The following is a 243,793-nucleotide window of genomic DNA, read 5'->3' on the forward strand; positions in this document are numbered from 1 at the left end:
TTTAGCTGGCAAGCCATAAAACAGACTTACAGTATTCCAACCTAGATGTAATGAAAGCATGCACAAGGATCTCAGCATCTTTTGTGTTAATTATAAGTCAAAGGCTTGCAGTCAGAGGTTTAATATGTGAAACAAAGGTGAGCCAAATAGGACACATTTACACAGTGTATTGGTTGACTGGAGTATCCCCAACTACCCAAATGCAGATTATATAGCCAGAGTTGGTATTTATAGCCTATATATCTTTTGGGATTAACTTAAATTTCAACAAATGTGTTAAATCCTGGATACAAAAGAGGGTGGGAATGATGTGAGCTAAAAGGTACCTGTGTCATCAGCATAGCAATGGTGATTGAGGCCATGGGAAGAAATAATATTTCCAAAGGACAGCATATAGATTCAGTTGTGTTCAAAATTATTCAACCCCCACTGCAGTAAAATGTTTTAGCAAGTTTGACAAGTTTGACAAGTCATCTTGTTCACAATCCAGTCAAATAAGGTGTAATAATGTGGGGTGTGTAGGAGTGAGGGAAGGAGGTAAGTGCTGGAGACTTTAACACTAACTAAAATGAAACTAAACAAAGGGAAGCTAAACACAAAGGACCAGGCTAAACTATAAACAGGGCTAAACAATAAACAATGAATCTAAACATTAAACAAGAACTGTACAGAACAAATGGACTAAACAAAAGCAATGCTAAACACAAAGCAAGGCTAAGGAACAGCAACATAAGACATGACACTAGAAACACAAGGGAAGGGTATCGCATGACCAGGGAACAAACAGGAAGCAGACACAAGACAGGGGGAACAGTCACATGACAAGGGGAGCACCAACAAGAAACAATACAGAACACAAAACTAAGCACATTACATAACTCCCCTTTAAAAGCATGCCTCACCGAGGCATGCAAAAGAAAAGACAGGACAAAACACTAGAGTAAACAAGGGACTAGACTCAAGACAAGACTGACTAGGCAAGGGAACAGGGACCAGAACATTAACAGGAACAGACACAAACATGGTGACAGGGACAGAGACAAGGGCCGTAACAGGTACTGGGACAGGAACAGAAACAGGGACCAAAACAGGGACAGACAGAGGTACAAAGACAAGCATAGGGGGATGCCCAGGACTGGCATAAGTCTGAGTCAATGTCTGAGAGGCAAGCCTGGACACAGTTCTAGGAATTGGCCCTGAAGTCCTTGGGGGCGATTGAGGGACGCAAACAGAAGTGGCAGGTGGCGTCTTCGCGCAAACAGGAGTGGCGGATGCCGCCATCACTTGAACAGGAACGGCACGGCTCGCCGCCTTCACAGGTACAGGAGCGGCTGGGTTCGCCGCCTTCACAGAGACTGGAGTGGTTGGGTTCACCGCCATCACATGACCAGGGAACAAGCAGGAAGCAGACACAAGACAGGGGGAACAGTCAAATGACAAGGGGAGCACAAACAAGAAACAATACAGAACACAAAACTAAGCACGTCACATAAGGACTTTTATAATAGACAAATGCAACTTAAATTACAACAATATTTTTCTAATATACCAACAAATGTGCTACCTGTAGATGTGAACAGAACCATAACGAGCAGCAATTAATCAAATAAGATTTAAAAGTTCTTAGATACTCAGCTCCTTCTAGACAGTTAATGGTGTCTTAGCAACATGGTGAAGTCCAGGGAATTGTCAAAGAAGTCAATAGAGGGGGTATTTTCTCTTCATAAGCAAGGATATGAATATAAAAAGATAGCAAAGGCATTAAACATTTCAAGATATACAATTGGAAGCATAACTCACAAGTTTAACCTAAAGGCACAGTGGAAACTCTACCTGGTCGTGGCAGAAAGAGGATGCTGTGAGCGACTGCTGTCCGGTACCTAAAATGAAAGCTGTAGAATAATCCCTGGCAGACAGCTGAGGAACTGCGACAGGACTTGTCAGAGGGAGGTACTCAAGTTTCGGCCCAGACAATAAGGCACACTCTGCCAGATGAAGGCCTTCGTGCCAGAACTCTAAGGCGCACCCCACTGCTGACTCCAAAGCATAAGAAGAGTCGACTCCAATATGCCAAAAACCATGTGGACAAACCACAAAGATTGTGGAATACTGTTCTCTGGAGCAACGAGACAAAATAGGAACTCCTTGGGCCTATGGCTCAATTATATGTCTGGAGGCGATCTCTGGCAGCCATTGGGGGTTCCCTGAAGCCCAGGGCCCCCTGAGAGAGCCGAGGCGACCACTGCCGTCCACTGCCGACCTGGTGGAAATAATTTGTTACTTTTGAAAAATTTCATAGACGTTGTGTGGATTTAGAAAGAATAGTTTTGTCAGTTGATGGGAGCTCACTTAGTGAACATAAATAACTACAATTCTACAAAACTACAAAATAAATACAAAAGATTTTCCATTGCAAAATTAGCATTTGACCAGATTCAGGTTGTGGGCAGTTCAGACTTTCAGTCTGCTCAATACTGTCTTCATTAATCCCCTCCTACAGTAGCCTTGTAGTGGGTAGAAATGTGTTGAACTGTAAAAATGTGCAAATTTAAAAATGACTATAATATACGATCAAATCTGCACATTATAAATGTAACAGAAAAAATGGACTTGAACCCTAGGATCACTGATATCTAACATTTCCAAAATTGCTTGAGACAGCACCAAGGCAGCATAATGTTTGTCTGTGGTGCTCCCTAGTGGCTCACTACTCTGCTTACAGTTCTACTCCTGACACTTGTGAATTCATTCCATTCATTCATTCATGGTCTGTAACCGCTTATCCAACCACGGTGAGTCCGGAGACTACCCAGAATCACTGGGTGCAAGGCGGGAACACACCCTGGAGGAGGTGCCAGTCCTTCACCGGGCGACACATACTCACACATTCACTCACACACTCACACCTAGGAACCCAATTCACCTACGAACATGTGTTTTTGGACCGTGGGAGGAAATCGGAGCACCCGGAGGAAACCCACATGGACACAGGGAGAACACTAAATACCATGGAATCTCCAAATTAAAAATGGAAGCAGAAAAGTGTCTGGACCAAGTGATCTACCATAGGAACAGCCAGCAGTGATGGTAAGAACTCATTTGAAGCAGCAAAGAGAGATTAAAATGTTCAGTAATTATGACTTGAGCCAAGGTTGAACTTGACTGGTGAAACGAGTAGATGTAACACCTATACCCACAGCTGCGTCTAAGTCACAGTATACACTTTAGTACAGTCTTAGAGTACAGGGTTCAGGATCATCTGACAACACAGCTTCATCTCTTTGGGGTTAAAAAAACTTTTTTTTCATACTAGATTAATTTTAATATTCTAAACTACAACTAAACTGTGCTTTCACTATGTTCATATATTTGACAAAGATTAAAAGTCAACTCCCATCCTGCAGTAGGTGGGTAGCAGACTGTAACTACTGTGTAAGTTAAGGCGCTACTGAAGCAGCAGAATGTAACTGGTACACTATTTGATTGAATTTCTAATCAGAAACTAATTCCAGCCTTATATTAAAGATCTGACGAGAGCTTGTTAAAATCTACCCAGAAAAGTTGTAGATTAAATATGATCTTACACACTGTCAGAATAATTAGCACTGTGTTGATACCTTTTGCTGTCACTGTGGTACCCTCAAGGGGTGATATTCTGTTAGGGAACATAATTGTACCTTATTCTTTATTAATTGTAGATTTTAAAATTGTTGATTTCATACACCCCATTTCATCTCTAGGACTTGTTTTTATTTTAGACTTGTTCTGTTCAGAATGTTAACAAATATTACAAAGGTAATTTATTTTTAGTGCACGGTGGCGCAGCAGGTAGTGTCGCGGTCACACAGCTCCAGGGACCTGGAGGTTGTGGGTTCGATTCCCGCTCCGGGTGACTGTCTGTGAGGAGTTGGTGTGTTCTCCCCGTGTCCGCGTGGGTTTCCTCCCACAGTCCAAAAACACACGTTGGTAGGTGGATTGGCGACTCAAAAGTGTCCATAGATGTGAGTGAATGTGTGTGTGTATCTGTGTTGCCCTGTGAAGGACTGGCGCCCCCTCCAGGGTGTATTCCTTCCTTGCGCCCAATGATTCCGGGTAGGCTCTGGACCCACCGCGACCCTGAACTGGATAAGCGGTTACAGATAATGAATGAATGAATACAACTGCACTTTAAAAGCAGCTGTTGTGACAAGTGACCTTTTTATTATTATTATTATTATTATGAGAGTGTACATTGTATGAATCTGTTTAATGTTTAATGGTACAGTACCATTCAAAGGAGGTGCTATTATCACATATATTAGGACGGAAAGAACAATATATCATCAGATCATTTTAACCACAAGAGGGCACTACACACCTAAAATAGATAACGCTAACCCTGTCATGCTTTGTTACTCTCTCTTCTTGAAGTGATTTATTGCTTTGGTCTGTGATCAGTTATGACCACCTTGGTGGGCTGCAGGATAGGAACAAAATATACATCCAACATGACCTAGACACCCTTTTTTAATTTGTGAATTCAACCATAGGTCTTACTGATTTGTGCTGTACCTGAGCAGGGAGTCGAAACCTGCCAAATTACTGCACTGTGTTTTTGGCAATAAGCCTAATATTACGTCATTGATATAGGGTGCCATTCCTGAATAACTATTTAGAAACAACCAGCAAACTGACCATTAAATTTAAAGTCACCATTGTATTACCATATTTTTACCCACTTATTGCTGATCTATAATATGCAACCTATTATTGTGTTTGACTATTGTGCACTCCTTTTCAAGTCTGTCACATTTTGCTCACAGTTCTACACAAGGTGAGGTAAGACCATGGCAACTCAGTCTGGAAGTCACACTCTGATTAACTTTCATTATGTAAATGACCAAAGAGACAGTAGCAGACGTTACTCTTTAATGTCACCCATTTAATTGAGTCTCGTTTCTTTTACTGAGCTTGTTTATTACAGATTGTTTTGTATTTATTGCACCACATGTATGACACGTCTGCTTGTAGGCTGATGTAATTGATTGAAAGACCATGGGCTGAACTGGGAAAGCTGTGCTGCTCTATGCTACATAGCCAAAAGGTTTTGGACACTTGCTCATCCAATATTAGGAAATTGGTCTCTGGTTGCTGTATCAGCTTCTATTCCTCAGAATAGTCTTGAGCATAAGTGAGGTCAGGTGCTGATGTTGGATGATTTGTTCTGGCACTCCAACTGGTTTTTCTCCACCATTTCACAGCCCTGTGTGGGAGCACCTCTAAACTGCATTTGGCACTGGGGCTGGTAAACGTAGGCTCATGTGCAGCTGCTGCTTTAACTTTCCTATAGAGGTTAATTTGTGTACACTTGCATGTCTGCGTACACTGTTGGTGCATCTTAAAGTAGCTGGTCACGCAATATGAGGTATGTCCACAAATATTTGGCTATGTTTGTAAGGTCTGGGTAGGCCTGCAATGGCATTCAGAGAGAAGTATGATCCATGTAAAATGACTAGGGCCATAAGTGAGATTTTGTAGCTTCTAAACAAAGCAGGGTGTCTGTGAACCATGGAATCCAGCTGTTAGATTAGCGGAATTACTGCAATTAATTTAATGCCAGTGTTATTGCACATCTGCAGCATCTGTAGCATGAGCAGGATTACTGGCCCCTGGTCATTAGCTTGGGTGCTGTAATGGGGTGTGTATTTACCACCTTATGGGGAATATATTTGCTTAGGCTTAGAACATCTTGTTGACTGAAGTTTGCTATAGTTGCACAAGAGCTGACAAGTAATGAATATGTCCAAACCTAATGGGGGGATACTTCAGAAGCTTCAGAAAATGCCTAATAATTTGTGACAATTAAACATATGTATGTCTGTCATTTTTAATTTAATTTATTTTGTGGTTACACATGAAAGATTGAACTTGGTGCTGTCCAGTATATATATATATATATATATATATATTTGTGTTTATAGTATGTTCAGATGTACTGCCAAGTGTGCTTTTGCTCTCCAAAAAAGAAAACGTAATTAGAAAGTGATAAGATTGCAGCCAACCTTATTTTGAATTGAAATGTAAGTTCTAGGTATGTAATAACTAATCGTGATCAGGTGTTCCAACATCAATGTTCCAACACCTTGTCTAGAACCTTCCCAGAAAACAGTTAGAGGTTGTAGAGATTGCCAGGGCAGCAATGAGGGACAAAAATGCACTATTAACGCTCTTGATTACAGAGACAGTTTTGGATAAACAAGTGAAATTTATACTGACTATGTTTTCACTGCAGGATTGTTCTGAGATTTTCTGGAGATGTTGTTTAAGGTAATTGTGATTAATTATTACATTTTACAGAATGGTCAGTTGTTTTTTTTAAACTGCTTAATTTGTTTATTAATGTTAATTTGTTTATTATTGTTTATTAGCACTTTATTACTATAAAGATGTAGCACAACAACATTGTCACCTTTATATGGAAACACATGGAAAAATCCCACAAATGCAGGAATACCCATTTTGAAGTGTGAGTGTGTGTACAGGGTTTATAATCAGTCTGAGAGCCTGTGAGAGTATTAATTCTGGAGCTAGTTTGGGTGGATTTCACCATTGTGCTGAGTTTGCTCTCTGACCCTTTTTTTTACTCCATTGTCTGAGCTCTCTGATGAGTATCCAAGGCCTTTGCGGTCAGTTAAATCATCCTCTTTCTGACCGGCCGGTTTAAACCAGTCTGGAGGCTAAGCAGCCTCATGCTTCCACTTTCTACACATGACTCCAGGCCAGTGGCTGTTTTAAACACACACACACACACACACACACACAGAATGAGAGCAGAGCCCTATGTACCGTAGGTCATCTGAGGGTATTTTACAGCGTTTATCTCCTTTCACTGCAGTAAAAGTCTCTGATCGTATATAATGGCTTTACACTGTTGGAACTTTGCTGTGAGGTTGTGATTGCATTCATCCACAAAAGCATAAACTAATTATTCAGATTATTGTTTATAGATCATAAAAGCTCAAACTCATCCTGATGGTATTATATTAAAATCCAGAGCTGACACGGCCTTAGGCATGAACTTCAGATCATGTGTGATTGCTCCAGGGCATTCCATGTCATCTAATGTTTGTCTATGAAGATAAGAGCCCATCTTAAAATAACTATATCTATAATTAGATAATTAGAATATCTAATTATATTAGAAAGGGTATCTACAAACTTTTGGACACATGTTTAAATGACGTCTGGCTGAATCCGCTGCTCTGTTTTGTGCTTAATTTAGAGGTATTGAAGCTGAAACCCTTTTTATATCTGTGTCAGGCAGGGGTGTGGCCATAGGCTGAAGAGGCAGATATGTGTCAATGCACTGCTGTTTGTGACATCACAGAAACAAACTCAGCAGCTCAATGTCCTTATATGGACTATAGAGGGAAAAGAGCATTTTCCTACTTTAATGGTGTATTATATTTTTTGATCAACACTTACTTTTTGAAACACTCACACACACACAAACATATATACATACACACATAAATATATGGTTATTTGTAGTAAACAAGATTTATTTATGTATTCAATGACAAAATATAATAAACATTAAACACACACACACAAACATGCCAGGTCCTGCAAAAATAAAAAAATAAATAAAATAAAAAAATAAAAGAAAAAATGCAAATGGCTGACAACCTGTCAAAAATCCATCCTGTCTCTAATAATTCTGGAATTGATGTATAATAAAAGACCAGTTGTTTTGTGCAAGAGTTGCAGTTATTGCAGTTATGACTATAACACACACACTGGGTGTCTATTTGCTAGTGTTTATTTTGCTGTTGCTAAGTGGACACAGAGGTTGTTAGGGTGTAGTGTGTGATTCAATGTCTTGACTTTTAGTTCACGTTAACATTAATCAATTATTTGTAAATCAGGATATGTGACCCGTAAGAGTCTCAGAATAGCCAGCAGTGGTCACTTCCCCCTAATGTCTGCGTCTGCATATTCATATTGTGAACCTAGGTCACTGAGTGTAAAGTGGCCAGAGAGTAGAAGCACTGCATCATTTCAAATCATCATTGGAGATAGCGCACTTGGAGGAGAACACTGAGACTATTGACTTGAGACAGCAGTGACTTGGTGGAGAGCTTTGTATATATTGTGGTTATAAACCTATAGTGTTTTGACAGCTGTAAATCCGCAGTGCAGCCCCTATGAATAATCTAAGGTCTATAGGTCTACAACATCCTGTTTTTTTACAGTATGTCAGCAATGTCCTTCCTTTGCCCTTTTTTAAAATGATTTCCCCAATCCTTCTCTGTGCTTAGTGCCAGGCACGTGGTACTATCCAGTTGAAGGGTTGCCGTTTTGGCATAATCCATTGGCACTGGGCCCTAAAGACCAGTCGATTAAACGGTCCTTTGGCAGGGGCCCACACACACTGAGTGAGTGACTGTCAGAGAAAGAGAGAGAGAGAGAGAGAGAGAGAGAGAGAGAGAGAGAGAGAGAGAGAGAGAGAGAGAGAGATATGTGTTGTCTTTATAGAAGGCTGCTGGCAGGCGATAGCAGCACTGACCTTGTTCCCTGGCCAGAGCGAACAATAGTGCTCTCTCTCTCTCTCTCTCTCTCTCTCTCTCTCTCTCTCTCTCTCCTATCCCTCCCTGGACTTCTCTCTAGAATTATCTAGCAAATGGACCTATTAAATAACTGAGATGTCCAGTAATCTAACACAGCCCGGGCCTAAGCCAGGCGGGAGAGAGAGACAGAAGGGTGGTGGAGGCAGACTGAAAGACAATAGCTGGGATAGCAAGGCCTTGGGTTGTCACCAACCGTGCCGTGAAATAAGCTCGTTATGGAAGTATCCACCTTCATGGCCATCCTGTCATTTTTCATAAAGTGAATACACATGCTTGGCTGAAAGATGAAAGGTATTGTATAGTGCTATCCGCCTGATGAACTTGAAGTGACCAACAGGGCACAAGGCCTAGGCATAGTGTACAATAACAATAAAACAAAAACAATATTTTTAAGAAAATCTATTAATATTGATGATAAACATTCAAGTAATTTCTGATAAGCGTGCCATTTCCTTGTTTTGACATATGCAGAAAAGGCTTAAACCTCTTTACACTTGTTTGTAGTCAGCACCTATTACAAGAATTCTAGTCCTATAACAGTGAGGGGCAGAGTGAAAATAGAGTAATTACAGTATTAGTAGATACATGTAAAAATGTCCAAAATTGACATATGTTTAAATTTGACCAGGGCTTCAAAAAGTTGAACTACTGCACTAAATTATTAATGTATTTAATGAATCATTTGTAACCCTCTCTAGATAAATATTTCCATGTAATACTAATTTAGGAGATTTCTATATTCATCATTTTGACATCTGCCATACATTTCCATATTTCTGCACATTTTTTAAGCTGGCTAGTTATTTTAGTATTGAATTTATGTAGAGTTATAAAATATAATAAATGAAAAAACAGTGTTAGTGTAATGTCCCTGATCATGAGGAATTACAGTGAGGAACTGGTTCAGTTTTGTTATCTGACACTGACATTTGTTCATCATAACACTGAAAAAATATATTGTGAATAATTATTTGCCGTTTTACCCTGTCCTAGAAAGTACGCTCTCAAATAAATAGCCACACTGGTGGTGCCCTCAAGGGTACGTCTTCAGGACAAAGGTGACAAAAATGTAGCTGTGCTGTACCTTTATATCTGAGAGTGAATAAGCAAACTGCGTCACTCTACGCAATCAGCTAGTTTGTCCAGCAGGCTGTGGTCAGTGACCTGCTGCAGGCTTCATGCTTTCCTCTCCGCCCACGGCATCATGATAGTATGGAAACCTTGTGCTAGTCTTCTCAGCTTGCAAAAGCACCAGCTGATTAGTGGTCATTAGCTGTTGTGTCCAGCCAAGGCCCCTTCCCTGAAGAGGAAGGTAATTTGTGGGAATAACCAGTGTCTTTGTAACACAGCCGTATACTGGTCAAGTGTTTACACAGCAAAGATGAGAGATAAACACCAGTTGTAACGACATGTTTCCCTTGGCCGTGATGCATCATTACAGGACTATTGCCACAACAGTGGGTGTTTAACCTCAACAGAATAAAATCCTCACAGTTCCACACACAACGTCACAGTGATGTCATTAACTGTGTTCAGGACGCTCCTTGCCATTCTGTGAGAAAATACGGTGGGCAGTGATCATCTTAGGGTTTCAGGTAGCAGTGTGTATGAGGGGTTGTGTTGTGTATGTATGTAATACTTATGTAATTACATAAAATTACAGATATAATCCCCATGTAAATATGTTGTAATAGAATTTAATGTTTTTGACAGAATTTTCCCTCTTTTGGAAATATATGCATGACATAGTTATAGCATGGGGTAATTATATAATATCATGTCCTATCACAGTACAAAAACAGGTGTGTGTGTGTGTGTGTATGTGTCTACTGGCTCCATCACTCAGGGGTCAGTTAAGAGTTCTGGTACTGAATAAAGGAACCAGGCCAGTGGATGTCAGTTACACTACACTCTGGACCACTGGGATGAGTGAGACTGTTGTAGCCGGTTCTAGCAAGTATATCTGTAACCAAGCCTGAGTGCCCGGAGTGGGTGCGTAATAATGTGTCATTTAATCCACACACATGGACAGTTCTGGTACAAATGTGTGTGTGAGAGAGAGCGGGGGGTGTTTGAGTAATGCAACCCCTTGCACTTGACAGAGAGCCAGTGTCGGCTGTATTGACCATGAGACATTGTTGTTGACCGTCCAGCCATCTGCCTCAGACTTATGCAAAAGCCCAGAAAGAGGATTAGTTTTGTTATTTCCCGCATTAACATTGGTCAGTGACTAGAAAATAATGGACTCATGTTGCTTTTTCTATGACATCAGAGATGACTCTCATTTACCTATACTTGCAGACCCTATTTTTGTCATTTCAAAGGTCAAGGTGGATAACAATCTCCCTTTTATGAAGGTTATGAATAGTTTATTCAGTGTTCTCCAGTAAACTCTGAGACATCGTGGGCTTACTCAAGAACAGTTCCACCAAACATTAAACCTGATTGAAAACAAATGTGTGGCCCTCCTGCGGAGATCAGTTAATGAATGTTAAACAGGCCCCCGAGCTGCTTCTCTTTCCCAGAACAGATTTGCTCTTACCGGATGCTTGTCCACCACCAGCTGGACTTAAACCAAGCCAGAAACTGTAGTGGAATGAGACTGGAATCTGGGCCTCAGTGAGAGTGACTGACTCACTCATTACAGATTTGGCGAGGTGCCTTTTGAAGCTCCATTTGATCCTTTTACCCCTTGATCTGAGGTCAGCTGTATTCTTTAAATGGATACTTCCTGTAATGGTCAGCATCAAGACCACAGTTATAGAAGCTGGTCCTAGATTAAAACCAGCTTCTGTGTGGTCCTGAATACTTCAGTGAAAACTGTTTCTCTAAAGAAATACCGCAGTCTCTGAAGTTGCCTCCGAACTATGTAAATGGATATAAAATTTAGCATAAAATTGAGACTGAGCTCAGCTGAACCATACAGCTTGAGTAACCCAACTTTGTATCGCAGGACAAGCCCATTGTTAAGATGTCTGATTGCGTCACGTTTTGCTTTGAAAGGTGTTGTAGCATGCATTTTCACAGGTTGGATTTGCTAATGCGTAGCAGGTAGCTCCAGGCATTTTTTTTTTTTTGGCTGTGAATTGCTGCACTCTGTTTCCAGTCAGCAATTTCCAGCCTTTTCTTGTAAAGGCTTGCTTTTGGCATTCTAAGTTAAAGAACTGTCGTCCTTAACACCAAATATCTCCAGGAAAAGCTCCAGGAGGCATCCAAGTATTCAAGCTCACATGCCTTATGCATCTAATTGTGGTTTTAGAGGCACTGGATTGCCTGAGCAAGGTGTTCAAAAGGCAGAAGCTACTTATTTATTTTATTTAAAACAGCTATTTAGGGCAAGTTCTTCATTTTTCATTGTCAGTGAGAAAAGTAGACATATATTTAACAGAAAATTACAAAGAAGTCTTAACAATATATATATTTCAGTATATAATTTTTCCAACCTTTGCTTTTATTACGCTTTATATTATCAGAGGCCTGCTTGGTTTAGTCTGTGTTCTGCGATGGACAGTGTAACTATGAAAACTAGGTGCTTCTTTGTTTGATTTTTTTCTTGTGTCTTCTTCTTTCCTTTTCTCAGTAAGGACTTCTTAATAGCTTGACATCCTTTCAGACTCATTAAGCTGAGTTGTCTTCTCTCAGGGAAAAGTTGGACATGTGGAGTTGTCTGTGTATGGACATGTGTGTGCACTGTTTTATGTTGCACTAGATTTGTACTAGTTGCACTTTAATGTTGTGTATTGTTTTGTGTTCTATGTCCTTTGCACTTTAATGCGTGTGCACTGTTTCATGTTGCACTAGCTTTGCACTAGTCGCACTTTAATGTTTTGTTATGTTTTATGTAGCACCTTGGTCCTGGAGAAACGCTATTTCGTTTCACTGTGTACTGTAAACACTGTATACTGCTGAAATGACAATAAACTTCTTGAACTTGAACTTGTCCTTATCTGAACCAACAATGATGCTTGAGTTTCACCACGCTCACCTACACACTTAAAACTAATGGTTCTTCAAGGGTTCCTTAGAAAAGACAATGGTAGAGAACCCTGAACACTCAAAGAACTTTTGGCATCATGAAAGGTTCTTCAGATGGATAGAGAATGTGCTATAGATGGTTCTATACAGCACCTTTTAGAGAAGAGCTCTCTATGGCACGAAAACCTGTTCTTCTATTGTGGCCAGTTTAAATTCTTAACAATAGATGGACCCTTTTTTGTGCTATATGGATCCATCTATAGCACATTCTCTATCAATCTGAAGAAATCATTCATGATGCACAGAACCCTTTAATCATGCAAAGGGCTCTTTAAGTGCTCATGGTTTTATAAAGAACCCTTGAAGAAACATTATTTTTTAAGAGTGTAGATGAAAGCTGTTTTTGTAATGAGGACCATTTTGAGGGTCCAATAGGTTTTTTAATGGTTGTCATATTTTATTTGTGCCTTTAATCATTTTTAGAACTCCAATTTTTGAAATTTGTTCGTTCATTTCTTGTATTTTCTAAGGTATTTCTCAACTTACAGTGGAATAAGCAAAATACATATTTCCCCAAAATTTAAAATGATATATATGAAGAACAAATAAATGACCATAGAAGACCCTGTAAGGTGCCCCTCATCTCTGCATAAATAAAGTTCAGATTCCAGTCTACTGGTAGATGGAAATCTGGTCTTACCAGATAATTAAAGATCCCTGCTGATTGTTCTGTCCAAAGGTTTTTGTTCTGCCAAGCTTTTGTAATACAAAGCAGAGATGAGGACTTGAGTCAGTGTGTCTCCAACTTAGTGCATGTTGTCCTGACTCAACTTTTTTGACCTTAACTGACATGTGATGTGACCCAGACTTCTGAACTGTAAAACTTGAACCTAAGAAAACGCACATTTCATTAATTTAGGACTGGAATTTTAATGCAGTAATTAAATGAAAGTTTCCAAACACATGCGTTTGACTTTGCCCTTCAGTCAAGCTACAGACTTTACTGCACTATGCAGTAAGAGAATAAAATAAATTGACACTCATCTCCAACTTACCCCTCAGAGACTTGAGACTTAACTCACACTCCAGAAACTCAAGAGCCTTTACAGGAATTCACTTGGACTGTACTAGTAGCCCAGTGATTGAAGATGCAAAGACTTGAAAAATGTCCAGAAGTTCATACTATGCAGCGTCATACCAGTCGTTTACAGGCATAATTCAACCAAAGGAAACAAGGAACATGGATGCCGGCTGTTGGTGGACTATTCCTTTAGTACTTCATGTTATATATAAATTACTGATATGAATGTCACACAATGTTAAACTTATTTCACAGTGTGGCCTGGTTTACCGACAAGTGGATTAGGAAAAATGTGAAATATTAGAAAGGCCATGATTCTGTCTCTGTGTGAGGCATCAGCAAATGGAATTCTTACCAAATGAAGTCAAGAAAGTATTTATGGGTAATTTAGGACAGTCTAACTTGATTTAAAGTGTCACTGGAGATTGTGATAAAAAGTATGATCAGTGATTGTGAATGTGATTTCAGAGCAGGCCTCCTATCATCTGTCTCCCTCATGCTGATTAGATTTATTCTACAAACAGATTGTTACAGATGGCTCTTTTATGTAATTTTACTCAAAGCCCCAAGACATCCTTCCATAAACTAAAATGAGCCGATGATTGCAGTTTTACAGCATCACGTCAATATTTTATTATCATGGACGGTTTAACATCGTGTTCTAAATGGGGCTAGTACGACAAATAATGTCACCAGCTCCAGGGATGGAAAGCGTGGTCACATCTGACAACACTGAGACCAAGTTGTGCATAACGGATGAAACCAGATCAAAGAACAAGAGAATAGTGTTTAGCTCGTTTTTGAAGCCTGCTGAGGTCAATGTTATTTTGAGAACATTGCTCTCCTAACATCTGCAGTAGCCCTTAATGCTAACAAAATAATAATGTAACAAAATAACCCAGACTTGCATGTACTTTGAAGAGTACATTCAATTTTCCCCTGTAACTAAACATGTTGGCTTGTGTTGATACGCTGATGGCTAATGCAGTGTGTATTCTCAACCTGAAGGTGGTTAAAAGGCACATTATATAGAATTGCATTCATTTTGTGGAGAATTGCTCGTACAACTATCCTAACCCTAAGCTTAACCCACCTTCACCGTAAAATGTAATGACTTACTTCATGGGGACATGATAATGACAACACGCCCCTACAATGAGTGTGTAAACCAATTTTTGTCCCCACAATTTGATGAATACCTAGGCCATACGCACACACACACACACACACACAAAACCTTGGCAGTCCTGTACAAAGCAGGGTCGATCACACCAAAAACCATCCTTAAATCAGCAGTTCTGTGGTCAGAAACTGACCCATGGTCAGATAAGTTACCGACTGGCCACTTTATTAGAAACACCTTCTTTTTAGGCTGTTACCAAATGTAGAATGTGTAGAATCAACACCTTCATATATTTGCTTCATATATATCAGGCAAGAGTTGGTAATGAAAAGAGCAGTGAGTACAAATACAAGGGCAGTGTTTCTAATAAAGTGGCCAGTTAGTGCACATACAAAGAAAGGGGTTTCTAATAAGTGGTTAACAGCATTGTTATCGTTTCTTTTTTTCCTGCTCTTCCTTTTATGGAGTCCTTGCTTACTATTTTCCACACTTGTAGTGTCCTTACGGGCAGTGGTTGAAATTGATATTTGTGCTTATACAAAAGTGTGATTTATGGTCATTCTTAAATACACAATTTTCTCCTCTTTTCGTCACCCCTGTTATTTCACAGTTAGACGCAAAGAAGTTTTCTCTGGCTCCAGCCAGGGCTATGGGAGAGATGGTTTTCTTGGGCTTGACAGGACCCCTGACCCTGGTTAAATTTAGTGCTCCCATTGTTTTGATTAATAAGGGACAGCTTGGCTGGGCTTTGCAAGCCCACTGTCGGACGATGCTTCCTCTTCCTCTGGTGGAAGCGGCCATGCTGAGGTTGGTGTCTCCACAAGTCTTGGACAAGAAACGGACAGTTTATCACATGCTCCTTATGTCCATTTCCACACCTACTGCAGAAAGGCATCTGGTTCCAAACATCGTCCACTCAGAAAGAGTCAGAAGGAAGTAGAACAATATGATTGAGGACAGACCGTGTTCACTGACGGAGTGGCAGGCATTCCTTAGGCATTCCTCGGGCTGGCACAATGGCACAATATTTGGAGTCTCCAGGGGCAAGACAAATGACCGTGGTGGTCTCAAACCTGCTGCTGGAAATTCCAAGCCTTCCTCATCAGTTGTTTGGACGATAGCTACCAGTAAGAGGACAAAACTAAAAACAAAACAGAAACAGCTCGGGTGTGAATAGGAAATCCATGGATAATGTTGTGCTCAAGAGGTAAACGTGGAGCTTTGTTAGCGCTGGGTTGCAATGTCCAGCTATCTCTAGACATCAGGAGAGGCAGGATCTGAGCAATTCCTCTATGATAAACACCTCTTTCCCTGAGTCAGGAAAACCAGAGGGGTGACACTTATAGCACCCAGTCTCTTACGGGAATAGCTGTCTGCCTCCAGTTTCCCAGACTTCTTTTGGCCTTTGACAGAGTTTAACACATGGAGGGAATTACGCAAAAAAAATGTCTGATACAACATCATTATTATGTAGTAAACTTTAGCCTGAAATAAAAGAAATGTTCTCAGCATGCGATAAAATAACTGGCTGAGAGAGACATTCAAAATTAAACGTCAACACAGAATCTTTTTAAATGCAGAATGTCCAGTGGAATAAAGCATTAATGACCCTACTCCATTACTACTACTACTACTACTACTACTGCTGCTGCTGGTAGTAATAATGATAATATTAATTCATCAGTTAATTTTCTGTTACCCCTGTCATCCCTGTGCACAAGGCAGGAACACATCTTGGACTGTGCGCCGGTCCATCAATGACTCACTCAATCAAACACACACTCACACCTATGGACACTTCATATAACCAATCCACCTACCAACATGTGTTTTTGGACTGTGGGAGGAAACCAGAGTACCCGGAGGAAACCCACGTGGACACGGGGAGAACACACCAGTGCTTGGGGGTCAAGTTTTGAACCCATAACCCCAGAAACCTGGAGTTATGTAACATCAGAACTATGCTTCTGGGGCCACAGTGCCACCCGCTGTAATTGTAACAAAGTGTGAATGGCCAAGGCAGATTTACAAAATTACGAAGCCCTATTCCACCAATGAGGAATAGCTGGAATCAAAGCATGGTAGGTACCTACCATGGTAGGTAGCATGAACTGTGATGACTTCTGTGGGTGTGTCAAGCTAAAGGAGCTCCAGAAAGAACACAGAGATTAAAGAGTTGTGGCAAAGCAGAGCTGCACGTTGTAATTTGTCAGCAGACCTGTTATCCACTTCAAATCATCAATTTGAAAACAAAAGAAAATCGCAGGGAAATTATCTTCGGGACAATGCTGTCTGTGTGTTTTTTGGACCTGTGGTTAAAGCAACTCTGGGTGTGTTTACTATGATCAAAACCAGCTGAAAACAGTGGATAAACCATGACTCTCTCCTGACTATATCCATTCATCTTTGTCCTGGTTGAAACAGACAGCAGCCCTTTCCCATAAAAAACTTATGAAAACAGGTTGGTTCACACCAAATTTTTAAGAATCCTGAATGCAACCAGCTAAAGAAACAAAGGTCATTTGGTCAAAAAAGTGTTAAAAAATGAACAGCCCCTGGTCAAATGTTTTTCTTTTCTGAGTAAAACTGTGTGACACTTCCTTCACACTGAAGAAACGCAAGAGGACGCTTCAGCATATCTTTGTGTCCAGTTTCTGCTTCTTTCTTGAGTCTGAGGCATTGGAAATGAGTACCAAAGTTATTTTATTATTATTAGTATTATTATTTATTATTATTATTTCACCACCGCTATTGTGTGTGTAATTAAAGGGCACAGAACTGTGTTCCATGTAGATGTATGTATTCACTTTGTTTTACAAAATCAACAAAATGATCATGATCATTCCTAGGGGGTATTTAACAGTGCAGGGTTTCTCAGTTTATGAGATAACTTCAGCTTTAAATCAGATGTGTCCAGCAGAACAACAGCTGAGGGACTAAGTCATAAATCCTGCTTTGTGGAACAGACTGCAAACAACTGTATAATTAATTTCATCATGCTTGAGCTTTGTTGGTAATTAATTAACACAGGTCCCAACATTCACGCTCTCTCTCCACACACACACTACTTACCCCCCCCCCCCCTCCTCTTCCCTCCACACACACACACACACACACACATACACGCACACGCTGGCGCCTGTCCTCTGCGCCCCTATTGGCGGAGACCATGAGAGGGCGTTCTCTGGCGCCGGTAACGTCATCCCTGATTCCTTTAAATCTCACACGTCGCGCTCAGCTGCTCAACACCGGCCACGCGCCCCTCAGAGCTTTATTCAGAGCACAGAAAGAGGAGCGCGAGAGACCAACTAACAAAGCTCACAAGGCTCGCGAGAGAAACCCGACAGATAAAGAACAAAGAAGCGCGAGATACAAGCGCAAACGTAACAAAAGCTCGCGAGAAAATAGACAAGAAAACGAACCAAACGCGCAGCAGCGATGTCTTCATTCTCCGAGAGTCGACGCGTGACGCCCCGCGTGCACGGCAGCGGCTTCGACACAGCGCGCAGAAAGCGCGCGGCTGCTCACATCTTCGAGCATGTGCGCGAAGACGCACTCGCTCGGCTCCTGCGGAAGGCGGGCGACGCCAAGGCAGAGGAGCGCGCGCGTACGGTGTTCGCGGCGGCGGCATCGCACGACCCCGGTGAGACGGCGCGCGCGCTCACGGCACTTCGGCAGCGCAAGAGAGACAAGTTCCTGCGCATCGCCGCCGCCGTGAGAGGCTTTCTGCGCGTGCGCTGAGCGAAGGAACATGGGATGAAGTCATTGAAACATTTGTATATTCACCAAAATCTATACAAAGCCCAGTGGTGCGTGGGCGCGCGCACGGAGCGGCTAACGTTACAGTGGCGAGGCCGCAGCGGACTGTCGCGAAGATGGAATTGAAAATGGGGACGTATATGCAACGGTCGCTGCAAACGGGCAAAAAGCCTGTAAACAGCCCAACCGTGACTTTTACTGAAGGACAACAGTGAACAAGCTCACGAAGCGGTGTTACAGCGGTTACTACACTGACCGCGGTTGCCTTGGAGACGCGTCCCTCTAGCACATGAGCCGAGGGCGATGACGCCAGAGTGGAACTTTATGGCATTCCCGCGCTTTTTTCGTTTTTCCTGAAGCCAATGAGACTGAGACACAAACTCTTATTACACTTTTGAAGGTGCCTCGTAACTACGAGAAGATGAAGAACATGCCTGTTTTATTACACCTCAGTTTTATATTTATAAAAATGCGCCTGTAAATGTTGTCACCTTTTGCCTCGTTTTCCTGTGTCATGACACATTGTTGTTATTATTATTATTATTATTTTTAATACTTAGAATCCAGTTGCAACTAATTTATTTGTTACAACTTTTTGGAGCTGTTTCACAATAAATTATTAACATTTAACGTCTCATTGTCTTCACCTTGTTCTTGTTATTCTCCAGTGACCGTTGGAAAGAGCATTAAAAAGAGCATACGAATCTTGATGGACTGTGTATACACTAGATTTCCAAAAGATTTTGACACCTACAATCTCAGAAATAAAGGTAGAGGTATATTATTGGTCATGAAAGGCACAAACAGTGAAAATCTACCTTTGTTTCCTAAAGGCTTATTAAGCTATCTTCTCCAGAAGAAGTGCTGAATATTTGGAATTTTTCACTATAGACATTTGTAAAATAGAAGAACATAATTCCTGGAGATGAAATGAGGTATTTTTTCAGAAAGTGTACTCCTCAGACAGGAGGTGGGGTGTCTGCAAAGTTCTAAAAAATGCAGTTTAAAATCTGCCTTACACTACAGGGTATGTACTTATACATCACAAAAATAAAATTGCTACAAGGTTCTTTGAGCCATGCCATGAGAACCACTGTTAGTTCCATTGGGAACCATTTTTGTTTGAGATGTGTGAGTGTGGAAAACCTTTTAAGGGTTTAAAAATCCATAACTTGAGCATATTCATTTAAACAATATTAGCAAAATGGTTCTTTATAGAACCAAACCTGTTTTGTTGCACCTTTGTTTTAAGAGTACATTAAATAAAAATGGAAATATATACAGTAGCCTGCTACAGTGACTACAGTATAGTAAAAATGTTCATTTTAATACTGCCATCAAAATATTTTAACCCACAGATATGATTTATTTGCTGACATGACTAAATGTTATGGCATAAGGTATTGTGTTCCTCAACTTGATTTTGCACAAAAAACTGCAAAAACACTGCACCACTTTTCGCACTTAAAGCCATTGAATTATATGCTGATGCATTTATTGTCAAATTGTCTCAACCCAGACAGAATTCACCCAAAACTGACGTCTGGGAGTTACATAACACCGAAACAGAAAATTCTTACTTGTCATTACCGTGGCAACCACTGCCCACATGTGGTAAGAGTATAAGTTCTCAGCGAGTCTGGAGACATCATCCTTCCTTTACAGCTGTGAAAAACCCCTGCTGTAACTTTGGTATTATTAAGACCACACCATATGAAATCAAGTTCTGAAAATTAAGTTGGCAATCACAAAGATATTAATGAGGTCAGGTACTTATTTTTTGTTGATAAGTCCCAGGTATTGAAGATCCCGCACTCCAGAATTCAGTTTTACTTCATACAACTCTAGCAGCTGTCTGAAGGTCATACTTCAAAACAGAGAGCCGCTCTTGTCTAATATATACATTGATCAGCTATAGCGTTACTACCAACACATTGCTTTTCCATTTAATGTCTATTTTATGATCTCCACTTAGCAAATATTTTCACTTTGTAGTTTTAAAATCACAGTGTGTAGTCCATCTTTTGCTCTGCGTGTTTTGTTAGCTCCCTGTGCTTCAATGGTCCACTGACAAGCAGGTATCATCCTCAGAGCTGCAGTGACCCTGATGAGGTGGTGATGTGTTAGTGTGTGCTGTGCTGTTATGAGTGGATCAGACACAGCAGTGCAGCGGAAGTTTTTAAACCCTTTAGTTTCACTGCTGGTCTGAGAATAGTGCACCAACCAAAAGCATCCACTACCCAAATCATACCAGCTCTATGGTGGTCCGGTCTGGGTAATGTCAATTGAAGAACAGCAGGTATTCAACAGATGGACTACAGCCTGTAATTCTAGAACTACAAACGGAACATAAATCAGTGGACAATCAGTTTAGGAACAAGGAGGTGATAGTAACATTATGACTGATTGATGTAACGTCCACAATGTCATTAGCAGCTCCATTTACACCCGACTAAATCATTTACACCAATGTTGTTGGATTTTTAGGCCTACTTTTCTGCAACCCTTTTTATTAGTGAATTTAGCTTGTTTTAGGTGCACCCAGTGCTGGCACAAACATTTAATAGTGCACACACCGCTTGCGTAGTCCACAGAATTTGATCAATAGAATGGGATGCTCAGGAGCAGCTGCATGAGACTAAGGTCACCATACTCAAAGCCTAGAGGGGCGTGAAGGCTCCCAGGCATTGGACTAGCCTGTGCACTAATTTAACTAAGTATTGGAGGTGCTTTTGTTCCTGTGACTTGTTCTTGGAATTTTATTTATTTCATTCAATTTATTATTTTCTAGTTTTGTCATTTTTGTCAAATTTAAATCATCTCCAGAATAAAGTGAAGATGAAAAATCTGGATTACAAGGACAAAGATATACATCTATTGCTAGGTATTTGTTTAGTTTCACTTCAGTCAGTGGTGTTAGTTTCAAGTCCACACAACACACACACACACACACACACACACACACACACATGTATCCATCCTCTGTTGAGATAAGATTCAGTTTCTCTCAACCCTGCTAGAGATACCCTTCACAGAACCTTCCTCCCTACATGGCTAGTCAAACCAGCATGGACCGGTTAAGGCTTGGACGCTTACGCTGTGTTTGTGTAAGGTGGATTCCATCACCTCGCTCCCCAGATAAGCGCTCAGATAATCAGCATTACCAGGCTTTTGCTTAGCAACTCATCCCCTTAGGGCTTAGCCCGAAGGTAGACACACACATAGGTACCCCGTATTCATGCTAGTTGGGATGCTAGCTGCTAAGACCTTTTATATTTTAACTTTTATCTAGAAGTCGGTTTCACCAACAGGGCTGAGAGAGTTTGAGAGGTGAGGCGGTAGGTACAGTGTGAGATTAGAGGCCATGGACATGGAGAGAGGGAGGATCTGAGGGTGGCGTTTAAGCTCGGCAGGCTCATACCGGTTCTGTGCGGTTTGGAGTGCGTCATCTGACATCTGACTAGCAGCCTGCAGCATGTGGCGATGACCTGAGTGTGCGGGAGGGGCAGGGGCAGAGAGACGACTTTACCTGGCAGCTGGGGGATGGGTAGTGTAAGAGGTGCTTTCAGGTAAATAGTCCTCGTAGCAGGGAAACCTCCCTTCCCCTATATTTTTCTAGCTTTCTCTCCTTCATCTCTCTCTCTCTCTCTCTCTCTCTCTCTCTCTCTCTCTCTCTCTCTGGGTGGGTAAGGTGGTCCCCATGACAGATCCTGATGGCTTGATAGTGAGCGCTCGATTGCTAGTGGATGATGGTGACATCCAAGCACAGAATGTACATTATTGTAGTGCTGCATGTGTAAAGACCAGAGATTCTACCAAACACACTACATCAATAGATATTTCACGAATTTAAGAGAAAGCTACATTCTAGTTAAGAAAGACATGGCTGTCTTAACTTTGAATTCACTGTGACTTGACTTGGGCCTTGACTCAGAGCTTGCTTGAGACATGAGGCAGGACTTGGTACTAGACTCAGGACCTCACTCTGGGTTTGACTCAGTATTTGGCTCTTGATTCTGGCCGTAATCGATTGTAGTAAACTACTTAAATGTACAGGAATACTTAATACATTCTGAGTGCAGATGTGTGCAGATGCTTGTGCTGTTCCTTGTTTTATCTTCTTTTATAGACAACTTTCCTTTTAAGGCCAATTGTTTAGTGGTGGAAGGGCTGAACCTTGCAGCTGGACTTTTGGGCTTATCCTACTTTGCCCACCCATTTCCTGGCTTTCAGCGAGCTGGGGTCAGCAGACTTTGAAGTTAGCAGACAGCATGGCTGCGGTGTGTTTGTGTGAATGTATGTGTATATATACTATGTATATGTGTATATATAATACATAGTATATAGCCAAGGAGACCAACTGACCGTTGTGTGTAACTCACCGTTGTTTCCAGCTTGAACCAGTTGTGAAGTGGACAGGCCATAGAGGAACTGAGAGAAGCTGCAGGCAAAAAAAAAAGTTGAGTAAGGGAGGACACCGAGAATATAAAAAAAGAGAAACACAGTGGTTGCGTGTGACTTGTGGCCTGTTGTGTTGATTCAACAGTCACTTCTGCCTAGATACGGCTTTATATAAAGCTGCATGGACAAAATCTTCCAGACGTCTTGGCCCTTGTTAGTCAGTTTTTAACGGAAGTGGGGGTTTTGTTGAGGTGTTATTTGAGACTGAGTAATGGCAAGTCACTTAAATTCTTCCAGCGAAGACTGCAGTCTTTCTAAATATACCGTAAGGAAACTTTGCAACTGATTGGTTTCTTAGAAACAGAAACACACAGAAAATGCTGTTGGGAATTGAAATGAAAGCTTACTATATATAATCATTTTAATAATATGTAACAATTACCATAAAATGACAAAAGAGCATACGCATGTTTGAATTTTGAACTGCAGATCTCCGAGGACAGGTTCAGAAAGCCTTTCAGTTCGTCAAAAACAGATTCTCTGTTTCAAGTCTTGGATTGCACACTGACACTTTAATGTGTCTAAAGTTTTTAGCGCTTTTTCTAACCACATGGGGCCCAGAATGTTTAATGTAAGGAGTAAAGACGTAAAAATAAAAATGACTACATTTATTTCCTACACACACATTTACATATTTACATATTATTAATCTAACTCTGTAGTGACAAGAAAAAAGTATTCAACACCTATATTATAAATATATAAACATATGAAGAAAATAAAAAATGATTTAAGAGTGAGTTTGAGAAGTATGACCTAAAATGAGTTTGAATATCTGCGTCTATTAACAAGCACAGTCTCTGCTGTAGGGGGGAGGGTCTTGAACTGTACCTCTGTGCACCAAGAGGTCAGTACAGAAGAGAAATCTGGCTCCATTCAGGATACAATAGAAGGCCAGATGACTGGGAGAGAGTGGGGCATTTCCGAGAGGAGGATGGGCATGGAGTGGCATGTTCCAAAGGGCTTTCCTTCATTTGCGTTGATCTGACATAGCATCATTCCCCAAAGACCTCCTTCCTGAATGCTCTTTCAGCAAAGGCATAGAAAAACAGCTGTCTGGAGATCCCCCACAAACCCACCCTCCTCATATTACATACTCATAGCTTGGCAGTTTGGACAAAACATGGTGTCTGGAATGTTGGGTAAGTTCTTACTTTCTTAGTCACTAGCCCAGTGCCACCAGTGGACACTAGGACAATGCACAGGCCCACAATTGGCTTTGGATGAATCAGTCTATTGTGGATGCTAGCTGTATGTTTGTACGAGCATGGCGTCAGTACAGTGCGTCGGGAGTTTAACCATGTTTTTGTGGTGATATTCACAGTGGGTCTAAGCTGACCCCCATTCCCATAATGATGCACACAGCGTATCGAAACTGACCTCCCCTGTTCCCACTGCAATAACAACAGTATATTTGAACTGACCCACACTCCCATGGTGATACCCACAGTGCGTCAGAGATGACCCTCATTCCTTTGGCATTGCCCACAGTCCTGCACATTTCATACCCAGCAAAATATTTATGACATTTCAGCAGGGGATCTGCCACAAATTCCGTTTTCCTGCTTTGTTGGGGAGTGTTGATGTGATAAATGGACCCATCTCTGGACTGATGAATGAAACTAAAATATGGAAAAAGTGACCACACCACAGTGAAATGCACAACAAAGACAGATCTCTTTCAAAAACATGGAATTATTCAGTTTCCCTTAATCAGTTTAAATAGTGTCCACTTGGCAATGGAGTACATTTATTTCACAGAAACAGAATCTACACTTACGATTCTTGTTATTAAGAACACTCACCTTCAACTGCTTTTTATCCACTTTGAAACAGTCCCTGTCTATTGACACTCATTTGCCACATTATTAGAAATACTCACCTTATTCCATTCACTGGCCACTTTATTAGAAACAGCCTCTTTCTACTGCCACATACTAGCCAATTTATTCTACACACTCTTCTTTAACTTGTAATCAGTGGCCACTTTATTGGAAACATCCACCTTTTATTTCCACTCACTGGCCATTTTATTACATCCTGGACTTTGAAACCAGATTTATTGGCCTAGATTGGTTTATAACTTAATGACTACATTTCAGTATCACAACATCTACTTTATAAAAGAGTGAAATAGAAACCTTGTTAAGTCTATGTTTATTGATTTAATTTATTGAAATTAGAGCTAAATATAAAATGGGTAAGTTTTTTTTACATAAAAGGACTGGTTTCATATATTAACTTCCACAGAAAGCTTTCACTTTCTAGTGTCCTCTGAATAAATCATGGCTCAAAGTCTCTGATGTAATCACTATCAAGCTTGTGTCTCTGGTGTTAGTCTTTGTCTTTAAAGGCTAATAAAACGTAATTAACAAAGCATTCCTGTATCTTCCCTTGAGATTCGCTGTGTAAACTTTTGGCGCCTTGTAACCTGCGACCCTGTCTTGTTCGGCGTGTGTGTGTGTGATTGTGTGAGATGAGTACTCCCTGTTCTTTGGGCAGAGCAATGAGGCATCTAACCTCAGTGGAAGTGTCCAGCCCGGGCCTTTCTGTCCATTGTTTTGGCCTCTGTCCTGTCTATTCTGTGTGGCCGAGAGAAGCCTCTTCCTGAGGGGCTTGCTGGCAGACTCCATGTCTGGCTGAGGCTCCAGCGGCCGGCCTTGCCATTGTTTTACTGCTCTTCTCCACAGGTGCTGGACACCACACGGAAGCCCTCCCTGCTCCCAGACAATAGGCCAACTTGCCTCCTATTTATATATCCATTTCTCTCCTTGTTTATTTACTCCCCTGGGTGTTTCTGCAGCGCTGGTCGATTGTGTGCAGAAATAAGACGATTTTGTAATTGTGGCAAATATTTGTCTCTTTGTCATAAACAGTGATTCTGCTTCTATTCTAACTATGATGGCTTTGGAATGTGATAAGATTTTTGCTTAACCTTGCAGATGAGTTTCAATAGTTGGCAGTTTGAGTCCATCCAAGTCACTGTGGAAGCAGTAGGACCATTAGGTTCAAGAGTTCCCAAAACTGGTGTTCAACTTCAGGGCTGAACAGATCCAAAGTTGTTTGTGTCCATTCCTTAATTCTGGGAGAAGATCATCTTAACACTATGGGCCTGAAAGGATGTTGAGCAGCCGCAACCCCCCTTACAGAGAATTAAAAAATTTGTTGAAGCTTTTATTGAATGTTTTCCTGATTATTTCTTTCCCCTGATGCAAAAAAAAAAACAACACTTGTAAAACGTGGACAGTGAGTTTGTGTACACATAAAGATCTGACGCAGAACAGGATTCACCAATGCATGATGTAATCTGATGATTAACAGATTCATTGTGACGTTTTTGAACTGAACACAGCATTCTACCTATCCCTAACCCACGGGTGAATCATTCCCCTTTCCTGGAAGCCTGGAGTAGTTTCATATCGCTGATGTAATAGCATTTCATCACACATTGGCAGTACATTCCTCCTGTGTTCTACTGTAACCTGGAAACCTCTGCAAAGTCCAAGGTTTAAACCCACAACTGACAACGTGTCACTTAAGTTAACTTCAATCCAAGTGTTCACTCTTACTGCTATCAGTTCAAATGATCTAGGCCACTTTATAAGTAGTCTCAGCCACAGATGCTCCGTCCACAAGTTGATGGAGGGTCTGACACGTTCAATGCGTTACACTGGCCTCAATGTCAAGATTCTGTCAGTTGCATTCTGATTGACTCTCTTTACCTCAGTGTATATGCTCTTCTGTGTATGGTATTTTACTGGCTCTGGTACTTGTCCGAGGTGAAAGGCTGCTTCAACATGTCATGCCAGAATAGCAGGCATGTGATTGGTCCTTTTGTGCGTTTGTCATATTTCGTAGGCATTTCTTGGCCACAATAAGTAAAAGATTATATTAGTTATATTAATTGTTATAAAAACTGTTAATTGTCAGGTTATGTTGCATTGACTTGATTGGACAGAAACTGGACTACCATACCTGGGAAGAAAAGTGAAGTAATCTTTCACTATAAGGTCTAACATTTGTAGACCACAGTATCCACAGAGTATCTCAACAGTCATTGTCCATTTTATCAGCTCCACTGACCATACAGGAAGACTTTGTATTTGTACAATTACAGAATATGGTCCACCTGGTTTTATACTTTATCCCCATTTCACCCTGCTCTTCAATGGTCAGGACCCCCACAAGGCCACCACAGAGCAGATATGATTTGGGTGGTGTATCATCCTCAGGGCATGGTGACGTTGGGCCCATGTGCAGCTGCTCCTTAAAATATTTCTTTCTTTTCCAAGAAAACATTTCAAGATTTCCTTAGAATCATGAAATGGAATTTTGGCACACCATGTGGGCGAGGCAGGCTATGTGACACCTCATAGCTTGTATCGACACATTTATGATTTCTCATCGCTTTGTCAACTACTATCTTGGCGGTAAAGTTCATGGTTATGCTCTGATATTGAATTGGAACTTCTGGGCTGTTTGTAGTTGTGACATTTAAGTGGCTAGTCTGCAGGGCATGGTCTTCCTTTAGGACATTTCTTGTAGCAATCCTTTTGTACACTACCAAGGAAATGGTCTCAATTTGTGATAGCAATCATTGGTCATGGTAATGACTCTATTCCCTTATCCTGAGGCATTGTTGTTCTTGCCTAAAGATCCAAGCCCTGGATTCACGCAAGTGTTTGACACAAGTCTCTTAGGCAGCCTCCTTCTCAGGAAAAGCGACAATAATGCAAGCAAACGTTTGCACTCTGGCCTCTGCGACCACCGCCCATCCATCAGTCACTTGGCAAGAGCTGGATAAAGGAAAGGGAAGCCTGATAAGCCCGGATTGCTCCACGATGGTAGATTAATATCAGGCCAGTGTATTGAGCCGAGCAAGGAATCAAGCTGTCGTACAGCCGCTCAGTTTCCTCTGAAGTAAGATCTTATCACAGTCACTGAGTCATTACACAGGCACAAGTCCTTACAAGCAATACCTTTCCCTGAGGTGTGGACAGTTATTGATCGTGTGAGTCTGTGAGCCTGGTTATGCAATTGGTGCTTCATTGGAAAAAAATATAATGGCATGTTTCATCAGTTTTACAATGGGAGTTTCATGACAAAATACAAAGGAGTTAATAAGGAGTTTGTTTCCTGTATTTTTTTATAGTAACACTTTCTTCTGTTCTGAACAGGTTTTAATCTAGATCACATGCATTTGTTCCAAAAGTGCTTGATGGAGTTCCATCAATTCACAGCAAACCATTTCACTGTTTCACTGTTCCTAGTGTTCCATAGTTTCACAGCTAGTGCTGTGAGTTTTTCAATGCAGTAGCCAAAACTTGCCAACGGACAACCTTACCCAGTGGACAAAGAATTGTCCCAAATGTGGCACATCTGCAGTTCTCTTAGGGCCCACATTTGGCAAGAAATGACAGCATTGACGTAGGGCGAGTCAGGCTGCTTCCAGCTAATTTGACTGTTGGCTTTTGGCCCATGTTTAGCCCACACATCATTTGCCATAAATCATGTCAAGCCCAGCTCATGACATTTGGCTCCTGTCCAGCCCACACATCATTTGCCATTAAAACATTAAAATACTGCACCCAGGGAGTAAATAGACGCTGATTTGACAGGGAAACATGAACCTTATACCTGTCTATAAATTATTTTTACACACAATGCACTATAAGAGTGAACAAAAACGTTATTTTATGTCTGACACTCACATATTCAGACAAGGGAAACTATTAAACTTTAAGCCAAACCCAGCACTCTGAGAGAGTGGGATTAGATTATTTACCCTTTAAAAAGAGGGAAAAGAATGAGACAAAATAGTATGAGGCTTGTGCTTGTGGTTTCTTACCAAGAGCATAGAAATGCATTAGAATCTAACATGCTAACAGTTCTCCTTTAGATCCTATGACGAAAATGCTAATGTGGCTAACAGAATACAGTTATCTTTTCTCCTCATTATGCAACACTGGAATCTTTAACCCGTCTGATGCAAACAGGCAGTGGACTTTCTGAGTGTTTTGAGAATCTCTTCAGTGCTTGGAGTAGAGTTGTCATTCATTCATTCATTATCTGTAAGCGCTTATCCAATTCAGGGTTGCGGTGGGTCCAGAGCCTACCAGGAATCATTGGGCACAAGGCGGGGAATACACCCTGGGGGGGCGCTAGTCCTTCACAGGGCAACACAGACACACACATTCACGGACACTTTTGAGTCACCAATCCATCTACCAACGTGTGTTTTTGGACTGTGGGAGGAAACTGGAGTACCCAGAAGAAACCCACGCGGACACAGGGAGAACACACCAACTGCTCACAGACAGTCACCCGGAACGGGAATCGAACCCACAACCTCCTGGTCCCTGGAGCTGTGTGACTGCGACACTACCTGCTGTACCACCGTGCCGCCCTTGGAGGAGAGCTGTGTATGAGATAAATATATTCATCTTTTCCATCTGTTTACATTAGAACTGTGTTCTGAAACCAGACAATCAAGCACCCACAGCAAAAGAAAAACCACGTGACTGCATCCCATGGATAATAGTAGTTAGTCTCCAATTGTGGTGGTTAAGGCAATTCCCTAATATTACAAAAGTATGTGAAGAGCTTTGGGTGTTTAAAAAAGTGCTATATAAATAAATTTAACTGTTAATGAAATCTCATCATCACCACCAACATCACTACCATCAAGCAGAAACCTGAGACTGGCTTAAGGTTTTTAAAGCAAGGGAAAAATGACGGAAGGATAAGAGTGATGAAAGGATGTGGGGTGAGAAAGGTGAGGTCTTTGGCAGAGTGTGAGGATCCCATGATGGGTCTGAGATCTGTACAGTAAAGGCGATTACGGTGGGCGTATGACTATTAAAAGGATTATGGAGAGGAACCATCGGAAACAAGCCAACACTTACTCCTGTTCCATTGCTTAAATCTGATATTAAAGCCAAGGCCAGTTTAATGAAAACAGCTATTCATTTATTTACTGTTAACAACCTAAATGGCAACCACCAGGAACAATGTTCTATTATTTTTGATTAAAAAAAAAGAATTTAAAGGAACAGTTGGTAGCAGACTAAGAACAGAGGTGTATAAACATACTTTGTTTTGATAGAATTTTTATCTATTTTTGCCTCAGCATATTGACCTTCTTGCTAGATTTTACCCCATTACACAATGCTATCAAAACAAGAAGGTGAAGGTGAATCTTACACCTAATGCAATTAAATTGGACTCAACACACTTGGAGGACAACACTGTTTATTACTTGCATGCATTGGCCAGTTTTTATGGTATGCCCCTAGTCACACACTAAACTACCTTTTTTATAATGTGAACCTTTTTCAGCATCAATTAATTACTATCATTTCACATTTAAAATGTTGCCCATCAGAGACTTTTCTGAGCCTTAATTTTGGAGAATGGAAGTCAGAAACCAACAACCATTTCCAGAAAATTATTTCTTCAAGTACCATTTGCTTCTGTATTACAGAGATGGTGGAGCATTTCCTAGCTGGAGTCAGGCATAGCTCAACTCAAATAAACAAACATTAGCTATAGCTTTCCTCTAGATTTATTACAACACCTGACAGAATCTATGGTTTCTTTCTTAATCGTGGCAGGTTTATATTAATGTGATCTCCAAACTATCCTATTTGTCTTAGAACACTAAACAATGCAGTTCCTATAGAGTCCTAAGCTGGGATTTGGAAACATTGCTTTAAATTATTCTGTGTTTGGTAGATAATAATCTATCGATATTCCCAACCCCTAGTTTGCTGTTTTTAATTTCGGACAAATGTTGGCTCTACAATCCAAATTTCTGGAATAGCAACAGAGTTTGCACAAGACTACAGTGACTGATAACCAAGTAATGGAACTTCCCAAATATTTGGGACTTCAGAAGCCCTCTTGTTTCTATTCTGTTGCAGTGGTGAACATGTTGGACTATGAATGTTCCAGAAATGTGGAATAAGCTGAATCAATCTACTGCTGGTGGTAAACAACCACAGGGCCAAATTTTCTGTCCTTCTGTCTTTGTTTTTCCACTCTCATCTTATTTTTCATCCTAGTGCCTTTGGGCCTTATCGAGGGATATTGTTTTCAACAGTGGTGGCTGGTGAAAAATATTCTAGTTATGGATATTTTTGCCACATTTTCAGTTTCAACAGCGACCCCAATATAATTAAATACAAACTGTAGGACACCAATGCTCTGTGTAAATCAGTCCTTTTATAACTAACATAAAAACCAATCAGCACACTAATAGTTATCAAAATAATCATAAAAGTACAACTATAATGTGCTCAGGTACATTAGATACATTATTGTATATTATATGTAAATTACATTACAGACCTGTTCAGAAACAGATATATTAACAAAAACACTAATTTTAGTAATTACAAATTAGTAATGTTACAAAGAAAACTGTTCAATGGAACTCAATGTAAAAAGATTTTATTCTGAGTAATTTAGGAGCATTTCTATTGGTCCATTTATCATAACATTTTCACACAGTGTGAAGGACAGCTGCTGTGTTCAAAATATGCAGTAAAATAAAATCAACAAAAATGGAGATACATGTTTAGAATTGGATAGTAGTGATATTTGTTCTCTGCAACTGTTCCTGATTCTTTTATTGAACTCTCAGTGCAGAAGCGCAGCCAATAGAAACATTGGCCAGTAGCAACGTTTTTCTAAATATTTTATATATTACACAATATTTTGCATTTGTAACATATTAATATCACAAATAAGTAGCTAATGTTTATATAAATTGATTATTTTATAAAGTAAAAAAATATATATATTTCCACCAGTGAGGTTGGCATCCTAGCACCACCTATTGACCAGCCATGCCTGGTTTTCAGTATTAATATTTGTCTGTAAATTGCAAATGTTAAATTTTCACATGTGGCTATATTGTAAAACAACACAGCATGTAGTAAGATGAAGATATGATTTACAAGTGCATTTGTTCATAATATCTTAACATTCTGTCAAACGTGCTATTCTGGTCTTGGCTGTCATCTTCCCTAAGCAAGAACAGCTTTCGCTCATAAAAACTCATCCTAACAAAGACTATTGTTAAACACAGCAAGCTTCTGGAGCTGGTTCAACAAAACCCCAGAGTACCTCTCTATCAGAGCAGAGTACACTGACAAAGAGATATGGGAGGGCCTCTGCTATGGTACACAGTGCTTGAATCCATTTCTTAAAGAACTAGTTAAGGCTCTCAAGGGTTAAGTGGTGGTCTATGTGTTAGGAAAAGATCTAGAGATATAGACCACATCATTGGCATTCACGTTTTTGATTAATCATATTTTGTATATTGTCACTGTTCAATGGAAACATGTATCTCCTTTTTTGTCCATTTTTAGTTTACTACATAATTTTAACACAGCCACCATACTTCACACTGTATGAAGTTTTGCAGTTTTATAGTGATCTTAGTGATCTTTAAGGAAGATATACATTTTTATCCCACTAGCATGACTCAATCAACATTTCCTCCAAAATCATTGTCAGTTACACTGCAGTCATTAACGGTAAACCCACTGACTGGATTGGCTCACTAGATAGGACCGGTTCTGAAGCTGCTGGGCTTAAATCGAGGGAAAACCCTACAGAGCTTAGTCTTGCCGCCTGGCAACTAAAGCCCATAAGAGGATCAACCTTCAAAGCCATGAACCATCAACCGTAGCTCACACCCAACCTGCCCCACTAATGCCCAACCAAAACACACACACATGTTTGGCAACCACCACCAGTCTTTCAGACTCCTGCAGTGGACCTTAAAGTGACCGTCAAAATGGACCACTTTCATAGAAACATGTACCTTATGCTTTAATTCACTGCCATTGAATAACATTCTGCTGTGTGTAAACAAAACCAAAAAATGTCAGCATCATACATCCACTGTAGTATTTTTTTTGTCCATTTGTATACTAAGATACAGTTAGCTGGTGCATTGCTGGATGATAACTTTTTGTTTATCTAACTATTTGCTTCCATTAGCATCCTAAGCTAACCTAACTAACCTAAGTGTTGGTTTAGCCAGTTACCCAGCAGGATCACGCAGGTTGACCACCATACAAGTTTCCGAAGCACAACATTACTGGATTTACTGTTTTGTTTTCTAGCCAGGATGTTAGCCACTTCAGCCTTATAGCTCCAGTGAAAAAGTCAAGCAACCAACACCAGACCCCAAACATGTCTTGAGTGATTGAATACATTTGGCTCACATTAACAACAATGGCACAAGGCACTTTGACTGTTTAATCTGGCATGGAATTGCATGGAGTAAAACAATTCAGTCGAGAGAAGAGGGAGGTTTTGTTGATGGTGGTTTGTGAGACTCTGGGATGAGAGTAGCTAAATTTAGCATACTTTGGAAGCTCTTCATCTTTCTTTCTGTTTTGGATGGGGTCAGATCAGACAAGGGCCGCTTGGCTTTGGAAAGCTTGCTGTGTCCAGCGAGCAACCAAATAGATATGTTTATGGGTTTTTCAAATGTTGTATACTTCTACAGTTGAACTGTAATCGACACACACTGGCCAGGGAGAGAAAGTAAAAAGTTAGGTATTTTATATACAATGGCCATTAAGGGTAACCACAAAGAATGCATTTCTAGTAATAGTGTCCAGTAAGGGAAAGAAAGTGGCTAATAAGTGGAAGTAAAATATAGACCAGAATTGTAAGTACAAATGTACTGTTTCTAAAAAAAGTGTCAATTTTGACCCTTACCAAAGATTTGCTTGATTTTAAAACCAGTAAATTACAAAATAAAATGTATGGTAAATTTATTACTTTCAGTAATTCAGTAACAGTAATATATTTCATGACAACAGGAATTATGGAGTTTTATGTTTTACTGTTGCTTTTGTCAGTTTGCTGCTCATTGATTCATATATACTTCTCTTTAAAGCACAGAAGGTAATTTATAAAAATATTTTAATAAAAGGGCTAAAATCTAGATTCCATCACAGCAGTGTGAGCACCTGAGATTCAGCTTTTTAGTCTGGGCTACTACAGATTTTACAGAGTTTACAGGGCCAAACTGTGTTAGTGGAGGGGGGAGTGGGAGGGAATGTGTAATCGTCATCTTTTTATACTGTTGAAATTCTTTAGTAAATAGGATATCTTTCCTAAACAGTGACCAAATTAGCTTTGTATGCAGTAAAGTGAGTTGTATGCAGTAAAATGAGATAAAAACTATTAACATAAAAATACTGTTTATTGAAAAATCTGCGTTAGTGAGTACTTGACCTTTGCTGAGATAATCCAGCCACCTCACAGATGTGGCATATCAAGGTGATGATTATAGCACAGGTGTGCCTTAAGCTGGCCACAATTAAAGGCCACTTTGAAATGTGCAGTTTACTTCTACACTTATTTATTTATTTCATTTTATTTATTTTTGGGGGGGTGGGGGGCACTCAAGTCGGTTCAAATTCTCTGAAACGCCTTTGGAGATGGCTTATCGTAGAGAAATGAACATTCAAATCATGGGCAACAGGCCTTTTATTGTTGCCAGCCTAAGCCACACCTGTGTTATAATCATGCTGTCTAATCAGCATCTTGATATGCCACACCTGTGAGGTGGATGGATTATCTTGGCAAAGGAGAAGTGCTCTCTAACACAGATTTAGACAAATGTTTGAAAAATATTTGAGAGAAAATATTTTGTGTACATAGAAAAGGTCTTAGATCTTTGAGATACGCTCATGAAAAATGGAAGCAAAAACAAATGTTCTGTTTATACTTTTGTTCAGTCTAAAACTTTAAGTATTAACAAAGAATTTGGAAAAAAAAGGCAGAGGAGGTGGCAGTAACACTTGGCATTGGGAAAGACTGTGACACTGGGTGTGGTCTTTTATTGAAGGTCAAATACATCAAGCACAATGAATACATAATTGTTTTTCCAAAAAACAAAACATTCATTTCCCGTGATGTGGTTACATTTAGTTTCAAGAATGTTGCAGTATCATTAGTGTAGAGGGGGTCCTGACCATTGAAGAGAAGGGTGAAATGGGGAAAAGAAGTTATGCAAAGAAAGAAATGGACTACAGTCTGTAATTCTAAAAGCACAAAATGCTCCTGTATGGTCAGTGGGAGCTGATTAAATGGACAGGGAGTGTAGATACAAGGTAGGTGTTCCAAATCCAGTGATGGTTCAGTGTATACATTAGTTATAACATTCAAGCCACTTGCTTGTGTAGGTGGCAAAATGACTCTGATCCATCAAGGCATGGCCTCCTCAAGACCACTGAGAGTTTTCTTTTATTAGATGGCAACAAATGTTAACAGCACATTTTGAAGTCTTGTAATTTGCCATGTGCAAGTTCTTTGAGCGATGCCATAGAAGAACCTCTTTTGGTTCCATAAAGAACCATGTTTGCCAATAACATTTAAATAGGTAAAGAACCTTAAAATTGGAGTGAAGCAGAACCAGAAGCGGTTTTTCTATGGCATTGCTCCAAAAAAGCACCTATTTTTAAGAGTCTATTTTCCATAGGTGAGACTTGTTCTTCCAGCACATCACATGGATGCTCTGCTACATTGAGATCTGGGAGATCTGGAGGCCAAATCAGTACCACAAACTATTTGTCATGTTCCTCAAACTATTCATGAACACATTTTGCTCTTTGTGTGTGTGTGTGTGTGTGTGTGTGTGTGTGTGTGGCCAAAGCCATGAGTGAATGCTGTTGATATTAAGGGGTGGATTTGGTCATGCAGCAATGTTTAGGCTGGTGGTACATATCAGATGACAGCCACATGAATGCCAAGACCCAGTGTTTTCCATCACACGGCTTCTGTTGGCTCGTCTTCTTCCCATAGAGCATCCTGGAGCCATCACTTTCCCAGAAAAGCAAAGCAGAAGCACCTGGTCCTCCAAAAGATGTAAAAAAATGTGATTCATCAAACCATGCCAGCTTTTTCCACAGCTTCATGGTCCAATTCTGATGCTCATGTCCTGTTTGGGGTGGCTTTCATTGGTGAACAGGAGGCTGCATGGGCACTCTTTCCAGCTTGCAGCTAAGTGGCCCCATACATAGCAAGCAGCAGTTTTTACTACAGTAAGTGTTCTGTGGGATTGGACCAGATGGGCTAGCCTTTGCTCTTTTCACACATTAGTGAGTGTATATGTGCACTGGTTGTTTTTCCTTGGACCCCTTAACAAGTGCCAATGGAAGTCAGTGTTATTCATTTCACATGTCACTGGTTTTAATATTGTGACTGGTTCATGTATACATAGCGACACGTTCAATAAATAAATAAATAAACAATCTCTATTTTTGTAGATTTTTGTTTGCTACATCATTTAAACACATCGACTGTAAAATGTCATGATGAATAGACCAATAGAAATGCTCCAAAATGATTTAAAAGTTAAAGCTTTTTCTTCTCTTATAAAGTTAATATTTTGGAGATTTAATTGTGTGTGTGTGTGTGTGTGTGTGTGTGTGTGATAATTTACTCTAGCTCTGGCACTGAATCAAGGGATTTAAGTTGGCGCTACCTTATTTGGCTGCAGACTCTGTGATGCTTTGTTTACTGTGTGCTCCTGTCCACAACCACCTGCTTACTGCTAAAGCATTACCTCTAGGCCTTTCCTCATTGTTGTGCTGTGGACTTTGCTGAGGGAAATTCTGCTGGTGCTTTCGGCGACAAAGAAATGCGTTTATTTCCTTGAAATGTTGGTTTTGTTATCTATGTCTTTGCACACTCAGCTTGCTCCACTGACGTCACTGAATCTTACTCACTTCTGCTTTTCTAGGGGATCTCCCATGTCAATACCACATGTTTTGAACCTAGTCTATGCTTATCTGACGCCATCTAGTGGTGATATTGCACTTCTGTTTTTATCAAAAAAGCAATACCACTTAATTAACATGACCGTATATAGGGTTTTGGGAATACATTGCATTGCTGTTCTATGATCAGAATTTTTGAGCATGTCATCCAAAAACAACTTCTGAAAAGATGGGTATTATTGGGGTATGTGTCCTTCTTTGCTGCAGCAACAGCCTCTTCACTCATTGGAGTGAGTGTTCAGATGTTGGGGCATTGCACTGAGGATTTGCTGGCAGGCATGAAAGCATTAGTAAGGTCAGGTACTGGTGGTGCATATAGGTTGGATTCATACTAGACCTCCATCACAGAGCAGATAAAACCCAATGCTGGGTGGCTTCATACACCTCTAGCCTTCGTTTGGCATTGAACATGGTAACTTAGATTCATGTGCAGCTGCTCCAGAATTTCCTACTTAGGCACCTGCTTTTCTATGGAGATTAGGGAAAATAAATCACTAATTATAAGAGCTAATACAATATTTTTTAAGGACAATAAGATGTGCAGCCATTAGATGGCACTACATCCTCATAATTTGTAGCTGTCCGCTGGTGTTGATAAATGATTTGTTTTGTTTTCAAGAGTTTTGAAATGTCTGTTAGTTAATGGTATGATCCCTGAATTTTTTCTAAAGGTCAAAAATGTTAAAAAAGCAAAGTTATCTGAATGACAAATGTGTGTTGTCTCGCAGAGAAACATGCTGATGTCCTTTACACAATTATTAGGTGTACAAGTTGAAAGCACTTTTATGGTAGCTGCTGTATAATATTAAAAATCTCAACAAACTCTTTTTCCTTCATGGAAATGCAATAATGAATAATTAAATTTTTTATTTTATTATTTTTTTTGCCATTTTCACACTACTAAATTTTTAGATTCAGTTTAATGTAATAACTTTATTGTCACTGTTCATAACAATTAATCTGCATAGACCCATGGATGACCTGGAGATTCTGGGTTCAAGTCCCGCTCCGGCTGACTGTCTGTGAGGAGTTTGGTGTGTTCTCCCTGTGTCCGCGTGGGTTTCCTCCGGGTGCTCCGGTTTCCTCCCACAGTTCAAAAACACATGTTGGTAGCTGAATCGGTGACTCAAAAGTGTCTGTAGGTGTGAGTGTGTGAGAGAATGTGTGAGTGTGTGTTCTCCTGCGAAGGACTGCGCCCCCTCCAGGGTGTATTCCTGCCTTGAGCCCAGTGATTCCAGGTAGGCTCCGGACCCACCCCGACCCTGAACTGGATAAGTGGTTACATACAATGAATGAATGAATGAATCCCCATGTAGAGTAAAACAAGTATAAGAGAATATACACATCAAACTATGAAATAAATAAAACAGAAATATATATATATATATATATATATATATATATATATATATATATATAAAACAAGAGTGATTGCATTTTTAATAACAATTATAATTACCTTTAGCACCCGTATTGGAATATGTTACATATTTCCCTCACATGCCTTTTACAGCAAACACAAACAGCAAGCGGGGCAGGTATAACTGGACTTATGTGGAGAGCAGAGTGTAAAATCACTGCCTGCTCCCAGAGGTCAAGATGCCAAGTCATGAAGTGCACAGCTAAATATAAATGGCTTCCTGTTGGAGATAACAAATTATATGTGTGTTGAAGCCATTATTATTGTGAAGCAAAGCACCAGTAATAAAAATGAAACCTTAATGATGCGTACCTGATAGCACTTGTGAATGGAAAGTAAATAAATGCAGAGTGGTCTGGGACTATTCAGAGGTCAGTGTTTTTATGTCTGCTCATTTTCTGATAGTGTTTATTTGTTCAGTGTCGTTTGATAATGTGGAGTTTTGGGGAGTTGCGGATGTAATGATACCTATTTAATAACACTAATAATTAAAAAAAAAACCCTTTATGTGCAATGGGAAGGAATGGAGTAGCTGCACATGGAGTGGCTTTCACCATGCCCAATGCCAAGATTTGGTTGAGTATAAAGCTCCCGATGATTTAAGCTGTGGAGCAGTGGAACTGCATCCTTTGGAGTGATCCTTATCTAACATCTCTACAGCTGCTATCAAATCCTCACAGCAGTGTCCCAACATCTAGTTTAAAGAGTAGAAACTGGTACTGCAGCAAAGAAAGATGAATTCCCTTGATCTCAGAAGACATGGTGAATGGTGTCCACAGACATTGTCCATGTATGTATTCATTTTCAAATTGCCATATATGGTCATGCATTTCTGTTAAAAATAAAATAAAATAAAAAATAGCCATAGCTAATGGCCATTAGATGATGGATGATTAAGTGTCCACAAATGTTTGGCCATATCATATAATATCTCATTTTGTAGCATATATGAAGCCAGTGTTGTAGTGCCCTACAATGAGTCCAATTGGGACACACTCCCAACAAATATATATCCACATATAGTCCACTTCCTACAGAACAAATGATCTGAAAGGACTTGGACACTGTCCAGCTGTAGGTATCATAAACTGTCCAATCCCCAAAAGCCTATTTATTGTTATTCAGCTGTGTTAAGGAGACCCATTTCACCACTAATTTCATTCTCAATTCATTGGAACCCAAAACTTTTATGTTTGTTTGATATAATGAAACCCCTCCGAGTCGTTTATAGCTACTTAACAAAGTTGTAAGCTATTACCAATGCTGTATGGTACTTTTCTCCACTGTTGTTTGCAGTGTAAATTGCCTGCGAATAGAATAAAATGATAATGGCCTTTATATCATTGCCCTCTTTTTCCCATTACCCTGAAAGGAATCATTATCAGAAAGCCACGCTTAAGAAAGCCTTATGCTGCAGAAGTGCACCATAAAATTGTGTAGTGGTTCCGCCTTAAAAACTTAAGGGCAGCCAGCTGCGTGGCATTTAGAAGTGTCCCAGCACTTTTGAGAACTTTGTACCATAAGCTGAAGCTTGAGTTCACTTCTCCAAGCTTTTGTTTGGGCTGCTTGTGTCTCATAAACATATACTTACATACAAAGCCTTAAACAGCCATTATTTTACTGCCAGTAGAATGCGACGGTCTGGAGCATATGAGCCTAGGGTCCTCCATGCCCAATGCTAAGAGTCAGCCAGAGGGGCATAAGCACCCACACATTGGGTGTGAAACAAGAGCTGCATTCCTTGAAGAGCTGGACTTCCATTCAATAACCAACACCAGCATTAACCCATGGAGTGATGGTGGAGTGGTGGAACTCCATGCAATGTCCTTGTGATGAGTTGGAGTGATCTAATGATCTAGCATCAGTGCAGGACATCAATAATGTTCTCATGGCTGCCTTAAAATCCTCACAACAATCTTTCAAATTAGTGTAAAGCCTTCCTAAAGAATGAAAAGTTCATAGGAAATATCTTTCATTTATTAACAAACAAACACCCAGAAAAACTCTGGACAAGCAATTGTCCCAAACCTTACAGTGCTGTATAGTGTATTGCGACTGTAGATGCAATGTTGTTTTTACTCACTTCTTTAAACTGAGGCTAATTTACTGTTGTTTTGTTGGTTTTGTTTGTTGTGTTTAACATGGTCACGTGTCTGTCTCATGAAATCAGAGCTCAGGCCAAGCATGAGGTCATCCTCTAAGAAGCAGCAGACAACAATGTGTGTGCGCCCCCTGGTGCTTAAAGCCAATGAAAACTCAAGGCACATGTTTGAAATTTGTCATTTTTCACTGCTTCTAGTTTATTTATTTTTGTTATTATTATTTTATTTTTGTTTAGTATCTTTACATTTACATTGCTTAAAAATATTAATTTTTATCTGGACCTGTGCTGTGTGTGGATTTGTAATAAATAAATTATAAATCAGTAATTAATTAATTTTAGACTAAAATGCTAAATCATTAATAATAATATATTTAAAATTGTATCAAAAACATCATACTACCACTTTGAATAATGTTTATAAAAATGTCAGTTTTTCATCAAATATTTGATGTATATTCCAGGTTTTAAAAAAACGTTTAATAATAGCACTGAAACTGTTGCTAGTAACTTAAATTCACATTTTACTTTATTATTATAACACCAGTAAAAATACACCTATATAAAATATTTATTTTTGGTTTACTGTTTGTTACTTTAAATTTAGGTGCAGTACAATTTAATTAATTGTACTATATAATAATACCACTTTATATTTTTTTATCATTGAGGGCTTTCCAGCTCACTGCTTCTAGAGTGGGGCCATGTTTGTTTATAATAATTACTAATTAATCTTATATAATATATATTTATTATAATTACTGTTTTTTTTTTTCTTTTTTCTTTTCTGGATCAGGACAGTATTATGGTCAGGTGGGTGAGTATAAGGTCAATGTGGTGGCTCTGTGCCCCAGGGCATGATGTTCCAAAATGTGCAGTGAAATGCCATCTGTATGTGGATGGCTGAGTGTGAGAAATGAAAGCACACATCTAAATGTTTAAAGACAACACAGAAATGTTGGGGTTGTCCAAGGATTCATTCACAAGAGGGAAGCCAGTCACAACATGATGCCACAGTAGAAAGCACAAATAAGATAATGTTGCATTTAGTTTATAACCCAAAGTGCCTACATAGGTGCATAGGTGCATAGGTCCATAACCCATAGGCCTACATTACCTATCTCGGGTAATTGCTGGTGAGAAGTTCGGTGTGTTCTCCCTGTGTCTCTGTGGGTTTCCTCCCACAGTTAAGAAACAAATGCTGGTAGGTGGTTTGGCAAAATTATTTATTGGTTATTGTGTTATCTTTGGTAGTTGCTAAATTGATGCTGTGTGGTTGCTTGCCTGTGACAGCCAGTGTGTATAGGTTACTGCTGTATCCACATGGTTGCTATGGTGTTACTCACTGGGTGCATTCTGCTAATCAGTTTTTCTTAGGTGATAGCTTGAGTATTTATAACCAGGTGTTATGGCATGTGTTTAGTTATTTTATGGATGTGACTATAACATTTGATAAGCATGCGTTGCCCCTGAATGGTAAACAAAGAAACATACATTAATTTTTCACTCAACACGTCATTTACTAGATCTTTATCCACTCAGAATGTCAGTTTCTGTCAGTATGTATGTATGTATAAGGTTAAGGTTCCATTAACGTTTTTTTCTCAGAGAGCCTATAGAAAAAGAATCTGTCCTGGATTTCACAGGTCACTGAAACAATGTAACTGCTATTACACAAACCAGAGAGGATGATGGTATAATGCTGCTCAAACATAACGCTCTAACCATAGGGAGAACAAATGCAATAAGGCCCAGAGCAAAAGGCGGCTTCTCGGCTGAAATTGGTTTCAGAAGCGTAGGCCTAACCTTCCCCTCACACCTCTGCCATTTTCTGCCTTGACCTCAGCTCTGTCCGCCCAAGCAGGTAATTACACTAGCCTTCATATTTGGACCCTAGGCCATTATTGCCAGTGATAACAAGAGCACGATGTCATGTTACATCAATAATTACTCACTCGAAGCACATGGATACCAGGGAAGGATCTGTGTAGAGAAAAGGCAGATCTTAGACTTTCAGCTGATCCCACTGTTTGGTTCAGAGATTATGATTTGATGAAGCTATTTTATAGAAAGCAAAACCAAGTCCTTCTTACCTCATTTCTCGACTTTGAAACAAAAATACAGTCATTTATTTAAGATGTATTAAATGTGCCTTAATTTGTAGAACTAAACAATATTATTGATATGATTGCCACAGTTTTGTGAAACCTTGTATCTCCATTTTTATTGTTTTATACTTTGAATGCGTAATTTGAGTTCATAATCCCTTAGAAAAACAAACACAACTGCAAGTTAGAAATGCGTATTCCTTTTCCTGTAAAGTTACCATTTTGAATAATATCATCTGCATTTAATATTTCACATAAAGTTTGCTCAATTAAGCTGCACGAAAACGATTTATAGTGGATGTTGGAATGGAAATCCAGAGCCATTAACTATTTAGACAGATATCATTGGGGATATTCAGTGTTCTACAGTCAGCCGTAGAGGGAATACTGTGCTTAGCTGCACATCTCTTCTCCAGTGTGCCACTGCCAAGACTCTGCTCCTCAGAAATGTTTCATAGTTATTATTTTGGAATGCTGGAGTAGAAAAGGCCAGTACGCATCATTCTGCATTTTAGGATGATACTTGCAAATCCTAGTGTTTTTCTGGTACGTATCAAGGTCACAATGTGACTTATGTATATTTGACAAAAAAAAAAAATCATAGGATTTGTTTGCCCTTTGTGGATGTACACATTTCAGACACATTTTAAAAACTCACAGTTAAACCTGCCCCTAATCTTAACCCTGTCCTTGACCGCACCATTACCATAAGTCAAAGTGTAAGCTTTAAAAAGTTAGGAGCAGCAGGATTTTCTCCTGTGTATCATTCTCTCACAACAGGTTCAAGCACTGTTTTTTATAAACTGTACTCGGGTACATTAAGAAAGTTTCCATGGATTCAGTGAAACATCATCTGAAGCTCACGTAATGATTATATGAATCATAAATCTGAAATTAATTTGAATTCTTTTAATCCATTGCTTGAGGATTTGTCCGTGAACAAGACTGGTGTCATTTTGTTTTTATTTCTTGCTGAACTTTGTCTTCCACTTAATGATGTTTTATCTAGGACTAGACGATTAGATCTGCTCCAGAGGCCAGTGCTTTTTTTTTTTTTACTTGGAATTGTAAAGTGACCTTGGGTATGAGAAATGTGTTATATAAATTCAAATTGTAATTACTATTTCATTCTTTCCTTCTCATGCTTGTGTATGGCAAAATCAGTCTTATGTGCAGCAGCTTTAGAGTGTTCCGTTCTATTTGCAAAGCTTCATATGGAAATTACAAACACTGTTTGCCATTTCTTATTGCCGAGTCCAACACTGCAGAATTAATTAACATATGGATTCTTATGCAGCCCTAATTATAAGAGCTCCACCATTTTCATGTAATATTAGAGTCCATAAGGACACTACTACACCGCAGTCCTGAAGAGCACTATATAAGCACTATATCTTTTAATCTAGTAATCTTTCAGTTGCTACTTTCTCATTGCCCTTTCAGTTTCAGATAAGGATCTAATCCCCTGCTGATTAATTATGAACTGAGGTGGATTTTTTGGTTAGAAATGGGGTAAAAAGGAGGGGGGGGGGGGTGGCATGTGAGATCAAATAAGATGCCCACCAATTTCAGTGTGTAAGGATAGCATGCCTTCATAAAGCCTCAAGTCCTAGATAAACTCAGAGTTATGGTGCATTGGATCCAGTGGATAAAATGAAGTGTTGAATCTCTGTGAAGGAGTTTCTTTTTTTTTTGGTAATCACTTTCCTGGCTCATAGATTAGAGAAAAGACCAGGGGCTAGTACCTATCTTGCATGAGCTCAGTATTCAACTGCTATTCTAAACAGTAGTAGTATTACATTACTAGTAGTTTCTTTGACTGATTTTCTTATTTTGTGTGTTTTCTTTTTTTCAGATATGGTTTCCTGACTGTTCCTAAATGAAGGCTGTATTCTTTCACATTAGTGTAAGCCAGTAAGCCCTTTACTCCCCCACCTGTCTCTCTTCTGTCTTCCTGCTTTCTACCTTCCTCTTCTCATTAGCATGTGTTCTCGTGTATTTCCCAGGAAGGAGTTATTCAGGTTGACACACAAAACGTCAGACATCCAAAACTGATGTGCACTTTCTATTCAAGAAGTAGTCTTACCACTTGGTTCATTTGGGATGTGCTCATTAGTGATTTGAACGCAGCCTTGAAGCTACAAGACCAACAAAGCAAACGAAGAAACAAACTAGACTTTCTCTGCGGAGGAGGGAGGCATGCCATTTCAAACGGAACGGCCGAAATCATCAACTTCAACCTTGTACGCCACTTACTCAGAGCGTGTGATACAATGATTAATGGCTCCCAGGAGCTTTCCGCCGTCTTCTCAGTTTATCACTGATGTTTCCATCCATCTGAATGGACAACAGCCTAATAGGGCCATTTTCTATGATGGATTCTACATCATGCCCCCTACATAACTCACATCTTGGTGACAAAGAGTCCCGAGGGGTTTCCCAATTATTTCCTGGTGACCATATTATGTCTGTGTTCCCCCGTCTTTAAGATTCTGCTGGTTTTGTGACCCACGGCAGAGTGATTTGTTGTGGTACAGTAGTGTTTTGGACTCCAGTTCCAATTCTTAACACTGAACCATTTCTCTCCTCTGGCACACCATTACTTAGAGTTTTATGGCAGAACTAGAAAATGGTCAAGTCCGCAAGTAAGGTGGCCTCGGTTTTCAGGTAAGGGTATTACATAAACAAACATGTCTGTGGGAAATATCTAGCTTTCAAATAAAAGCCAGTGACCTCAAGGTCTATGATACACTCTCAGAAAAAAAGGTACATTATTGATTCCAAATTGTATATAAACAGTCTAACGGTACCTTTCAAGTTACAACAGTTTTAAAGTACAGTTGTGTTCCCTAAAAACACATTACATTTCCGTCCCCTTAAAGGAGAGGCCAATATTAGTTATCGTTCATTAAAGACCTGTATAAAATAAAAGAACGTTACATTCAACCTTACATATATAAGTCCTGGAGATGAAATTGGGCATATGAAATCAACTTTAATCAACGTAACTTTAATATATACAGTTTGCAATTATGTCCTCTAATTAAAAGTACAGAATATGTTCCCTTTAGAGTACCACCACAGTGAGCTTTTTTCTGACAGATAGGATTTACCAGACTCCTTTCTTTGGTCTTGGAGTCAATCCGTCTGGATTTTTCTTATTATTTGTTTCCCCTATAATGTCAAGTACAGATATGGCAACAATACAAACCAGGACTAGTCCAAGAGGCTAAGCAACTGAGAGACCAGAGAGAATTTGGTGACATCATCTGTTTAGCTTCACTCAATGGCTTCTCTGGACCTGAACATGGTGTTACCCATGTTCAGAATGGTTTAGAACCACTGGATCTTCTGGTAATGTTAGATCGAATTTAGTACCATTTGGGAGTTTTGATTCAGTGACCTCAATGGACCTGACCATGAACTTACAACTGTTCAGTTATTAGGATCACCAGTAATGCCAGACAGAACTAGTGGCATCTTCTGGTACACTTGAATCAATGACATTTTCCACCACATAAATGACTCTGGGACTCTGTGATATCTTCAAGTGTACCTTAAAATGCATTGTCCACCAATTTATTGCTGCTTTCCCCAAAAAAAGAGAAAAAAGAAAAAGGAACCAGCATTTGTAATCTGTATCCTTTAGCCTGTTCTTGCATCAGTGGGATTAACTTTCATAGCTTGGTAGAATGAAAGCAACTTGAGCATAGGATGATGCTTAATAGGCTCTCATTAAAATCTGCATTCATTATTGCTTATGAACTTATTAAATTATGTGGCGTGGTGACTTCACTGGTGGTAGCGAAATGAGACACAGCTGTACAGCCATTTTATGCTCTTTATTTAAAGGAAACATAGTCTTTTCTGGAGAACTGCTGTTCTCACAGCTTGACAAACTATCCCTGTGGTTTCTTTTAATTCAGAAACACCGCATCTTTTAAAATGGAAATGTGTGTGTTTAAATAAGTAGCCACCCTGTGTGTGGTTGAAGTTGAAATTGTGTATACGTTTTTATTCAATGTTTGTATTATGATGTAATCTCATTTGTAACTCGAAATACTTAGTTTTATAGCATGTTTCATTCAGGTATTACATCTGAAACAGCAAAAATAAGTCAGTATTACCTACCTATCCAGCAGGAATAGAGCAACATCCTCAATATATTTCATATTTTTCAATGTTCAGAAGTTTCTTCACAATTCATATGCTTCCAGATGCCGTTTCTGAGCTGTGGTCAAGCCACTAAATTTGTTTCCCATTTACTGAGCTACTACTGTGTAAAAACATTGGACCTTTTTCCACTACACAAACAGGCTGGACAGCTAGCAAATGCGGAGGAAATATTCACCTTAAAATGTCCTAACAAGGGCACAGGGAACAAGATCTAGTGGGGAAGGGAGTATTTGCACTTGATGTGTAGTGAGATCCAGGGGCACCACATGCCAGCACACACCTTTCTGCTCACCGGTGAGCTTCCAACAACCACACATCTCGCTAGTCTCCAAGTCCACACACACATACCCACACACCAACAACAGCAACAACATAAATCCCCTAAATTATGAACAGTGGGATTTGCGGAGCTTGCTGGGATCTCCCCCATGAGTCTCAGCCCTGGCCAGTGACTGACATATACTACATCATGGCTTGAAGATAAGATGAGCATGTTGGGGGCTTGTCTGGGATCTCTCTCAACCTCCAGCAGACCTCATTCTGGAAATTCATTGAGGATGTTGGAAACTGTTTGCTGAGCAAATAGCTCAGCTTGTGGAGTGGAGAGAAGCTCTGGAGCTTTCCCTACTGGCCATTCATCAAGGGCAGTATGCACTATATGCTTTATTTATGAGCGATTACGCCTGTGCATCTGCTCTAGCCGTCTCTCACAGTCTTTTATTCTCTTCTACACTTCATCATCTCGTTTTTTATGCCTCTCTCCTTCCTGAAAGTTCATCAATCACAGCTGACAGCATTGTTCAGATGGGCTTTTTTCCCTGCCAATGTTCTTTTGCTGCTAAACTTCTAATTCCGGTGTTTGGTTAGCTGCCCATTTTAACCAGTGCCAGAAAGTGAAGGATTCAAAATGTGTTCCCTTTGAATATCCTCCCTTTAAATCTAATGTAGCCAGTTATTCAAGGCTTGCTCATTTTTAGTTTTGCACCAGAGGACAATGAAGGTATCATGTAGTAGAAGCTTATACCTATGCAATTAGCTCAGAGTGTATCTGGATACCTACAACCAAGATATACTTGTGTAATTAATATGGAGGTTAGGGGCTTCTGGGTAATCTACAGGAGACCAGGTGATCCACAGTTCCATACCTGTGGGTCCAAAAGGGCATAATTGGCCTTGCTGTCTGGCTGGTAGGATGCCCCCCACTCCTCCATCACACATGTGTCCTCTCCAGTGTGTTGAACTGTCTGGTGTTGCATTAGTGTTGCATTTGGTGGTATTGTGTGTGATTGTGTGTTAATCCTATCTAACAGGTGGAATTGGAGATGACTATAGATTGTCCTGAGGCGCAAAATTGGAAAGACAAGTTCCTGGAATGAAACACGCCTCACATGTAATATTACACATATCCCTGTGTAAAAGTTTTTTTTATTATTTTTTTTTTTATTTAAATGCTTTACAGGTAAATCCTGGTGCACACTATGTGATATTTAGCCTAATTTTAACCCCTATTTTGCTCATCTGTCAAATTTTCCAATTGGAAGTTAAATCCTGATCAGGAGGTAATCTGCAATGAGTCAATTGTAAATCACTCCAGAATCACTGCATTTTCCCATCCTCAGAAAGATGTTTCCTCACCATTTGCTGCTCTCTAGTATGTTTGTGTGCTCGAAACCAGTCTAATGTATTTATAAAGCCCCAGTGTCTGTAAATTGGTAAAAAACAAACAGTCTTGATCCAGTATGCTAGTCTCTCTCTTTTTCTGCCCATGACAGAAGCATATGAAATTTTTTAGGCAATGGAGAGAACTCCAAACCTTGAAAAGCATTAAACAAAATAAGGAAATTGCTCTTTTCCTGCTGCATAGGTGGGCAATATTGGCTTGTTTTGGCTGTTTTGGCTCACTTAAGGTAGAAATGTCTCCAAACTAGGCTAACTGCATTACTGAAAATGTTAAAAAAGTAAACAACATGAGTTACAAATGAGTTTCAGTGGTAATTCAAACAGTGAATAAAAAGTCCATGTACAAACATTAGCTTTATTTTTGCCCTCAAACACACCATTCTACCTCAAAAGATGCAGACCTTAGAACTGCATTTCCCCACAATCACAGACATTGCCTTTAACATCATATATAATAATCACTTTTTTCCCTTTCTGGCTCTTTTCTGAATGTATACAAGCAACAAATAAAGGAAGCCAGGTGCATTTTCCATATACAGGTTTACAGGAACCAGCAAGATTTGGGATATGGGATTTTTCCATGTTTGTGTCCTATGAAGACCTGATGTTTAGTGTGAGTTATTCTTCAATTTTCAAATCTGTTGGTATTTTCAAAATCCTGTAGTGTGCACCAGGTTTAAAAAAACCTCCTAAATGTTAGATGCATTTAAACAGAGCTTCTTTAAGGCCAATGGAATGCTTTGCATAAATCTATATGATGAAGTGTTACCATCTCTGGTATCAAAGCCTAGGCTAATATTTTGGACTCGTCGTCCAACAGCGTGTTCATTGGATTTCAGGAAGAGTAATGCGTTTAGGCGGCAGAAGGGCCACTCACAAGCAGAAATCAAGATTAATGGCTGCACTTTATTGACTGCCACATTCATCCATTATTCTAATTCAGAAAAGCCACCAATCAATTGTCTCTGAGTGATGAGTGAGGGGCTGATAAGACAAATCAGCATTGTGTATCTCTCCTGAGATGAACGCCAAAATTAATGTGGTTGTCAAATATTCCATATGATGTGAAAAAGAGGTTTATTTAAGGGAATGATTGGCTGCAAAGTTACAGGTAGCATATTTTTCTGAAATGATTGCAACAAGTTTTTTGTGATGGAAATATTTTTCAACTTCAAATACAAACATCAGTTCCAAAAAGATTAAGACAGTAGATGAAATGCAAATTAGAGCTCATAGCAATGATCTGTAAAGCCAATTTTGACTTGTATGAGACTTAAGCCTGTAATAATACAAGTTAATTATAATATTTTAATGTATCAGTGTCATTGTTTTTGTAGATATTTGCTCAAAAATATATTGGTGCTTGGTTCTAAAAATGTGGGACAGGAGAGAAATGTTTTAAAATACTCTGAAAACACTTTGTAAACCTTTAATTATGCTTGGGTATAAAAGCAGCATTGGAAGATCATAGGATGGTTCAAAATGAAGCAGTGCAAGTTCAATGCCTAGTTACAGGGATTTCACCCTCCACAGCACAGAATATCAAGTGGATATAATTTCTATATATTAAGGTCCAGGGGCAAAATATGATGACAAATAGACAAAATAGACATTGATATCCATCATCCATTTGATAAAAGTGGAGAGAACACTATTAGAATCATATTGCCAGAGATGATTTTGACTGAATTAGACAAATAGTTTTCACTTTACACCACAAAAGAATTTCTGATTGGAAACCACAACAAAGGTGACATTACATGATGCTTACTTAGCTTGTATTCGTGTGTTGTTGTTTTTAGGGACTGAACACAGCTCTGTGCCCCAGTTCAGACAAATCATTAGAATTTTTTAAAAATTCTTGTTGCACTCTTCAACCCTCGCTGAAGTCGTCCATCAGCCACCAATTCTCAAAATGACACTGGTGTAATTTTACGAGCTGCCGTTGAGTCTGAATAAAACAAACTGTTGGGGAAGGGTGTCTGTATTTCATCATGTAGACAAGTCACTCTGGCCAAGCAGTTGTCTGCAAGGTTTTCACATCACATCGCTTCAAATAAAAAGTGAGCAGGGACTAAAACATTTCTGGTTCTAGGCGCCAGGTACCTAATTTGCCTAATGGGAAAGCAAAAATGTTTAGTAGAGGAGGTACCATGCATTGGAAAAGCGCCACAAGCTCCAAAATGTTAGAAAGGTCATTTTGATTTTCTCTTTTGCAACATTCTCCCACAACATTGTATAGCTCTATCGTGTACAGTTTCTATAATTCTTATTTGGGAAAATTAATGTGAAGCTCACTTAATGATCATTAAATCATTAAATCATAGGTGCCCTGTTCATCGTATATGTACAATATTTTACAGATCTTTTTAAATTGGTAGGATTTAAACTTAGGCACTTAACAGTAGTCTTTAAAGGTTTGTTTTGGCTCACTATTATTTTAACATCTGGCTACCTATAGTTTCAAACTGCAGTCCCTCTAGCCTACGACCTGCAGTTATAAATGTGCGTTGCTAGAAGGATGGTGTCATGACTTCCCGTGAATCTCCATTAGTTCGATAAATAATACAGAAGGACTGTAAGTGCAGAGTCACTTATGGGGCCAATGGCAACGACACTGTAGATGCATCACTTGAAAAGCCCTACACACCTAGAGGCTGCTGTACATCTTGGGAGCACTGAATGCACGTAGGCACATCGATTTCCACTTTCCTACCCGGGGGTTGCTCAAACCCTGCATTTTGTGTCAAAGGGAAGAAATAGCAACACTGAACAAATGCTACTAGGCCTGCAGTTATTGTCAAGGCCAACAGAGTCACTTTCTCAGAACAAAGAAAGTACAACAGCAAGATGCATCACAGGCCAATGGAAAGCCATCAACAATTCTGAAGGTTTCATTCCCCACTTTCATTCAAGACGGTCCTCCAGTCCCAGGCGTCTACTGTTTCCACTCTCATACACATAATCAAAGATAAAGCAGGCTTATTTGGTAAATAGGAAATGGGAGATGTGTACATTTAATCATACTTAGGTTACCCTTCATTTTTCAGGTCAATTGACCCCTTTAGAACATTAATGAGGGAAGGCCGTGATTGGATGATTTGTTCTGGATCCCAAAACACCCCATAGGTACTGGACAGAATTTAACACTCTCAAGACCACACTTCCACTTTACAGCTCAATACACTGTAGCCAACACTTGACAATGTCTGTGCCTGTTCCTTTAAATGAGAATGAGCTATAGCTAAGTTCAGCACATGAGCCAGGAGTGAAGAAGAAGAAGCTCTGTTTTTTAGTAATTTTTTACTTGGTTCTTGGTTACTTTGTGCTTGTTTTCTCCGTATTTAATCAGTATACTTATTTCCATGTGGTCGTTGTGTTTGTTTTGCTCTGTTTAGCCTTGTCTTTGTGTGCTCACAAATGCAGATCCAATGCTGTGATTGGAAAGATTCAAAAGAGGAGGTGGGACAATTTGAGTGTGTCGGCACTAGGCACTTTTTTCACTGCATGGTTTAAACTCAGCTCGATACATTTTCTCTGGTTGCTTTTCCAGTTCCCTGATGGGAACAAGAGGCTTTGAAAACCACATCGGTGTTGGTAAAGTTAGGCACTGTTGACTCACTGTGTATTCACGTTTTTTTGAATTTTTTTTTTAATCTGGTTACACCTTTCACTTATTGGTGCCCTACAACATGATTTTAAGATCTGGGTGGGAAGTGGTATCATCCAACACTGGAGAAAAAAAATTACAGGGTGAAAATCTAAAAAAAAAGCCCAGCATAGTGGTGTAAATTAGCGTGAAGGGATGGAGGGAATGTCAACGCTTGTGTTTATTTATACTCTTTCCAGCTCATTTAGCAACCACCCCTTAGCGAGAACAGCAGTCTTCAAAGCTCAATTAGCAAACAGTTTCCATGGGTTTGACCTTGTTTTGGATACACACAATTTCTGTCCCGACATTTTGTCTCTCTCTTGGAAGTGTGAAGCTCTTTAATTTGTGGTTTAAATATTTATTGTTAAACTGCTTTGACAAAATTAAATGTATTATTATTATTATTTTTTAATGCAAATACAAGGAGGTGTTCCAAATTATAAAGCAACCACTGAGTGGAAGCAGGCTATTTCTAATAAAACAGGCTGGTTGTAGAAGCAGAATGTGGGTTTTATTTCTAATCATGTGGCCGGTTTGTCAAAGTAGAAGGTTGATGTTTCTATAAAAGTCTGCAGTAAATGTTACTAGAAGGTGGTTGTGTCTAATAAAGTGGCCAGTATGTTGGATATTTAAGATACCATTATGTAGGTCAATGTAAATAGCTTTTTTCTTATGAGTCATATGACATTTGAATAATGGCTTCATGATCCATATGCAGTGACCTTTAGTTCTTGTACTACAGATCAGATACAAGCTTTTCATCTGTTTGTCCAGCTCAAAGAGAATAAATATGTGGGTAAACAACATGTCCTTGAGACGCATCCATTTTTCATCAGCTCTTCTTCAGATAGCAACACTTCATGTGAATCCTGAGTTCAAAATGCTATATCATTACATTTATAAGGCATTATATGGTGCAAGTCGTGCTTTATTATGCCTGGCAAGAGCCTGCATAAATCCCTTAAACGGTTACATTATCAAGCATGGCTCTGTATTACTTCATATTCAAGTCAGGATCAAGACTGCCTCATAATATATCTACATAAGGACATTGTAGACTTAATCAAATAATGCTATACTTCCTTATAAATCTTGAAATTTTTAATTCATATAGTCATTCTAATCAGTTCTTTACATGGAATTTTACATAATTATAAGCAAATGCACAGGTTTCTTCCAGGCCTTACAGGGCATTATGTATTCCATATAACACCATACATAATACTATTTGGTGATCACCCGATGAGCAAATGTAATTAATTGCGTTTAACCATTTATAATTACATGCAATTTACAAAACATAAAATGCATGATTTTATCAGTCAGGTTGCATAATATTTTATATTAAATATTGGTATGAGCATTGTAGACAAGAACATTCACGAGACCTGATATTATATATATATATATATATATATATATATATATATATATATATATATTTATAGTTTGTTATGCTATTGTTAACAATGTAACCCTAAAATTTCACATGTATCAAATTTGATATTAGGAGCTGTCCTTTTACATTCCTCGGGACAAGTGTTCGGGGCCCCTTAGTGGACAACGAGTTTAAACATTTCTGTATATTTACCACACCATTACAAAATGGCTGCTGCCATCATAAAGACGCAGGAAAAGAATTCAAGACATTTTTTTGTTTGCAATTCCTGTTTGTATGAATATTTATTACATTAAAACAACAATGTGGCAAGTGCTACATGTAGTAAATTGATACATTCTTTCACATTTCATAGTAGTAGAACATTCTGTCAGAAAACAAGCAATGTGCACCAGGAGATCTGCTGTAGGAATCATCATTGAATGTTTTCAGCCCAATTAAGATATCATTTATCAAAAGTCTTGTCTGGTATGAGTAGGTATTTGACGGCTTGGTTCAAGTATCTGTCATTGTTTTGTAATTTATCAGGACCATTTATCATGAAGAATTAATTAATAAAATAATTTTTAAAATAATTAATAACACAATAATTATTTAATGAAAATAATTATATACTATTTATTTTACTCAGCTTATTTTATGGCAAAATAATTTTAGTGTATTTTAGTTCAGGTGGATTTTACTACATTGGTTTATGAATTGGTAAAATTAAGAATTCTGATCATCATCAACATTTTCTTCTTTTCCACTTAATCCATTCATGGTTAAAAAGTCAGATTTTATTAAAAGGCAGCAACCCAGCCGTATAGATAGAGGTAAATATACCTGGTACACAGCAGTAGACCAGCAGTAACACGTGGATCACAGACATGCTGATATTCAGGACTATTTCTTATCTGATACTGCTCAAATAATCTTGAGGACTCAGCAATAAAACAAATTAAATATCACAGTTTTTATTTGAGTTGTGTGTTTGAGTAATGAGTAGGTGCCAGGTGTGACGGCTACACTGTACTGTGACGTTAGCTGCAACCCATGAATAGTCTCCTCAGTGCCTTTCAGATTTCTTTATTCTTTCTCTTTTTTTAGTACTTCTTTCTTCTTCAGGCCTTTCTCTATAAGTGCAGTTATTCGAGACCCATTCCCTGGAGCTCAGAGGGAACATTAGGCCTATTTTCAGGCTGAGAGTATTCTAAGCATCAATATGACTCTGGAGCTAATTCAGCAACCATAATTACAACTCCCTTCTAGCTCTTCCGAGAGAGAGAGAGAGAGAGAGAGAGAGAGAGAGAGAGAGAGAGAGAGAGAGAGAGAGAGACCTACAGTTTGTAGAAATATAACATGAGCCAATTTGTGTGTTGAGATGAAAATCAAGAAATTACAATGTGGCTTATTTTGTGATTAAGTACTTTAACAGAGAATAAATTAACATACTTAACCTCAAGCAAAAATCTAAATGTCCACTGTGCAACAAGAGCTTTTTGGTGCAGGACCACCAACAGTACATAATGGTACTTGAAGAAGCTCGCTCCTGTCTTTGGTAACACTTGCGGACGAGGCCAATGAGAATTTAGGGAATTATTCATTGTTCTCTGCTGTTTTAATCTAGTACATTCAAAATAATAGCTTGTTTTAAGAACACTGTGTGCATGAACAAGGGGTTTGAGTCCCTGCACAGGTAATCACTGCGCTTACTTATACTATAGCAATGAATAAGAATCATTGTGCAAGATTTTTAATGCTACTGTGGCCTACATCAGCACAAGCCAATAAAGCCAAACATGCAGCTTCACCAGGAAACTAATAATGCTCCCACGGGATAGCATTATTAGTTTCCTGGTGAGAACTGAGGTAAATATTTGTACTGTTTCACATTAAGTTGGACGTTACTTTCCAGCTTTGGGAAATTGTCTGTTTGGTATACCATGCAGCTCTGCACTATTAAACCAGCAGTCTTGTCTGAGACCTGTGTGGACTTGTTTGTTTATTTGTTTATGCCTTGGCCTTCACCTTAACCTGAGTCTGACCTTCAAGATGCTCTTGGCCTGGACTTGAGAGGCCTGTTACATAAGCCCAAAACTGCAATGAAAACAAAAGAACAAGCAAAGAACCAAAGGCAGGACAACTTTGATCTTGGGTTCCCCTGTGAGAAAGGAGGAGGTGATGAGTGCAGCTATACTGCAGGTACCCTCAGTCTAGAGCTAGGTCTCAGCAGGTTGTGGGCTAAAGATGCATGGAGCTTTAGGTGGGAGCTATCCATCACCCCCCCAGCACCTTTCAGAAATCCTCGGCTTATAGGCCATCATGAATGTTTGATGAAATTACCTGCGAGCGCTGTGGGAGGAGGTGGAGGCTGCTTTAAGTCCAAATGTCAAGCGATTCAATCACAAAGGCAATATATGAACATGTGCATTGCAAGCTGTGTTCTGGACTGAGAAACTGCAGTCAATCTTTCAGTTAATGGCTTGTTAAATGTTTCAAATTTCACATGTGGTTCAGGAATTTGAGTCAGAATACAAAATTATTCCAAAGGCATCAGTGTGTTTGTGGTATCATAGAGGAAAAATCACATTGCTGTTAGTTTCAACCACACACTCTCATTGGCAGAAAACTTTGATCTGAGATATGGTCAGCTTATGAAAAACAGTGTGATCTGGAAACTACTGAAAATGAGGCTATCATTTCTAATGCCAATGTTTTTTTTTTGTTTTTTTTTTACAGTTATTTTGCTTCAAATGATGAAACCTTAAGTGGTGCACCAGTTTTATTCTGGTGTCTCTGTTCTACATTAATTGTAGCCACTGTTACATTCTGGTGTCTCCGGTCCACCTTAAATAGAGCAGTTGTTACATCTTGGTGCATCCAGTCCTCTTTAAATAGTGTAGCTATTACATTCTGGTGTCTCCTTAAACGGTGCAACTGCTAGATTCTGTTGTCTCTTGTCCATTTTAAATAATGCAACACTTAAATTTGGGGCGGCATGGTGGTCAACAGGTAGTGTCACTGTAACACAGCTCTAGGATCCTGGGGTTGTGGGTTCGAGCTCCACTCCAGGTGACTCTTTGTGAAGAGTTTGGTTTTTGCTCCCTGTGTGCATGTGGGTTTCTTCCGGGTGGTCTGATATCCTCCGACGATCCAAAAACACATGTTGGAATGTGGATTGGCTACTCAGAAGTGTCCATAGGTGTGAGGGACTGTCCGAGTGTGTGATGCCTTGTGAAGGACTAGTGTCCGGTGATTCCGGGTAGGCACTGGACCCACCACAACCCTGAACAGGAGAATGGTTACAGACAATGTATGAGTAGCTACCACCTTAAATGATGCAACTGCATCATTAACTTACATTTTGGTTATTGCCTAATGACTTATCCTGAATATATTCAGCTACTTGTTTATAGGTGTCTGGATGGTAGTAAGAAATTCTTAGTTTAGCGTACAGCTGCTGATCCCACATCACACGAGGTAGACTGAGGCTAATTGCCATTCATAAAGCACATTTGCATGCACTGCTGCTTTCTGTTGTCATAAACCAACTTCTATTTCTTTATGATCTCTTCCACTTGTCTTGTGAATCCTTTGCCTATTTGTCTAGGGTTTTGCAGAGAGACTCACTGATGCATGGGCAAAGATAAGCGATGTCCAATTTGTTTGCATAATGCCTTTAAGGAACACTTTATCTCAGCTTAAGCGATAAATGTTTGGGCTGCAGTTTTATAGAGTCCTGTTCTAAAGGCTGTCTCCCTGATTGATCTCATGTGTTAGTAATGGGACCCTTGGCATCAACGAATCAACTGGATTTCCAGCCGACATATAATTTCTTAATGTCCCACAAGGCAAGGTGAGACAGAGCTAAAGTTTCTGGGCAATAAATTGGGCCTACGTAGGGATGAGTGGAGGGGTCCATTCTGTCTGAATCCAAAATTCACCCAAATTTAGCTCATATTTCACAGAATTAATTCACAATTCTTGTCAAGTTTGCCTGACATTCCATATCTCAAGCCTTCTTGTAAAGTCCCTGGAAAATTCCCTTGAATTCCGCCTAAATACTAGAATGTCTTCCACAATTAATTTTAATTTCATCACATTTCATTCCTTCATTTCAAGACACATTTTCCAGATTTTAAACAGATGTAAATTTCCTTGGTATTTTCCATCACGTTCCCCAAATTTCAGAACACCCTGGAATAAGTGGAAGGAAGTCCTTTTTATTCGAGAAAGTGGGGATTCTTTTTAGTCTTCCAGAGCTCAGAAGCTCAGAGGGTTGTGTACCTGTCCCAGTGATCATGCTCATGAATTTTAATAAGTCATTTAGAAAAATCGGCCTTGAATGAACAGCAAGGTGTCTCATCCATGATAACGGGTTTATGATCCAACACAATAACAACAACAACAACAACAGCAAAGCTGAAGGTCATGGAGAAAGCAAAGCCACTCCAGAGATTTTGAAGAGGGGAGGTCAAAATGAGCACCTCTCTTTTCTCTTCTGAATCTTTTAATAAGCTTTTGCACCCACCGTTAATTAAAGTCGCCCATTAGGACCCTGGCTCTGGGTACTTCAGAGTTAGAATGCTGCTTTCTTGGCTGTAGACAGGCATTGTTTTGATGAAAAAGCTTTGAGAGGAGCATGGAAGCTTTGGAAGCTTCCTGGAGTTGTTCCTGACATCTCTCTATCCCTTCAGTATTTTAAAAGCTATGAACGTTATTTAGTTGTTATATGATCAGTTCACTTTATTTAGTTGTTATACGATTATCTTGCACTATTGTCTACTCTGCCTTGTATATCCAGTATCCTACCTCCTCCTATTACGATTATTTTGCACTAATGTTCACTCTGCCCTGTACATCCAGTATCCTACCTCCTTCTATTACAATTTTTTTGCACTACTGTTTACACTGCCTTGTACATCCATTATCCTACCTCCAAATCAGGTTATTGTCTTCAGTCAGTGTCCCATTGTTTCATGTATGTCTTTCAGTGAGCTGCTGGTATCGTATGTCCTGCACTTGTCTTCTGTTTGTTCACTTTCATATATTTATATACTTAGCTTAGTTGAATTTAGTCCATTTTTTTTGTTAAATGTTACTGCATCTTGGAGAGGAGAGTAACATAATTTCAATCCTTTGTATGTCCTGTACATATGCAGAATTGACAATAAAACTCTCTTGACTCTTGTATATACATTTCACATATATATATATATATATATATATATATATATATATATATATATATATGACATGAACTTCGACATGTTCACTGTATAAATATCAGATTTAATTCCAAAAATATCAGAGTTCATTCCATATACATGTTGATTCATTCTATATACTAATTACAAAGGTTCATTAAATATTTCCTGTACACACACCAAATGCACATACAGAACGCAATAAAAGTTGTCCATTATTTAACCAATATTCCCTATAATTTTAAATAATTTTAATTTCCCATCATTTTCATTATATTCCTAAACATGGCCCAGAAATTCACTAGAAATTTTCACATTTACACTGTGTACCTAAATTGTCTAATTAAATTTTCACAGTTATTCTGAGCATATATTCAGGGAATCCTGATACCAAGATCAGTAATGACCTTTCAGACTCCTCTAGCTCTTGCTCCACTCTTTTTACTCATACAACACAACACTAATGTGGCTTTAATACCTGAACACATTGAGCTTTAATAAGGTGCCGGCTACTGAACTTAATATAGCATGGACATTTGAGAATTATAAGGTCAGGTTCCTCATCTCGGTGTAGCTGATCATCACTGTCAGATACACACAGCCAACATGGATCAGTGAACACACACACACACACACAGGTCACATATCAGACAGCATGATGCTGGATGTCCAGTCTTTCTAACTCTTCAGTCTTCTTATTACAGGTTAAACTTGTTCCTCATAAAAGAGAATGTGTTAGTCAAATATTTAATCATTCATTCATTATCCGTAACCGCTTATCCAGTTCAGGGTCAAGGTGGGTCCAGAGCCTACCTGGAATCATCGGGTGCAAGGCGGGAATCCACCCTGGAGGGGGTGCCAGTCCTTCACAGAGCAACACACACACTCACACATTCACTCACACTCTCACACCTACGGACACTTTTTGAGTCGCCAATCCACCTATCAGCGTGTGTTTTTGGACCGTGGGAGGCAACCGGAGGAAACCCACACAGACACGGGTAGAACACACCAAACTCTTCACAGGCAGTCACCCGGAGTGGGACTCGAACCCACAACTCCCAGGTCCCTGGAGCTGTGTGACTACTACCTGCTGCGCCACCATGCCACTCTTCCTTGCAATAATACACAATATGTTTCATCTGCATATGTTTGTCTGTCTTTGGCCAGTCAGCACTCTGCAAGGTTTACACATCACGGTTTGGTACCTACTCAGCTTGATTGGAACCACGAGTGAGCAGGAACTAAAACATGTACACAGTTCCAGGGACCAATAGCCAAAAATGCCAAATGAAAAAGCAAAAAATTAAATAAATTCTGTGTACAGCCAAGTCAAGTCCAATAATTATCAAGCAGTGGAAAAGCACCATAAAATGGTCCCAACCCAAAAGCTGGAGGATTCTTGTTCATCACAATATTTAAACAAACATTGGCATTCTCATCAACAGCTAATTAGCAGCTTTTCCATGTGTTTACTTCAGAGTAATTTTAGCTCATGCATCTCTGGCACACACTCTCAAAGTCTGACACATTTGTAGCGTTTGTCCTTCACACCAGTCGCTGGAAGAGGCTTCCTGCCAAGTTGAGCCACAGATGTGAGAGGACTTTCATTATGACCTATTGCATAATGTTATCTTGAGGCCATGCAAGCTAGAGAGAGACACACACGCAAACACACATAGACAGAGAGAGAGAGAGTACAAACACTTCTGGGGCATCTCCAAACCACACACAAAAACATGGGGCGTTTCTGAATGTTTTCCAGCTGCTCATTAATTCACTTTAGCACCTCACGAGAATTACCTTACTCCTTATTTATTTACTGTAGAAAGCATTTGTGACTGACCTGGAGTTTTTAACAGATTACAATTAAATTACAGCAGATAATTGTCTGTTAATTGCACATGAAGCCTATACAGAATATCATAGCAACCATAGCATGTCAGACATATTGTCATGAATTTCTGTTATTCTGGCATGAATTTTGATCATTTTAAAGGGATCTGTTTGGTAATGGTATATATGTTTTAAATATAAAATAAGCATATTTAGCAAATCATTGCATAAACATACAGTATTAAAAGGGACATATTACACCTCTTTTCCATAATTTAACAGAGTTCTCTGGGGTATTAGTTTAATTTTTGTAACATGCAATGGTCAATATACCACAAGGATCAAACAACATAGCAGCATTCTCTCCAAACAGCCCTGTTCAGAATGATCCATCCATCTATTATCTGTAACCGCTTATCCAATTCAGGGTCACGGTGGGTCCAGAGCCTAGGCAGGAGGCTAGGAGCCTGGAGCGCAAGGCAGGAATACACCCTGGAGGGCACCCTCACAGGGCAACACACACTCACACATTCACGCACACCTACGGACACTTTTGAGTCGCCAATCAACCTACCAGCATGTGTTTTTGGACTGTGGGAGCACCCGGAGGAAACCCACCCAGACACAGGGAGAACACACCAACTCCTCACAGAGGAGTCACCCGGAGCGGGAACCGTACCCACAACCTCCAGGTCCCTGGAGCTGTGTGACTGCGACACTACCTGCTGGAACAAAATCTCTGGTTTTTAGCCATTTTACTTTGGTTTTCTTTCTTGTCCATTCTCATTTTCTCCAAATTGAATACGTTCTCTGATATCCCTGTGCTTGTTGTGTTTGTTTTGCTTTACTTAACCTTGTCTTTGTGCTCTCATGTAACGGCATATTCGGTGCTGTGACTGGAGAGACTCAGACAAGGAAGCACTCTACATAAGAAGCAGCACAAAATCAAAAATGGCTTGTTTTGTCCCGTGTTTTCAGACTTAGGAAGATTACAAAAAACTAAGTTGTCTTTTTTCATAGATTGTGTGTAGGTAAGTGGCCCACATCCAAAAATTAACATGAACATGCAATGAATAAGTCATCTGCGATCAATTAATCAATCAGCAATTCATCGGTCCATTAGAAACAACAGTTTGGTTAGTGAACCTAGTGTTATGACCTAAGTCAGTACACACGCGACTGGTCGAGTGTCTCCTGTCTGCTTCTCGGGTTAGAGTACGCTGGCGTCGCTCTGTTGACTGCCGCTTCTCCCCGTATGTTTTGTTTTGTTTGATCCCCGTTCGTGCTGACTTTGTGGATTCCCGGTTGTAATCTTCGCGGTTATTCGACTGTCTTCCCCAACCCTGCGGATTCAGGCCGGTTTGCACTGAGGCTGTCCTGCCCTAGCTCTGTGGATTCCGGGCGGTTAGCTTTGCTGCTGTCCTGCCCAAATCTGCCGTTCCCGGCTGCTGTTCCAGTTGACTTGGCCGCTGTCCCAGTTGACTTGGCCGCTGTCCTGCTCCAACTTTGCGGATCTCGGCTTCTGTTCCGGCTGGCTTCGCTGTTGTCCTGCTCCAACTTTTCGGATCCCGGCTACTGTCCCGGTTAGCTTCGTTGCTGCCCTGCTCCAAATCTGCGGTTCCCGCCTACAGTGTCTGCTAGCACTGCGGCTATGCAATTACTCTGCTCCAACCCACTGACAATGCACCTGCTATCTGCTATGACTCTATTGCTGGCTATTCCACATTTTCCCGTCCTTGATTGCCCCCACATGAACCCCGAACCCCTGTTCAACTCACTGTTTGTTAGTTATACGGCTGATGAACTACATAAATATAGGTATTCTCACTGTCTTTCCAAACATTCTGCTGTTGCTGCCTGCAGAGCTGGTATACTCAACCGGCGACGCTATCTTCACCGTGGCTCAAGGCTAAATCGCAATAAATCTGTACACTATTCCAATGGTAGAAACATTTGCTCTTTCTGGACACTGTCTCGCTCACCTTCTCATTCTACAAAACGTTTTTCTAATCTGTCTAATTTACGCCCTGTTCCCCCTAGTTCCTCATTTGCCCTCCTTAATGTCCGCTCACTCACTAACAAATCTTATCTGTTGCAAGAATTAATATTGGATAATTCACTTGATCTCCTTTTCCTAACAGAAACATGGCAACAACCAGGTGATTACTATTCTCTCAACCAAGCAACCCCACCCAACTTTAATTATGTGCAAAAACCACGTTCCTCAGGCCATGGGGGCGGTCTGGCAGTGATCTTTAAAAACAATCTCAGAATTACTGAACTTGTTTTCTCATCACCGTCATCTTTTGAGTATCTTGCAGTCAAAACACCTGGCTCTATTACTGCACTCCTCATCTACCGCCCCCCCCCCCCCAAATCTAATTCATCCTTTTTCTCTGAACTATCTGAGCTACTCACTCTCGCTAACTCTTCTTCTTCTCGACTGTTGCTACTTGGTGACTTCAATATACATGTTAACACTCCTGACAACAAGTTTGTGACTGATTTTTTAGCTCTCCTTGACTGCTTTTCCTTCACTCAACATGTAGATTTTCCTACTCATGACAAATGTCGCACACTTGACCTAGTCTGTTCTTCTTCTGTCCAGGTTCACAACCTTCATCCTCTCCTGTTTCCACTCTCTGACCATAAGCTCCTTCTATTCTCTGTCCCTATGAATGTAGCTCACCAATCTGTTAAAAGACTTATCTCTTTCCGTAATATTAAATCTGTTGATCCCTGTTCCTTCGCTCAGTCCATCAATATGAGCTTTCCTGTTCTCACTGCTCCATCCTCTCCTGAGGTACATGCCACAATGCTTAACTCTGCTCTTTCCGTGTCCCTCAATGCATCTGCTCCTGTAAAAACCAAATTGGTCTCTTTCACCACTTCTGCTCCCTGGTTCACCACTGAGCTGCGCACTATGAAGCAAGCCATACGTCAGCTTGAAAGGCTGTACAAAAAAACAAACAAATTAACGGTGCATGCTGATGCTTATCTGCAACACATGCGCAAATACAGAGATTCCTTACACACCGCCAAGTCTAGGTATCTCTCAGGTCTTATTAATAGGCCTAATGCTAACCCCCGTAATCCATTTACAACAATCTCTAAACTTTTCAAAGCCCCTGGCAGCAACATGACACCCTCCTCTTAACTCTGTAACTCCTTCTTACACTTATTTGAAGATAAAATTTCCAATATTAATAACTCTCTCACGATCATCTCATCTAAATACACCTTTCCTTCCTCACTGTCTCCACAGCCCCCAATCTGTTCTATATCCACGCCCTGTTTTTCTGATTTCAGCCCGGTTACTCCTTCTCTCATCAGTGATATCATTACCCATTCTAAAAGTACCACCTGCTCTCTTGATCCCCTCCCTACCTCACTAACGAAAGCCTGCATGACTGCTTTGGTCCCTCACCTAACTTCTATTATTAACCAGTCACTGTTTTCTGGCTATGTCCCCTCAGTTTACAAATTAGCTGCAGTTACACCTATCCTTAAAAAACCTGGTCTTGACCCAGCTAATCTAAATAATTTCCGTCCGATTTCAAATCTTCCATTCTTTTCTAAAATCCTTGAGTGTGTCGTAGCCACCCAGCTGACAACATACCTAGAATCCAATAACCTCCTCGACTCATTTCAGTCTGGTTTTCGCCCTCACCATAGTACTGAAACTGCCTTGGTCAAAGGCAGTATGGATGAAATAGTTCAACCATTTCATCCATCTCACAAGGGGTCCCACAAGGCTCTGTCCTTGACCCACTACTGTTTATTGTCTATGTACTTCCCCTCGGCCATATTATCTGTCATTTCAATATTGAATTTCACTGTTACGCTGATGACACACAGATTTACCTCCGGATCAATTCTTTCAACAACCCACCACTCTCCAAATTTGAACTATGTCTCTCAAAAATCAGGCACTGGATGACACAAAATTCACTGATGCTTAATAGTAATAAAACTGACCTAATTCTCATTGGCTCCAAATCTACCCTCAATAAAACTGGCTCCCTCACACTCTCAATTGATGATGTCACCCTGTCCCCCTCCACTGTGGTCCGAAATCTTGGTGTCACCCTTGACTCTTCACTCACGTTTCATTCCCATGTTAGTTCCATCATAAAAACCTCATTCTTCCACCTTCTCATCATTGCTAAAATCCGTCCTTCTCTTTCCCAGTCTGCTTCTAAACGCCTCATCCATGCATTCATCTCCAGCCGTCTCGACTATTGTAACTCTCTTCTTTCTGGCATTAGCTCCTCACTACTACATAAACTCCAAATGGTCCAGAACTCTGCTGCCTGTCTCCTCACCCACACCCGGTCCCACCATCACATCACCCCAGTTCTCCACAACCTCCACTGGCTTCCTGTTAAATATTGTATTCAGTTCAAAATCATCCTTCTCACCTACAAAGCTCTCAATAACCAAACTCCCTCTTACTTATCGGACCTTCTTCAACCATACACACCTAATCGCATTCTCAGATCTTCCTCAGCTGGTTTACTCCCCATTCCCCCCTCTAAGCTGCGTAGTCTTGGAGATCGAGCCTTCTCCAGACATGCCCCCCGCCTCTGGAACTCCCTTCCTCCAGAAATTCAACAGTCAACATCTCTATCGCTATTTAAATCCAAACTTAAAACACACCTGTTTGCGGCTGCATTTAATCTCTCTGTTTCTTGATTAGCCCTTGTTTGTTTTTACCCTTGTTCCTGTTTTGTATCATTGTATGTTATGTAGTGTTATGGACGTGATTGTCCTTGTGTTCATCTAATTGTAACAGCATCTTTGGGTTACTGAAAAGCGCTTTAAAAATTCCATTTATTATTATTACTATTATTATTATTATTATTATTATTTTCAATAATATGTCCCCTTTAAGTCCTCTAGCTCTTGGTTTCCATCCTAATTTTACCATGGTCTCTGAGCCTTAATGCTTTTTAGCTGCACCCCTTAACTTTTAACTCACCTACAATGAAATTCAATGCCTTCGACTCTGAAATAGTTTGAGTGGTTTAAACCCTGGGCGTGCAAATGGATGGAAGCTATCAGCTGCAGATTAAGACTGCTGTTAGTCCAAGTTTGGGGTACACTAATGGGATTTGCTATGAAAAAATCCATATTTGCAATAATTTAGTGCTTGGCTTAATGTCTGGCAGCGTGCTCGTTCATCTTTCTTTTCCCCGCACAGTAATCACCTTCTGCATTTCCTCAATTATCCTGGAGAAAACTGGATTCTGCCAGGTGTATACCCCTCCATTAAACCCTTCCAGTATCAACATATGTCTCAAAGATGGTTTTAGGTGCAGGACAGGGCTGAAAAGTGTCCAAATAAATGTGCTTCCTTCCGCTGACCATGTTTTAGATCGGCGGAATACGTTAGAGGAGATCAATACACCTCAGAAAAGCTTGAATAAATGCTGCAAAACAGGCAGAGCACCAGAAGCAAGCAGCAAAAGGAACAGCGGGACGGCTACCTGCTGTAGACACAGAACACTCATTCATCGATTTCCCAGCGGAGAGAACAAATGTTTTATAAACCCTCACCAGTGTAGCAGTGCAGCCACAATTACGAGGGAAATTAAATAATCACCATTTGGCGGCCTGTCAGAAAAACTGCGGGACTCTCAGCGTTAATGGCTAGCTGCTGAAATGTCCATGAAAATAGTAATGGTAGCATTGGGAGCTGCAGGAGAAATTTGTCTGGGGAAATCACTGCACAAACCAGAGAATTTGGGGGATTGTAAAAGTTTTGAATACCTTGACTTTAGTGCATTTACTCGTTTGAACTGGAACACCATACTAGTGGTTTTGTTAAGATTTAATAAAGGAATAACTGTACAATCTACAAAATGAAGAGTATATTATATGTCTTTACAAATAAGCCTAATGCAGTGTAAAAACATAAAAATACAAAGACATACATCTGGATAATTTTGCCATAGAAAACCTCATAAAGGCACTAGTGAACTAGTTTATCTTTTTCTTTTGTGTATTTATTTATTCACCTGTTTATTAAAATTACTATCTTTAAACAATGGCTTTTGTAAATATTACTTAGAAGTGGATAGTTATGAATTAAATGCTAAAATGTAATAATTATATTACATAAATTAGTGATATATTACTGGATATAATCTGAAATCAATTTATTGTGATGGCAACATAACACTGTTATATTACTGTATATAACCTGTGATTAGCATAACACTATTAAATTACTGTATATAATCTGTTGTAAATTAGCTTTAATGAGTTACACTGTATATAATCTGCATTAATTAGCTGTAATGGCTATCATAACACATGATTAAGTTTATAATGTAATGATAAGCCTGAATAACCAGTGTTTTGTTGTATATAAGTGTGTAATCAGGCTGAACATCTTCAGAGCTCCCAAAGAATCTATATATTACACTAATTTTCAGCCCTGCTGAATCTAGTGAACTTGGACCGCACACACTAAGGACATCAACTAAGATTTGGCTGGTTGGATCAGTGTTTCTTTATCATCCATAACATCATAACAATATAACTGATGTTAATAACCCTTTCTGCTGTCAGTTTCAAACAGTAGATATGCATTTATGTGCATCTTGTTATATTTACCAATATATGATATGATATGATATTAGAGCCTTACTGTTACCAGATACATCTCACAGCAAATAACAAAGGGCATAAACTGTAGGGAATAGAGTCTGCTAGTGGGTTTGAACTGTAACAGGACTCCGTGGTGTTAGCAGGAGGTGTGTGCGTCTGGGTCTGAGCCAGCGAGAGGTTAAAGTGAGCCAGCTCTTCTGTCTTGTCCACTCTCACATTAGGAGAGCAACTGATAGCTGGTATCGGCTAGCCAGGGTCCAGCCAGCTTATCAGCTAACACGGTCCTTTCACAAGGCTGTGATCCCTGAGAAGGAAACACCTGGACTGGCTTTGAACATTGCAAAATGTTATGTAAGTTAAATAGCATTATATTATATACACACGGAATGATCCTTGGATTAGGAAGGCCTACCTTCTATTTACACTCATTGTTCATTTTATCAGCTCCACTGACCATACAGGAGCACTTTCTGCTTCTACAATAACAGACTCTAGTCCACCTGTGTCTCTGCATACTTTCTTATTCCCATTTTATCCTTGTCTTCAATGATCAGGACCCCCACATGACCACCACAGAGCAGGTATGATTTGAGTGTTGTATCATTCTCAGTGCTGACATTAGTGTGTGGTGCACTGGTACACGTAGATCAGACCCAGTAGTGCCCAGAGGTTTTAAACACTCTCTCCAGTGTCCACTCACCTACTTTGTTGGCCCACCATGTAGCTGATCTGTTGCTGCACAGTTTGCATTGGTCGTCCTTTAGTCCTTCATCAGCATTGGGCATTTTGGCCCACTTCAGTCCAATGTACTACAAAAGGGTCAAAAGGGTTTTGATGCTTGTCAGCAACCTTTGTTGGAGGACTTTGGTGGAAATGTATTTAACAGCATTGTAAAAAAAATGCTGAGTGATAGAGCTAGCAGAACATCAGGGGAAAAACATTTACTCTAGCCTGGTTAGCCTGGGTTTGGATGCCCCTGCAGTGGATGTGAGCCGAAAAGAAACTGAATTGGAGCTTTTGATATGGAAAATAAACACAAACTGTACCCCTGTGACATTGTATTGAGGACCCATATTCTACAATGCATCAAACACTGACCAGCTGAAAGAAACCCATCTGTGGCAGGCAGGAGGAGAGTCCATATGCGTGAGAAAAGTCAGACATCAAGCTGCATGTGTTTTATCACTGGGGAGACCACTCAAAGAATCTAGTGAAGTACTTGCCTGTACACATCTTTTTAAATGCTGGAAAATAAGATTATGTAGTGACTAAACAAAACTGTCAGAAATCACTCACAGCACTGAATCAATCAGTCAAGCCACAGTGAGGGTTGAATAGCATAGTCGTACAGCCATAATAAACAAATTGTCATTTACAGCATAGCACCAGGGGGTGACTGTGAGTGAAATTCACCTACTACTTTCCTGGGGCACAACCCAGGAAAAAGTTATCAACTTTCAAAATGGATCTTGAAGTATATGTCTCTGTATATCACAATTAAAACATCCAGTACTTCTGTCAATAGGGAACTATGAACTCATGCTCAGGGCAGAAGGGCTCCCTTTCTAGGTCTTCATTTGCAACATAAGCTGTTGATGCATGACGATGAATGCTGCAGTCATCAATCTGAGGTCCTTGTATTCTTGCCTGAAAGAGCTTTGAAGGTAAAGGATATTCAAGAAGGTTCAAGACAATCAGCAGCTCAGAATTGACAGATAGGTTGCCTGCTTGCTTTTTTGACCTGAGAGAGAGCAAGTTGCAGACTCTTTTGTGGAAGACATTGGCAAGGCTGCACCTTGTTTCCACCACTGTTATCAATGAACACAGAACAGGAACCCTTCTTTCCAATGATGCCTGGAAGTATGCAAAGGTCACCAAACTGATAACTACCTCCACAGCACCTTACTTTGTACATCCCATATCCCCCAACTCCCCTCCCTACTGTGATTGTAACTGTAAAGAAATTCTCGAGCCTTGCATCAAATCCGTCGGACAGACTGTCAGATCCTGACAGATAATGGAGTTCTAGACTGTCCTCTGAGGGAAAGATAATAATCTCTTCGCACTCGTAATGGTTCGATAGAATTATTACGTTTGGGAGGGCGAATATCCTCAGAGGGCCCTGGTGTGAGATGGGCCGTAAAAAAGAACTAAATTGAGACACGTATTTTTTCACATCGATTATTTCTAAACTCCACAGTCACCTCGGTCTGAAATCCAGCTCCAGTGGCCATAAAATGGGAGGACAATGGACCCGGCTGCAGTTTTTCCCTGGACCTTAATTACATGCCTTTACATTGGAATACATCTTTTTTGGGTGCTTCATAACTTGATTCTGATGCTTTAATGGCTCATGCCCTCTCGCTTCCCTCAGCAGATAAAGACCCCATTTAGTTGTCATCAGCTGGTGGGACTTGGCAGAAGCCGGCCCTCTGCTGGCAGCCACAAACGAGCGAGAGTAATCGGCGTTAAAAGACTAATCAGGACTTGGATGGAGCAGGCTAGCCTGGCTTCAGCATTGTGCAGTTATTTGGTATAAGTATTAAGGCCTGGCCCAAACACGTAAAATCCTACATGGCTTATCAGATACTTTCATTCTTTTCATTTCTGGCTCCAGTGGAAATCATACAAAGTACAAGTTATTCAATATTCAGCACAGCAGTGTCACATTAATCTTAAACCCATCAGAGAACATAACCTACAAACCAGAAGAAAGCACCAACTGCCACAGAGAGCGAGACCATTTGTGCTGTCTTATGGCCCCTGAACTCGAATGGCTAATGCATTACTGGGAGTCAAACTATGACATGCTCTCCTAATGACAAGGCAAAGCTTAGACTACTGGGCACCAGAGGTTTCCTATTTGATGTCCTGATGCTGAAAACAAATAGCCTAATGTAGTGGTAAATACTGACTGTTTTAATTGGAAATAAATGAAATAAATGAAGAGTGTTCATGCATACCTGGAGGTGCTGAGGTAATAGAGACCATAATATGCGGCATGTAGTGCCATAATATCTCAGACGTGTTCAGGGGCATCGCTGCCTGAACGCTCATTTACAGAATTGCATTACGTGTGTGTTAATTTAGATCCGTATGCTAAGTGCTCTGAGTTTGCCGTCATTGCATTATACATTATAAAATGTTGTTGCTGTCAATTTGGAATATATAATCAACTTCATTCCCATTCCAACTCCCTGCTTCTGTACATATGATGAATTATTGCTGTAGCCAACATGTATATTTACAGCCATCGCCAAACACGCTCATGATCAGAGTGTCAGGGAGAAGCGGAGCATGAATAATGCATGCTGCTGGAAGAATGAGAATTTCCCTCCAGTACAAGAGCACAATGGCAACCCAGGCTGTAAATTCAAAGGTGGGTTTTCATGTGGATGGGAGGCACTTTTCCCACCATTTCATGATGCCGAGATGTGACGGCTGCTCTCATGTTGATTCATGAAATGGTGGGACCTTGATATTCTCCATTATTCTCCACAGCTGTTTGCAGTATAAGGCAGCATGTTGGGTGAAACTGATTTTATGTCATATTTGGGGGCATCCTTTTTGGTTATTTTCCCCAGTGGAGAATCTTGTGTATTAAAGCTAGGCCTTTAGTTTGGGCCATAACTGTAAAACCTTGGTCAAAATTGAGGACAACACAAGTCTTTGATAAAGCTAATTTTACTTGTGTCCCTATGGGATTCTAGTACTGTTAGTGCTATTTGTTAGTGATCATTTTTTTCTAACAAGTGAGTGAGGCCTGGTGATGCCCTTTTCCTGTGACATAAATACACCCTTAAATATCTACTTTTCTGTTTTCGGTATTTAATTAAGATGTTAAATTATAGAGTATAGAAAGTTTTGGTGCTATAAAGAACCTGGTGGAACTATATCCAACACATTCTCCATCAAACACTATATAAAGTAACATTTAAGCATACAGATAATTCTGTCTAGAACTCTCTTTAATCAAGACACTTGGAGAACCACCTTTTTCAAAAGTGTAGAACTTCCAGACATGGGTTTTAATTTTCCTCATTTGACCTATCTCTTAGAAATCAAATCGCGAACAGCCAGTTTCTCTTTTTTTTTAGCTCCCTTTTTTAGCTCCAGACTTACTTAGGTCTGGGCTTACTTGTCTGGATCTACCTTATAGGGCTATCTTTTATTTGGGCATTTTAAGAACTGTTTTATGAAACTTAAAAAAATAAATGAAGATACTTTATATGTTTTAAAAAACAACAATTATTTATTCTATTGAATAAAAATAATAAACAATTAGACAAAAGTTTTTTCTTTTCTTTGGGGAAAAAAAATCAATAGGTGTTCTCTGAAGGCCTTCAGGCTCCCTACTTCTTCTGCAGTTTGAACGTCATATTGGTGAACACTTTCAGATGTGATCTGCCTCAATAATGTAATTGCTAACCATGACATTAATACAAATGACACAAATGATTTTCTGACATCCCCATGGTGTGGTGATTACACCCTTGAAGTAAAGAAAGCACCTGTTTTTTGAAACTCAATCTGACATCATATGGTGCTAAATTGTTTGTGTTTTTAATCACATTGTGCAGTATATGTAAAGGCTGCAAAAAAGCTGCTTTAAAATCAGTCCTAGGGATTTTGCATTTGTATTCTTAAACGACCCGGCTATTCCCCTGGGGCTCCTTTAAACCAACCTTTTCAAGGGAAAAAGGCTTTAAACGAGCTGTACAACCAGTAAATTATCATCCCATTTATAGAGTACCGTGCATGTTACGGTCCACTGGCACATTTCCTCAAGGGCTGTGGAATCCCACATCAGCACGGGGGTGAACTCTGCAATGTCTCGGAAGATAACGGGGACAAAATGTATGGCGTTGGAGATATACTGCTGTGGTCAAATCCCCTGGGTCTACGGGTCATAATGAATAATGGGTCGTATTGAGGGAAAATGGATTACAGCAAAAACCATCTTACAGTTTAACGACTGTGAAAGTGCATGTGAGAATGTTTGAATCGCTTTTAGTGAATGTTTTATGGGATTCCATAAATCTGTGGGAGAACTGTCCTCAAATGCCATACCATGTACTTGTTCAGATCTTTTTCCTTTGTTTTGTTGATTTCTGGTTTTATCTTACATTGTGTCATTAAGAAATTTCTAGTTATGCAATAACAACAATGTAACATTATTGTAGCTATTCACTGTTACAGCAGGAATACAGAGATTTTTTTTCTTAAATATACAAGTATCAGCCTTTGGTCTATTAAAATAAGGTTTGTGTATGTGATTTCTAACTAATTAATTAATTAATATTTAACCATCTGCAACAATATATACAACTCTAGTAATTAAACTGTTGTCACATATTTTGTTAATGTGTAACTACACAGTTTTTAGCCACAAGTTTGAACATTGAATCAGATTTTTGCTTAGCTTCTTGATGTTCTCCATCACTTGATGCTTCCAACTCAGGGAATGATAATTATTCCCAATGTTCTGAACCAATGATCTGATTCTCAGGTCATTAAAGATCCCTGGACATTTCCTCAATGTCCTGCTATATCTGCCCCATGTCCTGCTATATCTGCCAATGTGGCCACTTCTGGCCTCCTGCTCACCCCTCATCTTTAAATAAACTGGTGGTGAGCTTATAGGGGTGGACTGGTTGCAGCCCTATCATCCAGGTTGATGTACACGGTAATGCCAAAAATATTCACTCACCCATCCAAATAATTGAATTCATGTGTTCCAATTACTTCCATGGCCACAGGCAAATAAAACCAAGCACATAGGCATGCAGACTGCTTCTACAAACATTAGTACACACATTTCCGATGGACGAGTCTGGCTTTGGCTGTTGCCATGAGAATGGTACTTGTCTGACTGCGGTGTGCCAAGAGTAAAGTTTGGTGGTGGGGGGAAAAACTCTTAATACGGGACAGTTTGGTGACAGCCCCTTTCTGTTCAAACATGAATGCCCAACAGTGCACAAACAAGATCCATAAAGAAATGAATGAGCAAATTTGGTATGGAAGAGCTTGACTGGCCTTCACAGAGTCCCGACCTCAACCTGATAGGACACCTTTGGAGGCCAGGCCTTCTTGTTCAGCATTAGTGTCTAACCTCACAAATGCGCTTCTTGAAAAATGGTCACAAATTCCCATAAACACATTCCTAAATCTTGTGGAAAGCTTGTGGAATGTTCATATGTGTGTGAAGGCAGACGAGTGAACGCTTCATATTGGTAGTCACTGAGGCAACTCCATAATGTTCCAAAGAAGGTAAAGCACTTTGGGTGTCTAGAAAAGTGTTATATCAGTGTAACGATCATTCCTCATTTACTATTAAACATGCAAGGAATAGAACAATAACTGCCAGCTTTCTCATAAAAGATGCCTACATTAGCATTGAACTGACTGTTTGGAGTGAGGAAGGGCCTTCCTACTCACTCTGAAAGGACCAATGATTTTAAGTTACAGTTGGACTTTTCCCTGTGTCATATTCCAGGCTTGTTATAAACTGTGTGATCCTGCAGACATATTTTGACAAAGTTTGCCTGCTGTTCTCATCTTTAGCTAGCAAGAAGCTCATTACTCGTTTATTCTTCTATCTATCTGTTAACTTTGCTGTCTCTTTTTAGGGTTCTAATTGCAGAGCGCTGGTTCTTATTGTGGCTGGCTGAGAATATTGCCCCTGTTGTTTCCGTATTGACCCTGTGATTGTGGCATTTAAGTTGCTTTGCTGGCTCATTATCAGGGCACACACTGTGCTTAAATGATCTCAGAGTTAATGAGGTTGGCTCGGGGACTGGGCTTCACACTGTTTCACATTATGGAGGAATCCCTAAAGTATTAATACAAGGTTTAACAGGCTTCAGATGACCTGCTGGATGCCTGCTGTGAAGTGGTAAATTATCTGTGCACGTTGTATGGTGAGATATGCATAGCACAGGGCAGTTTTTCTTTTGCTTTCTTAAATTTTCAGAATGATTTTAGTGACATGGGAACTGCAGAATATACTGCTGCTTTTCCACTGCATGGTATCTACTTGACTCGGCTCTAACTGGTTCTTTTGATTTTCCGTTGGGCAAATATGTGAGATGTAAAATTTGCTGTCAGATGCTGTCAAGTGCTGACGGGCCAGGGAGACCTAGCACAAATTAGGTGTTTGTAAAATCTCCAAACTACAGTGACAATCACATTTGTTTTTATCTGACTCACAACAGCAGCTCAGAAAAACATGCTGTGTTTTAAAAGAGGTTCAAATGCCCTTTGGATTGGTGGGTGAAAAAAACTCCCACAAAAGCTGCTCAGGGCAACAAGAAATGTGCTATTCCAAAAACAACAACAACATGCAAATAAAGGATACAATGTTTAATATTAAGAGTTGGTGTGTTCTCCCCGTGTCCGTGTGGGTTTCCTCCGGGTGCTCCAGTTTCCTCCCACAGTCCAAAAACACACATTGGTAGGTGGATTGATGACTCAAAAGTGTCCGTAGGTGTGTATTCCTGCCTTGTACTCAATGATTCCAGGTAGGCTCTGGACCCACCGCGACCCTGAACTGGATAAGCGGTTACAGATAATGAATGAATGAATGAATGAATGTTTAATATTACCACCACCATTGTTGTGGTTTTCAAAGCCTATGGTTCCCGTTAGAGACAGGTTTTTTGTCATGTAGCCAGCAACAAAACCCTCCAAAATGTAAAAAGTAACTAGTAAAATACAGCCAGGTAAAGTCTAGTAGAGTATACCATACAGTGGAAAAGGGCCATAATATACAACATGACTGTTTCTTTCCATGAGTGATAGAGCTAGGGATATACCCACTGGGATTCCAATATTTCATATTTTTCACATAATAGTAGTTGCTAATACAGATACAAACACTGTTCCAAAAATGTCAGGACAGTATGTGACAAAGTAAGAAAGAAAGAAACAGGCAAACAAACAAACAAACCCAGAAACCTGATAATCCTAGAATCACTTGAAAAACACATATATACTATTTAATATTTTACTGCATCTTAAAGAATTGATTTTATTATGCTTAGATTTTGAAAAAGCACCCTGGTATTCCTAATATTTCTACATTGTTATTGGTTATTTTACAACCTCTAAGCGAGCTCCTGCCCGATGGAGTAGCTGTTTGTCTAAAGCTAAAAACTGCCTGTTATGTACTCATAGAAGAATTACAGGCACAGTGCTGTACACTATTGTGGGAGAATGTTACACAGGAGAAAATCCTGTAGTGACTTACACTTTGGAGATTACACTTGGGCTTAGGGTGAGGTTCAAAGGAGCAATCTCTAATAACGATACCAGGCATTTAGAATCAGAACTATAATACAGTTTCAAAACGGTGCAGAGAGCCCACTGCATCCTCCCCCTCCTCCCCAGACGTGAAACTTGAGCAGGTTGCAAGTTTGAAGAAAACTGAAAGAACAAACAATAGACGAGTTACAGAGCTAAGAAGAATGTGCCATAATCAACATATTTACACAACAAAGTGTTCATCATTTCACTTAAACATCAACCTATGCAAAAAATTGAACATTTGACTGTCATTTCCCTGGATTTACAAGCCTTTAATGTCCAAATCCGCTGTAAATATTTCAACTAAGGTTAGTGCTACTTATTGATTTTCCCTTCCACCATAAATGTCATTTAGGAGGTAGATCTTCTTATCCACAATTTTCATAGTCAAACATTTTGTTCCACATTACGTATCCATTTACGAGTCTTATTGGCATTATTCGCCAGCTTCTTGAATTCTCTGTTCCACCTTAAGTGTTGAAGCTAGCGCTATAGATTTTAAAACTTCTTGAATCAATTGTTAATTCCCTTTATCTATTTAAAACACAGAAACAATTGTATGTGATGTCACTAAACATTTGCCTACTTAAGTGGAGAGCAAAAACATAAAGTGCTGCTGCCATTTTCCCTGCATTTACAAGAATGTACTCTCTAAACCACCTTAAAATTTTAGACTAGATGAGGCTGGTATTATTTTCCCTTCAACCATAAATGTCATTTTAGGAGGCACTTATTTCCCATTTGATCCATTTAAAACACATGACCAAGTGCACATCATGTCAATAAAAACATCTGCTTACTAGTGAAACTTTATTTGCTGTGTACTACCAAACTTGATTTCTCTGGTCCACCTTAAATAGGTGAATATGCAAGACTTTTCAAACACAATTCTTGCTCCTTAATTTGTTTAAAACACACACATACCATGGAAAACACACATGAATCTGCCTCAATTTCTTTAAAACCTTTCAAATGTCGCTAGGCCTCACTTTTTTTTATATAAAACACACAACCCATGGCATTTACTCCTTTTAATCTATACATAGGCATCTGTACTTCTATACATTTTTCAGAAATGATTTGTTGTTACCTGTTCAGGAGGAAATTAGCCAGCTCTTGCTCTGTTCTGTAGTGCTGCTGCATCTAAACTGCCTCCATTTTTCAAACATAAGGCCAATATTTCCTCTCCTATTGCTCTGTCTCTGGTCATGGAGATTTTTAGAAGGGCAGTGGGCTTTTGGGGTCTGGTATAATATAACATTAACTATGTTCACCTGGTCATTTCATGGCTGCGAGACACTGTTAGTAAACCTGGCCACACGGTGGACTGTAAAATGATTGGACAGAGGGCAGGATCACAGGAGCTCCACTCTCGACTGGGCACTTCTCAAGGAGAATAAACAGCAATGCTATGAGCGGTAGCAGTGTTTTAGCTTTGACTGTTTCCTTAATCTATGATCACACACCCTGGATATTTTATGACTAAGTTCAGTAAATATCCTACAGATTGCTCCTTTAAGGCTGATTTTTCAGACAGGTGGAGCATTAAATATACACATGAATATTCATGAAAAGTATGTTTCATAGAGTCCAAGAAATAATTTTTAGTCAAATATGTAGGAATTCATCCCAGCATCCCAGAAAGGTTTATGAGCCTGTACGAGTCAAGGATCACAGTGGCAGTGAATAATCCAAAATGCAATGAGCAGGAATTTTAGACATTTCACTTTCTATGCTCTTTTAATGTGTTGTAATATGCAGCATTTGCTATACTTTAGCAGAGATCTACTGGGGACTTAAGCTGCCAATGAAATGACTAATTTTTAGAGCTATTCACATTGCTTTCAACTTTTAAATTAACTTTGACATGCTCTTTGCTCTGCAGTAGAAACGTCTCTCAGGGAGAAACAATTACACAAATAATGTCTGTTATGACTCTAATGAGCACAGGTGAATACAGATATAAATATTAGAGAGAGACTTTATTTCAAGTAGAATTCCTTCTAGCGAGTTAAGATAATAAAAAATGACTAGCACCAAATCTAGCTTCTTTCGGTACAAACTTTATCTAATTGATAGCACAATTAGAATATTGGGAAAGACTGTGACTGGGGGAGACACACATTTCTCAGCGGCTTCTTGGCTTCCAGAGACAAAGTGTGAGACACAAATGTCTGTCTGCAGTGCCTCGGCTCCCAGAGATGGAGCAGCACAGATCAGAGAGCTGTGAATATACAATCAGTGCTGCCAAAGACACGTTTGCCTCTTTTTACATTTGTATTGTATTCCTTTTGATGAACCCCTGAACCAAGATAACATATTTGGTTAAGATATTCAGCTTCATTCAAACCGTAAACACATGTCTTATGAATGAATGACATGGGACCAAAGGTGCGATTGGACCCGAAAATGGCAAAGCGTCAATGGCATCACACTTAACAAGCGGATTGAAACAGTCCCTGATATGAGGCCAAAGTGTCACTCAATGTTACATGGTGTCCAGATGTATTCTGGGAGTCTGAGTCTAGAGAAGGAGCTGAGGTAACATCTGCAGAGTCAGAGGACTGTGTGACAATGTGTGTCATTTTAATTCTGCACAACATTAAATTGAACTATTATCGCAATGCCAGGCCTCTCAAACATCAGCAATAGCTGCAAGAGATGCCCCAGTGCATGCTGTTGTCAACAAAATGTCACATGCTTATTTGTTGTCCCTATGCCGAATAAATAAATAAATAAATAAATGTAGGTTTTGCTCTTTGAAGTCGCTTCCCTTCATTCGTGACACTTCCAAAAAAGACTGGAAGAGTGCAGTAGTTATGATATTAATGCAGTTATCCGACGTAGCCAAACTACAGCCAGGGAGTGAAAGTAGGTTGGTGTTTCTAATAAAATGGATAGATGGAAGTATGATATTTTCAACAAAAGTGCCTGTGGAAGTAAAAAGGGAGGAGTGTAAGATAAAGTGGACAGTGTTAGATAATGGTGGGTGTTTCTAATAAACTGTCTAGTGAGTGGAAGTAGAAAGAAAGTAGAAGGGCGCTACTATCTAATAAATTAGATAGTATGTTTATGTAGAAAGTGGGTGTTTTTGATAAAGTGGCCAATTTATTTTTATATACTTATTATATCATAATATGATTATAATTTTTGTACTCCATGCACTTCTGATCTGAAGTGGATGCTTCTTATAATGTGGCCAGTGAGTGGAAGTACACATCTCCAAAGCCATGCTTGCAGTTCTTGTTTGCTCATTCTAATAATTACATAACCTTTAAAAGCCTGGGTCAGTTATTGATTTCACAAGTGAGACATCCAGTCCCCCTGATCTGTATTTACTAATTACTGAGGTGAGATCTGCTGCCTTTGCGTTTGCTGGGCTTATCTTCATCTGACTGCGTGTTCAGTCACGAGCTGCCGGGATTTCAATTTGCATCTTAAGCCATGGCCTGTGAAAGGAAGCCATAAACAGCACGCTGACGACGGGGAATGATTTGGGTATGCTGCTGGTTTATTTTCACTCACTTACCATAAATTGGAATTCATTTGCTGTCCCAGCTGCCTTCATCTCACCCCCCACCCCCCTTCCCAATATTGTTATAAAATAGATTTCAGATTGGAGTTGTTGGTGCAATTTAGGGCTGATCTTTAGAGAGGTAATTGCACATGACCTAGTTACAGACTCATTAATGCTCCATTCTTGCATTTGTTGAGAGTGGCTGTCGCAGGATGTCACTGTGTTTTTGGGCTCACTTGATGTTGTTCGTGTGGAAAGAGGTTGATGGATCATTTGGGCAATCACTCACTGGAAATTCATTACAGGATTAAGATTCATTTCTACACAGATGAAGGAATGCATTGGGATGTTTTTTGTTTTCTTCTCCTGAAGAGAATTAAGACACTGAATATAACATTTCTACTTTATTTAAATAATGAAAATCAGAAATGTAGACTCAAGGGTCAGGAAGGCTTTTCGGATGGAGGAGTTGAAATCTGGATCTCTGACTCAATGAACCATATAAAATATAAATACAGTGCATTGCGAAAGTATTTGCCCCCCTTGAACTTTTCAACCTTTTGCCACATTTCAGGCTTCAAACATAAAGATATAAAATTTTAAATTTTTGTGAAGAATCAACAACAAGTGGGACACAATCGTGAAGTGGAATGAAATTTATTGGAAGTGTCAAACTTTTAACAAAATATTTTAACAAATAAAAAACTGAAAAGTGGGGCGTGCAATGTTATTCGGCCCCTTTACTTTCAGTGCAGCAATACAAAAAATTGACATTTTATATCTTTGTTTGAAGCCTGAAATTTGGCAAAAGGTTGAAAAGTTCAAGGGGGCCGAATACTTTCGCAAGGCACTGTATGGCTTTCCACCTTAAATCACCAATTTGATGTAATATAAGTGTATGAATTGTAATATGAATGTAAGGATTGGCTTTTTTGTCTCCTGAGCTCCACCTACCAGCGTTTACAGTACTGTTGTGAAATTAAACATCAAGTATATATGCAGGTCGGGGACCAGAAGTGGAGAGACATAACTGTATGTAGGCGGATACCAGCAAGTGGGAAGTTATAGTTAGGGATAAGTTTAGGGTTAGGCTGTACCTCCCACTTGCAGGTGCCTCTGGCCTGCACACCCATCTATATCTCTCGCTCTTTCTCTCTCTCCCACACACACACACACACACATTCACACACAGAGTGATATTTACATCAGGCGTGAACGGCTCTCTGGGCTTCAACTGATGTTGAGCCGGGGGAATGTGTGTAATTGAATAAAATAATGTTGGCTACGTGATAGAAAACATACATCCCTTATAATATAAACTGGATCGTGTTATTACAACCATAAAGTGTAAGTTATAGCTAGTCGTTATAACCACAGCAACTGACAGAAAAGCACTTACCAGAATCGATGTCCAATGCTAAAACGTGTGCTACTCCAACTAAAGTTAGCAGTTGGCAGATGCAGTTTGGCAATCTGTCAATCTGTCAGTGATGACAGGAGACTTGTTATAGTTGCCAAACCAATAGTTTGAAATTAGCATAAGTATTTATTAAAATATAAATATTAAATGTTAAATATTACATACTTGACATAAGTAATGAAACATTTCTTTTAATGATTTAACATAAGGAGCTTGATCTAGCCAACCAGCTATTGTTTCCTATTAGAGGTGCATCATGTGGACTGATTTGTACCAGGACTACATTCATTTGACACAGTTGGCATCCCCTGTTCATGCACAGTATATATGTGTCAGATATAGTGTTTTCTTCTGTCGGTGGAGTCTCTTCTCGCTGAGTTGCGTCTTCTTTCTATAATCAGTTGTTGTTGATGCATCTGTTTGGAGCAGAGGAGCACAGGTTGCGTGGTCTTTACTTTCATACATTCAGATGTCAGGTTTTATAGAAGACTCTTCCTGTTGTAGAGAATCCTTTCCCACAGACACCAGGGCAAGGTTTTTTTTTGTGGGTGTTTATTTCTGTTTTTTTTTTTTTGCAATGCATTTCAGGACATGGTGCTTTTAAAGAAGGCAAATACCCAATTGAATGACTAGAATTTTGCTTGTGCTCAGTGCTTTTCAAATGTAGAGTATTGACTTGATATTCTCTTTACAAAAATAATTTAAGGTGAATGAATTGAGAATATATAAAAGAAGCATAACCATTTCTGAGGTAATGCCAGATGCACAAGTGTGAACAAAACCAACTAGATACTCAAATGAAATGCTCTTTTTGTATACAGTTGAAATGGCCAGTACAGCTTTTTTAGGTAGAAATACGTATACTTTGAACCTTTTTGTACTATATAGTACCTGAGTACCTGTGACCACTGAGAGCGTACTTTGTACTTTAAAGAACCTGAGATCAATAATTATGAATTTTTTTTAAACAAATGTATTTATACATTTGTTAATACAATTGTAAACATTATTACAAATAAACATTCAAGCCATCAAAAGCCCCTCCCCTTTATCCCTTCCTTAGTGACAAATGTATAACAAATTATACATAATATAATAACAACCATCATAATATTTTAATAAGTGAAAAATGAATAAACATAAAGACAAAGAATATGCTCCCATATTATGCAGGGCCTGGGGAATGCTGAGCTTATATTTAATAAATAAAACCATAAATAAATAAATATAATCCACTGTAGAACATGGAAAATAGAAATCATATCTGTCAGCACAAGCCTGGACAACCATCCAGCAAACGCTAGACGCTTCTGAGGTGGAAAGCCGCCTTGGTGATCATCCCTAGCAAAGGCAAAAGGTTTGAACTTGATTAGTAAAGCCGTGTTCTTTCCGAGCTGCTGTCTGATCCCTGCATTTGTCTCATTAGCATAGCACTGCCATGGCGGTCTGTTCTCATCTGTTAGAAATGAAGTGGGTGGGTGTTTTTCTCCCTTCCTTTCTCCCCTTTTAAAACCAGAGGGATGACCTACATACAGGAAGAGGAGAGTGTTGGTCTTCTTGAGACTGATCCTGATTCGGAATAACAGGCTGAACATAAGGCCTGTTTATGTTGGTTTATTTGGAATATTTAGTTTTATTGTATGTGTAAAGTTTCCAGAAAAGCAGTAGTAGTTACTCACATACATATACTTGTGGACATTTTCTTGTAGACAGTCCACCAGGACTGGACAGTGGGAGGAAACTGGACCTTGAGGTGGAAATTTAGATGCAAAAAAAGAGCGATGGAAAAGGGTTTTTTGAATAAATGTCGTAGCCACGGACTGACCCTCCAATGACCACTGGCTTTTACCTGACTCCCCCGAATATTCTTTTTCTTCCCTCAACACTTTGGGACCACCCTATTTTTCATACCAGCACCACCAGATCTGCTTTTTTTAGTGCATGTGTAGAATAATGTACACACATACAGCAACTGAGCAAAATTCAGAGATCACACAACATTTCACTTTCCTTTCAAAACATTTAGAACAAGCACTATATGACAGGAAATGACTCTCTCAGCTGGGTGCATGGCAGCTAGTACCGTTCAAGCCAGCAATAAGCTGGCAAACTGGGCTAGCAGAGGCAGCAAAAAACTGTTAGGTATGGCAGATAGAGCAGGCAGTTATCCAGGAAGTAGGCCCAAACAGAAATGGTAAAAGCAGGCACTGTCTGTCAGCCTGAATGGCAAACACAAAGCACTCTATCATTTGAGCTGAACGTTTCATGCTAAGCAGAAAACACTGTACAAGGAAGCAAACAAAACTCATAACATGCTCAACACTCTCAAGGAACTTTAACATCTGAAATTCCAGACCAGTGTCAAAATTGACGTTGGTGTTTTGGTACATTGTATACATTTGTTTCAATAAATTTCGTTATCATCACTGGCGAAGGCTGTGTATCTTCATACTTAACTCTGATTGGTTTTGCAGAAGGGAGTGTCTGAAAGAATATATTTATTTCTGCTACTATTAACTACTACTAGTTATGTGTGGCTCAGATCAAAACATATCTTATATAAATCACAAACACACACATATATCTCATTTTCAGTGCTTATCCTACTTATTTAACAGCTCATCACTTGCATTTTTCGGTTCCTCCTTAAATGATTGAATCATCCTGTCCTATTAATGCAGTGTCCCAAATCACACCCACCTACACTTTACATTATACACTACTGAGTGCCCTTCTAATAATGATGCAGGGTGTTTTATACCCTATGTAGTGCATGGTTGTTTTGGGCCTCATCTGAGTGATTAATGTTTCTATATCTGCCCAGTCCAATCACAACATTGGTGAAAATGAACCAGAGTGTGATTTAACCAGACTTAAAAAAGTGCAGGTGTGAAAATGCCTTTAAATTTGGCAAAGAGTGTTGCTCTTGCCAAAATATATCTAGCCAAAACCTCTATGGTGAAAAACACCATGGAGAGACAGGTGTTTCACAGTTGTGTTCCACTGTGCTTGGTTGTATCGGTTGCAGTCTGTGGTCATGCTGTGTAAACTGCTCTGTCTTGTAGGTCATCCTGGATCACCCACATTGAATCATTTGTAGACCAATGGGCTACTAATGAGATTATTAACGCTTGCTGGAAGCCTGCAGCAGGCCATCACATCATATATTATGCTTGGCAATTCACTGATTGGGAGGATGAGGATGATGATGATCCACAGTTTGTGGGGTAAGCGGTTGTGGGCAATGGCATAGGCCTTGCTAAATTTAAGCTCTTTTCTAGGAATAGCCCCAGAGTTTGGGCACTAGCAGCAGGGACTGGGATGTTTAGCCAGCATCTGCAGGCTTTACCTGGTTTGGAGTTAATATGCAGTGACAAGCAGACCACCCCCCACCAGTGCGAAAGAAAGAGTGGATGTGTGGAGGGGCATTTGTTTATGAACAACAAAGCATAAAAATAACAAGCAGTGCAAAAGAAAGGTTTGGACCTTCACAAGGTGCCATTAAGAACAGCGCTTAAATACTAGGCAAATGTCAAAGACATTCAAATGTTTATTAATAGCTCAGAAATGTGTTCTGAATTTAAAAAAAAATTGTTTGCTTTTTGATGTGACTGATTTATTCCATAAACCTTGTTGTAGCCCCTTAAATGGCCAACCATTCATTACATACTTCTATAACCTAAGAATAGCCCCACTATTTGCATTAAAGTCCTGTAGTTAGTAGGAATGGCCTGTAGTTACTAAATAATAAGCCTTAGTGTGTAATAATCATGGCTTTTTTAAGGGGTTAACTCCAGGCCATTTATCGCAATAATAAATTTTTATGAAAAAAAAATCTAATGAAAATTAGGTTATGGAAATTGTTGCTGTCATAAAATCATTTAAATAATAGTAATTTCATAGGAGAATGAAAAAACACCCTTACTTTTCAATGAAATTCAATGCAAAAAAGTCCAAAAGCCATTCTTCATGACATTTTCACACAATGTGAAGGACAGATGCTGTTTTCAAATGACGTAGTAAACTAAAATTCAACACAAATAGAAATACATGTTTTTTCTTATTAGACAGTGACAAAATGTCAAAAATGTCCTCATAAATAAGTGAATATATAATGAAAAAGGAGCACTCCATGTATTTACATCTTTACTGTAGATATTTGTAACATTTCTACATTATGATTCGTTATGATTCATAGTTATTTTACAGTTATTATGTGAGCCCACTGGTGGTGCTGTTTCATTAATTGCATGCATCTGTTCCTGAAGAGGTATTACAGGAGCAGAGCTGTAAACTTTTGTGAGATGGTTTTATACAGAAAGATGGCAAAATCCATCCATCCATTCATTTTCTGTAATTGCTTAATCTGGTTCAGTGTTGGGATGGGTCTGGAGCCTATCCAAAATTACTGATGGCAAAGCAGGGACACACTATGAACAGGACACCAGTCTGGCATCACGCACTCACCCAGTCACCCACACAACTATGGGCAGTTTCACACAGCCAATCCACCTACCAAATCAAGATTTGGGACTGTGGAAGGAATCTGGAGAATCCGGGGGAAACCCACACAAATACAAAGAGAACACACCAAATTCCTTATATACAAGTGAATGACCTGAGGCAAGGACTGAACCCACAAACCCAGATATTATAAAGCAACCTATAATTCATTCACATTGCACAAATCCTGGGAATGACCTTTTAATCAATTATATATTTGCATTGGGACAAGGTGGCCTTCTTCCTACAAAGCTACAGTCATACTGTTTCTAAACAAATATGCATCATACATTAACTTTTATTGGACACTGTAAGCAGCAGCACAGGCATTCTGCATGGTTGTATTTTATACATTTGTGCAGTGCAGTGTAGCAACGGGTCATTAATGGAAACATAAAATGCTGAATCCTGTCCGACTGATATGTAAAATAGCAACAGAACACAACACACAGTAAATGACAGAGTAATTTTAGGACAGAATCCCATTTTAAAATTCACAGCAGCAACAAATGGATGCTTGACGAAAGCACCTTGACAACTTAGCCATCTCCCGCGGTCCTGGTCCTGAGCTGCAGCCTCTCAAGACTAGAGTAGAACAGACAGCAGCTAATCTAGTCCCCTCTCATCGTTCCAAAACAAGACTCCCTCCCACTCAAGCTTGAACGAGGCTTGGACTTCTGGGCTGATGATGACAATACAAGCCATGACTGGAATAAAAAAAATAAAAAAAAACTAAAATAATGGAGATGTCATATTGCTTTTCTTACTCCTGACTCTGTCATCACTGTCATCACATTAAAGGAGCCGAATGGGAGAGGCGCCACAGGCCTGACGGGAAGCCTGAATTATGAATCAGCGCTCCTTAAATATCTTGCGTAACTCATATTCTGGGGAAGGAGGTTTCTTCCAGATATAAAGCCACTCTCAGGTTTCTTCCAGATATAAAGCTACTCTCAGGGCAGATGAATCCTCAGTTGTCACAGCTATGGCTGTTGTAACTAAAGAGGTTGTAGGTTTGAGGATTTTTACTCAGTCTCTTGCCAGTTTATTTGGAGCAACAGCAAATATATGACTTAGTGCAACCAAGCTGGAAAAGTGAAGCCAATCTGCTTTTAATGCAATGGAATTAGAGCTCAACATGCTTACAGGAGAACGCTAATTTCAAATTCATTACATCACATTAGCTAAGAGGGAATTTGTTGACACATTTTGGTCACAAGATAAGTCACAACACAAAAATTTGTCATGAGTTTCTAATGTGTGGAAGTTGCGACAATAATTATAATAATAATAATAATAATAATTCATTAATTCATTCATAAGGGCACGGTGGTGCAGCAGGTAGTGTCCCAGTCACACAGCTCCAGGGACCTGGAGATTGTGGGTTCGATTCTGGCTCCTGGTGATTGTGTGTAAGGAGTTCTCCCAGTGTGGGTTTTCCTCCGGGTGCTCCGGTTTCCTCCCACAGTGCAAAAACACACGTTGTGGATTGGCGACTCAAAAGTGTCCGTAGTTGTGAGTGTGTGAGTCAATGTTTGAGTGTGTGTATTGCCCTGTGAAGGACTGGTGCCCCCTCCAGGTTGTATTCCCGCCTTGCGCCCAATGATTTCGGGTAGGCTCTGAACCCACTGCGAACACTTATCCAGTTCTGGGTTGCGGTGGGTCCAGAGCCTACCCCGAATCATTGGGCGCAAGGCGGGAATACACCCTGGAGGGGGCGCCAGTCCTTCACAGGGCAACACAGACACACACATTCACTCACACACTCACACCTACGGACACGTTTGACTTGCTAATCCACCTACCAACGTGTGTTTTTGCACTGTGGGAGGAAACCGGAGCACCCGGAGGAAACCCATGCGGACACTGGGAGAACACACCAAACTCCTCACAGACAGTCACCCAAAGCGGGACTTGAACCCACAACCTCCAGGTCCCTGGAGCTGTGTGACTTTGACACTACCTGCTGCACCACCCTGCAGCCCCATTAAATATATAATAAAATAAAAAATACGGTTACGTCTTTTAAACTACTATAATCCAATGTATTGCCAGTAGTTACATTGTTTATGCACATGTTATTAATGTGTAACTACACAGATTAACTACACTGCAATTATTTTTCACATTTTGGAACATTGTTTTTTGTGGCATTGGTATGAATCCAGAAGCTTGCGTGTGCTTTTGTTTGCATGGAGGACATCTGTGCGCCTTTTTAAACTTGCGAATTTCTCTTTGTGCATAATCTGTGAAATATGCTTAGGTAATGAGTCTTAAAACCACCCCGAAAATACACTGCTGTTTTTCTTTCTGGCCTACGGAAATTACACAGCTTCAAAATATTTTATTAATGCGGCATTAAAAATTGATTCGTGTTCATTACTCTCTCTGACGATTTTCATCCACTGTGCGTGTGGGGCCCTGCTTTTCGTTTGCATGAAAAAAGAGGAAATTACAACATGGCGACATGTTTAAAGAGTTCCTTGGTGAAAGCACAGCATCACAATCATGGGGGATATCAAATATTTGTGCCCTGTTGTCATCCACTTTCTTCTTACAGGAACATTTCCTTTTTTGTGTTATGTGAACTAGCTGAACTTTAGAGCTACTTGTTGTATCTTTCATTTATTCATCTTCTGTAACTGCTTCATCCTGATCAAAGTCAGCTTGGTTCCAGACCACATATGGAATCATTGGGTGCTAGGAAAGAACATATACTGGACAGGGCACCAGTCCTTTAAGACATTACACACTAACCCAGTCACACATTTACATATTGTCAATCTATCTATTCTGCAATTTCCGTATTATTGGGATCAATAAAGCATTTCTAATTCTGATCCTGAATTTCACACAGCCAACCCATGTAATAGCATGTGTTTCTGGATTGTTGGATTAAACCGGAGACCAGAAGGGAACCCAGATATACACAGGGGAGTACACTTCTCAGAGGGGACCCTGAGACTATGGAGATGTTTATCATGAAGGTAAAAATCGAAGTCAGATTGAAATATACGTGAAACTGAATTAATTAAATCATTTTATTTGGTATCACTTTACCGAATAAGGCCTATGAAAATTACATAGGCCGTTGATGACAACAGATATAAAGCTATATAACATCTATATAGATCTATTAAAAATCTATAAACATCTATTACACATTTATGTCATTGGGCATAAACAATACTTTAGTCAGTTTCACCCGACACAGTGTTATGACATATGCCCCATGTTGGAATAAGCTGATGGATGTTTCCTTTATTTTGGAGATTTATGCAAATGTCATATAGCATTATAAACAATGGCAGTGATTCTAAACATTGTTACTTATACTTATTGTATTATCTAGCATTTTTTTGGCCACTCACTTTATTCTGGCAGCATGTTGTTGCAGGTGTTGCTACCACACAGTGAAGAGTCCTAAGTTTGTAGGTTCTGCCCACACCTCAGTTCCCTGCTAGCCCATTTCCACCAAAAGTATTCTGGCTCTTGAACTGGTTTCATTCAGGATTCTTGGATTCTTAGTGCAATCCATTGAACTGGTGTTTCCTCCAGTTTTGATTGAAACCAAGTATACGACATCAACGGGATGCATTGCTGTGATTGAATTCAGAGCCAGAGATAAACGGATAGAATTACGACATGAGTCAGGTCAGAGTCATGGTTTATCCACTGTTTGCAGCAGGTTCAGATGAGATAGATATATGATGCACTTGCAGAGTTCTGAGCTGTCTGACTGAGCTTGTGAACAATGAGAACAGCAGCAAAAATTTGCCAACCCACCTTGAGTCACACTGACCATAGCTATATAAAACACATGGATGGAGCATTTTACTGTATTTATTTCCTTTTATTTCCCAATTTTCTTTCCAAATCAGAAATGTGTAATTTCCTATTTTCCATTTTCACATTATAAAGTTAAAACATACACAAACCTTTCTTGTTTACTAGTCTTTTACCCAGCATGCCACCTGAATGACCTACTCTCCTAGGGGCAAACCTTTTTAGTTTGGGAACCAATTAATTTTGGTGGAAATGCACGGAACGGTTTCCAATTTGGTTTGTGTTCAGCGCACAGGTTTCCACCCACAGTCCAAAATCCATAAACAAATGTTGGTAGGTGGATTGACTGTGCAAAGTTGTCCAAAGGTGTGCCCATGCATTGTGCCTAATGATTCTGGGTAGACCCACTGTGACCCTGAAATAATGAAATGGATAAAGTTGAATGAATGAATAAAAGTATGACTGTGTATTCTAGGCTTGTATCTTTTCCTTTTAATTGAATTGTATTTAGCAAGCAAAGTGCAGTCTTTCGAATAAAGTAGTTGCTGAGTGTTTAATCCTGTATAATCCAGTATGTAACTGCTACTGTAAACTTCCTTGTTGTTGTTTAATGTGCTGATGTTGAGCAGGAGATTAATGCTGTGGTTCATGACAGTGAATATTTTATGTTGTGTACTGGTTGAAACATAAGTAACATGTCTCCTTTTCTGCATAAGGTGGAAAGGAATCAGAAAATGATATTTGAGCATGACTAATAGCAAAGACTCCAGCTGTGTCTACTGAGTCTACTGTGGAATTTCAGTCTGAGTATCATCCTGGCAATGCTGCCATTCCTTGTGATTCTCTGCCTGCAGCTTTAAATCTCCAGCTAATTCCCCATCTCTGGAAAATCCTCATTGTGCTTCTGGAAGGCAAGGTTATTACTGAGCCTCTAGCAAACCCACCTTCCTCAGCCTTGCAGACCCTCAAACAGAATTCAAAATCACCAACCTCAGCCTTTTCGCATCAGAAAATGTTCCATTCTCTCCTTTATTTCGCTGCTGGGTGAGATTACCTGATATTCCCAGGTTTATCTCATTTCCAGGTGAGGACAGGTATTTGCTTGAGCCGTGGAGGTGAGATGTTTCATGGAAGATTGAATCATCTTCTCCCGACCACCTTCAAAACATCAAGATATGAGATTCCCCTTCCTTGTACCACTTTATTTTGTTCTTTCACTTACTGGCCACAATATTAGAAACACTTTTTCATTAAAGTTTGTCATTCTGCTTTATTCAGGTTGTGTAGGTGATGCTTTGGATTACTTGGACTGTGGGACAGGAAATAACTTTCAACACTGAACTTTGGAGGCATGAAAAAGTGCTCTCAAATGGAAAGGAACAATTAGTGGGTTTTGATTACTGTCTATGGTGTTTTCAGTAGAAGTGACCAGTTATTAAGGTATTTTTTAAAATATAAATGCAAACAAATATTTGAGTACCCTTGTACAAATGAATAATGCTTTGTTGATGTACAGTTAATTACTAACAATTACAGCTTATCGGCTAAATTGTACAAGTTGGGAAAACAAGGCATAAAATATGACCTGTAAAAAATTTAAATTAACTCATCCACCCACTAATTCGGGCAATGTCACAGACAATTCACTTACCAATGTGTTTTAGACTGAGGGAGGAAACAGGAACACCTAGAGAAAACATACACATCCATGGGGAGAATGCACCAAAGTCATCAAAACCCATCACCAAACTGTATTTAGGTTTTAGCAAAACCTTAATTTGACATAATTTGACCAGGTGTGTCCAAACAAAACCATCTGGAAAAAAACTAGATTTGAATGCCTTGTTGCCATTTTGGGAAAACCAGTTGTTTTCCAGTTGATTCTGACTCTAGAATCTCAAATATCTCATAGGATTTCCTTCAAGTGAAGGATGATAAACCTTAATTACAACAGACAAGCCTTTACAACTGCCTTAGTTTCCATGAGCCATCTCCAGAGTGTCCTTTTCAGGTCGGTCAGAACTTCCTGAATCCCACCGCTGTGCCCCCTGAAGCCAGCAAAATTCCTTATGGGACCATTCTCAATTTATATTCCATTATTTAAATTTCCTCCAGAGCAGGAGAATTAATGACTCTGGCCCACTGATGTGCCGCCCCGGCCTGGCCATCACTTAATTAGTATAATCTATCTCTGTGGGTCAGCGTGAATAAAAAGGGGGGTGGATGAATTTCATTAGAAAAGTTCATTATCAAGTAAATAGGCCTTGGTCTTCTGAATTCAGAGGAGGTGGGTTTTAGTTAGAGTTGGGTATTAGTAGAGGTGGGCGAGGTCAGATGAGGTTTGCTTGATGGCTGCATTGTTGGCCAATAATGGTAGACTGGAATGACCGAACACCAAAAGAAGTTGGATCATGAGGCATATGACTCTATGTCAACATGGATAGGCCTTAGTTCTGAATATACTTCAGTTCTCAAGATGAAATCTCATTGTTTAACATTTATTCATTTGTTCCTGCAAAGGATCATTCAGGCCTAAAAGTAGAGTTTAATATAATGTTCTATTACAACTGTCAAATTGTTTATAAAATAATATATATATATATATATATAAAGTAGATCTTCAAAAATAATCAATAAGAAAATTATGATTTCCATTAAATAAAGTTAGGTGTCAATGATAGTATTACACAAGTAGAAAATGCTGCAGTTTCTAATCTTTTGGAGGTATGAGTAAGGTTTACATCTATATGAATCATTGTGGTGCTCCACTGCCCTGTATTAGGCAGAACAGAGTAGCTGTATTCAATGCTATTTTGGGCTCAGTACTACAAATACTACTCTGTGAAACCTTCGGGGAAGGGTAGGAAACATGTTAGAGCTTAAAGTTAAGTTTATGGTTAAATGTTAGGGCTAGGTTTAAGGGGGGAATTTTAAGGAAGATGTTACATGCTAGCGAGCCAGAAATAGAACATCCCTGAACATATTTACATCTTTCTATCATTCAGATGGACCAGTGGTGTCAGACAGTTCTCTCTAATACATTAGCCACAGAGTTATATGAAAAAGAAACTACACATCCACAAAGTAAAATCACCAATTTTAAATCAACATTATTAGTGTTGATTTAACACGGGAGAATTTGCTGTGCAGTGAATGATTCCAGGTAGGCTCTGGACCCACCGCGACCCTGAACTGGATAAGCAGTTACAGATAATGAATGAATGAATGTTAGTAACTAAGCAATGTTAGATTCCAGAGGTAGCTTTTCCAAACCCTCTGCATTGACCCAAATGCAGGAGTTGTTGGAATGGAATAAAATGTTCTATGTATTAATGTAATGATGATATATTTAAATGTTTGCAATATCAAAGCAAAATGGTAGGTTTATTGGGGAAAACTGTACAATTGAAAGAAGGATCTCGAACTCCAGGCTTCTAGCCTGGATACAAATTGGATGTGGTTCTGTATGACATCCTGCAGCTCATTAGTCTACAGCTGGGTCTGTAGATCCTGCAAACTCATAGGTTGCTGAAGCTGGTGTCCCAGCTTGTACTATAAATGATTGATTGGCAATAAACCAGCCAAAGAAGTGTTGCAATCTGGTGGAGACATTCCTGGGATCTAAACAGAACTTGTATTTGTCACAAAAATTCCTGTCCATAGCATTCAAAGATTTCTTGTTCAAAACACCACTGTTCCCAACACTTAACAGCTTGGTTAGAATGGCCTATAGATGGTGAACAATTGGTCAAAATAACCATCCTGCTTCTCTCTGTCAAATGATGTCCCTAATCTCATTGTCTGTTAACTGGGCAACATGTCTTCAAGTGCATTGTTAGAGGCATGTCTAGCAGTATGCAATCTCTCACCAAGAAGTACATTACCCAAAGTTAGCATCTAAGAGCCTTTTTGTAGGGCAGGAGTGGAAGCACTTTTCTGCACTTGTGTAAATACTCAGTGTTTAATCAGATCACACCTGTAATCATTTACATATCTGCTTAAGACATAATCGCATGCTGAGTTTTGCAGCAATCTGGGTGCATATTTATTTATTTATTTGTTTATTTTTTGGGGTTATCAATTAGGTTATATAACATCGCTATCCAATTAAAAACATTTATCTCCATTTTTGTGGATTTGTAGTTTACTACATCATTTGAACACAGCAGCTGTCCTTCACATTGTGTCCAAATTGTATGATGAATGGACCAATAGAAATGCTCCAAAATTACTTAGAAGGAAATAGTTTTACATTCACTTACATTGACATTTAAAAGGATTTATATTCTAAGTTCTACAGTTACTATTTTGGGAGATACACGTTTTTAATTGCACACAACAATATGCAGTATTCTGTATACAACTACATTTAGATCAGTCAAGATGGTTTCAAATGTCTTTTATTCAAATTCACACATAGTTGATCACATGATCCATATCATGAAAAGGGAGCTGATTCTGCTAGAACAGGAATGATCCTGCCCCAATTAAAGGGAAAATAATGCACCAAACCTTACACTCCCAACACACAACATACACACACACACACACACACACACACATCTTCAGTGCATCAATAAGCAGACATGATGATTCAAGATTTGAGAAGAGTCTTCATAATTCTAAAGTTATGCCAACAACTCATTCGTGCAAAATTATATACATTGACCCTATAATGAACTGGCTTAAATATAGCCTGGACTCTCAAGTAATTCAAGTTCAGATGGTGAAGTTTTCTGGACACAAACTGTCCTGGAGCTGGGGGATGGTAAAATTTGAATACAGAATTCAATTCCCAGACAACAGGTAAGCAGGGTACGAAATCACTGTCAATGCCATGGAACATAAAATATGTATATGCAGGTGCAATTTAGTATTTTTTACATACAATAACATATCAAAGATATAGTCCAATGTATTTTTCTGGTAGTCAGTTGTTGTTTTGGTCATTTAAGGAAACGTACAGTGCTTTTAAATTGATACTTTCGGCACTTTCTGGAAATTACACTGGATGGTACTCATTGAAATATTAAAATAAACTATGTATAAATCACTGAGCAGCAAACTGACAAAAGCAACTTTCTTTTTTCTTTCATTTGGGAGAAATAATAAAAAAAAAAAATAATAATAATAATAATAAAAACATGGAATGCAAAGACTAATATTAGCTTTAACCCCTTATACGCAAAGAAAAATAATGTGGTCCCAAATTTTGTATTCATTTTCATCATTATATGTTAAAGGGCAGAAAAAAGCTTATATGATTCAGAGATTATACTTAAGAACTAGATGATATTTCACCTAAAGGTTAAACTAAGCCTAACCTTAAGGAATGCCCAGTAGAAATGTCACTCAGCTCATCAGGCTAAACAAAGAAGTCCTGCTTATGTTTGTTTATAAGTGAATTGTCCTTTAGATATTTATTCAGTCCCATGCTTGAGAAGATGAACCCTCTTGAGTCTTAATATAACGTAATATATCCATTTTAATGCTCTTTATAAATAAATCAGTTTCAAACAATAAACAGACCAATGAATCAGACACCAAGGCAAACATAAAGGCATTGAACCATACATAATCCTGCTGTGCCTATACGTTGTTAATGAGAGAATAAAAATAAATACTCTGTTCTAATAATTTATTCTTTATAAAATGACATGTATTTCCTTACGACATTCTAATTACATTTTAAATGGCTACCATAGGTTTAGAATGACATGTAAAAGAACAGTTTTAAGATGGTCACCACAGATTAAATAGGCTCTGTATATAAGTAATTATTATTAATAATCTTTTAAAGAATACACCATCACAACACTTTGAAAACTAGACTCAATCTCTTCTATGAACCAAATTTAAAATATGTAGTAGCTGCAAGTTTATAATAACCCCTTTAAATAAAGACTTAGCAAGTCATGTGCTGCAAAAGACCACACCAAGATGGGTCTTCAGAACCCTGTTGATATGCCCTCTCCTGGCTACATCTTCAAGAAACAATGCCCATGAAAGAAATTGCTTGAAAATATTAGAATGTAAACAGATTGTGATGCTTTCCTCTTGCAATAAAACAATTTGATTCGTGTTAAATTTGGCAGACATTCTTGTTTTTTTATTTATTTTTATTTTTTTAAATAATTTTTTTCTTATATTGCTTTTCTGGGTAGAAGGTATGAATTCAAGCCTACCATAAACTGTGTCTTTAATTACTCTGTAGTTACACATTAACAATGCATGTACCGATCATGTAACTAATGATATATTTACAGTTACAGCTTGGTCCACTTTTATTTAATTTATATATGCTTCCTCTTGGCCAGATTCTACAGAACTATGGGCTGTCCTATCACAGCTATGCAGATGATACTCAGATTTACATGGCCCTGTCCCCAAACGACTCTGGCCCAGTTGACTTATTAAGCAAGTGCCTTGAACACATCACAAACTGGATGGGACACAATTTTCTGCAGCTGAATAAAGATAAAACTGAGATTATACTATTTGGGAATAGCACTGAGAGACAAAGATTGGCTACGTATCTGGACTCGAGAGCCCTCAAATCTAAAGAACTGGCTCGCAACCTTGGTGTATCAATGGACTCAGATCTCAGTTTTAGTAGTCATATTAAAGCGGTTACTAGATCAGCATTTTACCATCTTAAGAACATCAGTAAGATTAGAGATTTTCTGACTAAACCAGACCTAGAGAAACTTATCCATGCTTTTATTTCTAGCAGGATTGATTACTGTAATGGTCTCTTAGCTGGACTTCCAAAAAAGACCATTAAACAGCTTCAGCTGATTCAAAATGCAGCTGCCAGAGTTCTCACTCGGAGCAAAAGAAGAGATCATATCACCCCCATCCTCAAATCCTTACACTGGATACCAGTCTGTTATAGAATAGACTTTAAGGTGTTATTACTGGTTTATAAATGTCTCAATGGGGTAGGACCAGCGTATTTATCAGATCTGCTACAGAGATATGAGCCGAGCAGAGATCTCAGATCTTTAGGAACTAGTCAGTTAGTCCTGCCTCGGGTCAAAACTAAACATGGAGAGGCAGCATTTAGCTACTATGCCACTTTTAAATGGAACCAGCTGTCTGAGAATATTAGAAGTGCCCCAACGTTAGACACATTTAAATCAAGACTTAAAACTCTCTTGTTTGAGCAGGCTTACAGCTCAGTTTAAAATATTCTGCACTTTTCTGTAACGGCATTTTATTTCTTTTATTTCTTTTCATTTATTGTCATTTTAAATTGTTTTAATCATTTTAATCATTTTACTCTTTTTATGTAATTGTCTTATTGGAATTTATGATTTTACTCTGGCTTTTAATGTAATTTCTTTTTCTGTAAAGCACTTTGAATTGCTTCTGTATGAAAGGTGCTCTATAAATAAACTTGCCTTGCCTTGCCTTGCCTTGCCTTGTGTAAAGTTGTGTTTTTAAGTAGCTTTTACTCATTAATACAAAGGTCTGCACATTTGTACCAGAATATATTCTTAAATGTAGCTACATGTGCATTATTTTGTTATTACAGTCATGTGATTTCCCCCTCCAACACATTTCTAGCTCCATTTTTTGAAATATTGACATTTACTCTAATTCATTTAAACATTTGATTACCTACTGTTACAATCAGAATAGTCATTGTGTTTAAATACCCAAGTATAATTTCATGCTGTTATTGCTTCTTTCTAGTGGAATGCACTTATAATGCAATCTCAAGTGTAAATCTGAAATCTATAGACTTGTGTATTTACAGCAATTGTTCTATTGTAATCCATCTGTAACAGTGAATACATCAGTAGTAGTTACACTGTTGTTAATGTGTAATGACACTATTATTAATGACAAGTAAAATGCAGAGGGGCCCAAAAGTCTAAGGTTTGGACATGCAAACGACAGCCTCATTGAAGATAAAATTAGAGATGTTGTGCAAGTGGCACTGTCCATGGCTGCCCACCATCAGGGAAAAAATGGGGGTGGGGGGGGGCATAACTGGATCATGACTTCAGAAAATAGCAGCAATGCATGACAACAACTTTTAGGCTGACTCAAATGGAATGAGTCCAAAAAAAAAAAAAAAATGAAAAAAAAAACCCAAAGTGTTCTGTTTAGACTTTATGGTCAGACCAGAGAGATAAGGACAACAAGATGAAAAAAGGAGAGATAGAGAGAGAGAGAGAGAGAGAGAGAGAGAGAGAGAGAGAGAGAGAGAGAGAGAGAGAGAAAGAGAGAGAGAGAGACGAGGCAGAGAATTCAGGGCAAGCTGATCAAAGCTTGTCTGACATCAATCCAACAGTATCGTTCCTCCACTCCACTTCACTGGACGCATAACTGGTTCTTTAAGCTGTGTGAGACAGACAGACAGACAGAGAGAGAGAGAGAGAGAGAGAGAGAGAGAGAGAGAGAGAGAACACATCATAGGACAGACTGAATCCTGGGATACTTTGTAAAGCTTAGATGTATTAACTATAAGAAATAACAACTACACACCACAGATATGCTGCATAACAGAGTTTTACAACTGTGGGCCACAGACAAACTGCTGAAATCCAGTGATTAATTAATATTTTGTGTTAATGCCATAAATTATTTTATAATACTTACCACTAAACTAAGCTCTTCAGAAGCAGTCTATGATCTCTTCACATTATCTCAGACGTTACTGATACCATTCCATAACTTTCTGCTTGAGTCTTACTCAACCAAACCTAAGCCATCAAATTGGAGTCCAAAACAACCCACAGCCCAGAATAATTTTGTCTAAATTGTACCATCAGTGTCACGAGTAGAGGTGGCAATGATGTGTTTGTGATTGGTCAGTGTGGCTGAACTCAATATATTTCAACTCAGGAAGTAGACAATATATTTATCCCTCTTTCAAGTCCAAAATAGCATAAAAACATGATTTCCCACCATACATCAAATTCCATTTCCAAAATCAAAAATTCCAAAATCTCAGTATTTTTCTAAGGCAGACATTAGGTAAACACAATATACACTGACAGAACCCGGAGCCATCATGTGATCGCCTAATCAGGCATTGAGTTCAGCCTTATAGCCACACTGACTAATCACAAACACATCATTTTCACCTCTACTCATATGATGGTACAATTTGGACAAAGTTATAATGGCCGAAGCCGAAGGTTATGGGATGTTATCATATATATTTATATATACTTTCCTATTCCAGATGAAAAATGTTTCATTTTTGTATCATTTGCTAAATAGCTTCAAAATGTCAAACAAATTTTTAAAGCTTTGTATTTGTATAACAGTCTAACAGTATTTAACCCATACAATCAATATATAAATATAATATAAAAATAATATAATATATAAATATATAAATATGTGCTTGCTTTTTTTTTAACTGCTTCTGCTGTTCCTTTGTTTTGTCCATCATAAAAAGCATGACGGTCATTTAATTGCAGCATTCATCCATCTCCAGCTGGATGTCATTCATGACTGCCCAACCCTCTTATCAAATACAAAGGGTCATGAACAGCCCCTTCAGAGTCATTCCTGTGAAGCTGGAGGCTAATCAAGTGTCCTCTATGCATGAGGGTTAAGAGCTGAGCAGTGCCTAACCATGGAAATGTCCCACTCAGTTAGTGGTGTCTACCTGTCCATTAGGCTGCTGTAATGGCAGGGTACAGGCGAGACAATACAGCCTGGGGAAATGGCACTTTGTTCAGAATTACATCTTGAGGTATAGCAGAGATAACACATACCTGACACGAGCGTAATAAAAGCCTCTGTGCACCATGGTGACATATTGGAAAATTGCCTTCTTGAGGTAAACAGTGGTATAAGCCTGTCAATTTTATGATATCCATAAACATATTTTAAGGATGTACACAGCTGTGCGTTATAGGAGGTGGTGGTTGGGAGGGAGGTGGGTGCGGTGGGTTTGTGTCCCTTTGCTACAGTAAAATCCTCTCTCGAAGAAGGTTTTTGACTTGCATTTGGTTATAAAAATATCAATGAGGTTAGGTATTGATATTAATGGATAACAAATAAAACTCCAGCTCATATCAACGGTACAGAATGGTATTCTAGTATTCTGGTATTCTTTTGCCATGGACCCCATATTGCTGGTTGCTGCTGGTTTCAGAGTGCAGCACTAACGTAAATGGATGGGAAAGATGGATATTTATGTGGATATCTCATACAAAATTCCTCTCTCTGCACTGGAAAGAGTCTCACAACCCTCAGAATCACAGAAGCCCACCGTCTTTTTGCATCAGCGGTATATATGATCCCACAGTGTAGCATAATGAGGAGAAAAACCATTTAAAATTGTGTTAGCCATATTAACATTTTTGTCATATGATTTAATAGAAAGTTCTTAGCATGTTAGACTCCTGCTCCTGTGACAATCTGAGTGAGTTATTCATACATAGATTATGTACAAACTTCAGTAATCATGTTATTTCACTTATGTTTTGTTTTAGTGTTTAAGAGACCATAGACACAAGCCACATAATCCTTTTGTCTAATAATTTTCCTTGTTTACAAGGTAAAAAATCTGATCCCACTGGCCCTGCCCTCTGAGAGTGAAACAGATTCTTGGAGGATAACGTTTTATAGCAAATGTCTGCTTAAATTATTTCTGATTTGTCTAAAAATTTAATGAAGTAGTTCTCCGTGTGAGTGATAAGTGAGAGAGGCTTCCATGCTGCAGCAAAGCTGAGGCTGAATCAAAAAATATCTGTTTTTGTATGGCACAGTGCTTTGTATGTGAAAAACAATATTTACTGAGCTATACCAATCACATTTCCCTATGGAATTAGTGTCTAATTAGTGTCTGGGTGCAGTATTATTAGTTTTATTACCTGTGATGCACTATGTATGTAGTATGGCATTATTTGGGAGCTCTTCTACTGACTGACACTGATGAAGATAGATCTGTTTACAAAGCTGATATGGATAAATGGGTCAGGGATCCACAAATATATTTCTGTTATTTTAACGTGGTGGCACAGTGGTGTCAGCAGATAGTGTCGCAGTCACACAGGGACCTGGAGGTTGTGGGTTCAAGTCCCTCTCCGGATGACTGTCTGTGAGGAGTTTGGTGTGTTCTCCCCATGTCCACATGGGTTTCCTCTGGATGCTCCGCTTTCCTTCCATGGCCCAAAAACACATGCTGGTAGGTGGATTGGTGACTCAAAGTGTCCATAGGTGTGAGTGTGAGAGTGAATGTATGTGGGTGTGTGGTGCTCTGTGAAGGACTGACACCCTCTAGGGTGTATTTCTGCCTTGCGCCCAGTGATTCCGGGTAGGGTTTGGACCCACAGAGACCCTGAACTGGATAAGTGGTTACAGATAATGAATGGATAGTAAGGACATAAGGACTAAGTGCTCAGTGAAACAATAAAACAATTGAAATATCATAATTTGTTTTTGATTTGTGTAAGTAGGTGCCCAATATGGTGGCTATTCTACACAGTGACATCAGCTACAGACCATGGACATAGTGTAGCATGACCATTTAGACCAATACTAAAAGCCACCACAATGCTGCACATATAGTTAAACAACATATTGATCATAAAATGTAGTCACCTGACATTCTGATGAAGACTAAGAATCAATATCAGTTCAATAATTTACCTTGTACATCTTCTTCTAGAGCTGTAATACAAACATTTTTGAATGTAGGTCAAGGACTTGCTGCTTGCTGATTTGGTTATCAAAGTAACAGGGATTACTATGTCTTGTACCACTAATTTGGACCACCTTTCCTGCTGGGCTTCTTGAGTGTTGCATAAGATCATCATTATTCTATGAAATAATGAAAGTTAATGAATGTCATCACTCATTATGTCATTAATAGAGTCCCGGTTAATGCAGGTTAATGCAAACCTGATCTGCTCAATTCTGTTCACAGTAGTCCAACACTGTGATGTCATTTTTGGTTTGCTTGGATCCCAGCAAATTGGACCAACAAAGGTGACCAGAGTTCAATGTCTTTGCTGTGGATTTGAATCAATTAGTAACTTTTGATGTCATTTAAATAGGTTTAACCACATCATCCAGATTTTGAACCTGTAATTACAGCAAGTCTATATCCGATAGCCTCAGTGTTGAAAAGCCCTGCAGGGAAAGACTTCAGAATTGTAATTACACTTTGCAGACAGGTGTGTCATCTTAACAAGCCAGAGCTGATAATCCTATTCCTCAGGGTGGGACAGAATGAAGCTGTGACATTTGAAGGGGCCCTTTGCAGCCAGGACACCTGATACAATGAGCGAGAGAAAGCAAGCAGTGCATTGTTTATCCATTGCCTCAATCTTGGAACCCTCCTGATGTCTCTCGAAAGGACAATTTGCATCCCAGCCTATTCAATCCCCCGCTTCAAAATGCCAGAACTCAAAAGGGCAGCGGGCGGGCATCCAGTCGATAAAATACCGTCCTGCTAAAACAGCTTGAACTCAAGAGAGTCAAGCTTGAGCTCTAGGGCTTCCATCCTCACATATTTCTGCAGTCTTCAGTTCAAAGGAAAGTGAAATTTGTGCCTCCTACATTAAGTCCTGCTCTCTGTCTCTCAAATGGCCTCATCATTAATTTAGTCGCCCCAAGTGGGTGTAAGTTACAGATCCTGGCTTCGACAAACTGTGACAGCTAGCCTGTCATCTGAGTGACCCTATCTCATTCTGGACAAGCAGCATTTGCATATTAATCTGCTGTATGACAAATCAGGTCATCACAATACTGTGGCAAAGTCATGGTGTGAGCTTCAGAGAGGTTCAATGGTTTGCAAGAGTTTATTCATGTTCTTTTTCGCATCTTCGGTCTTTCATTAAATTATTACTCACATAAATTTGTATCCATGCTTGATTGTTTTATGTGGTACTTGTTCTTATGTGGTGAAGTGCTGAGTCACCTTGCAAACTAGGCTACATGCCCACAGAGATGTATTAAGTGTAACTTGTAACATAATATATCAACAGATTGTGCTAAGTTTAGCTTCTTCTCTGCCAAAAATTAAGCAGAACAGTAGCAAATCAATCTGTCATACATGAGTGGACAATCTGCAATGTTCAGGAAAATATATGGTATTTCTAGAGGCAAGACAAAGTACTCAAAGCTGTTTTGAGTACCATTTATCTTTCTAGTTATAGTTAAATCTGCCCCAGTCCCTAACCACACTCTGACTTCTGTTTTCATATTCTCTATACTCCATACATCCAAACAGAACTAATACCAGCTTTCTACTCAGTACCGAGCTAGCAACTGCCCACCTATTTGACTCGACTCTTGTGGAAGTCTGACCATTGGGGTCTCCTGTACAACTGCTCTGAGACCAGTTATGTGCCCTCCATTCCTGGAAACTGCTGTACACCACACCTCCACTTGCAACTTCATATGTGTGGCAACCATTATCCTCTTTTGGATATGTGATGGCACTGATTCAGCACAGACATTTACTAAAGGCCACCACTGCTCACACAGGCTACTTCTACGTATACTGTTTTAAATGAAAGATCTTTTGTTTAAAATGTATTTGACCATAGGATGGTGGATCCCCATCCTAGGTCCTTGTTTCTTCCTAAGGTTTCGTCTTCCAGATTCAAGGGAGTTATTCCATGCCACTGTCGCCTTTTTCTTCATAACATAGGACCCACTTGTGGTCTGCAGTGAACCAGAAACATTGTCCTATGTTCTATGTCCAGTGGGGTCAGTTCTGAAGATTTAAGATCTCTGCTTTCTGTTCTTACTTGTCTTATAAAAACATTGCTAGAGCTCAAGCAAACAACAAAGACGTTGATTACTTAATCAAACTTGATCAACTGAAACTTTGGCATATTCAACTGTTGATAAAGGTAACTTTCCCAGAGCCATTGCGGGTTTGATAATGCAATCAGTGCCCCTTCGTTTTGCCGCATTTCATGTAACTAGTGTCAAGCCCCTACTTGGGAGTGTCTCGCTTGCCTGGGGGGTGTCTGTCTACCATATGGCCCACTATGGTCAGAAATCTCCCCACGGAGTGCTGCTGTTCTCTACAAAGTGAATAGCTAATCACTTGAGGGGGAAAACAGATTGACTTGGCTGATGGCATTCTTTGTAACTACATTAAAACGGAAGGATGAAACAGGTAGTCATGCTTTAGCAGGTGAGCATACCATTCACTTGCCAGTTTGTAGCTAGCCAGCTTGGCCTGAATATGCCATCTTTGGCTTTTCTAGCCTTTATTGAGATTGTTGCGATCCCTTTTTGGTTTCAGAATGAGGGTAGTACTAGAACGTTTTCTGCCTTCTTTTCTCATCTGAGATTGTTTCTCTGCATCTCATACTGAGGCAAGCAGTCCCAGTTGTTTTGGCTGGACATGCTCCACCGGGCATATAAGTGGCTGTTTTATAGCCAGGCTTTTCTCGATGAGAAGCCCACAGCATGAAGCTGTCACACAGAAACTGAACTGTGTTCCCTTCCTCCTGTGGCTACTACAACTCACAGACATGGCATGGCTTGTCAATAAATTCAAATTAGGAGTGCGACAAGAAGCCCAAAGCCAAACCTTTGCATAACGGCATTAGTAGCTTTAAATGGCATGCTGAAAAAATCAATTGCCAACAAATCTCTATAGACCTTCCCCTGTCTTCTTTACTCCTCCCCTCCTAATATCATACCCCAGGTGATCACCAGTGCTACGCTTCAGCTCAATAGCACTTCCAGATTTATGCTGGTAAATTGTTTTCTCTAGAACTTGCCATATGTTCACTTAGGTCCAATCTGCTCAGTATTCCATTCCAAACAAACAGCCCAGTGTTTTTTTTGTTTTTTTTCTCCCTTTCTTAACAACCAAATGCCCCCACATCCACGTTCGGCATTGCCCCAATGCCTCAAGCAAGGAAGAAATGGCATAGCAAAGGACCTTTATCCATCTTTGTTTTTAAAGCTCATATTCTGTCAGAGCATCAGGCTACCATTGTGACTTCATGAAATAAGATTCAAAACACTGAGCCAGTAAAAGAGCGATGGTGTTCTGTGATAAACGGGTTGTCCTGAGGCTCTCCCCCACTTGGTGAATGAAGAGAGAGCAACACCAGACGCCTGAAGCCAGATACATCAAAGTCAAACATGAAAGTGTCCCGCATCAGCATGCTGCCACCAAATCTGGAAAGTCAAGTGGGTGGAATAAGGGGGGATTTGCTGGGTATGAGTCAGAACGTGGCTAAGGCTGTCGTGCTTAATGCCAGCATTTTGACACTTACAGTACCGCACTGTATTTGCAGAATAGGCAGAATGGGTTTTTTTTGGATACTTGCATGCACACTCACCACTAATTGATTTGAGGTATATAGTATTGGCAGGTAGATATAGTATAGACAGGCAGTATAGACAGATCTTCAAACCCAGTTTCAAAGCAATAGAGATGATATAGGGAGATGCAGTGATTTGTTAATCTACATTGATTTATATTTTAACAAAGTCAACATATTTAATGTCAAACTTTTTTCATCTTAACTGATTTTTTTCAGATGTACTAATATTTGGTTGTAGGGATTTTATGTATTTGAAACACTGTGGTGCATAACAACATCTAAGATTTGGAAAATGCTAGGAAATCTTGGTTTTTGTAACGGTCAAGGGACAAAATATGTCAATGAAAGTTCAGTACATATGCACAGCTGAAGGTATATTTAATGACTGTTAATTGTTGACTGCAGTAACTGTAACAGAACATAATAATAAACCTTTTTGGATCATCAAATTTGGAATAAATATACATTTAATATAAAGTAAAAATTCTTACAGCAAACTATCAAACATTAGAACACGTTAATCACTGAGGAACTGAATTATAAACAACAGCATCATTTACCCTTTACATTGCCTCACTTCCCACACATATGCAATGATACTGACCTCCATCTCATCTCTGTCAGTATGAAGAGAGATTGAGTGCCTTCTTGAAGGAATTGTCTCAGCCTGTTTGTTTAGACTAGGAAAATCAATACTTCAAGTTTTAGCACCAGTCCCTGAGCAAATGTGTTTATTTTTGTTCAGCAGATGAAATTCCCTTGGTGAACTCTGTCAGGGGCTCCTTCCACATAATGCCACTGTGCCTGAGAATTGGGGCCAGGCTTGCTGATGCCATAAATTGCAAGTTTTTCGTGGATAGAAAGAAAGAGAGGGAAATATGGGGCATAAGTGATACCACCTGGGAAGAGTCTCCCGTCTGGGTGCACCAATTCACAGACATCCCTGAGGAGGATGAGGAGAGGGGGAAGCCAGCAGGTAATGAAATGCATTCTGGACAAAGCTGCCCAAGCTAGTTAGCCTCATGCTGATTGACGAAGGGAAGATAAGGCCATCCTACACAGGCATTCAGTTGCTTGAACTAGATATGTTTTATTCATCATAATAAATATCATGAATATAAAGAGGACACCAAATAGCAGCATATTAAAAATGTAAATATGTTTTATTTCCATCAATTATTTTGAATGTGAGTTTGGAACTGCTTTGATTTGGGGTAAAAACTAAACTCACCAAATAGTCTTGAGAGCAAATCTTAAGAATTGTTTTATGTTATAATATGAAAATGTCAACAAATACACAATCTGTTTGAACTATATGAAAAAACAAAATCCATGTGATATTTTACCCTGTAAGATCTTTTGCTGTGTTTGTCCTACTATAAGTATGTGTTTATCATTCATGAGGAAAAAGCTGTGTTTGCCTGAAAATACCCAAGGGATAAACAAACAAACACAAGCAATATCCTCCAATAACAAGGCCATTAGCTGTTGGGCCAGCGGTTGCCATGTGGAAACTTTAGCCCTGTTATGATACCTAAAACACGTTATCTTGTAGTGAGGGACTGTACATATTTAGTTGTTCATTTTCTGCTCCTACAGTGCTGTGCAAAATTTAGAGGCCACCTTTGTAGTGTGTATATACGTAAAATTGGACACATTTCAGAGATGTTTCAATAAGAACCCATAACTCTTTTAACTTGTGAAAAAGGGGTGAAAAGTTTTGATCAAATTACCACAAGGATCAAACACCAGAGCAGCGTTCCTCCCCCTGTCTATGAATGACCCACACACTCATTTTCACTTGGTTCAATTTCTCATATTTCTCCATATTTAATTAGTACTTTTTTACGTCTTCAGGCTCATTCTGTTTGCTTTTAACCTCATCTTTGTGCTCTAACATAAAAGCAAGTCAAGCACTTGGAGGGACAGAGAGGAGGACACGAGACAATTCTAAAGACTAGGAACTTGAGGTGAGTGCAAAATCAGGACAACTTCATTCATCCGTCATTTACAGATGTAGGCAGACCGCTAAAGCTGACTGGGTTGTTTTATTTCACAGGTTGTGGGTTGGTAAGAACTTCAGCTCCACAAATTAATGCACAAATACACTGAAAAATTGAAATAAATTTGTATTTTTTAAATATGTCCATACGGTTTCAGCATTAGATGAAAATCAGAAAACACATGTTTATAAGATATTCCCAAACCACTAAATATGACATTTTTAAAAAATACTTTCCTTAGTATTTATCTATTCTCTGCCCTTTTATTAGAGCTTGGATTTGTTCAGGAATCTGCAGTAATTTTCCAATGTTCAGTCATTGGAGAAGTTGGATTCATTTTCCGTTTCTCACTGTCCAAGTGATCCTATCAAATTCGGTGAAGCTGAGGTCTGGGTTCCGGGCTTATAGACCAGTACAATATTCATAGAAACAATGTCAGTTGCTTTTGTGTCTATATCCTTTTAAAATCACAGGGACCTTGACAGATTTACATTTTGTCAGACTAGACTGGCATCAGGTTGAAAACACACATATTTTACAAAAAGTCAATTTCTAGGTTTTATAGTGTAAATAATACGAATATACGGTGAATATCTGGCAACCCTGCATGAAAAAGCAGGCTTAAAACTTTTGCCACATATAACGGTAAATTTAACCCTCACCCTTAACCCAATCCTTATCCTAAATTTAACTAAAAAACTAACCCTAAAGTCCAGAAGATAGCTTTTCTTTGGCTATGTAGAGACTGAGTGTATTTAGTGAAAGAGTGCCACCAGTGGATGGGCATTCCCTTGGTGAAAATAAAATAAGTATAAATTATAATAAAACAGAATGTCCTCAAAAAACAAATGACAATGTTTTCTTTTGCTGTAGTTAAAAAAGTACACGTGACTCCTGGTTGTTGCACATCCATAATTGTGAGTTATGAAGACCCAAAGTCCTGTGAATTATTGCAGATCTCCTGAATGATTAACTTAATTAACATAACATATATATAGGGCACTGTATTTCACTGTACTGTGTATGTTTGGTGTATAATGTATGTGCTGTGAGTTAGAGTGTGGAAGAGGTTGCAAGCCAATTGATAGATGGTCTAATTGGGAAAATGCTGATGGCATGATAATGAGGCTGTCAGCCAGCTTTGACCTGTCAATATTGGAGGTGAGGAGGAATGGGTTCCTCTCTTTCTCTCCTCCCTCTTAATTAGGTAAACACATGTAGGCCATAACCCCTCATGTACTCTGCCAGCAGAATGTGCAAATGGACGGCAGCTGTGAGGGCAGGCCATTATCCGAGAGCATTGGCGGCTATTGCATCACGATTGACCCTTCAGATGCATCATGTAAAATCAATGAGTCACTCATAGCCTCAGTGGACACTTCACTGAAAACTTGTACCTTGTGCATAGAGGTGGGGGTTCATGTTTTGGTTGGTGCAAGCTTGGTGTTTCCAATGAAGTGCCCAGTGGGTGGGTGTACAAGTTGGGGCTTCTTATAAAGTGACCAGTGATTGGTGATGTGTCAGAGGAGGGTTTCTAATAAACTGGCTAATGACTGGGAGTTGGAAATTCAGCAATTCCGTGTGCATCCTAGATACGAAAACATCCTAAATGCCTTCTGACACTGCATCCACACCCCCACGTCTGATGTATCTATACGTCACACACATTTTTCAGTCAGTCAGTCACTAGCCATCTTCACTGTTAGCTCTGCTCCCTCCGGACATATTATACACACATTCACCCTCCCACACACACACACACACACACATCCAGAGAAAAAAACACTGTGAGCAAAACACTGTCACATCCATCAAACAGCTTTACCTCTAACCTCCCACTATTCTGGGAAACATGCTCCTCTGCATCAGAGTAAAGGAGAAACAGCTCTTTAGACTGCTTGGGATTAGGAAACAAAGGATGCATGTAGAAGTAAGAGAATCCTATGAATTTGAACTTTAAAAACAAGACTGCAGACTGTGTTCTAGACAGCAGGTATATCTCAATTTATTTCAATGTAATTTTATTCATAGAGTGAGTTCTGTAAAGCAGCTTTACAGAATCCCATGTCCTCGCCCCAAGTGAATGTCTTTGAGGCGACAATGATCTGGCAGAAATCCAGACTCAAAAAAAAATGATTTCAGAAAAAGAGAAAGAGGTACTGAAGAGTACAGAGACTCACAATCTACTGCATAACAAACACAAGAACTTCTGGTAGGAACTCTGATAAGAAAGTTTCAAAAACTCCCTCAGATCGTGCAGAATCACTAACTGAGACTCAAAACTCCTTTAGATCGAGAGGATTGACCGGAAGCAAACCACCAAAAATGGCTTCAGAAAACAATAACGATACATTGAATAAGAAGAATAAATCAAAATCTCCATAAAAATAGACAAAACTGTAAGACAACTGACAGGAACTAAGCATCAAACCCCACCCCAGAACATGAGTATGAACCACTGAGAGGAACTAAGACTCAAAGGTGGAAATCATCCTCTTCTGGTCACTGGTGGAGCCAGACAATTTTTTATAGGGGAGTCCATTACTCACACAGGGGTGCTTCTGTGCTGTTTAAGTCCTTGCTTTTCCTTGCACCTCCATAGATCCTCCGTGCTCATGTGAGGCATCTGAGAGTGGTCAGTTGCTTTGGTGGCCAATCATTTTCAGGTGGTCTTGGCCTCAGTCCTGTCTTTGGCTTATTGTGTAGCCTTTGTATCTTGAAATGAAATGGGATGATCTGCGACAACTGTACATGAGCTAAAGCTCACCATTCCTAGCGTCACATTTGGAGAAGAGGGGTATAAAGCCCACCAGCTTTGGACTGTATGCCAGTCCAAACCAAGAACCTCCCTGGTATTATGGAACTCCATCTACTAGCTTTAGGATGTGTCGATTTTGAGTGAATTTTATGATGCATAATTTAATTCCCCAACATTAGTACCTAGCCTTCTTAATGCTCTAGCAGCTAAATGCCATCAAATCCTCACAGACAGATTCCAACATATAATGTAAAGTCTTTGTATACATGGTAGCATCCCAATCAATACCACTGGATATGCAGGTGTTTGCTCATATACTGACTTTTTCATCCATGTTACTGAGGAAAATGAGGATCAATAGCAGGTGGACTGGATTTTGTGGCCACTTGTGCAAACCAATAATGAAACTCATAGACTCAGTAACATTGCAAGATTAAACACAAACAAGTTAAATGTTGTTTATACAGAGTAATGTGAACCAATTTGGGGCTATCAAGGATTTAAGCATCTGTTAAAGATCTGTGCCTTAAAAAAATGTAATGCAGTTTCAGATGCTGCCTTCAGACAGACTGTAACCAAAAATCACACTTTGCCCACTGCAGAACCCCAGAGTGCCACACATTTGCTGATTTATTTATGTAAATATCTTTTCTCAAATTACGTTTGCAATACAAGGCTGGTGAAGTGCAGCGGCGTGTGAGGATATTTTAATCCGCGACACCTGTGCGCCAAAATCTATTACCAGCTAGCGTGATAGTTATAAGAGCTGACATTTTACAAAGGCTGCTGAAAGCACAGCCTGGAGGATATTAGCCAACACACACACACACCTCTCTCCCCCTACTGAGCCTGGACAGATGACCTAAATCCACCCATCTGTGTGCATGACAGTGTAGGGTCATTCTGGCCAGGACCCAAGTCCATGCTCTGGGGCTGTTCTTCCTCAGGAGGATCTTGTGCATGTGGTGATGTAGTGGGGAAAACAGTAGGCAGCAATGCAGCACTATGACTATCCAGTTGATTGGGAAGGAAGAGAGATGGATGGTCAGTATTTACAACTCATTTGACCAATACCTAGTCAATGTACAGTACTGTGGCAGTAATAATCTCTGAGGATCAGTCTCAAGTTTCTGAGGTGTGAAAGATATCTGTCAGAAATGGCTCCCTATTCACTATATAGTTCACTATTATAGGAACAAAATGAATTTATTAATGTAGTGTATGATTTCGGACACACACTCATGCAGGTTTTTACCAAACAATGCAATGGATTATGGATTTTCTGCTAGTCTGTGCTGAATGTGATCTTAGTCTTGAGTAACCCAGGCTTAATTGAGTCCATACCAAGTTCTGAGTCAGTCTAGCCCCTTCAACTGCCCTTAAATGTCAAGACTCTGAGCTGAAAGTGAGTTCATACCAATTTTGAGTCTCCGAGGTGTGAGTTGGATTCAAATCCTGAGGCTCCAATGTAAAATTTTACAAGTGAATTATGAATCAGTTATGTGTCATTATGAAGATCTCCAAAGATGTTGTTTCCAAGTCCCTTCTCATCTTCAAAGTTGTAAAATAATGATAATGATAATAAATCTAATACTGAGATGGACACATTCCAGGACTTGCACTATGAAGACTGTCTAGAACGATTTCAGGCATCAGCACTGAGGGTTTGGACGTATCTGATATGGATGAATCATGTCCGTCAGCACAGTTATCAGACCTTAATCTGTTAATATGTTGGGCTGATTCATGCTGAGCAGAACGTGCCAAGCGTACGCCCACCAAGCATATGCTGCGAGATGGCACACAGAGGAGAGACAGCCAGTGAGCACATGGCTCATTCGGTCAGTTCCAATTGCTTTATCTGTCCCTCTAAACCAACCCACCCCAAGGGAAGGCGGACAAATCAGATAAAGCTGCAGCATAACAATTTGACGGGGCACCAGTAAACAACAGGTAAATGGCTGTGTTTGGCCTTACTAGCTTCAGGGCTCATGCTGGGAAAGTCTGCCTAACATGGGCAACAGGAAAAGCCTGTACCGCATCAGTGTATTGTCGGTAATAATGAACCAGATGGAAGGACCTGTAGGCCAATAGTCTGCACCTTACAAATGTTGGCCACCTCCTGAGGCTCCAAACAGTCTGCTTTATCCATCAACACCACTACTTCCTAGAACTAGCTGGTATTATATTAAATATTTTGTCATTTGCATTTGGAATTGAGGGAGACTTTTGACTTTCCCAAATTGGGAGGTGAATCAAAAAGGAAAACCCTCTAATAGAGAACCAAGACTCAAAAGAAAAAGGGATAAACCTAGAAACCATGCTATAATTATGGTGTGACATATCAGCTCTTCCCTCTCTTTCCCCACATTCCTTAACCCAAGCCAAAACTGATGTTAGATCCCAATAGATATTTCTCCGATCCTTGGACCTGTTGGAGGTGTGTGCACTTGTTATATAAAAAAACCTATTTTAATAACCAGTGAGTTAGTGGTGAAATATGGCTTAATTAAACACATTTGGGAAGTAATGGCCTCCAATACATCTGCGGTTTAGCGAAGGGTAAACAAGGCAAGCCGGGAGGCATCAGAATCACTGCCATGACTAATATATCACAGCCAAGCACTTCCACATACTTTTTTTTGTTTAATGCCATTAAAGATGTGCACACTGGCTTCTTTAGAATTTTTTGGTAAATTGCTGCCAATATTATAGGCGGATCACATCCCGTTGTTTCCAATATGAACTCTAGAAATAATATATGTACAACAAAAAGAAGCAGAACAGATATTCTTAACATTTCTACATTATAATTCTTTGTCATTTATTAGAAATAACATGATATGTGAATGATCATACCCTTTTAGAAAAGCTGTCACTGCAGTGTTACCTTTTGCTATTACTGTGGTGGTACCCACAAGAGTACATATTCAGTACCTTTAATTAGGGAACATAATTGTTTTCTTAGTTTTTCTATTTTAATTGTAGATTTTAAAATTGTGTTGATTTAATATGCCCCCTTTCATCTCCAGAACTGGAGACTGTACTTTAATTTTGCACAGTTCTATAATGAAAAATTACAAATATTCACCTCTCCTTCTGGAGAAGAGATACATTTAGGGAACACAAAAAACAATGCGTTACCTTTAAATGTACATTTGCATTGTTTGTAATTTTAGTGACAATAATGTACTTTCACTGTACTTTTTTTTCTAAGAGTGTAGGTATGATCGTTAAGCTTAATTCTCAGCTCCAGAAAGTTAGAAGCAGCAGGGAGCTCAGCTTAGATTTAGAGTTAAGTTTAGCATTAGGGTTAGGGGCAGGCTTAGGTTATGGGTAGGTTTAGGGTTATGGCTGATTTTTCATACTGGGTAGGTGTCAGAAAATGACATGTACCTTAGTAAACATGTTTTTGTCCCATGGCTGTTTTTTCTTTTTCTCAATTTACATAAATGTCATTACCAAATGTTTCATAACAAACACACAACACAAACGCACCACCACATTTTCAGTGTCACTGCAGTGGCAAGAATGATCCGTCATTCAGGTAGCCTGCTCTGTAGTGGTCCTGTGAGGGTCCTGACCACTGAAGGGTGAAAGGGGCCAACACAGTAATTTAGAACTAAATGTGCCCCTATATGAGCTCATAAAATGGAAACATTTGCATCATTATAATGATTGATATATTAATGACAGTTATATAGTATTGATGATACCATAGCATACATTTCTAATGTCAACCTAAAGCCACGTGACACATCATCATCATCATCATCATCTTCTTCTCCGCTTCTCCACTTCAGGGTCGCGGTGATGTGACACATTATATCAACTATAATTGAGCAACTGTAGCTTTAATGGCTGAAAATATATAAGACATAAGTCTACGTCAGAGCTGCCATACTGTACATTTTTACAGATATTGATATAGTGCTTATAGGAGGGCTCCCTGGTGTTTCCCAAAAATGTTCCCATTTCAAGTTATTATCTTGTCAGAGTCAGGTAAAATGTTGGTGCCCTTACTTGTTTTGGTGCTTGGACCCCTGCAGGTGTGCATGGTACTGTGCCACGGAGTTGAGCGTGACGCTGCACACATCGCAAGTGTAACTCCGTTTCAGACCTGCAGAGAAAAAAAGATAATTATTAAAATATAATAAAATGATAATTATAATCATTGCTGTCCAAAGAAAAACATGTATTTCCATTTTTGTTGGTTTTTTGTTTACTAGAACATTTAAACACAACAACTGTCCGTCACACTGTGTATATTTTGCATCTCTGTAGACTGACATTTAGAAGTAATTTGTCCTTTTCTTTCAAAGTTACTTGAGTAGAGATACACGTTTTGCCTTTGTCTGCAATGTAACATTTGGTACTAGGAATTCAGCCCTACACTACACTACCGGGAATTGCACAACTGCTCTTTTGTCTGTGAAATTTTTTTGAGCTGCTAGTAAACTATGAGGGGCAAAAAGGGAATGTGAGGTACCCCTTCTATTAAAACAGTCCACCTCTCTCTAAAAGCAAATGTCAGAAATTGCTGCATTGCTTGTTATCTGTAATTTCTGGGGCATTTTCAACCTCAGTTAAATGCGACCCAGCAAAACTCTGTATCTCACACACAGTCAAGACTAATCAAATCAAGAGGATGAGCTATAAAGCAAAGAATATTAATGTAACATCCATCATCTTCAAAGTCAATAAAATGCAAGGTGTTAAACATTTTATTAATGCGTCATCATCTGTCATTAAGAGACACTGCATTCAGTCACGGCATATTAACCACGTCATTATTTCCATGTCAGCTGACCTGTCTGAGCTTGTAAAGGACTGTAGTGTTTGAAAAACAAGGTAGGGTTAGTTTGTATAGCACACTTCATATGCAAAACTATTTTATTTAAATTAAAATAACACCAACATTGAAAGTGTTTTTGTGACCAAGGAATGGAAAGAAAGACATGTCTTTCATTTGGATTGTTGAAAAAAAATTGAGAATCTGGGATTTTCTGGCAGCTGGCTCTTTTATCAGCATCACAGCTAAATAGCTAAATATAGTAGCCAAGCAGTCTTAGGCAATCTTCAGGTAGATCAGTGTATTTCATAAGGTACTGAATGGTTTTAAACAAATGTATATTTGTGTTCTCCCTGTGTCCGTGTGGGTTTCCTCCAGGTGCTCCGGTTTACTCCCATGGTCCAAAAACACACATTGGTAGGTGGATTGGCAACTCAAAAATGTTTTAGATTTGTGTCCTCTTTCAGTAGGGACTCTTATTCTAAAGGAGACGTTGCAGGAAGTAGAATAAGCTTAAGCGAGTGATGTATATCTCTGTCCTGATAACCATGCTCTTCAGGGAGAATTGAATAAAACTGACAGGGTTTAATAAACTGGTGAATTAAAATTGGATTCCATATGTGGTGAAGTGGTCACAGGTATCATAACCAAGGGGCTATTGTATCAGCCAATCAGATTTTAGGACGGGAACTATCCATTTTATAGTGGCCTTTTGGTAAAACCATTAAGCAGAAGTGCAGTCTGTTATTAACAAAGGCATAGGTTAACGTCACAGAGTCCTGTTAAGACAAGAAAAGTGACTAAAAATGCAAGACACTGCATCTTGTGCGGCAGCAAGATACAGAAATAGTGGCTGTTCTCACAACCTTGGGGGAAGGCTCAAATCAGAGTGGCCGACAAGGCTTTATCATGTGGGTTAGAAGCAGTCAGAGGGGGCTACTTCTCATCATTTCTCCCTCTGTATTTCTCTCACCCAGCAAGGTTCACCAAAGGTCAACCCTCCTCCATGTCTCCCAGTTCTGCCTGATCAACTCTCCAGATTATCACTCCCCCGAGGATTTGTGTGCATGAGCGTGTAAAGCTGAAAGAAAATCAATTAAGGCAGCACAGATACAGAAGAGGTACGCTTTATTTCCAGTGGATCTGTGTAATCGCAGTAGAGGTCGCACAGCTCCCTCAACTGAGATTGGCGTCTGACAGAAGCCTCACTTCAACACATTCTGTCCTTGGTTTTGTGTACGTGTGCTGACATTCTGACTTGCCTTTTTTGTGCTGCTTCAGGGTATTGACAGAGTCAGACAAACAAGCGTTGCAAGGCCAAGCCGTGCCACTTCAGGAATGTTCAAGTCGAGAAGAACTCTTTGGTTCCTTCACCTTGTCCTTTTCTTGAAATTGAAGTTCTGACTTTTTGCTGGTGTTCTGTACAGTTGTACAGCCTTGTCAAAATGTACTACCATAGTGTACTTTTAGAACTACAGCCACCTAAATACTTTGATAGTCTAGAAATAGCTTTTCAGAAAATGCTCCCAACAGAAGAAAAATCAGGAGATATGCATAGTCTAAATCCCGTAAAGATACGTTATTTTTTTTTCTTACAGTGATACAAAATAATTTTATAGGTTTTTTACCTTTGATTTCAACATGTACAGTTTCATAACAGCAAGCTAAAATTATATAACTCACCCAAGGAAAACAAAACAAAACAAAAAAAACTTAAAATGTGTGAGTATGAGTATGCACAGGGCTGCTATGTTGGACATGACAGATAAAACTGATAAAGTAAAACCAGCATCATATTTTCAAACTGACTCAGATATCATCCCTGTAACTCTGTCATCAAATATATTGAGGATGGTTGGATTTATGAGTGGAGCTGCTAGTGAGCAATTAGGAGTGAATCCTAACCTCAGCTGTGAAAACTATTCACAACACACAGCTGTCCTGCACCCCAATGTGGTATAAAGTGTATGTTAATTTAGGCTGTTTGTTTCTCTGTGTTTGAGAACTTGGGCATCACTTCACAAAGACATATGTATGAAGCTAGAATGCAGAGTAAAACTGCAGCTTTCTTGTGTCCCCAGTTTGTAGACACAAGTTTCCATCATAAAAATATATTCCATTAACATAATTGAGGATAATATTCTTTGTTGACTTTGGAGCCCTGGCAGTAGCCATGCTTAGCTATATCAGTCAACGTCCTCTAGTCACCTAATGATAATATGAGAATGAAAATAAGCCAGGGCAACACTTTGCATCTCTTACTCAGATTTGTGAGCAAAAGCTATGCTGAATTAAGCACTTTCTTGCCATTTCCATGTACTTACCCAGTTCAGTTTTCCTCACAGTCATCAGTCTAGTTATGCTACCTTGACCAGGTCTTTCTTAGCTCATGCTGCACCATTCCTATCAAATACAGACTGGCAGTAGCTTGGCCCTGAGGCTGGCCCCTCTAATGCCCAAGGGTCTGATTATTTTTGCACTCTGGGACAGTGCAGGATTGCAAAAAAAACTTTTTGCAAACTTTTTGACCAAGCCTTGGCAGCAAGGAAAGAAGTGTCTGCCAGTGCAAAAGGAAATGAACACTTTAATTAGTTGTGGAAAGTGTCATGGTAAACAGAGAAATACAGTAAGCAAGATTTATTTTCTACATGTTTCTGAATTTCAATGTCAGACTTGTTTTTCCTGCTTATTTCTGCGCTTCTTCTTGTGCCACCGACCGAAAGTCTTGCTGCAAGATGTAATAGGATATGAAATATTTGCTCAAAATCTACTCCAAGATTATCTACAAACCGGGTTCCAAAGAAGTTGGGACACTAAGCAAATTGTGAATAAAAACTGAATGCAATGATGTGGAGGTGCCAACATCTAATATTTTATTCAGAATAGAACACAAATCACAGATCAAAAGTTTAAACTGAGACAATGTATCATATTAAGGGAAAATATGTTGTTTCAAAATTTCATGGCATCAACAAATCCCAAAAAAGTTGGGACAAGGCCATTTTTTACCACTGTGTGGAATCCCCCCTTCTTCTTACAACACTCAGACGTCTGGGGACAGAGGAGACCAGTTTCTCAAGTTTAGAAGTAGGAATGCTCTCCCATTCATGTCTAATACAGGCCTCTAACTGTTCAATCGTCTTGGGCCTTCTTTGTCGCACCTTCCTCTTTATGTTGTTCTAGAACCTGAACATAGTTCTCTGCATTAATGGTGCCTTTCCAGACATGCAAGCTGCCCATGCCACAAGCACTCATGCAACCCCATACCATCATTGATGCAGGATTCTGAACGGAGCATTGATAACAACTTGGGTTATCCTTGTCCTCTCTGGTCCTGATGACATGGCGTCCCAGTGTTCCATAAAGAACTTCAAATCGTGACTCATCGGCCCAGTGCAAACGTCTGAGCTTGTGGGGCTTGCTTAGAAATGGCTTCCTCTTTGCACTGTAGAGTTTCAGCTGGCAATGGCGGATGGCACAGTGGATTGTGTTCACTGACAATGCTTTCTGGAAGAATTCCTGAGCCCATTCTGTTATTTCCTTGACAGTGGCATTCCTGTTTGAGGTGCAGTGATGTTTTAGGGCCCGGAGATCACGAGCATCCAGTAGAGTTTTACGGCCTTGACCCTTACGCACAGCAATTGTTCCAGTTTCTCTGAACCTTTTGATGATGTTATGCACGGTTGATGATGATAACTTAAAACTCTTTGCTATTTTATGCTGGGTAAAACCATTCTGGTATCGCTGCACTATCTTTCTGCACAACAATGGTGGAATTGGTGATCCTCTTATCATCTTGGCTTCAGAGAGACACTGACGCTCTGAGAAGCTCTTTTTATACCCAATCATGTTGTCAATTGACCTAATTAGTGTTAATTGGTCTTCCAGCTGTTCGTTATATGCTCAATTTACTTTTTCCAGTCACTTATTTCTACTTGTCCCAACTTTTTGGGGATTTGTGGACACTGTGAAATTTTGAATCAACATATTTTTCCTTTAAAATGTTACATTTACTCAGATTAACCTTTTGATCTGTCATTTATGTTCTATTACGAATAAAATATTGACATTTGCCATCTCCACATCATTGCATTCAGTTTTTATCCACAATTTGTTTAGTGTCCCAGCTTTTTTGGAATCCGGTTTGTAGTCTAACACACATATCATCGGCTTTTGAACTGAAACTGATCCAAGCTTGTTATAAATCTGTTTCAAACTGACTACAACTGGTCCATCATTATTATTTTTGATGATTTTGTATATGACCAGTGGCCGGTATTGAACAATATTCTAGGTGTGGCTGTGTGTGCCACATTGTCAGTTTCAAGTCATGTTTCCCAGTACAATCTGCATGACACAAAATCTCTGTAAATCAGTAATTTTAATTTACATTAAAAACCAATCAGCAAACTAATAGTTATTAAAATGATTATAGATTGCAGCTCTAATGTGCTCAGATACAAGGTAAATTATTATACAGGGTGAGTCAAAAGTCAAAGTACACCCTTTATATGAATACCCCAGCAAGTAATGGGTGAGGGGGCTTATCTTTTAGGCTATGTCTGGAACATGGCCACCATTTTGAAAGCCTCCATAATGGACCAAGGGCAAGTTTTTCCAATGAGAAGGTGGTCATGTAGCATATCAAAGAAACAAATGAGTGTCCTGCAACTTTTGAATCACTCTGTGTATAAATTATTACATTACAGACAATTTCAGAAACACAAAATGTTATTATCAGTTTATTGAGAGTTACTGAGCAGTGAGCCAGTGTTTGCTGCTAATTTTAATATGGATAGTGTACCACCAAAGTTACATTTTATGGTTGTAATAACATGGTCCAGTGTGTATTATATATGTGCGATATATGTGTTTCATCACGTAGTAAACATTATTTTATTCGATTACACACATTCCCCTGGCTCAACATCTTCTGAAGCCCAGAGAGCCGTTTGCGACATATGCAAACATCATTCAGTGCGAGAGAGAGAGAGAGAGAGAGAGAGAGAGAGATGTGTGTGACAGGAAGACAGGGAGATTGTGTGTTAATAGAAGCCCTAATAATCGGTCGTGTTTAAGTGAGTGAGTGAGTGAGTGAGTGAACAAGTTAGAAAGAGAGATGTGTGTGAGACTTAACTTCACAACACTACTGTAAATGTGAATTACACTCAGCAGCAGGTAGGGGGTGCTAAGGAGACAAAAAAGCCAATTCTTACATTGTATTCCATTAAATTATACAATTATATATATCAAACAGGGAGGGCTTTGCCCTAGCACTCTTTATTGATTAGATATTCCTGCATATGGATGTATATGACAAATGTTGTCTCAACCTGCCCAAATCCAGCATGAGCAGTCAGCACTAGCTAGGTTTTGCGTGAGTATTTTAAGCTCCGTTTTTCATTTTCAAAGGCCAGATTTATGTTTGAAAAGCTAAGGCCCTTGGCTTGCTCTTTGCAACAGATTTCTTTCCTCAAAAAGTCAGAAAAATGCAGAGGTGCCTGATCATCCATCACAGTGCAGACTGTACCCTCCGCATGAGCAATAAAGTGGCGACTGCCCATCGTCTGTACCTGTCCTCCACTAAACCTCGTTCATATTTATTCCTCCCTGACAGAATGACTACACTTTACTATCTGTATCACTTACTCCCAAGAAGAGGGCTTTATATCTTCATTTCCACAATAAAGAAAAACTCTCTCCCTTTTGAGCTGAGATCATAAATTCAAGGGCTTCATTTCTGCCAGCATAGGCTTCATTTGTATACAGTTAAATTATCATCCACCATGACTCTACCTGTGGAAGAAAAGCTTTTACTATCCATCACTCAAACTTAACACGGCACTGGCCTTGGTTATATCTAACATTATCTTCCATGGAGGGTCCCCAAAAGAGATACAGAAATAGAATTTTCAGTCAAACCTGACATTACTTACATATTATTTATTTTTCAGCTTCAGGAAAATAACCAGAAAATCTATCCTTCCTGTCAAAACAAAACCTTGTATCTCCATATCTGTCAGATTTTTGTTTATTTTTCAGTATTATTTGAAAATGCCATCTGCCCTTTTACACTGTGTCAAATTCTCATGACAAACCAATCAATAGAAATGGACCAAAAAACAAAAACAAGATTTGGCAGCAGTTTTTTTCTGCTCCTGCAGGTATTTTTTGGAGATCCAAAGTTTTGTGGCCCAAGTGACATCCATTTCATCCCTTTCATCTGTTAACAGCGTAATGTGCTGCCAGTGATGTGTGTGTACTTGAGGTGTAATGACTGTGACTGAGAAAAAGCCAGACGTTCCTCAATGTTTATTTTGTTGTGGTCAGAAACTGTCATTCTGAACAAGAGAACACATGAAAAGGAACATAATGAAAAAACTGACCATGTTTATTATTCTTATGATTGAACACAACAGGGATAAGCTTTCACGCTCCTGAACAAGGACTTCTCTAACCACAGATTTTCACTTGGAGCAACATATTTGTGTCTGTTGATTTAAAGATCAATGGTACTTTCATTTTTTAATTTTATTTTGATTTTCATCTTGCTTTTGCAAGTAGGAATTTCAAAAATATCTTTTGAAAAGTTAAATAAGTTTAATAAATTTAATGGCCATTTTCCCTGGTAATGAAATATACAAAGGGTGTGGCATGGTGGTGCAGCAGATAGTGTCTCAATCACACAGCTCCAGGGACCTGGAGGTTGTGGGTTCAAGTCCCTCTCCGGGTGAATGTGAGGAGTTTGGTATGTTCTCCCCGTGTCTGAATGGGTTTCCTCTGGGTGCTCCGGTTTCCTCCCACAGTCCAAAAACGCACGTTGGTAAGTGGATTTTAGACTCATAGGTATGAATGTGTGAGTGTGTGTTGCCTTGTGAAGGACTGGAGCCGCTTCAGGGGTGTGTTCCCGCCTTGGGCCCAATGATTCCAGGTAGGCTCCAGACCCACCACGACCCTGAACTGGATAAGCAGTTGCAGATAATGAATGAATGAAATATACACAGTGTCATCAGTAGAGGCCTGATTCTATTTTCTGACCTCTTTACTCACTGTGAATACCACTGCAAAGGTAATGTTACTCTCAAGCCAAATGTACCCATCACCATCTGTTCTTCTCCTATGCATTCGTCATGGTTTTGACTCTGTGCCCAGGTAACCAAGCCAAAGGAGCATATGTTTGAATTAAGAGACTCTAAAGACAGCTTGTGACCATGCTTACTGCTTCGTTAAGTCATAACTCTCAGATCACCAAAGCCACTGCCATGACCAGTTAGTGAAATATCAATTTGGTTTGGACTTGATGAGTTTTGTTGGGAGAAAACATATCTGATGCATCTCTCACTTTCTGAATGGCAGTCATCATGGTGTAGAATGAAACAAGGTGATTAAAAGGTGGTTAAGAAGAAAGCAGAATTAAAGACCCACATCTGTGAGATGACAGACAGATGGCATAAAAAAAAGAATAATTATGGCGTGCTGGTTCGTTTTATGTAGCAGATAAAACACTTCATCCGAAGCGAATGGAACCTGCCCAAAGACAATATTAGCAGATGGGAAACACTGTGACACAGTCTAATTAGCAGCTTACCTTATTGAGTCTAAATACCGAGAGTTGTTTTAAAGATGGAACTGGAGCACTGTGGCTTCTGAGGACACTAAACTTAAAGTAGAAATGGGTGATGCACTTAGAAAAGATCCAATAAATTGTTAGACAATTGCAAAATGTACAGATGCCTCCAGACAGGCAATTTATAACTTACTATATACATACAGCGGCATGTTTCAAATATTAAATAGGAAAATGCATGGCCAACACCCAATTGCAGTGCCCTTCAAATTGGTCCATCCAACAGGCATCCAGTGTTAAAACATGTTGTAATAGAAGCCAGGACACAACTTCCCAGCCCCAGTGTGGGGGAAAAGCTGCTCTTGCGTTTAGTACAGATGTTGAAAATCTTAAAAAAATAATAATAATTAAAAAATAGGTTTATAATCGTTTAGTTTAATTATAAAACAACCTACAGAGACCTATTTCACCAGAATTGTATACCTTCTAAAACTTGTTTGTAGTATATAAAAGTCTAAAATATGTTGGAAATGCAGAACCTCTCTGTTGTCTTTCTGCTGTTGCAATAAGGAGAAAGTAGAATTCCCTCAGTAATGCTCTGCTTTCCAAAGAAGTGTTGGATGAGTAGGCATCCACAAAATTTTGTCTATTAAATGAAAGTGCAAGGTCAATACAGAATGTGATCAGACTTTGTCAGCATCCATAACTATATACAGAGCAATAATATAGGCAGGCTGTAGTGAATAACCCTCTCCTTACAAAGACATATAGACAGTGCTGTAAAACCCACAGACACTGATCTACAGAGATGTGGAAATCGATCTGGTCAGAGGACATACAGGTCAAAGGAATGGTATGGCTGTGAATGACTGACCCCTATGCTCTCTCTTTGTGTGTGTGTGTGTGTGTGTGTCAAGGCTGGGCTGTAGGATCTTAAGCCTGCAGGGCATTTCGTTGGCATTACATTCATTTGTCCAAGGGGCAGTACACATAAATACAAAGTGCTGATGAATAATTACCTTTAGTTAATCATAAACGATGACACTGCCCCATCCTCAGGGAATGAGGGGCCAGTGAATGATTTGATGAATATGTAATTGATGTGAATCATATGCTATTGCCTTTTGCCCAGACGAGCGGGAATGTTTCTTTCAAACAACATCATCAAGACAACATCACCTGCCCAGAACTACAGATGAAAATAGTACAGATATTTCGTTTTAGCGGTTAATAATAATTTTAAATAATGTGTGCTGTTGATTTAACAAATTCATGCAATCAAGGAGAATCTGAACACAACATATTTCTTCAAACTCACACCTGCTACTTTATAGAAAAAAAATCTTATATAAGTACCACGCTTACTGAGAAGGCATTAGTTTAAATATAAATAATTATCTTAGGTGCCTCAGACTTCGGAGGGAATATATTTGGGAAGAACTTCCATTTCAATTCTCCAGTACAGTTCCAGAGCCTTGAAGAATCTACACTAAGTTACTGTGAAGCAGTGACTTTACTAATATTGTTTTTTCCTTTGATTTCTCAACAGTCTGTCAACCATGGAATTCTAGCTTTTTCAGGCCTCTGTTCAAACTAGTCTATTCCCCCAATGAGACTGCATTAATGAGGATGTAGACACAATTCAGGTGTCTATTGAACCAATGGGAGCACTATTTGAATACTAAATGTCTGAAGCCTTGGAAATCTAACTGTAATAATTGCAGGAATGAACAGCTCTTTGAGTAGATACCTTATTTATCTGTGTATATATATAAATATATATATATATATATATGTGTGTGTGTGTGTGTGTGTGTGTGTGTGTGTGTGTGTGTGTGTGTGTGTGTGTGTGTGTGTGAAGAGTTTGTATGATCTCCTTGTGCTTGCGTGGGCTTCCTCCGAGTACTCCGAGTTTCAACCCACAGTCCAAAGACATGCACGTTAGGTTGATTGGGCTGCTCAGTCAGTTTATCTACTCTCATAGAGCACCACGAGTGCAGTGAACACTTGACTCTTCCATCATGTAGCCAACCATCACAAAGCGATGACAGCCATGTATGTGTGTGTTTGTGTATATATATGAAGAGGTGTCAAAGTCACTGGGAAATATAACTGACCTGGCCTGGGGTCATGGTGACTTCGAAAACTATCATTATTGATAAATCAATAAAACTGATCATCTGTATAAAACCTGAAAGGTCAGCAATAGGCTTTTACAAGTGCATGCTGTGAATCAGTGGAACCATCCCCCAGTCCTATAGTGTGCATTGGTGATGTTTAGGGACCATTAATCTACCCTAATCTCTTACACAAGCAAATGAACTGTTATTTTGTGAAAATATGGGCTCGTATACCATTAAAAAATAATGGAAATCTGGCATTAATAACCACTTTTCCACATGTTCTGGCATCTTAATGAAAAGACTGTGACATGCTTTGGACAAAATGCCACTCTGCACTTGGCATAGGAAACAGAATTACTTGTTATGCCCCATGTGTTCTGTCTTAGTCAGACCACAAAAACCTGTCTGTATAACAACGAATGTACAACAATACGATAATTATTTATTCATATTTGTTTTGGAATATTTTTGCAAAGTTTTATAAATATTGTTTATGACTTTTTATGTATACTATTTAATAATATACTACTTTACTATTTTAATGATGGTCAGTTCAGAATGAAATATTCTACACAATGAATGACTGTGCCATGTTGTCCTATAGTTGTTCTCCACACGTTCTGGTGATGGACAGGTCCTGCACCAACCAGACATCAACAGCACTCCTTCCCCTGACCTACTGTTTAGAGACACATATTTGGAGTGAATTATTACTGTGTACTTTATGTAGTTTATCTCGTGTTTCAGGTTTCCGCTGCCTGCCCTGGTTTGCTTTTTGGCTTATTCCCTTTTCCAGCACATTACTGGATTACATGATTACTATTCATTTGCATTTCTGGTTTGGGATTTCTGCCCGTCTACTTATTTGGATCCTTGGTTTGTGAATGAAGTTTGCTTCAACCTGCACATGTCTGAAGTATTCCCTTGCCTTACAGACTATTAGTTAAATATTTTTAAACACTTACTGCAGTAGAAAATCTGCCTTTAGGAGAGTGAATTGCAGGGTTATTAACTAAATCTAGGGTTTCTGAAATAATTAGCTTGTCCACTTCTTCCGATCTTACGGAATGACCATTTATGAGGAAGGTATGTGATTGTTTCCCATACAGGGAATAAGCCTAGTCTTAGACTACACAACGTTTTGAATTGTGATTTTTCCGCTAAGCTTAATTCCTGCCTGGGGAACCAGTCCTATATGTAACAAATGTTTCATGCATTCATTAGACAAGAAAAGCTTTAACTGATGTAAAATCATCATATGATAATGATTGCAAATGCATGCAACTAGTTACTGCCCACAATGAATGTTTGGATGATGGTGTTACTGGTTGCCTCAACTCAACCACAGGTCCAGAAGTCAGGTATGAGGTGGAGCACATGAAACATGTACCGTGCCCCAAGTCAAGCCTGACCCACATCCAGCCCACACAACACTTGCCAGTGTCGTAACTGAGCCGTAAGTGTCAAAAGTATCACAGATTTGGCCCAAATGTGTCTGCTATCTGGGAACCTACCTCTGCTTATGGATGAAGGGATTTTGACACTGATATATGATTGTCTTTCCTCCCTCATATCTAATAAGTCATCACAACACCATCAGAGCAAATGGCCTCAATATAAAAGCCATTAGTTGTGTTTTTGTAGTGGTGGGTGGAGTGTGTCAAACTGGAGGAACCGAGCTCACAAGCCCCGTCTTGGGACAGCGGGAAAACAATCACAGAATGCTTCAAATGATCTCCTGCCATGTCTCTCCAATTACTAGGCCAGGACAACAGCATGCCGAGAGATGCAATTTGTCGCCAGCTTTGATTGACAGGCGGCGAGATGGCGCTAAATGAAAAGGCTGAAAAAAAGAGGCGTAATTGCTGATGCAATCATATCAGCCCGGGTTCCAGGCAAGACTCCCGATGTGATAGAGAACATGAACGCACCGGCTGATTAACACCAGGACGAGAAGTACTGACAGACTGGCAGCTATGGAACAATCTCTACTGCCTGGCCTTAAGGAAGAGCGTAATTACAGTGTGGCCAGACAGGGAGGTTTTAATCAGGGTCAAACCAAGTGCCATATCGACAGGAGCTGAAGCCAAGAAGAAGTCATGAATTCGAAGCTGAATTTTGTCAGCAATGTTTTAGCAATGCTTAGACACAGTCTGGGAATTCAGACATATGGGGGCAGTAGCATCAAATGAACATGAGGCTAACTGATAGCTGTAGACAGGAAAGAGTTAAAAAGGTATAAAAGCATTTGTAGCTTACAATTATCACTGTTCAAATACTGTTCACACACTGTTATGGAATCATTAAGGATATATAAATATAAAAATGCAAAGCAAAACCTCCACAGGACTGTTATATAATAATAATTATGTGTCATTGTACAAGTTACAACTCATCTGTGGCAGTGAACAAACACACTAGTGCATTAGGGGCTGTGAACATACATCCAGGGTGGCAGGCAGCCATCCCCAGCACACAGGGAGTATTTGGAGGTTTCAGTGCCCTGCTACAAGGGCACTTCAGCCATGGATGTTCCTGCCAGTCCTGGGGATTGAACCAGCAACCTTCTGGTACCAAGCCTGATCCTCTAACCCTGCAATGTGGGAGTGGGCATTACTATCATTTACTACATCATTTGAACAAAGCATCTGTCAATTCACATCGTGTGAACATTTCATGATCAATGGATTAATAGAAATACTCCACAATTACTTGAATAAAATCTTTTTACATTGACTTCCATTTCCCTTCCATTCAAGTTTCCATTGAAAGTTAGAAAAACTTTTTTTGCTTCTCCTGTAAAGTTACTATTTTGGAGATACATGTTTTACTTTAGACAGTGATGAAATATTATATTCCTGTTGAGGCAGAGCCAGTCTCCATTGTTGAATAGTACCTGCATTCACATTATGAAATCCAAAAGTGAGACAAAGCCAGAGATAATAGAAATCTTTTCTTGAGATGGATTTCTCTGCAATGTTCTTGACCTTGGGCAAAGTGATCAATTTCATAAGTTATTATTAATCCGTATGCATGCATTGGTGGAGTCTACTGCAGATGGTGGATCTGTAGACACAAAGGAAAGGTGAGCAGGCTTTTCATTTTGGGCGAAAAACCTGGACATTCTGCATAATCAGAACCTGTGCAGATGCACACATCCCAAAGGCTTCGTCCATTATCTGAGAGACAGGCGGACCCCAGGAGAGTGGCCTGTTCTCTGCTGAGCTCACCTCTGCTTTATTAATGACTGCAGGTGGCACTCTGGAGGGCTACACTCACCATATGTGCAGAATACTGAGATCCGAAACCAAAATAGACTAGCCAATATGAAGCAGCAAAACCACTTGGAGACACACCACACGCACAAACACACACACACACAGAGAGGGAGAGAGAGAGAGAGAGAGAGAGAGAGAGAGAGAGAGAGAGAGAGAGAGAGAGAGATTGAGAGATTCCAGGTAGGCTCTGGACCCACCGTGACCCTGAACTAGATAAGTGGTTACAGATAATGAATGAATGAAAGACAAACTGTATATATGTATATATATATATATATATATATATATATATATATACATATATATTTTTTAAATATATATATTTATTATTATATATATATTTTTAAAGAATCCACATAGCAGACCCCAGAATGGAGAAAAAAGGAAACAGAAGAAAGCAAGTGGCTAAATACTAAGACATTAAGCCATATTTTACCAATCAACACTACATGGAATGGCATTGCATTCAACACTCAATCCACACTCACACTGGTGAGAAGCAGTAGCCAAATGTGCACTGCATACCCTCAAGCAAGAACGACCGTCTACCTGGAGGAAACAGAGCACCAATCCATATCTGGGCATACACTCATACACTCATACAGACATTCACACTCATTCACTCACATCAGGACCATTTAGAGTAACCAATTCACCTAAGATCCATGTTTTTTGACTGTGAGAGGAAAGACCCCAGAGGAAACCCACACAGACACAGGGAGAACATGCACTCTTGAAAATAAAAGTGATGCCACAGATGAATAAAGAACCATGTGTGTAAAAGGAATGTATGAGTGTGAAGAAGCTCTTAAAGGTTTAAAAACATCCATCACTCGATTTTAAGGTTCTTTACTCATTTAAGTATATCAGAAAAACAGGGGTCTGAAAAAGTATGTAGTGCAACAGATGGAAAACACACTATGTGAAGAACTGCAGAGTGGAAGCTAAACAGAAACAAGGAGAAAACAGGAGATGAAGTAAGGGTAGGAGCCAGTAAAAGCTAAAACACAACCATTACCAAACGCCCAAGGCTAAACGGTAAGTGTGTGTGTGTGTGTGGGGTCATAAATTCACTGCTCTGTAATCAGGATGATTCTCCTGCGTGCCACTGGGTGAAGCCGCCTCGTTCCTGAGGTGGCCCTCCGGAAAGCATGTGGAAAACGGTGGATAATAGAACGGGGTCAGCGTGGGGAGGGCGAGCGAGGGATGAGAGAGAGTGAAGATGAAAGGACAGGGAGGGTGAGATGAAAGGAAACTCTCCAAGCTCCCTTCCTCCAGAGCAGGGAAGTAGCCTGCGGTCTATGGAAAGCGAGAGGTAATGGCAGTGGCACACTTTTAGCAAATTGTTTGTTTTTCCTGCAGTCTGTGGAACTCTTTCATTGTTCTTGGTGGTGTATAAAATAAACCCTGCACCGGGGTCTTTAAAACCACCCCTCAGTTTCTATCTTAAAACTGCCAGATCATATACAACATCAAACGCTTCTGTCTGAGATCCTGACCTGGGGATTGTTTCAGATTGTGGAACACAGTCCGGGATAAACAGGCCTAAACATCAAGGCATACGGGCGAGGAACTATTTTGGCTTTCATTGTCACTTGAGTGTTAACGGATTTTTGAGGAAGCCTTGAAGTGGTGTAGTGTAGGACCAGGTGTTCCTTGCACTCAGACACACAAACACAGGCACAAGGCATTCTACTGAAAATCTATGAATATTTTATCATGTGGCAATCTTCAAAGTCTGATAGCTCTCTCTCTCTCTCTCTCTCTCTCTCTCTCTCTCTCTCTCTCAGTGTTTTTCCAAAGCACATTCAAATTTTAGAACTGACCCAAAGAGAACTTTGAGTTCTGCTGCAAGCTCGTTGTCTTCCTACTTGACAGTCAGTTGGAACCAACTGGGATTAGCCAGCAGATTGTGTTCTCTTTTTTTCCCCTCATTTTGTGTCACATTAAAATATCTCATTTGGCTGATTGTCTGTGATGTGTGCTTTTTTACTGGCTGAACTAAAACGAGGATCTGAGAAATGCTGCTCTCAGTACATTTACTGAGTCATGAGTACAAATAAAGCTCTAGGGTTTTTTGTTTGTTTGTTTCATACTTTGAATTGCATCACTGCCATGCCATAAAAATAAACTCATTTTTAAAACCCTCATCTATTCGGCATTCTGTGGAGATAAGCTAAATGTTTGGAAAGCAGGCTTGGGACCTGAAAGGCACAGGGTCAATTCCAAGACCCTGTCTGGAAAAAATGGGTGGGGGCACTGGTTTTTGAGCAAAGCATCCAACCCACAGCTATTCGCTAGGTGCTATAGTTCATTGCTTCTAGAAGAATTTGCTTACTGGTGTGTGTTTTCACTGTCATTGGAGAGACTAAATATAGAGTGGCCATATTTTAATTCTCAAAAAAGAGGCAGTATGGGGCAAACAAACACCTGCAGTGGTTTGGGCTGAAGGGTGGAGTCTGTGGTTGTCAATAGTAGACAAATGCATCCATAACCATTCACCTGACTTTAATACTGTCACATTTTCTGCTTTGTCCCTTGTTTCCCTTATTTGTCATGTGCTTAGGAGCACATGGCTCTGTTTTTGTTGTGGTTCCTGTCTCCTCCCCTAGCTCTGCCTTAGCCCTGCCCTGTCATTAGTGTTCCCACCTGTGTCTCCTTCATGGTCCTGCCCTCTTGTGATCCTTCCTATGTGCTTCTTGTATGTGCTCCTTTTATATATCCCTCTGGTTTCAGTGCTCCCTTGTCTGGTGTTGTGTGTTCTGTGTCGGTCATGGTAGTTACACCTCTACACCAGTTCATGGCTTTCTCCTGCTTGTTTCTGTCCTAGTGTGTTTGTTTATTTCTAGTTAGCGTATCTGTGTCAAGCTTTTGTTTGTTCTCAGATTGTGCTTTGTATTGAGTTAGTTTTGTTTATTGTAATAAAATCATTCCTTGTGTGTACATCCACCTCCTCGTCTCCCTACAGCCGTGACAAATACAACAACCAAATGGTCAGGTGATCTTATACCTTTGTTTGGCCTTAAACAAAAATAAGAGATAAACTATAACAGAAAAGAACACGTTTCTACTTTAAAATATAGAGCATACAATGAAAAGCTCATGTGTCACAGAAATGCCTCCACACATGAATAAGCGATCACATAAATTATCTTAACAGCTTTCTACACACTGCTGTAGTAAATAGACTCAAGACTCCAGTAAATCACTGCAATGTCTGAATACATAATACTAATGAATATATTAATTCATTCATTCATTATCTGTAACCGCTTATCCAGTTCAGGGTCACGGTGGGGCTTGAGTTTACCCGGAATTATTGGGCGCAAGGCAGGAACACACCCTGGAGGGGGCGCCAGTCCTTCACAGGACGACACATACTCACATCTATGGACTTATTTAAATCACCAATCCACCTACTAACGTGTTTTTTTGGACTGTGGGAGGAAACCGGAGCACCCAGAGGAAACCCACACAGACACGGGGAGAACAAACCAAACTCCTCACAAACAGTCACTAGGAGTAGGATGCAAACCCACAACCTCCAGGTCCCTGGAGCTGTGTGACTGCGACACTACCTGCTGCGCCACCCTGCCGCTCCTAAAGAAAATGTAATATATTTTATTTGGCATGCCTTTCTTTGCACCCAAGGACAAAGTACAAAGAAGACAAACATGGTAATAAACAGTAAATTAAAAAAAAATCTGAAGGTCCAGCTCGGCTACACATTGTGGTGAATGGTATTTTAGACGTAGTGTCATACACACATGACATTGTGAGGTGAAATGTCTCCCAACTCTGCCCTTAACTCTTCACCCTCTTGAACACTTAAATGCTTGCTCCCCTCTGCACACCCTTCAATCATATCATCAAACTTCATCAAAGTGCACACTTCAGGGAAGACATTACGGCTTAGTTCAACACTTAGTTGAGATGAGGGGGAAGAGCATTTTTGATTTCCTGACTGGATGCATTGTTTTTACGTCCCAAAAAGAGGACATTTCCAGGGAAAAGAGGACATATGGTCACTCTATCCAAGGGGATAACTTCTTCTCCTGCTACACTTGTTTGACAAATGAACATATATATAACTTTAACTAGCCAGAGGTCAGCATCTAAAAGCCCTGGATTTTAGATTTCGAAGACTTTTTCAAGACTGGTACTAGACCAACATCCAGATCCCGTTTTGAGTTGCCAGAAAATTCTGGGATTTTAATTTTGGTGGCTTGCACACACCGGCCAGGAAAGGGCTTTGCAGAGCTGAGGAAGGGGATAGAAAGGGAAAGATGATACAGAAGCTGAGCCTTTCCAGAGGCAGAGAGAAAGAGAGAGAGAGATAGAGAAAGTGAGGGAAATAAGCTGACGTGTGGAAGCACTCGGTGCATGCTCATTGTGTGAAGGATGAGGCTGCCACCAGCAACTGCACGGCCCAATGCATTAAGCAACGAAGTCCCATCTTTCCACTGCTGTGCTCAAGCATCGCTTCCTTGAAACATATCTTCCTTTTCTCTCTCTCTCTCTCTCTCTCTCTCTCTCTCTCTCTCTCTCTCTCGCTCCTGCTGTCTCCCTCTCCCACCATACTCCATTTTTTCTGTTATAGATGATTTGTCACATCATTACTAATTGATAATTGCCATGGTGAGGGGGCCCTCATTAACGTCCAGCCTTGTCCCGCTGAGCCTGTGCTGACATTTATGGGCCGGGGTAATGACTGCAGGGCATTAGCAAACAGGCGGCCAAGGTGAACAAGAGGGAGACAGCAGCCCCCCTCACACCCTTTCCTCATTAATGACCAAAGCAGAGTTAACGGCCAGTGAATGGTTTAAGTCACAGATATTGCTGGTGTCTCCACATAGGAATGACCTTCAGTGTCCACTGACCACTGGTTTCACACCTCACTACCCATCTAATAGCCCTTATCTGGTGCACGTAAGCAATGTTTAAATCTATGGATTTTACTACAAAAATACACAGAACAAGGATTTTTGCCCAAGTAATAACAAAAGCAGTCCTAAATAATGGGATCCTAACTGATGAACCTTGAAGTGTCGTCCATGGGAGATTACTAGTGCCATAATGTGGACCACGTGGGGTCCATTTTGGGAAGCTCTGCTTTAAAGATGTCTGAGAATCTATTGTAAATTTAAGGTTCAGCCACTTATAGGCTCTTAATTGGTGTGGTGGTCTAAACCTGGTGGTCTCAAACCCTCCTGTCATTAGGGGACTGCTGGTGTGACCCTTGGTGATGCCTGAATCTGTGGATGGGCATCCTAGGAGAGCACAATTTGCTTTGCTCTCTTCTGCGTGGGATGTCCACCACTCTCCCCTAATCACATGGCATGATGATGTTGCAGCAATGGGAAAAGAAGATGTGGTTGACATAAATGTATTTTTAAAAAATAGTACATCCACATAATGTAAGTGTTCTATACCCATTAACATTAAATATTTCCACTTGATTGGAGGAGAAAGTTAGTTGCACATTCTGTTATGCCATTTAATACATAACCTGGTTGGTAAGCAATGTGCTAACATAGACACACAGGATTTCTTAAATTTACAGTTACAAATGGCCTTGGCATTTGGTTTTGTAGAAAATAAAAATATGCTGCTGTCACTCTTCATGTCCCATCCTGGCTCTGGTCTGTCCCTTTCTCTTGTCTCAGTCATTATTGTCCCTACTGTCTTTGTTCTGTTTCTGTCTTTCTTTTTTTATGTATAATACCAATGTGCTTTCTGTCATTTTGTCCTCATGTTCACTTTGGCTACATTCACATTACAAGCCTCATTAATTTTAGATTTTAGCTCAGATCGGATTTGGCTGTCTTGAAAAACAACAAAAAAATAAGTCATTTGTGTGATGACTATTGAACCTCTATTAAACTAAATCTGTGTGATGACTCTATTAAAACTGGAAAAATGGATGTTAGTAGCTCACGTGTACATTGTATTTTGCTTGGAAAGACAGCAAACTGCAAACTATACATGCTATTAGATTCAGCTTGTTTGTCTGTTCTAGTTTAATCAACTCAAAGCAAAATGCAGTCATGCCTGTGCATGCTCAGTTGAGGCAGGACAACATTCCCTGACCCTCCTGGTGTCCCCATTCCAAGCATAGAAGACGGCTAGGCAATTGTTACTGCAATAATGTAAGTTAATAGACAAGCAGAAAGCTTTTAGGAATGAACATGCTGCAGTGTGGCACCATGTTCACCCATTATCTGACATGACTCGGGAGACCAGGAGACAGTTACAACAGCAGGGAACGTTTTAGGACTTAATGAGAACCTTCTCATCATTGGGTTCTGCCTGACAGTCAGTTTTTGTGACTGTGGTTTACCGCAGAAGAAAGATTGATGCTTTTTGGGCTGGATTCCAAGACGGAGATAAAGCCCAGTACAAAAAGGATTTTCAGTGGAGAATCTCCAGTATAGGCTGAGATAAGTACATATCCAGGAATCGTTTTCTAACAATGTTATGGGATTAGCAGAAAATGACATATAGTGGAATCCCTAGATGGTGGCTGGAAATCGTACAATGGGCATGCCGTCTTTTCATTCAGCTCAAGGCATACAGTATTTTCAATTAGATCAAGACATGACAAGGTTGCATGTGGCTTTATCTCTAGCAAAACCTCAGTTGGGTATCTTAATGTTATGACTGATTACCACCTAGCATGATTAGTTTGGACAACATTCATTGTGTAAGTGTGAGTGTGTGTTTGTGCATACCTAGTTAGGTATCTTATATGAAAATAAATATGTACAACCTATACATACTATACATAAACAGACTAGGAATGATAAGAAAAAATCTAGAAATATTTACATTGTCGTTTATAATACACTAATCATTCATAACATTAAAATGACCTCCTTGTTTCTATATTCACTGTTCATTTTACCAGCCCCACTGCTCAGAGGTCTTCAAATTCAGATGGATCCATATTCCAGGCCAGGAATTTAAAATGGCCAGCTGGTATGGCGCTATAGCTGCAAATGCTAAAGCACCTGACTTATATACTGTTATACCAGATGGCCAATGTAAAATCCTGACATGAAACCTGGATCAAATATCCGGATTGGAAATCATCTGATTTATGCGCACTTTGTAGTTCTACAAATACAGACTGTAGTCCACCTGTTGCTCTGTAAATTGTGTTAGCCTCCTTTCCCCATTGTTCTTCAGAGGTCAGAAACCTCACAGGACCACCACAGCAGGTGGATCATTTTCAGCACATCCACAGCTCAGGGCACACTTTATGGTGTGTTCACACCTGCACCTATTTAGTCCAGTTCAATCAAAATCAGGTTTGTTTTCACCTTGGTGCGGTCCATTTGTGCAGGTGTGATAGCAGTGATCACAGATTACACCGCCAACTCTCAGAGGTCTTAGTACAGATACAAACCAAACCAAAGCAAGTGAAAAAAGCTCCAAGATTATGAATTTCTTAACTGATTCAGAGAAAACAAATTACAGTTGTAAAAGCATCTTTATACTGCTCTATCTGACACCTTGCATTGAGTATTGTGATTTTAAAATTCTGTGCAGCTGCTCCAGAACATCCCCTTTCATTTCATGATCCTTATTATGGCAGATTATATAATTTCTCATTATAAGATTTGTCCACAAACATGATTACTCTATGTAATGATATCTGAGCTCAATAATAATAAATAATTACACATTCTGGGAAACATTTTATTGTAGCGTATGAGTGGTTCATTACCTTTCATCTCACCCATGTCCAGTGTTTTTCCCAGCTGCTCCAGCAGGTCAGCGCGGGCTGCGTTCTTCTTGTGTTTTTTGCCGTCATAATGCTGCCGGGCCATTCCTGGGTTATTGAACCAGGCATTACACAGCTGGCAGTAGCGGTCCGAGTCTCCACGGAGACGAGGGGAACTGACCGGTGAACTCTCTGAGGGTGACTTCACAGGACTGGCTGGTGCATCTGATGGATAGACACAGGGATGGGTAAAGGGTCAGGGTTAGGGATCTGAAAGGAGCTTACTGAGGAAACACAAACATTAAATAAAGGAGCTGCTGGTATTCAGAGAACGGAACTGTCATTAAAATCAACGGTCACAGCTACTCTTCGCTTGTGTGCTCCCCCTATTTCTTCTTGTACTTTTCTAAGCAGGGGTTCAATTGATAGATTCAAGACTCAACAAACAACTTACCACAAAAATAGCCTACCTCCTGTTCTTTTCTTTTTTAATAGAGACCACAATTTTTGCTCCCATTCTTAGTAATCCCTGTAAGCAAAAATCCCAGCAGCTGGAAATGGCTAAACTTGAGAGGAACGTGGCAATTACTTTGCCCCCTGGTGTTGTGATGGATCCTGAAACCTGGCTTTGCCCTCTGCAGCACACAGCTACAGGCCGGTAAATAACAAGCTGTTGTCTTAATCTGTCACAGGAGCAGAAAGCCCAGCAATCGCGGCTGACAAAGGAGAGAAAACAACAACCTTACTCTCCTTACTGCCGCTCGTTTAGGCCTTCATGCACATCCGCTAGCATCAGCACTGAACCCATCAGTCTTGCCCCTTATGTGCTGCTCATGCATGGTCATTAGTACCAAGTTGACTGGCCTTATCTGGTTGTCATGCATGGCCGTTAGCACAGAGCCGATTGACCCTATGCCTTATGTGCTGCTTGTGCATGGTCATTAGTGCTGAGCTGATTCGTCCTAGTCCTTATGTGCTTGTCTTGCATGGTCATTAGAGTTGGCTCAAGTGTTTGCATGGAACTGAAAGGCCCTGCAGTGGAATCACATTCATCCAATCTAACTCAATCTGATTCAGCATGATAAATACAGAAGGGGGCAAAAATAAGGGTGTTGGGTGTCATCAGTGCCCACAGATTTTGGCTATGATACTAAACCAAACTTATTCTAATTCTGTACTAAAAACATCTGTAGATTTTATGGTGAAAAACTGTCAAACCATTACATTAAAAGTGTAAACTGTGGAACTGAACTGTTTCTGTAACTTTTGCATAAAGGTTTGCATAAAGGATGCTTATTCACAGTATGGCTTCATTCTTGCATTTGTCTCAGCATTTACAATTTAACTTTATGGCAGAACTTTGTTTCTGTGGTAAAAATCGTATTATACAGTAATATATGCAATCATTTTTTACAGTAAATATCTTTTTTCACAGTAATGCATTGTTAAAAAAATTGTTTTTGAAATTAATTCAACATAACATTTACAGTTGGGATAGCAATCATTCAACTGTAAATTTTACAATTTAAGATTTTATTATATATATACAGGGGGTCCTCGACTTATCCATTCCTATGTCGCGTTGTAAACCAATTTTCGGTGTCGGAACATACGTACATAATGCACGTAAATAACATACTGTAAGCACTTATCCTATCCTAACACCTATCCCGAGCCGCGTAACCGCATATTCTTCTGCTTTGCACACCAAACATGAAGTTCGCTTCACGACGCCAAACCACTTAAGTCGAAACAAGGCTTTATACAGTAAATGGGAGATGTGTCGTAACCAAGAAACGTCGTAACACGGGACTGACGTAACCCGAGGACCTCCTGTATGTATATATATATATATATATATATATATATATATATATATATATATATATATATATATACTTTTGTTTTATTATTATTATTTTTTTATTTACAGTGTGAAAAATGGAATGCTAATATTATCCCTGCCCTACAAAAGACAGGGCTCACCCTTCATAAATTTGATCTCCAGCCATTGTCTTATAAGATCCGTTTTATGTAAGAAAAGGGTTTGTAAGTAAAATATATAGACAAAACAATATAATCCAAAACAACAATGTAATACCTGGTATAAACAGTATACCAAAAAAAAAAAAAACTATGTCACTCTTGCTTAAGGTCAGCAAATGTCCACAGTTGTTTTTGTAAACCCTTCCACTGTGACAAAAACAACTCAAAACTATGGGTCTGAAAGGATGTATAGCTGTTGGGAAGCTAAGTCATAGTAAAGAAAACAAACACAAAAATGTGTGAGGGCAGCTATGCTCTAACTGCTGGGGAAGCTGGCTCGGGACTGGAAGGTCATGGTTTGATCCCATCAACTTGCAGGAGAATAGGGGGCTGCATGAGTGTGTGTTCACTGCCATGGATGAGTTAAATCCAGACAAAGTATTGTTGTACTATATACACTACGACAATAAAAAAAAAAGTATGTTTACAATTATGAAGATTAAACAAAGGAGATACTGTTGATTTCAGAGCTCAGCCCAGAGTTCAACATCACTAAATGGGTTTGGAATTTCTTGGCTGGTGCAACTAACTTTTAAGACTGAACTTTAGAGGTGTGGAAATATTGGTATACTTTCTTTTGATTGTCATCATAAGGCCACCAAGAAGGCATGGAATGCCTTGTAATGTTAAATGTTCTTTTCTCTGCACAGAGACAACATCAGCGCTGATTATTAAAGTGCTTTCATTTATCAGAATGTAGGGCACCACCGTGACTTGTACCAATGTGGAAATATTCTGTCATCCCACTGCAATAATTGCACAGTGCCCTGATCTGTTTTCTTTTTTCCATCTGCATTGTTCTTCGATCTTGATTGTTTCACTTTTTCGAAGGCTACTTGACAAAGCATGCACTCAGCTTTACTAAAATTTAATTCAGGCAATTAACCACCAGCACGGAGAAGCTGCTGAAAATGAAATCCAAAATTATTCAACCCTTCCATGAAGGGCCACTATAGAGGGGTGAAGGCAGAGATATTGCCTTGGATTATTTCTTCCAAATTGCGGTGCAATTTTTTTTCACACTGAGGTATTCCGTCAGCTGCTGTTGCTAATTGGAGAGCTTTTGAGCAAGATAAGATGGCCTTGGAGCAATGAATTTAACTAGATCTGCCTGAAGGGGAATGCTTGATTCATCTATTGGGAAAAATGAGTGCAGAGCAACATGAGAGAGGATCTGTTTGCTTCATGTGACTGGAAAAGAAAGGTAGACTGGGCAGATAATGAGAGTAGTAGGGATCAAGAAGCAAAGTAAAACACATTTTGGCAAATTGCATCTATAGCATATTCTTAGTTCTTCAATCAGTAATCACAAAGCTGTGGTGTCACTAGAATTCAGTGAAATTCCATGAGCAAAATCCTATTCATTTTAATGTTTAATGTTTGCCATGATGAGCTATAGGGCACTGCAAATACTCGTGGGTAAATAAATTGTTCCAAGTATGGCGAACTTGTATTAGTAGCAGTACTGTAAATCCAAAATGCAATAGTAGTTATGGGTAAGCATGAAATGTCATATAATATGGTCCAAGCCAAACTGGTACACAGTCATCTGGGACGTGGGATTACATCAGTGCTTCCCAAAGTGGGGGGGGCATGGAGCCAGTGGCAGCAGCAGCCGTGTAAACCTTATTTCCTACGTTCCTCCCCACCATATTCTTGAAAATAAAAACATTCTTGAAATAAAACATAGTTACATCACATTAGTTGGATTTTGTTAATGAATCATATGCTTGAGAATGAGATCTGATTTTGACTGCATCCATTGTGTCCACTCACGTTTACTGACTGTCCCCCCACTCTCTGAAGCACACCACAAACTTTCCCTGAAAGAGCTTTGCGCACGAACACCTCTATAAAATGCAGACATTTTATAAAACATTTTATTTCTCAGCTTCCAAAAACAACATGCACTGGAACATGGACCATGTACAATGCCAGAGATGTTCTCAGGGCAACACCGGGGATGGGAATACATCTCATACCAATCTCACAGTTGTTTGTCGAATCGCTGCATCAGCTCCATCTTTACAGCAACAGAGCCGTGCACCTTAGTCCTGGTTATAAAGCCGAGGTATGTTTGAGCAATGCAGACGCTGCAAAAAACCATCCATTCCACTCTCAACACAAAGAATTCCAGCAGTGAAGCATGGCCGCATTGATTCAGGTGCACGCTCGCTTAGAGGAAAACATCAATCAGAGAGAAAAAGAGAGCAGGAGAGGGGGATTGGCATTTGCAGGAAACAAAAACCATGGTGTCTTTGCATATTTGCTCAATCCATGTTGTCTTATATAGCTGACAGTGGCAGTTTCAGAGGGGAAGCTTTCTCTGATTCTGCTTGAGGGGCTGCAAAGGCAGAAAGGAAGAGGTTGAAAAATGCCTCAACCAACAATGCCCTCCAGAGTAAGAGTGTGTCCAGAAATAATTCTAAACCAAGTGTAGGCCAACATGGTCTGACAATATCATTCAGGTGCTGAGTTCAGTGTATCCATCTGTTGCTCTGCACACTTTATTTGCCCCCTTTCACCATCTCCTTCAGTGGTTATATTCCCAAAGGACAACCACAGAGCAGTTATGATTTTTGTTTGGTGGATCATTCTCAGTGATGCAGTGACACTGACATGGTGGTGGTGCGTTTGTGTGAGTAGCACCGGTATAAGTGGATCAGACACAGCAGTGCTGCTTGAGTTTTTAAACCCCACAGTCTCACTGCCGGACAAGAATAGTCCCCCAAACTAAAATAACCAGGCAACAGTGTCCACTGATGAAGGGGCAACCAACACAAAATGTGCAGCAACAGATGAGATACTGTCCCTGAATTTCTCTACTAGGTGGACCAACAAGGTAGGTGTAGAAAGCGGATGCAGACTTCTCAAAAGCTCCAGCTTCTCCTTCTTCTTCCAGTCATTCATCATTTATTATAGTGTATAATGGGGTACCCAAACATTTGCATACAAATATAAACCTATAGTTCCATTAGTCATAAACACCTCCATTCTTAAGCACATTTCAGCAGTGTGTGTGTATTGATGTGAATGCTTTATGAGCCTGAAAACCCAAAAACATTTAGCTTTCCAAAAATAAAAAAGCTGTAAACAAGACCAATTTCTCTGCCGGCAGCCTCGGCTAGCATTGTTTGTCATCATCAATATCTTCCCTCTACAGTGCTGTCGTACCCAATATAATTACAGCAGCCTCGCTCCAGCCTTAATGGCACTTCTGAGGCGCCCAAATTAAGTTCCCTGTTTTTGGTTGGAGAAGCCTCAAACACTAAAGTCATCCATTAGAGCCACCGCCGTATGCGTTAACATCTTTATGGTCAGCTGGGGGAAGCTGTGCTCCCGTTAAGCTCCACACCACTCTCTGGTTTTGGCCAGCCCTTTAGTGTGGACTCTTAAAATGCCTTAGCTGCACCTGGAGGGGGGCTGTCTTTTGCCAGACTTTAGAGCAGAGGTGGGGACTCGACACTCAATTTATAAAAGCTGGAAAATGCTAATAAGAACAGAATCTACCCATATGGAAATATGATTTATGGCCATATATCAAAATAAATCATAAAAGGTTGAGAATGTAGTGAACAGTGAGTGTAAAATAAGGAGGTAGTAATAATGTTATGGCTGGTATGTGTGTGTGTGTGTGCATGTGCTATTTTTAAACTCAATGTCCACTAGCTCACTCTCTATATGAAACACCATATATTGGAAACATTAATTCATTCATTGTCTGTAACCCTTATCCAGGTCAGGGTCGCGGTGGGCCCGAAGCCTGACCAGAATCACTGGGTGCAAGGCAGGAACACACTCTAGAAGGGGTGCCAGTCCTTCACAGGGCAACACACACATATTCACTCACACACTCACAGCTACGGACAATTTTGAGTCGCCAATCCACCTACCTACGTGTGTTTTTGGACCGTGGGAGGAAACCAGAGTCCCCGGAGGAAACCCACGCGGACACGGGGAGAACAAACCAACTCCTCACAGACAGTCACCCAGAGCGGGAACCCATTAGATGCTAAATCGTCAGGGAAAATGTTCAACATACAACGCAGTACATGAATGCACAAACCATTATTTTATGACAGATTTTGCCCTACAGATAAATAGGGATTCGGCCTGGGCTTCACTGCAGCAGGGAAACATCTCTCACTTTAAGCCAGAGAAATAATTTAGGTACACAATTGTGATAAGACGTTATCCTCCAAGAATATGTTCCCCTCTCAGAGCGCAGGGACAGCAGGATGAAATTATTTACCCTATAAAATGGCATTCCAGGCATTCCTCCCTGCCCCCCATGACATAAAGGAACAGTGGGCATCTGTGTTTCTGAGTGTTGTGAGACTCTCTCCAGTGCAGGGAGAGGAGCTGTGTATGACACAAATTTGTCTTTCCCATTAATTTACCATAGTAATGGCGCCACCTCAAGGGTGTGTTCCTGCCTTATGCCCAGGCTCCGGACCCACCACGATCCTGAACTGGGTAAGAGCTTGCAGACTATGAATGAATGAATGAATGAATGACCACATGACTACAACCCATGTATGCATATTTAAAAATCAATATATTCTTATATACTTAGATTTCTCTGGGTTAAATTTTTTGAACATATTTTGTATTTTCCACAATGAACAAAAATCACCTTCCCTTTAAATAATCGCTGAGGGAGTGAAGATCCCAATTAGTCCATGTCTGAAAGCAGAATCTGCCATTGTTGCATTAAGTCATCCTCAGCAGTTCACTTGGGTTCACACTTCAAAAACTTAAGACTTAACTCGGTCTCCCATCTCAGAGACTTGAGACTTGGCTTGCAGTTTGACACAGACTCTCACTGTAGAGACTCAAGATTTGAGTCTGACTCCCACCTTAGACTCTCAAGACATTATTCAGGCTTGCTTGTCAGGATGGATACATTCAGAATGGCAGTAATGAAAGGTATTCCAGCATTCTTGATTCATCATAGATGCTCGCGACTCCATCCTTTATCTTGCAGCTCGTTGAGGAGCTCACACAGATGCTTGTCCTGCACTCAAAAGCACTTTAAAGCACTTAGCAGACTCCTGGGCACCTCCGGCTGTTGAGAGCTCTGTATTTATAGGCAATGGGATTAGAACAGGCAGAAAACAGGGTTGAGATTAATTCCAAAGGGAACATTAAAGCCAAAGCCATGGTAATCAAGGACAGGGGACAGTCTAATAACAGTGGGCTGGTTCATATGTCCTCAAAACTCATAGATCACAGGAATACAAAAATAGGCCTGTTTCATACAGCCGACCCAATCTTCTCAGGCGTAATGATGAAAATGCAAAAAGATTCTCCACCCCCCCAAAAAGCCCAGCTAATGCGCATTTGGCCACAGCTTAATTTAACAGCGGATACCATGTTCTGGCCCCTATTCCTCTAACCACATTATGTCAAATAAAAGCATTAGCCAGTGACACTGCTAGCTTGAAAATGTGAAACTTTAATGAGTCTTTGGGAGCGGAAATAACAGGAGGACGCCAGGTAACTCCGGGTGACACTTGAGGCAATCACAAGGTGCAGGAAGGGAAAGTCATTTTCTGGAGACGTCCAGCTGATAAATAGGCACCTGCTCAACTTAGGAGAGTAGAATAAAGGCACAGAGAAGTGGATGCATTCTTGCCTAATACTCTCTTAGGGCTGTTTATGGCTTCTTGATTTTTTCCCCCTGTATATTGTATCCAGTGCAAAAGCAAAAAATGGAAACCAGTCCTGTTTATGTCAGCATGTTCCACAGGGGAACCCTCAGGGTACTTCTAAGCCTGCAGAGAAGGCTTAATGATTTCTGGAAACTAATTACTTGTAGTCATGGACCACATTTGGGACTTGCGTTGTGTTGTGTTGTGCTATCTCACTGAAGTATACTTGGGTATACATTGTAAGCTTTATAATGTACTAATACATTTTCTATAACCAGTTCTTCCACAGTCATACGTAGAATTGGTCCATCACAGGACGTCACACACCCACAACTATGGACAAGTTTGCACAGCGAGTTTGTGTTTAGACCATGGGAGGAAACTAGATCACCTGGAAGAAACCCACACAGACACGGGGAAAACAAACCCATCTACTCACAGGCCGTGACCTGCGGTGAAGATCGACCCCAGGACTGTGTGCAAGCAACACTACGGAAAAAAGGTATATTATTGCTCCAAAATGAAAGGTGAATATTTCGCAATATACATCAATAAAATAATATAACTTATATTTATCCAAGTCAAATATAAGCCCATGTGTAAGTTTAAACCTTAATAAATGGCAAGGCACTAAGCACTGACTGTTTTCCAAGCTCTGTACATTCCTATACGTTTTATCTTCCATCACTGGAAAAGGAATGCACGGTTTACATCACCCACTCTCGACAAAGTTCACATACCTTTTTAATGCAGCACTGTTACTATGGATACGCTTCATTACTTTCATTTAGTGACCCATATCTCTGGGTTTTTTTGGGGTTCATTCCGATTCTCAAGTAAGCTCTGCTGCTGGAGTCAATTGAATTAAACCCTAGTCTCCAGTTGTTGTCCAGTCAGTTCCACACTAGCTAAAGACAGAGCAAACTTAGGTTACTCATTTTGATTGGAACACTTATGGTGTACTCACACTTGGCCTAGTTGCCTGAGCATGGCTGTTCCCCTCTCCCCACTCCTTCACTGAAGTGCACTCACACCGCGTTTAATGTTCAGGGCCTGATGCTTACATCAACAGGTTGTGGCTTTTGCATTGAACAAGGTGATTTCGCACAAGACAGAGGAGCTCAGCACTGTACTTTGTGGCTTATTTTGGGTCATTTGGTTGGTAGGGATATATTATGTTGTCACATGATCACAAGCAAGGTTCCACACTGTAATAAATGTCAGTACATTTTATGGTGAAAAACCTTAAAACCATGACAATAAATGACTGTCTTCTTCTTCTTTCGGCTGCTCCCTCTCATCAGGGGTCGCCACAGTGGATCAACCGTGATCTGCACTTCAATCTGGCACAGTTTTGATGCCGAATGCCCTTTCTGATGCAACCCTCCCTATTCATGACAGTAACTGACTGTAATTTCTAAAACGGTTGAAAACAAAACACTAATTTTTACATATCTTTACTGTAAGAAATATATTATTTCACTGTTAAAGGCACAAACCATTATGGGTGGTACAAGTGTCCAAGGACTGGGAGGAGCTGAGACTCATTAGAGACATCCCAGCATGCCTTGCTACTCCATATTTCCTGTGATTTTCCGAATTTTTTTGTTTTTCTCTCGTAAAATAAAACCATGGTTACTCCAAGGATATAAAAGAGACAAGGATTGGCGCAGCAGGTATTTTTGCTATCACACAGCTATGGATATTTAACTAACCGTGAAAAGGTGTCAAAGTCTTATCAGGAGACAATCTTAGATGTGTTTTTTTCTTGTTGTCATAGACTAAGCCAGAGTCATTCAAATCTGGATCCAGACTGCAATATTGTAAAATGGCCAGCCATTATGGTATAGCTGCAACTGCTACCTGTACACTTTTTTAACCTACCTGTATACCATGTACCTGACTTACCAGGTATATGGTCATACAGACTGGTCAGACTTTTAAAATCCTGGCCTGGAACCTGTATTTATCATAAACCCTGGTTTATCACTGGGAGTTACAGGCTGTGGCTACATGTTTTGTCATGTAAGACATTAGCCCTACTGCGGCAAGCCCTTCCTATAACCAAGAACCATCAATCAATCTAGATGCCACAATGAAATATATACAAATTTAGCATATGTCATGTATAATAGGCATATTTCCCAGATTTCCCAGCATAGAACTGAAGCTTTAGCTCACAAAAACAGCAGGGACTGCTAAGTGAAAATGGTTTCTGCACCCCATCTCTTATCTGTGTCTAATAACAAAATGAAAAAGGACTTGATCTACTTGCTGCATCAAACAGAAGAGAATCAAAGAATTTTCAGAGTCTCACAAGTTCTCTGTCTGAGACGATGCTCTCTTTTTTGGAACTAGCAGTCCATTCTGCTTGTTCTTTATCTGAGAGGCTAACAATATTTATTCTGTGACAAAGCTAGAGTTTAATATAACTACTAAAGAGGCCTGGGAGATATCTGAAAACAATAAGGGCAAAGTGTTCCTGGCAAAAACAGTGGGAATATTAGACCTACTTTCTGTTTTGTCTTGAGCCTCTGTGATTCCTTTAAGCATTCATTCATTTAATGAAAACCCATACTGAGTGACCCTTTGGTTTGAAAATATTAGCTATTCTTTTAAAAGTTGAGGCTGCATTTGTAAGCTCCTGCTGGTGTGGGTTCTTGGCTTTTCTCTTTTCTTTAAACTCTTCAAATATTATTTGAAATCTGTTCAACAAAATGGTGTATTTAGAAGACATTATCAAGAATAATTATCCTAAATCTTTAAAAGTGGCTTAGTAGTAACTATACACATCTATGAATATGCAATTAATTCCCCATCTCGATCTCTACCCTTCACCACTTGCCTGCAGCTCAAAGTTGTTGGGATTGGTCAATTACGTTTGTGAAGTAAGAAACCCAGGCTGTTTGAATCCATGTTTTTGAGACTGACATTGTTATCAAGCAGGAATACAAGCAGGAATATTCAGCCATGATATTGTCTGCCTATTTTACCCAGGATATCTTCTAGCACAAAATGAATGCAACATGGGTATGTTATGAATACATAATGCTTGATTTTCACTGGAGGGATGGGTGGGATGTGTGGTGGTTTCCTACCCTGCTCTACAAGTTACATAGCACAGTTTCTGCAGTGCTAAGCCCAGAGTAGTAAGAGCAGATGCTTTATTCTCCCTATTACGGGTCAGTGAAGTATTAAAATAATTCTGAAGCTGTAACATTAGGGTAAAAATACTACCTACTGTTCCTTTAAATGATGGGGATGAGACTGTGAAAATTGAGCTTGAGTTTTTCCACTTTCTGTTTTGTGAGAAACACCACCAGAATCCAGTGTATCCCAAAAGTCCAGCTGAGGCAATACAGGCCACAGATAATCTACATCACACACTGGATGCAAATGTTGTTAGTGCCACCCCCCCACCCCCCACCCCAGAGGGGTGGTGCTTAATCCAATATTGATAAACACTCCAGAGTGAGCTGAATTTATTGCGAGCCATATCCAATAGTAATTTGCAAAGATGTATGAATGCACTTATGGGGTCATTAAAGTACAGTGCTCCACAGGGGCGAAAGGTACGGAGGGGGGCTTAGATCAGTACAGGATGTTTTTGGGTTAGCGGCTGATGTGGAGCTGAAACTACCGGGTCTCTAGAGAGCAGTGCAGAGGCTGGGGGTCAGGGACTACTCTCAGCCGCCTCACTAATGTGCATTATGCAGGAATCGATAGTGGCTGCCTCTAGGCAGTTGGGATTGATCTCCCTTTGGAGTAGGCATTAGAGACATGCACCGTACTTTGAACATGTAAGCCTGGCCTTTGAAAGCTGCCACGCTCTGACCAAAGCTTTGGGAAATATTACATTCCCAGAGCTGGCAAGGCTTGATAGGCTTCCAATGGCAAAAAAAAAGAGTAGATATATATCAACAACATTTTAACCTCCTGTTCAAATATGAATGCCAATGAATGCAAGAAAAGTGTGCCTTTAGGGCCTATGGTGTAGAGAAACTGGGATAGTGCGCTGAATGGCTTGTAAACAGAATGTTCTTATATATACTCTATCCAAACCTTTTTAGACACCCTTTATAAGTTGTGAATTCAGCCATTTTATTGTGTATCCATTGTGTACACAGACGTGGTATAATCTCCACAGATAGGCATGAAATGAAATGAGGTCGCAGCTGCACATGAGACTAAGGTCATATGCTGTGTCAAGTGTGGACTAGAGAGGAAAAATAGCCTCGAAGCTTGGGCCTGTGTGGCATTGGAACTGTTCTCTAGCGTGACGGAGCACAATCAAATACCTTTGTGGTGAGCAAGAGTGACAAAACTAATCAGTAGCTAACATAAATACATACAATACAATACAATACTGCCGTGATGAAAATTCACTATTGCCTCCTGTGTAATAAACCTCTCTCATATGGACAGCAACGAAAAACTAGAGTACAAGTGAGTTTCTAGTTTCCAAATTATATCACATTGTCACTAATTACGAGCGAGGTTCTAGTTCTTGAATTACATTATATGAATATAAAAAATCTGCTTTATACCTGTCATTATAATCGTGCCTGAGTGATCTTCCTTTTCTTTTTTATACACAGTAAATTCACCAGTGTTAAATCAACACCATTAGAGTTAAATTAACATTGTTAGTGTAATAATTTAACACTTTCAGTGTTAACACTAATAGTGTTAATAATTTAACAGTGGTGAATTTACTGTGTATATTTATAAATTTATATATTCATTTTCTGATTTCACTTTTAACACCTACACCAAGTTACTGATTCAGTAACGCTTCAATCTCCATAAAGTTTAACTATTCTGAAAATATTAGGAAATAATAATATATAATAATATAATAATAGGAAAGTGTGAACTCAGAGGCTAAATATGGTGCACAGCAGTGCCCAAATTTATATTTAACGCAATGCAAGGGGCTATCTGCTAAAATGCAGAGATTTGCATGCAGAGAATGAAAATTATAAAATGAGTTCTGAGTTCAGTGGAAAACATTAGGTAATTCAACCTATAATTTTCTCCAAGAATGTTGGGGAAAACACCCACATTGTCAGTTTGGGTGGAAATAAAACTATAGAAGACTCCCTGAAAAAGACTACCACAGAACCCGTCTGGATAGGGCTTTTGACTAGAATAGAATCTATACGCAGCAATATTAACAAAGGTTTTGAACCAGGTTCTTCAGGCCACTTAGTGGCCACTCTGCTGGCAGCATGGAAATGCTTTTCCTGGTGTAGATCTGTTGATAGTGGAGTCATGGCACGTGCATGTTCACACTTGGCAGAATGAAATAAACCAGAGAAGAAACATAGTTTTCTGTGGGTTACGTTGTCTAATATCATAATGTAGAAGGCATTTTTATTGTTGTTGTTTTTCTGAGTGAGGTTTAGCATGGTAGGGTTTTATAATTGTTTGGTTTAATCAGATAAATAATATTCCTATATTTATAACATTCAAGTAATGCACATTAATAATGCCACCTTAGTAATAGAGAAAATTAGATTACGTCAAAAATGGTGGTCACTTGGTGGCCTAAAATGTCTTAAAAGCTTTTTCATTTTAGAGAAGACCTACTCAACCAGCATGGGAAGCCTTTATGCACTCAAATTTACCTTGAAGAATTGGGTTCCATATAAAAACTTTTGTCTTAAACCCTTGAAGAATCATTTTCTTATTACGTTCAATGAGGATTCTGTGTCTCTGGTTCTTTGCGTTGTGTCTCAGAGATTGATGCTCTGTCTCAGAGGGGAACTCATCTTGCACCTTCAGACACAGATGGCATAGCTAACGACGGCATCATTCAGCGACAGGAAACATATAGTGCCGGATATAACCAAGAGAAATGGAGGAAAGAATGACAAAAAGAGGAATAAAATGAAGACAGAAAGAGAAAGAAGTAACAAGAGAGTGCAATAAATGAGAAAGATTAATCAACACTTCTCCTGGTGCAGTTCACTGCTGTGTTTGTAGGCATCGTGAGCATGACTGAATCAACTGGGAGCAGGTTAAGCTAACCTGAAACAGGCTCAACTGAAGTGAACTTTGCTGTCTAACGAGTAAAATTAATGTTCAAGACCCCATGATACAAAAAGGGATAGTCAAACTTAATAAACCCAAAACAAAACTTATCTTTTAAGTAAAACTTGAAAAAAGACTTATTCTACCCCATGAATAGCAAGTAGCAAGTTTCTCTGAGGTCTAAATTAAATTTCTGCTACATGCTCTGGTCAAAATAAGAATCAAACACCACAGAAGTGTTCCCCCACCGTCCAACAGCCACGTTTAGAATGACCAATTTATGCGCCTGTTCCTTTAAATGAGAATGAGCCACAGCTCAGATCAGTTCTAGAGCCCAGGAGCGAGAAGTTTTTTGTTTTTTTTGTTGCCATATTTAATCTTATTTAATTTAACATAGTAAACATTTTTAAGCGATACACTGTGTCTCCAACAATGTCATCCAACATAATATGCTGTTTTGATAATAGGCAGAATAAGGTAAATTATTTTTAAAATAAAGAATAAGTCAGTGTGTTTTTTAAGCACACAAATTCATAACTAATTAATAGCATCAATTAACCTGGCCACTTAACCTAGTAGCAATGGTTTTCATAACAACAAAAAAGCAAAGAAAATAAAATCTACAGTATATCAATGTCCTCCCTCTTCCCTTCATCCACATTTGGGTAAAATATCTAATGGCTTTGGTCATTATCACCATGCTGAGCTAATTTGGTGCACTCTGGGCCTTGTTCTGGGCATCTCCAGCCACAAAGTCATGTAAAGCAGCCGAACAGTGATGTATTGCATTGCTCTGCTTGACCATATGGGCCCAGACAGGCCATTGAGAAACCTGATTAATGAGTGCTAAACTGTGGAACTTGTGATAGGAATGTAAAGCCAAGGAAAGCATCTGTGGGTGCTTGTAGTCTTCCCAGCCTTAAAACAAGTTGGCCTCCATTTTATCTCCAAATAAAAATAAATAAATAAAAAAACCTGAAAGGTTACAGGCTCAATCCCAACTTATAACATTGAGAGACCTTGAGCAAGGCACTTAACCTCTGATCATCTCAGGCTGACAACTGTTCCCTTCATGAGTGACCATATGCCACCTTGGCCACTAGCCTCACTTGCTTTTGTCGTTGAAGACTTTTAGCCAATAGAACAAAGCAGCACACTTATTTTCTTTAAAAACATACCAAGCACAAGTTTTTGATTTTATTCTCCAACTAATTAAGTATCCAAATCTGATCTTGGAGTGTTTCCAATACAGTTGGTTTATTTTTTGTATAAAAACTATAAAACTCATAAACATCATCATCATCATCTTCTTCTTTTCTGCTTTTCCATTTCAGGGACGCGGTAAACCATAAACATAGAAATCCATGTTTTTCTGAGGCAGGACTTGTTAATTATTAACTGATAAGTTTGATGTATTAACCCAGAATATACAGGAGCAGAAATAGTCAGATATACAATCCGGGTCAGTTCTGAAAATTTGGACTCAAACAATGCCTGCTTAAACTCTTTAAAATGTCAAGACACAACCTTATTATGACACTTGACTAGTCTCAAGATGAATTTGTACAACAGACCATTCTAACTTGGCATCACATTTATTCATTCATTATCTGTAACCGCTTATCCAGTTCAGGGTCACGTTGGGTCCAGAGCCTACCTGGAATCATTGGAGGGGGCGCCAGTCCTTCACAGGGCAACACACACACACACACATTCACTCACACTTACGGACAGTTTTGAGTCACCAGTACACCTACCAACGTGTGTTTTTGGACTGTGGGAGGAAACCGGAGCACCCGGAGGAAACCCATGTGAACAACACACCAACTCCTCACAGACAGTCACCTGGAGCAGGAATCGAACCCGCAACCTCCAGGCCCCTGGAGCTGTGTGACTGCGACACTACCTGCTGCCTTGGTATCACATATACAATGTAACTATTGTCACTGTCCAAAGAAAAACATCTCCATTTTTGTGGGTTTTTAGTTTACTACATCATTTGAACCCAGCAGTTTCCTTCACATTGTGTGAAAGTTTCATTATAAATCAACCAATAAAATTGCTTTGAAATTACTTGGAATAAAATCTTTTGACATTGACATTACAAGGCTTATTCTTTCTCCTAAGTTACAATTTTGGAAATACTGGTATACTCCTAAAAGACCATTCTCAAACACTGCCATTTGCACACTGAGGACATATTGTAGTAAGATTTATGTTTAGGTTTATGGCTAGGTTTAGAGAAATTTAAAAGGCAGATTTTTCATTCGAAGTTGCCAGATATTTACATTATATTTGTACACAAAATGTACATTTTCACCTTGATACCAGTTTGGAACATTCCTTGGATTTGCACAACGTGAACGCAATGTAAACCTTCCATTAAGATTGTACACGTTGTAATGCAGATCCTATAAGAAAAAATCCTAACCCTAACCTTAGTCTAATGCTAAACATAACCCTAACCCCAACCCTAATCACAAACATAACACCACCTAACACATTGCCAAAATTACAATTCTGTCAAAATGAATGTATTAACAAAGGTTAACCCAATACATGGTCAATTAATGCATTAATATTATTATTTTTTATGCTAATTAATCATTTGACCAAATTTGGTCACAACTGCCTGCCATAATACACTCTTTCCTTTTGAGCCTGAGCTGAGCAGTAGCGTTAATTTTCTCTATTAAAACTTCTGAGCCTTATTCTACAGCTCTCCGTGAAACATTTTGCTCAGCAAATTAAGATTATTTAATTAAAAAATATCATCAAAACTATACTAAGAAATTAAAGTATAAAAGAACAGTTCTCTGTAGCCAGTTTGTCATGCATATCACACTATACATTTATCTCCCTCCAAAGCATTTTAACTTTTTTTTATTACACTTTTCATCGATAGGTACAACTAATATAAATTTAATTCCATTATGTTTATCTTACACGGATTATTTTATCTTACATTTAAATATATGTAATAATGAAAGCACTGGGTTAAGAAGGACAATACCATTAATCATGATTTATTGCTGCAAACTATGTGATTAATTAGTTGTTGTTTTTTTAATCAGTCAACATCACTACACTAACCTTAACCATATAATTAACACTAACCATAACCAAAACCACTTTAAACATAATCCTATCCTAACTCTAACTTATATCCCTAATCCAAAAAAAGGTCAGAGCAGAGGTAAAACAACCTCCCACAAGTGTCTACAGCACTCTTCCTGTAATTTACCTTCTATTATCTAACACACATATTTGTTGATTTTCAGAAAACTGTGCCACAGTGGATGGGAGCATACATTTAGTGCCTGTGAAACATCAATTAATCATAACTTGTCTTCGCATAGAAGTGTGACAAATATCCGCAGCACTCCTATTCATTGTGTATGTACTAATGATTTTTTTAAGATTCATTCATTCATTCATCCATGCATTCATTAATTTTCTGTAACTGCTTCATCATAATTAGGGTGACAGTGGGTGCAGGTCTTACCCAAAATCACAGGGCACAAAGCAGGAACATTCTGTAAGGGGCATCACACACTCACACATACCTACTTTATTATTATTATTATTATTATCGTTACACTTATATAGCGCCTTTCTAGACACCCAAGGACGCTTTACAATCTACACTGCTCAGAACGCTCAATTCACACACACACACTGGCGAGAAGCGGCAGCCAAACGCGCACAGCGTACTCTCAACCAGAAACGACCGTCCACCTGGAGGACTGCATCGGGCACTAGGGTTTAACCCAGGACAGAGCGCCAATCCTTATCTGGGCTCACACATACAGACATTCATTCACACACCAGGACAGTTATTAGAGAAGCCAATTCACCTACCCTCCATGTTTTTGGACTGTGGGAGGAAACCGGAGCCCCCGGAGGAAACCCACGCAGACACGGGGAGAACATGGAAACTCCACCCAGATGGGACTTGAACCCAAGATCCCAGCGCTGGGAGGCGAACGTGCTAACCACCAAGCCACCGTGCTACCTACAGACATCTTTGCAAAGCCACATGCCAACATATGTCTTTGGACTGTGGGAGGGTGTCAGTGCACCTGGAGATAAATGAACCCATGGGCAACCCACAACCCCAGGACCCTGAAACTGGGTTGTAGTGACACGACCTGTAGCAGTTTCATGAGCAGTATCAGTAGGTATTATACTGAAAGGGATGATGTAATAAACTGTAGATTCATTATTACCAAGAGCTACATTAATCAGGTGACAGTATTTTTACACAGTAGCAAGTTCAGTAAAAACACAACAAAAAACAGTATATTAATACCTGGTAAACAGGGAGCTGTACAGTTTTTCTGCAGCAGATCAGTAGTGTCTCTGCAGTAAGGAGAATCAGTGTAGAGTTTTATTGCAGTGGTTTGGAAAGATGTTGTTTAGCACAGCACAGCTGTATCAGTCTTTCGCTGAATGTGCTCCTCTGTGTTTCCAGCGTTGCATGCAGAGGGCGTGATGTATTGTGTGTAATAGCGAGACGTTTTCTGAGAGTTTGTGACTCCAGCTTGGGTCATTCTCAGCATGGTAGTACAATTGACTGAATTGTAGTTCAGTGGGGCAGCTGTGGCCTGGTGGTTAGGGAACTGGGCTTGTAACAGGAAGGTTGCTTGTTCAGTCCCCAGAGCCCTTGAGCAAGGCACATAATCCCCAACTGCTCCCTGGGCGCCATGCTTACTACCCCTTAGTGTTTACTAGTGTGTGTGTACATGTGTTTCACTGCACGGATTGGGTTAAATGTGGAGAATGTGTGAAAGCACAGTGGCCAATAAAGTGATTCTAATTCTAATTTATAACCGTTGGTTGATTATTTCAACACAGTGGTGGATGTACAGAACCTGACAGGATGATTTTTTAGCTGCCAGCTAGAGAACTATAAAAGTTTATATTGCTGCTGCTACTGTTAATTTGTAATTGCATCATTCTGAGTTTGACACTCTATAAATTAAACTCACTATTATTATTACGCTTAACTGAAAAATACCCACTAAAAACCCTAATACTATCAAGGGCCAGGGCTGCACTAGTCCTTCAAATATTCCTGGTTTCTGACCACAAGACCCCTCTCAGCTGGACATGTTTGAGTGAAAAATCACTTTCAACATAGCAGGGACACTCAGCAAGCAGGAAAATGGCCTTTGAAAGTGTACCAAGGTCACAGGGGTAAAGCGAGGGAGTGTGCTCTATAGGAAGGCCGCATGTGTCGGAATACACCATGGGCAAAGGCATCAGCTCCGAGACGTAATTGGAACAGTCAGTGCTTCTCCAGCTTCAATACAGTGGAGTCCCATTGAGAGGAAATCAGGTTTGAGGCAAGCCGCAGAAGGATCCACTGCCTCTGGCTTTTCCTCTGTTATTGGTGTCTGAGGAAAGCCTCTATCTCAAGCTTTCTTTAGGACACCTTGATCATTCTCTTTTCAACCTGCCGTTCTCTTTTTGCCTCTTTCTTTCATTCATTCTGTAAAGGTTTTCATTTGGAATTCTATATTTATTCGAGGGTTTTGTATCTACACTCATTGTCCATTCACCAGCTCCATTTTATCAGACCATACAGGAGCAAACGAGGTAGTGTTTAAAGACTCAATTGGCACTCACTTTAAGAGTGGCTGATCCACTCTGAGTTCAGAGAAACAGGTGGATTACAGTGTTTAATTGTAGTATACATATGTGTGTGTGTGTGTGTGTGTGTGGGGGGGGGGGGGGTAGGTCTGCAATTTTAAGGGTAAGACTGATTTGTGTATATGCATTTCTTACAAGATATTAATTTTCAAGCTGTAAATATATTCTAGACATACTCTCTCTCTCTCTCTCTCTCTCTCTCTCTCTCTCTCTCTTTCTTTTTCACTCACACACACATACACAGGCACACGCAAACACACAAATAGATCGACATAGTGTAGTGTTTTTAAAAGCTTCCGACTGACTGCCTCTTTTGAGCTGCCCTTATATCCACTCTCTCCACTTTCTGTAGCTGTGAACAACACACACATACACACACACACACACACACACTGAGCTTTTGGGTCGATTTGCCCTGTACGCCTGCAAGCAGTGGACACTGATGTGCAGTGAAAGAATGACCCAGTGCGGCTTGTACAGATGACCCTTGTCTTGAACCAACCAGAACCAACACACACCCTTGCATGCCTCCATTCTCACTTCCTCTGTTTCTTCTCTCTCTGACTCTCTCGCTCTCTCTCACACACACACACACACACACATTCATATTTAAATTTTAAACTTAAGGCAAACTCCTGAAAACTAATCGTGGCTTATTTTAACGCTAACTAAAGCATACTATTTTGTTTTGTAAGTTGGTTGCAAACAAAGGGTAAACAAATGGGCCTAAGTATGAACCACTCAATGTTGTGTTCTGTCTGATATCTTACACATCCAAGTGAGCTTTTCCATTGTTTGGGGTATCAGAATCTGAACTGAATGCTTGAAACTTTGATAATAGTGACAATAGTGACATTAGCCTATTTGTACATACTGTTAGTAATCCCTGTTAGAAAAGCAAGAATGTATATCGATCCTTGACGTGTTTTCTGCTTGAAAGCCTTTAATAGACACAGTTCATTGCTGATCCACACACACTCAGTGGCTCTTTATTGACCCACACACTGCCTTGTTTGAAGGGAGATGAGTGTAATTATTCAGCCCATAATACAGAGGCTTTGAGCAGCTGAACCTGACAACAAAATGGACCTGTTCAAATAGCAAAGCGAGGCAGCTAATAATTAGCAACTGCTGACTAGCCTCAGTTTCCTTGCTGAACTGTGTGTTTATGTTACCGTTTGTACCTTGTTGTGAAGTTGATATGAATCCTAAATTCATTATAACAATGGACCACTGCTTTTTTCATTTCCAATATCAATACTGAATAGGCCTTGGCTTTGTTGACATCGCTAGAATGATTGCTTAAGGCCGATATATGCTAAACCCTATGCTGTGGCTTGTGCCTTTTGCAGAGTTTCAAACATCTTCTTATACATTATGTAATACAAAATGCAGTGGTGTAGTAGTATTAGATTTATAATCTGTGAAATCCATGATGTAGGGTGTGAGGCTATAATTGGATCAGAGCAAAAATTTAGAAACAAATACAATGCTGCCAATTTTTTCCCATTTTTATTCTTTCCTTGACGTCCAAACCAATGTCTAAGGCAATCTCTTGCCATGAATTTACTGCTGCCTGCAGTCTTTGTAGGGTGGAGAAGCAGAGTTCATATTTCTGGACTTCCTTCATTCAACTTGATCCATGATTTCCCAACTGCCAACCAATCAGTCTTTGTGGTTTGCATCTGGGGAGGTGTGTGTGTAGCTATGTCACAGAGTACGGGGTAGGTTTTGTGTCTCTGTGGGACCAACACTTTGCTTATGTCGTAGGTTCAATGCAGAAGCATAAATTAGCCTTTAAAGCGACCATGTGTCCTATTTTTCCCAGACATGTCCTCTTTTTAGACCTACATAAAGCATCCGGGCAGGATTTCTAATATCACCATAAATGTCCTGGATTACACCTTTGCTGTGCGCAGTCGCCATACTTTGTTATTGTTTGTGCATTGATTTCTTTTTTAGGTCCCACCTTCTCATACACCACCCCAGTCAGTCATGGACAGGCCCTTCACACAAACATTGGCGATACAGCATCTCACTCATTACTCTCAGCACCAAAGCACAAAAGACAGAGCAGCACCAGCTAGTCCATGAAAAGTAAGAGTAATATGTAAAATCAAAATCTAAATTATTGTTAAAGACCAAATGTTGAATGGAAAGAATCATATTATGTGTCCATAAAGGCATTTGTTAGTTGTCTTGTTAAATGCTAGATGTTAATGTATTAAAGTTAAATAACAGTTATGTTATTTGAAATTGCTCTTTTAAGAAAAACTAAATATTGTCACCCTAGTTTACTCAGTTTTCCACATGGATAATGGGCTGATGGGCTCACACATAGTCCAACATTTTCAAGAAGAGTGTACTAAATTCTCACTGGGGTGGTACTCTCAAGGGAACATCTTCAGGATCTAATTGTGCCACATTCTGTACCAGTTTAATTTTGAAAGTTTTTCTAAATATCCACCCCAACTCTTGATAGCATGTAACAGAAAGCAACTTCCCTTAGGGATGTTGAATATGAGCATGCCTTAAAAAGTTTCCCAATTGGACACTGAGACCATTGCTGGAACTTTTTGGGTACGTCATTCCTGAGAGTACAGATATAGACGCACATCTTGTGATGCAATAAGGGTAGCCTAGTAGTCCTGCCCTTCACTGTGAGAGAGGGGTGGTCCACAGCAGCTGCTCTGAGCCTCAGATCAGCAGGAGAGAGACAGAGAGATGTAATTAAATCCAAACAATTCAGTTCCACAACACACTCTCTTCAACCCAAACACACACTCCCAGAGTGACCTCCGAAGCCTTGGAACACTACTGATGAGGCCACCTGCTGTTCACCTCACGGCACAGCGTGTGTTAACTGGAAGGAGTGTGAGAGCAGATGTTTTGTGTGTGTATGTGTGTGTGTGTGTGTGTGTGTGAGAGAGTACAGTGTGTCCAAAAGTTTCTAGAGACCCCTTAGAATGAGTGAACTCAGCTACTTTAAGGTTCACACAATGCTGACACAGATATTCAGTTATGCACACCCAGCTTGTACTGGACAGTCTCCATAGAAATCCATGAAATGAGATATGAGCCTAAGATCACCGTGCTCAATGCCAAGTGTGAGGCATTTTTTTTAGGCAGCCTACCGGGCCTAAAAGAGGCATTTTCACTTACTGATTTACTGACTGACTGACTCCTAATGTTGAAACGTGCATCCACGAATAGGAACTGTTAGTTTAGCCATACTTCACAGAAAGAATTAAGGTGGGGCTACTACACCGTCTGTTGTTAGTTCAGCCATATTTCACAATCTAGTTTGTGAATTAATTTGGAACAGTGTGGCGGTGACAAAACACAATCTTTCCCAGTCCTCTTTATGGGACCTAAAGAATGCATCTGGCTGGGATTCCTAAATCGCCAAAATGTCTGGGAGTTTGCTGTCTGCAGGCTTTCCCATGTCCCATTTCTTGCCATAAGCCCTAAATCCTTCATTGAAGTGTTTGCTCTGATTACATTGTTGAAAGCTGTGCAGAAGGCACGAGGGGTGAAGGGCTTCAGCGCTGTAGGTCCTCCATCCACCGCGGTGAGCAGCACAGTTTTTGTACTGGAGCCTTGAACCGAAATAAATTTTTGGTAAATTAGTTGCTTTAATGTCATCTCAACATAGTGCTTCAGTTGGTATGAACAGAAAATAACAGGCTTTCCATGATCATACACACACAGTCAGCAATTGACAAGATCATCTTTTTTTTATAGTTTGTTATAATTTTTGTTATTGTAAACGAAGACATTGATATGAAGCACCAAATCTTCTCCAGACCTTCCAATGACAAGGGTATGTATTTGTGGTTTTCCTGTTTTTGAAATGCCAGAAAAACCTGTGACAATGGATAATTGGCTAATGGTGGTCCGGCTAAACTAGGACTAGGCTTGCCTAATTTCTCTTTGTTCTTGTTTTTTAATGTATCATTTTTTTTATATCAAAGTCAGAGAATATTTCCTCACCTTTGCTAGCTCTCTGGTCTGATATTGGAAAAATTTCTGGTGTTTGTACACAGCCCAGACTTGGTAAATAGGGAAAATTTTAAATGTCTCTGTCTGAACTGGCTCAGGTGTATTTTCTCTCTGAATCGCAGGCTGAGGCGTGGCTGAGAAATGGCATCTGTAGGCCTTGGGACAGCTGAGTGAGCTCAGAACAGTGAAAAGCTTGAATAAAAATCAGGACGTTGCTCTATTCCTACACCACATATGGGTAACCTTGACTTTTTTCAGATGCACTACTTATGGAGGAATTAATACCAAATTCAAACTACATGAAATAAAATGGAAACCGACAGTGTTACAAAACTAAAACACAATTTTAACTTCAACCACAAATAAGGTACCGTAGGCTCCTTCAAACATACCATTCCAACTTTAAAGCTGCAGATCTCCTGAATGAACAGCAGTCCTATCTGCAAACTTTAATTACCCAAAAACAAATCCGCCATTTGTATGAGTATTTAAATAGATTAATATATTAATCATAAAAGCCTTCAGTCTTGTATCTGTGTATTGTCTGTGTGTAATGTGTGTGTACTAACGATATATAATACATCCAAAACCTGTTTATTCACTCACATTTTGGGGACTCTACTTTTACAGACAAAATACTGGTCCCCACAATGTAAACTATTAAATACTATGGCAAAGACATGGTAAGGGTTAAGGTTGGGGTCAGGGTAAGGATTAGTCTGGTAGTACTCAGGGATAACTAAAGGGTAGATGTTTACCTTTAGCTGTGATAGCAGGCTGTTCTCCCAGCAGTAGTTTGATTCTCTTGGCGTGGATCTTGCCCTGGTAGTGAGACTGAGCCACTACAGCTGAGGTGAAGGACATGTTACACAGCGTGCAGCACTTATTCTTATCCACATCACCCTCTTCACTACCCTGCAACACACACACACACTTATATGTATATATTAACATCATCACATTTATATAGGCTTGCTTGTTGTTGATATAGTTATAAACTTGTCAGATCATAGCACTGATGCTAAAACTTACACTTCTTTTATACAGTGATAGAAAGCAGTGATACACAGTGATACAGTAATAACAAACAGGAATCTCCAATGCAATGTGATGATCAATCGTTTAGACTAAATTAATTCTAAATAAAAAAGGTTGAGCTATTTTTTGGCATCAGTTTCCAGTCCTAATTTATACATCCTTCACTGTAGCATAGTATAGCATATTACAATATGGTATATTATAGTGTACTATAGTAATGATAGTATAATTATGAACACATTTGTTCAAGAGACTATAATCAGTGACATAATAATATCTGGGCAGCTGTGGTTAGAAATTGACCTGTGCTAATTAGGGTATACTGAATATAGCTTCTCTACATTTTAGAGCTATAAAGTATGTGTGTAATAAAGTGCCCAGTCAGTGCCTAGTCAGGTGTTTCTAATAAATTGGCCCGTGAGCAAAAGCACACGCAAATTTGCCAAGAAATAATCTCAAATGTTGTACTGGCTCTAGAGTGATACAAAAGCAACAATGGCATCCCATTCAAAACAATGCTGATTGCAACCAGCTGGAGAGAGAACATTGGGTTTAATGGGGCTTTGTGTGAATGTAGACATTTCATGTTTACGCTGCTTGCGGCTGTTTTGCAAGATTGCAACAGACAGATTAATGTGGCAAAGAAAAAAAATAATATTTTTACCTTACAGTTATCACTTGCAATAACAAATTCCTAATATTCACTTAGGACTGAGTTATATATTTATAATACATTTGAAATGATTTTTAAAATGCCCTGTTGTTCGAAATTAATCCCAAGAATATAAGCAAAGTGCAGCTTCAATGGTTAATATAATAGCCTGGCGAGTGTTCGGTTCCCCGCTCAGACAGGATTACAAAACCTTCATTAGTGCCTCAAAAAGAGCAACTGTTTTTGTGCTAAACATTATTAATGTAAATCTCTCTCTCTCTCTCTCTCTCTCTCTCTCTCTCTCTCTCTCTCTCTCTCTTGGATTATGGTCTGCGTGGCTTCATAACTCTGTAACTAAGCTGTAATTACACTTGCACAGTTTTTATTGATAGCAATCAAAACAGCACCCACCCCCGGCAACACTTTCCAGTCGATTTAGACATGTATTTGCATACATTTTTTACAGCTTTTGTTCCATCCATCCACACACACACACAGGAATACACACACACACACACACACACACACACACACACATACACACACCCACACCCATACACACTAAAAAAAACAAACAACACAAGGTACACCTGCCACAAAAACATCCACTGGTTTATGTTGTGTGTGTGTGTGTGTGTCTGTGTGTGTGTGTCATTCGCTATGCTGTACTGCAGAAGTGAATGTGTCTCATGAGTCAAAGTCTGTAGCAAAACACTGTCCTAAGTTTTGTGTGTATGTGTGTGCATTGATTTGCTACCTTGTCAGCACAAACCTATTAACTTTAAATCAGTTTAGGGCATTGTTATTACTAGTAAATGTCATGTAAGCACTCGTGCAATGGGAGTAATATTTCTGATGTAGTTACTACATAACGGCAGTCACATATTCAACATATTTGGGTGGTATTATTAGAGATAGATTGTTACATATATATGTAACACAATACACAATGAGTCTAATCCAACACATTTCTCTAAACAAAAGTACTCCCCAGATTATACATTAAGAAATATCCAAATATCCAGCTAATTGGCAATTGCTTGAGCTGGAAAATGTCCATAAATGCTTTTAAATAATACGATTTATGACTCCATATTAGATTAACCCTTTTACACTATATTAGAAAATGTTCAACAGCCTGGATATATGCTCGTGCACAATAGAATCAGAGATATTACTTCAATAAAGAAGACCCATTAGTCCATAAACAGTTCAAACAACTCCCAGATCTACTAGTACAGAAAATATCAGCTCATTAACAATCTCAAAAACTTATATGCAAAATAAGAGAAACATTTGGACAAAATTCAGGTTAGACCATTTAGAAACATTCCACAGTAAACTGGTAAGTTGGAAACAGGGAGGGTACAACCAATGGCTCAGGCTTCACAAGTAAAGAAGGGTCACGGCTAACCATTTTGTGCCATACACTGTTTAGGAAACTGTCACATGGTTAAAAATGTCCATATGTCTGTGTGAGATTTTAGGTCTTTTAATTTTGCTGTGAAAATATTGTAAAACAGGAGGGTAAAGAGCAGGGAATATGGAGAAATCTCAAATACTGTTGATTGTGTGTGTTAGACCTTTGAGCCCTCAGACAGCAATGCATTCAAAACTGTTACTGTGATAAATTTAGAAATGTGGCTATGGACACAGGGTAATACTCTGGAGCAGACTGTAAAATGAGCAGTAAAAATATCACCAGGTAATATTAGTTCTATGTGGGGGGAGTTTTATATCATATCTCATGGTATAGGTGTTTTCTGTGGGTTTTCAAGAATGGACACACTGGAGTAGACATTAGTGATGAAAGGTATGGCACAAATCATATGAATCGGTCAAGTACTGAACCTCCTGGTCCCTGGAGCTGTGTGACTGCGACACTACCTGCTGCACCATCGGACTGCCCAGTTATATCATGATACAACAGTACAGATTAATATATTCACCATAAACCTGTGGTGACATTATCCCAGCTCCACACGTAAAACTAATCCCATCCAAAGGGCTTTATACTGACCAGAATAATAAGACAGTCGATATTATTTGAAAAATCTAGTCTTAAGAATACATCTCAATACCAACCTTTGTGTACTGGTGATCAACAATATAGGAGTTATTAGTTACACAATAAAAATGAAACCTCTCTTACTGCTCAAACTATTTTCCTATGCAAAAAGCTTTAAATCCTTACAGAACATCAAAGAGAACTGGAATGAGAGAGAGAGAGAGAGAGAGAGAGAGAGAGAGAGAGAGAGAGAGAGAGAGAGAGAGAGAGAGAGAGAGAGAGAGAGAGAGAGCGAGAGAGAGAGAGAGAGAGAGAGAGAGAGAGAGAGAGAGACCTAGCTGTCTTGGTAAGAAGTTCAAACCTTTTCTAATTTTTATTAGGATTATCACTACACTCATTTTCCATTGTTATTAAGATTACATGTAACACTCCCAGCATTCTCAGAAACCTCAGGCAAACCCAGCAGGGTCTCTACTGTTATGCCTCAAATAATAAAAGTAGCTGATCTACCTTATATTAGGTTATTAGAGATAATGAATTATGATTAACCCTTAAAAAATCTCAGCTTTTCTGGTTGTGCATACCATTGCAGGGCCACATTGCATGGTCTAGTGGCTTCTGCTTCTGAAATGATGAGTATTTTGTCTTTCATTTGCTGCAGTGAAGCTTTAGACTAAATGTGAGAGCATTTCAGAATTTGATGGCAAGCAATGATTTGCTTTGACATTTTAACTCTTTGGGGTTTGGATGGAGCTACTCTCCTCTAAGAACACAATTCCAATGCTCCATAGCCCAATACTTGGTGGGATCTACCACTCTAGCCCCTTGGTTACTGTATCTTTAGGCTCATGTTTAGCTCCTCTAGTTTCCCATTCTATTGGCTGTGATCTTCCTTTGTATAGTGATGTTAACTCCATAGAAATTTGTTGATCTTTATGCAGCAATAAAGAAATATTTTCAAATCACGTTCAAAATGGAACGATAGGTCCAAAATGTGCTGGACAAACAGCAGGACGAACCTTCCAACTGGAAAATAGCCTGCTTTTCTTAACTGGAGTATGCAAGTATGATTAGTTTCATAAAAACAAATCAGCGGTGCTCTATAAACAATGCTTATAGGAATCAGTTGGATCAAATTCAGGCCATGCTTTTCTGCAGCAAATAAAAAAAAGCCTGAAAGATGGTTTCAACAGCTGCTCATTTTATTTCAGTAAACAACTGCCTGTTTACCTTCTGCCAGGAATCTCTGTAGTATGTCAGTCTCCACAAAAGATGACAAATTTATCACAAGTGTTACAATGACACCCAGAATACAAGACTATTTTGACAACATCTACAGAAAGAACAAGTATGTCTGCATTTTATTTATTTTTTTCTTAAGCGAAAAACCCAAAAGATGACTTTCAGCATGATGACACACCAGGGAATGTTATAGCTGTCATATTTCTCACAGCCGCCTAGACCTCTGTTGTTATTTCACACGGTGAAGGAGATATAATTACACTCAGATCTGAGTGCGGAGTGTTATGGTGTTTTGCAGATGCACCATGGTGGGAAGGTGCATACTCCATCATGGAATGCCTCCTTTCCCATTTCATTTTTATATGATATATTAAAATATGTTTTCTACCTGCAGGCGGTAAATTTCACTTCGCTGAAAGTAGGACAGATGTTTTCACCCAGACCCGATTTTAAATCTACTCATGGCATGGTTTCTGCAGTAAATTTTATAGTTGGCGTGGCATTTTTGGCTTCCACTGTCAAGTGGGTTTTGAAATGCATCTTGCATGGCCAACAGAGGGGAACTTCAGGGACTTCAGTACCTTTAAAGGAGAAGCTCTGCAAGTATTGCATTCTGTTGGTTGGAAACTAGTCTCAAAATGCTCATGGGATCATAATTAAATCTGCATTCTTTTCTCTAGGTCTAAGTAGATGCGACCAAGTATGCTGTCTCGTTTGCTAGGCCATCGGGAGCTGAACAGAACACTAAATATTTTTTGATTTTTACTTTTTCTACATCATTTAAACACAGCGGCTGTCCTTCACATTGTGTGAATATGTAATGATAAATGGACCAATAGAAATGCTTAAAAATGACTTGGAATATCATATTTTTCCATTGACTTCCACTCTTGTAAAGTTAATATTTTGGAAATATATATTTTTCTTTGGACAATATTCTATATAATTATGTAATTATAGATTTAAAGTTAATTTCACCCCATTTCATCTCCAGAGCATGTTTTTATTATTTTATTTGGCATTGTTCTATAATGAATGCTTACAGATATTCACCTCTCCTTCTGCAGAAGAGAATGTAATATACCTTTAGTCAGTGCGACTAGACTTTAAAACCACGGTTGTACACAAAAAGCAACACCACAAAGAACTCCCACAGGAGTATCTCTGGAAACTAGCATTATTGTACTAGTGTTTTTCATTTCTGGGCTGACTAACACCTATAGGCTGAAAGGAAGGTCTAGCTCTAATAGTCATGCGTCCAGAATAGATGTTTATCTACAGAATGCATTCACAGATTTATAGCCAGAGTGGCTATAAATAACTGTAAGCTGGTGAGGTGTGACCTCTTTGTAGAGTTGGAGTCCTGAGCAGTGTGGTCTTTTATGGGGTCTTTTGCTCCACATCCAGGTGAACTTTGCTCTTTAGCATTGATATATTCTTGGACCACACTCCAGTGCACAAATGCCCAGCTTAACCACTAAGCTTGGGGTGTTTGCACTGTGTGCAATTCACCTTAATTTCCATGACAGCAAAGGAGGGGGCATCTTTGTTTACTTTGTGTTAGAACTTCTGGTGTGACAAATCCATTGATATAAATTACAACTGCAGTCATAATAAACACACTAACAATACACGTATACTGCACTCTAAATTCAGTGAGTGTTAAAGTTGAGAGTACTGCAGTAATGTAGTTAGAAACTGGCATCGCTTTGTATTGAGAGAAAACACAGAAGAAGTTGGCTGAAACAGTGAGGCAATATTGAATGGGTTACCAATATTTTTACTGCAGGAGGTATTACAAAAATGAGCTTATTTGCTGGTTTCTCAATTTAATTTTAATTTCCACCTTAACCCTAGAAGCATTGCGCTTCTTTGCTCCACTGAGACCTGGAGTTGCTGCTTTGACTGCTGGATTGACCATTCCGAGATCTGTGCTGAGATCTCCCTCCCACAACAAAACCAACATGGTCCTTAGAATGAAGTTATTCACTTAGTCACAACACAAGATTTTTCCCTTAAATGTAATTTTAGTAGGCAGCCATTTGCTTCTTATCCTCCATTTTCATATTCAAGCATTTTAATTCCACATTGAATGCGTCAGTTTACAAGGCTGATATTAGTGTTATTTGCTAGCCTCTTATTTAAATTTCCAGTTCCACTTTAAAAATGTGACTGTGAAGTGAAGATAGCTTTTGACAAACAGGTCTCATTCCTCAATTTCACTGTTTAACACAAAAACCTGACTGTACACCTTTAATACCACAGTTACTTTCCTCATTTAAAACACACAAAACACAGGTTACACCTTCTACACATGTGTCTGTACTTCTTGTAATTTACCAGAAAGTCTAACACAAGGGAGGGAGAAACAAACTGTTGAAATGGGGCATGGTGGAATAAGGTGAAAAGGTTATTCTGTAATTGTGAAGAGACAACAATACACTAACAATACACAGACAATTATTCATGGTTGTTTTATGATCAATATCAAGCGAGCTCCCACCCACTCACAGCACTATTGGACTAAATCCACACAACCTGTAAAGAGGAATTAAAAGGAATGTCTAAAATTGTAGGGAACTGCAGGTTTATGTTCATGTTCAGAAGCGCCACATTTTTTAATGTGAAAGGGTATGTTTGAAGAAAATGACTGTTAACTTGACTGTAAGTTTTTATTCACTGTTTGAATTACCACAGAAACTCATTTGCAACTCAAGTTGTTTAGTTCTGTAGCACTTTCACTCTGTGTTTATTTTCATGCAGTTAGCAGTCTCCTGAATTTAATTTCTCAACTAAACTATGTAAAACAGTAAATAATAACCACCTATGGAGCAGGAATAAAACAGTATCCTCATCTCTTGTAATAATTTTCAACTTTTGGACAGATCTTTTTCATTTTTCTGCTGTGAACAGTGAAAGAGGAAGCCTAGCATGTCTGACCTAGCCACTTTTTATTTATTTGTTTATTTATTTTATACTTTCTTACAGATGCTGGAGTCCTGTAAACACATTAGTCCTGTTTCCAGCACCCAAACAGGCTGGAGAGCTAGCACATGATAAGAAAACTTCTTTTGAATTTGATAAAATGTGCTTTTGGATTACAATCGTGGATGTCACCTTTAAAGACAGAGTGTTTTTTTCCCTGACTTTATAGAGCTCATTGTTATGGCTAATATAAGTTTTTGGTTTAAAGGCGACATGAAAAGTTGCTCTAAAAATACACACGCTTTCTCGGAAGGACTGTATGAGTTTAATCAAAAAACATTTTCATAAAATTCTGAGGATGATTCGCTCAGCATTTGCTAGCTCTCCAGTCTGCTTGTGTGCTTGACACCAGTCTACAAATCACCAGTCTCACTAAAACAACAAAGTGTCCCTGTCCAGTATGCTAAGCTTCCTTGCTCTCTCTCTCCTCAGAGCAGATAAAAAAGGCATTTGGAATTTTGTTTAGACAGTGGAGAGAACTCCAAACGTTGAAATCACAAACCGAAATAAAGATGTTGCTCTCTTCCTGCTCCACCGATGGATAACATTTATTTATTTTTGCTTTGTCTGATTACTTATGTCTCCAAATTCAGCAGAATTTCACTGCATGAAAGTAAACACAGACCAAAAGTGCCAAAAAAACTTAATAACTCGAGTTAAAAATGAGATTTTTTTGGTAAGGACTGGCGTCCCCTCCAGGGTGTATTCCCGCCTTGCGCCCAATGATTCCAGGTAGGCTCTGGACCCACCTTGACCCTGAATTGGATAAGTGGTTACAGATAATGGATGTTGTTTTTTCCCCCCTCAAACCTGTGGTACCATCTTAAATGAAGCGGAGCTTCTGAACATAAACAAACCAGAGAACAGTGTTTTCCCACAATCATAGATGTCCCCTTAGATATTGATTTTTCATGCTCTGTAGACATTAGAAATTACATCCACAAATGGCTCACTGTATTTCACACACATTGTATGATTCCTGGGAATAGTATTGGCTGAAGGCAGACGAGCCAAGAATTATTGGAACAAAGTGTTTGCTTTTGGTGATGTGTCCTGGTGGGATTAAGAATAAAGTGTAACCATTAACACAGGGGCTCGTGGTTCCTTTATGTGTTCTTGGCTTTAAGATATTTCACTTCATTATGTTTAATATTTATCATGGCATTTTTGTTTTAATATTATCCTTATATCTGTAATATTTGCAGGTAAATTGATAATGCAAATACTACTACTACTACTACTACTACTACTAATAATAATAATAATAATAATAATAATGATAATAATAATAATAATGATAATGATAATAATAATTTTCCCTAACAGTCATGTTCTTGCTTAAACCATGCCATGAGTAGATGTAAAACTGGGTCTGGGGAAGTGATGAGTGATGAGTTGGCACCCAGATTGAGGCACTTTCCTCAAGATGTTCTCGAGGACCTTGGTTCCGGGGGATGAGTGGGGCTAAATTGGAGATGGAGCTCAGCTTTGGAGGAGCTTGGCTCTCCAGCAGCAGGCTCACAGATATCTGACCTGAAAATCATTTCCCTCGCAAATAGCGATGGTGAAAAGTTGCTCTAAAAATACACACGCTTTCTCGGAAGGACTACTTGGCATACGCTTTTGAATGGCTGCCAGGTACCCATCGTCTCTGCATGCGTCTGAGAGGCATATGTCTGGAAGGGTTTTGAGCACGTCACGTTGCCCATTTGAGCAAATGATTCGAGACGGCTTGCCAGATAAGACTTCTGCCGCCATGAGTTTTGCTTTATTGCTAATGATTTTTAAGCAGTCAGAGGTGAATAGATGCAAATGGTTACGGCTTCTGAGAGCACTTTGATTGACTGTTTACTGCAGCGATAATAACCACTGCTTAATTCAGCTCCCATTACTGATTGCTGTGTGCTGCTCATGCAGGAACTGTGTTTATAACCACATGGTTTAGAGCAGAGATCTAAAAGATGCACCCATGAAGGTACCAACCCTAGTGCAATTATTATTATTACTAATTTGAAACATATATGTATATACATATATTTATTTATGTATGACTTTACATTTATTTATCTGTAGGTTCAGCTTAGGTCTCACTTTTATATGAAATATTGCTTATAATTGTGTAGTTACACATTACCAATTTCTGTAACTCATTAATGCATGTTATATATGTGTACATGTGTATCAATTTCAGTTTAACTCATGTAATTACATATTAATTAAGTATTTTTTTCTTTGTTACAACATTATTACATGTAAAAGATAAACAAAATGTAGTTTAGCTGAATGTGTATGTATTTAATCATAATCACACTTTACTAAGCATGTTAAAAATTAAGAATTTCTCAGTAAGCAATGCTGTAATAATCATTTTGTTGTTACTATGTTACTACAATGTTATATAGTGGGACCATTTTTTATAGTGGGAACCACAGTTATTTTTCAACCACTTTCTCAGATAAATATTCAACAAGTTCATACTTAACAACAAGAAAAGACATCACCAAAATAGTCTACAATATTTTCTTTCAGCATTTGCCAGAAATTCCATTTGCTATGTGCATGGTCTCTTCATATTCTTGCATGAAATCTATGCACTCCGGCTGCTTCTTGCTCAGCAGGGATAAAGGAGTGTGTGTGTGTGTGTATGTGTGAGAGAGATTGAGAAAGAGAGAGAGAGAGAGAGAGCATTTGAATGCGTGCACACACAATCTGTTGCATATCGCTAAAGGAGAATGTGAGTCAGTGGAGCATATGACTGTCACATCTTGTTCAGTCAACACTGCTCCCTTCACCTGTGATGTTCCACTAACTGCCTAAGCTCTTCAGCTAGCATCAGCAGCTATGAGCTTTACTGCATGGCTGTGATGAGAGCAAATTATTTCTGAGAGATTAACTCTAAAACCATGTTTTGCACGTTCCCTGCAGCCTGTAATGGAAGGCTTGCTGAAGGAAGTGTTAGCATTGCAAGAGAACAGCAGGCAACATCTAGCTCAAGATCCACACATTCATCATCCGGAGTATATTCAACAATCCCTGGGCCAAGAGACTGACCTTTATCATCTTTATCCCTGGAGTTTTTGGAGTAATTCCTTTGAATTTGCTCCTTGAACACATAGTTCCTCATGCTCTTGGAGAACCTTTGTTTTTGAGAGGCTCCTCTCAAAATTTACTGTTCATGTTCTCAGAGATCCTTTCAGTATTACGTCCTACGTTTTGTGGTTGTGTATTTGAAGTGTTCTTCCTAACCACGGTTCAGTTCTGTGGTTCTTCTTAATGGTCCTTGTTAGGTTTAGTTCCTCTAAAGAGTTCTGATACTGTTCAGAAGTTACTGTTCCATGGTCTAGAAAACAGCATGGGATAACATCTGTTGAAAAATGCAGTATTTGAATGAAACTGAACAAAACAAATTAGAGGTCATTGGGTAAATATAATTACAAACACACAAAAGTCAAACAGAAAACAGTTCTAATGGTATTCAAGTAAAACAAACTGTTATGCAATCTGTACATATTTGTATTTATTTATTATGTTTATTTTTTTCGTCCTAAAACTAGAGGGAAAATGGACTGGTCACCCTGACATAACAGAGATGATGTCCTGGCTGAATCAGTCACATCATCGTCTCAGGGGTTTTGACAGGTCTTGTCTCCTCTGGCGACACAGGTAAGACACAGTAATGCTGTCTGTCAAAACAAATCCAAAGACTCAACGCCTAGTATGAGTTACAATGTCATTCTAATAGCCTTGTCACCCACAAGTCACAATTTTACACACACACACAGACATGTCAAACGCTGTTCAGAAAGACTTTTTCTCAATGTGTCCTCAGGAACCGAAACAGCTGTTACGATGTAGGCCACATTTCTTTCTGGAAATGGTCTTGTTCACTGAGAGCTGGTCTTTTACTTGAATGTGGTCTCAGTTTAAACAGGAAAAATGATGGGTATGACACTAGATCATTGTAGGCTTCTTTTAGTTTTCAGTTATTATGTTGCACACGTGTTGTATAAGGGATAAAGAACATATCCGTATTATTAGTCATAGTACAACTAGAGCTGTTGTTGTTATTGTTGTTGTTATTATTCATTCATTCATTCATTAATTCATTATCTGTAACCGCTTATTCAATTCAGGGTCGTGCTGGGTCCAGAGCCTACCTGGAATCATTGGGCGCAAGGCGGGAATACACCCTGGTCCTTCACAGGGCAACACAGACACACACACTCACACCTACGGACACTTTTGAGTCACCAGTACACCTACCAACGTGTGTTTTTGGACTGTGGGAGGAAACCGGAGCACCCGGAGGAAACCCACGCGGACACGGGGAGAACACACCAACTCCTCACAGACAGTCACCCGGAGCGGGAATCGAACCCGCAACCTCCAGGTCCCTGGAGCTGTGTGACTGCAACACTTTGTTGTTATTATTAATAATATTATTTTTATAATTATTGTTGTTATTATATTAATATATCTCTACCTATAGTAAACTCAAACATAATAACTGGAATACTTATGGTCAATTTTTTTTTCGATATTTGCTAAACTCAAGATAATCTTAAGATATATTATTATTATATTATATTATATTTTACATATTGTCACTGTCCAATGAAAAACCTGTATTGGTCCCTCTTTAGAATAAGACTACACTTATAAAGATCTATTCAAATGTATACATTAATAGTCATTAATAATGAGTTATAACTCATAGATAGAAAGGGCAACAGTGACCTGCTCTTTGCCAAATAGTGTACCCATTTCCATCTGCACTAGAGGGTCTGTCAGCTTCAGCAAATATTTAATAAGTTTAACCATTTAATAAATTAACCACAACCAGAGTTTTTTTTTATATAAAGTGACAATGTGGTGTACCTTCACATGTGAAATGACTAAATTCGCCTTCTGAAGTCTCAGCTTATTCTTTATCTTGAAAATGTGTCACACGTCCTATCTGTGTTACAAATGATTATTAATTACCTTTAAGGTGTTCACAACCTAAATAATAACCATATAATAAACAGATTTTTAAATCATTGTAAAAACCTTTATAATGGTAGTCTTATTTTAAAGTGGTACCCCTGTATCTCCAAAATATCGACTTTACAGAAGTAGGAAAATACCTTAACTTCAAAAGGAAGTCAATGTAAAAAGATTTTAAAATAAAAATGTACTAGTAGGTGTAGTAAACTAAAAATCCAAAAAAAGGGAGATACATATTTTTCATGGGACAGCAACAATATATTTTTATTAAAATCATGTAGTCATGTAGATATAACCATATATTCTCACTTATATTCATTCACTCATTGTCTGTAACCCTTATGCAGTTCAGGGTTGCGGTGGGTCTGGAGCCTACCCGGAATCGCTGGGTGCAAGGCAGGAACACACCCTGAGGGGGCTGGAGTACTTTACAGCATGATACACACTCACACATTCACTCACACACACTCACGCCTACAGACACTTTTGACTCGCCAATCCACCTATGAATTGGACCATGGGAGGAAACTGGAGCACCTGGAGGAAACACACGTGGACACAGGGAGAACACACCAAGCTCCTCACAGACAGTCACCCAGAGCAGGACTTGAACCCACAAGGTCCCTAAAGCTGTATGACTGTGACACTTCCTGCTGCACCACCGAGCCGCCCTTCTCTCTTATATATCAACCATCTATTAAGTGCAGTATAATTATATAAGTCCACTTTGAACATATTTCTAAAATACAACAATAAACATGGTTTCTTCTTGCAGTGTCATTTCCACTCTACTGTATATTAATATCTTAGAAAAGCAGCTCTGGTGTGTATTATTTCAGTAAGAGATGTCAGTTTAGACTAATGATGTGTTATATAGAGAAAATCTCACATTTTTTACGCTGCGAATGACAGTTTCAGCTCTAGCCGAAAAAAGCTCATCCGCATCCACATGTCAGACAAACTTTCCCCGGCTAATGTGACAGTAAGCTGATTTGCATGATGCATGGTCGCTCCGGATGGTTTTCATGATGAGAAAATCGTAAATAATACGCCTGTCGTGTGGAGCGAATTACGGGCGCCCATTACCAGCCGGGCCCTTTACCCATGGCCATGGTTTTAACCCAGCAAGGAAGACCGCGTCCACTCTAAAAATAGGCCATGACACTTGTGACTCAGTCAGCCCCCACCCCCCGTCTCCATGAGAACAGGTTGCCACGCCAACTGCATCCTGCCCAGGCTGACAACTCTGTCTTCTGAAGAATCTCTTAGCTTCCAGCAAACAAAGATGGATCGCAGCAATCTGGGCAAATTCCCTCAGAAATTGTTTGTTATGATTTGCCAGTTTGTTTTGCAGGACGGTCTGCACCTGGGTGCCATGGAATGACCGTGTCCATGGCTACAGGGGGAAAGCTCATACTGTGGAAGCAATGGTCATTAACCCAGTGTTCACTCACTGACCCCATAATAAAAATAAAAAAAAAGACTTTTATTAGAAACAGCAATGTGCATTTTTTACCCTGGCCACTTTATAAAAAACAATCTATGTCCATCCTATGGCCATATACAAATTTTCATAGACGACGGTTCATTCCAGTTCTATCTCCACTGGCCATGTTATAAACGCTTTGTTCCTCCATTCACCAGCCAATTTGTTAGAAACGTACTGGCCACTTTATTAGAAATAGCAATGTTCTGTTTTTCACTTGGACACTTTATTAGAAACATTGTCTGAATCTACACCATTGCCATTCATACATGTACACACACTGTGGGTCATCTGGTTTTAACTGACCATTCCCCGGACATTAGAAACAACCCATTTTTACTTCCACTATTTGGCCACTTTATCAAAAACACCAACATACTCACCCCACCCCCCACCCCCCCACTACAATTTATGAGAAACCTCTAGTATGTCCACCCAACTGACACTTATACATGTACATAGAGTGTGGTTCATCGGCTTGAACTCAGCATGTGGTCTAGCAGGCCTAAAAAAGCTCTGTGTAGTCGGTGTGGTACAATGTAGATGTTTCCAATCAAGTGGCTAATGGGAATTTTCTCCATCTTAAAGTACAATAAAGACAGGTTTTGTGTAAAATGTGCAGTCTTTAAAAAGCTATAAGCACTGAAGATTAAAACTGAGATTCTATCTGTGCTGCTTTCCAAAAATTGACTACAGATGTTTTGGCTGGACGTGTGTAGAATTGAACCAGCTGCCGTGCAATATGGGACCATCCGTTTATCTCCTGATTAATATGACAGATCAAAACTCAGAATTCATACTGGCCTTTCAAGCCCATTATCTTTGGAGACCTTTTCCCACTAGGGAAATACATTTCCATTGCAGATAGTTATGACCCAGAAAACTGAGTGAAAAGGGCAGAAGTTTTCACTCACGCCAAGGGTAAAGTTCATTATCATGTATTTGCCGTGTTGGGGAGTAAAACAATACATTTAACAGTGTTACGTATTTAGACTACAACATGTAAATAGTTGTATTTTGTTACAGTTACAATGAAAAAGCATGGTATTTAGAATACAGTTACATTGGTGACATTATTGGATTGCATTAAAGTTTTTCTCATTTTTAAACAAGGATTCAAGTCCTCTGGCGCTGCGGAGGATTTCCTTCACATTTTTTTCTTCATATTCATTCCTTATATCTATTTATTAATTTGTGTGCTCTGTGCTTCTAGGCACAGCCCAGAAAACACAGCCTCTTAGAGCAGTCTTTTGCTCCTCATCTTCCACTTCTGAAGTGATAGTCTGAGTCACTGTTTTATTTACACAGTTGATTTTTTGTCAAGCCATTTTTTATTTTATAGATTAAAAACAGCATTAAAATCACATAAAAGAAAAAAAAAAAAAAACAATAGAGGAAAGCTGTTCCAAAGCATATTCTTTCCTTAAAACACTATTAGTAGAATCTTGAAGTATTGAAGTAAATTGTTTCATTTATTTATTTATTTATATTTTTGGGGGTGGGGCATCTGGCTAAAATCGAAAAGTAGGCTAAGCTTTTTTTACACACACAGTTTAGTGTGATTGTTTGACACTGGGTGCTCAAAAGTGATGGTTTAGTAGTTGGGTGAAATTTTAAAAACAAACAATCATGCCTAGTACAGAAAAGAATGTGTTCTAGCCTTCACCACATAAACATTAGTGGGGAACTCTAGGGGTTCTGGGGGATGGTTGGAAATAGATCTCAGAACCATAGCAATGTGGTGGGCTGTAACAATGTTTGATGGACTTTGTTGTTCCAAGGAAATAAACCCAAATCTCAAAGTCTACCAAAACCTTCCAGCCTCTGTACGTTCAGTAAAATGAGGGAATTCTACTTGGATGACTTCTACTTCAGAAGCTCTGGAGGTTCATCTCTTCTCCCGGCAGAAATCCGAGACTCCGGTGGGGTTGATTTAAATACGACTAATTAGATCGGCTCCAGCCCCAGATGAGATATCCAATAGTACCCAGATGCATCCCAGGACACTAATTGTATCCTCTCGTAACGGCCCTTGGATCGAGTTACAGCGCTGGAGGGGGCAGGGAGGAGGTTTTTTAAGAGACCTCTGGGGGCCGTGTAGCTATTAGTAGCCGCTGCAGACAGTTGATTGGTGTTAAATAGATGGATGAGGGCGAGATCACCCGTACTGGCTTGCTGCGGTTGCTTTAGGTGCCGAGGGAAGTGATGATGGCTCGTTAAACTGTTGTTAGTGACCTGGTGGATGGACGGTGTTAGCCACTGAAGGTGGACTATTTGTACTTATGATCTAGGGCCAGATCTCTTGGTATTCTTTGAAGGATTCTAACTAGACTAATTCTCCCAAAATCTAAAAATCTAGGAGCCCCTTGGGAAATTTATTAACAGGAATTATACCCCAGTTAGTTTTGATCTTGCAATGTGATTGGTTAAGAGATGTTCCAGGAGTGCTAATATTGCATGATAATGGCACTGTGACAAAGCTCTTCTGGTATTATTCCACAAAATACATAAATTCCAACATAAATAAATAGGTTCTGGTTTGTTTCCGGCTGCAACCAAAGAACAGTAGGTACTTCAACATGAATTGTAATGATGTCTGATGGCATATCAAGATAAAGAAGCTCCAGAAGGGGCACAGAGATTAAAGAGTGGACCCATTCTCCACATTCTCATTTGAAAACAAAACTAAACTAAACTAAACTAAAAAAATCCACAGGAAAAAAAAACCCAAAACAAAACAGGAAAATGCTCAGTCTGTTTTCTAGTGGTGTGGTCAGAGTGAGTAGAGGTGCATTAATTAACTTATTTATTTTTCTTTTCTCTGCTGCTCTTGTTCACCAGCCCAGCTCTGGGGCCATATTCCAAAATAAAAATTCCTTACTTTTTACTGTACCTTTTACAGACAAACTCGGTACCTTTATCTTAAAATCTAACAATAAATAGCAATAACGAAACTGTGGTATTATTGCAGTAATGTCTTATAATGTGAGATATTGGTGCTGGTGACTCGGCCTGTGGCCTCGTGGCTACGACCGCAGCTCACCCGTGTCAATATCTTCTGATGTATTGTTGCACGAGAATACACTTGGAGGAGGATGAGAAGTCCTATACTGGCTTGTTGTGGTTAAATTAGGCACCAACAGAAACTGTTATTTGTGAGCCACTGAATGAACAATAATAGCAGGCTCAGGATTTTCTTCATATTTGATCCAGGACCAGCTTTTCCTACAAAGGATGTAGATGATACACATGAGCTTGACTGCTATGTTAACCCACCTTTTAAAAGTGAGCGCCATTCTCACTTTCAAATTACAGTAACATTTAAAGGAATATCAAAGCAGGGATACCTTTATATTTGATCAAAGGCTATTCACACAGCAGGGAGTGTCTGGAGAACAACTTTCCAGGCTCTTGAGAGTACAGAACCATGCCCTAAGCTTGGCCTTGTGGCAGTCTAGTGTTTTTCATCAAGCCCTGGCGTGCATGCGACAGCGGCCATGCACAGCGCATTGATCTTTAAGCTATCAGAGGGAGTAACGTAGTGGAAAAATAATTGCCTCCACCTCTAAACCGCTCCCCCCTGGTCCCATCAGAAAAAGTGCTGACTTTCAACACTGTCAAGCTTATGATTGGACAGGAGAGGGGTTTCTTATATTCCCCTATCGTGGGTTACGGGTTAATGACAAAAGCATAATCACGAAAAAAAAAACACATTCAGTGCTTCTTCCAGAAGCCTGGGTAAACAGATAACCGATACAGTACAGCATTATGTGGAGAAAATGCAGAAAACTTTAAGACCATGTATTAAGGCACTGATAAGCCTTTATCTTTTAAAGGGAATTCAAATCAGGTACAAGCCAAAAGACAGCATGCGAGGACTAGTTTGCTAGACTACTGGGAATGTTAACTTTAGATTAGGTGAAAATTCCTAATTCCTTTCAAATGTAAGATACGGAGAAGTCTGCCAACTGTACACATTTCTCAGTGCATTATAGACATATATTATAAAGTATGGTACAGAGACTGTCAAACACTATTTGGCACCAAGAAATTGCTTGAAGGTAAGGGATACATTGTCGCTGTCCAATTAAAAACTATTAAAAATCTTCCAAATAGCAGCTTTAAAAATATTTTACTCCAATAAATTTGGAAGCATAATTTGGGTTTCTTCATCAGTGTTGCAGTAGTTTGCATATTAAATGCCTAATAACAAGGGGTCTGCCAGAGCAGAGCTCTACAGCCCAGTGTAGGAGAGCTTTATACCGCACCAGCCAACACTTCACACTGGGCATGGCAAACACAGGCTTATGTGCAGCTGCTCCAGAGCAGCCTACCTACCTACCATGAAACCCTTGAATAACAAATTTTAAGGGGTATATTTACAAGCTGAAACAAACCCACTCAGCCACATGCTGAGGATACATTTAGGATAAGACAAAGCAGAGCAAAGCTAGAAAAAGAAATGTCCTCCCATCACAGCTTCACAGTCATGCCTCGTTTTACTGAGGGCTGGACAGTGCTGGATGATGTTGTATTGACTGACAGATGGTAACTGGGGATTAAGTGTCTCTGAGCTATCACTCTTCTCAATACTCTACTCAGTCCAATACAAGCTCTCTGTCCAAGGAGGTTTGCCACTCCATTGTGAGCACTAGCTGAGCTGATGTGCTTTTCTTTCCAGCTGGAGAGGAAATTACTTTTCTCATCTACACACAGCTGCAATCTGGTTTTGTGCACATTTTGCTGAAGTGAAATTCACAGCAGTGTAATACACATGCAAGAGTACGGCAATAAAGCACTCGAGTGCAGCCTCAAGTCAATGACCTGAATGGTTTAAGAGTCTGGAAAATTTGGATGCTTCAAAAATCTGGAAGAAATGTGGTAAACAATGTGAAAAATGTGCTTCTTGGTTGAAAAATAAAAGGAATATATTTGTACCAAATAAAATAGTGGAGCAAATCAAGAATATGGTTTGAAATGTGGAAGAACATTTTTAAACATGTGAATAATGGAAGAAGTCAAAATTGGAATAGTGCCAAATTTGGAGGGAACTTGGCTTCTCAGAAAAATTCAAAGTCCACTATTTAAATACTTTAGAATTTAGAGTCTGAACAAATGCCTAAGTTCTGTCACATTTGCAAAACATAGTCCAAGAGCTCAGTTTTCTTTAAAGAGAGGCCAAATAGAGAAGGCATCACCAAATAGCAGACCGGATGGTTTTTATTTTCCTTTGTGTTGATAGAAAACAGGTGCAGATAATCCTTTTAATATAATAAAAGCATCACTCAATTGAGCCAATCAGACTGATTGTTTATCCTAAGTAACCAAGAGAGAGCCAGAAAACTGTGCATGCAGGAATGCAGAAAACGTCGTAAAGATGAACAGGCAGTGTTTTTGGTCATTTTATCTGCTGTCAGTTCTAAACCAGTGTGTCTTATATGGCATCAATCAAAAGCAGGTATGTGAAGAATCGATATGAAACAAAGCACAAGTCTTGAGGTTTAGTCTTTTGCTGGGAGGACATTTAACCACTGGACCTCACTGAATTTTAACTGAATGCCCTCTTTTTAACATATTGTGCGTTTCTGGTTTGAAGTAAGGATCGAACTGAGACTCTGGGCCACCTACAGCTTGCTGTTTTGTAGCTCTACTTGGAGGCAGTGGGATGTAAACGGAGCATCTGCCAACTCCACAGGCTCCACAGGCTTCAGGACACCAGGGAGAGAACAGGAGGCTGAGACCAGCAAATCTAAGAAGAACTTGCCCATGTGAACTTATACTGCACTCTTTTTAAATGCCTCATCAGAAACGTATGGTGAGATAGGGTATGGTGATGCATGGATACAGTGAGTGTGCCTACATTCATACTAATAACACAACCATTACTGGGTCACAGCAGTTATCTGATTACTGAAATGGTCATGCAGACAGCATACAATTCCTTACATCAGATTAAAGCCATAATCATATTTAAATAAATGTGACAGAGGCCTTCTTCAGAGTGGAAGCTCAAATCCAATTTGTGTTGGACAGATTTCATGAGCGTGACTGTGACTGTGCTTTTATTGCACATCAGTACAATGATATTGCACCTCCATATTTAACCCATCTGTGACAGTGAACTCTCCCCAACACACACTCTCACACACATACACCCAAAGCAGTGGGAAGCCAGGCCGGTATCCAGGGAGCAGTTGGGGTTAGATACCTGACTCAAGGTTCTGTCAGCCATGTATGTTAAAAGAGGAGTTCCAACACCTATATTTTTCCTGCTCAAAATTCACATTTAATTATTTCAATATAAAACAAAGATGGCATATTTCTAATGTTAAGGGGGAAACAGCGCCTCCATGTTTTTCATTTTCATTATCACCACCCCTGCTCTCACCACCCTGTGAAAATGCAAATTGAGCAGATTGCATGTTCATTTTTACAGCCTTCAATCTCAGTCAGCCAATCAGGGTGGGCCAATGGCTTTAACTTAGAGATCTGACAACACAAAATTATTTGGTGTTTTATTCAAGAAACTTTCATAATTCATAAAAACAAGCAAATATCTGAACACAGTTGATCATGTTCCTAAAAGAATATTTTTCAACAATGTATTATTGCTGCGTATTAGATGTGTTATTCTGCACTAACTGTATTTGTGGTTTATTTCTTGGCAGTGTCAACCCTGTAAAACCAAAGCACAGTGTAATATGTTTTCAAAGGGAGTAGAGAGTAAGTTCAGTGTGTGTTTATTTTAAGTTTAAATGTAAAAATGAAACATACTATTGTTGTACTGAATTGGCATGTGCATAAATTAAGTGTTAAGGCTATTTGCTATTTTCTTATCATTGTTATTAAAGATGATAATGAAATTTAAACAAACTCATAAAAGTCATTGACTTGATTTTAGAGACAAAATGAAATATATCATGAATGAATATCAAGAGTGGTCAGAGAAATTTGCATGAGCTCTTTTTACAGTCGGGTTTGACCATGTGCGAGTTCAATGAAAAAGGGCCAATGTGTACCAAACATAGTCCCCGCTTCCTGGATGCCCCCAACTGTAACCAAAACACCTTAATCCTAATCATAACTCTCTAAGCTTAAGCCTCCATTTTAGCTCTGGAAATAAAAAAGGTAGGCTTTTAGGCTGGGTGACTTTCTTCTACAACTGTGTACAGCACTGTTTCTGTGATTCTTCTTCAGGAATATAACAGGAAACAGACAAACTGCATGGTCTTAGTAAAACAGTGCTATCAGAAGATGGGAGCTGGCTTATCAATCATAATATAAGTACAAATCATAATGAATCATAACATAGAACAAATGTTACCAATATCTGTTGTGCTCCTTTGAGTTGTGTATGTATCGTTAGAGGTATTGCAGATTCAAACCTGATCTCTCTCAGTTTTCCTAATAGGATCAGATTCCATATGCTTTTGTAATCATTCAAGGGTGTTGCTGCCTTTACTATGACAAACTAATTGCTATGCCAACAAATGCTGGTATAGGCTGACCGCAAATATCAATGCTTCATACAAGTCCTTCTTAGGCTTCTTTAATTTACTTTCACATTCTTTTACTTTCCATTGTTGTAGCAGTTTAGTTCTTAAAAAGAAAAAAAGTGCTTTTTGTTTATAACTTTACTCTTGCATGCACAAAAAAAGGTAGATTGCCCCTTGACTCTGTTTTCCTATAGTGTGTGTACCTCTTGAATTGTGTTCCATGTTTCCATGATCATCCAGCATAATTAAAAATATATCTGGATTATATATTGCAAGCAGCGCACTCCGTTCATGCCACTTACAAAATAAACCTTATAATGTATAACAGAGACCCCTTGATTTGCCAGCAGGGACCACCCATTTTAACCCTTCCATGTTAACAGAGAACTTAAGCTGCAGCACTGACTGTGGTGTCAAAAAGTGGACCATACCATGTTTAAAAGGCTGTCTATCCTCTCACAAAAGATGGTGGGCTACTTTACAATTGGAGTTGGCTCAGGCTTATTCAGCCATAAATGGAACACCATTTATCCATTCCCAACACACACAAGCAAATACAGGAAAGGGTCAGGCACAAATCGATAATAGGGGGGGGAAGTCCATTAGTGGATACTCACTACTCTTGGGTAAACAGTGTCGATTGTGTGCGGTTCTGCAAGTTTCTTTTCTCCAATAGGTTAAGACTTTGTAGTGTCCTGGGTACACCCAATGACTTCTAAAGTTCTAACAGGTTATATAAAAAGTGGGGTTCTCACACTTCCCTAGAGATTTTGATAATTTCTTTGGTGAAACCAAAGGGATCACACAATACCACAGGCCTCTTTTTACCATGGAGACACGTGGAAGGTAAGTAAAATACCGCAGTTACTGTTTTGTGCCACTGTATGCATTTAGCTAAAATAAAGAAATAAAAAAGGCATTTTTGGGTCTCAGCTCTTTGGTGAAGATGTGGTTAACTTGGGCATATATGCTGGTGCTGGAGGCTATGCTAAGCACAAGGTAGGAATTTCCATTCTACCTTAAATTGTGCTGCAGTAATGATTTTAGCATGACCTCCTGCTTCTGCTGTTTACTTCTGTCTTATTTTTCATTGGCTGTTGATAAGAAAAATGTATACTGAGTTGTTGAATTCACTGTTGGGTCAAAATTTCAATGTTGCTTGATACACTCAGACAAATCAAACACCCAGTCTGGAGGCAGGACATCAGTCTATGTCTCTTCAGTTTCTCTCCTTGTTGTTCACTCTGACAGACACAACGTCTTTTGCCTACAACTAACCAACACAGTCTTAACTCTACTGAGAATTGAACTTTGCATGGTGTAACCATGTTTATACTTGGGGTACTCACGTTGTCTGTTCGTAGTTTCTTAGCCGGGCAGCCTCCGTCCACCGGGTGCAGCATGTAGTAGAGACGCACTTTGTTTGCATGTTTTCGACTCTAGAGGGAAGAAAAAAGAAAATGGAATGTAAAATTGCCATCATACAGCATGCTGTTCTATCATTTCTGAATCATGAATGGTCAGTTTCTGGACCAGTGATCACAGAACCAGATATTGTTTGGATTTTTTTTGGTTGGTGGACCAATATCAACACAGTAGTGATGAAGGCATGGTAGTGCTTGTGGAAATGGTAAGAGTTGCTGGGGGCGGTCTCCGAGCTTAAGATGTTGCTTATCTCTGGCGACACCAACTTTTGCATATTTTACCTTTAAGGCAGTTGTTGAACTTCAGTTATGGAACCACTTGAATAACTTTGCTGCTTCTACAGGAAGGCTCTTTTGTAAAGGCAATGGTTTGTAGGGTGAAATGCTACTTCATCAGACTGATGAAGAATGTGTCATATATAGCTCATGTTACCTAACATTTCTTGTATTATAACAAGCTGGACAAAACCAGAAGAACAATTTTTGGTTGCTATACAGAACTGTTTTAAAAATGTGCTATATATAGAACCATGTGGAACACATTCTGCACCTATCTGAAGAACTATTTTATAATTGAAGGAATCATTTCATCATTCAAGCAGTTGTTTCTATAAACAACACCTGGTTCCAAACAGAACTTTTGCCTTTGTTGAGGACACTTAAAGAACCCTCCTTTTTAAGAGTGTAAGAAAAATACTTACATTTACTTAATGGCCATTCTGACTGGAAGTTAATAAGTTGCGGTCACTGACATTTGTAGGGTTCTGTACATTCCATGGGTATTTATTACACTTTAGACATCTCATTATGACAAAATGTGAAATTAGTTGCCTAGGAAAATTGCAAAATTAGCCATTATATAACACATACCATTATTCATTTCAGACCAGGGATAGGCCCAGAGGACCAATAAAGACCAAGGGATCGGGGAACTGAACAAGTGAATGTGAAGAGAGAAGGGCAGTTGGCCACAGTCCACTGCTGGGAGACTGCAGAGTGTCCATTCGGCCAGTCAGACCGATAAGTAATTACCGCCGCCGCCATAAAAACATGGGGGGAAACTGCACATCCCAAATCTGTCGATGCCTTGGGTTTGACAGGGCAAGTGCTTTCTTCCAAAGAAATCAATCCCCTTCTTCAGTTTATCTGAAACACAGTTTGACTCACAGGCAAGGAGTGTAGACAGAGGGAAGGAGAAGGAGTGAGGAAATGAAAGAAAGAATGAACAATGGTAACCAATAAAGAACAACACATTAGGTAGGTTGAATGGAAAGCCCTTTGGCTTGTGATTTGGCGGGGGTGGGATAATAGGAGAGTTCTCCGTATGCAGTCAAAAGGCAAGAGATGCTGACTCAGACATCGACTGGTGAATGTGAAAATATGAAATCAATCTAAAATGTGAAAGTGACACATTGCATGTGTCAACCCAGAGACAGTCCGAAAGAGGAAGGCAAAAAGAGAACAGTCTTCCTCAGACGGCTGGAGGTCTGATCTGTATCTGAGACTCAGAAAAAGGTATGACAGGGAATGGGAAATAACTGAAGGATATCGTGATTGACTGACAGTGGGCTAGATTCTGAAAAACAATATCTGGCACATCTCACACATGCATGAACTCACACCAGTAGGATAGAACAACACTGACCTGCAAGAAATATCTCCCAAACTAGTGTACGAGGGAATGTGGTAATTCTTCAATTAATATATTTGTGCATTATTTAAAGAGATATAAAATATGCATGAACTCACACCAGCAAGATATCGCATGTAGTTGCTGTCACCAATTTCAAAACAAGAACTGGATATATTTAAAGGAATACAATGTAAGATTTGGCTTTTTTTTTTGTCTCCTGAGTTCCCCTACCTGCTGTTGTGTGTAATTCACCTATACTGTACTGTCATAAAATCAAGTCTCAGAACCATCTATATCTCTCTCGCTCACTCACATAAACGCAACCGGCTCTCTGGGCTTCTACTAACACACACTCTCAGACAAATACACATGCCTCTATCTCTCTGTCTCTCTCTCTCTTATTAACTTTTGTATGGCTGCTCTCTCACTCGCTCTCTCTGCCATAATGTTTGTACTGGCAAACTACTGGCTAGATTATTCTTGTGGCTAGGTGACCACCTGTGAGGTTTTGACTTTCTCACGAGAGCCTTCTACCCCATGATTCAGAAGTTGCTTAGTCCAGTAAAAAAGCAGTTGACCTGTCGTAGCAGCCACAGAGTCTGTGTTCTCCTTATTACAGCTCTATGGAACATCACAATCACTTTAAGATGGAAATACTACATACTGTTCCTTTAACTACTTCAGAATTTTTTTTTAAATGTTATGCAAATTAGAAAAATATCCAAGAGGCAGAGCTTAATGGTCATTACACCCTTAGACCCGTTATAGCCATTGCACACTTAGCACCCCAAATGGGACAATTTTTTGGGGAAAACAAACTATTCCTGTAATAATTAATTTTTGTTCAAGGCATTAGAACATTAATTTGGAGATCTGAAACCAACTAACCCACAACCAGGTCAGATGTGTCAGTTGTTCAGAACAGAGTTGTTTAGACAGAGGAAGAAGGTTCTGCTGTGTTGTTTGATCCTTGCAGTATTTTGACCAAAGCATTTCACAGACATATGATTAACTATGTGAACTTGTGTTAAGTAGATATTATATGTCCACTTTAAGTTCATATGCAGCAGTTTCATAGCCTCCCACCTTATTAGCAATGCATTTATGAGAACATCACATTTTCAAACACCGCATAGCTAACAACAATTTAGCTGCTAATAAAATTGCTAGCCTTTGCTATCTTTAGCATCTCAGCCATTTTCTCTAATTAAAGGGGAGGCTCAGTATTATTTGTTGTATAAGTAATCCTTTGAAAAAAGTCTAGCAATTTTATTAGCAACCAAATGATATCTTGAAATGCTGTTAGCTCTGAATTGTGTATAATTCTCATACAAAAGAAATGTCTGTAGAAATGGACTGCTCTGAAACTGTGGCACATGAGCTTAAAATCACCATGCAGTGCTACAGTATGAGTGCATGACATGTATAATGACACCCGGCAACAACAATCCTTCTGTATCTGTTCCTCTGCTCAGTGGCAATCACATTTGCCTTAGATTTATAAGGAGAGTAGAATAGAGCAGGATTATACACTAGCTTTGTTGATCATTGTTTGCATAGGTGTAGTAGGGTCCTATGAGGTTAAACCCCATGCCTGAGACAAACTGGACTGTACATCATCATAAGTGGTGTCCTGACATGCAGCCCACTTATACACCTAAAAGTCATGAGGACATGAAATCACTCTCCTAACCCCCTCCCTTCTGTTCCGTCAGTCACTCTGGTGCACGTTTATTGGGAAGTCAGCAGGGTTCTAATGTGGCGTCGGTGGAGCCGGAGCCTGGGGGAAATCACAGGAGTTTGGTAGTGAAACAGAACATGACTGATGTGGATTGCGGCGGTAATGAAGTCTCCCTGGAGGAGAAACCAGAGGCTCTGAAACATACCCAGAGATCCCAGAGATAGTGAGAAACAGAGAGAGAGAGAGAGAGAGAGAGAGAGAGAGAGAGAGAGAGAGAGAGAGAGAGAGACACGTCAGGCAGGGTATAGTGTTGATTAAAGAGGACTGATAATGTCCTCTGATAAAGAGGACTTTCAGCCTACAATGTTGTTTATATGTGTTTTGCACTACTAATTTTTGTGTGTAAGATACAAATGCAGTTTGTATGTTTGTTTTGAGAATTTATATATACAAATAATGAAATAACAAAAATAGTGTGAGTTTAATCTACTTCTCTTTTTCTCTTTGACCACTTTTAGCATGATCAGTTACTGCGAGATGGAGACTTTCTTACAACTGTGGCAGTATACAGAGATTGGAGCTGTGTGTGTGTGTGTGTGAGTGTGTGTGCACATGTTATTATATGTTTGTGAAGAGCAGATGGCCTTGCAAAGATAGGAATGTGTCACATTTTGTCTTGTGAGGATGTTTTGTTGGTCCTCAAAAATTCTACTGCATTTTCTTTTTAATAAAATCTGGAACTTTAATTTGAACGAAAAGACTTCAATTATTTTATTTTGGTTACTGTAGTTAAGGTTAGGGTTAAGTGTAGAAATAATAATAAAGAGCTTCAGTAATCATTATTTCTATGGAAGGTCCTCACAAGCATAGCAAAACCAACATGTCTATGCAGACTGAATATTTTATCATGTGGTGGGGACCAAAATCTGCTTAACACTCACGTTGTGTGACTTATTGTACTTATGGGGACAAAAATCGTTTTCCCATGACATAAATCATTACCTTTTATGGTGAATATGTGTTAAGTTCAGGGTTAATAATAGGTTTAGGGTAATAGTAGTTATAGTTATGTTTAGGGAAAATGTCCATGAAATAAATGGAAGTGTATGTAATATCACTATATATTAAAACATATAGACGACTGTGTGTGTGTGTGTGTGTGTGTGTGTGTGTGTGTGTGTGTGTGTATGCCACAGATTTTAAATTCTAAAGAGTCCTTGAGCTTGAAAAAGTCTTTATAAAAATTAAACATATTATTAGGGAGATTTGTTTCCCAAGCCTCCATTATAAAGATTCTGATTCCCTCTAATGCTACACAAAGCTACGTCACCGTGTTTACCTACAAAAGGAAAGATCAAGCTGTGACTTTCATGGCTGCGGATCTAATTATACGTTGTAAAAAAAAAAAAAAAAAAAACCCAAACAGATTCCTGTCACTCACTTCTCCTTTACATAAGGGCAGGTTATGAGCTGGGTCCTGTTTCCTGAAGCGTTTTGTAATGAATTAATGAGATACTGCATGCTCCCTGCTGTCTTCAGGGGAGAAACAGGGGAGACTGCCATCAGGACGCGCAAATTAAAATCAGTCCAAGTCTAATAGAGGCAGCACGCTAGGTGCACTGACATACTGAGATTCCTGATGCAAAGCAGCCTTACAATCTCAAAGCCATCTGTAGTATTTGGTTGTCTGTCTCATCACAACGACACCCAATTTTCTCCCCAATTAAGCCATTGCTAATTCCACCAATTTGCCAGCTAGGACTCTCCCAGTCAAACAATGCTGGATCCGGGAGTGTTAGACAAGCACTTAAGTGTTAATTTCATTAAGGAAAACTGTGACCAAAAAAAAAAAAATAAAAGAAAGAGGAATCTTTTGCAACATTTATTTCATATTGAAAACTAGACATGAAAGAAATAAAAATACTAATTTGCAGACAGGGGAGGCACGGTGGTGCAGCTGGTAGTGTTACAGTCACACAGCTCCAGGGGCCTGGAGGTTGTGGGTTCGATTCCCGCTCCGGGTGACTGTCTGTAAGGAGGTGGTGTGTTCTCTATGTGTCTGCGTGGGTTTCCTCCGGGTGCTCCGGTTTCCTCCCACAGTCTAAAAACACACATTGGTAGGTAGATTGACAACTCAAAAGTGACTGTGTGTCTGTGTTGCCCTGTGAAGGACTGGCGCCCCCTCCAGGGTGTGTTCCTGCCTTGCACCCAATGATTCCAGGTAGGCTCTGGACCCACTGTGACCCTGAACTGGATAATTTACAGATTGATAATGAATGGATGAATGAATTTGCAGACAAGGACTATGATGAAATGTTTTGCAATTTTTTTGTCAGCAAATGAAAACAAAATGAAAATGTCAAAAACAAATGATAATTTCAAATTAATTTGAAAACAGAATATTGCAAGGAAATAAAACAGGAAAATGCTCTGTCTTGCTGTCGGCATGGCCGTGCAGGTTCGCATGAAGCTCTCTGTTCAGAGCTGCTCCAATGTATCTGAACCACACTCTGAAATCATTTAAAACCAAGAACACACAACAGCCTCTGGTGCTATGTCACATGCTTGTGGGGAAGAAAGAGGGTTTTCCTTCAGGAACGTGAAGAGAAAATGTCTTGGGTTGACTCTATTTCTCTCTCTAAAAACACACTCTTTTTTTCCTCACAGTGCTGTGACATTAGACAGATATTGCTCTGAAGATCCAAATCCGTCCCGCTGCAGTGTCTCAATTCACATTGAGAGCAGTCAGGAGGGATACAGTCACAGTAAATCTTTTTTTTTTAGTGAAGATGAGACGACTCCCAAAGAATCGATTCTTTGAGCATCTAAGTGTCACTTGTATTCGTGAGCTGTTGGCTGATGATACGTAGAGTTGAAACTCTTGGAGTCGTAAGCACCGTCTACAGGGCACTTTACATTTAAAATGTTAATATTAAATAAATGCAAAATGTATTTGAAGAAAAACGTGGACTTATTCCTTATTATTATATTGAACAATTATTTGTTTTTAAATGTTACATAACTTTTAAGCAAAAAAACAATTAGGATAATGTTTATATTATATATGTAATAGACTAAAACAACAGAAATATGTTTTGTTTTTGTTGACTAAAGCAGCCTAAAACTAACAATAATGAAACGACTAGAATGAGAACAAAACTAATACAGATTTTAGTCAAAAGACTAAGGCTTAAACCAAATTAAAAAATGCTGCCAAAATGAACCCTGAAGCACATGATTCCTTCAAGGCCTTTATACCTTTAGTTAAACACAACGTACCTGTACAATATCCTTTTTATCTGGAAATTAAGAGATGGGTTAATCCAACAGTTAATCAACCAATCAGTTTGTCAGATCAGTCTCTGATCCGCAACAGATCATCAGTGGTTCCTGAAGTGTTTGCCCAGAGATTGCTTCATTCAGCTCAGTGAATCCTGGAACACCATCCTGTTGCCATTCTCTCATGCCTCGATCCAGGAAGCTGTCAATAGTAATTTAGTGCATGGCCAAGCCTCATGATTGTGCTGCTAGGTGTCCAGAAGTTATCCAATCAGGACTCTGAATTGAATCAAACCTCTCTCTGGCAGTCAATCCGAAGCCACAGTCCAGCTGAACTCTTCAAAAGAAAACCCAGCTACACAAAGAAAATGAGACATAGTTGAAAGCCTAAACTTTTGTGATTAATCAGAAACACACCTGTGCATAAAAAAAAAATTAAAAAAAATCTGCATTTACTTCAGTTTTAAGATTTATTTTTATTTATCTAATCTTCATTCATTCATTATCTGTAACCCCCTACCCAATTCAGGGTCGCGTTGGGTCCAGAGCCTGGAATCATTGAGCGCAAAGAAGAAATACACCCCGGAGGGGGCGCCAATCTTTCACAAGGCAACTCACACACACAGACACTTTTGAGTCGTCAATCCACCTACCAATGTGTGTTTTTGGATTGTGGGAGGAAACCCATGCAGACACTGGGAGAACACACCAAACTCCTCACAGACAGTCACCCGGAGCAGGACTCAAACCCACAACCTCCAGGTCCCTGGAGCTGTGTGACTGTGACACTACCTGCTGCGCCACCGTGCCAACATCTATTAATCTTTCTATTTGTAAATCTGAGGTTATTAGTTATAAGCTATTACATAAAGAAGGGGGCGGTGGGGGAAAACGCAATTCATAACAAATGCCACATAAAAGTGTCACAACAAAACAACTGTTCACATCAGATAAACAGCACGATGTCATGTTTTTTACCTTAAAATGACAGATTCAGAATCATTGTGATTCTTGAATGACCTGTAATAGGGAGAACAGAGCCTCTGTCATTGCTACTTTGGGCTCAGCACTGCTGAAACTGCACTGTGTAACTTTTGCAGGAGGGTAGGAATCACACTCTGCCTCTGTAGGGGGAGCCCAGGAACAAAAATTCCATACCCAGTGTTGCTTTAATCATTGAGAGAGAGAGAGAGAGAGAGAGAGAGAGAGAGAGAGAGAGAGAGAGAGAGAGAGAGAGAATCCATTAGAATGTCCATTATTCCACTTTGAGAAGAACAACTCAGTCCTGAAAAGTCACCCAAAAGCTCTAAATGAGCCAGTCCCTGCTTTCATGACGGTAATGGTCAAAACCTGATCCCTTCCTCCAGTGCTCTGAGCTTCGAAGTATACTCTTAGGCTCTGCTCGAACCACCAATTCACATAAAAGACAAGAATCATGACTCTTTTCTCTCCTGGCTCCCAGATGGTGTGAGGAACATCCAGTGGCCCATTATTAGAGTTCTTCACTGTTTACAGACAGACTGAAGACTCACCAGCCTGTACAGTTAAATGGTCACTGATCCTGCTTTTTTAAATATCTTGAAAGTTGTCATTGTTATCTTATATTGATGTGTTCCTTTGGGATTTCCCTCTTACTGAGTATCAGCATTGGCTCTTGTACCTAGCAGTATAGTAGCTCAGTGATATGTAGACTGAACTGGTGAGGATCTATTCTATGCATAGATGATACAGCACTTTTGTAAGCTGCTCTAGATATCAGCATCTGCTAAATCTCAATGGGTACCTTCTTTAAAAACGAAACAATCTGGCCAGCAAAACACTTTTTCTTTTTTTTTTTTTAAGTTGAATAGGTTTCAAAATGTCACGCTTTGTTTGTTCCTACTGTAACAACTCAGTGCTCCATTCAATACTTAGGCCACCATTTCTGTCCGTTCTAATGGCTCTGAGAAAAGGATATAGACACAAATGAAGAACATTTGGATCCAATTTATTAAAAAACTATTCATCCCCAATGTCTTCTAACCAAACCATATCTAGCCCTGAGACACTCCAGAACACCAGAATTATCTACAGAGCCATCAGCAGCCTCTCTCTCACTTCAGTTCAGCACCATTATCTAATAAGACAGTGACCTCCGCACTGTATTCCTTCAGTGTTGTGCTTTGATTTGAAAGACAAAGTGCTCCACATACTTCAAAATTTCAACATCCATTCGCTGGGAGTTTAATGTAATCATTACATAATCTTCTTCCAAGTTAGAAGACAGTCACATCTGTTCACTCTTTAATTGGCCTACCGTGAAGTGACACTCGTCAAATGCTTAGAAAAAAAAAGGGACGGGAACAGATCTTTTTTGAGACAGAGTGAGGAATATATCTAGCAAATGAAAGCAGCCTGAATTAATATTAGGCTGGCAGGTACTGCGCCATTTGATGTATTTATCACAAGGCACACTTTGTGGATGTGTTGTTTGATAGTCAGTTTATATTCACTTCAAAGTTTTACAGAATCTGAGGTCAAGCAAACTGGAACACTGGCAAAAAAAAATACACTGACCCTGGGAATATACAATACATAATAAACACTCATTTTTTATTTGTAATTTCTTGCTTGAAATGGCGGACATCTTACAATTATCTAGTATCACATTAGCCAATTCTTTGCAATTCTATCGGCAAGTTTGATTTCAACACAATGATAGACCATGAGAATTGGATTTGACCTTCAGGTTATAAATGACAAAATGTAGTTAAAAAAAATAATAATCTGTCACGCCCTGGCCCTGTCCTGTCTGTTTTTCTCACCATGTGTTTATTTAGCACATGGCTCTGTTATTGTTTTGTTTCTGTCTCCGCCTTAGTCCTGCCTCTGTCCAATTGTCCCCAGGTGTTCCTTGTCTGTGCTGTGTAAATATATATTCTCATTTTTTCAGGGCTCCCTTGTCGGTTCTTGTGTGTGTAGATGTGTGTTTCTGTGTCTCTGTGTTTACATGAATCTACCGGTTCATGATTGTTTCCTGTCCTTGTTTAATTCGGTTTAGTTTAGTCTTGTCTTAATTCTGTCTGTTTTACCTGTGTTTATTTTGATTCTGTCTTTGTTAATAAAATTTCTTGCGTGTACGTCCGCCTCCCTTGTCTGTCCTGCCTAGCCGTGACATAATCACATAATAATATTAATATAAATTAAGAAAGCCACCTCTCTGCTTTCTAATGCCAATTTCTGCTAGTGTCTCTATGTGATTTTTAATATTATGTTAATGGTAAGAGTGTCAGGGTGGAGCTACAAGTAGTGTTGCCCCAACATAGCTCTAGGTGCCTGGGGTGTTGAGTTCAATCCCCACCTCAGGTCACTGTCTGTGAGGACTTTGCTCATTTGCTGTGTTCTCCCTGTGCTTGTGTGGGTTTCCTCCAGGTGATCCAGTTTCCTCCCACAGTTCATAAAGAGTAATAATAATAAAAAAAAATTCCAGGCAGGATCTGATTCCACTGCAACTCTGATCAAAATGAAGTGTTTATAGCTTTTGCCCAGCTCAGACGTTTATAAGACCTCTTATCTTTTAGCAAAGACAGGAGATAAAGAAGTCTGAGATCAGTCAAAGCTTGTAGACTCATGAACATGTAAACAAAACATGCTCACAAGTTCTGAAATCACTGCTCTTTCATGTAGACCAACACTCTTCAGCTGTAAAAAGCTCAGGAGAGAATTTTTGGCCGATTTTCTTGCCCGTAAACAGAAAGTCTCTGGGCTGATAATGAAACAGATGAGAGCCAGACGCTGCCAGCGTGGCCTAGTTTTTTTCTCGGCAGCTCTCTGTCGACTACAAACAAAAGAGGCTCTCTATTGTGCAAGCGATCAGAGGCGGCACGTTGCATGCACGGCTGCCATGAGGGTTCGTCTCCCCGCTCAGCCCCATGGCGCTGTGTCAGAGGCTTAGTGCTTGACAGCCAAGTACTGAGCATGAGCCAATGATTTAAAGCAATGTAAGGTTTTGCTGATATTCTCATACATCCTGTAAGAGACTTTAAATAAAAGTATATTAAATGAGCACACTCAAAATTACAGATGGTGGTCAGGTTTCATTTTGAGAGTGAGAATTTAAGAGTATTGAAAGATTCATTCATTCATAGTGTACATTTACATGCACAATAATGTAAAAGACCCTTGGGGGTTATTATTTGATCATCGGTAAAAATCGATATAACACTCATAAGGCTTGTGCAGCTTAATATATCTGTGCTGTTGATATTCCTCATATTTCCTATCACTACTGTTGGTTTCTCTATAATGAACAATTTCAAACAAAACCCTTTTAATGACAATGTTTACATTGAATTAGATGGGTTTTAGTCCTTTTACAAAACAGTATTCGATCTCAAAAGGAGCTCCAGAGAAAAACAAAAAGCAGTATTATCAGCTAAAGCAGAGGACAAAACAAATCTTAACCAGCGAGGGGAGTGTTAGCACCAAGAAACCAGGCACACTGGGACTGCAAGGGCCTTCGTTGATATTCTCCATGAGTTCTGTATCACTGTGATACTCAGCGACCCTCAAATGTTGTGTTTTCATGCATATCACTGGCTTCTTTTTTTCTTTGTTTGTTTGTTTTTGTTTTCTTTTCATTTTATTTAGCCCCTTGCAGCACACCTCGCTCCTATTCCGGATTCTTCAGAAGTCTTACCATATGCACACACACACACACACACACACACACATAGAGAGAGAGAGAGAGAGAGAGAGAGAGAGAGAGAGAGAGAAGAAAAAAAAATGTTCCTCGGATTTGAACTATTACCGCAGCAGCATAAATCCACACTGATTAAAGCAAAGGAACGTTTCTTAAAATCACTTCACTTTCGAACAATTTTTTGGGACATTAAACTTAAAAAAATATATATTTAAAATAATTTTTGGATACCTTTCAACATTTTTTCTCAAATGAAGTGTATAAACTGGGTATTTGCTGCAGCCTCTGCTGTTCTGGAAAGGCTTTAGACCACATTGCTGTGAGGATTTGTTGGTGTCAGTGAGGTCAGTGTTAAGTAATGTTCCATGGCTCAGTGCTGAGCACCCTGTCCAGTCCTGCTGACACTTGCCATTGGGCATAGGGCCATTAGGCTCATGTACAGCATTTTTTTTTTCATGAACGCTATCGACAGTAGGTGCACCTTACTGAGTATTAGGGAATACCTGCAAAAATATTGTCATTAATAGCGTCTTAAGACTTCCCAATGTGAAAAAAAAACATCCCAGTTCCTCGTAGGGCAAAGTTGTTTGTGCCCTCTCTTTTTTTTTCACCCATCCGTCAGAAATGCGTCCATCAAGGACAGAGGGATGACTCACTGGGGAACTGCAAGGCTGCTTCATCTCCATGGGCCCAAGGCTGATAACACCATGCCACCCCCCCCCCCCCCCAAACAAACCTCTTCCCTCTCTCTTTTCGTTTTCTTCAGCTGTCACTCTCCTCCACGTCAGAACAATCAGAGACTGTTACTCTCCAAGGGCGGGGGAAAAAAGAGAAAAAAAAGCAAAGGGGGTGGAAAGGGGGGCGAAAAAATGTCCATGTTACGGTCGTCACTCAGATGAGTCATGACTGTTTGGAGAGAATTATATGAATAATGTGTTCCGGAGGTGATGCTGGAGGAAAAGTGTCTTTACGTATAAACGTATAAAAAGACAGAATGGTGTTGGGTATGCTATTGGCTTTCGGAGAGAATCCTATACAAATCCAATAGAGACATCGTCGCCTGTGTTTTACGGTCATTAAAGCATAGGCCATGTGCTGTACTGAGCAAAACACACATTAGGTACAAGGTTTCCTTCCACAGGAGACATTTCTGAGAAGATCAGATATAAGGTAATGCATGTACATAGAGAAAGGAGATGTTGTTTTTCATTCATTCATTATGTGTAACCGCTTATCCAGTTCAGGGTCGCGGTGGGTCCGGAGCAGTGGCGGATGCTGGTCTTTCAAGGAGGGGAAGCGGCCTACATCCTAAAATGTGTCGGTTTATTTATACGTAAATTCTACCCTCCGTTCCTTTTCAAGAAAATGATCTGTGACCCTGTCGTACCAACAAGGCGTCTTTTCCAGGGACTTGACTAGTGTCATCCAATCATCACGCAGAAGCTGAGCGTCTGGGCCGGCCGAGGCCAGCCCACTGCCCCGTAGACCCCCAGAGACGCTGAGCGTCCGATGGGCGGGACAAAGCACAGCATTTATCCAATCACTCGTCTCGTTTCGCTGCACTTCGCTGCTTCGCTATTGAACTCTGTGGATGCTGTTTAAAGGACTGTGAAACTGCGGGAAAGCCGTGTCTTTACCAGCGATAAGAAGCTGATTCTGAACAAAAGTTAAGCGTGTTGTAGTGCATATTTATTCAATGACATGTACACACAACAGAATATATTTGATCACTTATTTTGTACATTTTAGGAGAAGCTGAGCTTCCCTTGCAGTCTTAGAGCAATGGCCACTGGTCCAGAGCCTACCTGGAATCATTGGACGCAAGGCAGGAATGCACCCTGGAGGGGGCCTTCACAGGGCAACACACAGACTTGGTGACAAAAACTAATCTGGAGATTTATTTAAAAAAAAATTGACTGATCTGTGTACATGATGAAAATGAGCATCCCAGATATTCATAACATTTTTACATTATGATTCCTTATGAGGGCAGCACGGTGGTGCAGCAGGTAGTGTCGCAGTCACACAGCACCAGGGGCCTGGAGGTTGTGGGTTCGATTCCCGCTCCAGGTGACTGTCTGTGAGGAGTTGGTGTGTTCTCCCCGTGTCCGCGTGGGTTTCCTCCGGGTGCTCCGGTTTCCTCCCACAGTCCAAAAACACACGTTGCAGGTGGATTGGTGACTTGAAAGTGTCCGTAGGTGTGAGTGTGTGTGTGTGAGTGAATGTGTGTGTGTCTGTGTTGCCCTGTGAAGGATTGGTGCCCCCTCCAGGGTGTATTCCTGCCTTGCGCCCAATGATTCCAGGTAGGCTCTGGACCCCCCGCGACCCTAAATTGGATAAGCGGTTACAGATAATGGATGGATTCCTTATGATTCGTAGTTAGGTTATAGTCAGTAGACTATAGCACACATGGAAATGGTATGAATCCTGGGATTGTTCTTTAAGTCTAATGTGTAGTACATTGTTGCTTTCCAAAGTTAACCATGTTTCTTCATTTGTGTGAATTTGTAATTTACTACATCATTTGAAAATGGCAGGTGTCCTTCACACTGTGTGAAAATGCCATGATGAATGGATCAATACAAATGCTCCAAATTTACATTGATGCCCATTGAAAGTTAAGAAGTTCTTTCCTTTTATAAAGTTATTTTAGAGATGCAAGTTTACTTTTTGACAGTGTCATGGTTGGTCTTTGTCCTGTGTGTTTGGTCCCCATGCCCCATACCTGTGAGCTTTTAGGGATCACATGACCTTGCTCACAGGTGTTTCTTGTCATGTTAATGCTTTTAAGCAGTGTGTCCTTATCCCTTGGTGTGAGTAATTTTTGTATCGATTCTTGTCAGTGTGTAACAGCGGACTTAGGCCCCATCCATTCATTTTCTTTAAAAACTGAGATTTTCCTCTCTTCTTTTTGAAAATATCGCCATCCAGACAAATACAATAACAGCTACATTCTCATGCCAGTCCAGTAGGGTGGCATAATACTTCATACTTCAAAAAAACCATGACACATGAGAGAAACACGGTGGTTTAATCTCAAATTACTCCATACGCCCCGTGTAGTGTACTTCGCAAATCTTAAACATCATACAACATCATTTCTACTTACGTGGGAATCTGAAATCTAGTGCTAGCTGCATGTACATTGTAGTTTAATGACTTATGTACTTCACTATAAAGGGAGTGAGAAGGTATTTGCGTTTCAGCCAGAGAGACAGGCACACTGTGCGAGGTCAGCATTTCTGAAAATATCCATTTACCTTCATCCACACGAGGACAGTGACAACAGTGTTTTCAAAAATCTCCACCTTGGAGAGCATTTTTCAAAATCCTTCATTGTGAATGGGAGGCCAAAACGCAGACAAAAGCCTCAGTTTTTAAAAACAAATGGATCCATGCATATTGGGACCAGGCTAGAACACAAAACCTGAGCTATGCAGTAAGATTTTTGGAATTTGATAGCATAGTATGTAAGGACTTAATAATAAACACTGAATAATGTATTCATAAATCAAAACCTAAGCACTTCCAGACAGCTTATAATCAGCCTGATCAGCTTGTTACTCCTAAAACTGCATCTGAAATCACTACAGTCTGTACTGTTTCAATTCAGAGTAAGACACGGCTGATTTTATTAATTACTGTATGTTTATCATAACTTGCTTTGATGTTAAGGAATAATCACTTCAGCTGGTCATGGGATTCATACAATTACACTTCCTTGAAAACAAATAGCATTCATCTTGAAAGAAATCCAATTATCATGTGTCTCTCTCCCACACAAAGCTCATTTATTCGTTTTTGGCTGGAACTTTTCAGCCTGTGTGGGTGGAATAACAGGCACTGATTAGCGAGTGGTCCTCGCACATCTGCTATGTCCAAATAATTTCAGTTGGAGGCATGACGCTTTGGTTAATGGCAAGGATGCTGGAGAGTGGTTGTAAAGTGTATAGTAAACGTGTTGACTGTGTTATGCCACAGTCTCCTGGTCACACAGAAGCTGCTCTGGAGAAAGCGTAAGTAATTGTACTGAAGCTAATTGTGACAGCCAAATTTAACAGGACAATTAAACAGTGATGCTGATCATCAACGGGGTAATGACACGGAAGGAGTCATTAACAGAGCCAGTCCAAATCACAGCCTGTTCCCCCTCATCCTGAAACTGAACAAGCCAAGATGAAGCTACTGGAAGATATGTTCAAACCTTTTTGAAAACATCTAATGATAAGTGCATTCTTGCTAACGTCTGGTGTAGGATGCCTACAGAACAGCTTGGAATGGGGCGCTTTGGACCAGCTGCACATGCCCACCAGGCCCAATACAGTCAAACAGAGGGGTATAAAGCCCCCAGCATTTGACCGTGGAGCACTGCAACTATGTTATTTAAGTTGCCTATTATTATGTCATTACATATTAATAGGTATGTCATAGTTTTTATTTACTATACTAATTTAATTCATGCATTAATTAGTTCATTTATTTATTCTGTAACCGCTTATCCAGTTCATGGTCGCAGTGGGCCCGGAGCCTACCTGGAATTAAACACCCTTGAGGGGACGCCCTAATTTCACGTTTAGAAATTCCACAGTTTATTGTGTTATACTAAATCAACCACACTTAATTATATATCTTTCATTAACCACATAGGTACAGATACACAATACATATAATTTAATCTAGTTATTGGCTGTTGTTATTATCCTGTACATGAACATCGCTTAATTACTTATCTGTATTCTCTAATTATATAGGAACTTATTTTTTGTGTAAGAAACAAACATATAAATGGTTATTTATTAATGCTGCAGAACAACAGTCAGTTATTCTTTATATAAATAGCACAATTACATGCAATTAAATAGTAATAACTATATCATACTGCAAATACCACAACGATTTTATAATTAACTGTATAGTCAAAGGCTTTGATATACACAGAGGCTAGAAAAAGTTGACTGTAAACATTAGTTTTATAACTGGTGTAATTGCCATGTAATTATCTACAACATACAACAAAGAGCAAAAGCTCAACTTCTGCAGGTGAAAAGACAATGAGATTAAATTGCTAGCATGGACACTAGCATCACTAGCATGGCTCTACTCTTGTGTACTGGTCTCTGCTGATCTGAATGAGTGTGCTGTGTCTCACTGTGTCTGAATGGACTTGTTTTAAGGTCAGCAGCAGTGGGCCGGGTGATGCATGGTCCCTGTGGACAGCATCAACACACTTCCCCTTAATGGAGAGTGGCGTATCGCTCGGAGGAGGAGAGGGGGAAGCCCGTAGCCACGAAAACAGAGGGGAAAATGCTAGAGTAGAGAGAAGAGCTTTACAAGATACACTGACTAAGCTTTAAAGGCAAGAAGCTGTAGTCCATTATATTAGCATTAGTAAAAAAGCTCTGCGGGTCACAGCTCATATTTATGTGGCATAAGCTGTGTTTTGAACTTATCATTTCTGAGTGTTGCTCATTAACCTGAGTGGCTCAGGCAGTCCAGCACAACTGGACTAATGTTAACCCAATGTTTGGTTTGACCAAGAACTGGGAGCATTTAAGTAATATAAAAATATTGTGCTTCTAGATTAGTGGTCTCTTTGATACACTATATATCCAAACATCTGTAGTCATTCCTTATCATGGAATGAGCCTATAATGTCACTATGTTCAATCCCAAGCATCAGCTAGATGTTTATCAGCTAGCTGTGGAACAGTGGGTTTTTATTTATTTATTTTTTGGGGGGATCATGAGTACAATACCTTTTAAGATTTATTGGCATGGCATTTGAGATCCAGAACTATTGATCCAACATCATTACCTGACCTCATTCACCTTCATGTGAATGAATGCCATCAAATTCACTTGTCAGTGTTAGCACAACTCATATTTAAGCTTCTTAATGAACTCAGGATTCAGAGACTCCAGTAATATTTGGATGCAAACGTCAGTAGGACATACTCTATTTGGTATTAAAACCTTTTGTTTACAAGTTTCCACTTATTTCTCCCACAAACCAACCTTGCACTTGGAATTCCAACTATGGGCAGGAAGTAGACATGAGTGGTCTTGTACAGAAAGTACAGGTACGGGAGACCTTCAACAATGCATACTTTGGTAAGTCAGGCCTTGGGAGACAGACAGACAGAAGTGGGCCACTTGGCAGGGGGCGGGAGTGTCCTTGAAGGCTGCCGATATTAGCGTGACGGACAGGAAATATTAAAGTCTCTGTTGTTCCCTCTCCCCTTTCCTCACCTTTCATACATATGTAAGAGCAGAGAGTGCTGATTCTGGAAGCTGTCAGAACAGAGAGGGTGAGGGGGGGGGGGGGGGGGGGGAGAGAGAGAGAGAGAGAGAGAGAGAAACAGATTCACTGTAGCAAAACCGAAAGAGATCAAAGTGTCTGTATTTGGAAGGGCTTATAGGACACCAAGGGTGCATGTGACCTATTCCTATTTGTTTCATTTGGATGCAAACAGGACTGACGTTCTCACATTTAAAAGATCTTTAACCTTGTTTGGTCAAAGGTCGTATGCTGTCTTGAAGAGATCATTCAGAATCCTGGTAGTTTCTTGTGGAATTGATCTGCGGGGTCCAGTTCTAAGCAATGGTCAGGGGACGTTTACAGCTCTTAGAGGACGTTGTTATCTAGAGCCAATAAAAATCTTAACCTTGTTAGGGTTTAAAAGCTGTATTCAATCTGGCAGATAGTGTATGGGAATGTAGTATAGCACCCTGTGGATTTTATCTGCAGTGTCCAGCTAGTGGCCAGTACATTGACATTTACAGTACTTGGTGGACATAATCATTTTATAAGTGGAGAGTCTCGCCTTAGGTTTCTTACCAACAAAGTATTGAGAATTTGCTGATGTCAGGAATCAAACACCATTTTCTCTTCAGTGTAGGAGAGTAGTGTAACCAACTATGCTATAACACTATTATATAATAACCATTCAGCCCAAATAACCACAGGAAGTGTGTCTTTATTTATTTATATTTTTTATTTCAATTTTATCCCGCCGGCGGCATAGCCGACCTCAAAGGTGAGAAATGTTTAGAATGTGTTTTTTCACAGTATATCAGCACTTCTGAAAATAGGTTTTTGGAAAGTCTAAGTTTAGAGTAAATTTAATCAAAATGTAGATGTATGACACTCTTACTGATTCAACACTGTTGTTGCAGAGATAGTTCTGAAAAATGCATGTGTAACACTTTGAAATGATTTTTTCTCAGATGCGTACAATTTGTAAAACAATCAAGGCATGTCAGACTACACCAGGGTGTCTGAAAACCCCTCAGACTCCAGGGGGTTAAAGGGTGTAGAAGCTGCCAGTATGTGCCTGCTTTGCTACTTAAGGTGGAAAATGGAAAACGGACAAGATGATAGTGATGATGATGACAATCTTGAACTTTAATGGTACTCTATGACTTTGAGGTTCTGGGATCAATCCTCGCCTCGTCTGTGAAACGTTGGTGCTGTTGGAAAGTGGTTCATTTCATAATAATTCTATATTTAATTCTGATTCTCTTAAACTTTGCTTTAGGTCACTGTGAACTCTTTCAGAGTTGTTTGTCTCTTCTCTGCCTGTGTATCATCGGTTCATAACCTTGATGCTTGGGGGAGGGGAGATTGTTTCTCAAACAATTGAGGGTGATAACATTTTCTATAATATGTGTTTGCTCCCATTGATGGTGGGAGAAAATGACCAAGTCACAACCAAGTAACATCTCTGTAAACTTATCCAACTCCACTTTCAAATAAAACATCCTTATACTCTCCACACACACGTGACTCTGTCTAATTCATTCTCAATAAGCTCAATAAACACCTCAATCCAACAGGGTGTTCTCCCTTTGTCAGCGTGGGTTGCCTCCAGATGCACCATTTTCCAAGCACAGTCCAAAAAATGCATGGTGGATGGATTGGCTTTGTGAAATTTGACAAAGTGAAAATGTGGGTGTGTCTTTAGAGTGGTCTACAGACTTCAACCCTGAACAGGATGAAGTAGATACAAAAGATGAATGAATGAATATTAGATAGATAGATAGATAGATAGATAGATAGATAGATAGATAGATAGATAGATAGTTAGACAGACAGACAGACAGACAGAATGAACACAGGCATGTGATGTATAATGAATACACTGAATAATAATAATAATAATAATAATAAAAGATTAAAGGTTATGTAACTTTTTTTTAGCACTAATGCTTTTGAACTCCTTTTCTGAACACACTTGCATTCTCTCTCTCTCTCTCTGCTTGCTGTCTCTCATCCTGTCTTTCTCTTTGATGTTCTGGTAGTAAGGATTAAAAGCTCATTGCGTAGGAAAATAGTTGCACTCTCAGCATACACCGTAAAACTGAGACCCATGGTGCTAAAGCCTCTTTGCATGTTTTATTTATTTATTTATTTATTTACTCCCCCCTCCCTCCAATCAAAACCTCTGAACTTCAGACAGTTCTTCATTTCTATATGAAATGCCAACATTTTTTAGACACTTCTTTTAATAAGTAATCTCTGCTCTGGTTTAGGGTTCACCCATTCCTGAAGCAGGCATTCAGTTGCATATGTGGATTTTCCAAGCACTGACCACATAATGGGATGCTCAGACACACACACACACACGTACAGGTGAGTGGGTGTCTACACAGATTTGACTGTAGAGTATATTTGCTCTTATATAACATTTCCCCTTTCCCCTTAAGGGGTATTTTACAGTCAAGGTACAAACAGTGTAAATGTCTCCTAAACAGTGGCCCAACAGTGGTCCTAAATGTATACTGGGTTGTAGTTTTACCTTAAAATTGCATCTTCAAAATCAGTGTGATGCTCCACTGACTTCTAAACAGGACAATTGTAATGCTTGTAATTGCTACACCAGGCACAGCACTGGAGAAAATGCACTATGTAACTTCTTAATGAGGGTGGGGAAACCACCCCCAACTCCTTCCCCCATGATGCCAGGACAGTGCTGTAAAAGTGAATTACACCGTGCAACTGTAGGGGGAGCCCAGGAGCAAAAATGCCAAATCGTACCTGTAGCGTTCCTGGTCCAGTTGTGACCAAGTGCCTAACTGTCAAAAGTGTTGGCTTAATCTTAATTTGCTCTCACTCTGGGAGGGTAGGATGTCCCTCCCTTTCCCGCATCATTCAGTGAGAGGTTAGACAGAGGGCATTTGTCAAGTAATGGAACAATTGGCAGCTACTGTTCTCTGCCAAGTGTGCTGAATTGCCAGGGATGTCATATTAGCCGCAGTTTGAAAGGACACAAGGTCTCACTTGGAAGAGGACTCTAACTGCTAATCCTGTTATTCAAGCCAACAGAACAGATGTGGCATAGGTAGTGTTCTCCTGCAAGCGTGTAGTGTCACAGATGTCACTTCATTAGAAACAATCTTAGAGGACGTACCCAGCCTTCACCCTTTCAGCTTGGTAGTGGCATGTGATAGTGGAGCTTAGCAATGACTAAACAGTGGAGAGTGGAAAAAAAAAACTGGGAGGGCATTTCCAAAAAGAACAAGGTGGAATTGTGTACCTTAAATGAGTCGTGTGGAGCAACAGTGACAGTTAAGTACCTTTTATTCTGAGAGAGTGCCACTGACGCCATGCTGAGTTATTAAAGCTGCCAGCACATTTGTCCAAAATGAAAAGAGCTTCAGATCGAATGCATACAAATTGACTCTTGGGTTTAAGGGAAGTGGTAAGGGGATCCAAAAGTAATAAGGTGCTTGATTAATCAGGCCTGAATCTCGCTAATGTTTTGTCTGATGGAGCTGGGGAAAAGACAGACCAGCTGCAGCCTGGGCACAGAGGGGGAGAGAGAGAGAGAGAGAGAAGAGAGAGAGAGAGAGAGAGAGAGAGAGAGAGAGAGAGAGAGAGAGAGAGAGAGAGAGACAGGAAGACATACAGAGAATTAGAGAGAGTGAATTAGAGAGGTAGAGAGAAAAGATGAGATGAAACGAAAAGGCCTTTAAATTTTATCAAGAATAAACAAGTTAAATTGGGGGAGATGATGAAGGAAAACAACATTTGTTTGTGTGTGTGTGTGTGTGCACACTTGTGATTGTGTATGTGCATTTATTAATAAATAAATAAATAAATAAATATTAGAATAATAAAAAAAAAAACACTGTGCAAAGACCGCCCTTCATCTGTTTAATTCCCAGTCCTTAACAGCTATAATCTGTTAAAGCAGATATTAAGAAAATCCACTTAGACAAAAGAAAAATGAACAGAAAATGACTCCCAACAACCGCGCAACACCTGGCAGAGCACCTAGAGACAGGACATAATCAAGCTCCACTATCACTTCACATAGAGCTGTTTAAGTCCATCCTTCCACTGTGAGACAACTTAACAATATGCATCTAAAAGAATATGGATCTGTTGAGAAGCTCTTACTGAAAAAAATAGATAAAAAAAACAACAACTTTAAACAGAGAAGCTGCTGATGTTCTCACAAGCATCATCACTGACCCCAACACTGCCGAATGAGCTATTCATTTGAAAATCATAAAGTGCAAACAATTACTCAGACATCGCACTTTGCAAAAACTAATTTAATGGAGGTAGCAGATCTGAGGAAAAAAAATGGATTATTAAACACATCTCTTTTTGATTGGTCTCGGGGCTTGTAGCTTTTCGAATTTATTTGAAACTTTCCTATGGCTTGTTTTACTCTTGTTATATTCTGTCCAGAGCTCACCTGGAATCACTGGGCGCAAGGCGGGAATACACCCTGGAGGGGGCGCCAGTCCTTCACAGGGCAACACGCACATTCACACCTATGGAAACTTTTGAGTCGCCAATCCACCTATCAACATGTGTGTTTGGACCGTGGGAGGAAACCGGAGCACCCGGAGGAAACCCACACGGACGCAGGGAGAACACACCACACTCCTCACAGACAGTCACCTGGAGCTGTGTGACTGCGTCACTACCTGCTGCACCACCGTGCAGCCCCCTAATCTGAAATGTGTTTTATATTTTTCTTTTTTTGAACGCTGCACGGCTCTAAACTGATAAAGAGTGAAGATGTGCTCACAGAGAAACCTCACAGGTCTAATAAGCACAAGAGAGACAAATCACAATGCTGTCTTTGTCACTCTCTCACTGTGTGTGTGTGTCTCTCTCATGCTCTTTCGCTAAGTCACGCACTAACAAAGACAATTGATTTGCAAGAGATTGTGTTTAATTTGTTATAAAGTGCTGCTGGATTTTTTAAAGCCTTTGGTGTCATTGCTGGACTGAGAATAGTCCACCAACCAAAAATATCCTGCCAACAGCATCCTGTAGGTGGGGTCCTGATGGACTAGAAAAGGACCTACACAAACTGTGCAGCAACAGATGAGCTACTGTGTCTGATATTACATCTGATTTTGCACCTCTTTGGTCCACTTTGTTTAACAGAATGGGCAGTGAGGAGACACAGTTTCCAAACTCCAGCAGCCCTGCTGTGTCTGGTCCACTCGCGCCGGCGCAACACACACAAACACACCACTGCCACATCAGTGTCACTGCAGCGGTGAGAATGAACCACCACCTAAATCATACCTGCTTCATAGTGGTCATATTAGATCCTGAGCATTGACCCTGAGCACCGTGACCCTGAACTGGATGAGCTTTCACAGACAATAAATGAATGAATGAATATATATATATATATGGATGCAAGGTCCTGACCATCCTGGCTCTCTATGTGACCAGTGTGTCTGTGGACCCTAGCACAGGAGGCGACAGGCCATGTATTACACACACCACACACACAACTGAACCAAAACAGCATGAATATTTTACACTTAACACACATACACACTCTCCTAGTTATTTCCAGGAGCTGTCACAGCAAATTCCCAGCATTCCCATCCAACGCTAGTTCAGATTACGGTTCTGTGGCACTGTGGTCGGACAGGCTTATCCCTCCCACACACTGACCATGTTTCACAAACTCTCATACATCACCCTCCCCAGCTTGCTGACCAGAAGGGTAGGCTGGACAGAGTCCCGAATGTAGATTGGAACAAGGCCTGTGCCGAGTTTGTTAATTTGCCATTGACTGAAATGAGCAGGTAATTTTTACCAACATTATTAAAGTGAATATTCTATGTTACAAAATAATCTGGAATTCTTGGGTAAGAAATAATGATGCAGTCTTTGAATTTTCCAGTTTATGCACCAGAGAGTAGATCCCCCAAATGGGGACATAATACAGATTCTCTGATGCAGCAAAAATAATGGAAAAGACACCACCTATGGCTGTTTTATAATGAGAAAAATTGTCTTTGGAGAAAATGACTGATTTCCTCTTTGAAAATGTATCTTAATTCATCTAATCAATTAAGAATAGCAAAACAAATGAGAACATAGACTGTGCTGGATTAAGTAAAATCCTACATTACTTTTAGGTGTACTAATGTGCTTTGAAGCATTTAACACATAATTGTAATTCATTATTCAAACATTCTCCTGCTCTTTTGTCATGTTAACTGTTGTATAGTTTTGAAAATGACAATAGTATTTTTATTTAACCAAAAAACAACCCAAAACTTTAATATGACATTAATACGACACAAACATTTTTCTCACTTGGTATTTTCATACTATTGTTTTTTAATAATATGACAACTTTCAATTTTAATACTATACAACCGTTACCATAAAATGTCAAAAAAAACTTTACAAAACAAATAATAATAAAAATATAAACTAACTAACTATTTCATTAATTAAATGCTTCAAGATTTACAGTGCCTTGCGGAAGTATTTATTGGATGTGTCAAACCTTTTTAACAAAGAAAAACTGAAAAGTGGGGCGTGCAATGTTATTCGGCCCATTTACTTTCAGTGCAGCAAACTCACTCCAGAAGTTCAGTGAGGATCTCTGAATGATCCAGTGTTGTCCCAAATGACTGATGATGATAAATAGAATCCACCTGTGTGTAATCAAGTCTCCGTATAAATTCACCTGCCCTGTGATAGTCTCAGGGTTCTGTTCAAAGCGCAGAGAGCATCATGAAGACGAAGGAACACACCAGGCAGGTCTGAGATACTGTTGTGGAGAAGTTTAAAGTCGGATTTGTATACAAAAAGATTTCCCAAGCTTTAAACATCCCAAGGACCACTGTGCGCGCAATCATATTGAAATGGATCGAGTATCAGACCTCTGCAAATCTACCAAGACCCGGCCGTCCCTCTAAACCTTAATCTCGAACAAGGAGAAGACTGATCAGAGATGCAGCCAAGAGGCCCATGATCACTCTGGATGAACTGCAGAGATCTACAGCTGAGGTGGGAGAGTCTGTCCATAGGAAAACAATCAGTTGTACACTGCACAAATCTGGACTTTATGGAAGAGTGGCAAGAAGAAAGCCATTTCTGAAAGATATCCATAAAAAAGTATCATTTAAAGTTTGCCACAAGCCACCTGTGAGACACCAAACATGTGGAAGAAGGTGCTCTGTTCAGATGAAATCAAAATTGAACTGTTTGGCCAAAATGCAAAACGATATGTTTGGCTTAAAAGCAACACAGCTCATCACCCTGAACACACCATCCCCACTGTCAAATATGGTGGTGGCAGCATCATGGTTTGGGGCTGCTTTTCGTCAGCAGGGACAGGGAAGATGGTCAGAAGTGATGGGAAGATGAATGGGGCCAAATACAGGACCATTCTGGAAGAAAACCTGTTGGAGTCTGCAAGAGACCTGAGACTGAGACGGAGATTTATCTTCCAACAAGACAATGATCCAAAACATAAAGCCAAATCTACAATGGAATGGTTCACAAATGAACGTATCCAGGTGTTGGAACGGCCAAGTCAAAGTCCAGACCTGAATCGAATCGAGAATCTGTGGAAAGAGCTGAAGACTGCTGTTCACAAACGCTCTCCATCCAACCTCACTGAGCTCAAGCTGTTTTGCAAGGAAGAATGGGCAAGAATTTCAGTCTCTTGATGTGCAAAACTGATAGACATACCTGTATGTTTGCAGCAGTAATTGCAACAAAAAGTGGCGCTACAAAGTATTAATGCAAGGGTGTCGAATAATATTGCACACCCCAATTTTCAGTTTTTTATTTGTTAAAGTTTGACACATTCAATAAATTTCATTCCACTTCACGATTGTGTCCCACTTGTTGTTGGTTCTTCACAAAAAATAATTTTATATCTTTATGTTTGAAGCCTGAAATGTGGCAAAAGGTTAAAGTTCAAGGGGGCCGAATAATTTCGCAAGGCACTGTATTTGTAAAATTAATAAAACATCGATTTTTCTACCTGTTGACCTGAGCTGGTTAAAGGAGCAATCTGCAATACTGACACCAAGCGTTTAAAATCAGAACTATAATACAGTTTCAAAACAGTGGAGAGAGCCGTATGCCTCCTCACCCTCCTCCCTAGACGTTAAGCTCGGGCAGGTTGCCAGTTTGATGAAAACTGAACGGACAAGCAAGACACGAGTGTAAGAACTTGAGCAGTAACAGCTAAGAATGTGCCATAATTAACACATTTACACAGAAAAGTGTTCTTCGCTTCACTAAAACATCTACCTACGCGAAAAAGTGAGCATGCGGCTGCCATTTCCCTGCATTTACAAGCCTTTATTGTGTGCAACTGTTATTCCATGTTATCTATTTAAGTCACACAAACAAATTGTATTATTCAACCAATTATTCACAAATGTTGTATTCATTTAGTTCCACCTTAAATGGGTCAGTTTATTTGCTTTGTTCTCCAGCTTCTTATTGAATTCTCATTTCCACCTTAAACCTCTATACGAAGCTAAAGCTAGCGCTAGGTTTTATAAACAAAACTCGTTTTGAAACAATTATTATTCCCCATTTTATCCATTTAAAACACACGACCAAGTGCACATCATGTCACCAAAACATCCATCTACTAGAAAAATGCTTATATTTGCTGTGTACTACCAAAATTGATGTCTCAGATGTCTCCACATTAAATAGGTGAATATGCAAGGTCTTTCAAACACAATTTACTCATTAATTTGTTTAAAACACACACATACCACGGATGAATCTGCATCAATTTCTTTAAAACAAACAAACAGTGGTATTTACACTTTTCAATCACGTTATGTACCTTCTTCGTAAAAAATACACAAAACACTGTCCTAACACCTTTCAGACGTCGCTATGCCTCATTTTCTATAATATATAAATCACACAAACTATGGCGTTTACTCCTTTTAATCTATACATAGGCGTCTGTACTTCTATATTTACTTCAGAAATTATATGCTGTTAGGAGGAAATTAGCCAGCTCTGTCCTGTAGTGTTGCTGCATCTAAACTGCCTCCACTTTTCAAACATAAGGCCAATATTTCCTCTCATTTTGCTCCGTCTCTGGTCATGGATATTTTTAGAAGGGCAATTGGGCTTTTGAGGTCTGGTAAAATATAACATTAACTATGTTCACCTGGTCCTTTCATGGCTGCGAAACACTGTAAACTTGGCCACACCGTGTACTGTAAAATGATTGGACAGAGGGATGACAGGCAGGACCTCGGAGTGCGGGATCTATGAGCTCTGCTCCGGACTGGCCACTTCTCAAAGAGAATATAGTATACTGCTTTAGCGGTGCTGTGAGAGGCAGCAATGTTTTTTTCATGCGTGAAAATCGACTCGGTGTAAAAACTCCTTAAGACAAGTTGACGTATGACAGTAAAGCTGATATGGCCTCTGTGATTTTGTTGTTTTCCACTATATTAATTACAGTCATGAGCATACTTTCACTTTAAAGTGTTGCTGAGAACAACTATACAGTTTAGGTCAATGGTGTGGTCTCAGCACACTGGTCTCAGTCGTAGCCTGTTTCGACAAGTGTCTCGTTACCTATTTCAGGTCCAGTTTACCAGGGAAGAGGTACCAGACAAAGTTTTTTATACTTATATTTCTATAAGTATATAATATTTCAATAATATTTCTCATTTTATAAGCTGAAATTCTAAAGCACAATGCTGTTTATTTTGTGCTGCATGCACTCAAACTAAGTGCAGTGTAATATTATACATAGACAGTATTATAAAGAAGTGGGCAAGAGTTGTGTATTTAGCAGCGAGCAGCAGAGAAGACCATTTTTTAACAAAACACCAAAGAGCAAACAGGACTATCAGACAAGTGCCGGCAGTCTTACAATAACATGAATCCAGTGTGATTTGCAATATTCAGTAAGCTATTACACATAACATAATGTTCAGAGCATACTTTCAAAATGGTGGGGATGTATCCCCAGCACCCATTGTGTAAATTATGCCTATTATTACAGTTACCAATGCATATTTCTAATATGATTAATGGGCTTCCATTTATTTATTTATTTTTGCCTTTTTTTGCCTTTTTCAGTTATTCCCCCCCTGGAATTTTGGTAGTTGGCATAATGTAACAGCTGCATACATCATATTATTATTACACAGATCTTCCAAACTAAGATTTTGACCTTCTGCGGTTTGAGCAGTTGATGAACAGCTGGCCACATAGTACAGCTGTGAGACAGAGCCAAATTGAGGTTTACATAGTGAACATACACTACCCCATCAGCCCCCATCAGCACCAGACTTATTTTTCTGACCTTAAAATAACTTTGAGCTTCACTTAAGGCCAAATCCATCTCTCAGCTGTCCAGCCTAGAAAATGACCACACAAAACAGGCAGAGGACAGACATCAAAACAGGCCAACAGATGGAGAGATGAACGGCTGAACCAACAGACAGGCAAGAAGACACACAGTCAGACAGGTCAGCACAGGACCCTACTGACCTCATAGTGAGCAACTCTCTGGGATTCGGAGATGAGCTGGGCACTGCACACTTTGCAGTAGCTGTCTGTGAAAAGGCCCTGGTCCACTTCTGTCGACTTCATCTGGAAACATAACAAAACAGACACAGATAAATTTTCATCAGCTATGGCTAGACATGAAAAGGTTTCACTGTAAAGCACTGAACCTGATAAGCAGTTAAATACAATAAATTAATGAGTAATTAACATCAAAACGGTACCATCAATCATCAGGAATTTTACAGTGTACCCTCGAAACCAGGGAAGGTTACATCGGGATGGGGCGGTGAGATTTGGAACCACACCAGAGTTAGTGAAGACTGAAATGCAAGCTAAAGGGGCTAACAGTTTATGCTCTTGTAAACACATGCGTGGCTGTAGAAATGAGCTGGTTTAGTAATTTCATTTTATTTTTAACAACAAGCCAGTCATCTCAGGCAGAAGTCCATTCCACCTTAAATGGTGTACCATGCTAAATGGTGCTGTAATTATATTCCCAACCTTACATTGAAAATAAATTCCTGTCTTTGAGTCTATGAGGAGTTTGGTGTGCATTCCTGCCCCAGAAGTAACATGCAGGCTCCTCTGCTGCCCGCCAGTGACTGGTGACTCCTGCCTGGCAAGGCATACAGTGATAGTGCAGTACAGAACCCATGAGCTCTCAGTACAATGTCATGGAGGTTCAGAATATAGTTCTATTGCTGGCCACCTCTCAGTTCTCATCCACTAAAGGAGGCCAAACCCAGGCTAGTCTCGTTCATGCATGCGTTCATTCATTAACTTGTTTGTTGCAGCTTTGTGTTCTGCACTTTGTGGGGAGTGGGCTTCTAAGTCTCCTTCAAAGGAAAGGAGTGAGAGTGCCTGGGCAAGCTCCTGTTTTTTTTTTTTTCTTCTCAAAACATGAAAAATCATATATATTTTAATTCAGAAAATGGTCAGAAAACCACAGAGTTTGCTGAAAAACTGCAGAAAAGTCAGACTGTAATTAATCTCTAGGAAGGAAGCAAGGCAAAAACAACAACATGTTGAATTCAGATCAAACAGAGAGGAGTGCCTGTAAAAGAATAAATGAATTATAAATATTAAATCTGGCCCTGGCCGGTTTATTTCAAGAAGGGAATACTTGTAAGGAGGTTGCATATTTAATCAGTCTGATAACTTAATTAGATGGTGTTCAGATAGTGCTCTTATTATTAAATAGTAGTAAAACAAAGGAGATTGTAATTGATGGCAGTAACATTACGTCTGCTTTAAACAGGGTAAAGACTGAAAATAAGCCTGCTGGAATTGTGCAGAACTTGAAGTATTTTGACATCCTATTTGACAGTAGTCTGAGCTTTACAAGTAACTCTGAATACATTTTTTAAAAGACCATGCAACCAAACAATCTGCTAAGGAAACTAAACAGCCTCTCTGGGAGAAGATATACTTTAGAGAGTTTTAACATATAATATTTAAACCTGGTATGGTTTCCTTGAAATTAAGGATAGAACCAAGCTATCTACTCATCCTCTGTTCTATTTAACCTGCTCCCATGCTCCCATCTAGAAGACTTCAGAAAACCAAAAATAATAATAATAATAATAACATTTACAATATTAAATATTAAAATAATTTTTGCAAACAATTCATTTATTCCTTAAAAAAAAACCTCAAATTATCTATGGATGGATGGATGAATTGTGTCCTATTTTAGCCATGAATGGATCCCTCTAATGACTGGTGTATTTCAAGCAGGTGTGTGATTTTGAGTGTCTCTGTAAATGCTGTATTTTATTTTATTTTATTTGTATTATATTACTGTATTATTAATCTTAATGCAACCTTGTGAAACGAAGCCAATAAAAAGTTAATTCAGTAATGGTCATTTTTATTTTATTATGAGAGTTTATAAATTGTAATATTATTAATATTATTAATTCTTTCATTCATTGTCTGTAACCCTTATCCAGTTCAGGGTCGTGGAGGGTCCAGGGCCTACCCAGAATCACTGGGTGCAAGGCAGGAACACACCCTAGAGGGGATGCCAGTCCTTCACAGGGCAATATTATTATTTATTATTTAAATTTAAAACTCCTTTACAGTGTTTTACTTTTTTAAATGTTCTTAATTTTTACTATTTTTTGCTAGTTTTACTATTTTTTAATCAAAATGGTGAAAGCCATGTGAATAAAACAGTGAATGTAATATTAAAAGACTAGTGTGTATATAGTGCAAGTTTTTTTTCAGAGCAGATTATAGCTATGTCCAATGAGTTCTACATGTCCCAGGCTGGGGCTCCACTGCAGTCAAAATGCTTGGACAAACACTCCAGTGGGAGTCTAAAGACACTGAGATGTGGCGAATCCTGTAAGAATGGCTCTGTTGATGTCTTAACTATCCACCGTCCCTTAATGAGATTCTGTCGCTGCCTTGTCTGTATTGATTTTGGCTGAGGACTGATCAATTCCATTGTACAGACATCCACACAGGCTGCTGTACGGCAGTCAGCCTTGAAACACATGCTGTATGTCCAAACATTTATGGATACTCCATTAAAATCATTGCTAATATTTCAGCAACTTGTTCTGGGTGAGCTCTGGACTCACTGTGACCCTGATCAGAATGAACAAATGAATTCAGCTACTTTAAGATGACTCATTGCTGACAAAAGCTTGGACAATCTCCACAGAAAAGCAGCCACAGTAGTCAGAGCTGGTCCAGACTTTCCTGGGGCCCTAAGCTAAATTTTGAAAAGGGACCCTCCTACTTGAACTCTGTGAGCCAGAGGGGACCATTTTTGACAGCTGCACATGACTCTCCACTAGTATTCCCCTTTATTATTTGGCTTTTGAATAAACAAACACATACAGAATAAAATGAGATGTAAACAAGTGATATTTATTCAAAAAACTATATAGATAGACAGTTTTCTCATAATTAAATTTGTGATCAGCCCTCCAGCATCCAAATCAGCCTTAGTCATTTAAGGTGGAACTGAAACTTGGAAGAACTTAACTTAGCACTTGGAAGTAACTATGTCATGTTTTTTAAAAATGTCAAATGGAATAGTAAGGTAATTTTAGAGTATATGTGTACGGGGAAGTTTAAACGAGTACTAGTACGAGTATAAAAACATCAGTTTGTTTTCAGCTTCAAAATTTGGTTCATGATACTTTCATGGTCGTGGAGAGCAGCAGAACAGTACACGCCTCCACTAAATATGTTACCTGCGGCTATGTTTGTAGACAATTATTTATTAACAATAGAACCTCGAGAAGAACAGTCGCAGGTTTACTTCACTGCTGTTCCTGCAGCTATGTTTCGTGGAGTCTTTTTTATTTTCCTCTTATATTCTGAAGGAAGGTTTCGCTTCATCTTCTTTAACTTGACGTGAAGGGGAGGCGAGGGGGCCTTCGTTAATTTACCGGGCCCTAAGCAGCATGAGCTTAAGGGCACAATGTTCAATGCTAAGCACAGACTAGAGTGGTATAGCACCCCCATCGCTGGCTGTGAAGTTGTTGAACAGCGTTCTCCGGAGTGAGCTCATCCAGAACTTACTACCTGATCTCATACAGAATTAAAATCCTCACAGCAAGGATTCAATTCAAAGACCTTCCTGGAGAACTGTTGTTGCATCTGCAGCTAGAGGATTTGGCGAGTGGATGGATGTAGCAAAGATTTAAATAAAGAGTTGACAGCTCTGTCACAGAACAGAGAGAATAAACCAATGAAAGATAAACACACCAGCAGTGCTTTCTAAAGAAGATAATGAGCAGACTTAGCAAAGCCATCAGTCCAGCTTTTAAAACTACTCACAGTCTTCAGTTTTACTGGCCTCCAAATGTTGCCTTTCACACTCCAATACAGTCTCACACCAGGCTGAAAGTTTTCACACTTTCTTTATCTGAAGAAGGCTGGATGCTCTCTGTTGACTGAGCAATTAGCATAATGTTAACTAGCTGATGGTTTTCTTTCCCCAAGAATACCATCTAAACCCATAAAGTGAAGAATATCACACATCTAAGTGTTCTTAGGCGAGCTAGAGCCTCACATTTTGCTTTTATTAATTTGCTGTTTGCATCATTGATGTATCTATAGTTTGTCTGTGTATCCTGGGTAACATTACTGACACTGCCATCAACAGAGGTACATTTTATTCATAAACAATATTAACAGATACACTTTGGTGATGAATTACTTCATCCTCAGCAGCCGAAAGTAACCATTGACCTTTCCATTTAAAGCAACACTAGGAAGGATTTTTACATTAAAATTACAGCTTCAAAATCATTGGATGCTGTGCTCACAATCACTCTAGTTTGTGGATGGTGGAGCAGATGGATTCTGTTGTCTCAGGATGCTCTAATGTCTGTGTTCCTTCTGGTTTCCCTCCTTCCAGTCATTCTGTTACAGTCAGATCTGCTGGTGTCACTACACTAATGGAAATATTCACATACGCTTTTCTATGCACGTAACAAAAATAATTCCTTTTTACTGTTTTCTGAAAAAATATGACGGCCCTTTGAAGGAAGATTGGCGGCTGGGTTCTCCTGCAGTGCACTCCAGACCAGTTGTTCATTTCCATCTACTCTCGCCATTACCCACCGCTAGGGCTGAGTAATTAATTGAAAATCGACAATCAGAATTTATAATCAACATAATTTTGTCTATATCAATTATATAGATTATTTTTATTCAGTTATGTCTCCACTGTATGTTCATGAACAGTCCCTTTAAAACAATGCTACCAAGCTGTAATCACGTGATTCTGCCCCTATCTGCCACATGGAAGCAACCTAAACGCAGAGGCCAACCAAGCGACTCGAGCCACTCGTACCAAAGAAAAACACAGCATCTGTGGTTTTGACGTGTTGTTTTTTGACTATAATTAAGACACTGAACAAAAAGAAGTAAAATGTAAACACTGAGAAAAAACAGTGTTTCAGAGACCAAAGCATATTCACACACCAAATATAAACAGTGCTAAAAAAAAACAAGAAAGGAACAAGCTCCCAGCAACATTAGAAAAAAATATTCCAGCATTAATACTGGAGCATATTTACAGTACAAGACTCGCCACTGAACTAGGGACAAGAAAATAAAAACAAAATAATTGTTCATTAATTGTAATCGAAGTAAAATGTACAATTAATAGTGATATTGATTTTCGCTCATATCACACACCACTACTCACCACCATCAGTAACACTGAAGTATGGTTTTAGCAACACTCTGACTGATGCTTCCAGCGCTATAACTGTTGCTCCAGATCACCTATTATTATAATTGTTTTCATTATTTTCACTATTCACTATTATTATTATTATTATTTTTATTATTATTATTATCCATCCATTATCTGTAACCCTTCTCCAATTCAGGGTCACGGTGGGTCCAGAGCCTACCTGGAATCATTGGGCACAAGGCAGGAATACACCCTGGAGGGGGCGCCAGTCCTTCACAGGACAACACACACACACACACACACACATTCACTCACACCTACGGACACTTTTGAGTCACCAATCCACCTTCCAACGTGTGTGTGTTTGGACTGTGGGAGGAAACCGGAGCCCTCGGAGGAAACCCATGCAGACACGGGGAGAACACACCAAACTCCTCACAGACAGTCACCCGGAGCGGACCCACAACCTCCAGGTCTTTGAAGCTGTGTGACTACTGGCTGCGCCACTGTGCCGCCCTATTATTATTATTTTTACCTTAAACACCATTACTTCCATCACTCTTTCATTAATGCTTTACTAACTACACTGTAGCATAATAACAGATTTAACTGGTGATACTGTTATTTTCTATCAGTAGTTTGACCAGAGGAGGATGGGTCCCCCTTGTGAGTCTTTCTTCAGCCTTGAGAGGGTTTTTCCTTGCCACTGTCGCTTTTGGCTTGCTCACGTGGGGCTTCTGATCGACATATCTGTCCAGATAATATTTCTGTAAATCTGCTTTGTATATATAAAGTGCTATATAAATAAATTTTGATTGATTGATTGATTGATTGTGATGCTCCAGTGAGCTGTAATACGGAGAACGGGGCCTCTGTCATTGCTACTCCTGGCTCAGCACTACAGAAACAGCACTATGTAACTTTTAGCTTAGGGTAGGAACCCCCGCCCAAGAACAAAAAGAGAGAATCTTACCTAGTGTGGCTTTGCATGCATTACACATTTATTGGATACTTCTTAAGAATCCATTTTAAAAAATAAAATTACACTACAATATTGTTTCTTTTCAGTTACATGACATGATTTTTATGATTAGGGGCAAAGAACACACACACCCAGAGCAGTGGCAGCCATCCGCTGTGCCCGGGGAGCTTTTTGGGTGTTAGATGCCTTGCTAAAGGACACTTCAGCTGTGGGTGTTCCTGTCAGTTGTGGGGAATGAACCCATAATCTTCTGGTCCCAAACCTGCTTCTCTAACCATTTGTATAAAGTCCAAGTCAACTATGCTGCAATTGCAGTGAATATGCTAATTGCATGTTTATTCATTTAAGACTTATTTATTTATGTTTGTTTGTTTGCATTTTTCTTAGTACACATGTATATGGTGTTGGGCTGATATTACATTTGTTTGCGTTTTCCTTCTTAAAATATTTCCTCTCTGTAATTAGAAGCACTGTAAGTGTTGGTTACACCACCGTCAGCTGTCGGTATCCTGGTAAAATTGTGATGTATTGCATCACTGTCATGAGAGAGCAAGGACAGCAAGGCACTGAGGTTGCTACCTTGCCTTTGTCTGAAACAGAAGGTATAGCACCTCAACGCCTTGCTGCCTGTGCTCTCTCATATGTCAGTCAGGTAAGACATGAAGAAATTGTGTTTGAGACATGTTTCAAACTCAGCTGTATGTCATGATATCAATACACTAAAGTTTTCTATAATAATTACAACTGGGGCAATATAGGAACAAAAAGCAGGCAGACTTTTTTGTAGACTCAGCGTCTACCTCCCTCAGGATACTGCATCAGTAGGCAGCATTTATGATGTTGCAGACACAGCTGCTGCCTTTGTCCAGGTTCGGTCAGAAGCACAGTGGATTCTTTATGGCTAAGATGTGATATGGCTAAGATTATTGAAAAGCCTGTTAAATCAATGCATCTTGTCTAAACTACATATAAAATGATAAGATTAATTTAAAAGTAGTGTTTGGTAGCATATATGATGATTTTTAAAAATGTACTGAAATGTAAAAGCTGTAATAGAATGAGAGAGCAACATTAAATGAGTGCTTACATTCTAGCACCAGTCCACCTTAAATGGTGCACTAATATTGCTGGGCCCAGGTGTAGCTGTATCTTTTTTAAAATAATTATATATATATATATATATATATATATATATATATATATATATATATTTATTCATTCATTATCTGGGTTGCGGGAGGTCCAGAGCCTACCTGGAATCATTGAGCCAGTCCTTCACAGGGCAACACACACACACTCACACATTCACTCACACACTCACACCTACGGACACATTTGAGTCGCCAATCAACCTACCAACGTGTGTTTTTGGACTGTGGGAGGAAACCGGAGCACCCGGAGGAAACCCATGTGGACACAGGGAGAACACACCAAACTATATATATATATTTTTTTTTTTATTATTATTTATTTATTATTACTTATTGGTGAGGCACACATGCACTCTTTGTTCTTCCTCTGCCCAACTATAGGTGAATCCCAAACTTACAAAACTGGCGTACAATCACGTAGTGGTTTTTCAGTGCCATCTGCGTCTAAATGAGCATCAGATCTCGCACGGGCAGGTAATGATTTATCGTCCTCACTCCCAACAGGTGTTTTTGATTTACCAGGGTTGGGCTCATTGCTCCTTGCATCTGTCATTTTCAATCTTGGATAGGCTTTAATTTTTAACCACTGTTTCTGACAGCTGCATAAAACCTATTGATAATGTCTCTGAAAATTTGGGAAACAGTGTATGCCAAGTCCGTGTTGTATTTTGTATTAAGTATGTATTAAGACATGAATTAAATGTATTAAAACTGTGACACATATTGTGTAATTTACATAACTCTAGATTTTCAGTTATTAAATAGATCTTTAAAGGAACAGTGTGTAATATGTTTACCTTAAAATCACAGCTTAAAAATCATTGTGATGCTCTACTGACCTGTGACGGAGAACAGTTCCTACTCTGGGCAAAGCGAGTCTCATGAAGGCTTCTGAATACACTATTCAGAATACTGCATCATCATATGTCAGTGTGTGAGGCTTGAGATGACCATTTGGAGGTCATGGTCATGGCGAGGAAGTCAGAAAAGGGCAGCCCCCACAGATGTTCAATCCTGGCACAGAAGGATGTGATTGGTTGCTGAGAGAAGCTGAGCTATAACACCATTTCCTCTCTTATTGCCATGATACATAGCTGGTAATTTTTTTTCTTCCCCCACAGCAGCAGAACTAGAAATCTTCCATAAACAGATCTGTCTCTTTGCACTTCATTTCAATACACTATAGGGTTAAATATATATGTATGTGGGAATATATTTGTTTATGTTCCAATATATCTTTTGAAAACAAGAGTATTCATGAGGAGTTTGCCCTACTTTTACTACAGTAATTGAACTCATCTTAGTGAGGTCAAGTACTGATGATTAGTTCTGGCACTTCAGCTCATCCCAAAGGTACTGGATGAAGTTCAGTCACTCCCATGAGTGCATGTGCTTCACAACCCAATGCTGAGCAGTTTTACACCTCTAGCTCATGCTTGGCATGGTGACCTTAGACTCATGTGCAACTGCTGCAGAATGTCCACTGAATTGCCGTAGATGGGGGTGTTTCTAATAAAGTGGCCAATGAGTTGTAGTAGAAGGGGAGTGTTTCTAATAAAGTGGCCAGTGAGTTGCAGTAGAAGGGGGGGTGTTTCTAATAAAGTGGGCAATGAGTTGCAGTAGAAGGGCAGTGTTTCTAATAAAGTGGCCAGTGAGTTGCAGTAGAAGGGGGGGGGGGGGGGTGTTTCTTATAAAGTGGCCAATGAGTTGCAGTAGAAGGGGGGGTGTTTCTAATAAAGTGGCCATTGAGTTGTAGTAGAAGGGGGGGTGTTTCTAATAAAGTGGCCAATGAGTTGCAGTAGAAGGGGGGGTGTTTCTAATAAAGTGGCCAGTGAGTTGCAGTAGAAGGGGGGGTGTTTCTAATAAAGTGGCCATTGAGTTGTAGTAGAAGGGGGGGTGTTTCTAATAAAGTGGCCAATGAGTTGCAGTAGAAGGGGGGTGTTTCTAATAAAGTGGCCAGTGAGTTGTAGTAGAAGGGGGGTGTTTCTAATAAAGTGGCCAGTGAGTTGTAGTAGAAGGGCGGTGTTTCTAATAAAGTGGCCATTGAGTTGTAGTAGAAGGGGGGTGTTTCTAATAAAGTGGCCAGTGAGTTGCAGTAGAAGGGGGGTGTTTCTAATAAAGTGGCCAGTGAGTTGCAGTAGAAGGGGGGGGGGTGTTTCTAATAAAGTGGCCAGTGAGTTGTAGTAGAAGGGGGGTGTTTCTAATAAAGTGGCCAGTGAGTTGTAGTAGAAGGGGGGTGTTTCTAATAAAGTGGCCATTGAGTTGTAGTAGAAGGGGGGTGTTTCTAATAAAGTGGCCAGTGAGTTGCAGTAGAAGGGGGGTGTTTCTAATAAAGTGGCCAGTGAGTTGCAGTAGAAGGGGGGTGTTTCTAATAAAGTGGCCAGTGAGTTGTAGTAGAAGGGGGGTGTTTCTAATAAAGTGGCCAGTGAGTTTCAGTAGAAAGAGGGTGTTTCTAATAAAGTGGCCAGTGAGTTGCAGTAGAAGGGGGGGGGGGGGTGTTTCTAATAAAGTGGCCAGTGAGTTGTAGTAGAAGGGGGGTGTTTCTAATAAAGTGGCCAGTGAGTTGTAGTAGAAGGGGGGTGTTTCTAATAAAGTGGCCAGTGAGTTGCAGTAGAAGGGGGGTGTTTCTAATAAAGTGGCCAGTGAGTTGCAGTAGAAGGGGTGGTGTTTCTAATAAAGTGGCCAGTGAGTTGCAGTAGAAGGAGGGTGTTTCTAATAAAGTGGCCAGTGAGTGTCAGTAGAAGGAGGGTGTTTCTAATAAAGTGGCCAGTGAGTTGCAGTAGAAGGGGAGTGTTTCTAATAAAGTGGCCAGTGAGTTGCAGTAGAAGGGGAGTGTTTCTAATAAAGTGGCAAGTGTTTGGCAGTGCAAGGCTGGGATTTGTCATAAAGTGGCCAGTGGATCTCAGTGACCCATTTTGTGCTCGGACTTGTAAACATAAATTATAAAAACTCTGTGCAGGCAGCTGATGGTTCTAAAGAAAGTTATGCAAAGTTGAGGCAAAGTACTGGTGGGGAGTTTTTCAGAGATCATAAAGGCAATTCCAGGGGTGGACCAAGGGCCAGAGCAAATAAAGTCTTGAATATTTATGGCATTGCGCTGTTTTAGAAACGCACAGATAGGCCTTAATTATGGTACTGACAACAAGAGAAGCTGAAAGGGAATCAGGGAATTCTGAGAGATCAGAGGGAAGTCTGCGTGGCTGCAACATGGCCATTCCCTTTTGGTCAGTAAAATCTTCTGCTTGAACCTTCTCCTCATGAGAAACGTTTGCCTCTTGTCCCAGTTCTAGCCCTAAGCTCTAAGGCCTTCCTTGAAGTGTGAACTTTGATTACGTTTGTCGAAGGGTGAGCAAAAAGGGGAACAAGTGTTCAGGTGTGTTGAGGGCAGAATTGGGACATACTTTACCTCATGTCGCTTCAGCTGTGCTTATTACCACTGCATAAATAGTATCCACGGCTATGTAGCCTCAGCTGGACATAACTTTACTGTGTTTGGGCCTTTCACATGTTGCTCTATATTTTACACAAATGAAAAATCGGCAGATGATCAAAGCCAGGACTCCAGCGAACAAGTGGTTTGTTCAATATTTTTGTCAACATTTAATCAGTATGATGATTTTTTTTCTTTCTTTTTTGTAAACGATCAGTACAATAGCACAGTTCATTATTTGGCTGATAAAATGTAAACATGTTTGCATTTAGCTTGCATTTTATGTTAAAAATGTTATTAATAAAATGTAGCCTAATCTTGTCAGCTCCTGTCGTGTTCACGTCATGGGTTTTCTTGTGTAAACAAGTTTCTTTAATGTCTTTTCATTACAGTGTACACTTCAGTTTTGTCGTTTGTTATGAACAGACAATTACAGGCTTTCCATGATCATACACTGTCCTCAACTATCTGACATTTTATCAGTATAGTGAGTTCAACAGGGCTTTTCTCCTAATTACAACATTGTTAAAAAACATGATTCAAAATGTCAGTCTTAATAATGATTCTAGTTATAGAAGGACTGGCGCCCCTCCAGGGTGTGTTCCTGCCTTGTGCCCAGTGATTCCGGGTAGACTCCAGACCCACTGCGACCCTGAATTGGATAAATGGTTATAGACAATGAATGAATGAATGAATGAATGATACTAGTTACATTTAAACAATGTTTCTCAGTTTGGTGAACCCTTTGTTATTGATTTATGTGAAGAACATCACAGGCTCACTGTGGAAAACGGGCAATTCCCTTCACAAATGTGTCATCTGATGTGGATTTCGAGAGATGTGAAGCAAGTGTGCATAGAGGGTGCTCATGAGAACACTTCTTGGGGAAAATGTAGACTTGGAACACCCTACAGCCGTGCACACGGAAGCGAGCAGGCACAAATGAAAACAGAGGGGGCAAGTGCGAGAGCTGGGATAGGGGATATAGACATTACTGGAGTAAAGTCTGTCCTGATCCCTGATCAGTTTGTTCAACTGGAGACACTGAATGGTGTTACTCATCCAGATGTTCTGCGGTTTTCTCTCCTCTTTCAAGGAGCTCCCTACTGAGAATGCAGTTGCTGCACAGCCCAGTGCTGCTGGCTTTAAACCCCTTCAGCTGAAGCTTTGCATTGGGCAGAAGAATAGTCGGTTCATGAGCAGTTGCTGATTTTAATAGACGCTATTAAATGCAGCCTTGATGCTCTTATGGAATTCCTGATTTGGCTGCATCAGAAATGACCTGTTAGATCAAACTGACCACACCGCAGAAGCAGGGATATAGGCAGAGAAACAATGTTTCTGTTTTCTATCTGACACGCACACACACACACACACACACACAGCCTCAGCTCCTCAGCAGCGTCCCAGTTGCGCTCATTAGCATTTGGTGGCAGAACATCAGAGAGCGAGTAGTGCAGAGAGACATGAGAAGCGAGGAAAGATAAAGCAGCGACAGGAATTACCATAGACAGCGTGTGTTAACTTAAAGTCTCTCCCCTGCTAAAGGAAGCCAACCTCCTAATGACAGCACAGTCTGCCCCAGTCTGACTACAGACTGAGGAGACAAAGGAACACAAAGTTGAACAACTTTCAGGGCATATGCACTCAATGTCCACTTTATTAAAAACCCCTATCTTGTAGATCCACCATTGTGGTGTTCAGTTAGTGACTGTACATTGTTTTTTAACCCTTTATCTGTGGTCATTATCCAACTGTTTGTGGGTGTGGATATTTTTGGATGGTGGGCCACTTTCAGCCTAGCAGAGACACTGCAGTTCTGAGAATAGCTCACCATCAAGACGAGATCTGCCAGTGGTCAGTGCTATGGTCAGAGAATAGCCATGAAGGAGTCTGGAGAGCTGAACACATATATATTGATCCTGTAAGTGTTTCTAATAAAGTGGCAAGTGAGGGGAAGCAGAAGGGGGTGTTTCTAATAAAGTGGCCAGTATATGGAAGTAGAAGGGAGTGTTTCTTATAAAGTGGCCAGGGAGAGGTCGTAGAAGGGGGTGTTTCCATTAAGGTAGCCTGTGAAATTTTAATACACGAAAAACAAGCCTGACCAAGTGAAAAGCTGATTAATGTAGCTACGACTGACATGGCCACGCTTGACTGACCAACCACAATAGTTTGGACAACACAAAGGATTAATGATTTGTTGAATAATTCAACAGACAAGATGAAACTATCTAAATATTTAATTTGAATTATGTTGTTTGTGCAAGTGGGAATCTGCACGATCAAATATGTTCCTTCTTCTAACTCTGAAGATGGAAGAGGACTTGACTTCATATGTCGAAAACTTGGAGATGATTTATGCATAACAGGGAAGAGTGGGATTCAGCATTGCCTTTAACACTCAAACTTCTCCTCAAGAATGCCTAAGAATGCCTAAGAGGGGGGTTATGAATAAAATATCGAGCCTATATCAACAGCTATGAGATGTGTAATTGAAAAATTGGGTACGAGTTGTAAGAGATCAAAAAGAAAAGCTGTAATGTCAAGGTAAATACTGTGGTTTCCAAAACAAAACAAAACAAACAATAAAAAAACATTGTGCAGAATAATTTTACTAGACCAATGTAGAGTTCTAATTATCTATAGAGAATGTAAGAAGAAAAAAGTGTGTCTAATAAAGTGGCCATTGTGTATCAGTAGAAAGAGAAGTGTATGTAATAAAGTAACCAATGAATGGTTATTAAGTAATAAAGTGACCTGCATGTGTCAGTAGAAGGTTTTGTTCCTAATAAAGTGGCCGGAGAGTGTCAGTAAAGAGAGTTTTAAATAGAAATTGAGCCCTCTATGAGCAGCTTGGAAAGTCTTATGACAAAACTGGTGGAAAATGAAGTTTGCAGTTTTGGGGTCAACGTTATGGCTTTGAAACTGAAAGAATCTGCATGTAAGAATTTCGCATCAAATCACAGCCAAATAAGGCCATAATGCAAAACTTTAAAAAACACAAAATATGTGGGAGAGAGATTTTTCAGAGGCAGAGGGTTCCAGAGAGTCCAGACTTTGACAGATGCCTGGGTTGAAACAGAAAGTCCATCTAGACGTGCTCTGGCTCGGACTCACAGCCTCGAGCTTGAAGAGAAGGAGATGAGGAGTGAAAAATCCTCATAAAAACATTAGGGAAATGATGAAATAAAGATGTCGGGCTCTGTCGGGCTCATCCCTGCCTCGTCGCTCTCTTTCTGGAAGAAGGGTATATGAGGAAAAGCACCATTAGATCCCTCCCAGAAATGGAAATGAAAGATATTCGGGAGTTCAGAGCACCGAAAAAAAAGGGACTCATCTAACAAAACTAGACCTTTATGACACTTTGCCAAAGTTAAGCTCCTCAGAGTCTCTCGTCGGGAAGAAGCCTGTTACGCAAGACGTTCAGACAGAGACCTCGGCTGTACGCACGCAACAGTCAAAACACCAGGAGTCTTTCCTGAGATGAGCGTATAAATGCAAATCCCTGTCTTGTCTCAGCATCCCCTAACAAATCAGAGTCCCGCTGTTACCAACACAATCAGCGGCTCTTCAACCTCAGCAGGTCCCAGCACCTCTGGAGCTTTCAGGCTTTTGATTTCTTCGGCCAAGCTGTGACTTCAGCTCTCACTTGGGAGTTTCATGTGTCCACTCTGCAGGCCGTGACATTCATTACATGCCCTATATTAACTCACACTCCTCCTTTATAATAACATCAAGGTGCAGCCATTTCACAGCTTGTGTTAACTCCAAGGCTTAGGCCCAATACCAAGCATCAGCTAGAGTGCTCTGGACTGGTGGCGCTCCATCTAATACCTTTGGTATGAGTTTTTACTCCCACCCTTCGTTGGGAAGTCTTATCTTGTCCCTTGGGAATGAGTTACAGGGTGACAGTCTGTGTCAGAGGAGGCATCATACGCCTTAACAAATGTTCAACGATCCTATACTGTATTACCACCCACTCCTAACTCTCTGTGATATGAAGCTGAATTTAGCTGGTAATTTGGCAGCTTTTTTGTTCGAAATGTCTTGTTCCGCCTTAAGCAACGGTGACTTCAGTGGAAGAGAGCTGGCTTAGTGCAAGTAAAATAACTATGATTCTTAAAAAATCTAAACACTGTAGTGTTATATATATCTAGGGTGGTCCTACTGATTGTTACATATGTAGTATTTTATGGAATTCCTGTTGGTTTTTGCACATTGCTGCATTATCAACTAACCTTACCCTGAGCAAGTGAGAGGACAGTGTAAATGCTGCCCAATATTTTAACAAACACACTTGCTCTTACTTCAGGAACAATCGCCGGTGGAAACAAAAATATTAAATATTCCTTTTTATGCTGTGTTATGCCTTGTCCTAGTTTAATTTTTGGAACAGTTCATGGACAATATTTACCTCAATGGTTAAATATCAGGGACATTTATGAGAATTATGATTTTACGTCTCCAATATTCACCAATATTCACCATTCATTTCACCAATATTCAAAGACAAGCCTCATGCTCATCAGATTACAGTGCTCTGACAAGAACGGAGGATTTATTTTGTGCTCAAACCATAACATCTCTGAACTGATGACAGACTTTAAGCACAGATGGCCAAATACGAGTGTGTTACTCCTCAGTGAAAAGCGCTAATGACCAGTTATCACTACTGATAAACACAATCACAACAACGCTCAATAAAATAACAGCTTTTTTTTACTTCAAAATTAAAAACATACAGCCTTAGGATCAGCACCCAACACAAGAAACAAGAGAGAAGACACTTAAAGACTCCAAGACCTTCAAAAACCCTCACTAAATGTCTGTGAACTACATAATCTACTACATAATCTTAAAATCTATTAGCAATATGTTTCTAATAAAGTGGCCAATGATTTTCAGTAGAAGTGTGTGTGTGTTTGTGTGTGTGTGTGTTGGGGTGGGGGGGTTAATAAAGACACCAGTGTGTGGAAGTAGAGGTGGGTGTTTCAAAAAAGATGGACTGAAAGTTTACAGTGAGTGTTTCTAATAAAGTGGCCAGTAAATGGAAAGAGAGGTGGGGTTGTTTCTGATAAAGTGGCCAGTGAGTGGACATTTACAGTGGGTGTTCCCAGCCCACAGTGGTTATAATTTTTAGGGTCATCGGGTTATTATTATTATATTTTTTCTCCATGTCTTCACCCCTCCAGCTCAGAGGAACCCCAGAGAGGGATTTGTTTACATGGCAGATGCCCCTGTGATGAGGAACAATGCCCCTCTGTCCCGGTCTCATGAATTTTGGATGCTCTGTGGAGCTGTGGATATGTCAAAGGGGGATTTTTTTTTGGACAGTGGGGTCATATATCAGGTTTTGTGTTAAGAGGAAGATGATATCATGGAATAAACCATGTCCAGGGAGAGTTCAGCACCTGGCAGGTGTGAAATACGTTCACACTGTAGAGTCAACATGCCCATCCCCATGTGGGGACCCGCTCTATGGAGCATAAAGTAGTTATTTCAGGGACTATAAAGCAGTTTAATTTTCATCTCACGAGAGTAGGGGTTTGGTGTGTTCACCCTGTGTCCGTGTGGGTTTCCTCCGGGTGCTCTGGTTTCCTCCCATGGTCCAAAAACACATGTTGGTAGGTGGATTGGTGACTTAAAAGTGTCCATAGATGTGAGTGTGTGAGTGAATGTGTGTGTATGTGTCACCCTGTGAACCCCTCCAGTGATTCTGGGTAGGCTCCGGACCCACCACGACCCTGAACTGGATAAGCAGTTGCAGACAATGAATGAATGAATGAATGAATGTCACAAGAGTTGCAATGTACAGGATACTTTTTTGATGGTAAGATATACTTACTGTTACTTTAAGCTACTTTGTAGCTCCTCTCCCTTTCATCCAGTCTATGTAGCCCAAAGTCAGGAGCAGGAAAAGTTTAGAAATCCAAGCTTTTTATCAAGGTAACCTTCCCAATAGCCTTATCATGCGTTTCCCAGCCACTGACGAGGCAGATAACGGCGATAACCAACAAAGCTAATTAAGCTCAGAGTGATTATTAGTCTGGGGATGAAACTTGGTCCACTATTCCTTTCTTTTTTGTTCTTTTTTCTTTCCCTCCTTTGAACTGTACAGTTGAAGTGCAGTGCACAGTGAAGATGACTAAAGCCAGAGCTTTCATATGTGCTCCTAGAATGGATATGTATGCAATTCATGGGAATGTGTCATGAATATGAAAGGCCAGTTTAGATTTCATGCATCTTTTTGTCTCTACACATGCAAATGCCAGCACCGGCAGCACGGTAAATCAACAATGCAGGAGAGGCTCGGGTGAGTCCCAAATACTCCTTACATAGTTCACTTCACAGATTAAAAAAAACTAAAATTACTACACCCAGATAGGGCACTATTTTGACTGCAAGATATAAAGTTTATAGTCTTATTTAAGTACAAGGAACTTCACGAGTGCAGACATCATTATTAAAGACCCTACACTGTGCACTACATAGTGCTGAGGGAGACGTTTTGAATTCAGGACTAAAAGCAAGCTGACTGGCTATTTTCACCTTCTGGTCCTAATCATGAACAGTCAGTGAGCTATATGGAGTCCACCCAAGCGATATGCAATGCACATGTGAGCTACTAACATGTCTGTTTTCTCATTTTAATACAATGAATCATTTCAGAAATGGAGGCCACATGCATAAACATAATAATGTGGCATACATGCAATTTCAGAGACAGATTTGCTCACACTTACATTTATATACAGTACTGCGCAAACGTTTTAGGCACCAGAGTTTATGAGATTTAACAGCTATATATCTGAGCAGTAAGTGTTTATTTGATAAAAAAACAAACAAAAAATAATGCCCAACATTAGAATAAAACCAAATAACATTATTCCAGTGAGTGTGATATTCTGTGTTTGAATGTGTTGGTTTAACTTTTTTCAAATTTCTCCTCGTGGCAGCCCATGTTATCTGAGGTTATCATCCAACACCTAGTTTTAGCAGTTAATAAATTCATTCATTCATTCATTCATTATCTGTAAGCGCTTATCCAATTCAGGGTCGCGGTGGGTCCAGAGCCTACCTGGAATCATTGGGCGCAAGGCGCGAATACACCCTGGAGGGGGCGCCAGTCCTTCACAGGGCAACACAGACACACACACACCTACGGACACTTTTGAGTCTCCAATCCACCTACCAACGTGTGTTTTTGGACTGTGGGAGGAAACCGGAGCACCCGGAGGAAACCCACACGGACACGGGGAGAACACACCAACTCCTCACAGGCAGTCACCTGGAGCAGGAATCGAACCCACAACCTCCAGGCCCCTGGAGCTGTGTGACTGTGACACTACCTGCTGCACCACTGTGCCGCCCCATGTTATTGATTTAACAGATTCATTCAATCTAGGAAAATCTACAATCTACAACTTTATAGAAAAAAAATATCTTAGATTTCCTATTTGTTTTATATTATTATTTGTTTGTATTTATTGTGATTATATATAACTTTATATAAGTACCACGCTTACTGAGAAGGCATTAGTTTAAATATAAATCATTATCTTAGGTGTCTAAGACTTCTGCACAGTACTGTAGGTGAACCATCAAGTCGGATGTGAACATAATCTTAAAGGAACAGGCACTGAAACCGGTCGTCCTGAACAGGGCACACACTGACTATTTGTACATCTTTGTTGAACCAACAGTATCTGTTTTTCTGGGAAGAGGTTAGAACACTGCTGATGGCGTTCAACCACAGGCACAGGCTACTAATTAGTGTGATATTGATGTGGAATTATTAGTTCTGGATCAACCCAAATGTATCACTCCAGAGATTGGAAATGCCAGCATGACTAAATGTCTTTGTGAGCAGCTGGTCAGTGGTAAAAACATATGCCTAATGATTATGATATCTCTTTATTATCCGCTTACCAGTAAACCACTGGATCTGGATGATGAATTGTTTACATCTTCACAAAAAGAAAAAAAAATCAGCATTAAGTGTTCTGTCCTTTGTAGTCAGACGTACAGCTAACGACTCTGGATATCTGTTTGTCCTCCAAACATATAGAACTGTCTGACACTGAACACAGCACAAATGGCCAAAGATTAAATACAATGAATGTTATATCAACTATTACATACATCTAAGGTGCTGCCCCTCAGGACCTTTATAGAACAGAGGTTGCTGTCTCCTGAGTATTAAGCCCAATTTATTCTTCTGTGTTGAACCTGTGCTGTAGGCGGCGTGGCCTGATACGCACCCGTCCAGAAATGTATTGTCACGTCTGCGCAGACCACAACTGTGATTGGTCTGCAGTGAGACGAACATGGTTCAAGTTGCTCAAGTCAAGTCCAGAAATATTAAGTCCTCTACACTACACTCCCTAAATAGTGCACTTTAACGATTCATAAAAGTAATATCACTACATTGCGTACTACATAGGGTTGAAGAAGGTGTTTGAAATTCAGCCCTAGTGGTTTGGCCGTGTAATTGCAGAGTGACGCAGATGGTAATGCAATAGTATATTTCATACTATTGCATACTATAATATTATTATACAGTATAATAATAACTTTCACAATGGCGTAGGACACTTGTGCATAACAGTGCACATTTATTTACTCATTTAGGAGCACTAGGTAAGATTTGTTTAGGGTTATTTTCTGTTCCTGGGGCTCCCTGAGTGCAATTAACTTTTACAGCACTGTACTGATATTGGTAGTGAGGGGAAGGGAAGGGGTGGTTCCCTACCCTCCTCCAAAAATTCCATAGTGCAGTTTCTGTAGTGCTGAGAGTAGCAACGATAGAGGCTCTGTTCTCCCTATTACAGGTCAGTGAAGCATCACAATGATTTTGAAGCTGTAATGTTAAGGTAAAAATATTACCTTAATTAATAGTGTTCTTTAAGCTCTCTGTTTTGTCTACATAGTTGCTAAGTATAGTTTGAGCTATTTCTGCAATTCTGAGACCTGTTTTTTAAACAGGCTGCGGTTTTGTTTTTCTGACTTTTTCCCTGATACTCGTTTTTGTCTTTTGGACTTGTTTACGTCTCTGGACTGATGTTTGGGTTTTGTAATATTTTTTTCGGGTTGTGACATCGCTTCACGTATTGTGTTTAATAAATCTCCAACTGAGTGATTTGTGACATCTACAGATCCATAGACCATATGAATGATTAGTAGTTACTGATGACTCAATTTCAGCCAAATACTAAAGTGTACAAATCAATTTGTTGATTCATAATGGTTCCAAGAACTGAAAGTTATTACTTACAGCCTCAAATGCGCACAACTACCTTTGGTGTTATTGGTTTTAAGCAGATAAATATTTTCACTTGTTTTACCACGATGACTGTGTTCGTTTGTCTCCTAGCAACGGAGCCGCTGTGTGTCATGCGGAGAGCTGTGTGGAGCAGGGAGATGTGTTCAAACACGTTACGCCCAAAATGAATTTACTTCAGTAAAATACAGATACACAAAAAAAGTACTTAAGTACAGTAACAAATTACATTTACTTTGTTACTGTCCAACGCTGATTAAATTTGAGGAGACTTACTCTGACCATAACCATAACTACTACTACCCTAAACCTAACCATAACACATCTTCACCTTAGAAAGTAATGGTTTATGTCATGGGGACATGATTTGTTGTTGTCCCCATAAGAAAAACCAGTGCCCATAATGTAAGTGCATAAACAGATTTTGGTCTCCTTTATGTGGTGAATATCTAGACCATGCACATACACACACACACACACACACACACACACACACACACATGCATGCAGTTTCTTTGTCCAGAGACGACTGCCCAGCTGGTGCTTCTGCCCAGTCACTCACAGAACAGTCCCCAGGAGTTGGATTTAACACACACACATGCACACACACACACCCACACACACACACACACACACACACAGAGGAGAATTGTGTAACTGAGCTCCTGAGTAGGCACCCAGTTCTAATCCAAACTGAGGATAAGGACTGCAGTGTGGTTTTTAGCTCTGCTATTTTCACCAAACACACACACACACATTTTCTCTCACATGCAGAATATGACCTTTGTTTCGTTTGCATCACTTACTGTTTCTAAACACTGGTGAATGCTACCATTCGTTCAATCTTGTACAATGCTAAACGTTCATTGCTTTCAAGACACCTTTTTTAAAGAGTGTATCCTGCTACATTAAAGGGGACATAATATGAGAATATCACCACGCTCATAACAACTCCCAAACTGTGAAATGTAACAACCCATTCAGTGTACTGTGGCCTTCCCAAGTCAAAAAACATAAAGTGAGCCATAGAGATTTCAGAATTGTTCCATCTCCTCTCTCCAATCACAGCACTGGATCTGTGTTTATGTTAGAGAGCCCAGGGACATGTAGAAAAGGAAGCTTACAGGAAAGGGGTGAAATATGTCCCATTTAACGTGCACTCATTTTGAACTCGGACATTCAATATTGCACAAACACTCACACACACACACACATACAGACACAGCTTGTATAACCTCCACAGAAAAGCATGGAAAGAAATGAAGCAGGTCACCTTGCTCATGCCCAGTGTAGGCTAGGGTTAAAGCCCCCCAGCACTGGACTGTAGAACTGTTTTCTGGAGTAGTTCACGAAAGCTGCTGGAAACATGCATGTATTTAATTCTATAAATAGCATAACTGTGTGGTTTATGCAACGTCCGAATAGTCTTTTTTATCTTTTGGACATGTAAACAATGCTGTACATTTGTTCTGGGGTAGTGTTCTATCTACAAATGCTCTATTGTCTTAAATATGTGGTCCCAAGGCAATTCTACAAACTGTTCCACAAGAGACCCCACAATGAAGGACATAGACTACCACAATAACCTGCAAATTCAATGGAATATCTGAGCACATTCTGTGAGGTTCAACAAAGGGACAACCTCATCATCTGTCCCTGAAGCATCTAAAGCTTGGGACTATTACAGCTCCTCTGAAACCCAGAGACCAGGGAGGATCTAAATATTTGTCGTCTTACATTCGCCGCTGTCTGTGCTTCAGATGAGATATTTATAATTCAGACCAAGTTTGATGGAATATAGACGACAAAGATGAGAAGAGAATCTTTAGTTGCTTTTACACCAAAAGCCAAAACAGCCAGAGGGGAAAGAGTACCAAGAGTTCCTCTGAGAAAAAAAACACCAAACTTTCTTTTTCCACAAAGCAACTTGAGAGCTGCGCATGAAATATGGAAAGATGACAGAAGACTCCCTTATAGAAGATGACAGAAGATGCCTATAGTTTACATAATGCACCGTGATATTAAACTGATATGACTCACTTCCCAGGAAGATCTCTGTATATCCTAGGAATCGTTGTTCCGAAATTAGACTAGGAATATCTATCTGGGGTCTGTTTTGAAGTTCACATTGAAAAACAAATGAGACCTCTTGAGTTTGAGGTCTTCAGGCCCAATGCAAACAGCATTCTCTGGGATCAGTAACTGACCTCGGCTTACCCCTTATGTCTGAATCATAACAAAAGATCAGTTTTTCTCTTCCACAAGAGAACACAGACAACAGCTTTTTCAAAAACCCTTATATTGGAGAGCATTTTTGAAAATCTCCATTTTCAATGACCTTCAACACCATTTTTGTGTGGACAGGAGGCCAAAATGCAATCATTGCATTCATTATTTAAAGGTTCTTTGCCAATTTAATGCCATCAAATCTTCATACGTATGTGCAAACACCTAGTCCAGTGGTTTTCAGCCTGTCCAGGGGTGAGTAAACTACAAACACTCAACAGATAAATATAATACTGTGGTGTCCCTGTCCTGATGGTCTTTAGCTATTTGTTTTTCCACACACTTGACACTGGCCAATAGCAATCATTTGGAAGAACTATTAGGGCGAGTGGCTGCAGTGGAATGGAATATGATTCCACTGATGATGTGGCTGAATTTAGTGCCAGCATCAGGGCCAGTGATAAAAAGTTCAGGACATAGTCAGGTTTTTCACTGTTTCTTGTGTTGGGGTTCAGAACAGGGTGATTTATGATACACATGCAGGAACGATGCTGAGTTCTTTCTGTTAAAGTTCAAGTAATACAGAGTAAGGTCCTGCTGAGCTTGTGAACAGCTGGGCAAAGTAGCCAACGTGCCATGTGTCGTGCTGACCACAGCCCTGGAAAACAAACATATGCATTGTTTTCCTGGTTTTATTTTCCATTTCAAAATGAATATGTACACAGACCAAACTGGTTCTGTACTTTTTTTACCCAGCGCACCATCAAGGACCACACTGAAAACGACCCTGTCCCTCTTGCCTTTGTGAAAACATTGTATTTGAGGCTCTGTGCTCTTTCTGGAGCTTCTTTAGCTCAACACACCTCCCACAGACACCATCACTGATCATAACGAAGAACCTACTGTTCTTTGGTTCCAGCTGGGAATGAACTTTTCTGGTTCCAGATTTTAGTTCATATTGATGGAAGCATGCCAAATAGTTCCAAATTAAGTTCAAGAATGGGAATCGAACTGGTTTCATATTGGTGAAAAAGGATTAACAGACTTTGCTGTTTATTATATTACTGTGTAAACAGGCAGGAAGAGGTAAAAGGCATTTACTTAACCATAAACAGTTTAAGAACATGTTAAATGTGATACCCATGTGTTTGCCTGAGGGCTGGGGTGGTTGTGGGGGTTAAAGTAGACACTGAATCTAGTCTAAAGCCTGCTCTTGGTGATAAAGCCTGCTCTTGCTCTTTCTGTTTCTGAAAGCCAAGAATCTGCAACTGGAAACATCTATAGTGGATCTATAAAGTGACCAATGAGAGGAAGTGTAAGGTAATTAAGTGGAACAATGAAAGTGTCCAGTGTTTGTCCTGCTTTTCTAATCTAACCCCAAAGACTGGACATTGTAACTCATGTTAAAATGTTTATTCTGACTGGACTCTGATTTTGATGACTTCTTCTTAATTATCATATTACTAAGCTTGGCGTAAACAAACAAAATCCCCATCTGTCTGCTCGATTGCTCAGCTTCACTAAATCTCTCGGCAAACTGGACGTGTGAGCTCCAGCTTTCTGTGCAAGCCAGTCTGTGCAAGTGTCCTGAGAGAACAAAGCTGCTCAATGTCCAGGAAAAGGAGATAAAATTGGAAAAGAAAGCAGAAAATAAAAGAATGCTGGAGCAAAGACTTCAATGGGTCCCAAGTTCAGTACAGGGGCAGCTTTTGGGACATTTAGGATCAGAAAGGACTTGATTATTATCAGAACTGTACAAAAATAAGAAGTCATTATAATCTTTGGCACAGATATCCAAGGAATTATACACTGTAAATATTGCTTAAGTAGGAAAACAGCATTGAGTGGAATTGGCAAATGTGCCCATGTGTGAAATTCAATGTTTATGTTTTTATTAATATCTGTGCAATAACACATAGCAGAAATATGGTTTAAACCTTTCCTGAATCAGTAGAGTCTGCGTTTTCTATTCAGTCTCATCATAAGATCATAAATGACCCACATCCTGAGTTATGAGGCTATAAAATGGGTTGAGATAAAGGAGATAGACCTCATCTGCCATGTGTCATTATTGGATTAATGTCCATCTAAATTTTGTGTTAAACTGACCAGTGAGTGCTCAGAAAATTACTAACTTAACAATCACATCACAAACCACTCGTTTTAATTTAATCAGTCTCTGAGAAATGTGAAATGGTGTGCAAAAAAATGGACTGCTGCTAAAGTAACTGCAGCAGTTTTGAAAAGTATAGATGAAATTACAGAGCTTCAGAGTATGAGGGGTTTGATTCGTTCTCGGAGGTCATGTTATACGCAATTGCATTTAAAATCCAGTTTAAGGTGTATGCAAATATACAAAAATTCCCTTACATCCCAGAGGGTTAACAGCCATCTCATGAGACCACCAATAAGCTAACAGGCTAATCCAGTAATATCACAGACAGACTGCAAAGTACTACTATTCTTAGCATTCTCAGGTCAGATGAGCTTTAAAAGTTTGAAAATCAAATGCCCCTGCCACAGCACCCCTGGATTATGAGGAATTCCTAAATCTTGGAACCTGAATTTGCAGGAACCAGCTGGCAAATGGAAACTCCAACCTGCAAGAACAGGGCAGCCTTGGTTTATAAGTGAAGAAATGCCTCTGACTCTGAGGAACTTAGACATGCAATCTCTGGAAACATTGACCAATCAGAGGTGGAATACAATCTGTGTTTACCTGCATGACACTGGAAAGTAATGCTTTACTAACTGAGCAGATTTTGTTTGTGTATGACCTCTACACTTGTGGCTTTCCTTTCTAAAGCTAGAGCTGAAATGTATGGAAGTTAATTGTTAAAAATACCACATATTTATTTACTCGTTCATACACTGTATGTAACCATTTATCCTGTTCAGGGTCGCAGTGGCTCCAGAGCCCACCCAGAATCACTGGGGGAGAACACACCAAACTCCTCACAGACAGTAACCCAGAGTAGGGCTCAAACCCAAACCATAGGACCCTGGAGCTACCTGTTGCACCACTGTGCCACTTTTTGTGCTTTATTTATAGAGAAGAAACACAAATGTGTGAACTAACAATAGCAATCGTCCAGGCAGAATGTTGTATTTCTCAGTTAATCAGTCAGAATGCCTCACTAAAAACATGAAAGGGCTATAGATGCACTGAGAATTGTGTCATAACTGGGTCATGCCATCCTGATCTAAGACATGAGGTGCCCAAAGAATCCTCTAACTGTTAGGAGAGAAAAAACATCAAAGTATGTCAGACAGAAGGCCCCAGTTAGGAACTACCACACTAGATTAGAAAGAGCTTCATCTGAAAAGCTCAGAAATGTTCATTTCACTACCCTTCACACAGAACCAACAGACTTTAGAACTGTTTTGTTTTCTCCATGCTTTAAAGAGGAACAGCGTTCCATAATGGATGAGGAGAAGGGATCTGGCATTCGCCCGAAATTCCTTGCTTGCCCGAGGACAGGCAGCTAGCGAGCGCCTAAACAGCCTTAAAAGGGAAATCAAAGGCTGGCCGCTCTCTCGGCGCGGGAAAAACAGTGTCAACAATGCATCAATAATGCATCTCTCTCTCTCTCTCTCTCTCTCTCTCTCTCTCTCTCTCTCTCTCTCTCTCTCTCTCTCTCTCCCTCTCTCTCTGTTGCTAGCTCTTAGCTCTGTTTATTATTAATTATTATTACAAAACTGTCTCGTGAACAACCACCGCCGTCTGAAGCTGGTAACACTTCAGGACACGTTAGGACAGTGTATAAAAAGACGAATAAGCCTTTCATAACAATGGACATAGGCCTGTATATTCAGGTTCATAATGTTATGAACACTACAGGTATAATTTATCATTTACTGTGTCAGATAACTGACATAACATTTATAATATAGCATAGCTAAATTCCCATCCATTTTTAAAATATTTTAAAATATTTAATTTTTTTTTAATATTTAGGTTTTCCTCCCTCCGTTTTTTAAAAATATCCCCGTCTAGACGAAAACAAAAATGGTTGCATTGCCATGCCAGTCCAGTAGGGGTCATAGTACCGCTTAAAGAGAGACATCAAAACACCACAAAGCATAAGAGAAACGCATAAAGAAAATCCCAAATCACTCCATACTCCCTATGTAGCATAATACACAAGACATGACATTACTGAATCTAGATATTAATAGTTCATTATATGTTTCTGATATAACATTCATAATTATTCATATTTGGAAATCAGTAAACTAGTGATATCTAAATGTATATTGTAGTTTTATGACTTATGTACTTCACTATATAGGGAATGAGGAACTATTTGATTTACAGCCAGAGAAAGGCACGCTGTGGCATTCACAAAAGATCCGTTTTTCTCTTCCACAAGAGAACACTGACAACAGCATTTTCAAAAACCCTTACATTGGAGAGCATTTTCAAAAATCTCAGTTTTCAATGACTTTCAACACCATTTTTGTGTGGACAGGAGGCCAAAATGCAGACAAAATATTCCTTTATAAAAATATCTGGATCTGTGTGGATAGGTTATAAGTCAGTGGACCCTTAGGTACCATGACTTTCTTTATCTGTTAATAGGAAACACACATTGAAATATAAAGGTGCTACAAAAGGTTCCTTGAGCAGTGACATAGAAGAACCACTTTTGGTTCCATAAAGAGCATTGTACGCTAAAGATTTGTGAGTGTGAAGAATGTTTTAAAGGTTTACAAAACCTCACTTGCCATCATTATGTAAAGGTTCTTTGCCAATTTAAATGATATTACAGAAATGGTTCTTTATGGATCCAAATGGGATTCTACTATGACATCACCCAAAGAACCATTTGTAGCACCTTTATTTTTTATTTTACAGTGTTATATAATGAGCATTATGGTGGAGGCAGCTGTTGCCTAGAGGTAACAGATGCAGGCTTGGGCCTGAAAACTCCCTGGATCAATCCCTATCTCCAGCAGGAAAAATGAGTACACTGGAATTGAAGGAACAATACTTTCTTCTCCACCAACTTCCATGGTTAGATATGACCTTGAGCAAGGCATCTAAACCAAATGCTCTGCAAGCATTAAGTTTACATTAATGATAAATCAGTTTTCATGTTTTATGTTTTGCTCTAGTTTAGTTTATATCACTGTGATATACACTGAGCTACAATAGCCATAACAAGCCAAAAGCTAACCCTGTCCAATCAGATCAAAATGGATATCACCACCTGTACACCGACTACTTTTAGGAAAATACACCATTAAATACAAGTTATTCATTTTATTTAGAACAGATTTCTGAAGAAAATGGAACAGCTACCAAACATCTAAGACCTGAGGTCACAACAAAACTCACCCTAGCATATAAACATTCATTCATTCATTCATTCATTCATTCATTCATCTTCTGTAACTGTATTATCATGTTCAAGGATGTGGTGGGTCTGGAGACTACACAGAATCCTGACAGACACCAGTCCATCACAAGTCATCACACACTCACCCATTTACTCACGCACGTATGGGCAATTTCACACAACCCATCCGTGTGTTTTTGTATTGTGGTTGGAAAGCCGATCACCCAGAGTAAACCTAAGTGGACACAAGAGGAACACACCAAAATCCTCACAGACAGACAGTGAGTGTGTTTACATTACATTAATCCATTCTAATTCCGATTTCTGCATTTATTCAAGTTGTTATGTAAACAGCACTCTCCAATTTCTGAGTTCAGATGAAATCTAAAAGTCCATTAAAGAGAGCTGGATGTTAGCTCAGTGATCTGAATCCTCAGTGCATGTGTACACACACCCTATGTAACTGAACCAAGTGCAGAGCGATCTCTGACACATTCTAAAGTTCTCTCTTCGTTCTGAAAACTCATTAGCCACTCACTCCCCCCAAGTCTTAACAGCTAAGACACTTCCAGCAGCTCGGGTCTAGTGTCTGTAAGGGAGACACACACGCTGTATCCAGCAACAGACATTCATTTAAACAAGCTTGTCTCCTCTGCAGCAGTGCAGAGAAAGTACTGAGTAGAGCAGCACTGCATAATAATAGAAATCATAAGAAAAAAGATCCAGAGTTTGCCGGTAAAGTGGGTCCATGTTTACAAACAACAGCAGGAGGAAAATATGCTTAGCAATGTTTACATGTTTCTTGTAAACTCTGAATTTCCCATGTGCAATTAATCTGATCTGATTTGGTGCAGTTATCGGATTATTACATGAATGTAAATGCACTCAGTAAACCGAGGTGAGCCTACAACAACAGGACCCTGGTCCCTGACCTCAACTTTACTGAATGTGTTTGGAATTAGTTGGGCTTATGGGAAGCAGAAAGTGCGGCCAGCTTCTAGATGCTGGTTTATCATTCTGTGAAGATGCACATGTCTCTGAGAATCACCTGCAGCCGTACTGTACTATACCTGTTCTGACTATTGATCCTCTCACTCCTGCACATTGTTTTCATGCTAGTTTGCACATCGTGTAATTGAGATTCTGGAGGTGTGCATGTCAAAGCACTTGCGAGCCTCTGCGTGCTACGCTTTACTCACGATTCGCTTCTTTGTGTTGTAACTCAGAGATGCTTACATGGATCTACACAGAAGGATAAATCACCTCTAAGACTGGACTTTGGAGGAATGGCTGCAGATTTCTTTGGGAAACTGAGGATAAACCTCTGAAAAGGATGGGAGCTGTGTTAAGGAAATTAGTCAGACACAGTTAATAGTAAAGATTCTGAAATCATTGTAACTTGTTCAAGCTTCTGTGTAATATTCTATTTAAGATATCATTGCTCTTGAACGAAAACTCATTAACCACTCACTCCCCTGAGTCCTTACAGCGAAGAGGCATCCAGCAACTTTAAATGGCAACTTTACAGAAGAAGGGAAAACAAGAATATGTTCGAGTTGCTCATTTGGGATGAATAGCCACCTGACACTAACCTTGACAAATCCAGCTTCATACCTTCCAGACCATAGAGTGTGTAAGTAAAGTTAGTTGTCATAGCAAACTTATGTAGGTGTCATTAAGAAGTGTAACTTACCAGTTTTAGGATTTTTTTGGGTTTATGTTCTGAATGAATCTAATTGGTGAGGACTTTGGACATTGCCTCCATAAAAACCAAACTCCCAGTATAGGACAATTTGACTTTTTTTTTTTTTGATTAAACAAAAATAGACCTAAATGAACAATAAAATCTGCATAGTCATGTTATTCTTTGAAGCTGTGAAACTCATGTGAGATTAAGAGCGTAATCATTTTATTCAAATTTGTTTAACAGGTAATCATTAATCAGAACTGTATGAACCTCAATTTCATTGTTTTTGTGGAAATGTTTGCTACAAAGAAAAAACTGAGATCTGTTTTAAGGCATGTTTATTTCAAACAGCTCCCGACACACAAGGATAATGGGTTTGAACAATTTAAGGTGGAACCTAATGTAATTGACTGCAGAATGTTATCGAGCACCATTTAAGGTAGAAAGATCTCAGAAATACAGTCTCAATTTATGGCGAGGAGAAAAAGTAGTCACATATAATTATAACACCATTTAAGATGGAATAAAGCGCTTTACACCATTTGCGGTGGGAAGGGTTGCGAGTTTTTTCGTTAAAAATGAACAGAAATGACTAAACCAGTACATTTCTAAGTCACACGTGTTTACAAGGGCAAAAACTGTCAGCCCATAAGCTCATGTTTCAGTCTTCACTCACTGTGGTGTAGACCCAAATCTCACATCCCTGTCCTGATTTAACCTCCCCTGGTTTCAAGGGTCCTTAGAGAGTGACAGTGAGGTGAGATTGGGCACCGCACCATGTCTCTGTCAGTGCACCATGTTTCCCCTGACACAAAACAAACACTCATCACATGCTTGGATGGTTTCCAACTTGTGTTGAAGCTGTAATTTAAGTGAGGTCTTTAAACCATGGTAATTAACTTTAAAACTGTATCCGTAACTGTCAGGAATTTTTACCATGAAACCAATAAAGTTCATGTGCAGTTGGGACAAGACACTTATCTCATTTTACTGGTGTCTGCAAGGCATCCCAGTCACACATCGACACCTGCAAGAGGAACTTCAAAGGCAGCACAGGTTCAGCTAAGACAAAGTATACAAGACTACTAACAAAACCTCATTTCTGATGTCTGATAATAAGCCCTGAGAAGTGGTGGATGAAAGTGAGGCATGGCGGATGAGCTCATTAGACGATGCCCTGTCACACGCCCCTCAACAGACGATGCCCTGCAATTAGAAATTCATAACTTACCTAACTTCCACCCAGGTTAAAAGACCTGGGTTAAGTACCGGAAAACTCTGGTCTTTGCTGCACACATGTTAAGACCTTCAAAGGCGAGCAAGGGCATGTGGATGTGTGCAGACAGTTACGGCAGAAACTCCAATGAGCCCATTTTAGAACAGATGACAGTGGTGCTAGCACTAATTACAACTCACTCTGCAGGTAACCTCACTCAAGAAAGTCTTGTTGGCTGTGTTTAAGCACACACTTTAAGCTGAAAACAGGAGTGTCAGGCTAAGATGCAGAAAGGCCACTGATATGTGGAAACACCAGGTAACTCAAAAAGTGCTCAGTAATTTGCCCTGTCCAGACATTGTACTGCCTTCAAATTCGGTTGGAAGTATTATAATTAATCGTGCAACATCAATACCTGACCTCAAAGATGTACTTATACACTCTCAGAAAAAAAGATGTAAATTAGAGGTGCATTATTGGTCACTAAATATACAGACAAAAGTGTAAATGTACTTTTAAAGGTACAGCAGTGGTTTTAGAGTCCAGTTGTGTTCCCTAAAGGTACATTACATTCTCTTTTCCAGAAGGAAAGGTGAATATCTGTAATCGTTCATTATTGAACTGTGTAAAATAAAAGGATAATGTCCTTCAGATGAAGTGGGGTGTATGAAGTCAGCACAAATTTAAAATAGTAATAGAATTATGTACGTATAGTAAGTATGTTCCCTAAATAAAGGTACATAAATGCACCCTTGAGGGTAACACCATAGTAACAGTTTTCTCACAGTGTAGCTGAATGCTTTCAGATTCCAACATCTAGTTTAAAGCCTTCCCAGAGGTGTGTATCTATGTATCTATCTATACACTAAACAATCACAAAAACTTGTATGTACTCTTACTGTCCATGTTATCAGCTCCACTGACCATACCAGGAGCTCTTTGTAGTTCTACAATTACATGCTGTTGTCAACCTGAATATTTTATCCCCACTTTACTATGCTTTCAAATGGTCAGGACCCTGACAGGACCACCACAGAGCAGGTATGATTTGGGTGGTGGATCATTCTCAGTGCTGCAGTGACACATACACACACACATTATAAATATAGGTGTCCAAAAGCTCGTGCATGTACTTATTGCCATGCCTTATACATTTCCCAACCTTGCCCTCATTGCACTCTACGTTTTGACGCTTGTCAGGTCGTTTGGCATGTGCATAGAAGCGTCTAAAAAGAGACGCACGCGCCTAAAACCAGAGCACGCGCTCACCAGATACTGCAGAAAACAAGCAAATAAACATCAAATAATAATCAACTAGACAACAGGTGCACAAGGAGAGCGCGAGCTTCTCAAATAACTCCTCTTTGATTCCATCCACCCTCCAGCTGGAGACTCTTCGTGAGTGCAACAGGAGCACGAGTGTCCCAGGAGTTGCGCGCGATATCCAGAAGCGCGCAGGGATGCTGCCGTGCACGAGCGCCGCGCGACGTGCACGAGCAGCGCGGATGCAGATGAGGACACACGCGCGCGGGACGCGTCCTCACGCAGCCTTTTTCAGCCCAAATAAAACAAATAAACATGCACAAACACGCGTCGCGCGCTCGTACCTGTAGCTCCAGGCTGAAGCTCTGCTGCACGTGCGCGGTGTAAAGGACGAGCTGCTGCTGCACTTGCACCGAGAACGTGTAATCCATGGACGCGCGCGCGCCGACAGTGGAAGGACCCGCGCGCCCGCACGCGCTTCAAAGCAGCAGGCAGCTCGAGCCCGCCCATCTCGTTTCTGATTTGTTGGCTTTGTAGGGGGCGTGGCTCTGTTCGCTTTGATAGGGCAAGGCGCTCAGAAATGCACCAAAACAAAGCGTGGGGTCACATCAGAAGAGTACAAACACACACCGAATGGGTTTAACCCTTTGAACGCTCAGATTAGCGCGTAGTAAATCATCCTTACATCATATTTATATAATATTGCATCATATACTATAATGATTAATGCATGTAGACTATGACAATTTATGTCAGGTTCTACTCGTTTTGCATAATTATCATTACCTTTCATAATGTGACAAAATCACAATGAGAGGACACAGAAATTCTCTTATTTGGAAAAGGATTGTGTTCAAAATGTGGTTTCTACTATTCACACAGAAACACACACACACACACACAACACAACACAAGTATGCATGAATGCTGAGGGATGAGAAAATACTGTTCCTTCAGTGGCTCCACCCAATTCTTTTTTCCTGAAGGTCAGATTGAAATGATGACCTATCTATCTGTATAATACTGCGTTACTACAGCTTTACTTGCTTTGTTATGGTGCTGTCCATGGTTCTGAAAGTAACTCTCTCGCTCTCTTTCTCTTGTCATTTAACTGCAATGCTGTGAACAAGATGATGAAGAAGACTCTACGCCGACACCATTCTTAAGTTTAAATCATTTTTATTACACAAAAGAACAGTATCTTAACAAGCTTAAGGGAGCTTGGAGGGAGTCTGCCAATCCGAGGTTCTCTCTCCCTCTGTCTGATATTCTTCTGTTATATTATCTTATGCTTTGGGACTAAGAGAGAACGAGTGAGGGGCTTTTCTGACCTCTCATCTCTAGGAGAGAAACTTAAACCTAAACCTTACATTCTCACAAACTAACAATCCAGATACCACTTTACCCCACATATGAACCAAATGAAGAACCCCCAGAAACAATATGGCATTCATATGGGACTTTGTCTTTGCCTCATGTTTATGTGGCACTTTCCCACTAAATGTAAATTACACTTTATCCTCTCACTCTTGTTCTCTCACAGTATTAACAACTTGTATGTTATGAATCTCTATCTGTGGTATCAAAACTATTGTTAAACAATATCTCAGGCATTTGGCAGTGCATTCATATCCAGTTTATATAATAACTCTCGAAGCGGGAGCTTTTAAATGGTTTAGACATCTGGTTCCATTCACCACCACTGTGAACTGCTCTAGCTTTTTTCTTTTTTTTTTCAAATCATGAAATATCCAGTCTACCCTTTGCAGAAATTTTGAGAAATCTTACACTAATATGATTTATAGAGTTTAAATTATTTACTGAACTGTGACAAAATCCTAAATTGAGTGTTAAATTTAAGATCATGGGGAGAGCATATAATCATACACTGATGCCACATGAGCATGAACATTGTTCAATTAAACTCTTAACTATGAATCCAGTCTCAGATTTCATTGCAAAGCCCTATCCAGAGATGGGACAAGCAACGCTTGCTGTTTTCGCATGAACTGTCTCAGTTTGAGCCTGGTCTCATTTGCCATGACAGCACTTTATAGAGAATAAAACTGGGGAAACTGAGATTATATAAAAGGCGCCAAAGGCAAAGTGTTTACTCATAGAGGCTCTGACGGAAGCAGCGTAGAGAGGGGCAAGACCTCATCCAGAGAAAAGAAAAGATTTATATCTACTGAACCTCATCACACCAAAATAATGTCAAAAGGTATGAGTTGAAAAGAAAGAAAAAACAGAGGAAAGAGAGAATGTTGTTTTTATTTTTGAGCCAAATGTAGGTAAATATTTTGCAGTAGATTTAATGGAATATGTTGATAATAAATACAGAAATAGTAGAATTAAAAATCTTATCCACATGTACATGGGTGTTTTTAAGGCATAACATTTTCTATGGATTTTGGCCTTTTGTCAATATGCATACTGCATTGAAGGTCACTGAAAATTTGCATTTTTGAAGACTCCATCATGTGGATGAACACATTCAAAAATTCAGTCTTCTGTGTTGTATTTTACTATAAGATATTTTTAGCTTGTTACATCAGGAGAGTTTGAAGTCATCTACTTTGTCATCAGATAGTGTGCCATTGTCTGCTTGCACTATACTGAACAGAGGTGTCACAATGTGCTACAGAGGTCACTGCTACATCCAGCACTCCCTCGTCACAGACCCCACCACCAGTGCCACCGGTTTTGGATGAAACCCAGGGCTCCCAAATTGTCCAGCTCTCTATATGCTGACTCTATCACCTGGAGATGCCTCAGTCATCTGAAGCTATGGTTCCTAAACAGCACAACAGACTTTGCTCTCCTGGAAGGGACCATGTGTATCCCAGTCTCTCTTATTACAGTGTGAGCAGAGTTATCTGTCAGCAGATATGACAGATCTGGAAAATTTACATTTTCCTTTAAAGGCAATGTTCACAATTATAATCAAAAAACACTTTTTATAAAATTCAGATGTGTCCTCACCATTTTCTAACTCTCCAGTTTGTTTTCATGCTGGAAACCAGTCTAGTGTGCTTATGAAGCTCCAGTGTCTATAAAGGAGCAATAAATAAACAAACAAACAAATAAATAAATAAATAAATAAATAAATAAATAAAAAATCTGCTTTTATCTCTCTCTCTCTCTCTCTCTCCAAATGTTAAAAAGCACAAACTGAGATGAGGATATTGCTGTTTCTGATGACTTAAAAATGTCTCCAAACTCAGGG

General features: G+C 39.7%; 2 protein-coding genes across 2 annotated transcripts; one reads left to right on the plus strand and one right to left on the minus strand.

The window, feature by feature from the left end:
* The first annotated feature begins 18,031 nt into the window (after positions 1–18,031).
* On the plus strand, positions 18,032–19,175 carry LOC136677235 (transcriptional and immune response regulator-like). Its single transcript, XM_066654708.1, has one exon. The coding sequence runs from the start codon at positions 18,227–18,229 to the stop codon at positions 18,527–18,529; it is 303 nt and encodes a 100-aa protein (XP_066510805.1). The 5' UTR covers positions 18,032–18,226; the 3' UTR covers positions 18,530–19,175.
* A 77,540-nt stretch (positions 19,176–96,715) lies between these two features.
* Positions 96,716–241,025, minus strand: LOC136677380 (zinc finger matrin-type protein 4-like). Its single transcript, XM_066654903.1, has 7 exons — positions 240,912–241,025; positions 208,806–208,907; positions 180,683–180,772; positions 158,199–158,355; positions 134,051–134,272; positions 112,585–112,681; positions 96,716–96,875 (listed from the first exon to the last, which is right to left on the minus strand). Exons 1-7 carry the CDS (start codon positions 240,996–240,998, stop codon positions 96,848–96,850), a joined length of 783 nt encoding a protein of 260 aa, XP_066511000.1. The 5' UTR covers positions 240,999–241,025; the 3' UTR covers positions 96,716–96,847.
* Positions 241,026–243,793: the final 2,768 nt, after the last annotated feature.

The sequence above is a fragment of the Hoplias malabaricus genome, chromosome X2 (genome assembly GCF_029633855.1).
Source record: "Hoplias malabaricus isolate fHopMal1 chromosome X2, fHopMal1.hap1, whole genome shotgun sequence".
Classification (NCBI taxonomy): domain Eukaryota; kingdom Metazoa; phylum Chordata; class Actinopteri; order Characiformes; family Erythrinidae; genus Hoplias; species Hoplias malabaricus.

Excerpts from the sequence above, each read along its gene's own strand:
- LOC136677380 (XM_066654903.1), bottom strand. The coding sequence starts at position 240,998 with ATGGATTACACGTTCTCGGTGCAAGTGCAGCAGCAGCTCGTCCTTTAC. Across the intron at positions 158,356-180,682 it reads AGAAACTACGAACAGACAAC|GGTAGTGAAGAGGGTGATGT; the intron begins GTGAGTACCCCA and ends TGTGTGTTGCAG. Across the intron at positions 112,682-134,050 it reads GGACATGGGTGAGATGAAAG|GTCTGAAACGGAGTTACACT; the intron begins GTAATGAACCAC and ends TTTTCTCTGCAG.
- LOC136677235 (XM_066654708.1), top strand. The coding sequence starts at position 18,227 with ATGTCTTCATTCTCCGAGAGTCGACGCGTGACGCCCCGCGTGCACGGC.